The 244,972-nt window shown below is 37.5% G+C and overlaps 8 protein-coding genes across 10 annotated transcripts; 5 read left to right on the forward strand and 3 right to left on the reverse strand.

Moving 5' to 3' along the window:
• The first annotated feature begins 3,209 nt into the window (after positions 1–3,209).
• On the forward strand, positions 3,210–11,679 carry creg2 (cellular repressor of E1A-stimulated genes 2). The gene is made up of 4 exons (XM_041271773.1): positions 3,210–3,750; positions 7,519–7,688; positions 9,310–9,423; positions 10,806–11,679. Exons 1-4 carry the CDS (start codon positions 3,340–3,342, stop codon positions 10,951–10,953), a joined length of 843 nt encoding a protein of 280 aa, XP_041127707.1. The 5' UTR covers positions 3,210–3,339; the 3' UTR covers positions 10,954–11,679.
• Positions 11,680–16,012: 4,333 nt separating this feature from the next.
• On the forward strand, positions 16,013–47,852 carry LOC121328135 (E3 ubiquitin-protein ligase RNF149-like). 2 transcript variants are annotated; one of them, XM_041272647.1, is made up of 7 exons: positions 16,013–17,110; positions 26,631–26,881; positions 33,731–33,799; positions 36,408–36,490; positions 41,469–41,565; positions 43,476–43,671; positions 45,010–47,852. In XM_041272647.1, exons 1-7 carry the CDS (start codon positions 16,597–16,599, stop codon positions 45,051–45,053), a joined length of 1,254 nt encoding a protein of 417 aa, XP_041128581.1. In that variant the 5' UTR covers positions 16,013–16,596; the 3' UTR covers positions 45,054–47,852. The 2 variants fall into 2 exon arrangements, with proteins under 2 accessions (XP_041128581.1, XP_041128580.1); XM_041272646.1 differs by lacking the exon at positions 45,010–47,852 and adding an exon at positions 44,043–44,273 and having other exon boundaries at positions 16,014–17,110.
• Positions 47,853–51,355: 3,503 nt separating this feature from the next.
• On the reverse strand, positions 51,356–67,178 carry LOC121328134 (CCR4-NOT transcription complex subunit 11-like). 2 transcript variants are annotated; one of them, XM_041272644.1, is made up of 7 exons: positions 66,526–67,177; positions 64,131–64,295; positions 63,249–63,401; positions 59,565–59,767; positions 57,293–57,495; positions 54,139–54,235; positions 51,356–52,829 (listed from the first exon to the last, which is right to left on the reverse strand). In XM_041272644.1, exons 1-7 carry the CDS (start codon positions 66,842–66,844, stop codon positions 52,632–52,634), a joined length of 1,338 nt encoding a protein of 445 aa, XP_041128578.1. In that variant the 5' UTR covers positions 66,845–67,177; the 3' UTR covers positions 51,356–52,631. The 2 variants fall into 2 exon arrangements, with proteins under 2 accessions (XP_041128578.1, XP_041128579.1); XM_041272645.1 differs by lacking the exon at positions 64,131–64,295 and having other exon boundaries at positions 66,526–67,178.
• A 5,971-nt stretch (positions 67,179–73,149) lies between these two features.
• LOC121327645 (TBC1 domain family member 8-like) lies at positions 73,150–133,664 on the forward strand. Its single transcript, XM_041271777.1, has 20 exons — positions 73,150–73,473; positions 96,110–96,220; positions 98,211–98,329; positions 104,684–104,912; positions 109,422–109,662; positions 111,885–112,092; positions 115,287–115,481; positions 117,920–118,078; positions 119,337–119,487; positions 120,427–120,641; positions 121,713–121,830; positions 122,649–122,934; positions 124,006–124,135; positions 124,786–124,884; positions 125,279–125,347; positions 126,250–126,490; positions 126,904–126,969; positions 128,478–128,567; positions 129,296–129,396; positions 130,073–133,664. Exons 1-20 carry the CDS (start codon positions 73,347–73,349, stop codon positions 130,511–130,513), a joined length of 3,396 nt encoding a protein of 1,131 aa, XP_041127711.1. The 5' UTR covers positions 73,150–73,346; the 3' UTR covers positions 130,514–133,664.
• Positions 133,665–134,022: 358 nt separating this feature from the next.
• LOC121327646 (60S ribosomal protein L31) lies at positions 134,023–139,274 on the reverse strand. The gene is made up of 5 exons (XM_041271779.1): positions 139,193–139,274; positions 138,292–138,398; positions 137,650–137,775; positions 134,245–134,357; positions 134,023–134,097 (listed from the first exon to the last, which is right to left on the reverse strand). The coding sequence occupies exons 2-5, from the start codon at positions 138,396–138,398 to the stop codon at positions 134,066–134,068; spliced, it is 378 nt and encodes a 125-aa protein (XP_041127713.1). The 5' UTR covers positions 139,193–139,274; the 3' UTR covers positions 134,023–134,065.
• Positions 139,275–154,279: 15,005 nt separating this feature from the next.
• On the reverse strand, positions 154,280–160,821 carry LOC121328043 (phosducin-like protein 3). Its single transcript, XM_041272499.1, has 6 exons — positions 160,714–160,821; positions 159,600–159,717; positions 156,944–157,034; positions 156,276–156,419; positions 155,320–155,528; positions 154,280–154,702 (listed from the first exon to the last, which is right to left on the reverse strand). The coding sequence occupies exons 1-6, from the start codon at positions 160,717–160,719 to the stop codon at positions 154,557–154,559; spliced, it is 714 nt and encodes a 237-aa protein (XP_041128433.1). The 5' UTR covers positions 160,720–160,821; the 3' UTR covers positions 154,280–154,556.
• A 12,208-nt stretch (positions 160,822–173,029) lies between these two features.
• On the forward strand, positions 173,030–176,852 carry nms (neuromedin S). The gene is made up of 6 exons (XM_041271752.1): positions 173,030–173,164; positions 173,978–174,027; positions 175,022–175,048; positions 175,149–175,202; positions 175,984–176,058; positions 176,692–176,852. The coding sequence occupies exons 1-6, from the start codon at positions 173,104–173,106 to the stop codon at positions 176,719–176,721; spliced, it is 297 nt and encodes a 98-aa protein (XP_041127686.1). The 5' UTR covers positions 173,030–173,103; the 3' UTR covers positions 176,722–176,852.
• Positions 176,853–180,922: 4,070 nt separating this feature from the next.
• On the forward strand, positions 180,923–200,485 carry LOC121327588 (carbohydrate sulfotransferase 10-like). Its single transcript, XM_041271692.1, has 6 exons — positions 180,923–181,110; positions 184,854–184,989; positions 187,388–187,494; positions 194,986–195,220; positions 198,862–198,967; positions 199,689–200,485. Exons 2-6 carry the CDS (start codon positions 184,890–184,892, stop codon positions 200,224–200,226), a joined length of 1,086 nt encoding a protein of 361 aa, XP_041127626.1. The 5' UTR covers positions 180,923–181,110; positions 184,854–184,889; the 3' UTR covers positions 200,227–200,485.
• Positions 200,486–244,972: the final 44,487 nt, after the last annotated feature.

The raw sequence follows: 244,972 nt of genomic DNA on the forward strand, positions 1-244,972 counted from the left end.
ATATTGGGTCATGTATGGAGTGTAAGCTAACATGACATTGCTTTTTGTTTTTTTTTCAAAAATATGATTTTTGCTGACAACATATGTATTTTCAGGATTCATAACATCCCTATATATTATTGAATTAATTTTCTTAACGTTGCATAAAATAAGAAATATTTCACTAACCTGTGGACAGTTTGGGACTTCACCTAAACAAAATAAATTTCTGATTGTGTTTTGTGTTAGTTTTCTGCAAATGCAAATGTGATGAGCTAAATGTGGTTTGAGAATGTGAATTAAAATCCATGTGAATTTGGCAACCTTGCCAAAAATACATAATTGCGTATAAATCATAAAGTCTCTCTACCATCTTCAGCTACGCTTTGCAGTCTCCTACCCAAAGCACTCAGAAGAAGATTCTGATTCTGAAAGACAGGGCTAATTCTTCATATTAACATATTGTACATATGTAAAACAGATCCCATTCTTTCTACTAAATCCACTTGGAATGTAGAAAACGTGGCTGTTGAAAGGAAAGATTTATGAATATCTGTATTTCAAGTGTAACTGATATTTACACATTAAAATGTTTTGAAATCAATCACAACATGTAATCTTGTGCTTGTAGCAGAGTTTGTAGTTTTTATTTTTTTTTGTAATAAAAATGACAGGATTATTTTCTTCCAGTTGATCCAGATTATGTTAGAAGATAAATCTGCTAATTGTGCTGTGAAAGTGGATCTTCCAGTTGGACAAGAAGCAACGGCCACTCTTAGGGACGGGCAGAAATGTATGATTCACACCTGTGACCTGGGTGCTAGTGAAGCGAGAAGAGAGGAAATACCAACCAGTGATTTAATCTATGCAGCAAATAGAACTTGAACTAGATGTTAATTACTTTTCACAATGATACAATTATATATATATAGTGTATATGACTATATATATATATATATATATATATATATATATATATATATATATATAGTATATAGTAGACTAAGCGGCTTACGCGGTAGGCTGGCCACTACAATGCTACTGTGGACTTACCCAAAAGATGGTGTGTTTCTCTGTGAAAGTACTGAATTCTGTTGTTTTAATCTATGTTTACATTGGGTTCTTTGTCCAAGTTACAAAATAAACATGATTACTTAAACTGCCTTAAATACCTGCTGGGTTTATTTCCAATTTTGTTATTTTCTTTTTGATAAAAATTGAGTGAGAGGCATTGAAAATCAGTCATAGTGCAATGACGTGTCTGCTGTACCCTTCCAGCACTGTGGCTTTTTAATACGGTATGTCCTTTGCTTAGTTTATATTTATGTTTTTATTAAAATAAGTTTGAAGTTCTAGCTTTTATTCTACTTCTTGTATTCGATGGCTCTTTTGACTTGATTGTATTCATTTTTAAGGTTTTATATAGTGTAGCTCAGAGCAGACATTGTTTCCTGGAGATCACATGTTAAGTACCCAGCTCTTCAAGTTCAGATGTTTAATTTTTTTTTTTAATTTAGTAATCACCAATTGATTTGACCTCGGTTTTCTCCCAATTTGAAATGTCCAATTGTATTTTTTTAGGCTCAGCTCACAGCTACCACCCCTGCTTTAGCGGAGAAGACAAACACATGCTGTCCACGAAGTGTGTGCCCCAAATTGTGAAGCTCTCTTACTATGCATGTTTTGTGAGAAAAACCAACACTAACAATAAAAAACACAAAGAAGCTCACTCCTAATGATAATATTCTCCCTTATAAAAATGCATGTGAAGGCATCGTAAAGCATAGGCAGGCATAGTGGAAGGTATAGTACAAAAACAATTGTAATAAAGCACAGCAAATGCTTTCTACAGTCAATGCAGCGCAAAAGCATTGGCAAACAAGACAGAGAAACCTCTTGACTGCAGTGGTGTCCAATGAGAGTGTTAGAAAATCAATAGGACAGCTTTCAGCAGACTGACAGCTCTTTCCATACTGTCCTGATCTCAGGGATTACTTGTCTTGTGATCTGAGTCACAGTCTCACAAACTGTGAGTCTGGCTTAAGAGCTTTTGGGAGCCTGGATGAGTGGAGAGTTATACAGAAGAAGACGTTAAAAAAAACCCATTTCTTTCATCCGTAGATTGTATTCATCGAAATGTTTGTCTGCTTTACTGTATAAAATCACACACCAGTTTTTTTTCTGCATTTATTATTTTGTTCCAAGCGTGAGGTATATATTAAGGAATCAGCAATTAAAACCTATCTATGTATGTTGATTTACAAATAATATTAAAATCTAATAGTGGGAGGGGCTAGGCATGCATGCATCTTTTTTCTAATATTTTTGGATATGGATATGTGACATTTATAAAGCGATGTGACAACACTTTGAGCAAGATGTTATATGACATACCAAATAATTAAAAGTGGGTGTGACCACACTGACACGTGGTTACTGGAACAGCGCACAACTCAGGTTAATTATAAAATGGCTTCCGTGAACACAACACTAATTTGGCCAAAAAATGATTGTGCTGTTGTTAGACTTAGCAGGTTTTTAAATTCATTTTATAACTGTAGTATAACAATTTAAGGTATTCTGTATTGTGAATGTACTGCACATCTAACACAATGCACCTACCGATGCATAATTTCACAGTAACGCAATTTGATGTGTGGTATTGGCCTAATTTAAGAGTGGCCAAAGGCAATCAGGCATTTGACACAATAACTTGAAAAACTTAGATTTGGCACCAAAACTTTCTTTAGATTGGTTATGAGATCCGTGATATAAAATAATAATTGTATTATTAATATATATAACATATAATTATATATATATATATATATATATATATATATATATATATATATATATATATATATATATATATATATATATAATCTTTGTTTAGGTCCAGTATAAACCGTTACCAGTATCTGTTAGAGGTGACTCCAATCCTTCCTTAGGAGGGGTAACGTTCTAAATACTAAACTTGACCATTTAAAATTAAAATAAATAAATAAATAGTCAACATGATTAAGTTAAAGACAATGTACAAATAAATGTGATTTGAATAGAGAATATGCCTGCCAGCCAGAAACGAAACCATTTGCGGCCGTACGCAAAATAATGCAGGTTTGTTTTCACGAGATAGTATCCAGCTCAGGGACACGAGTTATGAAACAAATTAACAATTGACAATCAGCAGCAGAAGCGCAAATAAAGCTTACTCACCAGTTCCCCTGGACCCTGCAGGGGGTGCTAGTCCAGCAGTTGCAGCGCTGTCGTATCCATGCGGAACCTGGTTTGTTTTAGATTCGAAAGCACGTATTTTTGCAACAAAATATAACTATTCGGTCTCAAAAACGGTTTGTCATGAAACTTAACTTTATTTTTGTGATCATCCTTAGTGGATTGCGTCACGGGGACAGTTATGTTATAGTAAATTCTATGTCGTGGGCGGTCACGGCAGAAGTAGAGGAGGAATTGGACAGGTCTTCCAACGAAGACACAATCCCGGCTCTTTTGGAGGACACTGGTAGCTTTTGGAAGCAGTCGTACCCGGCGTCTGTTATAAACAGCGATGTCGAGAGAAGAGCAGCGCCGAACACTGTGGACACCAAACAGATCTCAACACCGTCGAGGATGTTCTCATACAAGAGAGAATCCGTGAGCGCGGCAGACAGTCCTCCGCCGCATCCCCACGATGGGATAGCAAGGACTGCCCGGTACCTGGCGCATTACAGCAGCTGGGGCTTTCTAGCCACCATCTCTACACACGAGAAGGTACAGAATAGTACTGGCTAATTCACCACCTCTACCTTCGTGAACAACAATAATAATAATAATAATAATAATAATAATAATAAATAATAATAATAATAATAATAATAAACATTTTTTGTTGCATAATACAGTAATAATACTAGACCACCACTGTATTGCACAATACTAGCTGTGTTGGATAACAAATAGGTATTCTAGTGCAATTGCTATTGGTGGTTTACACAGTTAAGATTGCAGTATAATACATCTTACAATTAATTATGCTGAAACGCCCCAAAAGGAAGATCAACTGTAAATGATTACTTGCATTTATTGGCATTTACCATGTATTTTTTTATATCACTGCACTGTATGTGTGCATGAGTTAGCTAAAATAATTTTATTGCAAACTCTTGAGACAAGTAGGTTCTCCGACTTAATATATTATTATATATATATATATATAAATAACGCACTAGAGGGGTTTTTTACCCCTCCGTCTTTTTCAGAAGAAAAAAGGCCCCAGGGGTATTCGGGTCCCCGTTCGTCATTTTACAATGACAGTAAGACTGTACTGTATTCTGAATGACTGTTCATTTTCCTTATTTATTTGTTGTTTGTTGTACCCGTGTTGTTAGTAGACGCCTTTGACCAAGGTGACTTACAGGTGTTACAGGGCAATACAGGGTTACAAAACAAGATTAATATGTAAATACAGTATAGCTTATAATAAGTGAAAATAATACTACTAAAATACAACTGTATACACTAGAATGCAACAATATAGGATTACAACACATTATATCTAAAATGACATATTAGTAGTGCAATAGTGCAGTGATTGAATGACCAGTTACGTGGTGCGTAGGTCAGTCAAGTCCAGTGCTTAGGGGTAGATCAAGAGATCAATAGGTTACTGATGTAACCCCAGTTCCCTGAAAGAGAAGATGCCCGCCAAAGCAATACTTTTGGGCTATTCACTGGGCATTTTATATCAAAGCTGCTGATAGGCCCCTCTGTGGAGCGACGTCCTCGGTCCCACCACACCGAGGTAATAAATAGTAACTGCGCAGAGACTTCAGTCTCTTTTGCACAAAGTTAGAGGTCATCTTTTTGGGGTTACATCCTATCGTTCCCTTTCATTTTGAAGATGACCACCAAATCAATACTTTTGGGAAGGTATACCAAAGGGGTCGTGAGGGAGAATGAGCGGACAGCACATGAGGGACATCGCGCTACCGCCATCTAGTGTTGGTGGTGTGAGCGTGCAACCTCAAGAGTTGTACTGCCCGAAGGGATTAGAACTGTCTCTGCCCAGATCAGCAGCCAAAAGGCTATGCGGTGTAACCCAGGGGACCAAAGTCCTCCCTGGTGGTTCACGTACGCGACTACTGACACATTGTCCGTGCGAACAAGGACATGTTTGTTTTTGAGCACAGGGAGAAAATGTTGCAGCGTGAGGTGAAGTGCTTTCAGCTCTAGCACGGTTATGTGCAGGGATGTCCAGCGACCCAACCAGGATCCGCGGACTCCTCTGCCTGCCCAGACTGCGCCCCAACCGGAGTTGGATGCGTCCGTCATCACCACTTGACGGTTGTAAATCACTCCCATCCTTACGCCTTCGCTCAGGTGAGGGGCTTGCCTCCACCAGCGTAGTGCTTCCCAACATAGGCAAGACACTGTTAGCTGACGGTGTCTGTCGCACTTGGGGTGTAGCTGAAAGGCATTGAGCCACGCTTGAAGCGGACGCATGTGAAGCCTGCTTAAGTGTTTGAGTATTTGGGCCATCTGGCCCTTTAACTCAGCAATGTCCCTTGCCTACCCCGCCGTGGGCGTCAAGGCCTAGACACTGGGCGCCAAAGCACCAAGCACCAAGTATCGAGAGCAAAGCACCAAGGTACTGGGCTGTGTGTCTGTGTATGGGCTGATTGCAGTCACATAACCAGGAACAGCGCGTAGCTTGCAACGGTGTGGAGCGCAGCCTGCAGACAGTTGCAGTGCAGTCACACAACCAGTGCAGTGTGACGCTTGCAGTGGAGTGGAGCACCTAAGATGGCGTCTGGACCATGTGCAGCACACGGCCAGTGCAGCACGTAGCTTGCAGTGGGGTGGCACAGCATATAGACTCTTTTTTTATTTATTTGTTTTTGTTACCTACCCACCGCTTTATGGGTTAGTGGATAAATGTGCCTATCTACTCGACAATAGGGCCAGATATAGGGCTTAATGAAGGGTGTATGCGGTTGTTATTTATTTATAAAACTGCAAAGCAGTAGAAACAAAGACACTCGACAGTAAACTGGATATCGTTGTGGAAGACAGCAAAGGAAAGAAGGTACAACTTAAGTGTGCAATTACTGTCGAGTTACTAATATAGATATTTTGACAAAAAAAATAAAAATGAACGCTTTTTGGAAAGTAACCGAAAACACTAATTTCATTCAGTATATCAAAAACGAAAGCCCCGAAAAAACGATTAGCATAAAACTTGAAAATAGCTAAAAATAAGCACTGAAGAATACAATTAATAAAACCCTAAAAACAGAAGCCCCAATGCTTTGAGCTCCCTAGCTCATAGGGAGCTCAAAGCACCCCACAAACACATATGAGTGAATCTCAACAGGACTGACGGACCACCCTGTAGTGTATGAACTATCCTTAAGAGTGCAGAAAATATAAACCGTCTTCACAGCACTGTATTGGAGCATAACCGTAGAACTGTATAATAACAATACAACCTATGTAATAACCGCAGAGAGATGGACACACTGATGACATTTCTCATATTTTTTATGGCAGCTCTACAATCTGGAGAATATATATTTTCCTCTCCATAATGAATTATAAAGTGCAACGCCAATCACATTTAATATAAAAGTGTTTTTTAAAAATGTAGTTCTGATGCTGCAAAACATAATGCAATTCTGAAGTCTGCAAAACATAATACTGCCTAATTTTGGTTTGAAACTGGAAAATTAATGGTTACCATGTGCAGGCATAATGAAAAACACCGTACAGTGACTAAACCTGTATTTGTCACCTTTTTTAAAAAGAATGTGCAAACTCCATGGCTGAACATGTGTTTAAGAAAAATAAAACCATGCTCCCCCACTCCAATTGGCTCACTCCGCTCCCCTGCTCTGCTCCCCCACTCCAATTGGCTCACTCCGCTCCCCTGCTCTGCTCCCCCACTCCAATTGGCTCACTCCGCTCCCCGCTCTGCTCCCCCACTCCAATTGGCTCACTCCGCTCCCCTGCTCTGCTCCCCCACTCTAATTGGCTCACTCCGCTCCCCTGCTCTGCTCCCCCACTCCAATTGGCTCACTCCGCTCCCCTGCTCTGCTCCCCCATTCCAATTGGCTCACTCTGCTCCCCGCTGTGCTCCCCACTCTGCTCCCCGTTCTGCTCACACACGAAACAGGCATTTGCTTATACTGTACCTAATGATTGGAGTGGTCTACTATACAGTATATACAATTATTATAACAAACAGAAATATACTGTAGAATCATGTTACTAAATAATTTAGTGTTTCTATTGATGATATGCTTTTACAGTGTGAATGTAGACATGTTTGTTTTGTATGAAAGATGTAACTGTATGTGGCTCCTATCCCCCAGGAAACTCATGTAAACAAGATGGTGTATCTCAAGGGTTATATCCTGGAGAGCAAACGTTTTAAATAAATACATAAATACTTTTACTTGGAAATTAAGGAACATCTATTTGATATAATGAGGGTGTTTCGTATAATATGATATTTAACCCTTGCTTTTAACCTCCCATCAGATTAAAGGTGTGCCGTTTGGGAATATTTTCTCAATCAGTGATGGTCTTCCTGACAACAGCACAGGGATTCCTTTATTTTACGTCACTCCAATGGACAACAGTGTGGCAGACCTGATGAACAACTCCTTGGCTTCTCTGACATTCTCTGAAGCAGAAGGGGACTACTGCAGGTGCTGGGAATTTGATAGTTTACTGGTTTTCACCAGATCTACTGTCTTGGGCAGGGTGTGCACATCTCTCTTTCCTCACTGTTGTATGATTTTCTTTAACCCAGGTGAAACCTGAGTTTACTATCACCTGGTTGAAGTAAAAGCTCAGTGTCTCTTACCGGCTAATAAACCCCAAGAATTAAGTAAATGTAGAGATGTATGTTGGGTAAGCAGCCATTTGTCGTAAAGGTGTGATAGGCTTTACAAAATGTAATTCTCTCACCTGCATACGAGCAATGGTATTGGGTTTGAAATTCTTGTTGTGTTCTGTTTATCCTTGAAACTTATTTTTAAAGTCTCACATTGATGATGCAAAAAGCCCTTTTGGGGAACTAACAAGAAGCATCTAGTAACACTCTTTAAGAGAGAAACTATTGCAATAACTAAACTTTTTAAAAATAAGTAATAAGGATGCATTGGAGGTTTGAAACAACAATAATTGGAAACCAAATAACACAAATGATACATGTGTGAATGAATTGTTGAATGCAGTGCACCCTATTTAGTCTACCTTTTAAAATAATAGTAACCAAGGCCTCTGAAATATTGTATATCTGAAATATTGTGTTTTATAGGTACTGCAAACATAAACTATGGACTAAATGTACCCTAGATATGTGTAGAGAATCGTGGACCCTATTTTCCACTGTGTAATCAGTATTTACTGGTGTGGCCAAAAGGTTTGCATCACCCTATAGAATGAACTAATTTTGCTTCATAAAGTCAAATGTAACTTCTTACGTTAACATATTGAATTACATACCGCTTTGCAGTTTTCCATATACTTTGAAAAATGTGACATTTCGAAATGTAACATGAAATACTGTACTACTGTTGTAGTTTCCAGTAGACTTTTGTGATCATTTTGTAGTTTCTTGATTGCATAATGCTAAATAAAAAATCTAAATTATGTTTATATAGTTTAAAAAAAATGATGTCTCAATCCTAAAATACTAGGTGATGCAAAACTTTTGTCCATAACTGTAGGTATGTACATTGCATATAGCAAACTCAGTTTCCCATATATCTAAAGAATTGCTAAGAACCTTCTTTAGCGCAAGTTATTGAATGTAACTTGTGATATAATTAGACACTTTGTGTATTCATTATCTCTCTGTATGTCATTTTAAGACTGTTTTGTCGATGACACGTGCTTATCCAATTGAGATGAAACTTGCTAATAACCCTTTTTTATCTCAAGTTGTTGAGCGGGGTTATATCGAAACTGGGGTTATATGGAAAATGTCAGCCAGCCTATTTGAACATATTGTACATTTAGAGAACCCATTATCCAACTGTGAAGAACCTAGGTCATGATTTTTAGCTTCCACAAAAACAAAAGTGTAACTTAGTCAGACAGTAAGATTTTTTTTTTTTTTTTTTACAGAATACAGAACAAATGCTAATTCTTACACAATTCTATTCCTATGAATTGTTAGACAGAAATGAGGCTATTGTAACCATAGTATTTGTTTAACACCACTTAAAGCTGTGAACACTATGAAACACTCATGAGATAAAACACTTGTTGCTGTTGAAGAATGCTGTTTGTTTTTAGAATGTTCTTTTGTATTTTCCACAGAGAGAACGTGATTGATCATGAGGACCCCAGGTGTGCCAGGTTAACCCTGACTGGCCAGATGGTGGCAGTAGAGCGTGGTGAACTGGAGTTTGCTGAAGAAGCAATGTTCTCCAGGTTAGTGCATATACTTCAGGCTATCACTATGTTTTTCTTTATTGAGGAGCAGATTATCTTCCACAGCTTACTGTAGATCAGTTAAATGTATCCCACAGACTATTAACATATTTTCTAGTGATACAGTTCTGTGACGGCAGCGTCACGGCCGAGGCTTTTACTGGCGGGGAAAGAGACCCAGAGACAGAAAGCTGCAGTTTAAGCGCTGGTGCACACGTTTATTAACAAAACAGGCTGGGCATTCATGTTGACTAGAAAACAAACAAACACACACTGACACACACACACACACACACGCACACGCACACACACACACACACACACACGCACGCACACACACACACACATACACACACAGATTTCTATTTCTGGGGAATGGCCACACCTGTGATTGCTGGCAGGGATAGATTTAACCCCATCCCTGCCAACCTTACATTCCCAAACACACACTATTTGTAGCAGCAGGGCTTCTGTCCTGCCACAGTACCCACTGCATTCTTCTAACAATACTTTCTGCATTCTAACTGTATTACTCTTCTAAATTTAAAATGAATCAGGGTAATTTCCCTTTTAAATAAATACTATTTTGGGACTTAATTTTCCCTCCAGTTGACATATAACTGCAGCCATTAGCAGAGAGTGCAGTGTAGTTTTATTTTTTTCTGTGGCTGATACAAATTAAATGAAACTACATTATTCTCTCTGCCACTGGGAAAGTTAATTATCTGTCATGCTTTATGTGTCTTGTTTGTTGAAAGCTGCACATTCACATAGGGAAAGAAAATATATTATATATATATATATATATATATATATATATATATATATATATATATATATATATATATATGTATGTATATATATATATATATATATATATATATATATATATATATATATATATATATATATATAAAACTTCTACCTTATGTTTTATACAGTAATAATAATAACATTTTTTTAAACAGATATTGAAATATTACGTTTTTTGAGAAATGTCAATTTTCAGCCAATGAGGCTGCTTTTGAAAAGCTCCTAAAAGCTGAGATACGTTTTTAGAAACAACCACAAGGGTTTTGCAACTGTATTTTCTGCCCCCTCTGCAACTGTGAGATTGTAAGCGATACACATTTTGGTTGCACAGTTACTGTAAGAGATGGTAGAATTTAGATCTTTGTGACACACATCTGCATGAGTTTTAACCCTTGGTTGGTTGTGCTATAGGCACACTCAATGTAATCTTATTAAACTTCATAATGGCCTTTGTTACTACATGTTGCTTTATGGACTGTGAATGTAGAGAAGCGCTATTGATGAAGCCCTTTATATACCGATTCCAGAAAACATTTGCCAAGTCATCTTTTTTTTTTGTTCTGTTGCAGGCATCCTGTTATGAGGAAGTGGCCAGTCAGTCACAATTGGTTCTTTATGAAGCTCAATATTAAACAGGTGTGGCTTCAGAACTGGTTTGGAGGAGTCTACGCGATCCCATTGGAGGATTACTTCAAAGCCAGCCCGACTAAATCCTAATTTAGATATTTTAATCTTTGGTTTTACCACTAGTTATATGAAACTTTTTTTTTCTCTTTTGCATACACAAACACAGAAATACTTGGCATTGTATTCATTGGGAACGGCTGCATATATTTTGAAGAAATCAATTTTATTTTTTAAACACAAATCTTGTCTGTTTGGTAATGCACAGGACTGTATTTGAGTGAAATAAATATGCTTTAATAGTTGAAGCTATCAGTGTAGATACTTAGTAAGTCCTACTTTGTTTAAAACCAGGACAAATATTTGAAGTTTCTAAGAACCTGTGACTGTAATCGTTTACTGATTCTCTCACTAGGTACACATTCAGTAATATTGCTTGGATGGGTTTTATGCCTTGACAGAAGAATTAATATGCTATGCCACTAAGTCACATATTCCTTCTAATTTAAGACGCAGACCAAATTTACCACCCTCAGTTTGAGGAAAAAATAAAACATTAAATAAATATGCAGTTACGCTGTTGTATTGTTCAAAACTGACAGGAAACAATGTTGTTGTGGATTAACCACAGAGCCTGTTTATTGTGCTGCACAATCTCGGTCGTACACACACCACCACTCACTAACAGCATCACACCTCCTGGCAACAGCAAGCACGACAGAACACTCCACGGCATCAGGCACCATGTAACCCAGCAACCGCGACAACAAAATACGGGGGTCTGATTAGCATTGCCAATCTGTCCAAGCTGGTACTGTTTGTTAGAAATGATGAAATTGTAAACGTTTCTCTTGGAATTCTTCAGGACACTTGGCTTGTCTTTTCTCAGCAGTCAGTCATGTTGCTGGTTGTATATTTGGGCAGACGCCTTTGTTGTCTTTTCTCTGCAGTCAATCACGTTGCTGTTTCTGTACCCGGGTAGTCATGTCTTTTGTTGGTGATTTTAATACATGCATCACTATACTGCACTCGAATTTAAGATGCAGGCTATTTTTGAGAAGCCTTAAAATTGAAGGAATACGGTATACTTACAAGACTTTGGTAACTCAAAGGGATACCTTATATTTCCTAATATGAAATCCTTATATGTGATTCTGTATGATTCAGTATGGTTGTTTCTGCTCAGCTAATCTGCTTCTCTACCTTTCTTCCATATCATACAGAACCCACATAAGAGGAAATTAAACGAGTAAGAAATGAAATACAGCCATCACTCGCATATCCGACCCGAGCGTTAAATGTGCTTATACTTTTAAGTGTTAAATGTACTTATGCTTTTTATGCCATTTGAACAAACAGTAAAAACAAAAACAAAACTCTGTGTGGGTCAATGTCTATATGAATTATATGAATGCCACTGCTGTGATGAATTTTAATACAGTTGTATTGAACGAATGGTGTTTTAAGGGGGGGGGGGGGGAGTCAGTGAATGCTGTCCAATCTGAATAGCACTTTTCTAGAGTGCTGTTATGCTGAGATAGTTGTCTGTTTGCCATTAATTGTGTTGCTATTGTGCTTTGGAAACATTAAATCCAATGATTTTATCTCTGCCTTGAGGAGGCATTTTAAAAGCATAGCTTGGATTTGTTGCTAGCATGCTGACTAGCGCTGATATAATTGCCCAGTAGTTCAATTGAAAAAGCTGCATGCATTTGATGTAGAGGAAAATAGTACAATTTGACTTTGATAGGTTAGCTGTGTTCTATTGTTCATTATATCTTTTAAAATAAAATAAAACAAAATTCCAATATAACATGCTGTATAATAATTTTAAAAAAAACTGCTGTGATATCATAAAACATTACAATAAACACTGCATGGTACTTTAATGATGCTCTCTAAAGTTCCAATTTGTCTTTTCATCTTAGTTTTTAAGCAGCAGCCTAGCTGCAACAAAAATAAAAAAAAAAAACGTATTTTATTTCCTTCTATTTGTATCTTAGTATTTTTTTTACCAGTGGCTTCCTTTACCAAGTGAGAGGCTTTTAGACCAATGTACCTGATAAACTGTTACCCTGCTGTATCTTAAATCTGTACAAAAACAATTCCCAAGTACAAAAACAGCCAAGTTAGACTAGAGGATTAGACACATAAAGATATTACAAAAGGGGTCACGTTTTATATAAAAAGGGGCTAGCCCTGTAAAGTGTAAAGATGTTGCAATATGAATTTAAAAAATGTGTCAGAAACTACTATCTGTTCAAATAATAACTTTTGGACTTATTTGTTTATCATAACGAATGGTAACATAATCTCACAAAACATAGTCTGTGGTGTTCACGTTCTCTGAGGTTGCCATCAGGTGTGGTGCAGGCATAATATGATTGTCTGGGCATATGCAAGCAAATGTGTCTCGTCAGTGTGCAAAGACCTGATGGTAACTGACTAGGAAGTCAGGTGTGTCTGCTGTGCAAATGGATCTTTTTGCTAGCAGTCAGCGCATTGGGTCTCTTGAACCTGATCCTCTGACATAGATTACATGGAGTTGTTGGAGCAGTTAACGTTAGTCTGATATATGAGATTTAACCCTGTAATGCAAACAGGGAGTCAAGTTCAGGAATTTGAAAGGCGATACATAAGATATATTTAAGCATACAGCCTAGCCAAGGTACTAGTGCTGGGAGGCTAAATATTTTGAATAGCAATTCCTTTCTAGTCACCAGCCCAACATGCCTGGTCTGCACTGAGCATGCATGCACATGTCTATTCCTCAACTTGATCTTTTATCACAAATAACACGTGAAACAAAAGCTTGATTCACTGGCCTCATGCCTTTCCCCTGGGTTAAAGCTGGGTTTTGTGGTCTCAGGGATTACAGCACATGTACTGTATAGATTTCAGCTGTCAAAGTGCGAAAACATTTTCTCTGAGTTCTTAGATCCTTTGCAAATACCTGCCCACCTCCAAATAAAACCAATACTGACTGTACCCTTTGTGCGTGTAAAGGAATTGCAGACTGCATGTCAGGTTTAGCTCAGGACAATATGATTGTTGAGATTATTTAAAGTGCTATCAGATAAACAGTGGGTAGACTAGTTATAATGCAGTACAGGAGTCTCCACATTTTAACATGAATAGGTGTTAGGGATTCCTTAAAGAATATCTTGAATAAAAACTTGATCAAAATATTGTTGTTTGGGGTTTAAATATCTGAAATAATTAGTATATTTATGCAACCTATATAGGAAATGTACACCTCATAGTAATCCAGTCATATAAATAATCAGGCACACTAACCTTCTATTAATAGGGACAACATATATTGATGGAAAGTTTAAACACTGAGGATCAAGTTTATGACCAGTTGCAATTGTGCAGAGGGTGGCCAAAGACCATTCCCTTATGTGCATCAAAGGAATTTCAGTCAATTACATGTATACTGTCAGGTACCACATTGGTCTAATTAGGGTCCATGCATTATTAAAGCAATAGGACCTGAAGAAGACCACACTCAGTTAAATATCACACCAAAGGGGTTACAAAAAGTGCCCTTAAAAGAGGTGATAGCCAAGACTTATTTAGTTAAATGGAAGTAGGTTATGCCTACCTGTGGTTATAAGACATCTAGGAAAAATGGGATTGTGTCGAAAACAGTACATTTGTTAAATTGATTTTGCTATTTTATTCGATTTTGATAATATCACATAGTTATAACTTTATTTATTTATTTTTTAAAAAACATTTTATATTTATATAATATATTTTGGTCAGGTGACATTAGACAGAAAACCATGAATTGTTATGATCTACAATAAACACACCAGTATGAAACTTTTAAATTATGATTGTAGTATTACATACAGTCATTTTAACTGTTTCAGAGTTATTACAGAGTCACTGAATTGAAAAAAGTTTATTTTATCTTCTTTTTTTTCCTTCACTCCTCTCACGGACAAACAATTATTCTTAAGAAATAAGAAATCACAATAGTAGAAGTGAAATGCACATTCATGAGTGTAAATCAGAACACAGCCAAACAGCCAATCAAATCGACTGGTCAGGTGAAAAGCACGCGCTGCAAGCCTATTGGTTATGAAGTGTTTACGCCGCTGAACTCTCTTGGCAGTGCCAAAGGTACCACGAAATGTTCCTGCCAGGACAACTGATTAAGTTAGCACCTCCGGTCACTTCTTTTTTTAAAGTAACAAAAACGCTTATTCCCTGCCAAACATGAACTAATTTAGATGTGTAATGGCTGCAGTATAGGCTACTCACCTTGGGTTTAGGGTTTCGGTGTTGGGAGAGGATTATTCGGTTAGGGTTATTTTTCACTGCTGGCTACGGCCCTGATTATTTATACAGCGAAAAACCCTTAGTATATTTTAATAATGTTTTTGCATCTTTGAAGTACAGTTGACAGTTATTTAGCACCATCTACTGGGTTGTAGGAAGCTGAGATATGTGCAGCACACGTGCTTTGTTATTATGAGTGTCAAAAAGCGTAAACTGAATATACAATTCCAGTACAATTCTAGACTCAACAGTACAGGTGCCTACCGTGGTCCTCAGTCATATCAACAGTGTAATAGCTTGTGTTTTTTTTTTTTTTTTTTTTCTTTTTTAATCCAAACCCTGTATTTTTCTGTTCAAAAAATATTTCGGGAATATTACAATTATTATGTCTGAATACTACGTATAATTTATCGGTTGCTTAATGTGATATTATAAATTAAGCTAAAATAGCTGTTAAACCATTTTTAGAATTATATTTATGAAACTACAGTCCACAGTAATATAGTTAATTTATTGTTAAAAAGACATGTCTGCCAATTGTAAATGGTGTACACGGTGGCACAATTTTGCCAGTCAGAACTGATACCATGAAGACCTATTGTCATCAAGTCCTAAATAAATCCGGCCTAATCATACTTACATAAAACGTTACATTTAGGTCAGTGTTAAAGATTATTGGCTATCATTTACAAAATGATATTATCCATATAAAACAACAACTAATATTTGCATCACGTTCGTTGCCAAGTTCCAGACTGTTTACCATTGCTCAAATTATTAGTCATCTCTGCGCACATCCCCTTGACGGGTTTATCCCCGCCTTTGACACAAGCCCAGCATGATGACGTTACACTGGGGGCTGCGAGAGAGGAGTCAGTGAAATGTGATCGAACAATGACAGCAGAGAGTTAAAGGGAAAGCGAGTGTCATCATCGTCATAATAATAATAATAATAATAATAATAATAATAATAATAATAATAATAATAATAACACAAAAACACTGCACCTCGCGGCATCATCGCAGCGAAACAAGATTCGCGTTATCGAGACTATCTCACAACAGGGGATAGAGTTGAAAACAAGCTAAGGTCGGAAGCCAAATGCGAAAAATTGTTGATATTTTACCTGAGCCAGTCAGACCTTTTTGTTTTGGGATCGTCTGCAAATAACGACGTCAGAAATACAATGAATCGTAGCTCTTTTTGAAATATTTCGTATTTATTATTATTATTATTTTCTGGTAAAGGTTGCGATATTATTACATGTTTACGAACTGTACAATTGCTAGGTCGTCATAACCACGGACATACGCAGCAAGGTACGGGAGAAAAAAAGAAAAAGAAAAACACCACAAAGGATTTTAAAGAAGACATCGATGGGAGGTTGTTTCTAATTTTCCAGCATTTTCTTTTTAAAAAAGCTTAAGTAAAGAGGCAAGGCCATGCGTGCTGGACTGTCTTGTTTGTTTGCTCCAATTTGCCCCTCTGTGAGGACATCAGCAACAGCATCATCTTTTCGGTCATGGCCGCACTGGAGGAATTGTGTCACTTTTCTATATCTTTTGCAGTTTCAGTTCCAACAGTTGCCCTGCCGGTCCATGGAATGGCACACAGCGTTCGTCACTACGACATACATGGATCCAGCCACCAACCTGACAGTCACAGAAAACACGGAGAGTGGCAGGTATGGGGACAGTTCCCCCAAGGATAGCGTCGATGGTCATGTGGGGATCCCCAGAACTGTAAAGGACACAGAGGGCTGTGACCCTAACGCCGAATACTATTTACCAACCCGAGCTGGCTCACTCTCTACAGAACCGTGGATTGCACTAGTCGCCAGAGGCAATTGTACGTTCAAGGACAAAGTGTTGAATGCAGCTAGAAAAAATGCAGCCGCAGTGGTCATCTACAATGAAGCTAAGTACGGCAACACCACCATCCCTATGTCCCATATTGGTAAGTTCATCTACACCCAACCTGTCGTCTCGCTTCAAATACAAGCTTAAAGTAATAAGAAGATTGTTTTAAAAGAAAAATACAGTTTTGTAAGGTTACTTTTAATCAAGAGTTTCGTGTATTGAGCAACGCAGGAGGCTGAGCGTACTGTAGAAAATCAGTGGTGTTAAATGTGCTGTTTTATTTTGCTACAGAATTAGTTTGGTCATGTTTTCAACATGTGTTGCAAACTGCAGCAGAACTCAATGGCAGTGCATGAGAACACAGCGGGACTCGGGCACAGGAATAACACGAATCCATGTCCAGCTTTGAAAAACTACATCTGCACAGGCATGGAATCAAGCCGGGATACAGAATTCTGTGGGGACACAGAAATCTGCCTAACACCGGTATTTATATGCCTTGGTGCCATTCGGTTAGTTAAGGATTCAAACGGGAGACTCAAAAAGGTCACGGGACATCTGTCATTGCTCAGTGCAACATCTGCTTAAAAGTTTGCTTGCCCTAAAGCCTGAAGCAGCTCCAGAGTAAAGCAGTGGTTAAAACTAAATTTACATTTTTGGTGCACAGTTGATAAACCTAAGAGTATTCAAACCAGATGGTTGAATTGAAAGGTCATACCTCAGGCTGAGCTGGCCCCATGCCCTTCCCCTCATCTGTTTGATCTAATAAACAATTTAGCCAAGAGATTTCCAGAAACAAGTTCCTGATATTCCATTAAAATTAGAGTTTGAGCTCTTTACAGTCTGATGGGTTAAGTAATTACTCCCTGGGAAGGGGAACAAAAAAAGTAGATTATGGTATCTAAAAACTTAAAACTGGTAAATAATTATAATACAATGATTTTATTTCCCTACATTGATCAACTAAACATTTTGGTTATTTGGTATACAAATTATTATTTAGTCGAGAACAGTGTGAAACATAGAAAGTAGCAGGAACAGTCAGTAATGTCCCTAGGAGACCAGCCCCAGGAGAACTGTAGGGCTCAACAACACAGGAGTCCAGAGCAGAGACAATGAAAGCACAGAGGATAATTGCACTGCTAATGTGTAAACAAATGCAACCAAAAAAAGGAATTACCAAGTGAACAGAAAATAAAAATAAAAACTCCTTATTGTTTAGCACAATCACACTGTCTCACGTTAGGAACAAAGACCTTGCAATTTAACAGACCCCTCAACTCTCCTCAGCAGAGCGCATGAAAGCCAACATTGATTGTACACCCAAGGCCACCCTACAGAAATGTAGCATGTGACATACAACTTTGAAAAAGTCTTTTATGGTTTTTTAAATGGAATGCATACCATGCACATTCACTAAATGCATTTTTGCAGTGTGCACATATTTTATAGTACACAGTATTATATTTAGGGTTTCTGGTTTTCTGTGTTTTACGCTGACTTTTCTACTCTCCTTTAAAAATGTAATTGATCCCTGTTGAGCCATTTGTATAGCTCAAATATAAAGAATGGATTAATAGTAGAATTGGTTTAATTTACTTGATTATGCTTTGAAACAACAAAATTGTCTTTTAAACTCGACCAAGCCTTCATTTTTCATTTACAAGCAGAATGTACAAATGAGATTGCAACATTTTAATAAGCAAATAATCTTTATTAACACTGTAATGAAAAATAAAGTATTTTATGCTGGACACAAGCTGTAGTCCTCTTTCCATCCATGTAATGAGCGAGTTTATACTTTACATTGTAAAATTGCTACAAAAATAGCAGCTAAATAGGAGGAAAAAACTATTTTTCAACTAATACAGATTCTATCGAGTAAAAGAAGTTTCCCTGTGACTTTTAATATCGTCATAGCCTAATTTGCATGTGTCGCAAAGTTTTTGGCTAAAGGTGGATCTACACTGGAGACGAGCCATGCGACCGAATTTTGTACCTACATCAAAAGCAATATTTTAGCAGAAACTGTCACGTGACCCTGTCCTTATCCCTCCTGCTATTCCCCCACCCAAGACGGAGGCCGCCCATTCACAACACCACTCACGCAGCACATACACTACAGAACGAGCAAGCGAATCCAACACACACCAAAGAGATAGCAAAGTCGCCACACACCCAGGAGAAAGAGGTCCCGCTGACAGGAGGAAGAGGCAGAACACACACAATCACGCTCGCAGTAATACAACACAGTACACCCCTGGCGCCCACAAAACAGTACACAAACAACTGTTTACATAATTTCCCCTTCTCATCCACCCACTCCCACAGTCCCTACTGGCCATACTGCATTAAGGCTGTTGCAAGTGGGGCTTATCTTGGAACTGGAGTTGGGGCAGAGGTTGGAACTGACCCTGGGGCTGTGCTTGGAAATAGGGCTGAAGCTCATCCTGGGAGTGGTTTTGTGAATGGGTTGGGAACTGACTTTGATTCTGATTGGTCCAATTCACTTGAATCACTCACGACTGGCAGGAAAAATAGAACACGTTTCTATTCCTGTGGAGTTGCTCGCGTCCTTGCAGTCGGTGTAGACACATCCCTAGATTCCAGTCACATCTGAATTATTTGCTCGCTTCCAGTGTAGCTCCACCTTCATTTGCATGAAATATATTTGCTCGCTAGTGTACCAAGTAAACAGGCTATCGTAAAGTAGCTGTGTGATTTGTAAAAATACCTGGGTTTCTTGCTGTATTGAAAATCCCTGTATAGAAAATCCCCTTCAGGAACACTTCTGTTTGGAAGACTCCTCTTGCTGTTGCTCTGACAGCTATCACCCCTGTTAATTAAACAGAGACAGTGGTGGCAAAGACTAGCCCTGCTGCAATTGCAATTATATTGCAGAATAAATTGCTGAAATGAAGAAAAAAATCTTGTAAAAATGCAGCATCTTGACTTTAAAGAAGCGTCAATATACTCAAATAACTCACGGATGAGAATATTAAGTTTCCACCACTTCATTTACTAATGGTCTAAACTTGTTACAAAAAATAAATGAAAAATGTAAATTCCTTTACATCTTCAGAAATAAAAAGTATTAAAAACAATGTCCTTCTATTTATGTTCTTAAGCCTGTTAGAAAAACATTTTCTTAAATAAAATCGCAGTACAAAAAACTTCTTAGTAAAAGTGTGTTTAAAAAATAACTTAAAATAAATAAATACCAACGAATGGGTAGAAAAGTTGAAATAACTCAAGTTGTTAAGTCGATGCAGAGAGGTACATCTCCTGGCCCAGATAGGTTTCCCATAGACTTTTATAAGAAATGTAGCCCCTGTTTATATCCCTTGTTGTGCTATTGTGCTATGTTCTCTGAATCTTTTTCATCTCTGTTCTTACCTCCAACGTTGTCCCAAGCCTCTATATCACTTCTATTGAAACAGAATAAAGTCCCTCTCGACTGTGGATCGCACTGCCCGATATAGCTTCTTAACACAGACTTTTGAATTATTGCTAAGACTCTAGCACACTGTCTTCAATCAATTATCCCCTCCATAATCTCCTCTGACCAAACAAGGTTTGTGCAGGGCAGACACTCTTATTTTAATTTTTGCCATCTGTTCAGTATTGTATGTACTCCTTCTCCCTTGCCTGAGGTTACTGTTTCACTCAATGTGGAAAAGGCATTTGACCGTGTTGAGTGGGATTATATAGGCTTGGCTTTGGTCCCAATTTTATTTCATGGATCAAGCTGTTATATACTTCCCCTTCAGCCTCTGTTAGCACAAATAACATGCCGTCTAAATATTTCCCTCTCCACTGGGGTACACGACAAGGTTGCCGTCTCCTTCCCTCCTTTTTGCAATTACCATTGAACCTCTTTCGATATCCCTGTGTGGAAATCAGGATGTAAAGGGAATAATTTGGGGGGAGGGGGGCGGGAGTAAAGAGGAGAAAGTGTCTCTCAATGCAGTTGAGGTGCGTCAGGTCCAATTTATTTTCACACATGCTGTTTATTTTACATGTACTGTTTAAAATAAATTTTATTCAAAGTAAAACAGGTTTAAAAGGCACTGCATATCAACAGGACACTCAGTACTGCATCTCCAGCCCTGCCCCACCCTTTGTTCGCTGTAATTATCAAGTACTAGAGCGTATTAAACAAGACTTTTGTCATTGGTCCATTCTACCTCTTTCCCTAGCAGGTCGCATTAACTCTGTCAAGATGAACACACTCCCTAAGTTACTCTACCTTTTTCAATGTATCCCTGTTTTTATTACCAAAAAGTTTTTCTCAATATTCTGTCTCTCTCTTTTTCTCTCTCCCTTTCTTATTACTGTCACTACTGTTTGTTTTGATTCTTGTTAAAAACTATAAAAACAATCAAGTTTACAAAAAAAAAAAAAGTTTGATGCATTTTTTAAGTATATTTAAGCAATTATTTTTTTTCCAGCCATTAAAATATGTTTGTACTCACTATGCTGGTTTGTTACAGCCTGAGGGTAAACATGTGCAAGCTCTGGGGTTACAAATTAATATATTTACCTCATGTAATTGACAATTTTCAAATATGGTTTAGAAAGTTTAATTTCCAAATTAAATTGAAAGTTCAGTTGGCAGTTGAAATTGAAAGTTCATTTGGCAAACAGCTAATTTATGAATTCATTAAAGAATTGACAAATTAAAAAAGTAATTTATGAATGTATTAAATGACACGTTAACTATTTAATATCTGCCTTTTTTGATTCTCCGTATGTATGTCTGGAGGTTTGATTGTATAACCCCACAGGACAGGGAAATAAAGCTGTGCTTTGTTTTGATTCATTGTACAGTAATGTTAAATAAAGTGCTGTTTAAACAAAATAATTCAGTTAAACATATTTGTCCTTAAAGGTGTTTTTTTGCTGACAGTTGCTGTGCAAATTAGATTTTGCATTCAGCATAATAAACTCATGTAAGTAAAGGCAATCTCTGTCCTATCAGGTTGAGTTCATTTGCATTAGAAAAGTCTCATAGACATGAGTGTTAACAAATCCTCACTTCTTGGCTGCTACCTTTCTTAGTGGGGGGTGGTCAAGGGACACTTGCCATCTGCAAGCAGAGAAGAACACAATTAGGTCTTCATGGCAAACAGCCAGGGGAAACGAAGCAGTTTGAACTCCCAGACCTGTGTCTATTGTTATATGTAAATATTAGAGGGTACATTGCCGTGTGAAAGAAACAAGTGACCCCTCATCCCCTTTTAAAAACCTTCTTGTCCTGGTGCCATTCTAAATATGAATGGTCCTGATACAATTCTCAACATTTGGAGGTTATACATTACATTTTCTGTTCTAGCTCATGAAGCAATACTTTTTTTCAGGAAACATTTAATTTTAAATGTGATTTGATTGTTATGTAGAAAAGTGGTCAAGGGTAGGTGTGGTGTGCATGTAAAAAAAAAAAAGACCTTTGCAACTCGTGCCCCACAATGGTAAGAATGTGTCTGAAGCCTTATTACCATTTTTTTTATTACTTTAACTATTTTTCATTTCCTTATATATTTTTTTAAATATTTGTTCCCATGTTTTCCACCATGGCTACTAAGAGGTTATGTAGTGGAAACATTAGTCACTTAAGACAAGCAACAGATGTTCTCAAATGGCCCATGTAACAGAAACTTACAATGTAGGGCAAGATCTGGGTCTACTCATAGTGGATTTTGTATAGCAGGTCACAATAAGCCTACAAATAAATGTGCAACTTTGACCCCAGTGAGTGCCTGGTTTGGTTTGGAGGTAGCGTTCCCCCCACCCCTTCCAAGCATTGTTTTATGACCCCTCACTTGAGTGCCATTATTCCAGTAAGATCGATCTATGATGAATCCCATTGTGTGATGCTGTCATAGATCCTCTTTGACTTCCTCTCCCCCCACCCCATTACAAACAACATTCAATCACAGTGTGCCTTAAAATAACCAACCGCCAGTACCTTCTGAGCACCCCAGTAATATTAGCAAGTTGCTTTCAAACCAGCTATTATAAGAAGCTCTGTTTTTTCTTAAAATAATAAACTAGGGCAAATATTCAAAGAATTTTCCATTCGGTTGTTTTTATGCATGCCATATCTGAGCTTAGCTTTCTGAAACAGATCTTAGATACAACTGCCTGTCATTTCTCTGTTAGAACTGTTTCATGTTATAGCTTGTGAAGTACTTGAGGAAGAGCACAGCTGGAAAAACAACAGATCCTGTTTTTTGTTACCAAGTGGAATGCTGTAATTTTGCCAGCATGAATACTGTATGTGCTGCACTGAAATATAGTGTATTTTAAGAAAAATGAAAACCAAAATATTTCCAGAAATTTTATGATGGAAAAAACAACATTTTTGAAGGTTAGGACAACAAATGTTAAATTCAATCCTGGACACTTTTTCATGTAAAGCCAACAATTTTTTTTATATAGGTTTGGAAGTTAGTAGCCACTTTGCAATAACCCTGTGGGTGAAAAACCAAAACAAACTATGTAGAAATAGACATTTACCACAAAGCAATGAAACCTGTAGGGGTTGGAACCTTGGATAGTAAAATTGTATGGCGCTTCCTACCAACAGTTAGTGGCAGAATGCTGCATTTTTGTAGGGACTTCTCAACCCTTCTCAATGTTGGCATCCTTATATTAGGTTAGGAATGTTTATTTTTTTCCCCCACAGCAGCAGTGTAAAGTGTGTGCGTGACCTTATAACCACTCTGTACGTGGGAACCACTGCACTTAGTGTCACAGGCTCTCTGGTATAAAAATCCTAGAATCTTATTAAAGTAAAAGACATATTATCCAAACTGTTATTCGAACAGCCCCTTGGTAACCTGTCTTGATGTGGAATGTGCTCTTCTGCCAAACTGTTATAGAAATGACTATATTCGGACCTCAGTCTCTGGTGTTTACAGAATTGTACTGCACTGGATTTGATGTTATATATTTACAGTTAAAAAGGGGGGGGTTATATTGTTTTATTAAAAAGTAATTGGAACAATTTCACAGTTGTAATTTGATAATCTAAACACCCTAGTCCCAGTTAGTTTGGATAATAGAGGTTTTACTATTACATAAAAATACATGACTTGTGTCTGTGTAATTGGAGATGAAACAAAGCCAACAGTGTTTGTGAGGACAGAGAGGAGTTGAAAAGAGATCTGGGTATGCAACATCCTTCGAAAAGGACAGAGGCAAACGTGAATACGGGTGAAAGGGTGGAACTGTTGTGAACTTTCTGCTATGTGGTTTCTTCAGCTGTCATGTTGTTGGAAAAACATAGAAACTAGGTGTGTCCAACCATGGATTTATTTGCAGTCTCCACAAACCCTGTTGTTATCAAGAGCTGCTTACCTTCTAGGTTGGTGCTGGAACATTGCAGCTTGACAAGATATTATCAGCCTTTTAATCCTGTTTTACACTAGCACCCTTCACAGCCCAGTGAGATCAATTGAACACATGAGTGTTGAGTCCCTCATCGCTAATCTATATGAATTAGAAAGCGTACCGTGACATTATTGTGATTTTCAATAAACACTCATTTATAGTACATGGTCCATGAGGAAGATTTATTTTACCCCAAACAAACTATTGGTGTAACAATACAATACAGTATAGCAAAATATAGGTCATGATGCAATATGTTATAATGCATGTGATGGTCATAATGGGCTACTTTGTATTATTTTTAATTCAATAAAATGATGAGGGGTGGCAGTTATTCAATCAGACTAGTACAAGTAATCCTGCTTTTTGCTCATTTAAGTGAATCATTTGTTTTTAAGTCTAGTTTACAATGAGGTAAACATTCAGAAGTCTAATAAAATTATTTAGTTATTTGGAATGTTTACCTCTGAATTTACTGCACTTAAAAACAAATCATTGCTATTAAATACCATTAATCTCAAGAAAAATATTTGTTCTTCGGAAACAGAGCTTTCTAATTGATTGGAAAAATTGTGACTATAATTATCACTATTATTACCAGCTTGAATCACTATAGAAAACTTAACTAAATCTTTATGCATTGTTTATGGAACCCCCTCCCTAACAAGTACTTCCTGCGTTCCCTTGCAGCACATCTTCACTGGGGAGTCAACGGTTTACTGCAAGTCTTGGAGGTGTTTGATACAAATCTTTAACCTTGAAAGGCAATAAAGTGCCTCGTGCTGTTTGAAGTTGGAATTTGTATTGGAAAGTATTATGCACTTTAAAAGGTCTGCTTATCAGAATAGTGATTAGCAGTAATGTTTTGAAATAATGTACAGTGAGTACAACATGCTTGTACAGCTCTGGAGCTTTCTACTTTATTATAGTATTTCCTGAGTGAGATATAGTGGAGGCACATACATACGACAAAGTACTGGCATCCTACACTTAATAGAAGGTAATTCAAGAAATTAGAAAGTATTTAGTGAACGTTAGCTACTAATTAATATGACAAAGACAGAACTGCAGCATATCGGAAGGTAATCATCACACGTGGATCATTTGCTAAATCAGACTAAACAAGACCCAGATTGCAGTGTACCAAATCAGATTTGTGAAGGTCATGTTTAAGTGGATTAAGTTAGTATGCTCACTTGTTCGAAGCATTTACTGCTAAAGTCTTTTGCAGCGACTTTTTCCTCTGAAAATGACTAGTACAGTATCCACCACTTCCGTCGTACAGGGTTATTTCGGGCAGCTGTTATATATCGGACAAATAACGTTTGCAGTTCCCATTGATTTCAATAACAAAGGCATTGTTTATACCATGTTAAGCATGTCGTATATTGTGGGCAAACTCAGCTGTTTGGATCTCGTTATGTGCCACTGACATAGATTTAAATAACAAATGCACTGCTTATACTGTAGTAATCGCTCTTACTAATTCACAAATCATTTGTTTTCACCTCGTTACCTTGCCATTCACATATATTTCAATACAAAAGGCAGCACTTTACTGTAGTAAAAGCTTGACAGATCGATCAATCAGCTGTTTGCACCTCGTTACTGAGCGATTACCCCTGTACTGTACCTTGACCAATTTTTTTACCCCGGTTTTTCTCCCCAGTTTTGTATGCCCAATTATTAGCTGTATCCTCGGCTCACTGCTCGCCAACTCGGGGAAACGGAGGCTGGAGCATGCATCCTCCAAAACGTGCTCCTGCCAATCCATCATTTTTCACACTGTGGATCCACAATGAGGCCATCAGACCTATAGTGCCAGAGCACAACACAGATCTGGAGGCTCCACTGCAGAACCACAGACGCCCTATGGGCCACACTGGTCGCTGATGCGTGACGAGCCGCGGGTTCCCCTGCCGACCTAGGCCTTCCACACCCAGGCAGCGCTCAGCCAATTGTGCGCCACCCCCTGGAACTCCTGGTCACGGTCAGCTGTGACATAGTCTGGACTCGAACCTGCGATCCCCAGGCTATAGGGCACATCCTGCACTCCATGTAGAGTATCTTTACTGTGTGTGCCACTCAGGAGCCCCTTTGTAGAAAAGTTTTAAGATCACTTTTATAAGTTATATTTAAGTCCTGTATCAGAGATGCACTGTGTGTTCTTTGTGTACATGTCTGGTTTGTTATTAACCATTTCCTTTCTTTTTTGTTGTCAGGGACTGGAAACACAGTAGTCGTTATGGTTGGCTACCCGAAGGGGATCGAGATTTTAGAGCTGATCCGCAGAGGAATCCCAGTCAAAATGTCCATAGCTGTGGGCACCCGCCACGTGCAGGAGTTTTTGAGTGGTCAGTCTGTTGTGTTCGTGACCATCGCCTTCATTGCAATGATGATCATCTCCTTGGCTTGGCTTATCTTCTACTACATACAGAGATATCTGTATGCTGGAACACAGTTTGGAAACCAGGTAAATAGTGTCCAGGCTTGGGTGGGTTTTCATATACTGACATGTCCAAACCCTCTAGGCATGTAATTAGTGCACATAGTTTACTGTGATAAATGTGGGATATTTTGTGCATCTAATGGTGCACCTAAGTTTGAATTTCAGTCTAACTACTGTTTAATTTGTATGTAATTTGCCCGTAAGCAATAGAGAAGCAAGGGAGAATGCAAGTGGTAAGGCACAACCTGCCACAGTCCAAACACACCTACATTGAAACCGAATAGAGCGGTAAAGGAGATCAAAGTTGTACGTTTTCTCCTTTTTATAAGAACATAAGAACATAAGAAAGTTTACAAACGAGAGGAGGCCATTCGGCCCATCTTGCTCGTTTGGTTGTTAGTAGCTTATTGATCCCAAAATCTCATCAAGCAGCTTCTTGAAGGATCCCAGGGTGTCAGCTTCAACAACATTACTGGGGAGTTGATTCCAGACCCTCACAATTCTCTGTGTAAAAAAGTGCCTCCTATTTTCTGTTCTGAATGCCCCTTTGTCTAAATTCCATTTGTAACCCCTGGTCCTTGTTTCTTTTTTCAGGCTGAAAAAGTCCCTTGGGTCGACACTGTCACTACCTTTTAGAATTCTGAATGCTTGAATTAGGTCGCCACGTAGTCTTCTTTGTTCAAGACTGAACAGATTCAATTCTTTTAGCCTGTCTGCATATGACATGCCTTTTAAGCCCGGAATAATTCTGGTCGCTCTTCTTTGCACTCTTTCTAGAGCAGCAATATCTTTTTTATAGCGAGGTGACCAGAACTGCACACAGTATTCAAGATGAGGTCTTACTAGTGCATTGTACAGTTTTAACATTACTTCCCTTGATTTAAATTCAACACTTTTCACAATGTATCCGAGCATCTTGTTAGCCTTTTTTATAGCTTCCCCACATTGTCTAGATGAAGACATTTCTGAGTCAACACAAACTCCTAGGTCTTTTTCATAGATTCCTTCTCCAATTTCAGTATCTCCCATATGATATTTATAATGTACATTTTTATTTCCTGCGTGCAGTACCTTACACTTTTCTCTATTAAATGTCATTTGCCATGTGTCTGCCCAGTTCTGAATCTTGTCTAGATCATTTTGAATGACCTTTGCTGCTGCAACAGTGTTTGCCACTCCTCCTACTGTTGTGTCGTCAGCAAATTTAACAAGTTTGCTTACTATACCAGAATCTATATCATTAATGTAGATTAGGAATAGCAGAGGACCTAATACTGATCCTTGTGGTACACCGCTGGTTACCACACTCCATTCTGAGGTTTTTCCTCTAATCAGTACTTTCTGTTTTCTACATGTTAACCACTCCCTAATCCATGTACATGCGTTTCCTTGAATCCCAACTGCGTTCAGTTTGAGAATTAATCTTTTGTGCGGGACTTTGTCAAAAGCTTTCTGGAAATCTAAATAAACCATGTCATATGCTTTGCAATTATCCATTATCGATGTTGCATCCTCAAAAAAATCAAGCAAGTTAGTTAGACACGATCTCCCTTTCCTAAAACCATGTTGACTGTCTCCCAGGACCCTGTTACCATATAGGTAATTTTCCATTTTGGATCTTATTATAGTTTCCATAAGTTTGCATATAATAGAAGTCAGGCTTACTGGTCTGTAGTTACCTGGTTCAGTTTTGTTTCCCTTTTTGTGGATCGGTATTACGTTTGCAATTTTCCAGTCTGTCGGTACCACCTCTGTGTCAAGAGACTGCTGCATGATCTTTGTTAGCGGTTTGTAAATTACTTCTTTCATTTTTTGAGTACTACTGGGAGGATCTCATCCGGCCCAGGGGATTTGTTTATTTTAAGAGCTCCTAGTCCCTTTAACACTTCTGCCTCAGTTATGCTAAAGTTATTTAAAACTGGATAGGAACTGGATGACATGTGGGGCATGTTGTCAGTATCTTCCTTTGTAAAAACTTGTGAAAAGTAATCATTTAATATATTTGCTATTTTTTTTTCTTCATCTACGATTTTGCCATTTGTATCTCTTAAACATTTAATCTCCTCTTTGAATGTTCGCTTGCTGTTGTAATATTGGAAAAACATTTTGGAATTGGTTTTAGCTCCCTTAGCAATGTTCATTTCTATTTCTCTCTTGGCCTTTCTAACTTCCTTTTTGACTTGCGTTTGCAGTTCTGCGTACTTTCTTTTTGGTCCTTTTTTAATGCTCTGTAAAGTGCCTTTTTTCGCTGAATATTTTTTTTAATTGATCTATTAAACCATTTTGGCAATTTAGTTTTACATTTAGATTTGTCTACTTTAGGGATATAATTGTTTTGCACCTCTAGTACTACATTTTTGAAGAACAACCATCCTCCTCCTTCTGTGTGTTTTCTCTATTTTACTCCAATCTACTTCTGTTAGTCTCTGTTTCGTACCTTTATAGTTTGCTTTTCTAAAATTGTAAACCTTAGCTTTAGTCATTACTTTTGGAGTTTTAAAAAACACTTCAAATGAGACCATGTTGTGGTCTGAGTTTGCCAGTGGTTCTCTGACCTCTGTTTTAGTTATTCTGTCTTCGTTATTTGAAAAGACTAAATCAAGGCATGCCTCCCCTCTAGTCGGTGCCTTGACAAATTGTGTTAGGAAGCAGTCATTTGTCATTTCCACCATTTCTATTTCATCCTTCGCGCTACCCACCGGGTTTTCCCATTTTATTTGGGGGAAGTTGAAATCCCCCATTAGTATGGCTTCTCCTTTGCTACACACATTTCTAATGTCATTGTATAACAGATTATTGTGCTCACTGTCTGAATCTGGCGGTCTATAGCATGCTCCTATTATTATGCCCTTTGAATTTTTGTCCGTTATTCTGACCCATATTGATTCGGTTTTATTTTCTTTGTCCAGGTTTAACACCTGGGCTTCAAGACTGTTTCTTATGTATAGCGCTACCCCTCCTCCTCTTCTGTCCTGCCTGTCTTTCCTATACAGTGTATACCCACAAATATTATATTCGTCCTCATCACTCTCAGACAACCACGTTTCTGTAACACCTATCACATCATAGTTACCTGTTAGTGCAGTAGCTTCAAGTTCTAGAATTTTGTTTCTGATACTTCTAGCATTTAGATAAATACATTTAATGGTTGTCTTACCTGAGTTGTTGTTCTTGTTTTGATGCGGTCTCCCTTCTGTTTTTTTGTTGATTTCTCCCCCCTTCCTTTCTAGTTTAAATGCTTCCGAACCTGCTCGAGGATCTTTTCTCCAAGTAGACTGGTTCCCTTGTTATTTAAATGCAGTCCATCCCGTCTATACAGATAGTCCTCGTTGTAGAATGTGGTCCAATGATCAAGATAGGTGAAGCCTTCCCGTGTGCACCACGTCTTCAGCCATGCGTTTTGATTAATTATTTCCAGCTGTCCATATGGTCCTTTGCAAGGTGCCGGTAGTATACCAGAAAATACCACAGTTTTGGTTTTCTCTTTTAATTTCCTTCCTAGCTCTCTGAATTTGTTTTGCAGGGATTTTGGTCTCTCTCTTCCAATGCTGTTTGTACCGATGTGGACGACTACTACCGGGTCGTCTCCTGTTTGTTCTAGGAGCCTATCCACGTTCTCAGTGATGTGCTTGACCGAGGCTCCCGGAAGGCAGCACACTGTTGTAGTAAGGGGGTCCAAACTGCGAATTGAACTTGCTGTGTTTCTCAATATGGAGTCCCCAACAATCATGACCTCCCTTCTTTTTGCTGTCTGGTCACCACTGTCAATAGGGTCCTGGATGTTGTTCCTTTCATTCTCTTGTTGTTGGTTCTGCTCATCAAAATTCTGAAGTGACTCAAATCTGTTGGTTGTTTTGATTTCTGGTGGTTGTGTTTGACGAAGTTTCTTTTTTTCCCTGCTTCTGCCTACCTGAACCCAGCTGTTCTGACCTTCTATCTCCCTGGTTGCTTTCAGTCTGTTAGGGGTGATGCAGACTTCCATGAATTGTGGGTGTGCCAGTTCCTCAAGATCCTGTTGCTGTCTCACTTCTTCCAGCTCCATTTCTAGCATACTTACTAGTTTATGCAAGTCCTGGATCGCGCGGCACTTTACGCACACTTGGTTTAGCTCTGCTCGGTTTTCTCGGATTTCCCACAGATTACTGGCTTGAAGACCATTTTTTTTTGAAGTTTGGTTTCTTCTGCAGCCATCAACCTGCTTTCAAACTGCTTCTAAACTGCTCTGTACTTTTCCACGCCTGTACTTCTCCCACTCGCTGTCGCTTCCACTCGCTGTCGCTGGGAAGACTGCCTCGTTTAACTGCGTTGTTCTGCTGTGCTGTTGGCTTCTCCCTTCGCCCGTGTCTCAGAACGGCGCTGAATTTGAATCAGCTGCTCCGAGTTTCAGCTTGTTTGTTATCAGAAAAACACGCGGCTGTTTGACTTTGAGCTGCTGCTGTGTTTCCCCAGTGTCCTCTGTTTTCTGATTAAAGCAATTAAAGATGCAATTTGTCCTTTCTGCTTCTTAACTGCTCTGTACTTTTCCACGCCTGTACTTCTCCCACTCGCTGTCGCTTCCACTCGCTGTCGCTGAATCTCACACCTGTTTTACAAACATAGACCTTAAACGGTTTACGAGATAGCTCAAGTCACAAGTTAAAAAAAAAAAAAAAAAAGAGCTTTCAAGTAATGTATGTGCAATTCATATCGACCAATGCACAGGACAACAAGATTTGTGTGAGGGACAAAAAGTTTTGCCGTTATACTTTGCCCGTTGTTTTGCTGTTATACTGTTGCTAGAAAAACACTCCTGGTATATTTCTAGAGCCACGCAAGTTTCTGAAAACTGAATTGCAGAATCCTAGTACCTACACAAACATTTTAAAAAGTGTTTACTTCCCACCCTATCACTTTTGATTGACTAGCTGTGGGGAAAAAGCGGATCTTCTATTGGTTACAAAAAAAACCCCCATAAAGGTAACAATATTATAGCAGCTGTCCTGTATAGTAAACAATAAAATAGTTTTTTTAAGCATTTTTATTGTTAGGCTTCCAAGCTGGCTTGGGAAGCTGCTTGTTATTGAAAAGATTTTTTTTTTTTTTTAATTATTGTCGTTTTTCCTCCCAAAACTTTAAACTGCTCCTGTCGCACACAGTGTAACCAATCAACATGATACTTGACAGGTATCATCCCGGGTAGATTACAGTTCAGTTGCAAAACAAATTGTGCTCCTGTGTAAACCGAGATGGTGGACTGATGCATTTTTTGGAAAAAACTTTCAAAATCTTCTTCTTGTGAACCGGTGAACTGATTGATCTGAAACTTTGCATATGTCATCAGTAACCAAATCCGCTTCAAGTTTGCAAATCAAAATGGCTGCCACCAAATTTGACAAAATGCACCCAAACATCAAACTGCTTCTGTTTGCAAATCGTTTAACCAGCTAACTCCTAACTGGGTAGGCGTCATCCTGGGAACAATGGAATTCAAATATGGCAAAATGGTGTTCTGTTTTAAAACAAGATGGCTGCCAGACCTACATTTTCTTCTTAAATTTCAAATCGCTTCATTTGAAAAATTGTTTATTTGATAAACTCCAGAGTTGGCAAGCATCATCCCTGTGTCAATACAATTGACTTTTTTAAAAAAAATCGTGTTTGTGTGTAAACCAATATGGCCACCAGACGCATTTCTTTAAAAACCTTTCAGAATCTTCGTTCAAATGTAAAACTAGCTTATAGCTCCTTACAAAGTGCAGATAGGTTAATGGTTACTATGGAACACATATAGGAACCCATATGTGCTCTATCCAAAAACCACCTTGCCTGTGATTTTTGACCTGTCTAAGGTCAAATGTAAAACTAGTTTATAACTCCTTACAGTGCAGATAGATTTATGGTTACTATACAACACATTTAGGAACCCATATGCTGTATTCAAAAATTACCTTGATCGTAACCTTTGACCTCTCTTTAAGGTTTTTAAATGTAAAATGAGCTTATAACTCCTTACAGTGTGTAGACAGGGTCATTGTTACTATGGTGTTTAAAGTTATAAAGCATCATGAGATAATGAACTAATGCAGCATTTTGAATTGAAACTGCTCCATAAAACTGTTGCTGACACTTGTGCTGCAGTGCACCAGCTTGCCAAACTTTCCAACTGGTACTGACCTTGGAAGCCGTAAAACTGCCTGACAGTTCTAGTTATTTTTATTTTAGTAAATGTAACACGTTTGCACAGAACTTCGGTTGTTTACATAGCTACATACTTGGATTCCTTCTTGTCCTTCTGTATCTAACACAGCCTGAGGCACAGACAAAATTAAGCCGTTCGGAATCTTGTTACAGGTACCAGAGAATACTGTGGCTATTGACAAGTGGTTGCTTAACATGCTGTCGTAGTCAGAAATCAGAGAAAGTAATTCCACATAATTACCTCTGTATGAAGATTTGGTGCTTTCATAATAATCAGTTCAGGTATTTCTGGTGTATACCTCAATTTTTTCTGAGAAAGTTCTTGAAAATTGATTCGTAACCAAATCGACTACAAGAAGAAGAAATAAATATTGAGTTTTATTAATTAAAAGAAAACGTCCTGAGTGAACTTTATGTGAAGACAGAGTGGGGAGCAAGCTTAGGCAGCTTTCCAGCTATTCAATATTGTAAGCAAACGTGTCTCTAAAACAGTGTGTGATTAAAGGATTCTGATGGAATGTTAAATACTGGTTTCAGTACATCTTGAATGTATGTTCATGCACTTGTGATTCCATTTTTGTTTAATATAAAACATATTGAAATAAAATGAAATCTAGGGATTTCTTGAATGTCGACTAATCACATTTCAATAAATCAAAAACACTGACAATTGATTTTTTTAATACTTTGTTTTAGAACAATAGAAAGGAGACCAAAAAAGCCATAAGTCAGCTGCAGCTGCACACTGTGAAACGAGGAGACAAGGTAAGGAATCCCACAGCCCTGTGTGTGTGTGTGTGTGTGTGTGTGTATGTGTGTGTGTGTATGTACTTCTGTTGCTGTGTTTGCAGGCACCCTGTTCCCATTAGGAATGGGTGGGGGAATTGCAATAGTGCAGGATCCTTAGCATGGTAAATAGTTGGGTTTGTGCTAGGCCCTAAGTGACTACCTTCTCCAGCCCCACTTCAGATTAGAAATGTGACCTTTATTAGACTGAGAACCATAATCCTATACCTTGTTCAGTGACAGTGAAAGAATACCTGTATACTGGTAGTATTGGTAAACCTCCCTTGGACCTGTGTGAAAGAGGTCTTCTGTGGCTGGAGAACCTTTTGTCTTGCACGTTTATCCTTTTATATAGTATGTATGTGTGTAGAAAAATTACAAGAATAAATAAATAAAAATTGCACCTAAGACAACAAGTTGCATTAATAACAAAAATGTTCATGTTCTACATGGTGTGGCAACTTTATTAGCAACTGGTGAGAAATAAAGTAGGAACATGTTTGGGCAATAGTATGATTTATGGGTGAACCAAGTTATCTGTCATGTGATCAACTGTACACTTAAGACCTAAAGTAGTTGGATAGAAAATGACAATTGCAGGTTAACCAAAGGGCAGTCAATTGGCAAAGTAACCCAAACATTGACTATAGGTAGTGAGTAAGCTATATCGACCAGAACAGTGCATAAAGAGTTGTGCATGATGGCTTTTATGGTACTGTTGTGGACATTTTGTTAGGAAAACACAATGTTTAGTTTTTATCCATAACTCCAAACACTCAGTGGAGCCAACATTAAAAATACTAAAGCTATATAATAAATTCAATGACAAACATTTTGAAGAAGTCTTTCTCAGTGTCTTCCACATTGAAGACACCAAGAAAGACTTCTTGTCAAAGTTGAATTTATTACTTTGCTTTTAGCATTTATACATTTTTAGGACAAAAACCCACAGCATGTACAGGAATCTATAAACAACGATTGATAGTTTTACTTCCTTTCTACATGCATTATGTGGTTAATAAAGGAAGTTTGAATCAATTGATAAAAAAAGAAATAAACTGCAAAATGAGTGATCTGAAGCTGCACACCAGTTTTCTTTGTATTTAGCATTGTGTTAAAACACGTTTGTGTTGGATATGTGGTTTAATTTATTCCAGCTTCAGCCTTGTGCAGATGAGGAAAGCCTTTGTTAAGATGTGGACGGTGGACGTGCATTTAGTCTTTCTCCTGGCACTTCCTTAACAGTATTTTTCGTGCTTTCAGGCTTAACTGAAAGTGGCTTTCAGAAATGACATTGTTCTGAACTCAGACTCAATATTATTAAAACTACAAAAAACAGGTCCATGTGTTCACTGCAGTCACATGGATTTCAGTAATAATCTTCTTAAGAGATTGGTATACAAAGGCAGTGGACTGTGCCAAAAACAGTACAGCTCTATTATTCCCTCTTAGAAATTTAGACATGCTTATAAGATTCACATAATCAAGCTATTGTGCTTGTGACATATGTAATGCATCATTAGGGCTTCCACAATGTTGTTGTGGATTACATATACATACCGGTGTGAGAGGTTAGTGGGTGGGGCACAGATGGAGACCGGTAGTAACATCACACAGGCAACAGAGGTTTGCAGGTACAGCCTTTAAACCCAGATACCCACAAGGGTAACTGGGCAGGGTTTTATGAGTGAACAGAGTCCCAGCGGCAGCAGAGAAATTTCATAAATAATAATCGCAGGGTTGCAAATAAAACAAAAGAAACCACCCCACAACACCAGCGATGGTAAAGGGGGCTTGAAAAATAAACATGGTAAACAAAACAATCCTGCACACATTAAATCATATACTCGCGGACCCCCCAAAACCCGGTCGTCCCGTATCACACAGCGGGGGTCCCTTCCGAGGTAAACAGAAGCAAACACAAATAATCCTGGAGTGTAGTTACCGTGCTACAATCTCGTCCGTTCGTCAGTACACGGAGGCAAGAACAACCAGAAGTTATCCCGATTTAAAGGTCTGCAACACAGGATAAGAAGTTTCCAAAATAATAAAACAAACAGCACACAACAGCACGTCTCCTTTTGGTGTTATTCCAGGACAGGGAGCCTGGAGCAGGGGAAGAGCCGCTGCTTAAATAAGGCTGAGCCCTGCCCCTGCAATCAGCCAGCTGATTGCCTGGCCATGCTGAGTCATGGCCGCTGCCTGGCCAGCACTGTTACTGCTGGTGGCTCTCCAGCACTGTGTGTCACTGGTGTAAAGGACAGAATTTGGCCTCTAAAATTCTAGACAGTGTTCTGTCTGGAATCAAATAATTACCATGTGCTAGGCCAATGGCAGAGCCCAATTTGAACATGTTTTTTGTTTTTGTTTTTTTCTACAAAGGTGCATTTTTTATGTGTGTGTGTATAAACAATACATTAAAGTGGCACAGCGGTATGGGTTTTACATTTTAAATATAGGAAAGTTATAAAAATTAAAATGAAATAATTTAATATATGTAAGTCAATACACTTACTGTAGTAAACCAAACACTTATTGTGAATTTGTCCTAATCTATTATAACCTTGGTTTTCTTTTATTCTGTTAGGAAATAAACCTGGATGCAGAGAATTGTGCAGTCTGCATTGAAAACTACAAACCCAAAGATGTTGTCAGAATTCTTCCTTGCAAGTATGTACTTAGAAACTAAAATTTAAAGAGTGTGTGTGTGTGTGTGTGTGTGTGTGTGTGTGTGTGTGTGTGTGTGTGTGTGTGTGTGTGTGTGTGTGTGTGTGTAGAGGACGGCACGGGTAGAAAATATGAAACCGGGTACCTGCCGGGAAAAATACCTGGGTCTTTTTCAGATCTGTACACCTGTGTAACCTTTTTAAGTACTAAACAGAAAAATAATAATAATAATAATAATAATAATAATAATAAATTTCAGTACATCTCAGTTTGAATAGTTATTAATGTTAAATGCACTGTATGCTGTGTGATTCTTTGCAACATCTATTGGCCATATTCCGCTGTTGTGTTGATGGCATCCAGCAAAGAAGCGTGTGTGGAATTTCTTTACCAAATCAGGAGAAAACAGAATTTGCAAACGCTGCCAAGGAAATATTTCTTTCAAAGGGGAAGCACTAGCACACTTACTTTATGTGCTCCACAAATATTTTTTTATCTAACCCAAAACAAAATAGGTCAACGTTTCTTAACTGAATAATGTTTTTCTCATACAGATTTTGTTTTGTACTTTGCACCTTATGCATTTTAGAATGTGTATGCTTTTTCTTAGTTAATCTACTTTATTAAATTAATAAATGTTTATGGTTTTAAGTCTGTTTTCTGGGGCACACATCTCACAATACTTTATTTATTTGTTTATTTATTTATTTTTAAATAAAGGCTACGTATTTGATCTTTTTGGTAAGAAACTATATCTGTGCAATGTAGACAAAGCATTCCGTTTTGGAAACCACATTATTATTATTATTATTATTATTATTATTGTTATTATTATTATTATTGTTATTATTATTAATGGATCACTGACATAAACCAACAGGATGTTAAGTTATTTCTTTCCGATTTAGTTCCTGAGAAGAATAGCCACCCCAGTTATTATTATTTGAGGTGTACTTGCCGCTTGCTTTGTGTTTATTGTTTTTTGTAAAACCTTGATATCCTGTCAGTAAAGAAAAAGTTTCATACAAAGCTTGTTTTAAGAACTGCATTGTCATATTTTCTACATTGTATTTAAATTGTCAAATTAATAATCGATACTCAGGGAGTAAAAATAGACCTGGGTTGGTGGGTACCCGAGTTTTCAGGTACCCGTGCCAACCTTTAATATAGATAGATAGATGGATAGATAGATAGATAGATAGATAGATAGATAGATAGATAGATAGATAGATAGATAGATAGATAGACTTTCTTTTTCAAAAATAGTTTATTGACTTTTTTTGATATAAAAACTTTGACAAAGAACAATAAGTCACATTATGTGTTGTTTAAATATTTACAAGACAAGATTTAAAACTTAAGTCATAATAAATAAATAAATAAATAAATACTCCTCCAATTAAAATTCTCTGTATTTAAAACATAGCATAACTTTATGACCCTGCCTTTATCATTACATTTGTAAAAGTCTTTTGCCAGAGCATAGAGTCTGCCAAATTATTTATTGGTAAAACTTTGCCCCTATAGACAGCTGTGGCAAGACCCAACGCCACCTCTGCAAATGCCCTCTTACTGCCTCTACCAACCCCTCCCAATTCCTCTTGGTTGCTCTCCCACCCCCCGAAACGCACCCTGGATATTTAAACTCTTCCTGGCTCCAAAGCAATCCACCAGGAAGCTCATGCTTTGTCCATTTCCCAAATACAAAAGCCCCACTCTTCAGCCAATTCATTTTAGCAGACGAAAATGCTTTTGACTCACAGAGGTTATCAATCGCTTGGCTGGTTACAAAAACATAAACGTCATCTGCATAGGCAGACACCTTTATGGGCTGAGCCAGACTCCCAGAGCCTGCAAATAAAAGGTTTGCTGGACAGGGAATAGAGCATTCCCGAGAGAGGACAGCCTTGCCTGATACCCCTGTGGACTGGGAAATGTGCACTCAGCCCCCTGTTGATCTTCAGCAAACAAGAACTGTAACACTACAGGAACTGCATATGGGATATAAAACCTGGACCAATTCCGAACAACCTTAAACTGCTTATTAACCTTTGCGATTAAAAACACCAGCGCTCCTGCTCAGCGAGATCGGAACCCGAAGCTTTCTGCAGCGAAAAACGCACTGACAACAAAAACATTTTAATATTTGGGAAATGATCCTCAACATTAACCCCTCTCCTACATCTGATGTCTGTGAACAGGCAATCAGACTCGTCTCCTTAATGTCAAACTCTGAGCTCTCCTCCAGAGCTTTGCTGGCAATTCTGACACGCCATAGTATTTTCTCCACGCTTTGTTCAGGCTGAGAGCTGTCAGATTCAGTTACACCATCATCCGTGCAATTTGCTTTTTGTCTCTGCCTCTTCTTCCATGGAGCTTTAAACTAAAAAGCCTGCCTGCTTTCTTCTCCTCTATACGCTCTGCTCCCAGACTTTCGATCTGTTTTTCTTTCTCGGCCTGAGTCTCCATTTCTTCCTCAACAGAACCTCCTCCTTTCTCAGTCTGCCTGCTAATTTCCTGCACCACACTGATGTTTACTCCTTCACCATTAACAGATGCAACCAGAGTGGAAAGCTTCCCGGTATTACTTTCAGCAAGCCTGCTGCCCTGTTTTTCAAGTACTGCTGACTCCCTCACACCCACCTCAGCAATGCTGTCCTTATTCAGACTCTCGCTAGGCTGAGTTGTATTCGGGACCTTACTGTTTTCATTAGCTGGAGTTTCAAAAACCACGGAACTACTCCCGGCTCCACATGCCTCAGGCTGCCCAGTCTCTTTTCTCTCCCCTTGCCTTTGCTCACTCTGTTCACCCTTCTTCCCATTACCCCCGTTATTGCCCTTCTCAGGACAGTTTGTTACAATGAAAACAGCTCATCATATCAGTGAAGGCAAAAATGACATATTCTGTCGTGTTCTCCTTAAATTTAAGTGCAACATTCAGTTCCACATTCATATTAAAAATCATGTTGACCTGTTTTTGGAACGATACTATATGCTTCAGCTGCGGGGATTTGCAGCCAATTGGTATTGTCTTGGGACTGGGTACACTCTCAAATGAATGATTTTTCAGAAACGGAGGGGCAAAAACCTGCATTCTGTCAATGTCCTGGATTTCCAGTCAGCTGTAAAGTGTCTATGACAGTGCAATTAAGGAGAGCCAAGGAACTTTCCAGTTCTGTATCAGTCTTTTGATGCATTTACATGCCAGTTTGGCAGAAAGAATCACCCATGATAACATAGGCTAGCAAGAGAATTAAAAGTATTTTTTATTTGTGATTAAGTGTTGAAGTGCTAATAAATGTTGTTTTGTTGCAGATCAGCAATAGTCCCCCAAAGTAGGTGTAAGATCAGGAACTGTATATATTTAAAATTAATGCATATACCTGAATATGTAATTGGCTACAAAAATGGGAAATAGAAAACACGTATTTCTGGATTCTCCCTTTGTTTGTTTTTAGACTGCTGACAGCCCCCAACATTAATTTGTATGCCAGGCGAGATCTTTACCACGTCCTGAAATTTATGGATCATTTATGGATCTGGGAAACAAATATTGCAGAAGTGTAGATTCATCTAGGAAAGAATGCTCTTCCATTGTTGACCTTTCCCAGCCTAAAACCAAAATATATATAAGAACGTTATTAGTGCAGATAGTATTGTTAAAGATGCTAATGCTGTTTGACTTACAAAGTAATGAAACTGAAATGCCTTCAATTGGCTTTGATATGTGGTGACTTTGAGGCATTTACGTTTCAAGCTGCTTGTTATATCAGGTTGACACAAATAAGATGCTGTCTACTTTTTTTCATATTTAAACCATTATCTGTCATTAGGAGCCATGTGGTTGATCTCTCCTCAGTTGGGGGCCTATGCTTTATTTGAAGTACTCTACCTTTGACTAGACAGGTTTAATAATGGCCTAAGGTGTGTAGTTTGCGATTCACTCAAAATGGCCACAGTTTTAAATAATAGGCAGCACATCTGCTAAGCTTCAAGGCCTCTGTGTACTGTTTCCTTTAAAAACCACCCTGTTATGTGAAACATATGTTATATAACATATAGCATATAACAATAGGAGAACAGTGTGGTTTTAAATTCTGACCACTGCACAGAAGCAGATGTATTTAGTATTGTGTGGTACCAACCTTCTAGAACCCAAGAAGTTCCTTTGAAGTAAGCATTACAAAGAGCAGAGCATCCTGCCCAAATCTGCACCAAATGAAGTGACTACATCAACCCAATATGAGTGGGGGTCATTTGAGTTTGTAATAAATACCAAGACGTTTCTTGTTGGAGACCTTGTTAAACTTTTTATATTCAAAGAGTACATTTAACATTCCAGAAGATTACTGTGACGTTTTGCCTCAAAACGTTTTCTATTGGTGAAGATTGCTAAAAAAAAAAAAAAAGTGCAGAAAAACAGTAATTGCCATTTTTTGTATTTTAAAGAGAACAGATTCTCTCAAGTGGCATATCACTTTTGCTAGGTTAAGTAAAATAAGATGTTTACAGGGTTTTTTTATACTTTTTACGTCAGATGTCTTGAAATGCATTTTTGTAAAATAGGTAGCTATTGCCAGCTAAACCTTATTTTATTTTTATTTGGTTATTGAAACCACAAGAAGTCACTTCAAAGGAGTTACTGATACTGACATTTATTTGATTGCCTTGTGAAATTTCTGGAAATATCTATATACATTATGTAGCTTTGTGAGTTGTTTGCTGAAGTCAAGGTCTATGTGTCCTGGGAAATCATTCTTTCTCTGTGGTATTTGATTGTGTTTATTCCAATTAATGAAATCCAGGGTTAGTCTCAGTAGTGCTTAGACAGAGGAATGTCTTGTGGTGGTTAATAGGGAAATGTTGTAGACCGAATCTCTCATAACAGGCTGTGAAATGTGCTGCATGTTAATGGAAAATAAGCCCAGGGCATGTTACTAAACACTGATTTTTACTTTTTTTAAAAATTTTTTTATTACAGACATGTTTTCCACAGGACTTGCATTGACCCCTGGCTACTAGATCACAGAACATGCCCGATGTGTAAACTTGATGTTATAAAAGCCCTTGGATATCTGGTGAGTCTTTTATTACCCCCAGTGGGGAGAATTGAGCGTGTCAGAATCAGCAGATTTTTGAGATGTATTTACATACACGGGTGTGCAACTGTTATCGCCTGACGCCCAGGATAACAAGTTTTGGCGTTATACTTTACCATGCGTTATATTAAATTTGAAATGTCAGTGCACAGACTAATCTTTTAAACTTAAGGTATTTTTTTTTTTATGTTTTTTGTAAATTAGCAAGTAAGTGATACTGCTTTCTTAATGCATTAACCTGATATTTGAATGCAACAATTTAGTAAAGTTGCAAAAACAAAAAAACACGATAGTCGCTTAGGTATTAGCGGATTAGTAAATCGTGTTGTGTAATTTATAAAATTATTTCTGAGTCTACTTGTTGGGTTGTTTAAAACAGGGGTTCTCAAACTTTCTTTGCTGGGCCCCCCTTTGGAAATGTTTCAGGCTGTGATGACCTCTGCCCTGTCCCAGTGGTGCAATATCATATGAAATTACTGTACATCAGTGCCTCCCAGCCTTTGCTGACCCATGTAAACTAAACAAGTAACGCACCGCGGGCAGCATTATACTCCGCTTCGATCAGTTTGAAGAGAGCACAATATAGGAGACAGCATTGCTCTCCCTCAGCCTAAGAAACTTGTGTAAAATAAAATATAGGACCTACAGCTCAGACAGTGGCGATTCTAGAGTATAGCACACAGGGGGGCACCAATGGGGCCCCAATTTAATTATGGAGAGGCACTTTAGGGGTTCTGCAGTGTTTTCACATATAATAAAATGCCCCACAAAAACAACGTGTTGATTAAAAATAAGAATTGTGCAATGGCATAATCTGAAACAAAACTCCCTTTAAATGAAGTGGAAAACACACACACACACACACACACACACACACACACACACACACACACACACACACACACACACACACACACACTTGTGTACCTTCCTGCAATTTATCTGTTGAAATATTGTAAGGTGTTTGTGGTTTTAAGTTCCTGACAGGGTTTGTAGTAAACAAATTACTTTTATAACAAATATGATTTTTATACAGATGGCTCACTTTCACTCACCTTCCCACCAAACACATTTGTTTATAAACCTGTCACTCAAACTTGCAATGTGTGGCGGGCGGGGAGAGGCGACACTGTTAAGGGCTGTGTGCTTATGGTATAGCTCTAGTCGAGTAAAACAAACTATATACTATATATAGTATACTTTTTTGTGCGACGGGGAGGGGGCAAGTAGATTTTTAAGAAGGAGAAGTAGATTTTTCTAGCATTTTGTTCCTTGGGCAAAAATATTTTTTACAAAAATTGCACACCACTGATGTATGTATGTATGTATGTTTGTTGCATTAGTTAGTTTGGACATTCTTACTTAGTTTGGACATTCTTTATCACAAATTACATGACATTGCTTAGTGACTCCAGCAACACACCTGGCAGGATTGCATAGAGCATGTAGAGGTTTTATCTTGGTTTAATACAAAGCAGATAAGTAGTTTTGATTCTTGTGCAAATATTGTAACACATTAATCAGTTTCTGCTGAATTCCCTTGGTACTACCAGGTCAGCATTGCTTAACCTCTGCTATAAAATGAGCTGCAAATCCAAAAAACATGGTTTCATGCAAATATGGAAATATGGCATTTTGTATATAACCAAGTTTGACTTAATTGTCTTCATGCATTTACACAAAGCAGTTCCTTCAGATGTGTTAGATAGTTGCCTTCTTGGCTAGGTCTCTCTTCCTCTATTGTTATTCTCAATAGGACCTCCTGGTTACATTAAGGTTAAATAAAGATTCTAATGAAATACTGCTGCTTGTTTTTATCATCATACAATCCCCTTGAATTACTCTGGGTGGTTTCTGACCTCATTTCTTCTTTTTTATTGCTGCTCCAGGTGGACCCTGAAGAGGCCATTGAAGTGACAGCCCCAGAGTCTCTGCCAGATAGTGTGACTATCAGGAGCCTGAGTGTTTCTCTACAGGATGATGTGGACAATGAAGTCAGCAGCAGCAGCAGTGCCCCTTCTCGCCAGGCCCCGCAGGATGACAGCGGGCCTGTGGAAGAAGCTGGAGAATCAGTAGCTCTACTTGGTGAGTAACAGACTTGAGCGTGCTGGTCCAGCTGTGACATAGTCCTGCTTTAGCTTCGTTTTTTGTCTCTGTTTGTTACTTCGCTGGGTATTGAATTTCTTTCTTTCCAGCTGTTTAAATCCTTCCTTTTTTATGGCTAAGTTGCTACATTGTATACTTTAAAAAGTGTAATGGCTGACATCTTAGTACCCTTTGTTCATTTAAGTTCCATTTTTACTGTCTGGAAACTTGTTAAATGCATTGAATTGCAATTAAATAAATAGTTACTTCTCTCAATTAATTGTTCAGTCCAAATTATCTGGAAAATAAAAGGGGCTACACATCAATATAGTATTTGTATGAAAAGTATGGTGATTGTTGCTTATTTCCAGATGACAATCAGAAGTGTGAGGATAGCAGAGAAAAGACCCCTGATCCTGATGACATCACAGTCATCTCTTGAACAACGACAGGACACAAAGACTTTGCTTCAAACCCATTTCTTTGCTACTCAAACCAGGGACCTTCCTCACAATCCTGATCTGAGACTTGCTTAGATGTTGAGAGCTCTAAATAATATATAAGAATATATTTTATGTAATGCCACATATTAAGAAGAAGTTATAGATCTACAAGCTGATGGCAATAAGTATATGGCAACACCTAGGAATTTTTAGGATTGACAATTTAACTACAGCTGTGGCCAAAAGTTTGGCAACACCTAGAATTTTAGGATTGACAATTTAAATAAAAAAAAAAAAAAAAAAAAAAAAATGTTGGAATGTTTCATGTTAGATTTCAAAATGTCACATTTTTCAATGTTGTATTTTTTGTAAGTCTTGAAAAACTACAAAGCGGTTTGTAATTCAATAACTTAACATAACATTATTCAGCAGGTTTCATTCGACTTTATGAAGCCAAATTTGTTAATTCTGTAGGCTGCTGCAAAATGTTTGGTTATACCCATAGAATAGTTCAAGTAAAACTTGCTTAATTTGTTAAACCAACAGCATCACGCTGAGTTATCGTCGTGCTTATCCCGTGATTTGACATTTCAAAAGCTGATGGGTCAAAGTTTTATACAATTTCAGTGTGAGGGGTAAAATAAAGTGTCAAATCTGAGTGATCTGGTCAAAGCAAAGACATTGTCCTGCTGCAGTAATATAACGCCATTTTTTAAAGCATCCGTGTTGCTTAAAATTCTCTAGTATATGACCTTACAACTTTGTAATTGGAACAGAAGTCATGCAACCACTATGAATATGTGTTCCCCTTTTTCTTAAAATGCCTGTGCTTTGTTATAGAGGACGTACTTGTTGCATGACTGGAGAGTCACTCACTGTTTCTTTTTTATTGCAGTCAGTGATGAACGGACCATCGGGCAACATGCTGACAGTTGTTGAGCATCTTCCTGGGCAACAGCTAGTTTGTACCAAATTATGTGGAGGTTTTGTGATGTGGACTTGTCTTTACACAAAGAACAGATGTTGGTAAGCAGTGTCGCCAGAGTTAATGTGCAGCAAAGCCAGATGCCTGGCTAGAGCCTTTACTTGGCAGCCCTGTGCAGGGTATAATTATTACTTTTTTATTAAATATAAAACATGAGGGTGCAAACAATAGATCATAAATTACTAGATGTCTTCTCTGACCTAGAGGTATATGCCCCAATATAAAAGATGGTGTGAATGCCAGAAAAAAAAAAATCGTGATCCAACAGTACAGTACTTTGGGAGAGAACGGTATGAACTATTTGTATTGGCGTCCTTATCCAGCAAATATTGTACATGTTGTATGTGAACAAGTAAAAACACCACAAAAAAACAGTGAATTGATAATGTGGGTCAATATACTAGCAAACTAATGTGTCACCCTGCCGTGCCAGATTTTGTTAATAATTGAAGAGGCTGATGGAACAAAGTACTATACTACCCCTCAAGTTTGTGATTTCAAGATATGGGCAGAGTTCACGTCTGACAGTTGTCAATCTGTTTTAACAGAGTGGGTTGTAAATAGGGTCCAGCATGCAACCTTTTGTTTGGTCCAGGTTAGGGTTAATGCTGTTCTTTCATTTTATACAGTATTAAGTCATTAGAATTACTATGTCAACAATATATGATCAGATGTACTCTTAGCTTGGGACGTTTTTAATAGGTTGTTCTTCCTTTTAACATATATTTTTTTACAGATTTGAGTTTTTCTAAAGTTCCTCCACAGAGCAATGAAAGTAACAAACAATGGGTAACAAAATTTGAGGACCACCACAGTGTATAAATTGTCAGCTAAAGCACACATTACTGTAATATGGCTAACATTTGTTTTTAAAGGTAACAGTGATATCCTTCATTTTGCTTCATAGACTTTGATTACCCTATATTTAAGCCCAATTCAAACCTGCTTGTGTCTGTAACAATGATCTGTGCCTTGCGCACATAGCATTCCAGCTGTTTTAATTTAGTACTGCTCTTCAATCTTTAACCTTTTATATATGGCTGTCAGTTTGAACTGAACACTCAATACATTTAGTATGGGCTGGCATATCAGGCAATGCATTTTGCATACTGCTTTCTTGCAAGAATTTGTTTCTATGGTTTAGATTCTAGAGATGATAAACATCCAACCTACAGATCATCCATAAATGATAACCCAATACACCAACTTTTACTCAGATGAACAAAACAATGAGGACTCAGTTACTCCAGTACAGATTAAACGAATACAAGGTTTGCGTGGTCATTGAGTTCCATATTTGTGCATATTTTATACTGTACCTAAGAGAATAATAAAAATGCATAGAACCTTTTTTTTTAATGAAGGCGCCGCAGAATTGTGAAAAGGTGCAATATTTTAGTGAAGATACACTTTGAATCTGTATTAAACAAATTCCATGTTTTACCTATGGTATTGGAGCCTGTTGACCCTACTTGTAACAAGCTGGTGTTCCTCGTACCTAAACCCTAATTGAAGACTGCTTTCTAGCAGATCCCAGTAACTATTTGTCCCATGCAGGTTTGCTTTGTGTTTGTTGTCTCTGAGGGTAGTGGGTATAATCTACAGTTACAGTACTCAATAGTTGGTGGACTTCCATTTAAAACAAATCTGGATATCAGGTGGTGCTGTGGCACAAAGGTGGGAACTGACAGTGTTACCTGGAAGATGTCTCAAACTTTAGAAAAGCTGTACTTTTATATATAGAAACATAAAGGTCTTACGACATTGACCCGACTGTAAATTGTGTACGAGCGCCACTACTCAGACCCATAGAAAAAGAATTTTGTACAATGTGAAATGTTTGGTTAAACTGTTCTTAATCTGTTTACATTTTAATGATGAAATGAAATTTTGGTTTTGATAAAATGTATTGTTGGATTTCTTTTTTTTTTGTACTGAAGTGCTAAAAATAATAACTGCAAATTAACTGAAAGGGGTCATTAAAGATCTGGCAAATTAAAATGACTTGTGTTTTTTGATAGAAGTATATTACCTATGTATCTTGTACTATACTGCACAGAGGATATAGTGGCACTGTGTAGACGATTTCAAGCCAGAGAATAAAATCTATGCAACATGTCTTCCTGTCTTGCCAACCCTAGCACGTCTTTAAAAAAGCAAACCTAATATTTTCTATAATTGATCATTTTGTCTTAACAGTAGACCAATCTTGTGGACTATGTATTGTTCTGTATAGAGGGAACGAAGGGAGTCATGAAACACAACCCTGCAGGGACTTACGAAGCTAGTAGCACTGAAGTTTAGTGGTGAACCATTACATTTAAAAATCATTTCAAGTCGCCATTTTAAAAAATACATTGCCTTAAACTTGCTGTCAGCTGTCTTCTACACACAGTCATCCTATTCTTTTCAACAAGACAATTTAAGCTATTAAAATGCCTCTGCTGGTCTGCCATGGGCCAGTTTGCCATACAAAGTTTACTAACAGAAGAGTGTCAGCTGCAGTAAAGCCTGGTGGAACCCTAAGCCTTGAAGTCAAATGAGAACTGAGGCGTGTCGCTGGACTGAAGCAGCTACTGTTCATGCATTTTGCTTCTTGATTGGATGCTACAAACCCTGACAGCTGTGTGCACTGCAACAGAAGGGGAAAAAGCAGTAACCAGCAACTGAAACCAGTCCAGCATGCAGCCCAAGGAGCAAGCACATCAGCATAAAGTGTAACATCAGCCAAAATTCCTGACTCACGCAAGCTATTATCTTCAGTTTGTATAATCTGTGTATCCAATTCACAAAAAAAAAAAAAAAAAAAAACATAAAATGGTATTCATACTTTGTGCCAGTCACTGAATACAGCAATCATAGACAGTGTGAGTAAAACGGGTAAACGCAAAGGCATGGTGCAGAGCTGGAGGGATCTTTATCCCCAAAGTGCAGCTGCGACCCAGTACTAGGTCAAGCTTGCAGCTTAAAAATGTCATGATCTTCTTTAATGTTCTTTTTTGTTTTTAGTTAAAAGCATCTTGAACTTTCATTGGAGTGTTTTAAAACACATTCTGATCATTTAAATACCTGACTAGAAAGTTGAAAGTTATAGCCGCGTTATTCTGGGAAGGCTTACTGGTTTGTTTACTGGGACTAAATTACATTTCCCAGAACTTTGCTGGTGTGTTTACACTGAGCCAACACTACCTCAAATCACCATTTTGACACCATTCTTAAATGATGCAAGGTGGCTCTGAGCCGGGGTCACTTCACTTGATGTCATGACCAGGTGTTGCAATGCTTGGCATTAGCACTGGAGGAACAGTGTAATACGATTAGCAGCTCGCCACCAATATCAGCAATAGCAGCACACATAGCATGATATTCCTCTGTCCAGGAGATCAACAAACAGTAGAGGTTATTAGAACTAAGATTCGGCTTCTCAGAGATACTGGATTCAGTGGACAGGAGCTGTAGTGTAAACTGGGATGAGTTGGGTGGGGGGTTGATGGGAGTGGAGTTGGGACCCATCATCACTGTAGAGCCTTCCTGAGGTGTAGGCTACACTGTAAACCCTGATTGTCACGTTTACTCCAGAATATTGAGTAGATGCATTGTCTTAATATAATTAAGTTTAGCTACTCATTTAGTTTTTGTTATGACAACTTTCTCTGGGGCTGACTAAACTCATAAAATGTATATTTATGTAACTTAATCCATTTGAATTAGATTTACTTTTTAATAGTCAAGTTAGTTTGAACATTTTTATTTCATTTAAACAATAAGTGAGCCAGTGCAGCACTTTTGCTTATGTGCTTATGGTAGCATTTACAAGTACTGGAACCAGGCAGAGGCAGAGATGCATAGACAGAGGGAGAAGGGAAGGAGGTCACATCCGCAGACTGGCGCAACCGCACATACACAAAACAACACAATAAACAACAATTCCAGAAATAAATTGTACAAGTCCAGCAAGGGCTGTTGGGAATCTAGTCCCGATTTTACTTTAATCATTTACGTTTGAACAACTAAAGTAAATTTCAATGTTCAACTAACTTAAAATGGATGCGTTATGAATAAAATGTGAATTTTTAATTTACTTAGAATGACTTTGGGGTTTACAATGTAGTCGTCAAAACACCAAAAACAGGAGGTCTTTACCTGATGACCCCCTGTTCCAGACTGTTGCGATTCTGAGATGCACGGGAGGCTGCACTGGTTGATCCCTGGAGCCAGCATCGCCGCCGTTGTGTGTACCGATGCGGCAGGTAGTCCGCAAATAGGAGAAGTAAAACGACACATGTAATCTCATTTATTGGTATCTGAACTAGTCCCATGTATCTGTCTATTAAAAGACAAAATCCATTACTTTAGTTTGTTTTTTCAGCAGAAACAAACCCTACAATTTTAAGGCTATCTTTGGATAACATCTATAAACAGTCTCAGACAAAAGTACTGGCACCCTATACTTACTATAATTCAAGAAAACACATTACATACAAGCATTTGGTCAGCATTTCCACCATTAATTACTATGACAAAGACCAAAATACACAATTTATAGTTGTTTAACAAACAATCTGTCAAAAAATACAAAAAAACAAGTCATTTCAAATATTAGTACGACAAAAGTATTGGCACCTTTACATGAAATCTGTAAAAACTGAATAAAACTAATTTTAAAATATATCCATTGATTGAAAGCGATTAAGCCTACACAGTAATTAAGCAGATATTTTAGCAAAAAAGCAGATGATGGTCAAGACAGGTTGGATTCACGTTTGAGAAAAGCACTCATAGATGACAAGGAAATGGACACCCAAAAAATACGGAAAACAAAAATGCACAATCAGAGAAATGATCAAGAAGCACCACAGAACAACTGAAACGCTGGAAAGTGGAGCTCCAAGAAAAATACAGGTTCAGCAGGTCAGAGAATAATCCGAGCAGCTGAACAAAATCCAACATGAACAGCCAAGGACTTCCAAGAAAGATTTAGAAGCAACAGGCATAATAGTGTATGAAATAATTGTACAAAGGACACAGAACACTGAAGAGTTGTATACATGTAGTGTTCACTGCAAACCACTTTTAAAGAAAATTCATTTAAAAAAAAAAAAAACATCTCAAATATGAAAAGCAATCTGAAGCATTCTTCTACAAAATTCTCTAGTCTGATGAGATTCAAATATAACTTTTGCCAAAAAATGGACCATAGTATGTTTGGAGAAAAAAAAAAAGGAAAAGCCTTCAGTTGTTTGGGAAATGAACACAACAGGGTGAGCTGGTTGGACGAGAAATATTGGGCTCAGTGGATGCTGTCTGATTGTGTACTGTATTGCACATATCCTGGGATTTCAAGGAAAAATCATCATAGAATAAATTAGGCATAGTAATTAACTGTTTACTTTGATAGCACTTCAGGGACTGGAGACATTCATGTGATTGAAGACTGAATGAATGCAGCCGTTTATCAAAACATTCTACATAGTGCAATGATACCATCTGCTCATAGGCTGACAGCCAGGCAGTTTATATTCCAACGCAACAATGACCCAAAGAATACGGCTAAGTCAACTCAGGAGTTTTTAAATAAAATAAAGATAAAATCTTCTGGAATGGCCTTCAGAATCGCCAGATCTCAATCCAATAGAAATGCTTTGGACTGACTAAAAAAAAAAAAAAAAAAAAAAAAAAAGTGTAATCAAGCATAGTGTATCCAGTCTGCCTGAGCTGAAGGAGATAAGCAAGACAGAAACGGCCCATATTTCACCAAATGCAACACACTGGCTATGAATTATAAACATCCTAAAGCCATAATAAAAGTAGAAGTGGCAATACCTTTGTCATGAATGAATACTTTAAAAGAAATGTTTGTTTTTTGATAAAGATTTCTTAAATTACTAGAAATTGTGTATTTTGCTTTTTGTATATTAAAAAATTTGCTAACGTTTAATAAATGCTTGTCCATATGTTGCCTTGAATTATAGTACAAGTATAGAGTGCCAATACTTTTGTCTGCGACTGTACATTACAATGTTAAAAAGCAATAAATCAGTTGATTATTACTAAAAATGAATTAGTCTATAATATACATTGTTATAAAATATTTAGCCATTACAAAACATTCTAGTTGCTACTTTATAAACAGAGCAACACACTCAGCCAGTATAAAATCAATACCAATTATAAAATCCTTAGACCAGAATGAGACCAAACCTGATTGCTGCTTTTGTCACTTAACTTTCTTGTGCTGTAGGTGCTTATAAAACAATGAAGCAGTTTCTCATTTATTCTGTACAACACAGGAATACAGAAATAAGCCAGCATGTGAGTCTTTACACACAAACATCTTTCTTAATGCCCAAGATGCCAACTCATTACAACAGCAATCGCATATGGCTACAATGTCTTTTTATTGCCAGCTATCAAAGTAATTATTTATTACTGTATAGTACCTAATTATTCTATGCTGCTTCCTTGTAATTTCATTATCTGTGGAAAAAATGACAGCTAATCTAAAACAGATAATCCACTGAGCCCCAATCTTTCTCATCCATCCAGCTCCTCACGTTGTTTTCCAGATCCCCTTGTTCATTTTCCTCTGAACAAGGTTTATGACTTTGAGAGTCCTCTTCATGGAGACTATTTACCAAGTACTATTTTCCTAGCATAAAATAAATGGAGGCTTGTGTTGTACTTTCAGCTTTATCATGTTCATATACTCTCAAGTCAGCATTTGTGAGTTAGACATTTTCATATGCCTACATTATAAACAACTGAGAAAAAATATTATTATTATAAACTCAATCAATTGAAACACCAAATCTTTTATCCCGTGCGAGTTGAAAAACCGTAGGCTAATACATGGTTAACTTCTATAGGGCTATGACTGCAGAGTTTACCCACAGTAGTTTCCAGGAAAAAATGTCAGCCTTTCATAACAGAATAAAACAAAATGATGACCTTTAGATTTAAAATTGTTTGTGCAGAAATGGATAAGTAAAAAAAAAATAACAAAAAGGCAAATAAAAATTCTAAACAAGAAATTAGCTCAGTGAAACCAGAGAAATTCAGGAACTTCCAAAAAATCAAAATGAAAACATCAAAATGTGTCAAACAAACAAAAAAAACCCCACTAAATATCAGGCAGACTATAGTTTACCATGGTTTATCCATGTCACCAGGAGGCTCGTGAAAATACAGCCTTGTCAGTATATACACTGCTCCAAATCTTACTTTGCCTTTAAAAAACATTTCTCTCATTATCCAAAATACACCTAAAATAAGAACGGACTATCCTGTATCACATTTAAAAACATAACCTACAATACAGTAAATGAACATTTACCTGCAGTAATAAACTATGTTTTAAAGTATATTAAATTAAGTGAAACAGGAGGTAATGTTTCATCAGCATTTATATCTTAAAAGATCACCTTCGGAAACGCCACCCTGTAAAATGTGTACATAATGCATACGAAACTATAACAACAAGGTTGCAATTCATTTCAAAAGTTGAGTGCTTCATTAGTCCAAAATTAATCTCCTTATTTGCTGGGCTTGACCTCAGATGGGTTCTCTCCTGTGTCCAATGTTTTCAGCAATCGGAAAAGGCCAGCTGCCTCTCTTATCCGGCTGAACTCAATACAAAATGCCTGAACTTCAATAAACAAGTCCTGGACGTTGATGATTTTATTCCGGATCAAAGACTGGAGGAAAACACAGACAAGGCGCACCAAACGATTCTGAAAGAGAGACAAAAAAATTGAAATTAAAATAACAAAAAAAGTGTGATTTTAATGAGGAAGCATTATATTTGAAGAGCTTTACATATCCTCATAATTGTGATAAAACTTTCTTACCACATTCTGTAGTACAATTTACTGAAAGCATGATGCCTGTTGGGCAGTCCATCAGTACACAAGTTGCTAAACACAAGTTTAGTTCACTACTACTAAAATATTAGGTTATGCACCGATACTGAAAATTAAACTCTGCTATTCATTTTTTCAGCTACCCAAGAGGAATTTAGTCTCGGTTCTAGCATTGTAGGAGAGTCTACACAACCATTTTATTTAGGAATCATCATTATTATTTCAAGTAAAAGTTAACCAGAAATAAGACTGCCTAAAATCTGTTCCACTCAGCATTTTGATTACATGCTAAACACTTGACAGTAGTGGTAGGCTGCACCAGTCACACATGGGTCTCTTTCCTCAATTCTTTTCGCTTATCCAACTTCCTCAACAAAAGGTTTAAGTGAAAGAAAGGGTCTCTTTTGGAGTGCTGAACCACAACATTGTTGCTAGGCTCTCATACACAATGTGATTGCTTTATTGATCTGTCACCAGAGAGAAGTACATTTATTTTCGTGGACTATAATGGCCAGAATCGATTACTTATACTAGGAACAAACACTTTAAGGCACAACGCTGGAAGAAAAAACCCTGCTTTAAATTAAACTTCAGTTGTAGTTTCTACCATGTAAAAGTACTGAAAAACAAAACCTGGTTTCACACAATGACGATAACCACACAGACCCGCAAGTAAGGCCTGTGCCGTGGGTCTATAAAATGTTGTAGATACATAGATGATTTATTAATACTGTATTAATACAGTGAAATTAACTCTTTCAGCACCAAGTAAAAATTCACAGAAAGACCATATTCCTCAATTGTCTTTTAAAAGTTAGACTGTATATACTGGCATTAGAGATTAGTCTACTGCTCTGCTATACCGAGTGGCGTTTCCTGTACTATAAAGTGGTCAGTAGTATTGACTGTAAGTCGTACTATAAGTTGAACGAGTTAACGGAGATGCTGCAGCCCCCCCTAGAGCTGTGGACTGTAAATACAAATTCCTGGTTCAGTAACGAGGCTGCTTACTGATCCCGAGGATGATCCCAAAACTTTAATGCACAGGGAAAAACAAGACTTGCAAATATGGTGAAACTATAGAAATCCATGATTCGTTTTGCAGTGTTATTCATTACCAAAGACCAACTGAGTGTTTCTATTTTGAAATTTTTAGAATACCAAGAAGAAAACAGCTTACCTGCATGTACTTGTCTTTGATCTGCTCACAGGTGGAGATGCAATTTGAAATGTATAAATGGATGAATTCTGGAGGGAGATCTACTGCTGTTGTAAGCCTATTGTAAAAAATAATAATAATCGGTTACAAATACAAGGACGACAGAAATGCTGGGTTGTAATGCACAGTAGTTGCATGTCTCTGTAGGGGGACACCAGGGGGTCTTTTTACTATTTTATACCTGTTCATCTGGTGAAACAGCCAACTAAGAACATCATCTCATTCTTGATACAGTGGCTTGTGATAGTGACAGCGGAATTAATGCCATAAGGCACTGTACACAACAAGATGGCAGGAAACCATGCATGAAACACACACCCAGCTGTTCACTACCATTGTCCTGTACGAAAGTTCAGTGAACATCCAGGGATAAAAAAAAAACCATCCTAACTTACAAGGTTTTACCTACTAGATGCAACAAATACGCAATAACACAAGACTCAAGAGGAGGTAATAATACCAGAAAAACTCTTCTAATATGATGTGGAGGGCATCATTGTGATTACAGGTGAATAAAGATATGCATTTCTTTTGGGCTTGTTTTGTTCTTACATGCATGACTTATGAACTGTCTATGGAACAATCTGATTTTATTGTATACGAATCCCTTGAAGGCGTTTGAAGCCGTGGCACAATTACATCATGATGTCAAAGATTCATAGCTCAGCTTGTATTTACTGCTGATTTGTCAAAATGACCTGCAATGTTTAGAAATGATTTTAAATCCTGTAGTGATGAGCAATGTGGAGCTTTCAGGGTCCTCTTCGGAGCTGAAGAGACCGCAGACTTCACTAGGAAGCAGAGCTATTTTTAATACAGTAAGTGGCAATTTGTGTCTCGTTTTTAATTTAGTATTCCACAGCCTGTCACTGTTAAACAGAGAACATTAAAACAGACAGGAGACTTTACTTGTTTGTGACATTATACATTTGTGAAGTAGTGTATACAAAAAGCTAGTGGAGTGTTATTAAGGTACTATTAATGTGAACAGTAATAATAGCATTTACTTTCAGGCTGAGTCGTGCAGTTTAAAGACAGAAGTAGACACTGGTCTTTATTAAAAAAAAAAAAAACATTTAGAACATACTGCAAATTTGAATGTCTTTGTGGCTGTGTGAGGGAAGTTACCATGAACATTATCGTGTGGCTGCATTGACGTTTTTCCATGTATAGCACTGCTGAGGCACTTCTTATTAAAGACAATCTACTTACATAATTGAAACCATTAGTGGCAGTACTTAATTATTTTTGCAATGCTTTTGAAGTTTGACAGCTTTGTGATTGTAGCAAGAGTTCACAGGTTCTTGCTCGGACTAGGTACCATGAACACTTTCTGTAGAGGTTTAATACCACCATGACACTTGAAGCTTCAATTCTGTTCCAGCCATTTCAGCCACTTAATTATAAGACTTTGTAACTTAAGGTGGCATGCGCTTACACGGATGGCTTTAATTAAAGAGCGATAAGGTTTTAACCCTTCAACAAAAGGCAAGGCTATTAAAGATGCTGCAAATCAAGTCATTCAATGATAAACCATGTTATCCAAACATATTATGGTCTTGCCATTTAAAGTTACCTAGGAATAAGCCAGGTGACACACCATGACACAAACTATATTCAGCCAGTTACTGGAAGTTTAAATACTGTTTCTAATGCAACAGTACATTTAGATTGCAGATGAAGAGACCCTCTCCCTAACTTTGTACATTTTAATTAATTCATAACAGTGAAATTGGATTAAAAATAAATCTTAAATGTGAGAGTCACAGGTGAATAAACTATGAAGTTATGAGCCATGTTTCAGGGGTGTATTAGTTAGGGTCCACCAAAAATACAGCAGCAAGGCGGCAAAACTTAGGAAGCTATAACAATCAAGTATAAAACTATGGATATTACAATTTATGGCAACTACAGAGTACTTGATTGTACCACTATATGAAATTACTGATAAAAATAAGTTTAGAGGATTTTCTAGGGAAGGGGTAGGAACACAGGATCAATGAATGACCAAGATTACCAACCCTGGCACTACACAATACTGAACAGAAACATTATGAGCTTTCTGTGCAGTTATACAATAAATAAACAAACAAACATTTTGAAGTGACTACATCTTAAAATACAACCTGCAGAGCAGAAAGAGTTAAAACAGGTGGCGACACAAGAAGATTAAACTGCAGTAACATCACGTAGGAACAAGGTTGTGAGAAATGGAAAGAAGTAGACAGCATAACACTCCAAACAGAATGGGGCAAGAAAATAAGCACAGAACACTCCCAGCCCTCCTTTCAGGCAGTGGAGATAAAACCAGGCAGAAAAGGTCCTTGCATGTTTTTGTTTTTTTTAGTTCTTTCTCTTAAAAAAGTACCACAACTGTCAATCCAAAGAGACAGTATGAAATAAGCAAAGCTTTAGGTCATCAGTAAGTAGATTGGAAGTTAATATTTATTTTAGGTAGCTTGGATGCAAATGTGACAAAGTCATGGCATGTAGAGGCCTTCTGCCACACTCCAATTGGGAACTGAGAAACTGTCTTGTGCCCTACTAGAAATACATATCTAATGGTCAATTGCAATGAGCTCTCTACTATCTTCGTACACTAACACTGAATTTACAAATACTAAAAGAGATTCAACAACAAACATTTCAATTAGAAGTCTGTTTCAATGTCTTCAAAATGCCAAAAGGTTGTTCATTTAATGTATTAAATGTTTCTTTTAGTAGTTGTAAATGTAAAAAAAGCCTCACATAAAGGACAAGTTATTAATTAGGAATAGACATCTGCACATACAGTACTGCGTCTCTCATTGACTGTTGGCGGGCATCCCCATCAAACTGAGAATCGGAATTTGTACTTTTACTGCTAGCAAGGACTTGCATTTCTGTAGGATCTTAGTCCTTGAAAGATCATTTCAAAGTTTCCATACCACACCCAAATACTACCTCTTAAAAATACCTGGATTATTAATCATTATTACACACCAGTTGGGAGGGTGAGTAATTCAGCTATTGAATTATATGATTGTGCAATCTATTTGTACAACCTAATTACAACAAGTGAAGGCAGAGACAATACTGATCACATTCCCATGGAGACTGAAAACAAAACACATACCTATTTACCACCTCCATGGAATGGAGAGACATGTCCATATTTACAAGCACAGAGAAATACTCAGTGATCTGACTTGACTGCATCAGTTTCAGCAGCATCTCGATTGCAACCAACGGGTTGTTTTCTACCAGGTCAGGCAGTTTGGCCGGGGACAGGCCAATGTGATAAACCAGTTTAGGATCCTTTTCTAGCTCCCCAAGCAGCTGTAAAAGAACAACATGCAAGTTAGATTATTTCGGAGATAAACTATTAGAAAATGTTGCAGCAGAGAGATACAAGAAGCAATGGTACAGATGTCTGAATTCTAGAGCTGCAACAATTATTTGTCCATTGTCATATTTTGCATTATTCAATATTTTCATAACCCACCCTTTGTAGACAGAAATGGTTTTGTTAATTAAACTTAGCAGTTCTCTCTTAATAAATGTAAATATACGTGCCACATTGGAATCCCTGTAAAAGGGTGCTTGGGCTATCCCGACATATATCGGAAACTACAAACACAAGTTGCCGTGAAGGTGGCGAGCAAGACACACAGTCGTCAGCAGCGGGTTCCACTTCCTCTGTAACAATTAAAACCTTGACTTCGGTTACACACAGACATTGTGGTTTTGGTTTGTTCTCTACACAGCACCAGATCCCAGTTAAGGCACATGGTGACCAGAGGTGTGTGTGTGGGGGGGGGGTCTCCTCTCCCACAGTGAGGGTGTACCGGGATTAAAATGGTGGATTCCAGTTCATTTTTGCATGGTTTCAATAAAAACAAAGTGTTAGACTCTCAATAAATAAGAAAAAATAAGTTGGTTAAGTAAGCAGTAACCCACAGCAGGGTAAGCAGGAAGACATAGGCCTATGTTCATGCCTGGGTGTGTTGCGAGCCACGATGCCATCGGCTGTGTGACTTCAACCACTCACAAGAGCAAATAGACATGTCTTGCTGCACACCCTGGAGGGGGTTATTACGCTTATAAAAAGAAAACAAAACACAATAATATTTGAAATATTAAATTAAGCATTATGTAATGCATATTCAGCCAGTGGGGAAAAAAGGTCCCATACACAGTCTTTAGAAGCTACAGATTTGCTGGAAAATATCAAGGTTGTATTTTTTTATTTTATTTTTTTATGTGCAGTTTAAAAAAACTAAAAATGTACTGCTTATTTATATGTTTTATACACTTTGGTAAGCGAAGTTGACATTTAAAATCACTGTTTCACCTAGCACAATAATCGCGCTCTGCACCTTTATTTTGTATTCCTCCAAACTCGCTTCCAACGTCTGTTCGCAGCACTGGTTTAACTCCTCCAGAACCTCCCAGACAGTCAGTGAGGCAGTCATGCAGAATGTCACATCAGTCAACCTGAACAGAACTGCTCACTGCATTATAATACACACCGATGTCTGCAATAACTAATGTATGCAACTTTTTACACCACATTCTTGTGGCCAAAGAGACTGAGATTTTAATGAAATGAAATCCACAAAATTGATTGATCTTCAGAGGTCATTTGCCCCGAGCCTTGTATAAGACAATTCTTCCTGCATGGCCATGTGATCTTGTTTAGCCAATCACAGCGGTATAATTTATGTAAGCCAGTTTATAATTATACTTACTTGCATATATCATAAATTGACGCATTAGATTCTGCAAGTAGGGTTTAAATCGCATTTTTCTGGAGGGACTAGGTAGTGGTCTGCTTGTAGTGTCTGACAAAGTACTCCATTAATGCAATGAAGGAGCTCTACTTTTCAGCAAGGCAAGATCAGCAAGAAGAACATTTTACTTTTGGAGCATCAAGGCACATGCAATATAAGACTGGCTGAAAAAACAACTGGTATCAAAAACTGACTGCAAGCATCCAAGTAGCTAAGTAATAATAACACATCCGAAAATAAATCTTAATATTTATTAATAAAAGTATCTGGCGCAAATATTGTTCTACAGTAGATGGTAGATCGCACAGCTCGCCATCTTATTTTGAAAACCCTGAAATTAAATTGGTACAATATTTGCACAGTATGATAACCATTAAAAAAAAAAAACATTAATATCACGATACACATCATGCAGCACTTAGTGGTCCCTCCAGGACAGCTCACAAAGCAATGTGTGGAACCTAATATTAATTTCCCCTTCATGAGTTATCCCAGTACTTTTCAAGAGTGCCAAACATGTGAATAAAAAGGAAAATCAGCTGTCTGTATACCTTATATTGTTTTTGGATTCTACTGATTTTTGTTTGAATGCCCAATTCCCTATGTTTAACATACCTGTGTCTGCTGCTGTGCAGACAGCGGACTTTTGAAAGCCTTGGACATGACGCGCTTGATCTCCACGCCAGTGCTGTTCTTCACACACATAGAGCGGTCCCACTGGATGGTGTGGTCAGGCTCTGAAGGGTTAAGCCAGGCCAGCTCATCGTCACACACGTGCAGTGGCGGGGCAGGCCGGATGAACTCTGGACGAAAGTGACCTCCACAAAGGAAACATACACAGAAAATATTAAGAAAATAAACAGTGTTTCTCGGTTTCCAGGCTTTATTTTTCCATTCACAAACAGTCAAATCTCTTCCTATTCCCTTCCTGCTCTATTACTTTAATCAACTTCTAGAACTGTGGCAGGAACTAGGATTGATTATGAATAATACAGAAGCAATGTGTAAATAAACCTTGTGGAACTGAATCACTCAGAATATTTCACTTAGTTTCCTGATGCAAGCCTGAAACAGCCAAGAGAATCACTTCTGACGAAAGGTGTCAAACCCCAGAGAATATTTTATTTTGTCCTATAATTTCTACAGATATTAGCAAAAGTATTGGAATAATACTCAAAACCAAGTTATGGACCACTGAAATGGGAACATGAAGGAAATACGGATATAGCTGCTTTAGTAATCAAGTGTGCGGGAATGATGTCAAAGTTTGCACACGTGCAGTACACTATCAGAATACATTTTCTGAAAAGTGTGTTTATAGGACATTGTTTACCCCAAGCTGCTACAGTCTCTTTTTTGGAAACTGAACTGTGAGGATTACACTAGTGTATATTTTACACAGTCCGTTTTGCCCCTACATTTCTCAGCAGGTTAATATGACATAAGAAAAATAACAAAAAGTATATGCAAGCAAGTGCTTTCTGCACTGGTGGGCAGTCTAGATATTGCCTGGTTATGCTTAAGGGTGTCAGGCCAATTGGTTTTAAGCTTGATGTGCACCTTGAAACATCACTGAAGAAAAGCAGTTGTAAGCATGACACAAACATGCAGCTAGACACTCGTTACTTTTAAAAAAAAAAAAAAAATTTTAGTCAGCAGCAAGATGTATTCTAAACATCTGGCCCAGTATACAGAGCTTAAACTTCTTATTTAAAAATATGTTTACTTTAAAAACAAAAAAACAAAAAAACAAAAAAACGCATTTTTGTGAAATGGTTCTTTGTTAACAGTCTAGGGCAGTTTCATGAATATCAAACTAATATTGGGAGAAAGATATCTGAATGTATCCTACACATTTGGAAAGTTCCTTTGGGACCGATGTGTTTGAGAAATACTGAGGAGTCTTCCTTTCAACAGATGGTGTGCAGTTCCTTCATCGTTCGTGTCATTTGCATAATGGTTTTAATTTTACACCAAAATATATTTCCTTGTTTTCTGTTTACCACATAGTTCTAGACCTTAGCATTCTGTGAGATTCTGTGAATGCTGAGCTTTGCTTCATGAGAAGGTTTTAACTGTGTAGGGGCATTGCTTTTTCCACCACTGAAAACAGCTTGCCACTATTGCATCAGACTCAAACACATCAATTACTTGTGGCTAAGCTATAATAATTCCAATAAAATAATTTACAAAGGGATATGTCAGTTGGCCAGAAACAATGCTCTCACATAGAAAGAACCATCAAACAACAATTAATACCAACATTCATGATTTAGGATGATTAAAGCTAAATATTCTGTAGACCTATTTCTAAATAAAGTGAACGTGACTAATATCTTTTCTCCCCCCAACTTCTCAAAACGAACGAAGGATTTCCCGTGAACAAGTTGTTTTGATGACAATTAGCTTTCATTCACTATGCAACAGGCAGCGTATTAACCGTGAGCAACAAATTCCTGCCACTGTATTGACTGGGGTCCAATAAGCCTAGCAGGAAAGGCTTCAATTACACACACTAACCATCTGTTTGTTTTTTTTTGGAAGAACTTCCTAGGAAGTGCTGACATTGCAGATTTTAACAAACAACTAAAACAGAATAAAAGTCCATACGTGTAAGCGTACGGTGTCATTAAACAAAGACAAGAAACTACTGTTGCCTCTTTATGACCAACTCACTATTAACAACACTACTGTCTGTCAGTCCATTCAGAAGGATTCAATTTAAATAAGCGTTTTGGAAATAAGCAAAGATTTCCAATGTTAGTATTATAAAAATAGTAAAATAATAATAATTTAAACTACACAGAAGCGCATTTTAACATGACATTATTTAAATTTAATGTTATTGGAAACCAGAGTATTACAATTTTTAGTTAGAGAGAAGTTCTGACACATTTAAGCATTTCTTCCTGTTCCTTCACGCTGTAGTTTATGGAGGTCCTTTTTTACACCACTACAAGTGTAGTAATGCTGACACCTGGTGGCAACAAATGTGAACTGAATCGTGCCCATTCATTTAGATTGTCAATACCACTTAGTTTATAAAAGTACTTATCAGTGTTATTCAGCCTTTGCTTTCTGACCTTCACCTTTCCGTGCTTTTTCAGCTTTGTGTAGCTCTGATCTCTTCTAAAGTTGGTGGTGCAGTTTTTAGACGGCAGCCGCCATATCAGAGGTTGTCTCGTCATTACTTTCCAATTTGGTGAAAATACATCCGTAGTCAATGCAAAAAGCTAGTGTGCCATCTAATGACACAAACCAGCACAGACTGTACTAGGGTATGCTGTTTGGGTGCATTTCCAAAGTAAAAAGATATTTATTTTGAACAAGCTAACTCAGTTGCTAATGTGATCACTTTAAAATTTGTATCACATTTTTATTAGTGAACGATGGCATCTTAAACAGTTTTCCTTACTATATGCAAAAGGAAATTCAGAACAGACTGACATCAGCAAACCGACTTTCTAATTCTGATTACAATCTAAACAATTTGCAACCTATTTCTCATATTGCCACTTTCAGGATTAATGGGGGGGGGGGGGGTTGCAGACTGGATAAATGTTCCTGCTCATACATATAATATATAATACATATTTCTGTTATCCTACACCACAATTACAGTATACAATGGTTAATGCTATTCGTGTTCCTACTGTATGAACAAAGTGAAGAAAAAGGCAATTTTCATATGAACACCGTTTTATTCAATGTCCTGTACAAAACAAGTCTCATTACTGCTCAGCTTTCTCACCTGGCCTCACACAAACACCTCATCCACTGCTACCTTGCTGTAGATGATGCAGTTATAGCAGTGTTTTGTTAACTGATTATACTGTATTTTGATAATGTTTTGAAGGAAACTGTCAACGACACAGAATACAAGTTTTAATGTTTCAATGACAGAAACAAGCGACTGCTGTGGGACAGCCTACTTATTCTCCTTATTTACAGTATTCCAGCTTTTTCAAGCAAATGAAGAAATCTATATACTAATACACTAGTTATACTAACTCCATAGGTTTAATAATCATTAGTAACAACATTGTAAACTATCCTGTGCAATGTCACGTGAACTGCAGATATAAATCCAATAATATATGTCTTCATTATTAAAATACATTCTTAATGGTATTGCTATACACGTTATCTATCCCATGCCAAAAAAAGGCCCTAAACTGAAAGAGGTGTTCAGGTAAGACTGAGGTGTGCTCACAGAGCATCAAGGGTATATTCTCATGACTCTGCCATGGTCTATTTCATAAGTACTAAATTCACAAGGTAAATGTGCTAAATACTTACTTTCTATTGGTGGTCGTGGCCCACTAACTAAGGCTTCTGTAATCTGATTGGCTACAGAGCTGTCGAATCCCGAGTTGGACGAATCTGGGTCGGGATCATTGAGAATACTGGGAAAGCTGGCCTTGCTTTGGGTTGGCAGCTCTGACTGACGTTCTGAAGAAAGAAATAAAAAAAAAAAAAACACATATTTATAACTTATATTTAGGGGCTGTGATGTTTAAGTTCAAAGAACACCACTTTTTATTTATTTATTTTTCACTTTTGTTTAAAAAACAAAAACATTAATTACTCATGCTTTACACTCTCGTACCCAACAACAAAAAAGTCTTCACATTTTTTATATACTTCCATTACATGCACTTATTAATAATGAAATATCTTGAGAGTGAAAAACATCATCTCTTAAAATTCCATTTTGTGGTACCTCTTACAAACATTATCAGTATTAAACACTGGTGTTTGCTTTGATTGTGTTGAAAATCGTGTTTGTTTTTATGCTAATATTCCAAATTCAATACTAGAGATAAACACCTGCATCCTGGTACCGGTGTTGAAGGTCCAATTATACCTAGACTGTTGCACCGAGTTTAAACTTTATCTACAGCACTGGACAGGTATTGGAAATATCCGACAATCCAAATTTCCCATACCCCACGTAAAAAACAAGCAAAGAGAAAAACAACCTTCAAGACAAGAAGGGAGCAATGTTGCTAGTGCTAATGTTGCTGGCTAGAGAAGTAAGATGTTTAAAAATAGCAGCTTACAAAGACTGATAAAATAGTTTGATGTGTGCGCAATGGATGGAGAAATATTGAATGGACATAATAGCAATGTTGCCAAGGAGAGTTATTTTGTAAAGCCTTTGCTTTGAGAGACAGTCACCTGCCAAAGCCAGCTGAAGCCCACTTATATCCACAGACTGAGGCACGTTACCGACATCCATGCATGAGATCTGTCGAGGGGTTTTCTTGAAGAGATCCCTAGGGGGAGCCAGCATGAGTTGGGAGAGGAAAAACTTTTCTGGCAATGTTATGGGAGGCAGAAAACCTATAAAAGAAATTCAAAATCAGAGCTAGAAAGTAGCCTTTGTAGTTTAACATGATCTACAGCCACACTATGTAATAACAAAAAAAGAAAAAAATCTCTTCCAGACCTTAGAATTTGATTCTTTTGCATTTTATCTTTGAGTCATTAAAAAATACAGTTATATTTTAATATTTTTAAACATGACTGAGAGAAGACTTATTATACTGTATCTAAATATATACTTTTTGTATAGTATAGAATAATAAAAGTGTAAATGTTTCTGACCCCAGATTGAATGTATGATGAGATTGTCTTTTAGAGGGATGTTTTTATAGATGTGAAATTACTGCTGTCTGTTTATGATCATCTTGCCAGGAAACCTGTAAAATCGGCCTCGGACTCAATGGGTCAGTTGCAGAGTACCAGACTGACTCCACTTTGTGTGTCTAACTAGTGGATTAAGCAGGTTTAGTCCACTTGATTGGACTAAAATTAGTACACCTTCTAAACCGGATTGCAGTGTACCAGAAGTGAATCATCACAGGTAAATCTGCTAAAATCAGACTAAACTAATTTCACTTAATAAGCTTTAACGATAAACAACTAATTGTCCATCATCATGCAATTCAACTTTACTGTGTCTATGTAGCAATGTTGGCAGCTTAAATGTCAGTACAGAATGATCCACCAGTTTGAAATGTGCATGAAAAAGACTTTTTACGTAAATATGTTTGATGTCATAAGAATGAATATTTATTTTTGTACAGGGATCCCTTTATATATGTATCTGACAATACATCCAACATATCAGATTAGCAAAGAAGGATTTATACAGCTATAAATTAAAAAAAAAAGAACATAATTTAGATATTTTATTCTACATCATGTAGTCAAAGAAACTACAAAATGATAACACAGAAATCTATCAGAAGCCTATAACAGTCAGTAGTATAGTGTTTCATGTTAGATTTCAAAATGTCACATTTTTCAATTTATCAGTTTTTTGCTGTATATGGAAACCTACAAAGTGGTATGTAATGTAATACACTAAAGTAACATTATTTAAAAGGTCCATTCGTCTTTATGAACCAAACTGTGTTAATTCTACAGGGTGATGCAAAACTTTTGGCTGTAGCTGTTGGTTAGTCTCCATTATTGGTCTAACTTGTTCAATTACAGGGATCATCTGTTTGGTACGCTGTAAACAGGATTAAGTTATTATAGATTTGCAGTATTTTCTGGTCTGCATTTTTGATGTGGACTAAATCACTGGTACACTGCAACTGACTCAATGGTTTTTTTCATGGTTAAAGAATTAATAAATAAATAAAATAAATATTAATGAATGCAAACATGGTCATTTTTCCTAATGGATACATTTCACAGTGTTTGTTTGAATAGTCTAATATTTTCCCTTACATACTTGTGTTATACAACGTCATTAAGTTTCACCACAACTGGATAGGTGGTTCTCTATATACATTTTTACATATTGTGGGTTGTATGTATATACGTTCAGACCTGCTAACAGGCATCTCCTTATGTTTTCAGATTCTCCCAAAAGCTGTATTAACCAGTGGGGTGTGTGTGTGTGTGTGTGTGTGTCCAGATATGTAAAAATGTACAGTACCCTATTCACTGCCCCCAAGTAATATTGTTATGGTCAACTTTTCAATTTTAACAGGTATAGGGTGTTGCCAGGTTCCCAGTCAATGGCTAAAATGCACAATCTGAAACAGGTACCATTTATCTCCTAAATCTCTCTGTAGGAGACAAGAATATCCCTTTCACAAGATGTGTTTAGTGCAGTTCCTACAGGAGGGAGATATTAGTTAAACAGCAGTAGAATGAACCAATTCTCAATTCCTTGATAAAAGATGCACTGATCAATTTACACTTGGAATTTCTGATTGCCAAACACAGAAACGTTATGATTCTTTGTATTAATGTATTGAAGGAATTGGCTCTAGAATGGTAAACTTTTGTCTCAGGCAGTAATACCCCTGACAATTTTGTAAATAAACCTCCCTGAAATGGAAAAGTTTATAAAACAGACCCCTCCTCTATCTTCATTATACTGCATTTACTTTCAGTTACATAGACGCAGCATGTGTTGTGGATTACGAACTAGAAAGGTCTGTTTCTGCCTTACAAATAAATGATAGGGTTGCCCCAATAAATATTTAATTGTTGGATATTTCCGAAGACCCTACAGTAACACTGGCTATGCAAATGATGCGCTAAGATTTACCGGAGAGAGGTTTCTCCTGCTCTTCTCCGACTGGCGCCGGGTTCAGGAGATGGGCAAAGACAGCGGCAAAGGGGTTTGCAGCGAGCGGTTCGGTGCGGTACATCTCCCACAGTAGGTATAGCGCGGTGAGGCGCTGCGGGGAGCTAGGTAGTAAATCGGGCTGCTGCAGGAGCATCACTAGCGCTGAGCCCACTCGGAAGTGTTCAGCTTTGCCAAAGTAATGGTGGAAGGCCGTGGAGAGGCCCTCGAAAGTGTTCGTGCAGGCCTCCTCAGAGATGATCCCCAGCAGATTGGAGAGCTCCTTCGGGGCCAGCGACATGTTTCTCCGGTGGACGAGGGTTTATCAAGGAAAACAATCCAGAGATAATCCTGAAATACCCTCCAAACACGGGCTCTTGCTAACACCACATCACTCCTCTGTTCTGGTATCTGAAACCAAACAACTCGCGGCTTCTCCGAGCTCTTGTCGTAAAAATAATTAGCCAGTTAATTAGTTGTGATCATCACAAAACTGACGTGTATTCTGCGCAAACAAGATGCTTCCATGGATAATATAATTCCGATTCTATGATTTTGACAGCGTGTCCAAAAGGACTGGAAATTAACTACAACTTCAATCTGCCGGAACCAGCACTTTACAGACTGATGTTTACGACAGGACGGGAGAACGGTGCATCGTGGGAAATGTAGTTTTTGGAACTTTTGATTCACCTTTACCTTTTCTAATAATTTTTCAAGTACTAATGTCCTAATTAAAACATAACAATTTGTTTAAACCACATTCTATATAGATATCTATATAATATATATATATATATATATATATATATATATAATATATATCTATAATATATATATATATATATATATATATATATATATATATATAGATATATAGATAGATAGATAGATAGATAGATAGATATCTAGATTAAAGATAAAGAAATGGTCTTAATCTGCTGTATTTGTTAATAATACAATTCGAAATTGGCAGTTAGGTTGGCTGCAGCCTTTTAAACTCGTTGAGTCAATGCATCGGCCTCTAGAGGGCACTACATCTCCTGGTTATCAATATCACAGCACACTTTTAGACTGTGTGGTCCAGTGGTTAATGAAAAGGGCTTGTAACCAGGAGAGGCCCCATTTCAAATCCCGGCTCAGGCACTGACTCGCTGTGTGACCCTGAGCAAGTCACTTAACCTCCCTGTGCTCCGTCTTTCGGGTGAGACATTGTTGTAAGGGACTCTGCAGTTGATCCACAGTTCACACACCCTAGTCTGTGTAGGTCGCCTTGGATAAAGGTGTATGCTAAATAAACAAATAAGAAGAAGAATATAATGCAATCAGGTATTCCAGTTAAAAATACAGACTCTGAATAGAATCTACACAGTAACTGACTTTTCAAGTATCTTCAAATTCCACTTTTATATTTTTTAACACGCCCTTTCTTATGTTTTCTCTCATTTTGTGTGGTTCTGACTGAAATTACTGAAATACTGTGCTATTCTTTCCTTCAATCTGTGTTCAGGATGCATCAGTTGAAACTCTGCTCTTCAGTTCTAGTTGCCACCTCTGAGGTACAAAAACCGGGACTTCCGAACGGAAGGGGGCTGTTCAAAGTGTAAACTCTTTAGAAATCCTATATTCATCCAATAGGAAACAGTGATAATATTGCTACTATTGTATTGACAACCAATTAATATATTTAAGATATTTAGCAAGCAAGAGGACAATACAATCCCCACTCCTAGTCTTGCTGTAAATCATTTGTTATTTCCAAACTTTGGAATACTACTATATATTCACAACCAATTTCTACAGTAAACTGTAGTGTTTTCTAGAATACTGCGTTAAATATAGCAACCATAGTAAATGCTGCTGAATACTATTATAACCACATCATACAATTACAGAATATAACAATGTTATGCAAATTTCTCAAATAACTACTGTAAATTGTTGTTTTACTACAGAATATAAGCTAACTACATTTAAAGCTTGTTTGATGCAAAGTTTTCATCCAATTAACATAGATCAATAAAGCAATTAAGTTCACAGTATACATATCAGACTGTTTTCATTTGGTGGCTGGGTGCAGCAGTCTAAGAGTCGCCTTCCTTTAATGTTATGCCTCTGGCATGAGGAAGTTTATAGCACACAAAAAAATAAAGGAAGGAAAACCTTTTGAACTGGTACACCCTGGCACTACCTGTCATGAATATTGGAAACAAATGGATCACGAATGAAATACAAATATAAATTCAAAAATACATTTGCATGCAAGACATTCTATTATGCTGGATTTAATGCAAGGCAGAATTGATTTCAAGTAATCTTAGCAGGCATAAAACATTATGGCTACACATTTTTGAAGTGTAATATAATTAATATTTATGGAGAGGCTGATATTAGCTGCATCAGGATATAGTGTTAGAGTAATTAAAATAGGGCCCTTTGTTCACTAAGGTTATTAAATACTAGCAGTAAACAGCATGGAAAGAAAGATCAGCTTGAATGAAGTTGTGTAAACTCATATTTATCCTTGCATGTTGGTGGGTGGTTGGGGACAAAAACCAATATAACAACAACAGGGCAACCAGTTTTTTACATGCACCAGAATTTGCATCACAATAAAAATGTAAGTAAGGATTTGAGGTTTCATTTAACACTGAGATGTTAAATATGCCAGTGTTTCAGCGTGAGAAAGCACAAAACCATTCCATGTAAGAGATCTTCATTTTCCCAGTTTCACTACTTTAATGCTGCTTCACTCAGTTCCGTGAGGAACAGCACTATAGCAGCCAGAACTGCCCAAACTGCATAAGATGACGTGCCTTATATAATAAGACACACTCTACACACAGCACATTAACGCATAGTAGAAACACTAGTTCGTCTTAAGCTGTTAAACAGAAGCAGCTGAGTGGCTGATTGAAACCCTGATATCGATATCAGTGTACTGGGCTGGACACAAACCGATGTCATGAACACTATACAGGTCCTTAAGAGCTTTGAACCCCATTTCACCAACAATGAAGTCAACAGTGTTCTATTTTGGATGTTCAGTATTTATTGTACAGGAACTAATGTTAACTACAGTTTCAAGTTGCTTTAACAGGTTCATTTTTAAACAGGTATTTACATAAATATTCAGATGGAACATTTCTCAGGGTGCATTACAAATACACACATGGCGCATATATATAGTGGCAGAGCATGTGGTCTGCATGTAAATAAAGTCTGGGTGTTGTTTGTGTTTTGGTGGTGGTTGGCAGGGACGGGGTTAATTCCTGTTCCTGCCAAAAACCTGTGAGAATGTGGCTGATCCCAAACGAGATAATTGGTGTCAAGTGGGAACAGCCACATACTATAAAAGAGAGCTTCCAGTTCCATTGGAGCGAGATCACCAGGGAGCTGGTTTATGAAGAGAAGGGCTGCTTAAACAGAGAAAAGTATTATGTGAAGTGTTTGTCACTGGTAAATGGCTTAGCTGTCCAGTCTGATAGTGAGGGACTGTTTTAAGAGCAGTTAGGCTCTATCTTTGAGCTAGGGTTTTGTTTTGTAAAAATAAGTGCATGAAAATGCTTCCTTGTGCAATTCTTGTGTCTGGGAGAGGTTATGTTACAATATATATGGGCCACCACAATGCCAGGCTTTCATGCTAGCCAAAGTACTGTTTCTATTTTCATAAATGCGTGTAGAAAGTTATTTACTTCGGCAATTATTACCGCAATGTTATCTAATGTTTCAGATGATGTAAAAATAGTGTGGTCGTGTTTGATTGACAATTCCTTCTGGCTGTTCCCCTCTGTTCTTTGGCACTATCTGTAGTGTCTGCCTCAGCACTTGTTTCTGTGAGGGACTGGATTCACTTTCATTTTTCAGATTTCAACCATATTATCAGAAAAAAAATAGTTGATAAACCTATGAGAATCTGGTATGTGTGTGTATTTCAATGTGTGAAAAATACACTTGCCAAAATGTTTGTCTAACAGAATAAAATATGTGCTTTGTTAAACTCATTTTTTGTCATTAAGTGCTTAAACAGTAAATAGCTGGGTTCTGAAAAATACAATGTTTTACGTCCCCACGTGTTGCTACAACTGTTTAAATAACGTACCTGTAATTTTTCTTTTCATTGTTAACAACCAGACAATTTTTTACACTTATAACTTTAAAGTCTGTTTCAAAGCTCTTTTCAGAATGGCTGCTCTAGTGCACTAGGGTTTGAGATCTGTCCCCTAACTCAGTGGTTCCCAGCCCTGGTCCTTGGAGACCCCCTGACTGCTGGGAAGTGAGCTCCCAATTACTTAACTAGACCATTAATTAAATTGATAATTTGCTTAATTAGACCTTTGTAATTGTGTTCAGCTCTTAAACAATTGCAGATTTCAAGTTAACTATAACATTTTATAATCAGGGTGGCATGGTGGTGCGGTGGTTAACGCTGTTGCCTTATAACACCAGGGTCCTGGGTTCAATTCTGGCCTCAGGGGTCTGTCTGCGTGGAGTTTGCCTGCTCTTCCTGCGTTCGTGTGGGTTTCCTCCCACAGTCCAAAGACATGCTGGCTCAATGGATTGGCCTCTGACATCCCATCCAGGGGGTAGTTACAGATGATGGATGGATTTCATAAGTAACTTGAACTCTGCAACTGTTTAAGGTCTGAAAACAATTATGGTCAGTTAAGTATTTGAGTATTAATGAAACCCAGCAAACACAGTGGGAACCACAGCTCTAAATCAAATCACTGCAGAAAAAAAAAAAAACATAACTAGTGCTCTGGCTTTTCTTTCCAATACCACACCAATTGTTATTGCTGTGCTGCCTGTTTGACAATATGGGCAATAATCCTTACACTATCAGTACACTAGAGCAGACATTTTAAGAGCTTTGAAACAGACTTTAAAGGTATAAGTGTAAAAAGTTGTCAGGATTTTAACAATTAGAAGAAAAATTACAGGTACATTATTTAAACACTTGTAGCAACACATGGGGAGGTGCGACATTATATTTTTCGAAACCCCACTACTTATTCTAAGTTATAATCTTATAGAACATTATAAGTGTCTTTGGGGAAACCCATGTAGAAATCCCACTGCAACTCGCACTGGTCGGATCTCACGACCTCATACATTGTGTTGAATGGTAGACTAGTATATTTAAGCAATAAGTCCAGGGTTCAGTCAAGCTAGACAAAGGTTTTTAATAGTAGGTATTATACTGTGTTCAATATTTAATTAAATATGAAGCATATAATTATTGAAATCGCAGTAATTCCATTTTAAACAAAGCAAACACAATCATCGATTGCTATAACAAAGCATTCCCCCAAGAAACAGATTCATGAGCATAATCATTTGCAAAAGCGCACTGGTGTGAGTCACTATATAATTTAGAAACATTGTATGCAGGAGGACTATTTCTGTCACAAGAGATTTCAGCTTGCGCTGTTAGTTCAAACATTGAAATGACCAGCCCATCAAATCAAGGAACATAGAAATGAAAGGTCAGGAAATTTCACCCACAACATTCTAATTATTTTCTATTGTGTATCAAACTCTTTGTTTCACAGTAAAACACCTCTATTGTCTGAATAGCCTTGTTAACCTGTCTTGTGTGTTGTGTTCTTCTGCCATGTTTGCAAAGCACACGTGTAACTCAGTCCTCAATTTAAAGTATGCACAGAACAGTATATATATATATATATATATATATATATATATATATATATATATATATATATATATATATATAAGGTTTTTTGATTGGTTAAGTCATGTTAAAAATGTCACTGGCATAATTCAATTATGAGAATTTGAACAATTTGATCATCCTAACACCCCCCCTCTCCCCGTCCCAATTAGTTTGGATAATATAATTTTTACTGTAAATTCATGTGGTTGGATTTTGAATGTGTGAGTTGATCCACAATGACCCGATGTAGAGCACTGTGTGTGCAGACTAATTCAATAGGAGTTTGAGTTTAATGGGGATTATATAGTTCTGTTGTAAGTACATAAAACAACACCCCACCCCCATTTATTATACTGCTAACATTTTACAGGAACACATATTCATCTGATTTATATGTCAGTCTTATAAAGTAAGAACATTAATATCTGATGTTTAACACTAAGGTAAACTTTTATTACTGAATGGTAAAAGCTGAACACAGTATAGGGCACTGGCTAATAACCCTACTGTTTCTATTTACAAGGTAATATAGGTAATATCACTTTCATTATCTTCATCGCCTCTGTCAGCCGAGATAGTGACAGTCTGCGAGTTAAGATGAATCAAAACCTATGGAACAACTTGAAGTGAAGCTGGAGTAGCCACATATTTTCGTGAGAAGCGCTGCTACCAGTATGACAAAAACGTAAAAAAAAAAAAAAAAAAAACAGTAAGCATTCACAACTTATCAATGCATACGTTTTATATCTGCTGTCATATTTTGAAGTTGACTTCTCCATAACATTCATTGTAAAAAGTTGCAAGATGAATTAATTTGTAAAACGCCAATCAATGCGACAATGAAATTAGACTTCCTCTGTGAGAGCCGGAACTCTGGAGGCTGACTGAAAATGCGGAAATCAGATCGTGTCTGTGTTTACATTCTCTCTATTGAGTGCATTTATTGCGGAGCGTCGGTAAGTCACAAGCGGACTCACGCACGGCACACCGTGCTCAAAGTGTACAGCGGAGTACACGGCTGGAGCTCCCACGAAACAAAGAGCAAGGCTGTGGAAATCAGTGGAACAGCGTGTTCGTGCAGTTTAAATTTGTAATGTGAAAAGCTGTGTATCTCCCCGAGTGGAAAATGTGGTTGAAACCGGAGGAAGTTCTGCTGAAAAACGCTTTGAAGCTTTGGGTGACCGAGAAATCCAGCTCGTATTTTGTTTTGCAGCGCAGAAGGGGACATGGAGATTGTGGGGGAAAAATAACAGGTAAGAAAGGGGGTGGTCTTTTACAGGACGTAAATGGGGGAGAATGACACGCAGTTTTATATGACAACCCGCTAACTTCAAAATGCAAGGAAAATGCGCGTTATGTTCAGAATTTGCTGGATGACTTTCTACTGGTACACTTATAAAACCGATTGCTGAATCAGGTTGTTGTAATTATTTTCAAATTGTTATTACCGGTATTTATTTATTTTTTGTGCTGAAAATAAACTTAATGAAAAGAAACGGTATATTGTGCGAAGTGGCATTTTTAAACGGCTGGTCATATTCAACTGGTGTGTTAGTTTGAACAATGGTCACCTCATTATTTATCTCTAATATAAATGAAGTCTACATGATGTGTAATCCAAAATATGGTTATCAAATTGAAGAAATCGGCATGTGCGCCTGTGTAGGTTGTGTGTATTTACTGGCTGTTACAGTAGTAATGCAATAGTAATAACATGTACACAGTATCATGGTCATAAAAATGTAATTATAGAACTACAGTAAAGTACCTTACCAGCATAGAATAAACGACAGATCAGGCAGTCATTTACCAGCCTTTCTTAATAACATGTTGTGACATACAGTGCCGGTATTTTCCTTGTTTAATTTCAATCGCATAACTTTGACCAGTACTGTATGTGGATGGGAACCGGATTATTTAAAGATGGGTCATTTTTGCTTTCAGTCTTTAGATTAATAATTGTAACATGTGTTGATGCTGTATTTTTCCAAATTCAATTACAAAAAACAAAACAAAAATAAATATTGAAATATATCGTCATCCACGTGTGTGTGTGTGTCCATGTGTGGTTTCCATGATTCAAATCAATCTGTAAGCGCATTTTGTAAAGACACGTACTACCATTACATGATTATGGCACAGTTTACGGTTTCAATAGCTTTCCTAAAATAACTATGGCAGCGTTAAATGTGTGGTCTTGGTGGAAAAAATACTAGAAGTATGTGCGGAAGAGAATATCAAAGCAAAGACAAGCAAACAAAAGAAAACCCACTTGCAGCAGCAGACAACATATGGCATAAGATTGCTTCAAAGCTGCAGTATATGTTCTGTGTTCAATAAGTGGCAAGACTTAAAGAACCCAAAGCCAGCACTTACACATGCTGTACTGTACAGTAGTTCCTTGCTTTAGATTCAGGCCCATGTGTAACCTCAGACAGGTATCATGTGACTTCACTTCCTTATCCCCGAGGGTTTCTGCATCTTATCTTGTGAGATTGCCATGGCTGCATTACTGGTTTATTTCGGTTTATTACTGTTAGACCATTGTGGGGATTTAGCAACCTATCTTGTTGTTTTTTTTTAGCTTTGGAGTTTTGTTTTTCAAAAATACATTTGTAATTGGTGAATATTTACATGCTACAATTCTTAACAAATGTCTAGGTGGCACACCAGTCCTATTCACTGGACTCCCATGCCTTTCCTGTCTGGAGACCTGGGTTTTATACTACTCAGAATAACATGACTGGTTTCAACCTAGCCACTGTGGCATTAGTCCATGTTACAAAACATCTAAACAGTTTTGCACGATTGCGCTCTTGAGAGAGATTTCTAACCCAAGCAAAGCTGGTTACTTGCACAACAGCCAATTCAAAATCTTATTTTTGGTGTAAAAAAATAACACCTTTTTGTTTAATCCTAGCAACTTGAAATTAATTGTATATATATATATATATATATATACACACATATACATCAACATACACAATATATATATATATATATATATATATATATATATATATATATATATATATATATATATATATATATATATATTATATATATATATATATAGATATATCAGACAATAGAGGTGTTTTACCTTAAACCAAAGACATTAATACAAAATAATAAATAATTAGTAGGTTGGGGGTGAAATTTCCTGACCTTCTATTTCTATATTCCCTATTAACCTATCACAGGTCGCGCTAGTTTTTCTTTTCATGCATTCCTGAAACGCACATGCCCGAAATTTTGCATCCCATCCATCAAATATACATTTTAACACAAAGGCTAATAAGCTCCAGAGATGTGTGTTTTGGTCATTTTTTATGAATGTTTAAACTCTATGGCATTTAATAGTTAAATAAAAATCTCTGTCTGTATATAAATATACATATAAATGCAGACACCCTTTTTTCTTTGTTGTGTATACTAACACTAGACCGTTCGCATGACAACGAGACAGGATTCTAAGCACTGTTTGTTGCCTTCATCTGGGTGTGTTTTAATATTTTTCTGCATTCGAAAAACAGCATCGCTGTGTCTTTTAAGCAAAGATTCTTGAAAAACTGTGCATCTGTGCATATGTTTTTTATTTTTTTGCCCAGCAGCTCTTTCACACACAGTACATCACACAGGTATTCATTTTTATGTTTAAAAAAATCTGTAAAGGCATCGCTGGTAAACTAGTAATGAAATTAACAAAAGCATAATGTTAAGTGACTGCAAAAATAAAATGCGAGTTAAAAGTAGGGTCAGGGATGAGCAGTTCATGTAATTTGTCAGCTGTGTTTGAAATAAAATTAAAGGGACCAGAATTAGGCTCAGGCAAGATGTGAAGGTAAAAGCAAAAACTGTTTTGCAATTAACAGCTTTTTCTGAGTTTAATTATGAAACAGAATCAGCTAAATTTGTCACCTGATTAAAAATAAAACCCCAAAACTTCAAACCCTACTTGTGTGTTTGCATTTACTTTTTCCAAAATACTTGTTTTATTTCTTAGCAATATGGACCTCTGTTAATATGGGGCATAACACATTATTTTAATATAAAATACAGTGCATGATGGGATACTATCATATTAATTTCCACTGTTCATTACGCTGCTAGGCACTGTAACCGAACTATTCTAATTGCTTTAGTGTGTGTGTACGCATTATGCCCGACTAAGCATGAAATGGTACTTCACTGTGGTGGATGCCAAAGTTTGAGCTGGATTAATTAAAACCTTTTTGAGTATGATTCTCTGGATTGGTTATGTAGTGTGGACAGGGGCTAAAAGTAAATGTCATTAATATTGCTGCAAAGCCAAATATGAGGCTTATTGCTGCCACCTACAGGACTGGAGTGTTCTTTAATCAATGCTGTTGTACTGCAGAACAGTTTTAAAGAGAGTGTGACAGGGTAGTGTTGCGGGCCCAGGTGGGATCGGCAGGCAAACTGCGGTTTAAGCGCAGCTGCGCATTTTTAATAAACACAAAATAAAAAGGTTTAACAAAACCAGTCACAAACACAGTGACAGAAACCAAATAACCAGCTCACGGGCCAAAACAAAAGGTTTAAACAAAATACAAAAAAAAAACAAAAAAACATAGGTAGGGCATTTGCCGTCATTACCTTAAGAAAAAAAATCAGCAAACAGACCTTCCATGTGGTATCCCCTCTCCCAGACAATTTCCTCCCATGGAGCTGTGTAGCTCCCTTATTTACCACGTGGCCAAGGTTGATTGACAATTAATCATTCAATCGACGCTTGGCTACATTTTCACATGTATCTGGCAGGGATAGTAATTAACCCCATCCCTGCCAACCTCCACCACAAACACACCCAAAACAACCAGGGCTGGAATCTCAACTTCCAGCCCTGCCATATCTAACACACATTTTTTCATATAATATTTACATATGTATATTTATTTACCCATGCAGGGCTTTTGCCCTGCCACAGCAAGTATTTCACGGTCATTGCTGCAGTGTAGTAGATTACCACGAATATGCATGTCTGCATCCCTTTCCATTCTATGCATCCAATGAACGCAAGACAAAATATACATTTTTTTTTCCATCCAATGGGTTTATTTTGTGCCTAGGACGCAAAATTTTGCGTTAACGTGACCTCTGTGTATATATCGCTTTTAAAATATATATATTTTTGCCTTCTTGATATTATATCCTTTTAGCATTCATACCAATGTCCAAAAGACGCATTTAAGTACAGGAAAGACAAAGAGCAACATTGTAATGTCATTTTTGCCAAAGTCAATGTGTTCTTGTTTTTGCTAAGAAGCACAATGTATACCCCCTCTAAAGAGTTCTCAAATCACTCTTCTCTTTATGTATAGCTGGTACAACACTATTAGAAATACCATATTTGTTCCATATGGTATTTGTTGTTGTTGTTGTTGTTGTTGTTGTTTCTCATACATCCACTAGGGTTTGAGCGTTGCAGGGAGACAGGTTCTTCAACCTACTACTGAGTATCTCCCCTTTCACGTGACCTCCTGTGTATGGTTGTGTGTTTTACTGAAATCCATTTTAGGCTTTTGTGGATTCTTTTGCTATGCCTTTTTGTTCTTTGTTGTAGACAGAAAAAAACATTCAGTGTTTATTTGTTATTGCTAATAAAAGATCAAAACTATAGTGGTGTGCTTAGCAAGTTATCAGCGAGTAACTTCTTCTTATTAAAAAATAAACAATCTTATGAATTATTTGTTTAAGAATTCATATTCTATTTAACTTTGTGGACCATGCCAAGTTTTTAAAAATGTTAGTGGGCCTTTTAAGTTACCCTATTGTATTGAGAGAGAGAGAGAGAGAGAGAGAGAGAGAGAGAGAGAGAGAGACTACAAAAGATACTAGAGAGATTAGATTGCACATGGTAACTTATCAAATAATGAAAAAATAAATAAATATAAAGAACTAAACAATGAACAACTGGCATTGTTTAGTTCTTTATATTTTGGCATAAAGAAAGAAAACAAATGGCAGCACATTACCCATGCTCAGTATAAAACACAGATTCTGTCTTTTCTATAAAAACTGGTAACAGCCGACACAAAAACAACAACATGTCTAAACAAGATATTAACACATCTCCAGCAGACTGTGTCGTCAAGTTTAATCATGTGTAAGTTTATCCCGAGATCTTTAGTGTCCTGAGATGTGTTTGTTCATTTTAAACACACACCTGGGGTAATTGTTTATCCAGGATCTCAATTATAAATCTATATATAAAATCAAATGTGATGATTCCATATCAAGAATCTTTGGGAAATTCAGCAATTTAAAAGCAATATGAAATACAAAGAACACTGGTTTATTGAAGATTCCACTCTCATTCCCTGCTCCAAGATAAAAAAAACAAAACAATAAGATTGTTGCAAATGCAAGCCAGGTCATGTAACGCCATTGTAAAAAACAAAACACTTAATTTTTCTGTTCTGCAGATTGATTGATTGTACCCTGGATCCAGTCATCTGCTTACACAAACCTACATGATGCACTTTGTTTAAATTTCCAAAAATATCTGCAGGGAGGAAAAACACTAATGAGAACCACTTCAAACAACAAAGAGTAGCACAGTGATGTAGAAATCACGGCTCCTGTAAATGTGAGTCTGAACAGGGCTGGTGTAATGCAAGAAATAGCTCATGGAGATACCTTTTGAATGCTTTTATCTGCTGCAATTTAGTTTCATTAAAGCAGAGATTGTTCGCTTTATTTAAGCACAGTGCAAGCTATACTGTTAGTAATGATCTTCCTATGCAGTTGTTGTGTGTGGTTGCTTTAGCCTGTTTTCTATAATTTGCAAGGAACAGGAATCCAATATTTCTTTCTTGATTAGGTACACAGTTGTGCTTATAGCAAATTGGTAATCTGAGTCGTAACATTTGTTTGAGCATATTGCTGTATATTATCTACAAAATATATGGAAATGTAACATCACATTCTGAAGAAGCCAATGCTTCAATGTGCTTTCTGTTCACACTTATCTGCGAGCAAAGGGACCGAATTCATTTGGATGCCAGCTAAAGTTTGTTTTTTTGGTGGTTTTCCAATTTGTTTTAGCACTGAGTCTGTTTGTGTTCACAATACAGTTTGCAAGTGCATTCGGTTCGTTTATACGGTGTGTGAGCTGGATGTTTACAATATCCTGTAAGGCATATTGAAAGATGACATCTATTGATATATTGCTCTGGTTTTTAATATAGCATGTTTTAGACTTTTGCATATTATCAGAGCTATACTGGTGTTTTCTGAAAAGAGACTAATATTGCAGATAGCAGACTGTTTGGTTCAAATTGCATGTACTGCTAACAATTGATAGAGACATTGCGTCTACAGGCTTCTTGCCCAGCATTGACTGCAAGCTAACAAGATAACAATGCTGTTATCAGCCAGGCTCTAAGACTTTTGGAATACAAAGCATAAAGGGGATAAAAGGCTGCCAGGGACTGGCGTTGGGCCCAAAGGTTCTCAGAGAGATCCAAAGAGATAATGCCACTGGAATCAAAGGGTCTCAAGAAGATAACAAAAACCAGATGTATGGACCTTTTGGGCACCAGGGGTCTGAAGAATGCGCTGAGTTCAGAGGTCGTCACACTAGACTACACACACACACAGACACACACACACACAATAAATTAAATATATGGTAACAGAATAATGTGTTGTACCTTTGCTATTGGTTAAGTGTCAGAGAAAGAGGAGGCGGACCATCTATACAGAAGGGTATTTAATGTCATGCAAAAATTGTAAGGACGAGTATTCTGTTTGTCCTGTACCTGGGACCAGACTCCCTGCATATTTCAATAAACCTGGCAACTGATTGAGGAAAAGGACTCTGTGCATTTTCTTGAATCTACTTACTCACCATCCATTTTTTTAAGTTACTTTAGTATTGAATGCCTACAATAGGAGAATAATGCAGTTTACTGTTTCTGACCGGGACAAAAAATGAACGCTGAGTTTTTTCCTGGGATGTCTGGCAACCCAAGTGTAGTTCCCGAAGACATTTTGTGTTTTTTTTGCTCTACTTTTTTCCTCAGAATATAAACTAAAATACTTCCTTGTCATGTTACCAGTTTTTTTCCTATTTGCAGCAGTTGCTCACGTGACGTTTAACAAGTGAATCAGATTCTGTGTTTGTCAAACGGACCGAGACCACCTCTTTAGGTAGAATCTGTGCATTTCATTCACAAGCGGACCTTGTTGTTCACACTTCACACCAAATGAACCGAACCCTTCCAGGTTCGGACCAAACCCTCTAAACTGACCCAGTGTGAACACATCCTAAAATTGTTGTACTGTTATACAACTGCAACTTAGATGAAGATTTTCAACTTAAATGTGACAATGCAACAACAATAATAAGTCTAATCAATATTTTTTTTTTTACCCATTCTGAAACTGTAATTTTATACGAAACTGTAGTCTGGTTAATTTGTAAAGAAAAAGGTAGTGGATCTTATAATTAAGGTTCAAGTTAGTTGGTTTCGTAGCTTAGTGGTGGTTGTGGTAGCTGCATGCTGACCTTTGTCTAGCCATATTTTAACATAATCTTCAGGTCTGAACAATACAAATGGCAGGGCGACAAATCTGTTGAACAAGGGCTAGTTTTGTGGTGTTTCGCTGTCCTATTCTCATCTGGGAGGTTTTGGAAATGTGCAGTAGTTTGTTGAGGTTCCTGTTTCACATGTCATAATGAAGAGGGGATGCAAATAACTTGACCACAGCTATCTGTCTCTCCATGCTGGGGTGAGCATGATAAACTGTGCAGAAAGGTCTGGTTTAGACTTGAAGAGCCATTTGCACTGCTACTGTACTATATTTGTTCACCAGTCTGCTGAAGAAGAAAGTTTCGTTTCCCACTGCTATGCAAAACTCTTATCTGGGGCTTTCTGCCTGTGCATGTAGAACTTCCCATGTGAGAGGCCAGAAAATTCAATGAGGACACAATTACCTTACCATTGGCCTCCACCTGTGAACCATTAAAGTTGTTGTCACATTTTCTGGATAAAAACCCCACTGTTGAAGGATCATTGGTAAGGCTGTGAATCTGAAGGAAAATGAAGACCAAAGAGCATTCTACAGAAGTTAGAGATAAAGTAATGCAAATGCATAGATTAGGGAAAGGGTACAAAATAATATCCAAGTGTTTGGATATCCCAGTGAGCACAGTTGGATCAATAATCAGGAAGTGGAAGCTGCATCACACCACCCAGGCACTGCCAAGAAAAAGCTGTCCCTCAAAACTCAGTGCTCAAACAAGAAGGAGACTTGTGAGAGAAGCCACAGAGAGGCCAACAATCACTTTGAAGGAGCTACAGAGTTCAGTGGCTGGGAGTGGAGTAATGGTGCACCAGTCAATCATACCAAGAGCTCTGCATAACACTGGCCTGTATGGGAGGGTGGCAAGAAAGAAGCCGTTACTCAAATAGTACCACCCCAAGCACGTCTGGAGTTTGCCAGAAAGCATGAGAGTGACCCAGCTGCCGTGTGGGAAAAGGTTTTTTGGTCAGCTGTGACCAAGATAGAGCTTTTTGGCCAAAACTCAAAGCGCTATGTGTGGCGCAAACCTAACACTGCATGCCTCAAGACACACCATCCCTACAGTGAAGTATGGTGGTGGCAGCATCATGCTGTGGGGATGCTTCTCATCAGCAGGGACTGGGCATCGTTTTACAATTGAAGGAAGAATAGATGGAACAAAATACAGGAAAATACTGCAAGAGAATCTGCTTCAGTCCACTAAAAAACTGAAGCTTGGGAGGAAATTCACCTTTCAGCAGGACAATGATCCCAAGCACAAGGCCAAAGCAACATTGGAGTGGCTCAAGAACAAAAAGGTGAATGTCCTACAGTGCCCCAGTCAAAGTCCTGATCTCAATCTCATTGAGAATCTGTGGCACTGTTTGAAAATTGTGGTCCACAAGCGTCGTCCGACCAACCTGAACAACCTGGAGCAAATCTGCCAAGAAGAATGGGACAAAATCACTCTGACACTGTGTGCAAAGCTGGTACATACTTACCCCAAAAGACTTAAAGCTGTTATTGCAGTACCAAATATTAATGTGTGGGGGTTGAATACTTATGCGAGCAAGATATTTCAGTTTTTTATTTTTCTTTAAAATATTTCCCAACATAAGACCAATGTCACCTTACAATAATTGATTTTGAGTTTCAGTGTTTTAAAATAAAATATCGAGCAGAACAAAATTTCAATATACCATTTGTAATTCAGTAATATGAGAGAATTGGTCAGGGGTCTGAATACTTTTGCAAGACACTGTATCTAATACTATATATATATATATATATATATATATATATATATATATATATATATATATATATATATATATATATATATATATATATATATATATATATATATGTGTGTGTGTGTATATGTAATATAATATATTGTACCGACTAGCATGTAATAATCTACATAGAATTTGCTGACAATGGTGATGAAACTTGTGCCTTCCACATGTTTTTGATGAGACCCTATGTTATAGTTGCTATATCAGTGTGTTTTCTACCCACTGAGAATAGCACTTTTCACCCCATTTTTCCAAAAGATACATGTGTAAAATAACAATACTTTCAAAATGTTCACAGGCCTGACAAAAATAATATGTGAGAAATACACTGTCAACATGATTAGAGGCAGCCAGCAAACACATTAAGATAGATTTTATCTCCCGCATTGCTGCTGTGATGTAGTGGAGTTTGGAGCCCTTGCCCTAGAAAGCCACTCACTTGAATTTATACACCTAATGTATAATTCAGAAACTGCCTTCGAATACAGATATGACAGAAAGAAAGGAAACTCGATCTGTTAGGAGGCTGTGAAGCTTTAAAGTTCTATGAAGTGCAATGCTGAACAAAGCTGATTCTGTTAAATAGGGATTTAGGGTTGGATATCAATGACAGATAATTACTTTAAACTTGCTCTGGAATTCATGTAATTGAAGAGAAAGGTCTTGGTTATATGAACACAGTCACGGACCTGCAGTGTAATATTCATCTGAGTTTTACCTTTTATTAATAGTATTTTTTTTAACCATATTTCTTCTGAAATTGGCTGAAAACTGCCTGGTAGCGTGTTCGTGTTGTTTTTTTAAACTATGTACAGTAAATCTGTGCATGAATTTGTTTTTGACAGTTTTGCATTCCGAATATGCGATTCATTAAAGCATGTAACATATTTCCTAATTTTAGTCCAAATGCTATATTACATTTGACCATCCCTAACTTTAAAGATCTTCAGTAGTACTAAGTAGAAACTCATTGATTTTTAGCATTGTCAATTTTTTTTTTTACAAGTTTTTTTTATAACATTTAGGATTGATAAAGAGTATGTTAAAGACCATAAATTCAGTATACTGAATCATGAATTGTAATAGCCCTCTCTTAATCAACCTTTATCTTAATCAGTGACGCTATCCAGATTTCATTCAGCGCAGTCCATGCTGCTTGCATTCAGACTCCTCCATACTGCTTCTGTTTCTGTAAAGTATAATCAATTCATTGTTGATTGTCCTAGCTTTCATTCTGATCAGATTTCATTTTGTCAGGCAACACAAATCTCCGGCCATTTTGCTTGGTGACAGTGCTCATTGGTTGATCAACGAGAGAAGGTTTTAGTAGTGTGTCGTGAAAACAATGGTAGAGTAATAGTTCCTTTAGTGCAGAGAATATTCTGTCTGTTTCCGCCATAAATTACACTGTTGGTAGATATTAGAACTACATATCACAACATGTTTTGCCTTGCAATGATTTATCACTTTACCAGAATGTGCACGTCAGTTTGTAAAATGGCAAGTGATGTGTGGGATTAACATTAAAACAAAAACGATCAACAAAGTGCTGCTTCAGATTTGGCAAGCGACTCTGAATCGGTGGATACAGATGCAGGTAGCGTAATTTCTTTCTTCCTACCTGTATTCGTGAAGGGACATGTTCCAGTGAAGTTGGGGGAGTGACAAGTGTGTGGTTTCAACTGAGAGACTGCTGTGATTGGATACAAACTCAGAGGCTACAGCTGCAGTGATTGGGCATGGAGTTTTGAAGGATGGAGGGAGAGGAGGCGAGAGAGTAGACAGAGTAACAAGACAGGGACAGTTAAGATGTTTTAACATTTTAAATAAAAATTTTTAAAAAATCCTATTTTCACGTTATTAGGGAATGCTAATTTATTTTAACACAGTTTACTTCTTGGATGGTCTCCTGGTACAGTTATGTTTAAAAATCTTTAGTCTCTCTTTACAGAGTAGAGGAAAAGTGAAATACGTCAGGGCAAATCCTTCCATCTGTGATCATCGTTTCTGCTGAACTGCCCTTATATAAACTGGCCTTATTGTCAACAGTAAACTAGTCTGCGAAATGTGATTTATTAGTATTATTATTCTTCTTATTATTATTATTATTATTTGTTTATTTCTTAGCAGATACTCTTATCCAAGGCGACTTACAGTTGTTACAAAGTATCACAGTACAAAGTATTACATTACAAAAGATCTCCTTGCAAATTATCACATTATAGAATATCACATTACGGAATACAATTGCTCCACTCTGTAATGTGATAATATACAATAAGATCAAATTTAAATAACAGCAAAGTAAACAGTACAGTAACTAATTACATTTAAGAGCGACTTCGACTCAGAGCAGTTAACTTATAGTAAAAATATTTGCTATAAGAGTAACGTCCAGTAAGAGCACGTGGTAAGTACGATAAATGCCTGAGAATGATTTCAAATAAGAGCAATTACAAAAAACGTGAATATGGATACCTAAGAGTAAAATAAAATCAAATATAAGATACAGGAAGTGATTATAATTAAGAGCAGTAGTAGAATACATCAAGGTATGTAGCAGTTCAGTGCAATTACAAGCTGATGCAAATACTGGTACAGTTGGGTGCCATATAGTCCAATATAGTGGAGAGTTGTGAGATTTACAGATGCTGTCTGAACAGGTGTGTCTTGAGGAGGCACTGGAAGGTGGTCAGGGCTGAGCAGTCTTGATATCGGTGGATAGGTCGTTCCACCACTGAGGGGCGAGGGTGGAGAAGGACAGAAGGTGAAGAAGGGGAAGAAATCCAGCAGAGTGATTAGGGTTGGAGAGATAGATGTTGAAATCGCCTCATAGAAGAACAACAGTGGAGGGAGAGGGGAGAGGAGGAAGTCAAGCTCATAAAGGAAGTGAGTGAGGGGTCCAGGAGGGCAGTAGAGAACAATGAGGAGGAGGTGACAAGGGGAGGTGATTTCAACAGCGTGAAACTCAAAGGTGCTAACGGAGAGAGAGGAGGGGGTACAGAAAAGATCATTTCATTATTCTTGTATAGAAAATGTTAAAAGGTACTGCATATTATCTTAAGTACAGAAAAAACGATTTGGTTTCATAATGTGCGTCCTAAAATATTTTCTTGAGGAAGAATATTGTATAATATTGAAAACTGCAATAGTATACATGCAGTGCCTATAGCAAGTCTACACCCCCTTTCAAAATTTTCACCTTTTGTTGCTTTATAGCCTGGAATTAAAATGCATTAACAGTTTTTTTGTTTTTTATTCCATTTGTTTGCACATCCTACCCCACAACTTCCAAGTGAAAAGAATATTCTAGAAAGTTGTAGAAAATTAATTAAAAATAAAAACTGAAATAGCTTGGTTGGATAAGTTTCCACCCCCCTTGTAGTAGCAATCCTAAATTAGCTCGGGTGTAAGCAAACGCCTTCAAAATCACACACCAAGTTAAGTGGCCTCCACCTGTGTTAAATTGTAGTGATTCACATGATTTCAGGATAAATTCAGCAGTTTGTGTAGGTTCCCTCTGCTGGGTAGTGCATTTCAAAGTAAAGACTCAACCATGAGCACCAAGGCGCTTTCAAAAGAAGGGACAAAGTTGTTGAAAGGCACAGATCAAGGGATGGGTATAAAAAAACATCAAAGGCCTTGAATATCCCTTGGAGTACGGTCAAAACAACTATTAAGAAGTGGAAGCTGTATGGCACCACTGAGACCCTGCCTAGATCAGGCCATTCCTCCAAACTGGATGATCGAGCAAGAAGGAGACTGATCAGAGAGGCTACCAAGAGGCCAATGGCAACTTTGCAAGAGCTACAGGCTTTTATGTCCAAGACTGGTCAAAGTGTGCATGTGACAACAATATCCCAAGCACTCCACAAATCTGGCCTGTACGGTAGGGTGGCAAGAAGGAAGCCATCACTCAAGAAACCCCACATTGAATCCTGTAAGTATGCAAAAAAACAATCGGGACATTCTGTAGCCATGTGTCAAAAAGTTTTGTGGTCTGACGAAACTAAAATGGAACTTTTTGGCCTTAATGTAAAGCGTTATGTTTGGCGCAAACCCAACACAGCACATCACCCAAAGAACACCGTCCCTACTGTGACGCATTGTGGTGGCAGCATCATGTTATGGGGATGTTTCTCATCGGCAGGGACTGAGGCACTTGTCAGAATAGAAGGGAAAATGAATGGAGCACAGAGAAGACCTTGAGGAAAAACCTGCTGCCCTCTGCAAGAAAGCTGAAACTGGGACGGAAGTTCACCTTTCAGCATGACAACAACCCAAAGCACACAGCCAAAGCTACACTGGAGTGGCTAAGGAACAAAAAGGTAAATGTCCTTGAGTGGCCCAGTCACAGCCCCGACCTAAATCCAATTGAAAATTTGTGGCATGACTTGAAGATTGCTGTCCATCAATGCTCCCTAAGGAATTTGACAGCGCTTGAACAGTTTTGTAAAGAAGAATGGTCAAATATTGCCAAATCTAGGTGTGCAAAGTTGGTAGAGACCTATCCCAACAGACTCACAGCTGTAATTGCTGCCAAAGGTGCTTCCACCAAGTATTAACTCAGGGGGGTGGAGACTTATCCAATTATGAGCTTTCAGTTTTGTATTTAATATATATATATATATATATATATATATATATATATATATATATATATATATATATATATATATATATATATATATATATATATATATTTCTCAATAAAAACATTTTTTCCCTTAACAGTGTGGAGTATGGTGTGTAGATAAGTAGGGAAAAAAAATCCTCATTTAAATGCATGAAACTCTGAAGTACTGTTGCAACAAAATGTGAAAAAGTTCAAGGGGGTGCAGCCTTTCTATAAGCACTGTATATCAGATCTGTTTTTCAGACTATTATAAAAGAAAATAAATAATAGTGTCACCATAACAATCCAACTTATTAGATTCAGAGGTAAAAATGAACTTGTATTTCTGTAATTGGATGTTCTCCCTTTATTAAATGGCGTCTACTCTCTCGCCTTCCTCTCCTTCCCTGCCTCAAAACTCCACGCCCACTCATAGCAGCCATAGCCTCTCAGTTTGTACCCAATCACCGCAGTCTTTCAGTTGAAGCCACACCCTCGTCACGCCCCCAGCTTCATTGGGGCGTATCTCTTCAGGAATACAGGTAGGAAAAGAAATGCTGCATTTAGGTACCTTGTGTCACTCAGACATACGTCACACTTTCCAAACACAACTTGCAAGGTAAATGTTTGGTATAGTGATCAACGTATTGTTTTGTGACGATTTTCTGTTATGAAGAAAGCAATAAAACCTCCCCTTTTTCGCTTAGCTTTTAAAAAGTTTATTTAAGTTTAATTTGAGTTTTCACTTGTGTGTATACCTCAGTGAGGCAAACTAAAGTTTTCGTATTTTAACTTAAATACATTAGTAATGTACTTTAGCTTAGGTATTATACCAGTTTATATGATAGACTAACCTATTATTTACCTGTTGTCAGAGTAATAATAATTACAAAAAAAAATAAAGCAGCAAAAAAACAGATTTTTTTTCTCCAGTTTATCATTAAAAGGGCTTGGGAATTCAGTACAGAGTTGAGAGAGGTCGCTGTATTTTTTAAATGAGAAACACTCTGCTTTTATATGAAAAAAATGAAAAATGAATGTTTTATAGGAAAGTGCAGTTTGGTCACCAGTGCCTTTTTGTTTGAGAATCTGTAATTAGTTCGATCAAGTTAAAAATATTCTTCATCAATTATTTCTCACCTCCTTTACTTGGCTTACCTTGAAAAACGATATCAGAAGAGCATCAAATACTAGTCCTGCCATTTTATTATAACAAGAATACTGGTTGATGGTGACCAATTCCAGAACTTGGGATCTAAAGTAAGGCCACAGTTACAGTGTCTGATAGCAGCTACCAGAGAAATCAAAGACAACAAGTTATGTGATCGTGACACTCTGACTAGATAAGCCTCAGCAAGGTTTTACAGAACTGGGGAATCCCCAAGCATTGCATCAACCACCTGTGGTTCTCAGGATTACCCCTAAAAATAAGTGATGCAATAGAGGAGTTTCCTGGTGCTATAAAATGTTCTCACAAAATCCTTAGAGTAATATCCCCAGCAACAGGGAAGGACCCTGTTTGTCACCCAGTAGCGACGAGACGTGATGTGGGCATTCCTCAGCTAATTTTGGAGTTCTGGTCTCTGTTTAGTTCCGGCTGGATCTTGTAGGTCAACATTGAAACCTAATTCTTTACGGTCCTTAACGTGGTATTGTTTTCTTTGCAGAGGCAAAGTCACGATGTACCTACAGCAGGTGAGTGTGTGGGGTGATTAGAACATTTTAGCAATGTTTGGTATATCAGCATCATACTTGAGATTAAATTCAACTAACTGACAGTTTAAACAAGCTGTGGTCTAAACATACTAACACAGTTTGCTACTTTATAATGATATTTAAAGAACTTTATAGCTAACAAAATAATTCCAGCAAATCAAATCTAATATGTATTAGCATCACCTCGTCTGTCTCGGTTTACGTTTTATGAAAGAAAAAATCTGTTCAAGTGTTTTATTTGTAATGGTGTGTTTTTTTCAGTGCATTTGTAAACAATAACATTGGTGAACATATCTTACTTTTCTTTAGCACATTTTTAAAAATATATTTCTCCAGGAAAAGAAAACGTAAAACTTAACTGCTGTTTCTTTTCTGTTAAATAACTCAGAAGATAGATGCATTGGTTTGCATCTGAGTGTCGATCTCCATGACTGACATGTTTTTAATGGTGCCTTAAATCCTTCATGCGACTTTACGAAGTTCACCAAAGTACAGCAGCATTAAAGTACAGTATCTGCAGGGAGCATTCGATAATTATTCAGCAGCTTCAAATTAAAAAATCAAACTCTCTTTTACCATAATGTTAAATAATCAAACTCGCCTTTACCAATAACTTCCATTCGTTACATAGGTCTAAAATATTCAGTTTTTAAAGAACCACATTATAGCAAACAGGCACACTATTTTCATTTTAAATTTTTTTTTTTTTTACATTTAGTCGTTGCCAATTATTTTTCTTCCAATTTGAAAATGGCCAATTATTATTATTTAGGCTCGGCTCACCGCTACCACTGCTGCGCTGACTCGGGAGCGGTGAAGACGAACACACACTGTCCTCCGAAGCGTGTGCCGTCAGCCGCCCGCTTCTTTACACACTGCGGATTCACCATGCAGCCACCCAGGAGCTACAGCGTGGGAGGACAACACAGCTAACGGGCAAGCCCACAGGCGCCCGGCCAGACTACAGGGGTCACTGGTGCGCGGTGAGCCGAGGACACCCTGGCTGACCTAGACCCCTCCTCCCCCGGCGACGCTCAGCCAATTGAGCACTGCCTCCTGGGAACTCCCATCCATGGTCGGCTGTGGAATAGCCCAGACTCGAACAGGCGACGTCCAAGCTATAGGGCGCATCCTGCACTCATGCAGAGCGCCTTTACTGGATGCGCCGCTTGGGAGCCCTACTATTTTCATTTTTAAACGGACATGTGGTACTACACTAAGTTCTCAGTTTTGCAAAATGATATTTATTGAAGCTAGTGTAGTACCAGATGGCATGTTTTAAAGTTAGTGTTTCTTTCAATAGTGTCCTTTTGAGACTTGCAGTATATTGTGTAGTGCACAACACAAGTTTCATCAGTTAGTGACATGATATGTAAAGCAAAAAAATAAATCTGTTTGGAATATCGTGGGACCAGTGTGTAATAATTTTTTTAATGTAATGCAGAAAGTGCTGTTTAAACTTTAGAATTCGATTTCAGATTTTTAGTTGTGACACTTGAGGCAAAATTCTGTTTCCATGCAAAATCATTGCTCTGTGCTTGCCAACAGAACTGCAATTTCTGGATATGATGTGTGGGGGTGGGGTTGATGCAGTAGTAGTACTGACAGCTGAGATCATTTATAACACTACAGTACTTCCAGCTGCTCACGGTTAGTTTTGTTACCTCAGATTCACCTCAGGTGCAGCCAACATTAATTCACTACAAATGGAATGAGGGATAATTTGTACACATCTTTCTCCTTGTACCGCTGGGAGGTCTAACAGAATGCGTGGATGACATCAAAACCTTGAGCCGATCATGCCTTCCATTTGTCAGCTCTGCCATTAAGGCTTTTATCACTGGGGATCCATCATTAGTGATTTGATGGTCCAGTTTTGATATGGCACATAAATAATAGAAATACCGATACTGATTTTTGTAATTATTATTTTTTGTGATCAATTAGTAACATTTTTATGAAAAAAGAACAAAACTATATACAGCTGTGACGATAGGCTTATCATAAATAAGGTCATTGAAGCAAACACTCACATAGACTCACATAGTTCCAAAACAGTAATCTGCTTGCTATAATGCAATGTTCTGCATCTTTTCTGATTTTCTAATTAAACCGATTTAAACTGACCTGACTAGAGTATTTTACTTTTACACACTAAAATAGCATGTGTGTGTGTGCGCGGCCGTAGTTACTCTACCCAACTGCTGTGACCTGTAAAAGACCAAACTCTATTGACATGGCTATCTCAGATCAGCTTATGAGTGGTGACACTTAACATGACATACAAGACAGTATTTTAATGTTTGTGGATATCAGGGGAGATAGACAGTCAAAAAAATTGCATGGTGGAATTAAGTCGCCATTGAAAACATGCCAGTCATAAGTGATTGGTACTCAATGTGTCTAGCTTCTGTGAGTTTGAGTTTTAAAGAAAATAGATGACAAAACTGTCTTAAAAAAGTTCATTCTTTCAATGGGTAAATACACCATGGAAAAGTGTAAGATATGTTTGCCATTTTTATTGTATATAAGTGTTATGAAAAAATATTATTAAAAATCAAATACACATTTAACATAATGTGTGCCTCTTTCATATAAGAAAATGTGAGCTCTACGAAGTGATGGTAATGCTGTACACTTGAGTCCTGCGGGTGACCTGTAAAAGCGGATCGGGTTCGGGTCAGAATGTGAATTTCTTTACGGTGTGCTGTTCGGGTGTGGGTCAAAAAATGTAATTTTCAGGTCAGGCTTGGGCCTTAATTTGAATCGGCAAAACCGTTTTCTGTCCTTTCAGCGTACTCGTCTATAACTCTTTCACAAATAACGCATTAGAAGGTAAATGTCCCAGTATTTCCTGCACTAAAGCAGGAGGCGATTAGGGAGGAGTCAGCTGACCAGGCAGTGTTCTCGGTTTGTATTGCCGCATGTTTGATCCTTTTGTCACGTCTGCTTGGTGGTATTAAAAATGTCTGTGGACGAGGTGAAACAAAAGATAATTACAGATTACACAAACGCTCAGTTATTTTTTATTCGTCACCAGTTTAACAACTGCATCAGTACCATTTTTATTGTTTTTACATTTATTTTTAAAGGCTATCTGCCGATCATTCTGAAAAATATAATTTTACGCGATATTCTGAATCTCTTTTTTTTTTTTTTCCTTGGACCTACCGCATTTGATCTCATCAAAAAAAAAAAAAACAGGTTACAGTACTGTAAGTTGTGAGAAGGAAAAAAAAAAAAAAGCAAAGCAGATACATACCAGTATTTATTTTATTTTGTGTAGAACTTATTTGTAATATATACTGTTCAAAAAAAGAAACGCAGAGGTGTTTTGAATGTACTTCTAATAGCATTAGTATGGCAGTTTGCTTAGTAAAATTGACGGTTCCAAAGAACCTTAACCTGTACAGAAGTCATTAAGACAATCAATAAAGTCACTTTCAAAGGTCAAACAAAGTTCAAGGTCAACAGAAATCGGTAATGGGTATACCCACAATTGGCATTGATGATGGCCTGACATCCCCTGCCCATGGATTGGATCAAATCCTGGATAACATGCCGGAGAATGGGAACCCACTCTTGCTGAAGAGCCTGGAAAAGTCCTTGTAACATCTGGGTGACGTCGTCGCACACGCCGATCAAGATCATCCCACAAATGCTCAGTGGGGTTCAGATCTGGTTATTGAGATGGCCATAGAAGAAAAATATGTTTAATATAAAATGAAAATTGCTATTATTTATAATTAAAAATAAAATAAAATAATAAAAAAAAAAAAACATTTAAAATCAATGTTTTTAGGGAATTTTAAATGGCTTTCAAACCAGCACTGTTTTTCTATTTTTCAAATTGGGAGCACATGCATGTACCTACTGGGCATTTCAAATGAGAGTTTAATTTGTCATATTACATCCTAATACTTTAAATTCCATAAAAAATGACAAAAAGCACAGATTGTAGATTTATTTTGGTAGCAAAAAATCAACATCAGCATAATTCAGCATTGAATTCCAATATGTATTGCAGTACATATTGCAATATTGTCTTCAGTCCCAATATCCACCCCTATGCTGTATAGCCTATTGTGTTATCTCAATCTCTGGAGAATGGTAGAGCTGCCTGTGTGTGAATGTGAGAGAGCCAGATGACACAGACAGTAGGTAAAGGACAAATACTTGAAGGTTCTGGTCGAATTGCAGGTCTTATTAAAGTGGGTCGGGTCGCGGGTAAGAAGACAATGTTGCAGTGGGATCGGGTCAGGTCTTGTAGTAGCGGGTCCTGGTTGGAAGCGGGTCATGAAAACCATGCAGGACTCATGGTTGTAAAAAAAAAAAAAAAAAAAAAAAAAAACTGTAGAGCTTTGGAAAAAGATTGTCATTCTCATGGCTTTAAAAAGAAAAAAAAAATCAACTGGTATTTATGAGAACTCGCAATTTGCTTTTATGCAAAATGTTTAATTGCAGTGGACTACAATACATGTTTGCACTCCAAAATAATCCTTTGTTGTGGGTTTACTACAAGCTACCATAGTTTACTCCTTGCTCAGTTTGTATTCCACAGGTATTTCTAGCCATGTGGACACACACTTATTTAATCAGCTTGCCATTACTTTACTGGCTCAGAAAGACAAATCGCCTATGTCTTGCATTTATTTCTGCAATTTGCTTTTAGTGGATTTGCCTCCCTAGTGCCTCTTGTGACCCCTTGGATTTTGTAAGGGGGTGCTTGTTTAACCCCCATGGTGACCCCTGGGCGGCGCTAACGATAGCAAAGCTGCACCCTCCGGGCATACGGACGGTGCACCCTCTGGTCGTGCAGCTGGAATTTACCATGCGCCCCTTAGCAGTAGGTGGTCAGCAACCATGTGGCAAAGCAAAATTGATTAAAGGAAAAAAAAAAACCTTGAGGATCTGAACTTTTCATGTCAAACTTTTTATGTCGGGTTGATTTGGAATACAAGCTCAGTTTGGGATTCTTGCATGTTGGATTAAGATTTGGTGCACTTTGAAACGATTTGAGTCAGATTGATTTTGAACAAAGGCAGAATACTGCATACGTGAGACGAACAGGTACATGTAATTCTACTTGTATTCACAATCTCATCTCATGAATTTACTCTTAACAGTTTGTCCTTCATTTTGATTATCCTTTTGCTAGAACGAACTCCTCGATATAACGAACAAAAGGCTTGGGCCCCAACAGGTTTGTTGTAGCGAGGGTGTACTTTATTTGAGTACAGTCTACTGTGTGGTTATGACAACTGCCATTACATTTCTCTACAATATTATAGCAGAAAGTCAGTCACGTAGTGCGTATTGCTAATGTGTGCCTGGTGAGGACTAGGCGATCTTTCACAGCAAAAATGCCCAGTTGTGCCGCACTGTTAGTTCCTCAGCCTGCGAGTGTAGTTTTTCCTGTCAATGACGAGTAAAGAACTACTTAAGAATCAGCAACGGAGATTCCTGCATGCGTGACCTCCCATATCTTTAGATTGATGTTGTAGATTAGTTCACTGCGAATCACAATAATAGACAGATTATACACAAGTGAAATGTCAAACATCAACATTCCACAATTCTGCAGACTGCTGCTTCATTAGGAAAGGCTCAGTTCCTCTTTTGAAATTCCTTTTTGTTTAGCAACAGCAGGTATATTTTGGTATGTCAAGGTAGGAATTTAGTGATGAAACATGCATTTTGGTGCATACATAAATGAAATAAGGCTTGCAGATACAGTAGTCCGTCGCGTATTTGACTGCGGTGGAGAAGGGGTGGATATGTAAAAAGTCGGATGAATGAATTGTTTTAAATATCATCATATACAGCAGTAACGGTCACTATATTCACACAATTATTATTTTGAGATTCAGCTTTTATTAGGGAGCTCCCCTAAATCCCTTGTTTATAAAGGTACAGGGTATTTATGCTTGTGACAGTAGATTAGATGTCTGCCGTGTTGGTGCGTGCATTCGCTGCTGAGTGACAGGCAGGAGATTTAGATGGAGGTAGAAGTTGATACGCCCCGCAGGTGAACAGGATTTATTTACATATTGACACACTGAACAGTATGGAAACCTTGGTAGGATCTACAATCTCTGAAGTAATCTTGTTCTGTTCAGTAATAAATTAACTCTGGCTCCTCGCTCGGCTGTTGGCTGTTTAGACTTGCTTACTCGCTCTTCGGTATCCAACCGTGGTTCTGGTTCTGGTTCCGGTTCACACACACACACACACACACACACAGACACACTCGCACAGATCAGTGGATTTCAACTTCTTTAGCCCAGTTGGCTTTGCTTTTGCAGCAGCCCTGAGGGGAGTAAATGGAACCTTTTTATACCTGATGCCCCACTGGAACACACCTACCTGCTGATTAGATTCCACACCTGGCAATCTCACACAGCAGGCAGGCTCTCCCCGGAGCGTCAGGTACTTCATTCATTACAATAAATACACACTATTTACAATATACATATACACAAAAAAACTTATGCTAACTTATGACTACAACTGTATATAATATACATAAATAGTCAATTCTTGTTAATACAAGAGTCTAAGCCAATTGCATACTATCAGTTTTTATTGAAGTTACAGTAATTTCAATTACAAAACAATGAAATGTATGATAAATTTGAAAGTACCGTGTATTTAATTGAAACAGTTGTAGTGAACTTTTAAAACATATACATTGCAAATGAACTTCACTTAACCTGCATGTCCCATTCCAATCACCGGCATTTTTAAACCACAAAAACAAGGCGTCCAACATCAGATACTGTGCATGGTGGTGCATTATCCACCTCTTTCGAAACATCTACTTTTGTCTGCAAGGATAATGCATGTTTTTGCGCTGCTTCGTGGAAATGGCATTGATTCGTGAGCACTGTGGCAATACAGAACAGAGGAGCTAATTTTAATGCAATGTAATACATTTCCCAATGTCTCAGCTGTTCGATCTAGGGAGTTTAGTTTTATTCAAATTGTTCTTCCCTGGGAGGGAAGATTATTTAGAAGCCAGTCTTGAAATTGCTTCAAATAAATCAGTGACATAATAATAATAATTTATGGTGTATAAGTAGGAGTAACGAACAAAAATGTGAGTGTAACTGTGATCTGTGAACCGTTTCAGGTCTGACTTTTTTGTGGTGCCAGAGCTGCTGTAGTCAGAAGTCCTGTATAGCTGGTAAACATGTCATGAAATGCCCCTTTTCTGCTCTTGTGCAGGCCTCTTGGTTGGTGCTCTAGATGCTGTGTTGGACTCCAATGCCCGAGTTGCCCCTTTCCGAATCCTGCTGCAGGTACCAGGGTCTCAGGTGTACTGGGCCATCGCCAGTGGTAAGTTCCATTTTCCTTAGGTAGTAGTTGTACAATAATAACTGTTAATGATTAGGTTAATGTTGGGATTGGGCCTAGACCTAATAACATCCAATAATACAACTATTGTTTAATGATGCCTGGTTATAAATGCACAGCTGTGTGAAGTAGTTTTTTAAAAGCAGTGAGTAGTTGTTTCTTGATGAAAGAAATGTACAGTCCATTTCTTCAGATATAAGTTTGGTTTATTCAATATATACAGGTTTAATTCCGGAAACAAAAAGAACGCTCAAAGCAAAACAGTACAGATCACACTTTCATATGCAAACTGCACGGTGAAAAACTTAAGTTCAAAACATAACAGAACAAAATAATACAATGCAATACTGTAGGTTTGGTCCTCCAGGATTTTCTTGATCGACAAGTCTCCAATACTAGTCTTAATGAAAGAGAAAAGTGAGCTGAGTGCACCTTGATTAAGTAGCCACTGACCTCAGCCCCACCCTCCTTTCTTCTCTTTGTGGGTTCAGTCACCCCGGGCAACTCCCTGTGGAGAGCCTCATGTTGTAAAGAAAACTGGTTCTTGCTAACACTGCCTAAGATGATGTTATCTTGGTGTGGCCCTTTTTGATCTTTGTGCTTAACCTATGTTATCTCTTGAGCGCATCGGTTCCTCCAGCAATGTGCGATCGTGTTTATTCCAGACTACTGTGCAAGAGCAGAACCCTGCTGGGGGCTCCACACTCGTAATAGCAGCTTATTGAGATCTTCACAGCTGATATGTCCATGTTTTATATAGTGACAAGACAGTACAAATGTGCAGTTTATTTATTTACATATGAAACTTAAAACTAATTCTTCACTACCAAAGGTTATGTCATTTGGGACTATATAATACTACAGATGTATACACAATCAAAGTTTTTTGTTTTTTATTTTATTTAAATACTGTTTTAATTATTTGTATTCCCCCGAATGACAATTAACTTTGAAATAACCATTGTATAAGATGTATAAACCACTTTGGGCCGCACCACTGGGTGGTTAAAGTTGAAATTGGTTGAATAGGGTCCGTAAGACAAATGGTTTAGTTATTGCCTCCATTGTATAATGAGCTGCAACATTTTTGTTCTCGTTTCAGCAGTTGTGAATGAACTATTGGTGTTTATTTTAGTGGTCAAACAGTAGAAGATCTAAGTTCTGCTACTTTAACTCTATTAATCCAGTTGCTGTTTCCCCCATGTGTGATTTGTTGACACTTCTTAACTTTAATACATACCATAAAAATACACTGAAAAGAGTATTATGCTCTGCCACTATTTACATTATTGAAATAAATCCCCTTTATTAGAATAGGTTTAAGGTTCTTCAAATCACAAAATGAGTAATTTATTATATTATGAAAAGTACAGTTGTAATGTTTAAATCAACTTAGCACTTTATTGCTTTATAATTCTGCAATGAATCTGTAACATAAAAGTTGCAGAGCAACTGAAGAAGAAAAAATGTCATTACAAAGTTATTTAAAGTAGCATCAGTACTCTAGAATATGAAACAACCTGAAAGTCAAGAGTAGGACATCACTGTGGTAATGTAAGTCATGGAGAAATCTCTTTCAGTAGGCTTGCAGACTTTTCACCTGGGTTCAAATCTGAATCTGGACAATCTGAAATGTGGCACAAATAATAACCTGGGTCTGAATGGGGAGAGGGTGATTGAGTCAGGAATGAGGTGCAGCGCTGGGGCTGAATGGGGAGAGGGTGATTGAGTCAGGAATGAGGTGCAGCGCTGGGTCTGAATGGGGAGAGGGTGATTGAGTCAGGAATGAGATGCAGCGCTGGGTCTGAATGGGGAGAGGGTGATTGAGTCAGGAATGAGGTGAAGTGCAACTTCACTGTCTTGAATGCCATCAGTCCTGTATAATCCCATGGAAGCCCCAACATTTTCTCCAAAATGTTTTCTCTATCATGACAGCTGCTGTGTTTTAATGCTTTTTTATTATCGGATGAAGGTGCCGTGGTAGAGGAGATAAACCAACACTGGGATTGGCTCGCGCAGAACCTGCTCCACACCCTGCCAGTCTTCGACAACAAAGAGGACATCACCAGCTTTGTCAGTGGTAAAATCAAGGTAGGGTCTCAGAGATAATCCTCCTGTAATGTTAACTGTGTCTCTGTCTCAGTCCAGGGAAATCCCATTTAATATGCATTTAAAAAAGTGGTAGTGTTGAGAGCATTCCATAAGGAAATAGAATTTTCAGTTAAACACAGTTAAGCACAGCTGAATGTCTTTGTCAAACTAAAACATGCACAAGGATAATCATCTCCTATTTAAACTCCTGTTTAAATATACAGAAGTGTGGTGGTAATATCCATGTTTGGGAATGCAGAGGCCCACTCAGAGCTCTAATCTCGAAATATCTTGGCATTTCTGAATGGGTTTCTGAAATGATGACTGTCGTTGAAAGTCATACTAAGCTTAGCAGTCGCTATTAAAGAAATCCATTCATTGGGTGGAATATTTGTTTTTTGTTCTAACCCAATCATTCTGTTTTTTGTTGGGATACAACTTCTCATTACAATATTTTTCATGTATTTTTAAAGATGTTACACGTATCTGCTTGGGAATACCAAGCAATTTAGTGAGCAAAGAGCTCCGAGTGGGGTAAAATAGGGGATAGGGTATAGAAGGTTAGACCAGATACATTTTCTTGATCAGTGTTTGCATACCTGGTCCTCAAGTACCCCATTGGTCTAGGTTTAGGAACATAAACTGAATATAAAATAGAGCAATCTCTGCAAACTTCTGCTTTGTGTGCTTGTTTAAACTATATATTTATAATTCCTGGTTTTAAAACAGAGAGTCTAAATCAAAATGTGTAATAATTATCTTTTTCTTCAAAGCAGAATATTAGTCATTGTCAATCCCATTAATACATCACCGAAGGATTGCAAGGATAACGACTAAGGATAAAAAATTAAAAGACTCAATGCAAGAAGACAAGCCACACTAAAAATTGTCCAAAAGAATGCATCATAGAACAACATATTATTAGTGTATACAAAAAATGAGCTATAAAGGACCCTGGGGGTACCCTTTATGACCTGCAGCTGTAAGTTGTAGCAAGATCATGCTTGTTTGAGAATATAATAGGGAAAGTGTAGGGTTTCAAGGTGGGTCTCTACAGATATGTGTTTATGAAATATAAACAAACAAACTTGCTTGTTTGCATTGAATACAGTCTGCTTTCCAAAAAAACAAAAACTAGAGTACTGTCACAGGTGGCCTTGGCATAGACCTTGTGTGCTATAAATCACAGGAACCCTTTGCATGGCAGGTCTCAGTTGCTAGGGTGAGCAGATTCAGTTACAGTGAGTCTGAGTTACAGTGAGAGAAAATGTTGGGGACCAAGCGATATGAAAAATTGTGAATTCTGGTCCACCCCTGTATTTTGGATGGAGGGTGTGCCTCCTAAAATTACCCTCTGTGAGCAACATGAGATGCATTAAGAAAACAATTATAGAGCCAGGGCTATTGTCCATGGTTCAGAAATAATTCTGAGCAGAGCAGTTGAAAACAATCCTTTTTTAATGTGTGGGTGTGATAACTGCAGAGGTGGATCACCAGTGACCAGTCCAAACCCTGCCCCATCTGTAGTTACTTAGTCAGAGACTGTTGAAATCTCTTTGAATGTAATAGTCCTGAAGGGATGTCATTTTCAAACTTGAATGTAGACCCACGGGATGTAAAGAGAATTTAATGTGTGGGTTGTGACAGTGGTCATCCAGTGACATGGGCTCATTTGGGTAAGCTAGAATGTGAGGAGGGTGTTCCTGCCAAACGTGTACAAGTGTCTTGCAGGTATCAAGTAAAGACCCTGGTTGTCCATACTTGTGATGTAAAACGCTGGATGCACAGGCCTGTCGTGGTGTTTGCAGAACCAGTCTGAGCTGAGCCTGATGCAGAGTTTGAATCTTGCTGGGAACCTACTGTTATTAGACAGGGATTGGATGATTTAAACTGGCCTGTATTGATTGAAGTAATATGATATATGCTTTGTCAGTAATTATAATACTGTATATGTTCCTTTTAAAGATCTGTATACTCAGTAGAAAACAATGGCTAGCTGTTGTGTGCAGTCTATGAAAGCACCTGCTGGAAGGAGCCAGACTTGGCAGGCTCTTATCATAAGGCCTTGTTAGCATATTCCAGTTTTATGAGAAAAAAGTAGCCAATTTCTTTTGTTACTTTGCTTTCATTACTTTCGGATAACAGAAGGTAGGAGTATTAGAAAATAATTGCAGTAGTGCCTCATATTAATCAATACCAACAACTGGCAAAAGGCTAGGATGTCTTAAAAGCTGCTTCAACTGGATTTTGTATGAACAGAGAAAAAGGTCAAACTCTGTTCAGTCACTATAACATGTTAACAATAGATGAAAATAATTGGACCTTCAATTAAAAGCTTAAATGACTTCATAACAGATCAACGGAGTAAAATAATATTGAGATTTCTAGGAGCAACTGTTATGCTAAAGTAACTGAATTAGAAATACATGTTATAAAATAGTTTAAAGTTAAACTGTTATACAAATAACATTATTATTGTTGAAAGAACATATTACAGTTAAAAACAAAAAGTTCAGTACTAACTGACACTGTTAGAATATTGTAATAATTTTACTGTGTTTTAAAGAATATACAACAGGCATATATAATTTTGCAGCAAATTGGTGAACAGGTTACAATGATTTGAACTAAGAAAACTGAACAAGTGTTAATGTTACAAATAAAGCTTGTCTATGTGCCTTTGCTATTAGTGCACATACAGCTTGTAACCTTGAAAAAAGCAGGCATCTGGGGGAACTAAACACTGAAGCTAGGTATTACAAAATAGCAAAAACAAAAGGGTAACCCTTTTTAGACCAGAACGATATTTGAAACTAAAAAGACCTATTTGATTTTATTTGATTGTGTTGTTACTAAGCATAGAGGTTTTAAATAAAAAATATATATTCTGATCTAACAATAGTGACAAAACTCTCTGAAGAGAAATAATGTTTTAAGTATTTTGATGTAATAAGAAACATAATATTTAAACTAACAAGTGTTTTTGCTTGTTTAAGGCTCTACTGTAATACAAATAGAGTGTAAAAGCAGGAGCGAGCATTTAATTTAATCAGTTTAAGAATGAGTTCAGTTTCTTTCTCCAACTAAACAAAAAAATCTTTTAGACATTGCACTGTCCATGAAATTATTGTATATGAAGTTAAACTGGCCTATTGACGGTACACTGAAAAGGTAACCTAATATGCGGCTAAGAGGGACATATATTTTTGACCCAGGTTAATATAATCAAATAGAGTTGGTGTTACATATTAAAAACAGCATCTCCTTTTACACATATAAACTTGTATTATAGCATGGATTCTGTGAACTCTGGTCCACCTGACTATGAACTATGAAATCATGTTCCAATATATTTTGCCAAGAATTTATATCCAATTAGTTTTAAAAAAGGAGTTGATACGATCCTTCTAGAATGTATCATTAAATCAAAGATAAGAAATGTCAAGGCCGAGTAATGATTAGATTTACTTGGGACTTCTGATGTATTTAATGGAGGGAAATTCCTATATAAGTCCAAAACAAGACCCCATTTGATACCATTGATCTTGATCTTGCAAGTTGACGTTGTCCATGCCTGAGGGTCTCTAAAAAGCTGATTGCAGTTTGGGTCATATTTAGAATTCTCTGCCTTTTGAAGACCGTTTCTGTCCTTGCATTATATTCTGCACTTCCATATATATTTTGGAAGGTAAGAACTATTTTGAATCTATATCTATTTTATATTGATGCTTTGCTATAAGGTAGAGAGTGATATATTGGATGCTCTAGAATTTAGCGGTGGGCATTGTTAGCTTTTTGCATGACTAGCCTAAGGGCTAAGCATATGATAACTATATTTGTATTACTGTATTGAAGTTTTAATGCTGTTATACCTGTAAAGGCACTAGAGACGCCCAGATTGCCTGTCAGCTGGGATTCAAAGTAGTCTGTTAAAATACTGAGTGCATTAGTAAGCATTTAATAAATCGAAAGGGTACTAATAATACTCTGCTTCATTAAAACTGCAAATTAATTGAGTCTGTGTGATTTTCTTGATTGTTTAAAAGTCATCTGGATACATTGCAAGCCCAGTGCACGAGCGATCCACTTACAAGAAACATCTTTATGTCCTCCTGAACGTCTCCCCTGAATTTAAGAGTGTGCTCAGAGTGTGTGTTTGTGTGTGTGTGTGTGTGTGTGTGTGTGTGTGTGTGTGTGTATCTATATCTATCTATCTATCTATCTATATCTATATATATATATATATATATATATATATATATATATATATATATATATATATATATATATATATATATATCTGTGCAAATCTGACAGTACATTGAAGGCAAAGTACTCTTAAGTGTAAATTGAGAATCGTTAGAGCAACAATTAAACAATTACCAGGACAAAGGCTCGACAAGAATCAGCTTTCCGAGTGAAAGCTTTCAGTGCTTAAGTTAAGCACTGTTTGGATGGAACCCTGATGTCAATGAGTTGACAAAGTATACTACAAAAGTAACTTGAACCTTAGTTTGTCTGACAGAATTGTCTTTTGGGGATACAGCTGAAAGAAGTAACTTTTATTTTTCCTTGAGTCATTCTGAAACTTTTTTCTTTCGGTATAAATGTAAAAATTTGAAATGCATACAAAGATGAAATGTGTAAAGGTGAAAATATATAACTGGGTGGCTCCAAAGGAAAAAGCACTGCCTGCTTGGAATGCAGGGAAAGTTGTTGACTGGAGACCCCCATGAAGAGCTGCATTGGCTTTAATGCTCATGCAATGCTAAGCTGTGGGAACACAAAGCTTTGTGGCTTAGAACTTGGTTTTAGACCACTGCATGGCACACCAGGGGAGACTTGGGGTTTGATAAAACAGCCTCAAACTAGTCTCCTGGTCTCCTGGAACCAGAACAAGACTCACAGACTTGGCCTTGGCCTCCAGGGCTCAGTAGCTTGGAAACATCTGTTGCTGAGGATCAGTGGGTAGGTGAAAAGAGGCTATGTCTGTCAGTATATGGGTTATAGAGGCGAGACCACAACATTAGATAAAGATGGTTAACATTTTGACTATGGTTAGGTAATCCACAATTACAGCTAATCCTGGCCTGTAAATCCAGCTGTTAATCTGTTAAAAGCAAAATACTCCAATATTCATAGCATGATTTATTTTTTGGGGGACACAGTTACTGTAAGATGCTTATAAAAGTAAAAACGTGCCTGGATTTGGCATAATTAAACAAGTAATTGACTAGCTTGCGCTTTGCCAGTTCAATGAAACATTGAGACACTCGTCTCCCCTTGTGGAATTTAGTATATAATACCAAGTTATCAGACAGATGTCTTGTGAGCCCTGCAGGTTTTATGTTGGACTTCCATTTCGTGTGAGTCATCCCTCACTTATTCCATTGAAAGATTGTTTTGCCTCATTATATTCACTGATCTTCACTTCCAGTAACATATGCCAATGACTTATCAATGTCACCCCTCTCTGCGCTGTTTCTAATCTGAGGTTTATTTTAAGATTCTGTAAATGTCAGAGACAGGTTTTTGAATAATCACCAGTAAGAATCAAAGGACATCTAGGAGCAGGCCTATGATTTAGGGCGCATGATAGGGGGTGTGGGTTATCGACTGACAGACAGGGAGACACACATCTGTTTACACACCTCGCTCCTATACTAGTAGGATCTATAATCCCGAAACTAATCCCTGTTTCTACACAAATTAAACAAACCCCAACCCCAGTTGTACACACAGTCGTCAGTGGTTTTGGCTTCTTTCCTCTGGAGCTCCAATCTCGGCAGCGTAATCTGTAGCGGGACCCTCTTTTTAGTAGAGGTAGCACTTAGCCGTCTTCACACCATCTTTAATTTCTTAACTGTGTTTTGAACAGTGTTTTGGATGTTTTGTATCTGTTTCACCCTGCACTAGGCTACCATTTCTATATATACCTGCACGTCTGTTTAACCTAAGAGAATGCTCACCATTACACATTAGCTTATGTCTGTCAGTATACCACTTTCTGTTATAGAGTCTGCCTCAAAATTAATCTGCAGATGGTGCACAGTATATATTATCATTTATTATAGGGCTTGGCCAATAATCTCTTTGGTTTTATTTAAGTGTATCCTGCCACTACACTATAGATTAACTCTGTGCTGCAGGTATTAGGATCGTCTTCAGCCCTACAGTACTTAGCAGTATAAATGGATTTCACTAGTGTGAGTGGTCATATCACCTGTGGCACAGGGAGTTAAATGCAGTATAGTGGCAGGATACATTTCAATAAAATTCAAGTGAAAATAAAGTCTGGAACAGTATGGCTGGAGCTCCCTATTGAAAGGTGAACTTGTTTTTTCACTCTCTCAGGGACTGATCGCAGAGGAGTCGAGGAGCAAGCTGGCTGAGCAGGAAGAGGATCCCGAGAAGTTCCGAGATGCCTTGGTGAAATTCGAGACACGCTTCAGTCTCCCCAGCTCGGAGAAGCTGGTCACCTACTACTCCTGCTGCTGCTGGAAGGGGCGGGTCCCCAGGCAGGGCTGGCTGTATCTCAGCATCAATCACCTCTCCTTCTACTCATTTCTACTCGGCAAGGAAGGTAAGGCTAGCATACTAATATCATGGCTTTTCATGGAATTGATGAGATCCATGCACTGCCTTGTAACTTTATTAGGACCCGTACCTAGTACTGGGTTGGGCCACTGTTTGCCCTGATCCCAGTCACTTATATATATATATATTTTTTTTTAATGTTAAAGGATGATATTTACAAGTACTTGTATTTCACTTGTGAGGAGGTGGTTCTTCTAAAACTACTTTTGATATTTATGTGTAGACAATTAACTGTCAAATTGTGTTCATGCCATTCACTTTTAAATTTAAATGACAGAAAGGGTGAAAGGAATTTACTAGCAATTTATATTTATGCATTACTTTGGTGTAGCTAGACAATCATAATCAATCATTTTGGCTATACTATATAAAGTTTGTATCAATATGATCTCTAACATAGACACTCTTCTCATCCATGTGAGGCACCCTGCTGTAGTGTTAAGAGATGGAGCTGGTCTGAGTGTTAGAAGTGCAGTTATTCCACTTAGACCTCCAGTGTTCTCAGACAACACTGTTACATCCTTTCCAGATCCCCCTTTTTGTTATGTTGAGCAATCTCACAATGACTGTTTATCTTCCCTTCACCTGACACAGAGTGAAGTTATGAGTTCCTGTTAATCTTTGTGTTTTGAAATGCAACTGCAAGGGTCAGGAGCCCTCTTTACTGGGTCCATCTACATAATTTCTCCTTAACTGGGTCACACAAATAATCAAAAGAAAACAAAGTAGTAGAAATGTTTGGAATCAGCTGTGTTTTATCATTAGTCATTGATCAGCTCTTTACAGGTGACATCACAGATAAACATTTGCTTTTTCTTTTTCCATTGCAATCAGGCTTTTTCCTTTTTTTTTTTTTTTTTTTTGCTTGCGCCAGGCTCTAGCTTATACTGTGTGTTTCCTTTGTTGTAACATTGGAAAACTTTTTCTGCATCCGCTTCTCAATCTTACAGGAAAAAGCTGAGAGAATTAGATTGGGGAGGCGGACAGGGTGGCTTGGTTTACAGACCAAGGAGCCAGTAGGGTCCTGGTTGCAAGCCAGTGTTATTCATCATCCACAGCAAATGTTTGCAGCAGATATTTATAGCTCAGCGGTTTCCGTTGGTACCCTGTTTTGAAGGCATAGCCAATCAATCCTTTACACTGAATTGCTGCAAGCTTGTCCTCGTTTTCACATGTTGTCAAGCTTCAATACCCAGTACAGCAGACGATTTCTGCTAGATAATTGATTATGGCAGCATTAAGTGTTTTAAGCTGATAATGGCTGATGTGGCAACCTGCTATAAGGAGGTTTTTCATGGATTATGTCCATTTGTCTTTTTACTGCACACTTCCCTGGTCAAGTGACAGATTTTCTGCCCTGGCTGCAACATGCTTCAGGCCCTTATTGCCTTTTTTTTAATTTTGTCTTGGATTATATTAAAATGTAATTCCATTAAACATGCATAATGATACCTGTAGTGTGTATTTGGTTTAATTAATGCTGATAAAAGACACAAGTGATTTTTTCCCCACACATTGAGTGGCTCCATCATTCTGTTTTGTGTAGCACTAGTTCGTTCGAAAACACAAGTCGTGTCAAGGCAACAGGTTGTGGGGGACGGGATATTTTTTATTATTTTTTAAGCTGGTGTGAATCATTATAAAACCCTTGTGCAGAGGGTATATCACTGTTGTTCGTTAAGTATGCTCTGGCTTCCACCAGCAGTGGGAGATTATAAATCACATATTCAGGCTGTTACAGCTCAGGAAGCACAACAGGAATTAAAAAGACAACACTTTTTATTTCTCCCAATGATTGATGGCGTAAGGTGGATAATAAACACCAAAGCAATGTGGTAGAGAATAGAAGATAGTTGAGGGAAAGAAATGAGTTTGTTTCAAAACACTGCACAGTGCTCTGTTAAATGTATAACTCTTATATTACAGCTGCACACTTGGTCAAGCTGAAAACCACAAATAACTTCACCGTGTTTGGGAGTAGAATGGAAATTTGTAATAATGGTTATGAATAGCAGGAACACTAATATATATATATACACACACACACACACACACACACACACACACAGTACTCTGCTGTACAAAACATTGTTTTAAAGGGCAAACAGATACATTAGCACATGATTAACTTGCTCTACATTCGTTCTGGTTATCTAAATACCACACCATCTGGAAATACGCTTTCGTATTTCTTTAAGAAGTAACTGATAAACGGCTGTTGTACTGCTGTGCGATCTAACAATGTCTCATTACAGGAGGGATGGACGCACTATATTTGTTCAGCAAATCAAATACTCCACAGGCTGATGGTGCCAGTGGGTCTCTTGAGTATTTAGTCTCTTAGTTCTTAAATGTTGGAAAACTGCCAAGGATGGTCCTATTGTGAATATTTAAAGGGTAGCTTTAAATATTTACAGTAGATCAGCCATCACTTAGATCTGTTGAATTGAACCCTAGATACTGGAACCTGCTTGGCTGGTTTTGTTAAACAGGTGCATGATGGACTCCACATGCCTTAGCTGTAGGCCAGAGTATTCTACCTGTTCATTGCACCTGCAATGTCTGCTTTATATCCTTGTCTATGCATACATTATGTATGTTACTGATACCTTGTTTCACTTGCATGCTATTTATTTGAGAATAAACCTGTGTGAGTATATAAAAAATAAACTTTAATTCTGCCTGGGTAATCATTGTTAAATAACAAACTGTGACATAGTGGGTGCTTGTGTGAAGATTGCAACCCACTACTCACAAATAACACAAAGGAAACGCTTCAGGTTCTGGAACTGTCAGTCTTTTATTGTTCACCTTCAATTTAATGCCAGAAATACTAACTAAACACAATGAATTCTTCTTGGATACAATATGTATCTCTAAAATACCTTCACACAGCCTCTCCACAGTGATGTCCCTCCAAAATGAATGACTTGGCTAGGTTTATAGCCCAGTCAATTGATTAATGGCTCACAGCTTTCCTATTGTTTGGAAATGGATGGCTTGCTTGGCTCTGGATCATTCCCTATTGTATCAGAGCCAAGATGGCTGCCCCCCCCCCCCCCCCCCCCCCCCCCCAACACTCCAGGGTCCTAAAGACCGCAATTTCTATCCAGGTATGTACACTCCTTCACACAAACCCACAGCCTTTTTCGGTTTCCCCTGTCAAATCATGGTTATATGAGGCATCTGTTTTATTGTATTCTTAAATGTCCTTCATCAATTTCACCCCTTAACCCTTGTTCAGCTGCATCCAGCTTGAAAATTATAATGGTGTGAAATTACAAGGTGCTCCACTTGCTGCTCAGACCAGCAATTACAATACACTGCCTACTGTTTGTATGATGTGGGGATCACTAGTTCAACAGTTTATTTCAAATAAGTGTTCTTAACTTTGAAACATCTTTGAAGAAAGGGTGTAAGACTGTGGTCTCCCATGTGTGCTCGACAGGCGCCTTCAAAGAAGTTATCAAACTTTCTGAGCTGTCCCACCATTTCGGAAACTCAGGAAGACACGAGACCTTAGAGATGGAAGTTACGGAAACTACTGTATTAGTATTTTCATAGAAGGGCCAAAAATTTGCACACCCTTTTTCAGATTCACCTTTATGCTTAATTCACAGTATAAATCCATGATGCTTGATGTTGCCATCTAGAGAGAGCTGAAAGAAGTACATTTGACATTGCAAAACACCTGCAAATTGTGTAGCTTTGTAGAGATAAAAAGGAAGTTACACAGGTGTGTGAGCTTGGCACTAGGGAGGTCAAGTTTAACTGTGCACACTAAAGTAAACTGGTATTTTTTCTTACATTTAAATTAATTATCACAAAAAAACAGACAACATTTCCATGGATAGCATAAACTGTAGCAGACCACCTTAAAACCTTTTGGACTGCACATTCCTATCTAAATGTAGCATTAACAATGTTAGGCATTCTCTTTTAAGTGAGTTAATCTTTTCTTAATCAACAGCAACAGATTAAAGAAATACTGATATTCAACTACAAGCTTAGCTTCAAGTGATTACTAATCTATCAGCAGTGCAGATGTGCTGTGCATTCCATGTGAGGAACCTTCACAAGTAAAACAGGGACATAAAATAGGGTTTTCAGGGCTGTAAGCACCTGCTATTACATTTCTTAAACTCCTACATGTTTTACAGAATAATAGTAATCATTCCAAGAGGAATGGAGGGCATATGTATGCCAGCAGTCATTTCTGCTGAAATAAACCCAATTTACAGTATGTGTGAAAAATACAAGACTGTAAAGGGTATAGACACCCTGACAGGTTGAGTGAGATTCCAGCTACAAAAAACATAGTTTTTAGGTGTATGTTGAATGTCTTCGTGTAGGTAATGTAATGCATATTCCTATGTTAGTGGCAAAGTGTAAAATGAGGTACTCAGAATTGCACAATAATGAGTTTTGATGAGTTGTCCCTGCACTTAGCAAGTTGCAGACAATTGAGTTGGACGCGCGGTCTTACTTGTTGCAGTGAAACTCGTAATCCCCTGGGCTGATGTCACAAAGCTAGAAAGGAGCTCCACCAGTTTCATCACGGACACCATCCGCGTAACAACACGAAGCAAAGAGCGCGACTTCTCCATGTTCCTCAGCATCGACGAGGCCTTCCGGATCATGGAACAGCTGGCAGACATCACAATCCGAAGGCTGCTGGACAACGAGGTGTTTGAGCTAGACCAGTCTCTGCAGGAGCCAGCACACATAACAAAGAGGTAAAGCCACTGAAAGAGGAGAGTGGGGAATCGGAGAGTCATTAATGTCTCATGGCCTTCCTCATATAAGAACCAAAGAGCTAATTTTGTTGCAAGTGATATGATTTTGGTCTCGAGCTAACATACCTCACAATTTGGCACAATAGACAGTTTTTGCATGAGAGAGGCTCAGGACTGATGCAGTGATGTACAGGTCAGTATTGAAGTGCCTGTCTATATCTGGCGCCATTGTCTCTAATCCTTCATAAGCAGTAAGTTCACAATTATATAAAACCGTGTTTGGTTTGATCATATTCTCCAGAAGTCAATGTGAAACATTTACAAAGCATTTACTCCAGTCTGTAATTGACTCCTTTTATTTTAATAAAACTAGAACCAGTAGATATATCATCCATGAACACACAGCAGTGCTGAAATAGTTTAGAAATACGAAACTAAAATGTAGTTCAGTGATAAACTTTTAATCAACCTTGAAGTCTTTTTCATTTAAATACATTGAAGACTCTTCTAATCTAAATATTTATCATTGAATTTAAGTTTTTTTTTTAAATTTCTAAAAACTTGAACCCAGTAATATAATTCAAGGTCTCTTAAGTAATCTTAAACAACACAATTACAGATAAGTGAACTGTTATCTTTGTTAAAAAAAAAAAAAAAATCTGTGTCACAACAACCACTACAATGCTCAGAACATCACCTGCACAAAGATAGTGATTACTCAACTCAGACTGCATTGCTGCCTAGCAAAGTCCCTGTTAAAATCCCCTTGAAACAGAGTTGGTCATTCAGCCAAAAATCCAGGGAACACCAGCTTTAAAATGTTAGGTAATTTTGTTTGTGGTTGACCAGTCATTGATACTACTAGGTTTTTTTTTAATGGTAAAGCCCATCTGTGTTTTATGAAAAGATTTTTTGTTATATCACAAATATGTTATTTCCTTAAAAGCTACCAATTTTATATAATAGTTAATCTAAATTACATTGTCAAATCTGTTATCACTATTACCTTGATTAACACAGAAAAACAAATCTAGTTCAGGAATAAAGGCCATATATTGGTGATATAGTTTTGTTACTGAATCAAGAATTCCCTGTATTAAATGATGGTGAGTGTAGCCAAATGATCAGAAAGCGAGTGCTTTTCATACTTATGCAAAATAAAGAAGTTCGCAAATATAATTTTGTTCCCCATATTTTGTAGCAGTTTTAAACCACAGTACGGTATGTTTGAGAAGTAGCTTATGAAACTGAAATGTTGTATTAATGTCTTTATCCATTTTCACTGTGAATTCCTTAAAAGTGGCTTACATAAACAAAAAATGTTGCTTCTGTAGATCTTGTCTGATAAACACAGCAAGCACTTCAAAATGCTTGCCGTACAAAGGAGAAAAACGCGGTTTCATTATTTTTATGTTGACATTTTTTGACCCAGGTTATCCAGTGCAGTTCCTCACCCAAGCTGTTAAGCCTTCTACAGCTCACCCTTTTTCACACAGCACTGAACGTCTTCATAATCACTTTGTGTGACAATCATCTGCCAATTTTGACCCAAACTACATCAACAAATCTGAAGTTGTTGATGTTAACACAAAATCCTATGTGTAATAGCTCCCCAGTATTTTTCTACTATGGTGTCTGATTACATATCTTTCTGTACTCTTCGTTCTGCTGATGCAGGTCTTTTGACTGTTCCAAAAGTTTGTTTCAAAACTGTAGGTGGCTTCAGCTACAAAGCCCATTTTTGTGGATTCTGAATTCCTTGACTTGAATGGTGTCAATTGTATCTGTCCAAAAACATTTCATATATATATATATATATATATATATATATATATATATATATATATATATATATATATTATTATATCACGTATATAACGTTTTTGATTGCAGCATAAACTTGGCTGTAACTCCGAAAATAATGAAAACAGTTGTTTCCAGATCTAAATTCTCATAAAACTCTAAAAAAATCTATCTGTAATAATTTAAAGAAAGTCAGCATGATTACAAAATTGTATTATTTACTTGTTCTGACAGTGTACAGATTTCTAAATACATTTTTAAACCAATGCAGAATAAGATAGTGTGAGTCGATTTGGTGGGAGTAGGAATTCAGCAGCGTTTTGCTTGAACTACAGTCTGTTTAATGAAACATCTGATAGGCCATCAAACCATGAATCGAAATATTCGAACCGTGAGGTGACAGTTAATATTGCCTGCAGGGTCCTGGAGGAGAGGGCCCAAAAGGAGTATTTCCGTGCCCTGTTCCGGCTGCCACGGCAGGAGAGACTGCAGGAGGTGGTGAACTGCTCCCTCTGGACGCCCTTCAGCCGCTGTCACACTGCAGGAACAGTGTATACCTCCGACAGCTATGTCTGCTTCATCAGCAAAGAAGAGGGGTGCTGCACCCTGGTCATTCCGCTCAGGGAGGTATGTGCACGCTGCCGTTACAGCTTACATTGCAACTGGGATATGCAGCTACAAGACTTGTATCGCTTCTGTGCTGTAGAGGGCTTGGTGTGCAGTGTAAAATAATGGTGTTGCTAGAAATCTTGGGCAGCATGGTTCAGTCTTTTAATAGCTGTATTTGTATCTGTTATTTGAGACATATGGTACCCATATTAAGCAGTTTGTTCAATTACAAAGTGTCCAACACGTTTATGACCCATGGTGCTGGTCCTAGAAATTTGTTTCCCATCATCGGGTGCTTATCACCTGCCAATATTCATTACTCTGTCAGAACTGACTTTAAAATCACCCTGTATTTTATTGCATTACTGGATAATAGCATTTGATCATTACATTTTGTTATCAACTGAACCAAACTGTGAGGATCATTTCATATGAAAATGCACACATGTGACTTGGGCTTTTCTGTTCTGGTGAACTGCATAACATTTGGGCTTTGCAATAACAATGACAACTGTAGTCAGAGTCTTCTATGAAATGGAAGTTGTTTTGTGATGCATGCGACTTGCTTCATTTCTCATTATTTTGTTACTATATCTCCCTTGGACAGTAAATGACACCTGCTGCTTAGTAACGTTCACCCATTTCATAAACACTTTCTCGGTAATACCGGTCTCAAAGCAATGCCCCTGAGGCTACAATGCTGTCTGCTGATGTGGTTTGCATGTTTTCTGTGAGTTGTGTCTATCCACCCTTGTTTACAGTGATCCTAACAGAAGTGTCTGGTAAGGCAGTGGCTTAGAAGGGAAACTTGCAAGGGGCTGCTGTTAATCAGTATAAAGGGATTAATAGATGCCGAAGTGATGGGAAAAGAAAGCAAATTTAGATTGAGGTTTGCTACACTGGATACACCAGCAGGTGCCGTTTGTGTTGCTATTATACGCTGTATTGTATCTTTATTTTCATAATACTTTTTTTTAATAGGGCTGTTTCCCTTTTGGTAGTCCCAGTGCAGTCAGAATTATAAATAGTCATATCCTATTGCTGTATCATACTATACAAAAACATGGTAAGTTGAAAACTTGATACAAAAAAAACTAGCCTTGTAAACATTTTTCTACTGGAGCTGTTCAGCTCTCTTTACAATTGTATATACACCCATGTAAGCACCTGCGCTTATCTAAAATAAAAACTGCAAGTAGTGTGTTGACCATGCAAATCTGATTGATTAAACATCAAACAAAACGTATACAAATAAATTCAAGGTTGTCAGTTTGTTTGTTTAGCTTCCAATGTTTTCCAGAAGAATGCCAGTGTTGGGAAATTTCCTACATTACAGATATCAAAGTGGATTGTGCTTTACTAAGATTTCAAGCTGCCCTAAAAGTCACCTGTCTGGTGAATTGCATCCGTTAGTTATTTCTTTGCTTTACTGCCCAACAATGAAACTGTTACTGTGTAACTGTGCTGTCTTTGTCATGTGTACATGCAATCCTATAACTATAAAACAGTCCAAAGAGCAGAGTACTCAGGCAGAGCCCTTCTGTGTGGTCAAGATGAAGAAATATCTCTAACTACACAGAAATTCATTTAAAAGCAAGAAATAGTTTATTGAGGTGGTCTGGGGCCTATCTCATTGACAATGGAAAATACAATATGTGCCTCTGTGGAGAAGTATGTGTTTATGTGTGATAATTCAGGAGGATTAGGACCCTGAAGAATGGAGGACCACTGTCAGCTATCTTTGGAGGTTTTGTTTTTAATAGGAAACCATGTTACTTGTAGGCTGTTTGAAAAACAACAGGTTAAGTTTACACAGCCCTTCGTAATTAGAGGTAATTGACTGAACCCAGCTCCCTATATAGAGACTGGGTTTGTCATTAGTGAGGAGAGAGAGAGACCAGGAGGAACGTTTGCTGAATGTAACACTCATAAGAAAATCTCTGTAAAAGTGTGTTTGATTGTGCAAAGTGCAGCAACGTTTAGCTGTCTCCACTCCACCATTTATGTTACAGAGGGAGATTTGTTCCTGTTAAGTGTTTAGTTAGGCTCCCTGTTTGGAACTAGAGTTAATTTTTTTTTGCTTGTTTGTGTATAATTAAAGGGCCAGTGGCCCTTTCATCATCTTCAGTAAACCATTCTACCACCTATCGCATTAAGACCTGTTTTGTGAGCGTGACCTACACCATCCTGACCACTAGGGGGCTGTTTCACAGCCTCATAAATTAAGTAGTCTGTTTTAATTATCTAAACAACATCTGCTGCTGAGTGCCTTACCAGCAGCTTCCTTCTCTTTGGAATGTTGTGCCCTGCTGCATTTCTGGGACGGTTGCAGGTGTTTGAATACATTTGCACACAGCTAACTGTGTTTGCATTTTGCATATATAATGATAATAGACAGTTGGCCAAGTACCTAATTTTAATTTAAAAAAACAAAACAAAAAAAAAAAAAACATTTGGCCAATATTGAAAGATGGATTTACACTAGCTTGGAGACAATTTAGGTGGCATACCTAAACAGATGAAAAATTGAGCATTTTACAAAACTATTCTGTCATTTCAGCATCTAATAGAGGGCCCCATGCATACAGTCTGTGTGTCCCTGTAGAATTTGACATATCTAGAGAGTCGCTTACCCAGTTGGGATGAAACTTAGTTTGGAGTTGTCTGGTTGTCAGTCTATCTGTATTTGCGTGTCCCATATTTATACAGATGCACACAGTGGATGCAAGTCATGGGGCTGTATTGCGCTGCCATTCAAAACCCCGCCCCTTTTTAATGCTCTGTCATTGCAGCTCGTGGTTTTCGTGGTGATTTTATACGCCTATGTATTAACATTACTACATACAATAAAAATACAGTGAAATCAGGCAGTATTAAGATCTCACGATGTTTATATCATTTAAATAGACCCCTGTGACATACATCCACTGTATGTATTGTGTTATATTTATTCATAGTGATAGCTCGAATTTTATATTTACAGCTGTGGCCGAAGATGAATGTCACTAGTTTTACATAAAATTGCAATACCAGTTAATATAAGGCAAAAGTGTGTGTGTGTGTATGTGTGTGTGTATATATATATAATATATATATATATATATATATATATATAATATATATATATATATATATATATATATATATTTGGGGTTTTGCATACTTGCAATGACTTGATTTTTTTTCAAGCTCATTTCTGTTTCTCTTAACAGGTGATCTCAATAGAGAAGATGGAGAACACCAGCCTTTTGCCCAACCCGGTTATCGTCAGCATACGGAGCAAGAAGGCATTTCAGTTCATTGAGATCAAAAACAGAGACAGCCTGGTGGAGAATATGAGAAAGCGCCTGGAGAGTGTGCAACATAAACAACAGACATGCCACAAAAAGACAAGGAGCAAGGAGCTGGTAAGGGTTTCTATAGAAACACAAACACAATTGTGATCACTTTGTTCAGCCAGCATGATCATGGGCCCTGTTATTTTGTTCTGTCTGCAAAGTTTCAACAAGTTAACATGTAAATGTTATAAAACTAGCACAAAGTAACTTGGGTTTAGGCAGCCGCAAAAAAAATATTGGAGGCTGCGTTTCCATTGCAGCAAGAACAACAAAAATCGGGCCAGTTGTTTCAAACAACACACAACAGTTTTCAAAATTAATTTGGTGTATATATAGGGTGCTTATAAAGGGATTTAACAATAATTGTGAAACTGTGTCACTGGGAACTGAGATTTAGCAGGAGGAATTGCCACATGGTTTTCTCCATGGGGGCTGCTATACATTTGAAATTTACAACAGTTGTATTACCTGCACTAAATACAGGTAGTGTTCAACACAGATAACACACAGACCTTGGAAAAGCAAATTGTGGATTTCAAGAGCAATGTTGCTGCAATGAGCTTAAAGTTACAATGCCCTTGCAGTTTTGGTTTTCCTATCTGTGGTTTACAACATACTGGCAAAAGTGGATGTTGTAATTGAAGCAAACGGAAATCACGTTGAACAGAATATGGATAAAAACCTCTGAATAACGGTAAATGGACCGCCCTATAAACCGCATTGAAAACTGATGAGTCTTTATACTAATAGAAATGTCATTAGGTTGTTTTTTTTTTTTTTTAATATAACGGATTTCCAAGAGAAAACATCACATGCTTTTGTGCTGATAAGGGAGGTTGTAACATTCGATAAAACTAAAAAAGAAACTTGTAAAGTTAAATGAGAAGTGTTATAACGGCACACTTCTCCTTGGGTGTGTTCTTTTCTAATGGTCTAAACAGAAGTACTGTACCGTACTGTGCTTTGGGGGTAGAGTATAGCAGGCCAGCACACTTGCTTCTTACAGCTTTCATCTGAAGAGGTCTCGCTTATCAATGTTCCTGACTGTGTCATTGTCATGGTCATCAAACATTCTTTGATTTATATATTCTTTGATAAGGTCTATGTGGCAAAGTGTAAGCCTTGCACAATGAAATATGTAGTTTATTGTATGTTTTTGTGTTAATTGTTACAATCAGCTGTTCCAGCAGGCAGGTGGGCGTGTCTCAACGAAGCATCAGTATAAAAGCATGGCGATCGCTGTGATCGGGGCTGCTGCAAGGCCTGCCGGTTTCACGGCACCTTTTGAGTTATAGTTTGGGGTATTGTGTTTTATTTTGCACTTTTTGTACAGTTTGCTGTATTTGTCCTCTGTGCGTTACCATCGCTGGTAACGTCACATGACCGCCTTTATTTTACTTTCGTTTTCTGTTTTTGTTAATAAATCCTGCGCGCCTGTGCCGGCGTTTCAACACCACCTCAGTCTCTCTGTATGCTTGAACAGCGGCTACCCACACGCGTGACAAACATTACCTATGTACTTCAAATGGTTACAAATAGTAGCTTAGAACGCTAGGCCTTGGAAGTAAAAAGGTTGAGTTCTGGCTTGGAGAGCATGTTTTCAACAAAAGACAGACATCCCAGATGGGCACTGCAGGAGTGATTTACTGAAAACTGTGTGCATCATACAGACTGTACCCAATAAAGACCCAATGATATAAACATTTTGCATGTAATAACCTGCTGTTTTCATACTGCTGAATTTAGACTTGATTTAATACTTTTAAAAAGGCAGACCTAATGCTGAGCTGACAGATGTGGGTATTGGCTATGTTCCGTTTTAGTTCTAATTCCCTTTACTGAAGAGCAGAGTATTTTATACAGCAAGGTGTGCCTTTATTTGATTGACAAAGGACAACATGCACAAAATGTGTGGGCAAGAAAGCTTATTCTTCTGATACCTTGAGCGACTTCATTCAAGAACAGGTGTGTGAATGGGTGAAACTGAAAGGCAAGCTGTAGATTTACTCGGAAGACAGTTTTTCCAGCTGACACTAATTTCACTACCTGTGTTACAGGTAATAAGAGCCCTAATACTTGCGTTCTGATCCTCATACTTGCGTTGTGTTCTGCATATAGAAAACTACAGCACTTGGGATCCTATTACATGTAACACAGGAAGTGAATGGAGAGTGAATGAAAACTTGTTGTGGTAAGACAAAAGGGAGTCAAAACGTTAAGGGACTTGTGTTAAGTGTTGTTAAAGTGAGGTAAGAGAGTGTTTTGGAATCCTTGGATATTACACATTGAAAATGGAAACTGGATCCTGGGTAGATAATTACCCCCATAGAGTTGAAAGTGTCTCCCTGCTTGAACAGCGTATTTCATTTCTGTGTTACCTGTGAAGGTTGGGTCAGGTCCGGTAATTGAACCTGTTTCTGTAGCAACATAAAAGGGACGCATGTATAAAATATAATACCTTTCTCGTACTTCAAAAATGTTAATATCTCTGTTTTAAACACTTTCAGATCTCTCCTCTGCCGTATTACTCATTATACTACGATGACATGTGTACAGATAGCGAGGCCATCGAGCCAGCTGGAAAACAGAACAGACATTCGCTGAATGAAGAAGCTTTAATGTCTACTTTTCATCACACTGAACCGGAAACTTCGGACTCCAGAGTTGTAAGTGTAAAAATTAAAATACAGGAACATGGGTGACCAAATTCAGGATTTCCTTAGCTCTAGTATATATTGCAAATCCTGTGGATTACCTTTTAGGGCATTTCTTTCTCACTGCAAGATTTGACACACAGTAGAAAACAGCCTTTCAAAGAAGGCGCTTCTAGTACATGCCATATATATCTTACAAACACTAAAGCTATAAGCGGCATCTTTTTAATTGACCGTCAATTGCTTGCGGAAAAGTAGCATTGTGTTGGGTTCACAGTCTGCATGGTGACTCTGCCAGAACAGTAATACGTAAGGATGAGAAAAAAAAAAAAGTTAATTTTAAACTGTAAATCACTTTTATTACTGTTTTTTATTGCTTTTTTAAAAAAAAAATATTTTTTTTTGTTAAAACGGATTTGAAAAAAAAAAAAAATCTTACGACATCTAGTTAGTTCGGGTGAATGTCCTGAAACATCATCTTCCGTTTGTGAATTTACATAAGCATTTTGTTTTTTATATATACTTAACATTTGTTGTTTTCAGATTTGCTACCACTGTTTTGTTAAACACACCCAGTGCTTTTCCAACTTGCAGGTCACCTGCAGCTTTGCCCAAGGCTAATCAAACTGATTTGTCATTTTGGAGGTGGAATATGAATTAGTCAGTTGAAAATGAGCTGTGAGTCACAGAAATCACCTGTCCTTCACCCTCACACACACACACCCACACATATGTATATAATATAATATATATAAACAGTAGCTCGGCCTGCTAACTAAGCAATGTGTTGAAAGTGGAATTCCTTAAGTTCTAGTTGTGGGTATACAACAATATGTGTGGCTTGTAGCCTTGGGTCCCTTGAGATTTAGAGTCAGGCATTCTTGAGGCTAACAAGTGAATATGCAATATCCCACAGATATAGCAGGTACTGAGCTGACATGCCATGTTTCCAAGCTGTCTGAAAATTTGCTCTTGTTACAGGACATAAATATCCACCAAATGAAGTTTTATTCTTTCAAAATGAGTGACACTAAAAAAAAAAAAAAAAAAAAAAAAATGTATTATGAAAAATGTATTATGAAAATTGTTTTTTATATCGCTGTAATTGATCCTTTTTAAGTCATGAATTTCTTTAAGCACTCAGTACCACAGTACCAAGGAAATTAAGCAAGTATTTTAACAGCTCTTTGTTCAGGTATCTGTATATAACATGTGCAAGTTTACTGTAGTGAATGCTCTTTTTTTTTTTTTTTTTTTTTGTACAATGTAGACAATGGAGCAGGTTAAAGAGAGTCTGTGGCAGGATCATTTTTCGGAGTATGGCCGAAGGAGCTGCATGTTCCGAACGGAGAAGATCAGAAAACTGGTTGCCATGGGGATCCCAGAGTCTCTGAGAGGGGAGCTGTGGCTGACTTTTTCAGGTTAGACTCCAGTGCGAAGATACAGACCGCAGGGCTTAAAATTAAAAGTAATTAAGAAATATTTGGCTGAAATAAGTTCTGCCCATTGTGATGCCCGGTACATTTATGTTTGTTTCATGCAAAAGTATTATTAAAGTTATTTTTAACACAAGGAAACCGTATTCACATTTTTTTTGAAATCGTTTTTATCTATTTACTGTACTTACTAATTATGGCTCCTTATGGAGTTTACTCTTATAACCAAATATTTTTTAAGTTGAACTCATTTGAATTTCCTTTTATTCATTTCTGATTTTTATTGTATTTTATAACTGCTCTTATTTTGTAATGTGATATCTTGTATTTTGATATTTTGTAATGTGATACTTTGTAACAATTGTAAGTCGATCTTGAATAAGGTCGTCTACTAAGAAATAAATAATAATGAATATAAGTGATTTAATATTGAAGAGAGTTCAGCAATAGCATCAGGGTGCAGCAGTTAAAACAAGATCTTAAATTGAACTTCCTCAGGTGAGATGATGAAAGGAAGGGTCCCATATTGAGAGTTGCTCTACAGCCCTGCTGGTAGATTCTGGTGAAAATTGATTTATTGAGCAGCTTCTAATAAAATGACAATTTTAAAGTTTAAAAATCCTATTGCATGAAACAAGTGTTTATCTATTGGACTTTTCCAGTTTCTTGGTTTCCTTTAGTATCAGTACGAGCTTATGGAGAGTATGGATATACTATCTGACTAAACTTCACTTGCTGGACCTTCGCACTCCTGTGTCAATTTTATAAATAATTCCGACATTTTGAACAGTATGCAATAGATAAGAATCAAATTAATATGTTGTTTTTCAAATGTATTCTTTTTAATTATTATTATTGGTGGTGCTTTGCATCCTTTAGTTTTATTTAACCTTGAATGACCTGCTTTTGCTGCTTCTTCCACAGATGCTATCACTGACCTTGCCTCCCATCCTGACTATTATGCTAATCTTGTGGAGGAATCCATGGGCAAGTGTTGCATGGCAACTGAGGAGATTGAGCGTGACCTGCACCGATCTCTGCCAGAGCACCCGGCGTTCCAGAATGAGACCGGGATAGCAGCCTTACGCAGAGTCTTGACAGCATACGCTTACAGGAACCCTAAAATCGGATACTGTCAGGTACAGTTTCAAATGTGTTGATGCTGGCTGGGGTCAGAAGTCAATAACTGGGTTGGGGGGTTGGAACAGAAGCGAATACAGAATACAGGTGCATTTTGTCTTACCTTGTTTGTTCATTTTTTTTTACTACCCACCACAGTGGATCCTTGTCACTGTGTGATGTTTAGCTGTATGCTTTGGGTCATTGTCGTGTTGGAAGATAAACTGTGTGCCAATCAGCCTACGAGCATTGCACTTTGTAGAATGTTTTGATACATGGCTGCATTCATTCAGTCTCCAATCACATGCATGTCTCCAGTTCCTGAACCGCTAAAACAGCCCCATATCATGATCGAACCACCTCCATGTTAAACTGCAGGCACAAGGTTTTCTTTACTAAAGACTTTCCTCTTTTTTTTTTTTTTTTTTTTTTTTCTCCAAACATACTGTGGTCCATTGGGGAAGAGTTTGATTTTACATTCATCGGACCTGAGATAGTGTTGATTTATGCCTCAGATTTCTGTTCACATTTCTTTGCTTATTTAAATGTTCTTTAGAAGTGATTTGCAGTGAGGTCTAAGTGAATACAGCTCTTCTGTGTTCAAGTGTCTTTGTACAGTTCTTTCGTGCACTATTATGCTTGGTGTTTCTAAATCTTTCTGCAACTCCTTGGCTGTTAATCTGGGACTTTTAGCTGCTCGGACGATTCTATCTGTTGTACCTGTAGTTTTCTTTTGATGTCCACTTATTTTAAACGTTTCAGCTGAATTTGTTCTGTGGTACTTCTTGATTATTACTCTTATTGTGGATTTTGGTATTCCATATTTCTTTTGATATTGTTCTGTAGCCATTTCCTTTGTTTTAGTTTGTGTTACGAATGCAGTTCTCAAACGTGAATCTAACTTCTTTGTCTTGACCATCATCTGCTGTGTCACCAAAACGTTCTTCTTCAACAGGGATGTTGGAAATATTTGCCTCTTTTTCTGACTATTGACTTTATAATGCAGCTTAGTTACTGTGTGATGGTTTATAACTATGTGTATTAAGCTACAGGAAATGTCATAAGAATATTTTTCAACCCGTTTTTTCTAGTCCATGAATATCTTGGCCTCTGTGCTGCTGCTGTATGCCAAAGAAGAGGAAGCCTTCTGGCTGCTGGTCGCAGTGTGTGAGAAGATGCTGCCAGATTACTTCACTCGGCGAGTCATTGGTAAGGGTCTAGGTTGTGTGCTGATTGTAATATGTCAATCTCCCACCAGTTCTACAAAAAAGTCCCTCATCATTCTCGATCACTAAATAAGCCTTCCTCTTTGTAGTGCATAGAGCAAATTATGTAGGTAGAAGCCAATTGAATCTATATTGGAGTAGTGTATTTGTGCAAGTAGACCACAGCCTATAGCACTACAACCTCTGGAATGGATTGATCCCAACACTGTAGACCAGGGCAGACTCGGTCCTGGGGACCCCCTGTGGCTGCTGGTTTAACTAGACCCTTAACTGAACGGATAATTTGCTTAATTAGACCTTTTTACTTGTTTTCAGCTCTTGAACGGTTGCATGTTTCAAGTTAGCTGTAAGTAACTTGAACTGCAGCTTTAAGCAAGTTATCAGTTCAGTTAAGGGTCTAGTTAAGTAATTCAGAGCTCGGCTGGAATGAAAACCAGCAGCCAGGACCAAGTTTGAGAAGCCTTGCTCTAGACCTTCCAATGTCTTGGAGGCTCCTTGCTCGGAGTGAGGCTGAGCTGTCATAGTTGGCTAGAAGTGGCCCAACTTGATATAGAGTTGTAAATGTTTGGACTTTTTAGCAAAACTATGGTAGGTTTGCATTTACATGTTTGCCACAGATGTGGATGCAATTGCAGTTGTTTTGGCATCCTTACAGGAGAAATTTCAAAATGATCGTAGATTTTCCAGCGTATGGGGGATGATATGCAAGTATGGACTCTTGTGAAGACAAAGCAAGCAATGCGCTACCCTGCAGTGTCCCTGTGCCTGCCTTCCGCTCACCCATCTCCCCTGTACTTCCAGGAGCCCAGGTAGACCAGTCTGTGTTTGAGGAGCTGATTAAGGAACGCCTCCCTGAGCTGTCAGAGCACCTGACAGACCTGTCCGCCCTCTCCTCCATCTCGCTCTCCTGGTTCCTCACCCTTTTCCTCAGCATCATGCCCTTCGAGAGTGCCATCCGTGTGGTAGACTGCTTTTTCTTTGAAGGCATCAAAGCCATTTTCCAGCTGGGCTTGGCCGTGATAGATGCTAATGCAGTGGATCTTTGCAACAGCAAGGACGACGGGCAAGCTGTGATGATACTAACCAGGTATTATTACTGGCTCTATCAGATAGCATTGGAAAAGTAATATAATGATGGTGAACCAACCAATACAACAACTCCTTGTTATTCTCAAAATAATAATTAGGTTGGTTGGTTCAGTTTGGCATATTTGCATGAACTTGATCTGTGCCACATGTTTAATAGTGGATATATACAAAACAGGATTGTCTTTTTCTTTAACATACTGTGGAACCAGAAATCAGGTTTTGAAATGAAAATACATGTTTGCACATTTAAAGCTGCACAGTTGAGACGTATGCAGTGAATAGATGTGCATGTCAGAGACAGTGTATGGAATTATTTTGTTAGCTACAATTACTTTAACTAATAGTGATGAAAACACCATGCACTGTTGTGTTGGGTTGCCCCGCCCCTGTGCTTATTTTTGTGTTTTGTGTTTTATGTTGTGTGCATGTATTGGTGCACGAAGTGTGGGTTATGTAGCACAGGTGATTTCAAATGTATATTTGTATAGGGGCTCAGGGATTGCGCAGTTAGTTTAGGTGCAGACTGTGCTGGGATTTAAGTGATTGATTAGCAATCGAGTCTCGGCTCAGCTGTAAAAGAGTAGTGCTTCACGCACAGATACTTGCTTTGGTTCATCCCGTTTGTTTGTCTGTTTATTTTGGCCAATGTGCTGTTTTGTTTTGTATTAGTGTTTTTTTTCCTGGCCTGATGTAACCACCAGCCAGCCTGTTCACATCTGTCTATATAACAGGCATTGCTGCACGTGGCAGTGAAAGCGGTGTGGCAAAATAACTGCTAGTATTCCCGCCCGACGCTGTCTTCTGTAGACATAACTATGTACTTATTTTTCCTGTAAATACAAACACCTTTGGTCTGCAAGTACAGTACCAGCTTTGGGGTTTGCTGGCTCCAACACTTTCCTGCATCATCAAAGTTCAGCAGTTAATTGGAAGATCTTTTGCCTACCATGATCTTTCGGTTTTGACACCTGCGCTGTAGTGGTGGCAGCTATGTACACAACAAAGGTGTTTTTTTGGGTCAGTAGGAACTGAAAGCATGTTTTCACAACCTGTTTTTATTCTCAAACAGATTTCTAGACCATGTCAAAAACCAGGAAAGTCCCTTGCTCCCCATTACCAATCAGCACTCCTGTTTTGAAGATGACAAGGAATCGTTCCAGGATACAGAAATAGCTGACCTCATCAGGGACTCTTATGAGGTGAGTTGGAAAGTTCTGCTGGTACCAGTTTTTGGTCACATTTTAAGGTTGATATTAGAGTCATTTCAATAGTAGTATTATAAACTTTCATATATCATATATATATGAGTGTATATATATATTACCAATATATATATAACATATTATATATATATATATATATATATATATATATATATATATATATATATATATATATATATATATATATATATATATATATATATATATATCCATTCACCAACCCCTGGGTAAATGCTTATGTCAAATGCAACAACTAGAATGCTCAAATCTATCAGTCGGGACTGCAGATGTATTCCTTGTTTTTTCTTTGTGCCTAATATCAATTAGAAAATGGAAACAAATATTTCCTTTAACCTTATTGGTCAATAGCAGGTAAATAATGCATTAGAAAATGGATCACAGATTTTCTTTAGCCTGATTGGTCGGTATGAGATCCCTACTTTCTGGTAAAGGACCTAGAATGTTATCATTCTATGTTTAATCACATCATGTTGTAGACTAAGTCTGCTTCCTTGCTGTCCTATACGTTCACTCTGTCTATTTCGAGTCTGTGCATATTGTAACTATTGTAAAGTGTTTATTTAAGTAACCTCTTTACATGAACTGATTTCTTTTTCTTGAGGCAGAAATTTGGAGACATGACAGTGGAGCAGATTGAACGTTTGCGATGCAGACACAGAATCCAGGTGCTGCAAACTCATGAAGACACTGCCAAGGAAAACACAGTATGTGAGAGGGAGCTCATATATGCACTGTTAAAAGAAGCACATGTCATTGAAAACATGTTTCACTTTTTAAAAAGATGTCAGGTACCAAACTCAGTTTGCATGCCATTTCACCTTAGCAGTGTCTTTGGGATACAAGCCGTTCCCTGACTGCAAAACATACTAGATATTACACGCACACAGTTGGTGAACTTTTGGGTTACCCTGACCTCGTGCTCAACATAAAGGCCATTCTGAAGTTTTTTTTCTTGTTACTGTGAATGGATGCCTTAGTGAGTACTGGTATTAAGAGATTTTGCTAAGATGTTCTGTATCAAAATATGACATATAGCAATGCCTTCATGCGTATGAATATGTGCTGATTTTCATTTTGTATTCATTTATTTCTTTACAGCTGAGAGTTGTGGCGCCAGACATTCTGCTGACACTAGAAGAATTAGGAGAAGTTTATGACTTGTTCAAGGTGAGGTGGAAACTCGCTGTTCCAAAGCTGTTAACAGTGTAGAATCTTGGTTTATAGCTTTGAAGCAGGTGAGAAGATAAATCAATATAAAGGCAATGATTAAAGGCAGATGTATTGATGTTTTAATCATCCGTTTTTAATGTTGTAATTGTACTGCAGTAACTGTTGTCTGCAGGTTATTTACTTGTTTTGAAATCTTCTTTGGTACATGGCTTCTATGTGCCTTCCTAAGATGTCTCCAAAGTTATCACTACACCTGCATTCTTTCAGAGATCAGACCTTAAAACAATAGTCCCTTAGATTTTATACCCATTTGCCTAACCTTTATTAGCTTTATGACAGTTTTCATTTTCTTTGAAAAGGCACTAAATGTACAACACCATAGAGCACCTGCTCGTGCGTGTTGGTTCACACCTTTTACAGTACGCTATGCTCTATACCTATAAAGTCAGAGCTTCACATAATGCTGTTGTGTAAAGTCAACATTATTCCAGCGGCTTTTATTCATAAAGGGGGGGGGGGGGGGGGGGGGGGGGGGGGGGGGGGGGGGGGGGGGGGGGGGGGACCTTACAGTACCTTTTTTAAATAGTTTGGTTATGCGTGTTTTTTTTTTTTATTTATTTAAAAAATATATATAAAATGAACATCAGTTAAGTTATACAGTATTTGCTTTAAAAGATTGAATGTACTACCATGCTACTTTGGTATTTCTGCAAATTATATTAAAAACAGTGAGTTACAGAAAGAGCCTTTATGCAGTAAAACACAAAACATGTACAATTTACTGGCAATATAGACTAACCATGAATGAACCGACTGTGAATGGAATTGTGGCGTAATGAGGGAGAACTGTACTGTACAGTGCGGCTTTTTAAACAACTGCTTGGTTCGCTTGTTTTCAGAGAGAGCACTTTATAAACTGCTACTGGGGTGAGAATGTGCCGGTGCTGCAGTACCACGAGCCCAGTCTGCAGTATGTGGACCAGTACAGGATAGACCGGCCACAGTTCAAGAACCTGTACAACCTGCTGTCACCGTGGATGTGTGGGGTCCACACGGACACTGTGGCACACAGGGCTTTCCGCCTGCTTGATGAGAACATGGACTCACTCATCAACTTCAAAGAGTTTGCAGTTTGCCTGGGTACAGACCCCTTTTTCGATAACATCGTGTGAGAGAATCCATGTCAAATCCATGTCAGTTCAACCCATGACCCCCCCCCCTCACTTGATCCACCTTATAATCTTTCCAAACATGGCTTGTATGTTGGTATGTGGGAGGTATCTAATTCCAACAGATTTTTAGGTTCCTGAGTAACAGACCCTTAAAAATGTGTTTAACAAAACCACACAATTTGGCACAGCTGTCAGCCACTGCTTGAGAACAGCCGTGCATGAATGTGGTTATGGTTATTTTAAGCAAGTGGACAACTTCAGATGTCGGAGACAGCCTCAGATGGTGCCTTACAATTATTACAACATTTTACAGCAGGTTTTTTTTTTTTGTTTTAAATAATAACATAAATAAATCTCTTTACCATGCTTTATTTTTTACAGATACAATGTACTGTGAAGAGCTGAACGAAAAAATCAGACTGCTGTACAGGCTGCATATCCCCCCTGGTAAGACATCTGTTCATATCTTCAAAGTAAAGGGTCTTCATACTCCCAATCTCAAGACGCTTACACAACAGCAGCTATTGGTCAACTTTATCGGCTGTATATGGTCCAATGAGTAACTTTTCAAGATAAAGGGCGCCATCTAGTGGAAAAAGCAAAATCCTTCATTTTACATTACCATTGGCAATGTTACATACAGTCTGTTACCCAGATACGTGTCAGTCGCGTTTTACTGAAGAATAAAATCGGTCCCCATTATATACATGTAACAAATTAATGCACTTACCTATCACATGCGATTTCCAACTCCGTCACCAGTTTTCTGATTTACAAAGTCCATCTCTTCAATGTTACAATTGATCTGAATAACTGTCACAGCCCTCGTTTAAAAAAATAATAAAAAAGTAATCTCTCTAATGCCAAATCAGCCTGTTTTTATTGTGCAGTTACACAGCGCTTCCTTCAGTTTTCAGCCAAAACAAAGCGAACGAGACAAGCTGGGTAATTTAAAACAGTTAATCATTAAACAGTTCTAGATACTGTGATGCATTTTTTTTTTAATCTGTGATTTTTACATTAGTGCCTTATCGAGCACTGTATTCTGCAATTCTGAATACTGACTTTGGACACTGTTTTAATTCTGGAAACTCTGTGTTTTTTTTTATCTTTTGCTAAATTGCATTGCCTTTTACGTTTTACGCAGTTCTGTGCATGGACAACATTTTGATTTAATTTTGCTGTTAGGATCGTTAATGGGAAATTTACAGTTAACATGTCCTCTCTTTAGTTTCGGCAAGGGATATTTTCAGAATCATGTTCTGAATTAAAATACTTATTCTGTTGAAAATATAGTACTGTACAAACAAAACCAACACAGTACATCTAAGTGGAATCCTACTTATTTTAAAACACAGTCCTTTCAGCAATGTAATTTTGATATTGTATTTTTTTTGTGTTCCCTGAAAATACTGGACAAGGGCTGGAACGGGTCAGAATGAAATAATCAGATATGCGTCACACTCATTTAACCATCACTGAAGTCAGCATTTTATAGTATGGGTGGCGAACCATGTCAGTGTTTTAAAAAAAATCCCAATTCAGCTCTGTATCCGGATGCTGCTCCATGTTAGCAGTGTTACAAGTGCAGCACGCACGCGTACGTCATCGGTGTCTGGTTCAAGCAGAGCGTCCTGGGTGACACAGCAGAGAATTCTTCCTCTGACATCCAAGTTTGTCAAACTGACGATCCATCAAGTCCAGTTTAAAACTGACACCGTGTTCATAAACCAAGTGCACTCAGGCCAGGCACTTTATTGATAATACATACTGTCCTTGATATTTTGTGACGTATTAATTATTATTACACTGATGTCACCCTTATGCATGAAATATACCATCAACTTTTGGACCATTATCATCGTATATCATGTATAGCAAGTTTCCAAGAAAGGCACAATTTATGTTAAACAAAAATATATATGTATATATTTTATTTTTTCATTTTTTTTAAGCTCTTAACGAAAATGATGGAGAGGAACAGTCACCCCTAAAGACACCCTTGTTGTCTACTACGAGGCCTTTGTGTGTAGCATCCTCCAATGGCAAGTATTGGTACTTCACCCCATGTGTAGAGTTACAACTAACCCCTGCAACAATTATCTGATATTTCCAACACTGCATGTCTGTGCAAAGGTCTAGGAAAGATAACTCAGTGCAGCAAATTAGTAAATCTGTGTTTTAAGAACAACACTGTGACACTTAGACAGCGCTGAGGTGGAGTTGCTGTCTTAAAAGGAGGCATTGTCTTCCAGGTTCAGTCTATGGGGAAATACGGTCTAAATCTGTGAATCCAGAAGTTCCCCTTGTATCAAACATGTTAGGATTGTACACCTTTTCCATTGGAAGAATCTTCATGTCAGCAAGGCTAAGGTTTTGAGAGCTGACGTACTTTGCAACAGGTTGATCCAGCTTTTTGGTAATTGTGGCAGACTTATGGTTTCTTGAATGAGTAAGCAGGTCATGATTAGAGAACTGTCTGTCAGTGTTCTTAGAAAATGAATCTTTATGTCACTGTGCAACTTTCAAACTTTATCAGTCTGCAAGCTATTTCTACCATGCTAACTGAAGGCGGCAAAATGTTGCAGCTAATTATTAAAATGATGAGTTTTCAGTTTATCAATGATTTTTCATCATCTTGAAGTATTTCTAGTGATTGATGAGTATCCTGTTGGATCCTGATTCTCCTTGGATATGTAACTGCTGTTTTTTTTTTTTCAATTCTCTCCCTCTCTTTTATCTGCATAGCATAATTAACCTTTTTTATTTGAAGGTGAGGCCAATGATTACCAAGAGCAGTTGAGACAAATGCTGAAGGATCTAGCCAAAGACAAAGAGAAGAACAGTGAGAAAGAATTGCCCACGATGAACCAGGTAAATCACACAAATAGTTTAGAATTGTCTTCACACTTGTACAGTGTCTTTTTACCAACTTCAGACCTAAATCTTGTAAGCCTTGTCAGAAGAGATCAGTCATACTTTACTCAGACAAAGAAAATCGTAATGGAACAGAAGCTGGAGGAAGAGATTTTCTGATACCAGTCAAACCCTTCTAATATCATTTAAAGTCTGCATACATAAGAACATAAGATGCTGAAATGTTGTGGTCTTTATTATTTCACAGAAAGTGCCAAATACACATTTAATCAAATAGCCCTGTCTGGCTTTGGAACTCAAATATAGTACAAGGTACAATACAACAGTGTTCATTAATGAAAGTATTTCAATATAGTCTTATTGTGCTACATGTACAACACGTTGTAATCAAACTAAATGCTTCTTTCCCCAAACTTGTGGAAGTCAGTGGTAAGACCCATAATTGTAAGGGTATTTGATAGCTTTGACTCCTAATTATATTCAGTTCATGAAATTTCAGTGTTGACAAGTGGAGGGTGGCATTAACAGCAGTGATATTATTGGGTGTTACCTATAAAATTCAGTCATAATGTATCTTAGTAATTCTAAAAGCAAATTAATAAAAACAAATTGCTAGAAATGCTGCATCCTCTTCTATTGAACACTGCTACTTTACTGTCATTTTGTCTTGCAGAGAGAATTCATCCAGTTCTGTAAAACGCTGTACAGCATGTTTCACGAGGACCCAAATGAAAATGAACTGTGCCAAGCTATCGCCACGGTGACCACGCTGCTGCTTCAGATTGGGGAAGTGGGGCAGAGAATCCGCAGCCTAGGAAGCACGTCCGAGGAGTCCTCTGGCAACGACGATGGCGGAGATGCAGCTGTTTGCTCCAGAGTGCCAGAGGAGGACTCTGTGTTCATGGACACCAGAGACACCACTAGGAAAAACTCCCAAGCATCGACAATCTCTGAAGGAGAATGGACTGTGACATTCGAGCAGATCTTGGCTTCTCTTCTCACAGAGCAGTCGTTGGTTAACTTCTTTGAGAAACCAGTGGACTTGAAGACCAAAATCAAAAGTGCAAAACTAAACCAGTATGATCAGAGAATAACCCCATTGTTGATTCAGTAGTCTAGAGGTGGGCTACTTGAGCATGTGTGTGATTTTTTTTTTCTTCAATGTCTGCACAGTTATGAAGGCCACAGGGACACTCTGTGTTCTCAGCAATATTACCTGTATGTGCCATTCATTTAAATTTTTCCTTTTATTTTAAAAATGTATATAAGACCCTGGAATTATGCAATTTTCATATTGCCTGACAATGGGAGTGTTGTAAAAGCTGTGTTTTTTTTTTTTTTTTTTTTTGCAGTGGTTTTACAGAATTCTAATGTGATTTTTATTTCCGTCCTCCAAGCACTTTCCAATAAACTTGTTTCAATGCTGGTAATTGAAACGTGATAAAAATGATATTAATGTTCACTAATATGAAGTCTGTCAACCTTAATAGTTGTAAAATGTCAAGTGTACATTAACTGTGATTTTTGACATTGTTCTGTGGAGTTTGATGTGCTGTTTCAATTAAAAAAAAAAAAAAAAAAAAAAAAAAATCACTTTTTACTAATGGTACTGAATTATTTATTTTTATCTGGGTTATGCAAACAATTAAACATGTCTGTTGGAATATTTCCCCTGCCTTTTTAAAGCCTTTGAAAACTTAGCAGGGCTGGCGCAATTATTATTTAATAGTAAATGGAGAAATCTACAAAAAAGCAAGAGAATCAAGTCTTTCTCATAAGTCTGTTTGGGAGCGTCAAATAAAAAAAACAAAAAGCTTGTCATTACAGATGCCAGTATGATGCATTAAATGATGTAATCATAGCTCAAGACTTGACAAGCTTCTCATATTGCAGATTGTTTAGGTATTAAATCAACCTTGAAATCAGGTTAGAACTGTGCGCTTAATTATGTTGTTATAAAGTGGCATGTCACTTTCACTTCTAAAGTATGGCATAAACAACAAGTGTTGAATCTGTAGAAATGATTTAAGTTAGGCACGAGAAACAGTGGATTCTTTTCATATCAACTCAACACCGAGTTCTTTATACCACTGCAGAGATTTCTTCTTAACTGATTCTTATTTGACAATGAGATTCAATTGATTTTTGATTGGATTTGTTTTTTGCTCTTTTGTTACGTTCAAACAGTTTGTTTCTCACGAGTTCCTCAGAGTTTGAAATTCCAATTACACAGACTCAATTGCCTGTGGTAAGTGAAGACAGTGGCTGCATTCGTGATGCTTGTTCGTCCGGCTAGGTTGCATTCACGGTCTGCGGTTGACGTCATGGACTTTGCAGACTGAGCGTGAACAGCTTTAGGACTCTGGCTGCAAAGCAGACAGAGCTAACATGAGGGCATTGTTAGATCCCTACTGCAGAAGTGGATTTTGTGGTACTTTATTAGTGATTGACGGAAAATATTTGATTGAAAACATCTTATACATTATTATTATTATTATTAGCATACATCCTTATCCAGGGTGACTTAGTTGTTACAAAGTATCAGTTACCAGTAATTGCACTCAAAGGACCAACAGGTTCTTAAGGCACACTATGGGCATTTTATAAACTCATGCAAAACATTCCAATACACCCTCCTTAAACCATGCATTAAAAAAAACAACCCGTATTTTTTCAGATATCATACATTTCCATGAAAATTAGCAGAAATGACAAACGTTGGGTTTTGGAAGTGCTTATTTCAGTAACTTCAAGGTCCTGATATGTGCATCAAGTAGACTAAATCACCAGAGCTGCCAATATTTCCCTTGAGGGAAATCAGAGGTCTCCTGAACAGATTGGGAGACTCAATTAAGGATTGCATATCAGTCAGTTATGCCCACAGTATTTTGCATCTGACGAAAATGAGATGCATTATTCCCGATTCATTTCTGAGACGCACAATGGAAGCAATACAACATGACATTACAAGACCATATCTACATCTGTATTACTTTTTCAGAAACTTTTAAAGAAAACATTGTCTGATTTATCATATAATTTGCATACATTGGCATTAAGTTAACTGCTAGAGCGCTGTATGAAACCAAGGGGTACCAGAGGCGCTCGGAGCAGCAAAGGACAGCGCAAATTGATTCAGACGTCACTCTACTCACATACTTAATTGGGACATACTAAATAGTTTGATTGAATAAAGTTCAGCATACTGCTGCAGCATCTGCTTGAAACTGGGGTAAGTCATTCGTGGATAAACAACTGATTTTTCTGTCATTCACACCCAGTTTCTGAATGACGTCATACCCTTGCTTGCACTCCGCTGCTGCTCCAGTGCAGAACCTCAGAATCTGCGTGATTTTTTCCAAATGAGTTTGCGCAGACTGGTTAAAAAGTTTTAGAACATGAAAGTGGCATTCCAAAAATACAATTACAAAAAACAAAAGGGATGTGAACCAGGAATTTTAAATAATTGATCGTTCTGCTAACCTATAACAGATGGAGACCTAAATATCATTGTCAACAATCAGTTTTTCAAAAAATGTAAGCTGTAAGTTTGTTTGAACAATGGACAAACTAAAGAAATGCCAAAGCTGACTTTACATATAAATGAGGTTCAAACCAGTAACAGAAGAATGATGGTTTTAAATGAGCAAGAATTTGAAAATAACATTTAAAAAAAAGACTTGCCGATATAAACCTCACAAAGCTGTATATGTATTCAATGGGAGAAACAAGATAACCACCAGACACCTTTCGCATTTCATCTCGGCAGTAAAAAGAAACAGGGAACTTTGAACGATGTATTTATCTTGAATGTATTATTTCTTCTCCACTGTTGTAAAGAGAGGTGATATGGACGGCAGTTATTTTTAAAAATTTTTTTAATGTTAAGTCATTTCTGTGCTTTAAAAAAACGAGTATCTAAAATAATATGGATCAGAAAATATCATCACACAATGTCTCTCGGTTTTGAGCAAACCAATTCCAGACGTATTGTTGTGTAATAATGTCTTGTTGCCCATACATGGTTTTACTCATCATGCTAGTAAACAGGGCTATTCTTGAACAGGTAAAAGTGGTCTATTCAGGAATACAATATATTTAGGTATAATGCCTTGAGACAGTAGTTTCTTGTTGCTGATTTTTTTTTTTTTTTTTTTTATTATGTCATACTATTCACCTAACATACTTGCAAGTCATTTTATTATTTAGCATGTACATATTTAATACATACCATTTGTTTAACTGTCTACGTTAATGGAAAAACATATCTCGCACTTAAATGTAGTCTGCTTGGCTGAATTTCCAATGCTGCACATCTTGTCGAGTTAAGTCTTTACCTCAAAACACAACCGTTTAAAAGCCCTAATATAATGGACTTCACCTTTCAGTTAGCCAGAGTAAAATCAAAAGCTCTCCAGGAGGCACACTGTAACAGCCTTGTAATCTAAATGTTTATAAACATGAAGTAAAACCAACAGGGTTAACTGTATTATTGATAGGGGTGAACAATGTGATAGTCATGTCCAGTAAAAATTAACATTTTTGTCTGCATCTCATACAGCAGATGTAAAGCAGTGGAGGCAAGTTTACCTCACTGGGGTTCTTTATGATCACACGGGACAGTTTGTTTTATTCACTTTATTTTTTTCTTTCGATTCAACAGAATTTAGTTCTCATCAACGTTGACTGTCTGCAGACCTGCAAGAGAAAACAGAATTCACATTAAACACATTTTAAAACAAATGGGCAAGTTTAACAAAATAAAGCAAAATGGTTAATGTTTGGTGTAGGTGCCATCAAATGGAGACAGCTGCTTCTGCTTTATACTAAGGCTACGAAGCTCACCTTTGTATGTGGTAACAGGAACGTATGTAACCAGGGTGTACAGCTTGTTGGGAGAGTCCTCATCCTCATTGCGCTTCCTGGACAGACGCACACGAACACGGTATGGAACGTTCCTAAAAAGATGAGAAAACCCAAACATGAATTCCATGTGCGCAACAGTCATAGGAAAAATACACCTTATTAATCCTGTTCTGTACTGAACTGCAGTATGTGGGAGACAACAATACCTAACCCCCAGTCTGGAAGCTGCTTTAAATAAAATGCCTCTGCGAGTATTTTTATTGAGGTAGCTTCATTTACGTACTGAAATGTGTTTCGCTTGTCCGATTACTTTGTTGCTGCATTATATCAGCTTACTGCTTGAAGTGTAAGGGCCCTATCCATAGAGTCAAACATATATACTGTATATCACATGAGCTGCAGTTCTACTCATGCGATTTGCCATGCAACCAATCACGTGACAATGGGGGGTACCAGGAAAATAAGTTAAAGTTTAATGTCTATTTATACATTTTTGTATTCTTTGTACAGCGAGTTAAATGCAATTCGGTTTTACAGTTTTACCAAAAACCAACTGGATGTCAAAAACAGCTGAAAGAGTTGATAAACTAAATGAACCAATCACAACTGACTTGCATCCCTAACAGTAATACTGGCTGTGAGGGAGCTTCTAACCCATGTACAGAATTATACAAACACTAATCTGCTTTTAGATATCATGTGGGACAAAGCTAGCCACCAACAAGTCCAATTCTTGACTTCACAACCATGTAAAGATGATGGTTAGCAAAGGCTAGCAAATGTTCGAATATTCGTTTTCAAAAAGCCATTATATTGCGCAGAATGCAGGCAGAGACAGCATAGCAGCAGGGTCAGAGGCATGGCCCGTGTGTATTTTACAGCAAGACGTTACACTGTGTAACACGTTAAAGTAGAAAAATATCCCAGGTCTAAAGAGTACGTTGTGTAGACCTTACTTTACCACAATGAATTAACTACAAAACAAAGCATGCCAAACAGCAGTTCAAGTTAAACATTGTTCTGTTTATTCACAAAATAAATAGTGCATAAAGCTGACGCCGCATTTTTTATTATTATTTTTTCACCTTTTTCCATTCCTTGCCATTTCTGCACACTAAACAGGGGCAATAGACACGTTTTCATAAAGTAATAACATGAGGTTTACCTGTGCCTTTTTGTAGCTGAACAAGCAACCAAACTGAAATTTTACTTCAAACACTTCAAAGAAACTTGGAAATGCAGTTGTAAAATGAAGGGGTTAAAAACTTGGTTCTCGTTTATTACATTTCACATAAAGTTGCAACAAAAAAAAAACCCCACAATATATAGAATCTGTATAAAAATCACTACACAACACTTCCACCAAATTGGTTACTGTTTAAGCGAGGCATTTCAGAACGACGTGCTTGCCTTTCTGTCCCGTGCTTTTTTTGACAGACAGTTTTCCACAAAGAGCTATGCGTGCACACACAATCTGGTTTATTTACTTTTTGCTGTGTAAAACTTTTAAAATCGAGGCTTGAGCTGCTGTGTTGATCCTGTGTTTTTTATAAACTTTTTATATATTAAATCTCACATCACAGGAGCTCTTTTCATTTGCCATTTTCTTGCAACTTCTGGTGAGGCAGTAATTAAGCGCAAGGTATTTTTGTCATGTCTAGCGAATACAAACATCTGATTTTTGTATCCGAATACATGTCAAGAAATATTTGTCGTCACAACACTACATGACACTTAACTATTTACTTAAACAGAATACAAACATAAAACAGCAATGTCAATCAGTACAGCTACTTGAGAGCCAGTTTCCTGATTCAGTTTCCTGAAAATGACACTTGTGTTGACAGGACTTGGAAGAGATAATCCAATTCAATTCTGATAAATTCAACTGTACACACAGACTACATTTTACAGCATTTGTGCATATGCCATAGTGATGATGCAAACAGACAAGACATAGTTCAGTCTGCAGTAAAACTGAGGTATTGTAGACCTAACAAGTTGCACATTCTTATGCTGTATTCAGTGTATTATCCTGCAGATCTCTTGTTCTAATTCCCCAGCGTAAGCAAACTGTCCACTCCTTGCAACAGCTCATCCTTTTCTTAGTAAGATACTGTATTTTACATGCAGTACTGTAAATTCTCAATGCACTTTAACTATATAGAACTGATTTGCTGCTCCAAAAGGTACTGGCAATTTCTGTGTATAGTTGTAATAGTTTTCTTTTGATCAAATAATATTACTTTATTTAAAATGAGTACAACTGTATCTGTAACTAAAATGGATCCGTGTAAACTGACTGACTCTGATCTGACATCCATTTCTAAGTATTTTATTGATATTTGTTTCGGACAAACACATAGCACAGAATAGAAAAGCATCCCTTGGTCTACATATTACACAATCCAAAATCATTAAGCAGTTCTGATTATGTGCCACTCCCCTGCTTGTTATCTCCACCTTTACACAAGACGTCGTTCTGTAACTTGCCAAGCAAAACTGGTAAAATAGTTGGCATACTTTCTTTTCTCTTCTTGATCTTGTTTTTGTTGATCTTTTACAATCAAAAAATTTAGTTGTTGGGCTGTAATATTTCCAAAAAATAGTTCTGTCAGCATTTTTATCTATTGACATTGAAACAGTAATGTAACAAAACAGAACTTGTTTTCTCAACTCCCACTGTTCAGGGAACAAGTTGTCTGTGTGTCCAAAACATTTACTCATTCATGCCAGCGTGTTTTTTTGGTTTGTTTTTTTTCTGCTGGAAATATGGATATAGTTGCTTTAATAATCATGTGCACGTGTATGAGGACAAAACTGACATATGTGCAGTACACTATCGTAAGTTTTCTGAAAAGTGTGTTCACAACATAAATCAGTTCTAGGTGGTATTTTCCAAAAACCCACATTTTCAGAAGACTGAGTTAGCTTGACTTAATTCGAAAACACACTAAATTACATAACCCTGTCACCTCTGAATACCAAATTAAAGCTACTGGTATAAAAAAAAAAAAAAGAGATCTAGAATTTTATCTAGCAGACACAGCAGTTACATGTCTAGCTTGTTTACATTGCAGTACAAGTATAGTAGACACGCCAATTCAAACTATTAGTCTTAACTGACTTATAACCCAAACTACACCACCATAATGAAGTGCACACTGATGGCAGCTGTTGAAACTACACTTCAGTAGTCTGATCCCAAATTTGAACCGGTCCAGTTCTGATATTCTTAATATGAGATATGGGTTTATGTACACATGCAAGTCTGACATATAAACAGTTAACCTCCAAATACCACCTGGTTATGATCACACAATAAATGTATTTCCTGTCCAGCAGGTACTTGGCACCCAGGCAGATTAAATTAATTTTACATACCTTACACCTTTTGTCCACATTGCTTTGTTCAAACGGGTATCAATGCGAACATCAGGAGTTCCCATCTCCTTCATGGCAAACTTGCGTATCTCCTTGAGGGCACGGGGAGCCCTCCTCTTGAAACCCCTAAAGATTAGGTGGAAAAGCACTATTACTTACACAAAGTTGTTTTAGTCTACAATACACACTTTGCAGCTACACAACTGCAGTGCATCTAAAACTTTAGAAAAACATACGACTTACAGAAACAGAGGTAAACTGCGGGCAGGACCATATTGTTCAGCCATTTAGAAGTGTGCAAGAGATTACAAAAAGCACTAACATGTTGTAAATCGGGGGTCTCCACCCCTGATCCTGGAGTCCCTGTCCAGCAGGTTTTCTAGGTGTCTTTACATCATCAGTGGCTAAAGATCTGGAACACCTGTTAATCTTGACTAATTAAGCCAACAGTTGGTTGAGTTAAGTAACAGAGATTGGTTGAAATGAAAACCAGCTGCTACAGTAGCTCTCCAGGAGCAGGGCTGGAGAAACCTGTCCTAAATGCTTTGCACAAACCTAACATCAAGGTTCACACAAACTATTAACACCAATAAACAGCTCAAACAAAACACTGCATACTGTCACCCCAACCCATGTACTTACACTCCATGGATGCGCTTGTGGACGTTGATGGTGTATTCCCTCGTCACCACCTCATTGATGGCTGAACGGCCCTTCTTTTTCTCTCCACCTTTCTTTGTAGGAGCCATCTGCAAATGATTTAACATGGTCAGTAAGTCAATTGGACCTGTCCCTATCCAGTTCCTACTGGCGTTACCTGTATTCCTCTGCATCAAACAAGAACAGCTATAAAAACAATTCCTATTACAGATGCTATTGACTTACAACTGTTTACTTCATTCTAATAGAACGGAGTTTTTAATACAGAACAGGTATTATACAGCAGTGGTATTTTCATATTAATTTGTCAAACACAACTTCGTGTAGCTCACTGCAAGGCCGAGAAGTATGTTCCACAAGAAACACTATCGCGGTAAACTGTACGTACGAGTTTCAGTAACAGCAGTTTTCATTTAAAATTGTTATATTTCCACAATTAATTCAAACATAAGACGAAGGCACCTTATTATAACTTTACGTTTAAAACTGTAGTACAATTATACCTGCAAATATATACATTTTTTACGGAACAGGATTGCACAGGAACTAGTGAGCCATAGGCATTACACTGCTCTTTTGTACGAATTAAAAGATACAATTTGTAAATTCTTATTCAGCGAGAACACTTTAAGGAGGCTGTACAAAATTCAATGCATTATTTTCCCCACATGAACACAGTAGCTGATCTATTCCGGCTCTACACAAGTCAGGCTACGTTGCTATATTTTGGTAAATACATATCCCTATCTTCTTAAAATATCGATTCATATAGATCCCCAAAAATAAATGCTTGAGGTTTTTGGAAATTAAAGGTTAGCTGGAACACGTTTATGGCTAGGATGAAGTTAGATTTTCAGGACAGATTACCCTTAGAGATACTCACTATCGCAGGGAAAATGTCGGAAAGGAAGAACTAGGGGTTTGTGGGAAGCAACTAAAGTTGCCGTGCCGAGATCATATCCGGGGTACACACAAACACTGTCACGTGTTTTTTTTTTTTTTTTTTTTTTTTCTGCTTTCTTGCGCCGGCTGACAAGAACGAAGGTGCTGTACAATCTAAAGACTCTGTACAGGCATGACGATCAGAACAAACATTTAACAGTAAATGATCACACGACAATATCTATTACCACATACACGCAATGGATATTTTTTTTACTGTTACTGTTTTTCAAAATAGCAGCCAGCCTCTGGATAAAATAATATCATACTGAAGAGATGATAGATTTAAAAAAAAAAAATAGTATTTAAAATTAAATGCATAAAATGAGTTACTGATCATGATCATCACTAGTTATGAACATTTGTCTGGGGCAACTTTCTTTAAACAAATCTGTCCTGGTGAATATTTTTCTAAACCTAATTGAACATATTCTGCAGTTATACAACTTTGGAGCCTGACCTTGTCAGATTTCAAAAGAAAAGCAAAGGTATAAACTGGAGCTGTGCTATCAACAGTAAACAGCTTTAAAATTTCACAAACACAAATATAAACTACAAAACCAAAAGCACTGTCACCCTACCCTTACCATACCATAATTCAAGGTAACAGAATTGGGGATAAACATTTAGTAAACTTGAATCACTTTTTAATGGAACAAAAAGCTAAATATGCCATTTTTATTAATTTAACAAATAATCTATCAACAAAACAAACATGAGATTTAAAGTATGTGCTCATGACAAAAGTACTGGCACCCCTGCTTTAATATTTTATGTGCCTGCTTCCCTTTTCTTGTTATCATTCTTAACCTGTTTGTTGAATCTTGTGATTCTGTTTTGCAATACAACACATATCATTATTTCACTTTGAATTTGCTTGCTGTCTTTGTAAAGATTGAGATTGAGACCTGAGATTTCACCATAATCTGAGCTGATTGAAGTCCAAGTTGACAGGTCCAAGATGATTCATGTCCAATATGACTTCAGAGCGACCGTGCTTGTACTGATCTGGTATTGGACTGAGTAGACTGGTACTCTTGTTACAGTGACCGGTAGGAAGAAGCAGTTTTGTCTTGCTGAAAATGACAGACAATCAATTCAAATTGCATTTTAAAAATGTTTCAGTAATTTTAATTCCTGAATCTACCAGACAAAACATGACTCATAGTAATACCTAATGCAATACTAAAATAATCTTTGAAACTGCAAGATTTTCTGCTTATGGTTCCTTTCTGAACATTTTCTAAAATAAGAAGTACAAAAGAAAAATGATATGAATGATTTATGCAAAGCCAGCGACGTAAAACATGAGACATAAAACTATCTCTGCAGGGAATATTACAAATCATTCAGTTTATTACAAAAAGTCCACTTACACAAAAAAATAAACTTTCATATTATGTGTAATGATTGGTGTATCATATACAAAATAATAGCCACATAAATCCATATAATTTGTTTTATACAGAAATAGGTAATATATTATAACAACTGTACAGTACACAACTTTATCACTTTTGTTACTTGCATAAACTTTAGCTTTCTACAAATATATCAATAAAACATTTACATGAAAAGCAAAAAAAGTGCATTTAATTAAAGAGGAAATTAATCTCAAATTGTGATGTTATTTTTAAAACCCATCTTCAAATAACATTCCCTGACTCTGTTTTTCCATGGTTTTTATACATTTGCAACGCTCTTAATATGACCCATGGTGTATAGTCCTATTTACTGTTTTAAATAAGTATTTATTTTTAATAGTATTTTAATAGTATTTGGTATAGGCTTTAAACAATAACAACATGTAATTAATTAGGATTTCTCGGGGCGGAGCTATGGCCCCTGATAGTGTGTACTGACAAACATATACATATATGTTAGTAAACATATACACATGGAGAGAGGGGTTCCGCCTCTTCAAGGCCCAACATTTACTTGATCGATAGACACGATAAACAGGAGGGGGGCCACCGTCTTTGAGGTGACCCGAGATACGAGAGGGGCACAGTCTCTGAGGTTACCCAACATACGAAGCGGCTCGCGAACCGGAAAGAAAAACATGAATTAGTGTTATTAACACAAAAGAGGTTCCGGCTCTTCCTGACCCAACATATACAGTAGGGGAGTTCCGTCGCTGAGGAGACCCGACAAACAGGAGGGGGGCCACTGTCTTTGAGGTGAACCGACATACCAAGAGGGGCACCGTCTCTGAGGTTACCCGACATACGAAGAGGCTTGCGAACCGGAAAGAAAACATAAAGTTAGTATTTGTTAAAACATATAATGCGTGGTGTTCCACCTCTTCAAAGCCCAACATAATAGAAGGGGGGTTCCGTCGCTGAGGAGACCCGACAAACAGGAGGAGAGGGGCCACTGTCTTTGAGGAGACCCGACAAACACGAGGGATGCCACCGCTTGGGGACCCTCACATAGAGGCATCAGACCTGAAAGAAGAATCCCAAAAGAAACATACATGCAGATGGAAGGGTTTGGCCGGGGGTCCCCTCTGACTCATGGAGAACCCTCCTCTATGAGGTAAATGAAGCGGAGCTTAACAAAGGGTTGGAGAAAATGGAATCACTAACCCCCCCCAAAAGATGGACCCCCGGCTCCCCGCTGACGCAACGTGAAGAAGAAAAAGAGAATCGCCAATGCATAAGAAAGAAGAAAAGAGAAAACACTTAGACAAAAGAAAACAAACACTTAACGTGACAAAGGGGTTAGTAGACCGTACCCTAATGACTATGTGAAGACCCTCTGCACAGTAGAAAGAAAAAAACCCTTTCTTTTAATTTTATTTCTTAGGGGGAAATCTTTGGTGGCTCAGGCAGAAAGGTCGTCCCCACTCCGGACATACTAGCAATGGACTGATGTACGGAGGATATTTCAGATGATGAAGAACGAATATAAGTTTCAACTGCTGATGAAGTCCAGTGCCCCATATTTTTAATTAAATGCTGGTTAATGTTGGCTTTTGCAGCTGAAGTAGCTGCCCCTATTGTAAATGAATGAGGAGTGTAGAATTGCGAAGGAAGACCTGCTCTGGACACCACGGTGGAAAGGTGTGTTGAAAACCAATGCCTTGATACAATGGACCAGCTTGAATTGATAAACAAAGGGTCGGAGGATGAAATGGCCTTGCGTTCTACAATGTACTTCAACATGGAAGTGAAGGGACTCAGAGGAGAGTTGATCTTAGAAAGCTGAATACATTGTCCTTGCCGCAGTTGATCTGTTTTTGAAATGCGAAGAAATAAGATAAAATGAGAATCTGGGATGAGCTTGAGGTCACTGCAGTGGATACCGAGGGTAGGAAAGCTGGCAATAGAAGGTACTGTATATTCGGAACATCTCAAAAACCTGAAAAATGCAGATAGACATATGACATCCATAGTTAAATCATCAAATGGAGAAAAACAGCCATGGCGCATAATTGAAATCAAGTTACTGAGAATGTCTATAGAAATAGGCAGGCGAGCAGAAGAAGGCGCTGGAGAGCACTTAGAAATTCCTCGTAAAAGGAGACGAACCGCTAGAATTGATAATAGAGTTGGGGAATTGATGGACATCAAGCGAAATTGATGCTGAATTCCTGACAAATATAGTCTGATTGTAGCTGGTGCCAGATGTAGAGAGTCCTTTGCATGCACTATGAATGCCATGATCCAGTCCTGGTTGAATGGAGTAGGATTAATCCTGCTTTGTAAACAAAAAGTTACATAACATGCCCAACCTGTAGAGTACGAGGATCTGGTAGATGGGACAAGTGCTGATGCCATGTAATCTTGAGCTGAATTAAGAAGTTTATTAATAGCTGGATTTAGTTGAAAATCAGCTGATTGAACTGTGGCATTGCTGCTGGATACTGCAGAGCTGTGGGCAGCAAACTGTGGAATTTGGAAATCTGTAAACGAGATAGAGCATCAGCTGCATTATTAAAAATGCCTGGTAGGTGGTGCGCTTGCATTAGGTATTTATTAGAGATTGAAATCCATACTAGCTGCCGCAGCAATTGCATGATAAGAAGGGAAGAGGAACGTCCTTTATTTATAATATGCACTGTAGTTGAATTATCACAGTAAAATAGTATTGATTTCTTAGACCAGAGATGACCCCATAGCTAGGCAGCTGCTACTATTGGGTATATCTCTAGCAGAGCTGTGGATTTTAGATGAGGAGATATGTTTTTGATTTCTTCAGGCCATATAGTGCAAAACCATTGATTGTTAAATAGACCTCCGAATCCCAGAGATGAGACATCAGTAAATAAAGCCATATCGTGTGGAGCTGAAATGAAATCATCATAAAACATAGAGAGACCGTTCCAGTGCTGAATAAGCGCAGACCACATTTTAACGTCTTTCCCAGCTTCTGAGGAGATATTTATATAAGAGTCCAGATTTTTTGCTGTTGATGCCAGGGCTAGCAGTCGAGATATAAACGTCCTCCCCTGTGGAATGATACGTATTGCAAAGTTAAAGTAACCCAGCAATGAAAGCAGTTCCCGTTTTTTTATTGTTTTACTGATCTGAAAATCCTCAATGAGCAAACGAATATGGTTAAGTTTAGACTCAGGCAGACTGGCTTCAAACTTTTCTGTATCTAGAATGATTCCAAGGAATTCCAAAGAATGAAGGGGACCGATTGATTTCTCTTCTGAAAGCGGAATGCCAACTTCAGAAAATAAGCTTTTAAGATTGGAAATCGCTTCTGCTGGTGCATCTGAAGGAGGGGAAATTACTAAAAATTGTCCACCAAGTGGAACAAGAATGGGACATGATAGACATTAAGAAGAATCCAGCATAATGCTTCTGACAGGGCATCAAATATCTTCAGGCTGCTGCGGCAGCCGAAAGTCAATTGGGTGGCAAAATAAAACTTCCCTTCCCAGCATATACCAAACAGGTGACGGAGAGATGGATGGATTGGCATTGCTTTAAATGCGTCTGATATATCTGCTTTTGCTAACCAGGAACCACGACCTGCTAATTTAATTGAATGTATTGTGTCTGCAATAGTGATGTAATGCAGGGAAATAGATCTTGGGGAATTAATGAGTTAATGCTGCTGGTGCTTGACCCCCGTGGTGCTGATAAATCAATAATGAGATGCTTTTTTCCTGACATTTTCCTCGTGGCAATGCCGATAGAGTCGCTGAATAAAGATTTTTGCTTTTGAACGAGGAAGAAGGAATTTGAGTCAGACTGGTTGAAAAACCATTTTTTAATCCATCAATCAGGTAATTTAAATTAATTCTGTAATTCTGATCAGGATGTTTATTAAAGACTGTAATCACTTAAAGGGCAGATTGTATTAGCGTGAGCGTCTCCACAATTGCTGCACATGTGGATGTTTGCCTATAATGTCGGGATGATTCTGAAACTGCCTAATTTTGATAATGCCGGAACAGAAGCCAGTTTAAAGGCATTGCCTAAACAGAAGCTGTGAGCATCGGGGAAAGTCACTTGCGTTTTAAAGGGCAGATTGTATTAGCGTGAGCGTCTCCTACAATTGCTGCACATGTGGATAAAATTGCATTGCCTATTCGAACAGAAGCCAGCATTGAAATTGTTGCAGATCTGTCTTCCTCCTGAAAATCTAATACTGCGCCTGTATTTGTCTTTCCTTGTGGATTGATCGAGGGGAGCTGAAGAATGTATAAGATTAGGTACTGAAGATCTGTATGAATTAGCGGTGAAACCGGGTGCTTTAGAAGTTGATGCAATTGTAGCTTTAGGGCAGAGGGATGTTGAGTGAGCTGTTGAAGCTCAGATCCCACATGCATTAGCTCTTAGACCACCAAAAATTCTGTTAAATAGATCTGGGTCAGGTTGTGCCCAATTGATGATGCGATTATCTGCTGCCAATATCACTGCTGCTTTTGCAGAGAATGCTTTATGATACTCAAAAAACATAGTCCCTCTGTATCTGACAGACAGCTCCACGATGTAGTATTCGTAGGAGTCCAATTCAGCTCTGTGGTTAGGATATACCAAGCATAACACATCTCTGAATACGGAGAACGCAAGGACAAATTCCCCTAATGTAAGATTTTTAAGCAGTCTGGGGACTGCCAAATCTCCGCAATCCACTACTCTATGGTCCAAGAATTCCGAAGTCGTCATTAATAGTGAAACAAGATTAATGTCCTTACCTTCGAGAATGTTACGTGTGATTTGTGGTGATATAGTGTGATGTCTAGCTGCAGTTGGACAGGAGGATCCGTATGTACAGGCAGTAGCGAGGTTGTATATTGGAGGATCTGCTTCGCTGGCTGAAATTAGGGCTGGACCGGAAGAAGCTGTAGGTGGCGCTGCAGTATTTGATGCTGGAATTAATGACAGTGCTGTAGATTGTTTTCCCGGTTCCATATTAGACACCCTTTTATCTAGATCCAACAGTTGAGAACTGACCGAAGATACAGTATCGGCAAAAGGCTGCATAAATGATTTTATCTCGTTAAATATTTGCGAATGTTGAATTTCAATGGCTGGCTGCTGGTTAGCGGTGCTAGTTGTGGGGGTGACTTGATCCGGAATAGACTGCCTGCTGTCTGGTTTAGGATGCTGAATGTCTGGGCGCAGCTGATTATGTTTTTTCTGAGGAAAGACTGGTTCTGCTGGGACTGAATTGCAATAGAGAATAAAAAGACACTCTCTATCACTCCCTGCTGGAATCGCATTACCGTTTTTAAGGAGGGTTTTTATCAATTTATTCATGGGCCAGTCCTTCCAAAACAATCAATCCGGAGGGGCGTCCTGAGGCCGAAGTTGCTTGGATCGGCGCAGATTCGATGTTTGAGTGGCAGGAACGGTAGGCAACATTTGAACTGGAACCTGGACAACAGCCTGACAGGGAGCCTGATCAGATGTAACTGAAATACCAGAAGGGGAAAAAGAACAGAGACTGGATGGACCCTGGATTGAAGCTGGAGGAGAATGATCTGGTAATGACAGAAAATCCTGGGAATCCTCTGAATCCGATGACAACTGCTGTAAGTACTCCATTATCGAGGTATACGAAAGTTGATGGGTCTTGAAATCGCTTAGGTCTATGCCAAAACGAAAAAACACAAGACAGCTAGGTAGAGGTGACTAATGTTTAAATAAGGTAGATTTAACTGATGACAGGAGATGATAGGTTGTTGGTGCCTAGCTCTGCCCCCTGAACCCCACTATAGGTTAACATATATAATTAAAAAGGACAAATAAAACCTGTATAATGTCCAGTGGGGGTAGGTTGAGATTGCCCAAACTCCTGTGGTGACCCCATCATTTCGATTTAACACTACAGTGTTGTTCAGTTCAGTAGCTGTTGACTAAAGAACATTATGGCAAAGTTGCAGTGGAGTCATTAAATATATTAGGATAGATACACTAAGCATATACTTAGGGCTTCTGTTTTTCGTTTTTTATTCACTTAGTTTTTTCTATGCTTATTTTTTAGCTATTTTCGTGTTTTATGTAAATTGTTTTTTTTTTTTATTTCTATTTATATGAAATTATTGTTTTCGGTTACTTTCCAAAATTTGTCTGTTTTTTTTTGTCACAATATTAACTCAACAATACTTACACACTTCAATTGGACCTTCTTTCCTTTGCTGTTTTCCGCAACGAAATCCTTGTGGTCATGGGAACATTCTTCTGGGTTTTCTGTGTGTTCAGGCATTTTTTTACATTTCGCCATAGTTTTGTTTTAAATTCCACGAGTGTGTAAATACTAATCGAGCTGTAATATAGAGCAAACCTCTGCTTCTTATAACCACATTTTAAATCTTGCAAATGTGTTACACTCCTCCAATAGAAATGTAGGAATGTGCTGCCACTCAGTAGATGATGGGTTTTTTTTGAGGTTAGTGTATTTTAAGAACCATTGTGTTTTGTATTTATATGATGTATAATTACAGAAACTGACATGCATTTTGGTGAATAGCAGTTTAAATGGAATGAAACCTCTCATCGTCTGGACCAGGGCTTTTCAAACTCGGACCCCCTGTGGCTTTTCATTCCAACCAAGCTCTTAATTATTTAAGTAGAACCTTAACTGAACTGATAATTTGTTTAATTTGACATTTTTACTTGTTTTCAGCTCTGAAACAGGCGCAGTTCAAGTTACTTATCAAATGTTACAGCTAACTTGAAATATGCAACTGTTCAAGAGCTGAAAACAAGTAAAAATGCGAAATTAAGCACATTATCAGTTCAATTATGGTTCTAGTTAAGTAACTAAGAGCTCGGTTGGAATGAAAACCAGCAAGCAGAGGGGGTCCCCAGGACACAGTTTGAGAAGCCCTGGTCTAGACAAACAGCTGCAAGCTTTTGTAGATCTGGATGAGTTACCTGCAAGCAGTTTAGATTCCTCAGCTGATTTTGGCTGTGAAGCTCAAGCTCAGCTCAAGTTCTATTTATTCACTTAGTTTTTTCTATGCTTATTTTTTAGCTATTTTCGTGTTTTAAAGGGAAAGCTAAGGGGGAATTTAACTTAAGGTGATTTATACAACCTGCCACTGGATCTATAAAATATATATAAAAAGTGAGATATGTATTGTTTGACTTCAAGCTTCATTCAAATGTCAGTATCTATAACCAATGTGTGTGTGGTTACAAAGGGGCATTCATATATAAAATATAGGCACTTTATATATACAGATATATGAGGGTCTGGAATCAACTCGCCAGTAATGTTGTTGAAGCTGACACCCTGGGATTCTTCAAGAAGCTGCTTGATTTTTTTTAATGTATTCAATAAGCTTACCGGCCCGAGCAGCCATAGTCCTTGGTCAACAACTGAACGTATGCCTGCCACAGGGTTAACAGGTCTGAGCAAGGCAGTAAATGTCCAAAACTTTTTTACTCAGGGCAATAATAACCAGTGCCTGTCTTTGTGGTGTTTTGTGTCATAACCAAAGTATGATTTTCTGTTGAAAAAACAAAGGTCCTAAATGATTTAATTTTCATTTAACATAATTATTTTTCATCAAACTACTACTTATTTGGAGTACAATATCCTTCAGCACTAGTGTGAATTGTTTTATACGCACAAGATTTCCCAGAATGTAGGTTGTTATACACAAGTACATCACAATATTGTTCAGTGCCATGTTGCATTACTGTAAGCGCATTCATGACTATGTTGTTAATGGAAAATGTACATACAGAAATAAATATATTGTTTGACGCCAATGTTTTTTGTTAATGGAAATATGTATGCAGAAATAAATATATTCTTTGCCATTAATGATTATTCTATTAATTTACAATTTATACCCAGGAATAAATAAATTATTCGATGGTATGCCCGCATTTAACCAATAAGCTTTGGTAAATCATAGATTGACTGGTTACAAAGGGGCATTCAGAACAGAAAATAGGAGGCACTTTTTTTACACAGAGAATCGTGAGGGTCTGGAATCAACTCGCCAGTAATGTTGTTGAAGCGGACACCCTGGGATCCTTCAAGAAGCTGCTTGATGAGATTCTGGGATCAATAAGCTACTAACAACCAAACGAGCAAGATGGGCCGAATGGCCTCCGCTCGTTTTGTAAACTTTCTTATGTTCTTATGGTAAATGTCTGAAAAGTAATTTTTACCAATTTCAACCATTTACTATCTTATTTGGCAAATGTTGACATTTACCTGTAAAATGTATGATTATTTTTTCGAATCTGAACAATCACTAAAACACATAGCACTTTTCATCAATGCCTCCAGCCATTTCATGAAATCTGTCTTGTTATTTGTTGAGAAAAAAAAAGCAGCATTTGAATTAAGTAGACGATTTTATCAATACAGAGTGGATGAATGCCTATACCACGTCATGGTTATGCTGCATTATTTAGATCAATAAATGTAAAGCTTTGGTTACAATCATACAAAAATAAAAAAAAAAAAAAAAAATAAAAACAAAGTAAATAAACAAAGAACCAACAATTTACCACAACACAATTCACCAATATGATTTAATGTGAGTGTTGTTTTAGTTTCAGTTATACAAGCAATAGGTTCCGTCTATGAACATAGAACAGTAATTGTGTTACCTGCTGCGGTCGACACGTTCAGAAGAGGAACTCTAGTCTGTGCTGCTGTCTGCCAAAAGCGATCGGAGTTTTGTTTTTGTTTCTGATACTGTATCGGGATCGGAGAGAAAATTCTTACTGACATAAGCTCAGCATGATAAGCATTCCTCGGAGAAGCTGCCAGGCGCCTCACGTGCCCACACTCGCCTCTCTCCCGGGTTGGTTCGCCCTGCACCTCTGAAACTCTAGAAAACAAGATTCAAAACGAGAGGGTTTTTGGGGAAACTAGGTCAGCCGCTCCGTTTACTACTCGAAACTGTTTTCAACAGGATGGAATTCTGGCCAACACAGAAGAAAGCTAGTTTGCTCCATTTGAAGGAAGTAAACTGTTAACTTGTTTTCCCATTCCCGGTGGTGATTGTACTCGTGCCAAGGTGGTGCCCTAATCACACAATTACTGCGACTACCACAAACTGCAGGGCAGTATGGCACATATCCATCACTTTAGAGCATTACTAAATATATTAGAAGTAATATTAAATACATTCTAAAGTCAAGAGATTGTTGCCTACACTATGTAATATCAAGGCTGTATTTTGATGCTTTTATATTTATTTTTTTGCAAGCTGGGGATCCAGCTATATCGTCTTTATTTGAAATAGATATGCAAAGAACCACATTCCCAGCAGCAGGTTCCATATTAAGTCAAAGGTTCTAAATAAAACAATTAGAACCCAGAACCATCATTAGAGGATCGATTTTACCATATATATATATATATATATATATATATATATATATATATATATATATATATATATATATATATAACTGTAGGTCATATTGCCTTATTGTAACAATATAGACAGAAAAGTAAATTACTTTAAGACTACAAATTTAGAGACACTCTGAAAATGTCTTAAAGTAATTTAATCTGGATCTAAACAATATCAGTGTAATGATTAGATGAAAACTGCAAAATGTTTTTGATCAAGGTAACTCATTCATGAATCAGACTAAGCCTTAACACATCAAAGGAAGACTTTTGGTAAACCAGATAACAATCCAGACGTGAGCCGAGGAAATAACAAGCAGCCACGTCTGCGTGAAGGGTTCACTTCGGCAATGCACGTTTCTGTTTATTCAATTTAGCCATATTTGTGTTGATTGAGACACAGCATGAGCCAGATTGCAGCGGAGATGTAGAAACATTTGCTCTAAACAACATTTTGGCCGACGGTTCAATCCAAAGAATGTTGAATTGAAGTGGCCATAACAAGCTGCTTCCGGGGCACTGATACACACCTTGTGCACTTGCGTCTGTCACCCAGGCCAACGCTGCTTTATCGAAAGCAGTGTGAGATTGAGTACCTGACCGGTGTGACTTCAGGTGCGAAGCCAATACCTGCTACACAAAGAGTTGTGGCAAGATAAATAGGTTTCACCTGATTCAAAGTGAACATACAGATGTACACAAAGATTATGAGCAATTGATAGGAAAACATGGTTATCAGCCCTTGTACTTGCGCCAGAGAGTATTTAGTTAAATGAATACAAACTAAACGATTCAATTCTTAAAAAAAAAGAAAAAGTAAATGTTCTAAAGAGTCATTTTAGTACGTTGAGGTAACCTTCACAGTTGTCAAATCCGCTTACAATAAGCAGAACTGGGCTTGTTTTTTTTGAGAGTCCCGGGTTGTAATTTGCATAAACACCCACTGTAACATGGGTTGTGCTTGTTTTGGGTTTGTTGTGAATGGCCGTGCCGCTTTATTTTCTGGTGTTGTTAGTCCTGAGTGGGTATCTTTCTTATTACAAGCTGCATTCTTGCCTAAATAAATGATTTATTTTTATATAGCTACACACGGTCTTACAGTATTCCTCTGTGGCTTTAATAAAACTTTCGTCCAAGAATAATTCCAACATGTACAGTTGCCTAGCAACTATGAGCCTGGTTAAGGTGGGAGTATCTTACATGTAAACATGAAGAGATACTTTTAGTTGCTGACAGGATTCTAAAAAAAAAAACAAACAAAAAAACTGGGGTCAGCCTGGTTTTAAAATCAGTCTTAAACTGTCACGCAGAGAGCCTGTTATTAGACATATAAAACCACCTGTATAGAAGGACCGTTTGTATTTTCACAGGAATTTTAAATTAAGACAAGCTGTCAAATTTGTGCAGAAAATTTGAAAGAAATAAGCTTTTGAGCGTCTGAAAAATTTCTGGGATCTTTTATTTCAGCTCATGAAACATGGGACCAGCACTTTACATGTTGCGTTTATATTTTTGTAGAGTGTTTATTACATTTCTTACATAAAACCCCAAACGATGCCGTTTGACTGGATATTCATATTAAAATTCCATGAGAGGGCTTTGGGGAAGTAGCTGAATAAATATTCCTGTGATCAGTAATAATGTAAAACATAACTCATTTGACAACAAGGCTCATATTTGTATACATGTAGATAAGTTAAATATTAAATTAACTAAATTTTATCCTGAGATCCAGAATTATGCTTTTTATATTTACAACCCCAAACCACAAATGTTCTGTATATATTTATATCTCAATGTATGCATTCAATATTTGATGTGTTAAAATGATTCCTTTTAAATACAAGAATACCCTTTTCTCACATGTCATGCAGAACATGATGACTGTAAATCTTAGTCGTCTCCAGCTTGCAGTCATAACCCACTGACTCACATTCGTCTGCTGTACCACATAAAAGCAGCTACCTGTAGCACAAAGCAATTACTCTTGCTCTTTGCTGCATAACTGTACATATAATCTTTGTTAAATCAACAAATAAAAGACCACATTTGCAAAACATTTTTTTTTTTTTTACCATAAGATAAAACTGAATTGCAACTATATCAGCCCCCCTGGTTATACTGTTGGTTACTCTTGAAGTTCTGGATGTGGGCCAGTGGTTCCCCATCTACGCGAGCCCCGGGTTGTTTCCCTGTGGTTGTCAGGGTTCTTGAATCCTCTGCGGGGCAGCTGTTCGTGGGCATTCTGCCTGAAAGTGTCCCTGCTGTCCACAGTTCTAGCAGGGTCTACCTCGGGATCTGGGGCTCTGGAGGCGAGTGTCTGTACAAGAGCAACTACTTCGACCGTTACCTCTTCCCACTCTTGGGCCATGTTTGAGGCAGCCGTAATCGCAGGTGTTGCCTCAGCTCTCTGATCTCCAGCACCTCAATGAACTGTAGTCTTACTTGCTCCGCCTGCTCAGTGGGGGAGAATTCCGCATAGGCTCACTGGCTTTCCCTTTTCAGTTCTGATGTTAGGCTGGCATGGCTCTCCCCCGGCTGACGCAGACTATGCTGTAGCCAGTTTCAGTCCCTCTGGGTCAGCCAATGGCGTGAGTCTTGCTCAGTGCTGCATCGCTCCCCCAGTTGTCAAGGGGGGGAGGTTCAGTAGGACTAGCTATGCATTCCCACTCAGTGGCCCAGTCAGATGGCTTACCTTCTCTGCCTCCACCCCAGCCGCGCAGACTGCCCAGTGACTCAAGCTGTATCTGGAATGCTTTCCAGCTGCCGACCCTATCGAACCCAGGTATCTTCACCGCGCCTGCCTGTGCTCTCCTCCCGTTCGCACCGCCCCTGCTCATCCCGCTGGCTTTCCGCTCTTGCTGCTTCTTTGCCGGCTCCCTTCTTGCCGGTGCCCGCTAACTCTCCAAATAGTTGTTTGATGAACTTGTAGACCATTAACTGTTTTCTCAGATGCAGAACCATGATCTGTGTTTACATTGAACATGTTATCTTAGCAACATCCAAAAGAATTGGGCAGCATAGTGGAAATGCCCCTATGTACTGATCCTAGCTGGCCTTTCCAAGGCCTAGCTTGAGTTTTTCAAGGAGTGAATTGAATGATGTGCCTTGTTAACAAAACAGGATGTAGAACACTTCCATTACATTGTCATTAGCAAGATGGTATGTAATTTGTAAAGCTATACCAGGATCAAAAGGTAAATATTTCAAAGATTTATATCAGAGGCTATGGGATAAGGCATATGGGTCAGTTTGACTAATAGACTGTTTCTGGCAAGCACGTTACATTCGATAATCCTAAAATCCTTTGTTTGAGGAAGGAATTTTTGTTTTGATTTGAACTTTATAGTGAAGGCAAATGCCCATCCTACATTGTTTTCTTTGAACCTTTTACTTTGGCCCTCGTGCCGTTTGTTTGTTCCGGTGTGTTCATTGTTATTTTGTCCGCCTGTGGGATTAATAAATGTGCATTTTGGTGCTTAAACTGCAGCTTCTGTCCGAGTCTCTAATTTGTGCCGGTAACATCCTGGGCCATGATGATACCCTGTCTCAGACCACATTAACTCAACTGCTTACCCTGTCTAATGTGTTTTAATATCTGGACACATGAGGATTTGAACACTGAACTTGTGTCACATACTGTAAAATACTTTGAGATTAAGATCCAAGTAGAACAAAAGGAATGACATGGTGACATCAGAAAAGCAATTGATGACTTATTACTATTCATATACATCCCTGCCAAGATTGCAGTTACAAAACTAGAGCAACCCGTATTATGAAAAGTACAGTACCACATTCAAACAGATGTTTCAAATGTCTGCATGTACCCCCAGATTCTAATGGTCCCAAAGTTTAACACAGCTAGGAAATTGGTTCTCAATGGTCCAAAAGTCTCAAATTCAAATTACTGTTGCAAGTACATCTGAGTGTACTAAACACTTTCTAACATTGCAGGCTTCCCTTACTATCGTTTTGAACAAGTATTATCCCCCCCCAAAAAAGAAAATAGGCCTACACTTGTACAGCGTGTAAAAAATATGACATAAAATGACTTGAAGCGCTTAAGAATATGCATAGCAAGTGTAACTTATCTAATTATTCTTATCCCTGCTGGCAAGATGAGGTTAAGAGTTCTCTAACCACTAATGCAGACAGGCCTGGCTCTCTTGCATAGTGGTTAAGATGATAATAAAAAACTGATAATAAAAAAAAAAAAAACAACTGCATACAATGAAGGTTTTTTTTGTGGTTTATCTTAAAAACAATGCATTTCTGTTCTTTATTTTATGAGAACACTTTCATAATTTAGTTGTTGCAAAGAAAAAATATATATTTTTTTTTTTATAAAACAGGAGCATACAGTAATGTTTATAGTTTAGCTGTAGGTATGTCAGGTTTACTTGTTTGTTTTACATGATCTACAAAAGGTATTAGATTTTCACACAGGATGCATGAATGCTAGATCAAAAGGTGCATCATGCTTTTAAAAATGTAATACAAATCACTGTCTAATAGTCATCTTCTGAATCGCTATCCTTTTTTGTCGGAGCCGTGCACCTGATTGAGGTCATCAACTTGTCCTCGATTTGTTTTTTGGGGTTTTCCTCCAAATCTGTTTTGATTGCACCCGATTCTGAAAGCTTCCATTCTAGTTCTGTAAAAAAGAAACAACAAAACCAAAGTCAGCGTTACCAGTGAAATTAAACAGAGCCGATACTTTAGAACTGGGGGAATATTTTCAACCTGTTTTAGCAATTCAAAATATCTGGTTGTCTACATGTGTTAATGCTGATTGTGCTGTTTGTTCAGTAACTTGTTCATAGTGAGTTCATGACGTTTATCCAAAGCCTTCTGGCTTTGTTTGTGAAGAGAGCACTGTGCTTGTGGTTATATGCTTAAAGTAATCTGTCTGCATCCAGTTGTTTGATTTCTACGTGTCATTCAAACCAGAGACTAGTGGCTACCGTGGTTATGATTGGACGTCAAGGACAGCGAGGAAGCTGACAGTGTACATTGACAGACAACATTCAGAGCACAAGATCAGATTTCCTTTCATCAAGCAGAAAAAGGTCAAATTCATAAATCAATACTGTATTGATGTATTTTCAGGTGGACTGATTTGGAACACAGATTTAACAGTTTGAATGACAGCATTCAAGGTTAATTCATTCTAATTAGCCATTTTGCATGAATTAACCTTCTGAATTATCACTCTTTTTACAGACCCAATGTCTTATAGTAAGTATATAGTACATTTTCATTACCACTTACCGTCTATTTTTAAATTCATGCCCCCAAAAACTAGTGGACCAATAAACTGTGCTCTCATGTCGCCCTCATGGTATACAAATATAGTTGGCAGGTTCCTGTCAGGGTAGTTGGGTATACAGGTTGTCGAGATTGACTTGAGAAATTTTGTCTGTGGGAACTTCCGTGCTAGTGAACTGAGATGCTGATTTATCAAAGTACAGAGGGGGATGCTAAAAAAAATAAAGAAGAGACAAACAAATAAGAACCTAGTGATTACTAAAGACATACCGCTGACTTCACACACCTAGATAAACACTAATCTTGTATTTATCTTTGAAATCAGCTAAACCAAATTATGATTAAATCAGGTTTAAAACCATCACTGCAGATCATATGCCAGGATTTTGTTATGAAATTAGATATAGGTCTGACATTAAATCATCATTATATATATATATATTACAATAGGCTTTGATTCTGTAGGAAAGGACTGGCTGCAGCTCAGTTTTTGGTGTTTGTACGATATTTAGTACAGGGGTTAATCTAGAAGCAATTTCCTTTATTGCACAGAAAGTTATGGACTAGCTGTTTAATGCAAGTAACTCCAAAAAGCAAGAACAAAAAACTAAATAAACAAGTTTCAATGTCTGAAATGAAGAGAAAAGCATACACCACTTCTACAGGGGAATACCCAAGTCTGGGACTGGTTAACTGCTCTGTTGTGGAGTGTTTTTCCCTAGATGACATTGCAGCCCATTTCAGACGAGTAATTATCTAGACCTCTTCAGAGGTCTGCAGTGCTGAAAGAAAGAATTAGTCCAGAAGTGAATAACAAACTACAGCTTGGGTATTTGTGTTTGAAAATTTGATAAAGATTATATTTATGTATTGTAAATGTATATTCCTATCTTTTATAACATAACATGAAGAACTTGTAAACTATATTCCAAATGCCAGATGCCAAACTATGAACTTACCCCTGTTTGTAGAGATGCAGGATGACCCAGGTGTCTTTACCAGCTTTGTTTACTTGCTGTATATATTCCTGTCCAGATATCTCAGTAACTTCCCCAAATACATTTTTCAACTGTGTGGCTTTCAATTCAGCTAATCTTTGTTGCCTGCAAATGATAGTACTCAAAATTGTTAAAACACAAGAAACTGAATTCCCGGACATAAATCCGCTTATCCTTTAGAACAATGGGATTGCAAGATGTCCTTAATGAACAACACAGATCATTGTGGAAGTGTCTGCTGAACAGCACAAGATGAAAAACAGAATCTGTTAGATTTAGATTAACTACCTCTGCTGGTTTAATAAAATCATGAGAAATCGTTGCACTCTGAAGTGCACACAATTATTTGGTATGGGTGTAATACAGTTGCAGGACGGTTACAGCATTCAATGGCATTGCAATTTGTTTTATATATTTAACTATTTGCATAACTAATATGTACGGAAATGTACCTTGTGAAATTAACAGCAGCCGTCTTATTTATCAGATAAAAGACCTAGAAAGTTCACTGACAAACTAAACTTTTGCAGAGTCTCTTACAGGGGATGAAGATTTCACCCCATATTCCACTTCAGTGTATCCATTATTAACACTGCCCAGTGTATGAGACACCCTGTAACCACACTGACCTGTACATCTCAATCGCCCGCTCATCCTCCTCACTGAACTCATCCTCATTCTCCTCCAGCTCATCCAGACCCATGTCCTCGTACGTTTTCACTGGGGAATCAAAAGGCTTCTTCAGTAAATCGAAGTTACAAGCTGTGTTTTCATTAGTAACATGTAAAACCTCCTGGGCCTATACTTATCATTCATGCGTGAATAAATGACAAGATTTGTTTGTACACAAAGTTTAGAATTGCTGCATGCATAACTAAATCCTGATTTATAAAGAAATGTTTTTTTTGCATACTCAGAAAGCTTTATGACGGATTTGGAACTCTTAATTTCTGCCGTGAAAGGGCACGTGACGCTAGTTAGTTTCAGAAACAAAAATTGTCAGACAATCACCATCTGCAGGACACTCTGCCCCGGTGTGCACGTTTATTGAAAACCTCCAAGCGGTACCAATGAGAACCAAGACACACAGAGACAATGACATGCAGAGCTCTCACCACCAATCACCACACAGCGCGAATTACATGTATTATATTTAGCATTTCTGTTTTTCTTTTTTTTTATTAATTACATATTTTGGTGCTTATTTTTAGCTATTTTCGAGTTTTATGTAAATCTTTTTTCGGGGCTTTCGCTTTTTATATTCTGCATGAATGTATTGTTTTCGGTTACTTTCCAGATTGTTTGGGCGTTTTTTTCTGTCACAATCAGCGTTGCCAGACATACGACAATTATCGTATTTGTACGACTATTTCAACCCTTGTACGATCAACAACTGCAGAAAAAGCCAAGGTACGATAATTCTGGCAAGTCCAAAAAGTATTCGAACTTCAATTTCCAGTTTAAATTTCCTAAGACTTTTCTGAGTCAACTGAGCAGATTATGACCTTCATTACTTGCAGTAGAACAAAGAGTTAAACAAAAGGTACTTGTGATTAATGGGTGGTGTTGAGTATTGGAGCGCCGTGCTTGTGATACAGTTTATATGATATCACATATTAAGGGTTGGGGGAAAAAAAAAAAAGTTGTATATCCTTAATTTTAGAATGTACGAAAATTTCTGAAAATACAATAATTTTGAGGTTCCAATAAGATAGTTCTACTTTTCAGATCGGGCAATGCTGGTCACAACAGTTGTAACTGGACAGTACTTGCACACTTAAGTTGTGCCTCCTTCCCTTTGCTGTCTTCCACAACAAAATCCTTCTGGTCACGGGCACATCCTTCTGGGGGTTTTGTGTGTCTAGGCAATTTTTTTACATTTCGCCACAATTTGCAATTCTGTTTTAAATACTCTGTATCTTAACTGTAGTACATTTTAAAATCCTGCGAGAAATCCTCCATCTGGGTTTAAAGTACAAGTCAGGAAGGGCGTTGCCTAGCCTTGTCAACGTGAATTGAGTAACTGTTTCCAGTGTTTTCCCAGCGTTTACACAGATTTAATTTTTTTTTTTTTTTTTGTATTGGTTTAAACCGAAATTCAGAAGCACTAATTCTATTAGTCATTTATATTGTATGTACTATTGTGTATATGTATAAATGTGTATTATGAAGGAATATATTAAAAATAACATTAAAATATAAACCTCTATTCTAGGGGTATGCTGACAGTTGATCTGGAAGGGGGTACATGACCGTCAAAGGTTTGGGAACCCCTGCTCTATGTTACAAAATATAACATAAAAGTGAGATGTACTGTACCCACACTTGCTGATTCCATAATCTAATAATAATTTTAAAATTAATAAAATGTCTGACTTCGAAATCACGGCAGTATCAGTAGGGGACCAAAAACAGCAGAACTCAAACAAAGGCTTAACATTGTCCGGATAGTTTGCAGTTAAAATCCAAATCAAAAGTTAACTTTAAAATGCCTGTTTTTTTCAGCCCGAGACGCATCATACCGCTGACCACTGTGCACAGTAAAGATGCAATGCTTGTTTGTTTCCACTGTGCACAGTAAAGACGCAATTAAAGTATTCGAGTAGTAATTTTATTTAGAATACTCAATTCCTTGAATATTTGGACTCACCCCTAATTAATGTCTTCTATATTTACCTGTGCACAACTGAAACAAGGGAGTCACACAAACATTACATGCTGGTGGTAAACAACATTTATATCATACTACTGCCTTAACATCAATAACAACATCAAAGTGTGTATGCACGCACGAATGACAAATACAGGCCCTGGTCTCAAACATTTCTGTTGCTCAGAAATATCAGTGCTTAAAATATTTAGGCCTGTAATGTACTTAGAGAAACCTAGTCAGTTTAATTGAATAATTTATGATTACGACTTTCAAATCTTTTTTTTCACATTATAGAGCTTGTTATGGTATGAATCTCCAAAGGTGGTTTGGCTGCAATTTTTTTAAAAACACAAAACAAACAAAAAACGTATATCCCACATTGAAGAACCTTAATCAATGAAGGTCCCAAGTTTCATCCAAACTGGGTGACTACATCTCTAGATATATCTAAAAATGTAAGGTCAACATAGGTTTTCTAGCCTCCACCATATTTCTGTCGCAAGGGACAATAAACAGACCCCACAGTGGAAAACTAGTAAGAAGTGAGGAATGCTCCACTTATGTTTTTCTGTAGTTACAGTATGTGTATGGAGCACTGTTGGATTGCCAGAGTACCGGACAGGACAGCTCACCCACTGACTGCTGCTGCTGCTGTACAATCTGTTCCTCTTCCGGGTTTGGTTTCTCCTTGGGCGGAAGGATGCCCTTTCTCCGAAGGATGTCATTCCACTCGGTGTCTGCGTTTGGGTCCTAGATCAGATAATATGAAATAAAAATCTATGTATGTATGTATATATACACACACTGAACTATACACTGCAACTTAGGGTCAGACACTCAGGAAACAGTTAGCGTTAAGTTCTCACACATTATATATATGACAGAACATCAGGTAATGTACTATATCAGCAAAAGACTCAAACACTGTCTATAAATGACACAGCTATTTCTGTACCATCAGCAGTAGGGGGTTTCACTATTATCAACCTTTATTTCCATTACCTGTGTTGTATAAAAATCCATTAATGAAGTTACGCTTATACTTGTTTCTACAAACCTGTTAACAAACACTTTTCTTCTTGTGAAGTACTGCACCGAAACGCAATGAAGCACATCGGCTCAAATGCATTATTGTTTATTCTATTTAAAGATTGTTTGTGGTACTGTGTGGTAATTACTGGCGCCCCTATGTTTCATCGTGTGGAATTGCTCGCACAGCAGAACGCGTTGTTTCACCAAATACGATTGTCCTGTTCCGTTCGGTCTCGCGAAATTACGCTTTAGGTTAACAATTTGTAGCTTTGGGATATCTATATGGGAGGCTAAAAAAAGTATTTATTTTGATAAATGTAGTGTGCCAATGATTTTTACCGAGTACTGAATGTTCAGTGGGCGCCCGCTATTGAGCAAACTGAGCGCTACATCTTTTTTGAAAATGAACTCGCCCAAGTCAAGATTTAATTTAGGCTTGGAAGTTGTGACAAAATCTAACCCATCTCAGTCTTGAAAGCCAAAGATGGAACTGTCACCACGTTCAAAGTATTACTGTCTGAAACCCAATTTATTTTAGTTGAATATCGAATATCCCCAAAACTTTCAACACCACGTATAGTTTATTTCTAATAAATTGGTAGTTTTTCAGTAACACAGACAACTCGGGATAACTAGTTAAATGTACACGATGACGCATATCTCGTATATTAATTTCGACATTAACGTAATATTTAATATAATTTATACACCCACCTGCATCGTATGTCTTTCTGACCACAATCACCCTGCGTTACTGCTTTTCTTGAGAAGGAAGTGAAAAGGACCTCCCAAATACACGTCCGACAACAAACGTGATGATGACTGCTTCATAAACGTTAGCAACAACTCACAGTTACTTTCTGTTTTTAAATATTGTGACCAAAAAAACCCCCAAAAAACATACAAACAACAAATCAACCTTCTAATTCAACACCGAAAGAAGAACTTATGCAAAGATATAAAACTATCGTCGTGGCAGAACGTGTGTGTTGCTGAAATGGCAGTTGTTGTTATGTGGGGGAGTCGTATACATGTAACACCAATTTCCTGTGAATCCACATGGTAGTACAATATGTCCATAAAAGGAGTGAGAGTGAAATAGACCCAATCTGGGAGTAGCAGATGCACACATAGCAACGCAGAGGCAGCACACGAACCAACAGCTGAAAATGAACAGAGAGTAATTTCACCAGAGTAGACGAAAAAATACTGCAGAACTGAATGAAAACAGAGCACTAAAATATGTTTTAAAAACTAAGATACATACATATATATAAAGTACAAGCACTTAAGCAATTTCAAATATTTGTACATGACAAAAGTATTGGCAGCCCTTCTTTTGTGACCTTGCTTTTATTATAGTTTTCAGACGCTTATAATACTTAACCAGTATATCTTGTTGGTGGAAATTGGGTCCATTCTGGCTTGCAGATTTCCTTCAGGTCAGACAGAATACAGTGCCCCCAAAACAATGATGTGAAATCACAAGTTCAGTATATGGCATGTCATAATTGTAGTTGTATTATTAAAAGAAAAAGAAAAAAAATGTTGACTGAGGGAGACCATTCAGTCCATCAGTTCTTCTCTGGTTTCCAGTTGCTGATTGATCTCAGCTCTTAGGTAAAGCCAGCTCTTAAAGGATCCCAATGATCCAGCATCAGTAACCCTCACCCTAACCTTACCACTTTTAAGGACTGTGACTGTGTAAAGACGATCGTACTGAAGTGTCTTTCGGGGCCCATGATTGGGTATACACAACAAAAACGCACTTCAATTTACTGACTTACTGGGCCACCATACTGTAGAACAGGTTGGAAACGCATCTCATTGGATAGGGGAGGAATTGAATTTCACACCCTTGTTTTTTGTGTGTGTGTGACATCACTGAAAGGGGCATTTCAATTTTAAAGGGCAGTGAAAGTTTCAGCAGCACACAGAAAGAAAACACCAGACGAACTTGTTTATAGATAAGAAAGACACAGAAAAACACTGTCAATCTGATGTATTGACTTAATTATATTACAACAGTTATTCTGTCTCTAGGGGTGCTGTATTTTATGCTGGTAAGGGCCTGTACAATCAGCTGCACACTTTGCTGCAGATTTTCACACTCGACTTAACTGAAGCCATTAGAGGAGAAATGTTGAAGTATTCCTCCAAAAAGTTTTAAACACCTTGAAGATTTTGGATACCCATGGTGTAATAAGGTTGTTTTTTTTTCCAATGTACATTACAATATGTAAAATGCAATGCTTATATAAAGAGGTTTTAAGCACTGGCAAAGTCAAGGTATGCAACAACGTTCACTATTAAAACAGTACATTAATGTTCTATGAAACCACAACATGCAAAACTAGGCATTTCTATGTACAGAATTATTTAAATGTAGTGTCGCAGATTTCAACTCTGCTGTTGACATTTACACTCAATAGTGATCCCTGTCCATTCATGAACAGCAGCTGCCAGTCTAAGACTAATAGAGTATTTGTCTGTTGTTTTATGCTAATTCACCCTCCCCCGTGTAGACTGCCTCAGTAACTCTACAGTGAGTTGTAAATGCCTGCTCATTGTATTCTAATGTCATGATGTAAATGTTTTACTTCAGTCATAATGAATGCCATTAATTTGTCACTCACCACTGCAATCATTCCAGCACCCAAAAGTCTGAGCACACAAGACCGATAAAGTGTGTCCATAAATTTAAAGAACATACTCTAGACCTAAAACACATTAAATCATTAGTGGAAAACTAGAGGGGACTGTGTTTTTCAAAACAAATATTTCAATAGCATACATTCCCTGCCACAGATGTAAATTATAAATTACAGCTAACAGTATGACTGAAAAATAGATGACCATGAATGTATATTAACAATATACATAAAAAAAGTATATAAGAAATGACAATTAATAGTTTAATGAAAATTGGATACATGGTATTTAAGACCTCTATGTAAGCAATTGGGGTGTTAGAATCACAGTAAAATATATTACATGACTTGTTTACAGTGAAATAACTTCATATGTTATCAAGATACATGTAAAAATGTATGTGACAAACAGACGAATGTACAGCTAGAGAGACACCACCATATATCACCCAATCTGATACACTCAATAACCTTTTTCATCACAATTTATTTTAATTTTTTTAGCTATATGTGACATACAGTATATACGACCACTTCAACTAGCGTTTTCTAGTGATTTAACAAAATTCCATGAACATTTCCCCATGGAATAACATTATATAATCTAAATAAACAGAATATTCAAGAGTAAGCAGAAACCTTCTTTAACAGAGGATCTCAATGCTGCACACACAATATGTTACAGCATACCTAGCAAAATATGATTGGATTGGTATTTGTGATCCCGGCATCAGAACTGACTGCCATCTTGTAGGCGGCCTGTGTGGTTTACAATACCCTGTTTCCTCAGCCTTTCATCTTTGTTGACACCACCTGCTTCGTGCTCAAGTATTTAAATGGGTGGATTTAGCATAGTTAAAAGGTCATCCAGAACTATAAAACATGTAGTCAAATATGTAGTAAAACTAAAACTAAAATTCATGGAGAGTGTGGAAATGTTTCTTTTAGTCCACAGAGCTTTAATGGTCATCATATCATATGATTTTGCAAGTTCAGGAAGCATGGTGGCAGTAAGAATGTTTTAATACAAATCTCAGTTATTAAAGCAATACAAGTCTGATCCATTCAGAATGTTAGCATTACCACAAAAATGCAAGTAAAGGATACAATTAAAAAACAATTTAAATGACATTTAAGTACTTTAAATCAGCTAACAGGTTTTTTTTGTTAAATCAGATAAATAGAGTTTCTGTAGTGAGTGTTTTTTGACATATGGAAATATTACAAATCCATTATCCATATAAATGACACAAATGACGACTTTGGGAAGACAGTGGTAGTTAATGGGCTCCATTAACATATAGTCCTGCTGGAAATGAACAGGCTGGGCCTTTGCCAAATCCACCACTAAATAACCCGTACCGCAGCATCACTTTAGAGGTCTATTGACTTTGATAGCCTCAATGATCACTGGCAGATTGCAAAGAATCAGAATAAACATAATCAGGTTTAATAATACTCAAGAGTTTCTCTCTGGGTTGGTTTAATTTACACGGTTATATTTCCTTGTGCTGCATGAGGGTCACCAGCCAAGATCAGCAGCTTGGTGCGAACAACATTCAAATCAGGCTCTCATAACACCCAGCAATTAAGAAGGAATATACATCTCAAATTAGTGGTACTTATTTGTTTGTTTTACATGTTTTAAACATTTTCAGCAGTGGCATAGCACATACGCAGTAGGGAACTGTTAATGTAAGAAGTTTGATTCGAGTTGCTTCGGATGGTTGTCCTAATGTCGATAAGTCAATTCAGAGAATGTTTTGTTGCTGGGTTTTTGTAATAGCTTCCTGCTGTATGGGTCTGTGACAGAGAGAGATAATGTATCTGAACTGTAAATCTCCCTCCCGACCAGAAAGGGTGCTCTGTAAGGTTGGTGATAAGCTTTCCTGTAGACGGGCTAACTCAACGGCAGGTGGAAACCGGAAGTCGGCCATCTTGAGGGAAGCATGTAGCTGCAAGTACACTGAGTGACTCCATTGAGATCAACTGTGAGGTGAACACGGATTGGAGCTAGAGAAAGAACGAATCTTGGTTATATATCTCTGTCCCAACCTGTGAGGGTGCTGTATAAATGGAACAGAGTGCCCCGGACTGAATGGTGTGACAATTCATTCCAGGGAAAGGTAGAAGTCGACCATCTAGAAAGGGGGCAGAACTACGGTACACCAAGTCATTGCCCCAGAAGGGAAACGATGTGGCAACCACGGATTGGAGGAAAAACAATTGCACTCACTAACCAAGGGGGTGTGACTGATGGTACAAAAGGGGGCGTGGCTAAGCGATCTGTTCCTTTATGGTTGAGAGAGAACCGCTGAAGGAAAATAAAAAGTAACCATGAGTGTTTAGTGTTTGTTTGTTTTTTTGCATGTGTAATTATACTTGTTTGTTTTTATTAGATAGCTAACATGTACCGGGAGCTGTCGCTTAAGGCCAGCACCCACCCGGAAAACAGTTCACCACTGTGCAAAAATAAATTATATTTCACCACTTGCACGTTACCACTCACTCTGGACTTGTGATTGTGTTTTTGTCTTTGTGTGTGTTTATACTGTGTTTATTATTTTGGGACTGTAACCCGTTGTTTAAAACTGTGCAATACACATTGCTGTGTGTTGCCTGGGATTATTATTTATATGATATCTTTGTTATCTGTCATCTGTTACGCACTGCATCACTTCTACACCTGCACACTGCAAACCACTTTGCCATGGATATAAAACACAGATCGTTTTGGGAAGGAAAGATATCGTTGTGAACCTTGTTTATTTCACCCACACCACTCGCACCATGACAGGGTCCCAGCTTAGTGATACGTCATAAATGTCTACCCACACAAAATGTATAATCCAAAAGTCCACTCCACCAAGCAGTGGTACTTAGGCGAGCCCAATCCAGTCTTGTGAACCTGAAACAGCCAATCGTATTTGTGTTATAACGAGACTGTGAAAAATACAAGTACGTAGATAGAGTCGGTGTTCTATCCCAAGCTTTGTGTTGAGACTCTTTCTAAAATAATAGCAAAAAGCAGCTTCAAGCTTCAAGCACTAGAGGTTACTACGAGACGAGATGTTATGACATTTCTGTATACAGGAGCACTAAAAATACAGCAGCTGAGAGGTCTTCAAAAGAGCCTATGTTACCAAACCGGTCTCATAACTGTAATTTTTATATGACTTTTTCTCTTCCTTTGTGCGTCAGAAGGCTTAATTAAGACCATACATCTGATTTGTTAGACAGCCTTTATCTATAAAATTAATAATATACTTTTTGGTGCCAGGCTACTCCTTAAAACAAATGACAGGCAGTACCAGGCTTACGAAATACACACAGGGGCGGGGCACCCTGCCCCCCTTGTGCGCAGCACACATGGCCTCAAAGGCCACCTCCACCCTTAAAATCCCAAAAGTCCTGGTAACAGTCCTGAGCCAGGAGCAGAGGTTTTAAGGGACCCATGTGCAGCAATGCTGTAAACTTCCCAGATGACTGCGGAAATGCTGTCAGCAGAGCCATTAATGGCTTCCAGTCTGGCTCCTTGAGCTGGGGCAGTCCATGCAGCGGAAAGGCTACCCATGGCAATGCTGGCAGCAGGGCGAGTTCCTCCTCCCGCTGTACCACTGGTAGTGGAAATGCTGCCGGTGGCAATGCTTTCCGGGAAAAGCTGACAGCTCCCAGTCTGACTCCTTTCAGCTGGGGCAATTTTGGCGCGGAAATGCTGCCATTGGCAGCAGCAATGTAGGCGATGTTCAATTATATTATTTAATTTTTGGTTCTAGTTTTCAAAGTTTGTAGGTTTACTTTAGACTTAATAAAGGTCTAAAGAATCATGTGATTTCATAAACATGTATTTTCATTTTAAAACATGACGTCTGGTACAACACAAGACAAAAGGAAATTCTCAGTTTGTATGTCTTGGAAATATTTTTCTGCTTCACTGAAATTAATGCAAAGAAGCCTATTTTTTCATGAATCCTAAAACTTCAAAGTAACTATGCTGTATTCCATTCCAGCACCTCTGTAATAATGTATGTGTTGTACCTCTGCTGTTAGTATTGGGTTGAGGCTGTAAAAAAGATAAACCTTCATATATATCTTTTAAAGAAATACAGTAAATAACTAATACCCTGATCTACCAAACTCCATATAATATCTCATGTTTTATTCATGTTTATAGTTATTGATGTAAGCAGCAGTAACAGTAATGTACAGACAGCTTTATACTGCAAATTATTCCCGTGATCACCAGTATACAAAGTACCACATAAGAGGCAATTATCTTCCCATTGAAATTGAAATAAAATGCATCAAAGCAACCGTGGTTATTCACTGGATTTAACATTTGTTCATGTAATTACCTGCACAGTTATTTATTTGTGTTCTTATTTATACAACTGTCATTTTAATACAGTTTACCAGTACTGTTATGACAATCATCAAAACAGCGAACACAAATACCAAAACAGTTTACTCATTTTAAAAACTATCCGCTCATTTTACTCATTAACACACATAATGCAAAACCCTAAACAAACTGTTCAGCTCTCTTAGTACAAACGCACTGCTAACACACAGGTTTCTAATTTGAGTGCTTTGTCCCCAAAATGAAGGTATTCTCTGCAGTTGTCAACAATCAACACTCATTTACGTAAACAAATAATGCACACCTGGAAACTCAATCGGCACATCTCAGTGAACATTTTTCACCTGGGATTGATGAATAAAATGCCTATATAAAAGGTGAAGTTGGTGTTGCCGCAAGTTGCAGACATTGTGGAATTGACATGATGGTTGCACGTCAGTGCCGACAAGGGAGAGAGTCACAGCAAGTTAGACATCAGCGTGCAATTGTTTCAAATGAAATGCGTGTGACAATTATCGATCATGTCACCAACCGGGGTGTGACAATGAGGGATGCTGGGACACTGGTCCAGCTAAATGTTCCACGCTCAACTGTTGCACCGATTATATATACATGTTGCACTGAAAATAGGTAAGTAAAACTAATGCTACTTGTACAAAGGTAGCCAATTTCTACTTTACTGCATTACTGTGATATATCTTTGTATTGTATTTTGTCTGAAATGTTTAGAATAGAAAGAAAAGCTCCAAGTGTGGGCCGTGGTGGCTGTTTGACAGACAACCAAGAGACAGCCATAATTCACATTGTCCGGGCCAAAAACTGGGGTTGAGTTTTTACTGTACATGGGCTATTGGGGACAGTGCAATTTGAATGCACAGGTGATTTTTGCTATTTCTGTTTTGTACACAGACAATTATGGAACTGGATGCCAGCATTCTGTCTGTAAAATACATCTGCATTGATGAGGCTGGTTTCAACCCTTCAAGAAAAAGGGTGTCGGCGAGGCAGGAACATCATTGGACAGCGTGCCACTGTGGACACCCTGGGACAGCGCGGAGGAAACCTCAACATGTGCACTGCTACAGGCCAAGGTGGGGTTCTTGCATGCTGTCCAGTGATTGGTCCATATTATACTGAGCAATTCCTTTTATTTCTTGACCTGCTTTGTGCTCCGCTTGTTCAGTCCCATGTGCATAACCAAAGTAACAATGGAGGAGGACAGCCCACAAATGTTGCCATTGCGTGGGACAATGTCAGCTTTAACTGTACACTGTGCAGCAGTAGTTTGTGCAACATGATGATTCTTCCTTCCATTTTCTTCCACCCTACTCCCCCTTCATCAACCAATTGGAGTTTTTCTCCTGTTGGAGATGGAAAGTATGTAATCACCGCCCCTATGACAGGATTACACTTCTCCAGGGCATGGACAATGCCTGTGATGACATCTGGGCAGAAGCCTGTCAAGGCTGGATACATCACAGCTGGCGTTTTTTCCCTAGGTGTATTGTCAGAGAGAACATCATGCAAATTAAATAATAATGTGGCCAGAGAGATAAGACTCAGTGGTGATGACACTGAATGAGAAGACTGCACATTCTTTACCAAACTGTAAATACATTTTTTCACATTGATGCATTTTGCTGTTATTTATTTCTTGTATTGTATATCTAAATATAAAAAAGGAACAAACAAATATGAACACAAAATAATAATAGGATTGATAGTTTTTCAAACAGTGTTATGTTCAGTCATACCTGATGTATTGACTTCAATATGTTTAAAAAACAGTAGTACTTTATTTTGGTTCAATGGTTAGTTGTAATATCACCTTGTGTATAATGGATTGATATGAGTATTACTTTGTGCAAGGTGTGTGAATGGATTTGACATATACACTTAGTTTTGCCAATGTGATGCGTTTAAAAAATCACATAATTCAATGACCTTTCAACTTTGCTAGCATGCCGATTCTCACTTACTATAAACCAAGGCAGTATTCAATGACTAAAAACAGTGCAGCCAACAAAATAAACTCTAAACTGAGCTATGAACTCTGCAATGGATTTCTGCAAGCTCTCGTCCCTGGAGGTGTCCTTTTTGAGCTTAGTTGGAGCCTGGTTAACAGTATCTGCTATAACATGGTGAGGAGAAACAGTTACTGAAGATTTGTCTTCAGTATTTAAATATATCTTGAATTACAGTTAGTCTTAAATAGAGTGCATTGCACACATTGTATTTAGAGTTTACAGCATTATATTTTGTAGCACCATGTGTATTGAAACTTTTGGGGTCTGTTCAATTGGTCCAAACAAATCTTAACACCAACAGCATTCCTATCAATACAAAATCTACTCCTAAAAGCTAAATCTAAAAGCTTCCTGTTGCCAGCCTTCCTTTTCTTGCGCTCCTTGTGGTCAGTTGCATCATCAGGGTAGCTCTCTCTGTGGCAACTATCATGCCAATCATTTGGGAGTAACATCTGATACAAGAATGAGTATGAAATGGGACGTTGGCTCTAGCGTCACTGGAATAAGAACTACGATGGTTGTGTACTCCAGTGCCACTGCATCACTATTAGCAGCCAGCAGAGCTTTCTGTTGTACACAAGTGACATAGGCCTTAGTCTTGTTAAATGTCAGATTGAATCCTGCTCTTGAAAACTTTTTTTTTTTTTTTTAATGAAAAGGCATTGCTCACATTAGTGATAGCCATTCTTTAAAAACTGCACAAATATATAGCTGAGACTCATAAATATTTTAATAGATGCATTTTGCTTCATGGCGTCTCTGTCACATTATTATGCGTAATCTAGTGCCCATGGAATGCTGAGTGCTAGCAAACACCAGCCAGTGTGAAGCACTGGTGTTGGAGGTTATATTGGCTGTATATTTATGTGGTTGGGGACACTGGCCTTGTACATAAGAGCTTGTTCAGAGTATCTATTAACACTTTGAATGGTGAAACCCAGGCTTGTTGTATGTGTACCTCTTTTTACGAATGGTTCATTTTTATAGCATGGTAACACAGTGAATCTAATTTTGAACACCTGCTGTTTTACATTTTGCCGTACTGGGATCACAAAACCAAAAAAAAAAACACCAGAACTAGGAGACTGACTGTGTCAAAAGGATAATTGCAGCAATAACACATAGCCTGTTTCAGTTCAATTTAATGAGCAACTTACACACAGGATCAACCATGTCAGCATTTGTAAATTGGAATATGCTGTGAGATAGGCATAAGAAATAACCGCCTACTAACTGTCTTGACAAGTGACTCATACAGTCAAAATAGACTAATAAGGTCGACTGTCATAACCCTACAGTAAAAGCAAGGTTTGTTGAATGGGGCTTTAATGCTATTTAGAATAAATCCTTATAGAGTTAAAGGAAAATAGTTATTTCTTACAAAATCTGTATCATTTAATAGTGTAAACCACGACTATAATGACATTCTCACAAGCCTTACTGTTTTGCTGTTGATATTTCTAGCGACCTTAGGGGTTATCACCATTAGAACTACAGAACATATCTATTACAGGGGTGACTGCTACTCAGGTAAGGCAGGTAAAACCAGGTATGGAAAAAAAAAAGAAAATATTGGAGCATCAGAACCCTAAACCACATTCAATGATCGCAAACATTATAAAAGGACAAAGGAAAGGGTGAGCAAATACATGAAATTACATTTGCATCTACTTGCTCTTAAAGAAAATATATGTTATAATAAAGGATCCCTTAAAAAAAAAAAGAGAATGAACGCAAATAGAGTAAAGAGTTTGGAGAATTGATCCCTTGTGGAAGTTTTTTATTTAATAGAAAGTGTTCAGTCGAGTTTTCTTTTGGTGAAGACACCTTTTAAATGTTTTATGAAATGTATCTGATTGTCCATGTGGTTATAGGGTACATTTAAAGCAAGCTTACAAGATGTGCTAACAGGCTTTTATTGAGTGTTGAAGTGCAGGAACCACAAGCGTGGACTTCATTTTCACATCTATTTTACTTGACAAGGTACTGAGAAATTGTATTAACAATGTGATTGATTAACAAGGAGAAATGTTAGCTTAAAAAGTCATTTTTCAGAACTCTATGGCAACTCCTGAACTCCTAGTTAAAGCAACTTAACATAGGATCATCAAACAATAAAAAAACAATACGGGACTGTGGAAGGATGGTCGAGTGGTGACGTCACTGACCAGGAAGCTAAAGCACACACATGGGTGCTACGTGGGCTGAGTTGCAAATGCGCTCTTTCTTTTATTAATCAAAATGAAATATTTAAACAAACAGAAACTAAAAGGTGGCCAGAATAAACAGACAATAATTAAACAAGTGTTGTGCTGGTGCTGGTGTAAAGCCAGCACGAGTAGCAATTGTTTTCAGTTTATAAATCTTACTGTCTCTCCGTCCACTTTCTCTAAAACTCTCCAACTCCCATCAACCCAACAGGAGCGACTGCTTGGTAATTACTTGATTACAATAGCAAAACTGTGTTTTAAATAAACACAAAACAGTACATTTCAATAATAATAATACAACATTATATTAAATAAACACAGGGGCGGGGTGTACCCTGTCGCAGGGACCAAGAATAGATCCTTGGGGGGAGACCACAAGAATTACAGATAATTTAAACCAGTTTATAACAGTTCCATTCAGGCCAACCCAGCTTTTAAGACGATCAAGATGGCAGCACTCAGGTCTAAAAGAACCAAATGGATACAGAGTTAAGGCAGCTATCCACCAGATGCGATGTGGTAGGGGAAACTGTGCAGCGATGCGACAAAATGAATAGAACCTATACTTCTGATAAGTACCTTTCACACCACAGGCGATTTGCTGCACGTCAACTAGAGTATTGCACAATCAGAGAACAGCTTCAATACACGCGGTCCGGCAGGGTGAAGCAGTATCCAAAATGACGGACGAAACAATAATACTTGCTGTTGAAAAAATACCCAGAGCTTTATGACAAAGGTTACCACAATTAGAAAGAAACAGATTTGAAAGACAATATGTGAGAGTCCATTTCTGCTGCTAGTCTTGTATTCTCCAAACCTCGCTACTCTCATGCTACCCCTCTGCTTCACATCCTCCACTGGCTACCTATCTCTGCTCACAATCAATTCAAGTGTTCTTACATACCTGTCTCCACCACACTCCCCTATCCCTTCCCTCCACCCTCCATCCTCCAGTACCCACTCCTTCTCTTCCCAACCCTCTGTGGTGGAACCAGTTACCGGGGAACTTCAGGACTGCTCGGTCTCTCATTGCTTTCTGCCACCTCCTCACCAGACCCTCCTGTTAAGACTGCTCTTGTAGATCTCTTGATCTACCCCTCCAAGCACTGGACTTGCCTGACCTATGTCACTGGATCCTCTGCTAATTGTACTGCTATGTCTTTGTAGATATAACTTGTTGTAATCCTAAATTGTTACAACCTATTTCATATTGTATTCTATTAGTATTGTTGCACTTACTGTAAAATGTACTGTATTTAAATATGAATCTTGCATTGTAACCCTGTACTGCCCTGTAATACCTTGTAAGTCCAAAACAGACTCAAGGATATACATGATGCTATACAGTAAGATTCGGATTTAGGACCTTAATTTATTAAACAAGTAATAATAGTACATTATTTATTTTCTGTCTTGAGATTTGTTATTTTAATTGAATAGGTCCAACTAAAGGTAAAAAAAAAAAAAAAAAAAAAAAAAAAAAAAAAAAAAAAAAAAAAAAGTTAAATAAAACAGTGCCTTCTGTGTCACTTAATATGGAAGAAACCTTAATTTTATTATAAAGGACTTCTCTTGATCTTATTCGATGTCTAAATAACACGAACGTGCCCAATTACTGTGAAAGAGCTGGCCCATCAATAAGACACATCACGACATTTTATGGGCGACAGGGGATTCCAACAGGATGTGATTGGCTACACAGGAAGTCCTTTATAATAGCCAAAGATGATTAAAAGTGTCCCGTGGGCTGTCTGCTATGGATTATATTACCTTGTCCATTTCACAAAGTGTGTAAGAAGATACCGAGCTGGAGAGCACTAAGCACAACTACGAACAACAACAAAACACCGAGTATGCATCAGGTGTACGTTCTCTTTGTCATTTACTGCCTTTATACAATAACAACAAGCTCAGGTAAGGAATTTGAGATATCTTGCCGTTTGCGTATAACGCGATTCCTTTATAGAAAATATAAGTCAATTGATGTCGTTAGCTCAGTGAAGAGAGTAGTAATATTCTGCGTTGGCTGTTCTCTCCGCATATAAAACTTGATAAATAAACTTGTATACTAAAAACAAATGTTTGAGAATTAAAAAATAAATAAAGCGCACCACATTTTAACAGATCTCTTATTGTTTAGTTTAATTGTTTGATAAAAGCACGTTTACTGTTCTGCATATGTATGCCATAATACAGTGCGTAGAACAGTTACAGCATTACAATAAAACGAATAGAAAATCACCATTCTGTCAATACTGTAAGCATAGTTACCAGTGTTTAACGTTTAGACATTTTAATCTGTTTTTTTCTTTTTTTTTTGTGTGTGTCTGGCACTGGTTTTCTGTCGTGTGCCACACTTGTTTAATTCGTTGTCTCAACTATAGCTTGTATCTTTTCCTCTCCAATACTTTGTCATCCTCGGCAGGCTGTCTGCACAACAGTCTTGCTGGTCAGAAAATACAACAGTTGAAACGGAGTGAGTGTGTAGCTTACTTGTCAGAGAAAGTAGATGACGCGGGGATGATAAGATACACGCATTTGCCTGATATCTCGGTTAAATATTGCTTTTAGAAATAGTTTTACTAAGTTTCACCTTCGTGCATATTTGAGATTAAAACGAGTCAGACCTTGAAAATCACCGATCCTATTGCGTGCTGAAGCTAAGGACGCGTGCTGCGCACGACTTGCTCTAAAGTCATTCATGTGCTTCCTTTTTTTATATTTTAGGTTACCCGCTGCCTTACACAGAATATTCACATGACCTTCCTTCAAGAGAGGTATTACTGTAGTTACATATGGCTCATTGAAAAATGTAATTGCTGAAACTGAAACGGAAACCGCCAAGTTTAAAGAATGTTTAGCGCTAGATACCGCGCATAGGATACAGGTATGGCCAGATGTTTTGCATCACCGTATAGAATGAACACATTTTGCTTCGTAGAGTTTAATGAAGCCTGCTGAATAATGTTACGTAACATACTGAATTACACAGCGCTTCGTGGCTTTCCATATACTTAACCAAAAAACGAAAAAGGAAAAATGCAACATTTCAGAATCTAACATGAAATACTGTACTACTGTTATGGCTTCCGGCAGATATTAATTTGTAGTTTATTTCATTATATGATGTTAAATATCTAAATTATGTTCATATACAGTAGTTTTTTTAAATTTTTTTATTTTATTTTGTCATGTATATCTCAATCCTAAAATTCTAGGTGATGTAAAGCTTTTGACCATAGCTGTACATTCATTGAATATTATTTTCAAACTTGGAACATTATCAGTTCAAATAACTTGTTGATTGTGTATAAATAACACCGTGTATCAATTTTTTATTTATTTATTTTTTGTTCCTGGGTAGTAAGTGTTATTTCCTAATTGCTTATGCCTCAAAAGTATAGAAAATGGCTATTATTCCCCACAAACTTTGCTTTTGTGACCAGGACAGTGATATTTCAAAATATCACCTTTTCCAATGGGAAAATGGGCAGATGTGTGTCTTTTCGTTCACATAAAGTCATAAAAAAAAAAAAAAAAAACATATGAATCCAAATTAACATCTATTGATACTGAAGTAATACAAAAATCACTACAAAAGATTTAGAAGTGAGCAGTTTTTCGAGATTTACGGTTATACTGTAAAAAAAAAAAAAATCTTTCTTTTACATTTCCAGTTTGATAACCCACCAACAATATATATAAACATTACCTTTGAAATATACTAACATGTTATTATCATTTGAAATATTCTAACATGTTTGACAACAGGAACATATTCAGGACGTGTATAAAAGGGTATGTCACATATTTAAATTGTTTTATGTATCAACATTGTTCAATGTGTGCATTATTAGTGCATTCAACTGAAACAGTTTTCTTTCTTTTTTTTGTATAGTTCTTGTTTCATTATGCTATGAATAAAGATACACGTGTACCACAGGGTTCTGGGGTAAGTAAGTCACAAATAAAACAACTAGCAAATGCTAATAAAAGATTTATGTCAGACGTTTATGTACACATGTATATAGTTATATAAAGTTAACCTACAATTTCCCTATAAAACAGAAAGTATGGGGTTAACTGTAAATTCATGGATACCTTAGAGGGCTCGTTTTAGACAGATGGTCCTTCTATATTGATGGTCATTTACAAAAAAAACAAATTGCTTAGTTGCAACTGTCATATACAAAAACCACTTCAGATAAACACAGGTGGTAAATGCAATAGTACTACAGGACTCTTTATTATTATTATTTTTTTAATCTATATTGTGTCTGTAATAGTAATGTCTAATTCAGTTATTTAATTGATGTTTCGTTAATGTAAGTTCGCTGTGGTATAGCACAGTAAAAGCATAGCAAAATGAATGCATATGAAATGCATAGTGAAATCATGATGCATCACAGATAATTCTGGTGAAGCATTGTAGTTGTGGTTGACCGTGGGTAAGTGCATTGTATCCATAGGGAGAGACTGCAGATTTACAATGGTAAAGTTAAGGGTAGTCAATGCTTTGTATGCTAATAAACATGTAACTACAGTACAAGCTTTAGTACTATGGTAGTGACTGCTTTACCAAATGAATACCTTTCATACAGCGATCTTTTACACTGATAGGACTAATTTATGTATTTCAATATGTGCCTCATCAATTATCTGTTTGTCTCAAGTACTGACCGTACATATTTAATCTTTTGCTGACTTGTGTTTACTTAATTTCTTTGTTTTAGTCTTTATCCATACATCCCTTAATGCATATGGCACGAAAGCTAACAGGAAGGAGGAAGAAAAGGGTCTATGATGCAGTATGTATTTATTCATTTTTTTCTGTGTATTAACGTAATTGTACAGTGGCCCAAAAAAGTTTGCATTACTTACCAATCCTGACCATTATATAGGTTTATTTCCTTTCGTTTTTATTACAATTCACTATAATAGCATGCAACTTTATTTTTAAACACTGCTGTCATAATATTCATTCATTTATTATTTTTCCTGTTTTGGAAACTTTTTTTAATGTCCATTATCATACCCAAAAAAGTGTTACTACCAAGAAACCAGTGTCATTCTTGAAGCTTCTTGATTGTGTTTCAGATACCACACCTTGTAAATCAAGTGATGCGAGCTGTTTCACTCAGTGTTTTTCCTTCTTTATTCAAGTCAAGGTTGTTATAATAGTAGAAAACACTAGTGGAGGCTTGGAGTAAATTGTTGATACTCATAGTGCATCAGAGTCTAAGAGTTTTGCTGTGTATATTCACACTATAGGGCTCAATAACCAAAAACAACAGTTGCAGAAAGGATGAGCTAAATCATTGTCCCGAGTAGTTTCTTGTTAGTTTTATAGAACTATTTAATTCTTCACTGAAAACTTGCCTTGCTGAAAAAAGTCAGTTTCAATTCAGTGCTAAGTATTGATTGTTTGATCATATTTACAGTCTTCTGAAAAAAATTGGAAAAGTCCTTGAGTTTGAAGACCAACCTGGCATCAATATACCATCCCTAAGATCCTGCCTACGGCATTTCAAGTAAAATTAAGTTGTGTATATAAATATTAAATGGTTGACTAAATAGCTAGTGATATGCTTTACTAATATATTTTATTTTGACAAAACACTAAATTGTATTTTATATTTATATGTTTTTTGACTTGTAAAGTGTTGTGGATATTAAATTAAAAAAGAACAATAAATCACTGTTTGGTTTGGTTATTATATAAATACTGCTTATTTTGCTTGATGATAACTTGGGAAGCCATTCCTTAGATGTAACTTTTCTAAACCTAGTATGGCACCAGATATCATTTTCTGACATGTTTGGTTCAAAACCACACGTGACACCTACATTGCGAATGGAAGTACAAGACAGGTATGATTTATGGAATTATTGAATTAGCCATAACCACTTTCTAAAAAAATATGTATGTGAGTGTAAGATTCTGGTGGGGTCATATTACCAGTGTACTACAGAGTTGTGGAAGTTACTTTCAAAAAGTAATCTGTTACAGGTACAAGTTACTTGAACAAAATTGTGACTAGTTACAGCAACTTGTTACTTTGTCTGAAAAATGAATCATTAAAGTTACAAGTTAATGGAAATGTAATCAGATTACAGTAATGCTTTACATGTAATGTGCTACTCGCCAACACTGGCTGTATAGAAATACATTCATTGTGGCAGGAAAATCAGGCTTAAAAAAAAGACCAATCGCAAAACTGTAAGGACATGTTCACATTGGGTTTGTTAAAGGAATACATTTGCTTGCTGTTCACACTTACCTAGAATCAAATAAACTGAGTTTGTTTGAGTGTAAAATGTTTTTTTTTTTTTTTTTTTTTTTTTTTTTTTAATTGCCATGTTTTTCAGGGCTTATTTGTGTTCGCATTCCAATTTGCAAAAGATTTGTGGACAGGATGTTTTCATGGCCATCCAATGTATTTTTTTCCCCTTCTGCCTATCAAAAAACATTTTACTAATGTTATGTGTTTTGTCAGGCTCTGCCTGGATTGTCTTAAGAGCGCCTTCATTTCTTTCACTGTCCATATTGTTCCCCTTGATATTTTTTTGATCAGGCAATACTTAATATTGTTGTCAATACCAGACACAAGACGCCCAACACTTCATACCGACCAGCTACACAAAAACCATCCAGGAAACTTCACCTGTGTCTCATAGCTACATACAAAGGTTCTGTGTGCAAATAAAGTCCTCCTGTTGTTAACATTGAAGTTAAGCACGTGACCCAAACAAGCGGAGACCACCAGCTTAATACTAACAATGTGAAATGATCCAGACGCAAGGTGTGTTTCATTGGCTGTGCCTCAGCTGGTGGCATTTAAACAGTAAGTAGTGGGGTTCCAAAAAATGCAGCTTTACACATCCCTATGTGCTGCTACAGCGGTTTAAATAGCGTGCCTGTCAGTATCACTCTTCCTGCAGCAATTTAGAGGACAGATCTCAAACCCCAGTGCACTAGAGCGGCCATTTTGAAAAGAGCTTTGAAACACAGTTTAAAGTGTTAAGTGTAAAAAGTTGTCAGGATGTTAAGGATGGAAAGAGAAATTGAAGGTACGTTATTTAAACAGTTGTAGCATGGGGATGTATAATGCTTTATTTTTTTTGAAACCCCAGTAGATTAATGTTTGAACTAACTTACAGTATACTGATAGGAAAGATATCAGTGACTGATTTAATAAGTTCTGGATTCTATTAATTTAGTTAACAAATGCCATTCAATTCTGCTTTTAATATTTGGTCAATCAGACAATGATTCTAATTCCATGTTTTACAATACATTTAATGATGATAGTGTTTTTTGCAGCTTTAAGTTTCCATAAAGCCACTATATTTTATAGAAATGCAATTAGGCAAAGTGTCTACTGAGGCCAGTCTGTGAATACATCAGGTATACATGTCTATCCTAATGGACACTAAGCGGGAAAGTATTTGTGTTATCCTTCAGTTTTGCATGAACCAAGAGTTCTGTACTGCACCTGTACTGCTTCCCCCTGATCCAACTCTCCCATTCCTACTTGACACAGACGCCAGCAATGAAAGGATGGAAGTTGTGTTGTCACAGCAGGGTGCAGACGAGAGTGGATAGTGGTTTATTTCAGCTGGTCCCTGAACAAGGGAGAGTGGCGATACTGCGTCACCTGATGGCAGTAGCTTGCAGTGTGGATTGCTCTTCCTCATCTGCACGGATCATGCTGTATTGCAGTGGCTGCTGTCATTTCGGGAACCAGAGGGGCAGGTGGCACGATGGATTGAGCAGCTACAGCCCTTCAATTACAGAATCCAGCACAGAGCTGGGACTCACCATATCAACGCGGACGACTGTCAAACCGCCCCTGTACTGAGCAGCACCGGGATGCTGAACTGCAGCCCGTGCCGCGCTGGCTGGAGGAACACCAGAGGCTGCTGCGGGTGCCACTTACAAAGGCACTGTGGGCACAGTGGAGCAGTCTGGCCATCAGAGACGGGGTAGTACAGGGATGGTGGAAGGTGCCATCAGACCGGGAGGTGAGGCGGCAGGTCCTGGTGCCGCACTCCCTACAGAAGGCAGTATTACACGCTCATCATGGCACGCTGGGTTCAGAACACTTTGGTGCTGCCAAAACACTAAAGTGGCTCCGACAGGCGTTCTACTGGGGCCGCTGCCGTTGGGATGTGGAGGATTTCTGCAGACGCTGTGATGAGTGTGTTGCAAGAAAGGGACCTCTGGGCCAGTTGCACACACCACTGCAACAGTTTCCAAACCGGGGAGCACATGGGATGGATCAAAGCCGATATCCTAGGCCCCTTTCCACAGTTTAATCAGTCAGAGAAGTGGCCAGAGCTGTATTTGGAGTACCACAGGTGCTGCACTTGGACCAGGGGCGCAACAGAACGACGAGCTGGTGGAGCGGTTTAACTGACCCAGTTGGCTAGTGTCACCGCAAGCCACCAGAAAGACTGGGATGTACAGATGCCCCTGGTCCTGTTAGCCTGCCGTACTGCTGTGCAGGAGTCAACCAGCTGCACCGCTGCTTTGTTGATGTTTGGCTAGTATGTGTGGATTTATAGCCCCTCGCTGTAAGCGGGGACACTGCCCCAACCTGGGCAGTGCTTGGGTGGGACCTGGAACGACTTGGGGAGGTGAAACCTATCAGGTAAAATTGGCACCCAGGGATCGGAAGCTGGTGATCCACTGTGATTGGCTTGCCACATACCATGGGGGGTGGGAGCAGCAACAACCTGGGGGCTGGGTGGAGGTATTGCATTTCGGAACTGTTAATTTGCAGGACTTAATTGCTTGCACCATAGGGCAGGGTGCTGGGACTTGGCACTGGATCAGGCAGTCTACACAGGGGTTACCAGGTGCAAATTCTTTCGCATCTTGTCCGCGTATTGTGTTTTGTTTTATTTAATTTGAAATATGAGAAATATAAAGGTTACGTTCATGAAAACAGCTGTGGGAAAGATACATTCATTTGCACCTCCTCTGCTTTGTGTGTTTAGTTTTACACGACACGTTTATTAATTTATGAGTTTTTCTATTACGTATTTGTTTTAGATTTGTGTGTGATTTGAAATGTATTTGAGTGATTTGCAGTTCGTTTGATTTTCCTTAGGGAGACGCCAAATCTTTTGAAACTTCAACTCAGCGATGCAGAGCACCGATGAATTTAAAAACGCAGCGGCACAGAAACGGGATATCTTTGGCAAATCATGCCCCTTCAACAGAACTAAACTTCATGTTACTCCATCATTCACCTTACCTCATTTACAATTACACCACCGTTTATTTGTTCATGAGCAACTTGCAACTTACACCTTACCCCTAAAATGAACTCCTACCCCTACACCTGTCACTACCAAACTACTGTGACTATTGTTATAACACCGTTTCTTTTGCGCCCTCTAGCGGCCGCTACACCCGACGCTCACTGTCTGAACTGAAAAGGTAATACGCAGTAACGTTTTAACCTATATTTCATGAATACATGTAATAATGTATATTTTCCTCATTTTATTTTTACTAAATTGGCCTGTTAAAGCTTAACGAAAAAAATCTTTGGCCGAACTTTCTATTTTTAAGTTTGTGAGTTAAGTGTTCCGTAACCATTGTTTTACGTCTTTTTTTTATCATTGGAATAAATAAATAAAGAAACATAGAGTTTAGTTTTTGGTTGGGTCTTACAGTTCTCGCTAGAGGGCGACTGTGATCGCGTTCCAATTGCAAGTCAGAGAAAGGAGCGAAGAAACAAAACGACGAATTGCAAAGCCGGCATTAGAAACATGAAAATGCTTATAAAACCGAACATTTACAACATCGGAGAAGAGACCCCGCCGCAGATTATCCGGTGAAACAGCAGGTGTGTTTAAAATCCATTGTGTGTGTAAGACTTTATCGGCTCTGGTGTGTAGCAGTAGGGTATTATGTGCGGATGCTGTAGCCAATACCATGATCTCAGAAACAGTCGACAAAACCGGCGTTGTGATGGAGTTTGATCGCCAGGATCCGACCGAGGCCTTACCTTTAGCATTTACAAAGCGAAGGGGCGGGGGGTAGAGTTCTGGAGGTTTTGTTGCTCTTGTTTTAATGCGATGTTATTTTCAGCAGTGCCATTGCTTTATAATAAAATTGTTCATGCATTACACCACACAAGTATCTTTTTAATGATAACACAGATGTGTTGTTATGGTGTTTATATGGACTAGGAGATACATCCGCTTAAGTCAGCCAAGCTAATTTAGTTCTTTACTTTACAATCTGTTGTGTTTTTGCAGTCATTCCAGGTGGTTTCTGTTGGGTCAGTATACAATAACACAGTGTGGGTTGAGATTTTTGTTACTACTGTTTAATTGGATATTAATGTAAAAAATATAAACACGCATTTTAAAACCAACAAACAAAAAGTCATCTAGATGTGTTCTTTATTTCAGACATTAGCCTATTCACTGATTCCTTTTCATATCTTTTTGAAAGTGTGACTAATAAATGTAGATCTTTCAAGAAGGTAATTTTGCCCCCATATGCGTTTCAAGCAGTGTTTGTCTAAATATTCCAATTCAGATCACCTAGTCCCTTTTTGCCATGTCTGGCCATGTTTTGTTACATATCCAACCAAACTGGTCTTGCTGTCAGGTACCATATATGTGGATTTTTAATAATAATAATAATAATAATAATAATAATAATAATAATACTTTAAAAAATCCCATTATTTTGTAGACAAAACCCCATTGTTTGGGGTAGAAAATGTCAAGGTATCTTTTACAGTGGATTGATGTTTCACCTAACACCTAATATATATATATATATATATATATATATCTGAATTATTAAGGATATATCAATTCACAATGGATATAAGAGCGCGTAATTTTCCTGATTGGAATGAAATTAAATGACATTTCCAAGTAATTTTAAAATGAACAGCTTTCCTCCTGACATTTCCTCATTAACGTGACAATAGGAACTTTCTTTCATTATACAGAGTATATTATTGCCTGTATCGGTTATTATTAATATATTATTGCCTATATTGTCTCATGATTTGAATGGGATGAGGAAGGCTGTTCAGTGTTGGTACCAGAGAAGCTCAGGACACATGGAATCTCTGAACCCTTTTGACAGTATCAAGGTAACTGTTTCAGCGGTAGAAATAATACTCCTGCTGCCTAGCAGTTTAAGTCATTCTTGGTTTCTCTTTGACGTAACTTACATCTGAGCGCTCGTTTTCATAAAGTACAGCGAAGGCCAAAGCTTCCTAAGACTCATAGCAAAGCCAGGAATGTCTCAGACTGCTGTGCTGGAGTCTGTTTTCCACCCATGTCTTTGTAATTTTTTGTTGCTGTGTTTTTGTGGACAAAAACATGGAAAAAATAGCAAGCCGCTTAAGACGTTTATTGGAAGGCCTCTATCTGCATCTTACTATTTCTGGAAAGTTTTTTTATTTATTTATTTTTTTCAAGAGAACACACAACATTCATATAAAGTATCCCTTTAATGTGCAAGGATAATTTCAAATGTTACTGGATTGAAATATCTAACAATTGTATTCTATGATTCTGTAGATCAAGTTCAATCGTATGGATAGTACAACAAAAATGAACCCTTTCCTGACTTTTTTTGTTGTTGTTGGAGCTGCCACTGTCTCAAAGCCTTGCATCTCAGAAACCATTTGAGGTGGTGACTTCATGTGTGCAAACTTCTATAAACTGCTGGTGACCATGACATTGTCCTCTGACCTAATGTTGCTGCCCTATTGCTTTACAGTTGGTACAAGTTTCACATTAAAGTTTCATTACAGCTGGTGTGAAAAACAGTTTCAGTGCCTCTTCGTTTTTACTCTTTGGATATGGCAGTGGTATACATTTCACATTTCTGTTTTACTTCATGTTTACAAACCATTTGATCAGATATGACATACGCCTTCTATTATGCTATGGGGATGCTGTTTTTTTTTGTTCACATTATCTCTTCATTGAATATGTAATTTGTTAGAAATATGAATTAATTTAGGATTGCAGTGGGAGATCTTTTCAACAACTAGAAGCAAATAAATATGTCCCAGTGTACACCACATTCGTTACCTGCTAGCTGAGCACTATTGTACTTAATATATTCTTTATTATTCTTATCTGACAGGGCTCCTAAAATAATCATTTGTAAACTGTATTATACAATAAGATTTTATTCCAGTCAGGCTGACAGTGTCATTGTTCAGAAACACCAGCCAGCGCTGGCCTGTCTGCCACTGGCAGCAGACTTGAATCTGTTGTTTCTCCTCCTCGTGTTTGATCTTTCATGATAATGGCTCTGGTTGATTGTACTGCATTGCAGTAGGTCACGACTTTCTGCTACTAAGGAAGAAAGTGTTCATGCATTACCAACACAAACATCTTTTCAATGACAACATAGATATCAAAGAGATATTTCCTGTTAGGAAGGAATATAGAGTTTCCAGTTAACGGTTATCAGCAAAAAAAAAATGAACCAGATAATCACGATTATCTTAAATCGTGTTTTAGTTTCCATATATTCACTATTTTCCAAAGTTACTAGTTATTTCTCTCACACCCTTTTTCTTTTTTTCATCCTTATTGTTGGTCTCTCCTCTAGTGGGATGAAATTAATGTTTCTGATGGCTAGTTTATTTCTGTGCCACCATGCCAGCAACTCTGTATGGACAAGTTAGTTATCTACAGGAAGAAAGGAACAGTTCCACTGATCAGTGTTAGATTTGGATAGCTGTCAGAAACAAAGCTATTGCCTGTAATACAATTATTAATAATCATTTTTCAGAACAGTGAGTAATCAAGACTAAACAAAGTATTGATAACATCACTGTGGCAGGGCGGTAGGAGAGAGCCCAGCACATAGAAAAGGTTGTTTGGGAACGGGTTCTTGTTAGTATTATTTTGTGTTGATTTAAAAATACAATGTTTTGTTATTATAATTTATGTGTAAATGTGACGATGAAAAAGCCGTGTTTGTTATTGCTTGGCAGCGTGCAATAAAACCCTGTGCAGAAGGTGGCCATCTCCCGAGTTAATTAAGTAATTAATTTGTTGCTAATTGGGAGATGGTCACCTGTATAAAAAGCCTACTGCTCTCCCTGTTCAGGGTGGATGTTCAAAGAGGAGGAACGTTGTGTGTGAAAACGGAGGAGTAAAAGAACTCAAAAACGAAGGTCAAAGATAAAGAAATGTTGTTTTCAGTTCCTGTTTCTGGACTGACGTCACCACTCGGCTATCCCTGTCACAATCACAAATAGATTATTATCACGATCCTATAAGAAAAAAAAAAATATTTAGAGCTAACTTCCTGAAATCTGTTTAGGAAACATTAATAGTTGCTAGAACATATGATAACCAATAATGTTGAAAGCTAAAAACAGATTTTGTATTGTTACATGACAACAGCCCTATATGTAAAATGTGTATTGAATGAAAAACAATATGATATAGTACTCTACATTATGGAAATAGGTAATTGTGAAATTCTTTATCATGAAACTGATGCCGGCAGCTCTAATTTTTGTAGTTGAAGCCGCTGTGGTGGGACATATATCATTTATCAGTGGCTCACGCAAACTCCTCTCTGTTCCAGGACACAGCACGGTGTTGATGGCTGAAGTCTGACACCATGCGGCATCACTGGCTGCTTCTTGGGGCATGTGGTTGGGTACTCTTGATCCTGATGTTTGCCAGCAAGTTCATCAACTTCTCCTTCAGAATCCCAGATGGTAGGCAATGTGCCAACAAAATAACATGTCCTATTTCTGGAACCTGTCTTTCTTAAAGAATTTAAAAACGCAGTGGGGAATGGATCCAAATGGAAATACTGCCAGTGCTGATTAAAACAATGTATATGAGTCTCGTTAGTGTATTTCTGCCTTTCTTAAGTGCCAGGAAGGCTATTATATTAATAAATACAAAACACCAGTATCTGCGGTTGTTTAGAGCAATTATTATCCACCTGTGTGGTATTAAGAATTATTATTTTTGGACTGTGTTGCTTATTGCGGTTCATTGTTTGATTTTCTTAAAGTTATGTTTCACTTAAACCAGTTGTAGTTGATTGATACAAAAACACAGTTAGAATACTTATTCACAACAAATCTACTGTAACCCTTCACATTACACCAGGTCTTTGTATTGGCTATCATGGCCCTGCTTATCTGAATTTGCTGCTTCATTGAGTGAAGGTTGGCCTTCTAGTAGGTTTTGATTAAAGAGCTGTGGTGCCAGGGCATTTATTCGCCTAGTGTAATTCGAAGGCTTTTGTTTAGTTAACAGTCGCACTGTAGAGCTGCTTTACGGTTGCAATGCTTCATGGGAAGCATGCCCATTCAACTGGTACAGTATGATGAAGCACGTTTTAAAATGGAATACAGATAGCACAGTCTTAACAATGGCTCCTCACTACAGCATTAGAGTGATGCATCTTGATTCCTGCAGTCTTGAAAAAAGTCTGTGATATGTTTAGAAGTCTGAGAGAATTAGAAATTGAAAATGAACGAAGGTATCGCTCAGGTAACCACACAGGAGGCGGGTTTCTCCCAGATGGGAAAATGAGAGAACAAAAAAGTTTTCAGGCAAGTTAGAATTGTTTAGAATTGAAAAAAATTTATATATACTCAGCACATTGCTGTTAGATTTACATTTTTTTGTGTTCATATAAAGAGCAGTATTTTCTGATGGATTGTAGCCAAAACTAAATCTGAATAAAGTTGAGGAATAAAGAACACATAGCTCTAAGCAACCCAGTGTCCTAAAAAATACCATGTTTGCTGTAAAGTACATCTACTTAATGAAGCCTGCAAAATATTTAGCAATTTCATCCTGTAATGACACCATAATTACTGAAGCTTTTTTTGTTTGCTTATTCTCTACCTCAACACATATATACAGGTGGTTTGGCAGGTTCACAGGCATATTAGATTTCATGCAAAGATTTCAAGCCTGACTGACAGCCTCAAAACTGCATTTTGGTTTTTGTTTGCTTTAAATCTATGAAAGCATGGGAGGTTAAAATGGAGAGGACTTCTCTTTGTGTATGACCTTTTCATTAGAAAATCCAGTTGTACAATAAAGGAAGCAGTTAAAATGGTATTGAAGCTAATCAGTGTTTTGAAAATGAATTTTCATACTTTGGACTAGACCTTTTTAATAAGAACTTTCCAAGCGTAATCTTTTTTTAACGATGTGCGTTTAAGGTGTCTGCAGTGTGGACAAGTCACTATGTTCTTTTCACGGCTGCTTCCTGCTGTCATTAGGTGACAAGAATACATATAATTCCTGCCTGGCCCAAAACCGTGTAAGACGAGCAGGAGGGTGAAAAATTAACTCTGAGCATGAGACACCAGGCAGTTATGCAGGCTTCCAGTCCCTGCAGGCTTTCTTATTTATACGTTGTCATGGGTTTGCAGTATATACGTCAGCCTCCAAGTGTTTTAACACTCCAGGTAAACAATATCTGGAAGGTTTATGTTTTTCAATAAAAAAAGATTCCCTTGGTAGAGACCCCTCGTTTTTAGGAGTGTCTCCCAAGACACTGTGACTTTGTTGTACGTTTCCTGCATGCATTCCACTTGCACGTTTACACATTCAAAAACCACTCTGAAAATCCAAAAGCCCAAATGAAGGACAGGACTTGTTAAAGGTTCCCACAGTGACTTGTAAATTGTAAGTATGAAAATGTAAATATTGAGCTGGGTCACCAATATTTGGTCAGCTGTAGCCTACAATTGATGTGAGAAAGTAAGTAAAGCTTTTGACAAAATGTCATCTCTGTCTGTGAAGGAAGTTTGTTGTAGCAAAGAAAAACAGATCAGAAGCCAGAAAGGTTTACAATCCTTAAGGGAGTTTCAGCTGCAGTCCTCTTTTCTGAAGACTTCTTGCCATTCTGTCACTCCGTGCACTGTATAGATATGCTTGTGTTTCTATAGTAATTGGTTAATTTCTGGCTGGGCCAAATGAATAGAAAATCATACATCTAGTATGTTTTTCTCTGTTCAATGAATCACTATCCTGAGGTATTCACATTTGTTTTGTGCAAGTCTCCTATAGTCCCAGGCTTATATACAGTAACAGCATTCTTAAATACGTACAGAACTGACTTGTCTCTTTCTTGCTTTTCAGATTATGGTGGCAGGCCTGAGCCATTGGGTTGGACAGTGATAGCAACAGGTGACGCAGAGTCACCATCACAAGTGCCTAAAAGAAAAAGACCAGACACAAAACTCCAGGTAACAGTCTCCACTTGCTACAGAACTAGGATCTTACAGGCTGAGGTAGATTTAAATAACCCTGTGAGGGGAGCTAGTATTAGTTTGCCAATTTGCTGACACCTACTACAGTTAATATCTCATAAACCATTTCAGCTAAGATATTTGTTATTGGAAACTCCTTGAGCAAAATCTAGCCACAGCACACTTTGTGTTGTGGTCCTTATTTCTGGTACACAGCTGTGTGATTGGATGTTCTTAGTTCTGTTACCAGTGTTGTCCAGTATAAATTAAGCCTTTTACTGCCACTTTGCTTTAGTCTTTGGCCATATCAATGATACAGACTATATGCTTTGACATAGGGTCTTTATAGTTTGTACACAGTTATTTTCTTATGATTCGCTCATGTTCCATTGCAGGTGGTAACCAGTAGAAATTAACCTTTTTGCCAGATTAATGTATAGACAAACTAGGCATGTGCCTAGGGGCCGAACTCAAGGGGTGGCCCAAAACGGTTTGCGTTTTTTCTTTTTTTTTTTAAATACAGATTTGCACCTAAACTGTAACAAACTTCACTCTTCGGCATGTATCTCCAAAATCAAATTGTTCTGACAGGTGTTACACAGATTTCACGACCCCATAGGATTCTGTATCCCCACGTTTCCTTGCCTGTGCAGATGCAGTTTTTCAAAGATCGCTGGATGTGCACGTGCAATATTTCTGTGCCCGAGCTCCGCTGTGCTCTCAAGCACTGTCATTGAGTTCTGCTGCAGCTTGCAACAGATATTTTAAACAAGACAAAACTAATTATGTGGCAAAATAAAACAGCACATTTAACACCACTGATTTTCTACAGTACGCTCAGCCTCCTGCGTTGCTCAATACACGAAACCCTTGATTTACAGTAACCTTATAAAAGTTTTTTTTTTTTTTTTTAAAAACACATTTTCATTTTATTACATGTAAATATTGTTCAGAAACAACAAGTGTTCACGTCCAGCAATCTTTGAAAAAAATGCAGCTGTGTCGGCACAGAATCATCAAGGGTACAGAAATCTAGCAGATGTAACACCTGAACTTACTTGTATGACAAAACATTGGCGGTTTTTCTGCTCTGGAGAAAAGGGCGTTTTCTTTTTCTTTAATGAATCTGATCAACAAAAAAACAAGGAAACATTATTGCCGATTTTGCGTGCAGTAAACTGTAACGCACTTGACTGCACAACTGGTATGTTTGTTTTTTACTTTTTGTTTTCGTGGACTGTTGTGGAGCTACTGTTATGAACAAAAGTTTGAACCCCTTCTATATATTACCTTTTCAGCTTCATGTGGTGTTCCTTGCTTGTTTGAACTGTTGCCTTTTTATTATAATAGTTATAAAGGTTACAATGTATATAGAGGGGTGTGTGTGTGTGTGTGTGTGTGATCATGCACTTATGTATATGTGTGTGTGGCTGTTTGCTCAGTGTACGGGGCCCGCACGTTTTATGCTTGCGTAGGACCCAGTGATGGGTTAATCCGGCCCTATATATACGTGTGGGTATGTGTAGTATGCTTTACATATTTAGCCATAGCTCAGTTATTTATAACTTTGAAAAACCTGAACAAAATTTGAGTATCAACGTTTGTTGATATTTATTTAAGGAGGGGGGCGAAATTTGCCATGACATAAAGGCTATAAAATAGTTATGACATCACAAACTGGTTTTCGGGCTCAGAAATTCTTTGGAAGAGGTAATGTAAGAAAGTGTGTAGTTTGATGATTTAATTCTATTTTTACTTGTGCCACAGGCACAAACAAATCGTGGTACATTGTAGAGAAGTTTTTGTCGGCAGGTATTAAATTAAATCAAGTGTGTTAATTGCACAAGAAGATAAGCTGCCTTTCCCTTGCCTTTACAATTGAGTATCAATCTATGGTAATTAACTTGTTTATAGAACCTTTGTGTATTTTGGGGGGCTGAAGCTGGGACTCCTCCCCTGAGTCATCCCGCTAAAATATCTGTCAGTCACCCTTGAATTACCTGTCAGTCACCCTATTTAACGCGTAGCCAGCTTCTTAATTCTCACCTTGCTTTTCAGTTTGTGGTTACCATGCACTCTTGCAGACCCAATTTTAAAACAGACCTTTGTTTTCAGTCAGTATAAAATAACTACTCACTCAAGGCGGCTTTCATCTGACTCTGATGAAGAAATTCTCTCCCCTTCTGGCTGTCTTCCTTCAGTAATAATAATAATAGTAATATATTTTATTTTTATGTAGCGCCTTTCATAGTGGACCACCATCACAAATCTCTTTACAGAGGGAGGCTGTGAACTGTGCATTATATGCAGAGTCACTTACAATAGGACATTGATTTAACATCTCATCCGCAGGATGGAGCACAAGGAGGTTAAGTGACTTGCTCAGGGTCACACAGTGAGCCAGTCAGTGGCAGAGGTGGGATTTGAACCGGTGACTTTCTAGTTACAAGCCCTGGACTTTAACCACTGGACCACACTGCCTCCTTTACAAATTATCCATTGAAAAAACTTTTAATGAGTCCTGCTTCTCCATATGATGCTGCTTCAATCCCTGCTTATCCAGCTGTACACGCTGCCGTTTCTCTTTGCCGTGCTAAACGCATTAAACCTGAGGACGATTCTCCAGCGCAATTTTTTTTTTCTTTTTTTTTTTTTTTTACAAGGATTGGCCCATCGACAAACTCGTGAAAGCCTTTTCAAAAAGGATTTCCCATTGAAGCAGGGTGCGATCGGGCTGCTTTATTTGTTTCATATTGTAATTCCATATCAGACGAGTCTGTCTGTCCTCTAGAAAGACTCTGCAGAGATCAGTTCACTTCGCTGCCCCAGCTACTTTGCAAGCTTCACTCGCCTGCGGTTCAACATCTACAACCCCTCAGCTTTCACTTTCATCTGATCTTACCTCCAGTTTGCCTTATCAGGTTTAACAAAGTTAACCAACCCTCTATCCACCTCCATTGCTATAGGCAGACATTACATCCTCATCAGTAGAGCAGCAGCTGCAGCGCTCGCCTCTCTTGCTGCTGCAGCCACGCCCACACCTGTTCTCAAGCAGCCAATCTTGATTTTAGCGACCGCCTCTACTTCAGGATCCTGTGCTGTTTCACTAGTTAATTGCACTCACTCTCTCCTCAACTGAGATGCAATATTATTGAAGTAAAGATGTTAATATGGTCTTGATTCTTATTGCAATCTCAGAATTTGTGGATCACAGGGTGGTTGACCGTGGAGATCTGTCTGTTACTCTAAAATCTCGGGATCCTTGGCTGTGTAAGCAAAAGAGAATCGGAGAATTGTACTTGTTTTTTTTTCTGTTTTTAGCAATCTCCCCAACGACAACAACTGGACTCATATTATTTAACATTGTTGATCTCCCGGTCAGCCAAAGCATCTTCTCGGTTAGCATTTGACAATACACGGATTACTGGTCTCGGCCCGATAATGATCTTTAATAGATTCTTCAGTAGTCTCTATGCTAACGCTTGCAGTTTGTGCTTCATCTGGCCTTTTTACCTCTGATGAGGAGGCTGCTTTTGGACACCGCCTCAAATTATCTTCCCCTGCTCTGAACAACATTTTTATTTTATTTATTTATTTATTTATTTTTCAGGAATCATGCGTCTGCAGTTTCTTCTGTTTGTTCTTCAGCTCCGCCTGCTTTTTCAACAAGCAAAGATTCTCATGGAAGACCATCACATATTCCAGCGGCAGTCAGCTGTGCAATAATTTCAATTTTTCATTCTGCATTTCCAAAGGATGCTGATTTTTACTACTGTGCAGTTTCTGTGGCGATGGTCATTCACATGCCAGATGCCCTCTCTCATCTAAATGACAGCCCCTCCAGCTGAAGCACTCCTAGAACTGAGGTCTCTCTCATTGGCTACTTAGACGTCTGGCCTCCAGAAATCAAAAATCTTCCTCTTCAGCTTAATTCCACAGCCTTACTTGAAGTATTCACTATTCTCATTGTAGCCTATCTTTGGGGCCCATTTTCGCCCTTGTGATAATCAATCTCGACTAGACGACTCAGCAAGCCAGGGAGACCTTGGTTCGTCATCCTATCCTTCCTTAGTTTCCCCTTGGGGGAAGTCCTCGCTTCCCTGCCTTGGACACACACACACACACACACACACACACACACACACACACACGTGCACACACACTCCCCTCATAAGTTGCTAATGTGACCACCACACATTTTTAGTGAGGACCATGGCCTTAACCCGGTATTATTCTCATCGCCCCTTATTTTCTTAGTCCAAGAAAGAATAGGAATGATGGAAACTGTATTCTCAACCCACAAGCTTTGACAACCAGTCAGATTACTCCTATAAAATATCCGAACAGGATGAAAATGTGACTCATGCGAGCAACAGCCAATTTATGCTGTAGGTTTTTACATGCTCCTTAAGCACTGGGCACATGTACAGTAATCATGGGGGCATTGATTAGCAAACACAACAGTCTTATGCCTGGCTTAGCTGTTTCATTAGTTCCAGAGGTAGAACTTACTCCTGTGTTGTGCTAGAAAGGCAAGTTGTCCACTGGTTATTAGCTCTGCAGTCTACGGATGCAGTTCTATGGTAATAATTACTGTAGGACTGCAGGCAAACCGCAGCTCCAATTAGTGCCCCCTTTGTTAATACCATCTAGTACCAAAAAGGTTGGCTTAACCCCTATGGGATATCATCAGTATAAACACTCCCAAGTGTGGCATATGGTAAGTACATATATACAGAGAGGCATTTCTATTCCTAGATACTGATTACCTCAAAAAACGGAATGCTTTTATAAAGTTTTGGAACATTTGAAAATGGTTCTGTAGATTTCTTAAAATAAAGAGTTGTGTTTTTGCCTTGTTCATCAGTGCAACAGTGATAATAGATGTTATACTGTTGTGATGGAAATAGAATGACTTTTGGTGGTAAATCTCCCTCCCGAACCTGTGAGGGCAGTAAGTAACAGGAACAGAGTACCCTGGACTGTTTGGCCTGACACTTCATTACCAGGGTTAAAAGGAAGTCGGTCATCTAGAAAGGGGGCGGAGCTTCGGTGCACTAATTCATGGACCCGGAAGGGAAATGATGTGGCAGCTGCGGATTGGAGGAGATAGCTTGCTGTCTGTGTTAAGATTTACAATTAGGTTCCTTGAATATAGACTTTATAACAGAAAAGGAGAGACTGCCTGCTATTCTTGTCTTATTTTTTTCAGATTTTTGTTTGAACTTGTTCTGTAATAGTGAGCTTGAATTTTTTGGTTTGTATTTTTTGTTTAGTTCAGTTTTTTCCCTCTGTTTTTATTATTATTATTTGGCAAAGTCGGTTATTTTCAGTTATTAAAAATAAACCCCACTCAAACACATCTATTTTCAGTTTCTTTATTAAATTGCATGTACGTTTCACTAATACATATACAATGGTTAACTTGGTAAACGTTTATATGGGGATTGGTTTGAATTTAGGCACATTAAGAAATGTTGGTACAGTATTGGGAAGTGCTAGGGTTGCTTTTTGTAAAGTTTCTGGTGGATTGGTTTAAATGCACATTAAGTGTTTTTTACATTAAGCGTTTTAGGATGGTGATAGTTTTTGGACTACTCACATGACCCACAAACACAGGAGAGAAGGTTTGTGTCATGTGAGAAGCTGTAAAGGGGGCTTGATTAGGGCAGGGTTTGTTAATTTAGCACTCTGGTGCTAAACTTTCAAAACAGATTGGCACCAATTTTCAAAACGATTTGCACCCCTTTTTGTATAATCAGGGTTTTGTTGTTTTGAAAAGATGATTCTGTTTTGTGTCCCTCCTGTTGTTCTTTGAAACTTTGCATCGCCCAAATTAAAAGAATCATGAATCATTTTATATGAATGGAGATCTTGTATTACGTGGAAGATAAGGCCTGGTGTTTTTAGGACAATTTTGTGGCCATTTGACATTTATAATTTATACAGTATATCAATGTCAATAATGTACTGATGAATATTTTACTAAAGGCATAAATGTTTATTGAAAAAAAAGGTTATCTCGTAGTCTACAAATCTGAAGAGGCAATATATGTACTACAGTATTTAACTATGTACAAAATATCAAAACTTTTGATTAATGTAATGCAAGGCTTTACACATACTTAGTTATTTTTCACTGTGGATACCCGGTTGCAGATTTTACAGTCATGCTGACATGATCAGATATACACACACACACACACACAAACACACACGCACGCACACACACCCCCTCTTTTCAATTGCACTGTAGCTGTATGAACCTCTTACCTGGTGCTGTACTGTAAGATATGGTCAGCTGTATTAACTTGTAACTATGCGCAGTTAAATACATTTAGCCAAAGTAATTTATGATTTCACATAAAACACAATTACAACAGCAAAAACTTGGAATGAAATTTAATTTAGAAATTGTATGATGCATCAGCTTAAGTGTCTTTTCTCAGAAAGAATGTGTGTAGTAAAAGTTGTAATGGCTCCATTCTAGTCCCTAGTGGAACAGTGCTTGGATGTACCTGGGGCAATGTAAAAACCGAATTCTAAATACACTAGGTCAGACCAGAGTGCAGACCAGCTCACCAAACGTCTGCAACTAGCAGGGAGAAACGGCTGGACTACTAACACACATGTCTAGTATTGTAAAAACAGAACTATAGCACATATATATCCCCATATTGAGATACTTTCCATAGATTGGAAATAATGACCTTTAACACTTAGCAATTCTCTACATGTATTTTGAAATAGGCACAGACCACAGAAGATGTGTCCACTGTGCTAGTTGGACTGTTGATAGCATCTAATACTGTATATGATTATTCATGTGGGTGGTCTTTCTGGTAAATTCCGGTTTATAAATAGCGGGTAGAATGACTTTGCTGTTAAAAGTGCACTATGTTTAAAACTGTTTATTAATGTTCTAAAATGTAATTGTATATGTGATTCACTGATTCCATTCATCCATAACACCATGCTGCACAATTACTTTGTTTCAATTCAAACAGCTATACAATTAAAATGTTAACATCAATAGTTTGCTACTAGTGTACACTTTACACACAGCTTGGCTTGTTGAAAAACCTGCTGCTACTGCTTTGAAATTCAAAGGTGCAATTAATTGACTTCCAGTTTCTGAGTTCTAATTCTGAGCCTTCTATTCAACCAGTCAACTGTTCAGTTCTGTTCCTATTTATAAAGCCTCACAGGTAATGATTATCCCCACTGACACTGATATAGTGAAGGTACCTTTATTAATTCACATTTAATAGAGGCTATACCTGGAACCATGTTTCCCTGTACTCACTAATACCAGCCTGGCTGAGCCATTGAAGGTTATATCTTGGGAATTGCATTTGGTGCAAGAGATGATACCAACTATTTTTTAAAATTTTTATGTTGCCTACCTGTAAAGAACAGCTGTGTTCTGTCCTGGGATTCTCTGAAGCAGGGATGCATTATGATGTGGACTATTCTGTTCTATTGCAGCTTGCTGGCAATGTTGTCGCTGTGGGTGAACAGGACTGGCAGGCAGTCCACACCGAACGCCTTGAACTCATCTCCAGCATGTGTGGCAATGCCTCTGTGAAGAACCTCACCCATACTGCAGTCAACAAGTTTGTTCTGGACCGTATCTTTGTGTGCGATAAACACAAGATCCTCTTCTGCCAGACACCCAAAGTAGGCAATACGCAGTGGAAGAAAGTCCTAATTGTTCTCAATGGTAAATATGTGATGCTGAAGGATACGTGTGTGATTATATGCTTATATCACAAGAGTTCTTATTGCAAGATTGGTATTCTGGAGATAAAGTACAACTGGGCATTTATAGGGATTGGACATAAAAACTAGAAAGATATGCCATCATGTGACTGATTAATTTTCCTCCAAAGCAGTGGAGAGATGATTAGTCAAGCGTGAATAAACTTGGTAAGGATATTATTTAGTATGAGTCAGAACCCTAGGGATGCAGACAGTAGGTGCACTTATCCATCTGTCTGTGCCTAGGTATATCATACTTATATTTTTACATGCACATCCTGTACTGTGGATGTAGGTGATGGTGACCTATTTTCTTGATTCTGTGTATTTGTGCTTGTTACTAACATACTTGTTTATTAAGGAAATCAGTTTCTTGTTTAGAGAGCTGATTGCAGGCAGGTGGCTCCTTAATCCTTAGCCAGCACCGTAGCAAGAAGCATGCTGTATAGGCATTCATGCACTTCTTTTTTTATTTTAAGTTATCTGCTACCACACACAGCCTGTTCAGACGACCTTCCTTCAAGTAGGGCGGACAGACAAGAGCTCTGAGAGTTCTGCCTCTATGGAGAGTTCTGCGATGTGCTACTCATGAACTGATACTAATCAGTGAAGCACAACCTTTTACATTTCTTAGAAGTATAAATACTAAACATAAATAATTATCACAGTGCTCATACTTTGACAGTTTTTGTTTGATTTCCCTGTAAAAACCTCCATTAGAAAATACCGTCTGAAGCATTTTGAAACTGATAAAAATGTAATAAAAATGTAAGTAGTATCTTCTATATTGATCTCAAAACACGCCTCGCAAAATGTGTTGTGATTACAGCGCAAAGTGTACATTTGCCGTGGATCCATGGCACCGCGTTTCTGTTTGCTACACTTATTCTTTGTCGACCTATGATTAATGATTGTAAAAGAAATGACAAGTAGACAGTCTGAGCTTTTTTCTAGCGTAGGCCCTAGTAAATTGAACATGCAGAAAGGTAAAAAAAACAAAAAACACATTTCTTTGATTTTCTCTGAGATTTAAAAATGTAAACCAATCAGAGCTGATGTAACATTTACCCTATTTGCAGTTGAAGGTGCTCGCATATCTTTTAACATTAGGTTCTTACGTGAGTACCAGCAGAAATGATTTACGAATAGATGAAGGAAAACAAGACAAGAACATAAGAAATTCTAGAACGAGAAAAGGCCTTTCGGCCCACATCTTCTCGTTTGCTTTGATGCAAGCATGGTCCTTTAGCACTCAGGAGAGGAAAAACAAAAACAACATGAACCAGGTTCGTAGGGGAAATGAAACCTCTGGGAATCCATAGCTAAACGGACTGGCCTTCCTCCAGGTGGCTAGCGAAAGGTCTTATGGTCACAGAGAGGGTTATACAGTATTGTCAATGACAGCATCCAGTCTATTCTTGAAGGATCTGATAGTCTGCTTCAACAACTCTTTCCGGCAGCCTGTTCCAGTGGTTCGGCACCCTTTCTGTGAAAAAGCGCCTTCTCCCCTCGGTTCTGAATATGCCCTTCTTCAGCTTCCATCTATGGCCCCTGGTTCTGTTCTCTGTGATCTGTGAAAATAATTCTCAGCAGTTACTTTGTTAAACCCCTTGACAATTTTAAATTGAAGTCGGCTCTGGCCGCCTTCTTTCTAGGCTATACAGATTCAGCTCTTTTAGTCTGTTTTCGTATGATATACTCTTCAATCCTGGAATTAATCATGCTGCTCTCCTCTGTACTCTCTCCAATGCCTCAATGTCTTTCTTATGCTATGGGGACCAGAACTGGACACAATATTCTAAGTGTCGTTGTACCAGTGCATTGTATGATTTTAATATAGCTTCTCTTGATTTGAATTCAGCTGTCTTGGCTATACAACCTAACATTCTATTTGCCTTTTTTCATAGCTCTCAGCTTAATAGATTCATCCAGTACTACCCCCAAGTCATTTTCGTACATAGCCCCCTCTGTTTCATTAGTATTCATGCTGTACTTGCCTCTGATGTATTTTGCTCCCTATGTGCAAGACTTTTTATTTATTCACCTTAAATATCACCTGCCATGTCAGCCCAAGCTTGAATCTTGTCTGAATCTCTTTGTATCATTAAAGTTGCTGATTGGGAGTTGGCTGCCCCTCCCAGTTTTGTGTTTTCTGCAGACTTGCATAGTTTACTGATTGTCTTGGTCCAAGTCATTTATATAGATGAAGAATAGCAATGGTCCCAGTACTGATCCCGGTGGTACCCCATTTGTTACGTGACTCCAGTTTGATGCCTGAACTCTAATTAAAACTCTATGCTTCCTATCTTATAACCAGTTATGAATCCTTGTTGCTACTGTACCATTTATTCCTACTGATTTAATCTTTAGATAGTCTTTCGTACAGTACTTTGTCATGTGTTTTGAAAATGTAAGTAGATTGTCATACGCACTATAATTGAACACTCTAGTAGTTGCCTCCTTAGAATCTCCCATTCAAAGTCGTTTTAATGTATATTGCGACCCCTCCCCCTCTTTTATTGTGTCTGTCTTTCTTAACTAACCTGTATCTTTCCATGTTAAACTCGTCTCCATTGTTTGGAGTTAATCAGGGTTCCGTTATCAATGTATAATGTCACACTTCTGAGGGTTTCCAATGCCCCAGTTATTCTGAATTTTTTATTTTTTTGCTGAATGTTATTATTAGGTTGTTTTTTTTGTGGGAAATTGTTAGTCTATATGGTTTAACATTTTAGACAAATACATCTGTGATATTAGAAGTCGGTTCAGGCCACTGTTAATATGTGCATCTGTTAATATTATATTTAAGCTCAAGCCTGTGTAGTTCATGTGAAATTCAACTCTTCACCTGGTTCTTGGTGTTGTGTAGGATCATCATGCTTTCTCAAGCTAATATTGTGATTTGTATAATTTTATAATTAGTTTTTTGTCTTTAAGGTAACGTATGGGCAAAAACTAAATGCATTTGTTGTAATTTGTACTTTTAAGTCAAAGAAAACCTAGAAGACAAGTATATTATGAAAGCATCCTTCCTAGAATTCTATATAAAATAAGGAATTTTGTTTAAACAAAGCAGTTATAATATGTTCTTATTAAACAGGTTAAAAATTATGTTTTTAAATATTAAATACTAATAAAACTGAAATTGGCTTAGACTATATCACAGAATATATTGTGACATGAACTAAAAAGGCAGATCAAGCCACATTGCTCATTTTTAATTCCATTCACCAGACCAATACTTTCATAATATTGACAGCTTTACTTTGTTCCTTTTGTTAAATACCAGGGTTCTAAATGATCACTAGCACTAGATCAGTCAAGACCTATTTGGATGAACCTATTCAAGATATATTGCTATGTGAAGATTTTTGTCACAGTATATGGACCAAATCACATCAATTCTTCCATACACAGTGAACCCATTCATCTTGGTTAGGTCATCATCTGAGCTCCTGGTTCATTGTAACATAAATGAAGTTGACTTCGACGCACACTTATTATTAGCTTTCAATTAAGTATCGTTCTTGCCTATCTAAGCAAGTGTTTTGAAGACAATATAGATTGGCCCGTGTTCTAATTCCTATCTTTGCTTTTCTCTAGGGGCTTTTTCCAGTGTTGATGAAATACCTGATAATGTTGTCCACGACCATGAGAAAAATGGCCTGCCACGCCTTTCCACTTTGACTGAACCAGAAATAGCAAAAAGGTCTGTAATCCCATGTCAGCACCCATCACTCATGTATGTGTTGCACTGTCTTTAGGACCATGTTTCCCCTGTATCACTGTACTATAATCGAGAGAGGTACCCTGGTCAACAGCAGGCATATTTTTCTCTTCATTATTAACTTCTTAATTGATTATTTTGTGTTGTTTGTATTAGATGCACACTTTAAACAAAGATGCCTCCCATTCCTTTTAAACTATTCCATTAAAAAAGTACATTCCACTAGGTGATACACAGCCCCTCTGTGCACCTGAACAAAGCTTCCACTGTAACTAACACCTATTAGTCTAATTGCATTAAATGCTTGATATGAATACCTTTCATCTTGAGAAGGACTTTGATAATTGAAGAGGTGTATCTTAATACTGACAGGGGTTAAATAACCAATAAAGAACTCCAGGTTGTGAAAATCAAACACCCATGTCTTATTTCTAACTGTAAAAATATGAAAAAAGCTTTAAATTACAGAAGCATTTAGATCTGCTTCAGTTGAATAGACTTCAGTATGTTGTTGTGTTTGTGTATTTTTACCTTGATGCAAACTTTGACATTTATATTGGTAAATCTGCCACCACCAAGCTTTTATGCTTCAGTGCACACAAGACATGGATGGCAGAGTACAATGTTAGCACGCTTCAGGGTATGTGAGAGTAATTTAGCTATGTTATTTTACAATGTAAATATGTTTCTGTTTCTTTTTCAGGTTAGATACTTACTTCAAGTTCTTAATTGTGAGAGATCCTTTCGAAAGACTCATATCTGCTTTCAAGGACAAATTTTTATACAATCCTCGTTTTGAGCCCTGGTATAAACATGACATTGCACCCGCGATCATTCGCAAATACAAAAAGAACCGCTTGGAAACCAAGGGGCTGCAGTTCGAGGACTTTGTGCGCTACCTGGGAGACCCAAACCACATGCGACTCGACAGACAGTTCGGAGACCACATAATTCACTGGGTCACCTATGTAGAACTTTGTGCTCCTTGTGAAATTAAATACAGTGTCATTGGACACCATGAGAGCCTTGAACGGGATGCTCCGTTTATTCTGAAGGCAGCAGGCATAGACCATTTAGTGTCCTATCCCACAATCCCGCCAGGCATTACCTTGTACAATAAGACCAAGGTGGAGCAGTACTTCTCTGGAATTAGTAAAAGAGACATCAGACGTCTCTATGCACGCTTTCAAGGAGACTTTGAGCTCTTTGGCTACAAAGAGCCAGATTTTTTACTAAACTAAACTACCTTAGAACTGTAAATGTTTATATTTGTTTGTTTTTAAGAAATTTAATGTATGTGCTACATTCAATATGAAAAAGAAATGTATCTCAGACTTATGTTCAATAACTAGTAATACACAACTTAGAGAGTTCATGTAAGGAACCGGGCGTGCCCAAGTTGCTTGCTTCTACTATAGCTTTGTAATATTTAACAGTTTAATTCTTTTCTCCAGACATGTTGCAAGTGGTACAATGGATTAAAGACCTTGCTCAAAGGTATTATATAATGTTTTCTTGAATTTAATTTTAAAAATATTTAATCAGTATGTCTTTAATATGTTTAAAACACACAATGTTTGAAGACTACATTCCAGATTATATAATATCGACTGGAGATGAGGCATATAGTTAAAAACTATTGTCCCTGAGGGGGATACAGGGGGATTATATTGCCCAAAGCCACAGGCTGAGGACTGTATTGTCCCCTGGAGGACACTAGATCAACATGAAATATCATATCCATATATGTTTTATTAAACACGACGGCTTTATCAGCATTCGGTTTCTAGACAGCAACACAGAACTCTTGTAGAAGGCAGTTCATGTCTTGAGGCTCGCATTTCTCCATGACTTCTATAAGTCTGTTTTGCTGAGAGATGGCAGTAGATGTTTTCGTTACAACTTCTATGTTTTCATCGTCTTTTTTGTTTAGGATTTATGAAGCTCATCTTCAGAAAGCTGAGGAAAACACACATCCGCCATATTTTTACTTTGTGATGTGAAAGGTGAGCTTCAGTCTTGGTAAAGCGGTTGGAAGAATTCAAGTATACGTACTGTTATGAATATAGACCATTGTTAAGACTTCAGGGGCTATAGTGTAAACTATAAGCTGTCTAGTTTAGTTTAGTTTATTCACTTTGTCCCCGCAGGGCCAGCACAGATACATCTCAATAGAGCATGCACTAATACAAAGAGAGACCTAAGTAGACCACACTCAATAAAATAACAATACATCAATACAATAATTCCAAACAATGACTATACCATGGGTTAATAAATCAGTATATATTTAATAGTCTGACTATCTGAAATCTAAACAAATACAAAAACACACCACCTACCGCAGGAATTGCACAAGAAATATCTGCTATAATAGTGCAAAAGCTGTAGGGCCATCACGGAAAGTCAAGGGAGCTTTTTCAACCTTTTCGAGTTTGCAAAGTGTTTACATTGTTTTAGGAAGTCGGGTGCACAGCAAATTTTTCCCCAGAATGGCATTTAGAGTCATCATATTTGGGAATGTCGTTGTGATACAAATGTGTGCAGTCTTGGATATGAAAGCTCCTGCAAACCAAGCACCTACAACTAACCCTCTCGAAGCCAGCTGTCTTGCACATGTGAGGGGAAGCCTGTGTGTGGTAAAGGTGGCAGATTTTTTTGCAAATGTTTTGTCCCCTCTGTATCAAAAATCAGAGGTCATAACCCATTCTAGTTGTAAAGCTTCATCACGGTATTTAAAGAATGGTGATGTTTTGATTAGTTAAATACTGTATACTAGTATATATATATATATATATATATATATATATATATATATATATATATATATATATATATATATATATATATATATATAGTATAGACTTGACTGTTAAATAATCCAACTACAGTCAGAACTTCAAACGTATTACATGCACATCAAAATTATTGCAATCATTAAAACAGACTTTAAACAAATATATTTAAATAACTAAAATGACTACTTTGTGAATAGGGCACATAATCAATGTTTGGTATTTTTCATATCTAGAGAGACAGAATCAATGGTCTATATCAAGCTGTAACAGGATAGCAGCGAGACAGAGTCTCAGACGCCAGCAAGCTGAAGTTTGAGTGCCAAAGCGCACATTTAATAAACAAAGTAACACCAAATACAAACAAAAATGGCACAATGGCCAAAATACAGGTATAAACAAACAAAAACGTAGGCTGGGCATTTGCCTTCACTACTTTACAAAAATGTGCAGAAACACAGTAACAAACACAGTGCACACACGTCAAACTCCCAAATGGAACCCTGGGCTCTCCTTTTATGTGATGTGGCTGCTCCCAATTAGCCTTAATCATTCAATTAAGGAGCAGCCACATTCTCAATTTTTTTGGCACAGGCAGTTCTGATGTACATGATAGCCTGGCTTTAGGTTTGCATGCAGTAATTATAATACAATAGAAGAAAAGCTGATATCGGGGCTCACTGCACTGCAGTAGAAACTAGAGAATACAAAATGGGATCGGCACTTTATCTCTAGTGAAAGGAAATTACATTGCAGACTGTGAAATGTCAAATCTATACAACTAGAACTTGAAATGTACAGCTTGTAGATTTGTTTACAGCACAAGATAACCTGCTTGAAATCATTTATAACAACAACAGTCACCAATAAGATTTTAAATATTCATTACCACATTTATTCCCAACCCACACAAAAAAAGTTGTTTTAACTAGCACCTGAGCTTTATGGGTAAAGCAAATATCAAGGCTTGATCTTTAAGTTGTATTGATATGCATGATTGGTATGTTAGAATTTTCATAAAGTCATTTGTAATGCTGTTGGATTCCATAATCCCCAGGAAAACCATTCTCCATTTGAAATGCAACATTGAGCTGTAGCCCTCAGGCTGTTGATATTTCACTTCTGGGGGTTTTCTGCTGGTTTTTGTGAAGTTGCTTAGCAACCAGTAGTGCAATGTATTTAGCTCTCGGGCTGCACAGACTAACTTGTGGGCTGTAGCCCAACAGTTACAGAGCTTTGCTCTGCTGCCCATGCCACAACAGCAGGCAGCTTCAGCACTGCTTTGTGAAGGCTTGTCAGTGGTAGAGAGCTGTAACCAGGTACTCTCAGGTTCTTGCATTGCATCACTTTGTTGCTGCCTTGGTCAGGCACAGTTTGCTTATGCCCTACCAGTACCAACCATGCACTGTACCATACCGTACCGTACTATGCCTGTGCACCGTACCGTGCACTGTCCCGAGATGCAGGCATTTTCAGTGGCAAAAGCTTGTTTGTTTTTTATGGAGTCTAGGACTAAGGTCCAAATGCCTATCAACCTTCCATGTCAATCAGTCTGTGGAATTGGAGGCTTTTCATCCTCCACCATTCCAGTCAGATGAGGAGCGTCGGCTGCATACTCTTTGTCTGGTTGGGCACTAGTGTGTCACGTTGACAGGACAAAAAGTTGGTGGCAATCTGAGCAACTGTTTATATGTTTTGGATCTAAGAACCAAGGTCAGGCTCTATCAAAACAGAGGCTGTCTAATTGGATCATGGATCATGGAAGCCAACTTGCCCCCTCCAGAGAAGGTCACAGGTCATTCCACCAGGGGTCTTGCTACCTCTTGGGCATTGTTTCAGGGTGCATCGGTCTTTGACATTTGCAATACACTGGTATGGGCCACTCTTCACTCCTTCACAAGGCTTTACACGCTTAATGTCTTGGATCCTCAGAAGCGTCTCAGCTGGATTCAGAAGCACATGCATGAGGTAATTATGCATTCTGTGGACGTTACTGTGCCTTTATAAGTATGGCAAGCTATTGGTCTCACCAAATTGGCTGTTCTGCAAGTCATGTCCTTGTGATGGCTTGGGTGTACTTCCCCATTATTATCATAACCCTGGTTCCCTGAAATAGAAATGTATCCATTACAATTCTTTGGTCGCTGCATACATCATATGCAGTAGACTGAAGAAAATTTTTGACACTGAATGCCGTCCTGCACACAGTTTTTGTCTCCTGTGGGGGCGGAGACTGGCGTGCTGATGTCATGGGTGTAAGACACAGCTTTGGTAGAGTGTTCAGTTGAATCAGGAGTAATAGGTTAACCCATTGTGTAATGGATACATTTCTATTTCAGGGAATCAGGGTTATGATAATAACTTAAGGATATACTGTATGCCACACTTACAGTTTTTAGATGTACCTAAGAACCAGTCTCATCCGTCAAAATATGATGTATTTAAATGTACACACAGATACATTACTGAAATGCATATGATCTTTGGACCTTAATTTAAGATAACTTATTAATTAATCAGTGGGGCAGCAGAGAAATTTTATTTAAAGCCTTTCAATTAACTCATTCAGTGATTACTCTTTTCAGCTAACAATAGCAATTTGTAAATTACAGAAATAGGCCTAACAGCTCGGGCACTACTGCCTAAAGTGTTACATTTTATTTTCGGAAATTATTACTAGTGATGGAGTTTTTCCTTCAGCCGAATTGCACTAACTTCCATAAAGGCTGTTTATTTTGGTGCTAGTGAAGGCACAAGTGTTGAATTTGTATAATAAAGTAGTTCTGGAAGCATTTTTTGTTCAAGTTTCAAATGGTAATGTACTCTCTAATGGTAATGGTAAAATCTCTCTAGAGCAATTTAAACACCTACAATATAAGACTTTGCATGTTGAATCAGTGCTATCCTGTCTGCTGCCCCTAAACGCTGCTATGCATTGGGATGTTCTGTCCTCTTTTACAGGGGCATTTGTCTCGGTAATTAAATTGAGAAGGAAAACATTAGTCAAGTTATTAATCTGCTCTTCAGTAGGAAAGCTTTGCTTAACTGTCCACGCATAGTTGCTTGTCGTCACCAGCTGCTGATTAGCACAGGCAATATTTTCTGTTTTCTTCTTGTAGTTCTTTTATACTCAGATTTCATCTATGTAGGTATTTCAATGATGCAGTTTTTCAGAAATGTGTCTACATCTTGTCTGCATACAAGATGCATGAACAAGGTAAATATAGTGATACCTTTTAATAGGATATGATCTAGTCTTCAGAGACTTTTTGTGTCTGGAAAGCTGGTGTGTTTTACACATAATTCAGCTCATTCTATTAAGAAGCTATCACCAGACGATTCGTACGCTGTTACAGTTTAAAGTTGCTGCAGCAGCTTCCTGGTACCTAACATCTCTTCATGTGCTGTACTGCAAAATTACTCCAAGGTACCAGGATGCAGCAATTTATCAGTTTTATTTAAAATATGTGCATATCATGAACACATAAAAGATTCTTAGCACAATAAAAAAGGAACCAGCAATAATGAAAACAATAATAATAATACAAAACAGTTTAGTTATCCATTAATTACATTCACAATTTCTTAAACAAGATTTGACTGTAAGCTTCCATAATCATGCATGTAAATCATTAATAATAAGGAAATGTTGTATCTTTGTATTGTGCCCACACTCTCCTCAGTGAGTGTAATATACATTATTAATACTTCAATTGAAGTAGGCTTGTGCTTGGTAAGCAACAGCTCTTGGAACTCATTCATGGTGAATAATATATTATTTATATAGCACTTTATTAGAATTGCTGTTTTTAATGAACACAGAACTGTGCTCACCCTGATAGGTTTCGATCATGTTTTATTCAATAGAGGTTCACATTTCATAATTTACAGTTATGAAATGTGAACCTCCATGTATGCTCACTGCGCTTGGTGGCCCTGCAGCCTTATGTTTTTGTAATTTAAGAAGTAGATGTTGTAAATGAGTTGTGTGTTGTAGTATCTACAACTACCCTACATGAAATAATTACAGCTAATATAGTATATCAGAATATCCTATTTAGACAATAACATACAGTGTAATGCACAATGCAACATGAACTGCACAACCAACACTATTAGGAGCATAGAATAAACCTCTTATTTTTGACTTTGTTCTTCCCTTAAGCCATTGAATGAAAAGGTGAGGTTAAATACATTTACTAAATATAGTGTTCAGACTTTCTTTGCTGTTCCAAATGCAATGTGAATAAAGTTAACAACTTATGGCCATTTATCACACAGCTTTACCAAAATAAATCTACCCACCTATCTATTTAGATGCCAGTATTTCCATTAAAAGTGAAACATTTTCCACATAAATATTTAATTTATGCCACTTGTAGGCACAATTTCCATCTCATAGACCATTGCCCTTTAATATTCATGAAGAAACAAGGAAATTAAACTTGATTCTACAGTCAGGCACTGTGCTGGCAGGTGTTATGACCACCTCCCCTCATAGCTCCTGGCCTCACATCCACCTGCCTGGGCCTCACTCAAGCAGAGACTGGTTATTGTGCCTGATCATGTAGTTTTGTGATCTGGACTTATTAGGTCTATTATTATAGGTCTAGGTTGAAAGAAACCAAACTCGCTGATGACGTAAGCGAAATTCAAGTTTTAGATCAGATCAAATATTTAGTTTCCATATCCATTGCGTAAGTCATACTTGTACTTCATTTTATAAGAAGATAAATATTTTTAATGAAAATTGCTAAAGCACCCCAGCTCTTCCTAGAAATAATGAAACAAAAGGTATTGTCTCCTTGTTATTTGGTAAGTGAATTATTTTATCACTTTTTATTGCATTCCATTATGGTCCTTTGGGGAAAGGAACAGATTGCTTTAATTTATAAGAGCTCTAATAAGTCCAGTTTCACTCCCCTCAAGGGCTATGCTTTTGTATACATTATACATCTCCTTTCCTGTACTAGCTAGGCAGTTTGGATCTAGACAAATTAAAACAATATACATTTTAGTCCAGTGCTGCATTTAAAGGTAATCTATAATCTTCCTGCTTCTAGTGGCTTTTCTATGCAGCGGTAGGACAAACAATAGAAACGCCTGCCATAACATTGTCAATATGGCAGCCAACTGATTTCATCTGACATTTTTGGAGAGACCATTCCTCAATGATTATTACTCAACCATTGTTTTCATGAAAGTAGAGGGTGGACTGGCAGTCTGCTTGCACAGACTACTCCAAATGGGCAATATTGAGACCTCAGTAAGGAAGCATAGCCAACCAACTATTCGCCCTCTATCAAAGTCAGTAAGGTCTACTGTTTTGCACATAGTCACTGAAACTGACGTGCATCTTTTATACTGTATATTAAATGTGTTACTCTTAATAGTGACCAGATTTTCAAAACCGGGACACAATTATATTATCGATAAGACTCATTAAACCATTTAAATGTAGCTATGGTTATTTAAATGGCCATCCTCTCACTCTTAGTGTTATCTTTTTTTATTGTTGTTTTAGGCAGTTTTATGGCTTCCAAGCTGCAGTACTAGTACCAAACACTTAAGTAATTACTGGAAGAAGCGGGTTTATTTCTTGATATTTGCCACTTTTTAAATCAGAACCATTTCTCCAGAAGAAGATTTTGAGCGTTTTTTCCAAAAAAAGCCGCCATCTTGGTTGACGCAGGAGCGCAACTTTTTTTGCATCTGAACTGTAATCTACACAGGATGATACCTGCCAAGTATCACGGTGATTGGTTACACTGCGTTGTGAACAGGAGCAGATTGAAGAAGACTTTTCTAGAATTAGGTTCTGCATTATCATATTTTAATTTATAACACCCTGTAGGCAATACTATCATAGCATCAAAGGTAATGAATACTTTTGAATTAGCATTTTTGGAGTTTTGCCAAAAAATAAAATGCTGAAATAAATCATTTTATACCTCTATTCTTGTAACCTTTTCCTCATGCACAAAAGCAAAACTTTTGCTACAAAAGATTTTTTTTTTTTAATTCTTTGTTTTTGAGAAAAGTATAGAAATTGTAAATGTCCATTGAGGTATGGAAACTTTTGACTACAGCTGTATGTATAAATTGGAAGTTGACATGTTGAGGAGGAAATACATTCTAAGTAAATGTGCACTTATGTATATATCATTCAGAGGACCAAGTCACCTGTATATAATTATTAATAGAATCAGAAATTCATTTTCTAAATGAAGTACAATGATACTTTTGTAAATAAATAGGACACATAGCTCACTCTTGTGGCTTATTTTCAAATTACAGTGTATTCAGGAACTTTTTATAATTTAATATCTTGTACTGCCTGGTGGTGGCAGCAACAAACTATATATTGCAGAATACAGAATTAAAACCTTTACCCACAAGTCTACATGTTTCTATAGATATGCTGTGTGTATGTGTGTGTGTGTGTGTGTGTGTATATATATATATATATATATATATATATATTTATTTATTTATTTTTTCAGATGCAGATGTAAAATAAAGCAAAGCCAATAAAAGTGTCCTGATGACATTTTTTATATATATTTTATATATAGAGAGTCAAGTCACTTAAACAATTTTATTTTTTTTAATTCTGAAGGGGTCGTGTACTTAGCGCCTCAACTCCATGACAACCAACTAGATTAATAGTTTTTATATTAAATTTAATTTTTAACCACATTTAGATTTCATTTACAAATTTAGATTTTAACCACATGTTAATATCTCAAGGTAATAATTTACTATGAAGTATTTACCACAATATAACCATTATAATATGGTGGGCCCCCTTATCATGCTTACATTGTGTTAAATTTAGGCTAGAGTCTTATCTGCTTTTGGTTTTCCAGTCAAAAAGAACAACAATCCAGAGCATCCAGATTATGGTCCATCATTATTTCCATACAAAGCAGCAAAGAGCAAAGAAGTTGATGAGAACTAGATCAGGAGGCTTGAGAGGGCCCTGGCAAGGAATGCCACTGTGGTAAATCCTGGTCAGGAATGCAGTAAGAAGCAGGCACCAGCTAGCCCAATTATCCTTGTATTTTAATCATTAACATTTTGCTCATTCTATAACCCTATTATATATTGCAAGACTTTCGATATGCCTTTTCTGTTGCAAAAAAAGTTTTGCAATGAAGACTCGTTGCTGGTTCATTTTTCATAGATTGTCGATGCTTACCAATGTACATGTTTTGAGAGTGAACAATAAATATAATATGTGTTAATAAGGATGATACTTATTGCTTTTATTAATTTTAAAACCATGTTTGTTTTTGTATTGTGCTGCAAGCCTACTTTAATCACGCTTGTGATCCGTAGTGCTATAAACTATGTATTTATTTTTCTGCTTTTTTTTCCCCCTCACAATTTACAGTACCAGAAGAAATGTTTTAGAATGTTGTGTTATGTTAAATTCTCCTGAACTGTAAGTGGATACATTATATAAAAAATAAATTGAAAAACAATTGTAATTGTACTGATACAGTTTATAAATCGGTGACGAATAGAAAATAACTGAGCGTTTGTGTGATTCGTAATTTTATTGGATGCAGAGCTCAAGAAAAAAAGACAGGGAGAGGATGTGATATACTATACAGGGCATCGTGGTGATTGAAGTTCTGCGCTGGTGATGACCTCATAATCGAAAGGAATAGGAAAAGAACATACACAATAAAAATAACTAAACCATCAAAGACAGTATTTACTCGCAAGATGCTTTTAAAACAAGACAGATCTGGCTGGAAAGCTGCCAATTATTTTGTAGTCCTTTTAAGGGACCACTGCACAAACAGACCACTCTTGGTATAATTTGCATGGCAGTTTTATCCAATTCAAGTGTGAGCTTACAGCATGTATGTTGAGGTTCTTCAAGCTGCTGATTCAGTTTAACAGACAGTTCCTGCTTTTGAACCCTCATCTTCGCTCCCTTTTTGTGAATTTATGCAGGAACGCCAATAATCGCATATTCATCTAAGGATGAACTTCAAAGCATTCCCTAAAAGTCACTAACAGCACGTCTCTTGTTTAGTACATTTCACCCTAGACTCCAGACTTGTTTGCGACTACTGCGACAGGCACAACACTTTAGTAAATTTACCCCATAGTGTTAGCTTTATCTTGGACGCTTTGTTTAATCTAAACAGAGGGAGAGGAGTATGCTGAGCTGGTGCGACTTCACAATTCTGTGTATGATCAGCCTGTTGCATGGTTTACATCTCTGAAGGACAAGAAGAAGAGTCAGATTCTCAGCCACTTCAGATCAATGCCTGGAAAGAAGTCAGACCCTCAAGTAAGTGATCTTATAATATATGGAAATGCATATGTGTCCCGCACACACCTAAATGCAGCCTGTCAAATATAGTTAGTCCTGTGTTTCAGTTTGCATTAAAACTGTCCTCTAAGAGCAAGGGTGAGTATCAAAAACTCATCAGGAATCTAGTGATGTGGGATGAATACGTATACTACTATGAAGATCTCACTGTGCCTGTTTTCGGTTCTAGATAGACTAAGTCAGAGCAATTGGATGCCGAAGGGGCACTGTATAGTTAAGTATATGGACATTGTTAAATAAAACCGAAAGAGATTAGTATGAAAGTAAAGAGGTCAACAGGTTTTGGTTTATGGATAAGGAAATCCAAATCAGCCAGGGACACTAGGCACCTATTTAGAACACCAGAGCAGATCAGGCAGATGGAGACTTAAGCCCATGCAGCTATGGGCAGAAACCAGTGATGGAACCCCAGACACACTCCTAGATACCAGAACAGCTGCTCTTTGTGAAATCACATCACATCACAGCAGGTCTCTGCAAATTAAGTGCAGTTCCACATCAAGCCACTTCTGCCATGGGCCAATTAAATTTCATAGGTTTTGTAGACACCTTAGAGGCATAGAGGATGTTCAGCTCTTTATTTAAAAAAAAAAAAAAAAAAAAAAGTATGCAAGTTGTTAGTAGTGTTATGCAATACAATAATACATGCCATCCATGATCGTCATCACTTTCCTAATTGTTGTATCAGTATGTCGTTGCCATGGGAAGTGTCTGTACAGTGTCAGTGCTAAGTTGCCACACTTCACCACCTTGTTCTCTCTATTGGGAAGCATATGCTATCTGTTGTACTTTAGAAAATTATTTTACTTTCTAAACATTTTGACTATAAAATTATGTTATATAAGTTGGTCTGTTTTAACCATTTTGGGGCGCTGCATTAAATTAAATGAATGTTTACATTGATTTTGTATACAGTATGGAAATTTCAAATATGTAGAAATTGAATTTACATATTTAAAAATATGCCAAAGTACTGGACTGTGATATACAATAAGTAGTAATCACTGCCCATGGACTTTACTTTGATTATTTTTCAAATCGACCATCTAGTGAGCAGGGGGGAGGGTGTGTGTGTCAGAAAAGATACATGTTTAAGGGGCTTGTTCCTCTTAACTAAATTCACTATTTCTTGTTTCTCTTCGTGTGTTAATTTTTGTCACCCGCAAAAGTGACAATGATGCACACTGAAGTTCAAATAGCTGGAATGTCAGATCCAAAAATAGATACAGGAATAATTCAGTAGCTTTATTTCTTGGCATTCATAGTTCAGCTTGTGCCTAATGATCAACTTAACAGACCAGAGTCCATTGTGCGATTTATTTATAATTCAGAAATGGTTTTGTAGAGTGATCCTTCGTACGCGCGCGCGTGTGTGTGTGAGCTGTTCATGAGTGTTATGTACCTGTAAAAAAGTTCAAAGTTTAACACTGAAGAACAATACAAAATAGAGAATGTCCACCTTTCTTTCAGAAGCTGCTTTTTTGGTGTCATCTCAGAAGATCTGTGTCCTTAAAAATCATTACTGTGAAACATCTCATACAACAGAACAATTTTCATATGAAACTGCTAATTCTAGATTTGAATGGCTTGTTACAGCACTGTTACTTATGCTAACTTGTATTCTTAAAAGATGAAATGTTATAAAATAAAGGGGCATTGCTTCTTCCATGAGAAATCTGTTACAATACAATTCTCAACTTGTTGTTCTTACTAGTGTTTTGAGGATTTAAAAGTGTAGTGTACCATTTACACAATTAAGCCTGTATTGAAAATATCTGCTTTATAGGTGTTATTTTTATATTGCCAGTATAACAGCCTTCTGTTGCTAGTAATTGGAAAGGTAAACAAATTGGACTATTGGCAAGGCCTTCTTTTTAGAAAAAAAGTGAAATTACACTGTACAAGTCCCTAGTAAACCCAACACCCTTTGTAAGTTATTGTTATACTGAAACTAAGAAGTAATTTCTGTAAATGTGTTGGAGACAAAAATATAACTATTAGATTTTAATGATTTGAACCTGTAACTACAAAAAACCCCAAAACAAAACAAAAAACTTTCACCCTTTTATTTTGTAAAACAAGATGATCTAAGAGAGAAATGTAGCATGAAACCTCCTTTTTGGGGGCGGTCGTGATTCTTTTGTTGTATGAGGTTCTGTTTGATGATTCATTTGTTGTATGGTGTTCTGTTTGATGACTCTTTTGTTGCATCGTGTTCTGTTTGATGATTCTTTTGTTGTATGAGGTTCTGTTTGATTCTTCTGTTGTATGGTGTTCTGTTTGATTCTTCTGTTGTATGGTGTTCTGTTTGATACTTTTGTTGTATGAGGTTCTATTTGATGATTCTTTTGTTGTATGGTGTTCTGTTTGATTCTTTTGTTGTATGAGGTTCTATTTGATGATTCTTTTGTTGTATGGTGTTCTGTTTGATGACTCTTTTGTTGTATGGTGTTCTGTTTGATGATTATTTTTCTGTATGGTGTTCTGTCTGATTCTTCTGTTGTATGGTGTTCTGTTTGATGATTATTTTGCTGTATGGTGTTCTGTTTGATTCTTCTGTTGAATGGTGTTCTGTTTGATTCTTTTGCTGTATGGTGTTCTGTTTGATTCTTCTGTTGTATGGTGTTCTGTTTGATGACTCTTTTGTTGCATCGTGTTCTGTTTGATGATTCTTTTGTTGTATGGTGTTCTGTTTGATTCTTTTGCTGTATGGTGTTCTGTTTGATTCTTCTGTTGAATGGTGTTCTGTTTGATTCTTCTGTTGAATGGTGTTCTGTTTGATTCTTTTGCTGTATGGTGTTCTGTTTGATTCTTCTGTTGTATGGTGTTCTGTTTGATGACTCTTTTGTTGCATCGTGTTCTGTTTGATGATTCTTTTGTTGTATGGTGTTCTGTTTGATTCTTCTGTTGTATGGTGTTCTGTTTGATGACTCTTTTGTTGTATGGTGTTCTGTTTGATGATTATTTTTCTGTATGGTGTTCTGTTTGATTCTTTTGTTGTATGGTGCTCTGTTTGACTATTTTGTTGTATGGTGTTCTGTTTGATGACTCTTTTGTTGCATCGTGTTCTGTTTGATGATTCTTTTGTTGTATGAGGTTCTGTTTGATTCTTTTGTTGTATGGTGCTCTGTTTGATTCATTTGTTGTATGGGGTTCTGTTTGATGATCATTTTGCTGTATGGTGTTCTGTTTGATTCTTCTGTTGTATGGTGTTCTGTTTGATTCTTCTGTTGTATGGTGTTCTGTTTGATTCTTCTGTTGTATGTGTTCTGTTTGATTCTTTTGCTGTATGGTGTTCTGTTTGATACTTTTGTTGTATGGTGTTCTGTTTGATTCTTGCTGTATCATGTTCTGTTTGATGATTCTTTTGTTGTATGGTGTTCTGTTTGATGACTCTTTTGTTGTATGGTGTTCTGTTTGATGATTATTTTTCTGTATGGTGTTCTGTTTGATTCTTGCTGTTTGATGATTCTTTTGTTGTATGGTGTTCTGTTTGATGACTCTTTTGTTGCATCGTGTTCTGTTTGATGATTCTTTTGTTGTATGAGGTTCTGTTTGATTCATTTGTTGTATGGTGTTCTGTTTGATTCTTCTGTTGTATGGTGTTCTGTTTGATTCTTCTGTTGTATGGTGTTCTGTTTGATTCTTCTGCTGTATGGTGTTCTGTTTGATTCTTGCTGTATCATGTTCTGTTTGATGATTCTTTTGTTGTATGGTGTTCTGTTTGATTACTTCTGTTGTATGGTGTTCTGTTTGATTCTTCTGTTGTATGGTGTTCTGTTTGATTCTTCTGTTGAATGGTGTTCTGTTTGATCATTCTTTTGTTGTTTGGTGTAACTTACTTCACACTAGTAGTATTGCTTCAAGGATCTATATGAAGAAACAATGTACAACTGAGGCCTTTAAAGCTTTCCAGTAAGACATTCTCTACTTGATTCAGTCTCTGAGCATCTATCTACTTGTTGTGTTATGGTCGTCTTTCATGATATTTCTTGTTTAGGGTTATAACAAAATGCTGCATTTACCACTTAATGTATATTTGTATTATAAAGAGAACAAAGTATATTTATATGGATAAATACTGCCGAAGAGATGTTTCAAACGTTTTTGTTGAAAGCCATATCCATTTACCAGGAAAGAAATAGACTAAACCCTTTTAGCTAGCTCAAATTTAACAAGTCAAGTAAAATGCTGCAGACCAAAACAAAAGATAAGGTTAGCTCTCAAATGAGGCATGCAGTGCTATAGTAATTCACCTTGAAATCAACCGGCACAGTAAGTGGATACAATAAAAACGTAGAGATGTACAGACCTTGTTAGGAAATGTATTATGAATCGCTGAGGAAAGGTAACAAAATGTTCCTACATGTTTTTGGTAGTATACTATTTTTCATGTAGGCAAGTCTTGAAGCTGTATACTATATTTGTCCAATATATTTCACATGTACAGAAAAACAATCAGACCAAGAGGGACCATTAAAAGATGTGAGATCTACAAAAGGGGCAAAGTATTTTTTTACAATAAAAGGGTCAAGCTTGTAAAGATGTAATGTACAAATAAGATGCTACTGGGGCAAACTTGCACCCCTATTTTTTTTATGGCAGTATGAACTAGTAGCAACATGAATGAAAAAAAAAGTGGGGGCCAAGTCTTTACAGAGCTGGTGCAGCAGTATTTTGGGCCTCAAATGACATACAGGTAAACGTGTAAGATCTTGTTAAAGCCACTAGATGGCAATCAAACATTGTAAGTAGCAAAAGTCACTGTGTTTGTGTTGTGCGTTGGCACATCATGCAATCTCACTCAAGATTAAGATTTCACCACTGTAATAAACAAATAACAAGACACACTGATACACAACCAGTATACCTAAATATACAAAAAGGATTTTGGACAAAGTAACATTTAAGTAGAGCTGCAGAAGTTGCAGCAGTACTGTTGTGTCTGAGGTGGATATATATATATATATATATATATATATATATATATATATATATATATATATATTATAATTTATTGATACAAAACAAACTTTATAATTTATGGACTGGATATAACAGCTTGGCAGCACTCAATGTGAAAGATCAGTTTCTGTACCTAGATTTTACATTTGTACTAACATATGTTTTTTAATGCACGACAAAAATGATGAAAAGATGTTTTGGATCATATATTACCTGAGGCTAAACGGGAGTAGTTTATAATCATGAGGCTGTGCATGTTCCTTTAAATGTGGTGTGTTTTAATGTAGGGTTTTCATTGCTGGTAAATCGTATCCCAAAAGAACAATATCCAAACTATTTTGATTACAAATAGGAGGTAACACTGTGTTTGAGTACACCTTCTTCGAACCAGAGGGTAACCAATGTTCTTTATAACTACCAGAACAATAGCAGAAAGACTCTGTTTACCGAACTGTGTGGCTATTATTGACAAACCCAGGAGAACAGGAACTACTGCAACTAGCTCCAGGTGTGAAAGACCAAGAAAGATTTCTGCAGCCCGAAAAATTATTGGATCACTGCAAACGATTTGACAAAAGAATTGAGAGAAGATGGTCAAGAAATTCACAATAACAAGATGAATGCCCATGGGCGAAAATTACTGCAATTACTGCAATCTTAAGTTTAATTGTAGTCCCTAAATACAGCCTCATTTGTATGCATTCATTATCCGTCTTCAGGAATGCACATGTTATTGAGAGTAAGAGAATATGGGGAGCTATTTTTTCATGATACTGATAGCTCAGATTTAGTATTAATAGCTGTTATGGGGATGTATGTTAATGCATTTGGTTCTGTGCAAACGAAGTGTTAAAGTTCAAGTTCTCAGCTCCATTATAAAATGTGTACTGGGGCATTGACGAAGTGTATTTAATAGGAGGACAAAGCTGATGAGGTCAAGAAGGATCTGCGGAGTGGGACGATAAGGCTTTAGCACCGTGTGGGACATACTCCTCAAAACAGAATTTTTTAATTATTGTTTTTCAAAGTGCCCACAATGGGATGTCATCTCTGTACCCTGCAACCATGAAGAGGAATGTAAGATCATTTTTTAGGAACCACAAAATTCTGATACATCCCTAGGTAGCAGCTGCCCCTATGATGAAAATGTGCACTGTAGCATGGGGTGGGATTTTTTTGTCCCCTTAGTTGACAAACCCAAAGCAAAAACAATCAATAAATAAACCAAGAAACAAAAGGAATTAAAACAATTTCAATATGGAAAAAGGTTGCTAAGACATTTTCAGTAGTGAAAGGAATACAAAAAGTACACAGACAGAGGACGTCAAATATATCCACGTGATTGATGAGTTAGAATGAGCCTGTGTGTGACCTTTGACAACTAAATGTGGTGTGACGCACCATTTGAAAAACTACTATTGAAAACACCCTTGCTGGCATACAGTATATCTTTACAATAAAGAAGGGAGTGTGATTTTGCAGTACAGAATACCATACTTTTGAATACTTTTTGAGTACTGTACTTTTGAGTAACCCACAAAGAACAGTTCTATTTTCTGTTCATCCCACATGTGATAAAACATGTACCTATGATGATAGATTTAATAAAGTAATGTATTTTTGTTGTGGGGAGCTCTGAATTCAGTGCTTGTCAGAGCTGCTATTGTGATGTTACAGCTGGTCAAATAAATATGCATGTGTAATACAGTACAAAATTACAAAACAATTACCTTAAAGTGAGCAAGTGGGCCTACGTAGGATTTGATACACATGGAAAAAATAAGAATGAGGCAAAAGTACATTTCTGCAAATATAGCTATGGTAGTTCCATTATACCTTATATTTGGATGTCACTTGAAGGCAGTATTCCTTTTACTTATTTATTGAGCCCTTACAGTAATATAATATATCTGACAAGAGCTGCATCCCAAGGACAATAAAGTTGTAAATGTTTTAACTCGAACAAAATAACATATTGTTTGTTGAAATGTTTTGTGAATGTATATTAATGTGACACAATTATTCTTAACACTCATAACATTAACTACTTTGTTTTCTATTTAAAAAAAAAAAAAAACATGTAACCCTAATGAAGTTAAATGAACTTTTAGACAAAATACAGAAAATCCTTTATGAGAATCCACATTAAGAATCAGTATTTACATTTTTTCACTTCAAATTCCCTAACTGCTTGAGATCTGAATCACAGTAGGCTTGTTCTTTTCTTTCACTGATGGGATACATGCTCTGGATAACTGTAAACCCATTCAATCTCTGAGCTTTACTAGGAAGTGGCAGCAGGCTGGCTAGGCACGGCTGGATTCTGTCATTTGATTTCAATGCTTTGCTGGGCAATCCCCTTTTCACCCTGTCCTTACCCCTTGAGTGCCCTACTCCACAGCAGAGACAAGGCCCCTGGTGTGGAAACAGATATTAAAAAAATGGAAGGCTAGCCTCTTGAACTGTGAGAATTAAAATATCCGCATTTAGAAAGCTGTTGTAAAAAGGCATCTTGGTGTGTATCTGTGTGTGTGTGTGTGTCTGTGTGTGAGAGCTGCAAATGAGGCCTGCAAGCTGCACGGTGCCTCCCTCCCTCCGTCCCTCCCTCCACCACCCCTCTATATGTGCACACCAAAGTCAGAGAGGACGTAAACCGTGCTAACAACTCAAGTTTCATCTCAGCCACTCTGACAAACCGGATGTAAGACTACATGTAACTGTATGTAGGTCACAGTATGGCTTCATCACTGTCATGGTAAGTTCAGTGCTTGCCGTTTAAAGCATTTTGAATGTTCTGTTATGGCTTGTGAGGTCACAACACTCTAATAACTGTAAGAATGTGTGAGGCTTTTCAGTTTCCAAGTGAATGTGTTTTAGCCAGTCAGGATGAGAGTAATAGTGACACTGTTATTTACTTCAGCTTTCTAGTAGTTAAGAAGAGAGACCGGAGAGCAGAGTGACAGGTAGGGTTACTGGATATGATTAGAGAGTAGTGTCTCTTCTAAGCTTTATATAAAGGGAACAACTCAGGCCCTTGAATAAATTAGCTGAACTAAAATGACCTTTGGTGACTACAGCAATGAGGTTATTGTCAGATTCAATTGACGTAATGTCGTGTAACCTGCCCCTTTTAAGCCCTGGCTTAAAAGATCAGCACCAGATTTGTACTTGTATGGTTTTGTATTGTATTGTACTTATTTATTGAAAATAATTAATACAGGAAGGAACATTGAGATGAAACGTATCATTCTCAAGTGCAACCTGTTAGTAGGTAGTGGCAGAAGTATAAAAAAAACCTCATAACATTATACTATGAACAATGAACACAACTAAATAACTTAAAAACATTTACAAACATTTCTGAATGCAGAGACACAAATCATTTAGGTGTCTAAGGACAGGTGCCAAGTTATTCCAGGTGTAGACCGCAGCAAAAGTGGACGTAGTATTAAAGCACTATGGGAGGGTATTATGATCTGACTTAATTAGTAAGAGATAGTGAACTACAATCTGTATCTATACTCACGTCTGGATCTCAGAGATGACCACTTTAAAGTCTGAAACATATCACAATGGTGAGAACTGAATTAGAAAAAATCGATATACTCTATAGTACAGTTTATGAGTCTTGATCAGTAATGTGTCTATAATCAAGCAGAGAAAGACTAATTTGTTTCACTATATATGCTGTTTTGTCTTTAAGTCAAAGCAGTAGGGGCGATTATCTTAATTTTGTTTATAAACTGTAAATTACAGTACTCATATATTTCAAAAACAGAAATAAACACATTTGGTATTTATGTAAAACTGTTTATTTTTAATTTTGTAACTTGACTAGGCCTGTATTTTCCACTGCTGACAAACTACAGACAAACTGCCCCCTCCATACTATGAAGCAGGCAATTTGCCCACGGTAGAAAATGTTTTGAGATCTTATTATAGCCCAGTGATTTAACTTTCTAATTAGATACTCATTCTATCTTCTCTCCTTAAACATTATTAGGCTTCCAAGCCAGCTGGTGACCTTTGACCTCTCCTTGAGGTAAAATGCAAAATTAGCTATAACTCCTTACAGAGTGCACATAGGGTAATGGTTACTATGGAACACATATAGGAAACCACATATGCGCTATCAAAAAAGATGTGTTTGCCTGTGACCTCTGACCTGTCCTTAAAGGTGAAATGAAAAACTGGCTTCTAACTCCTTAGACAGTGCATGTAGGGTCATAGTTACTATGGAACACAGATAGGAACAAGAATGCCTTGGAAGCCATCAAGTAGCTTGCAATTTTTAGTTTATATTTGATCTTTTAGCTGGATATGTGCATAGTACATTATGCCATGCTGAAGCCAAGGACGTTAAAAAGCTAGTAAATTCAAAAGTTTCTGTAACCTGCATTTTCTCATTTGTTAACCTGTTTGCATTGCTGTCATTTTTTTAAAACCAGAACAACTGTACTGTATGTCTAAAGATATGATGCACTGTGATGTTTGCTTCTCCTTATGAAAACACATCTGAATCACTTGTAGTATAAATGTGTTCCCTGTCAGGGAATATTTCAAATTCTTAACAGAGCCTTTTGTTTTCATTCAACACCATTCTATTCCCATTCTAAAACCCTCCAACTAGAAAAGCTGCTGCCAATCTGCATTTGAAGATTGTTTAAAAAGTCCAATTTGAGGCCTGTGTGAAAGCAGTCAGATCTGGAATTACATCAACGGTATACAGCCAAGACATTTCCTGTTCAAATGCAGCATATCCTTGATACAGAGTTCTGCTTTATTTGGTAGGCCTGAATCTGTGGTTTTGAATATGGGGCTGAAAGGTAGGGAATGCTGCGGTGGTGAATGTGATACCAGCTTTGGAATTCATAAATGCAGAAACACGTTTTTTTTTTTTTAATAAAATGAGTAACACTCAGTTGATCTGCATTGCTAGAAAATGAATAAAAACAGGACAGATTTTTTTCATGTTTTGGTAGAAAGAGTAGTCCCCTAACTAAAGCAGAATAATTATCAAGCCACAACGTTAGCAGCACAAGAGGTTTGAACACAATAACTACTGTAGGAATATGATTCATATTCAGTTAAGAACTCCCTTCACTGAGAAGTTTGTATAGCAGCTGTGATACATTATTGAATGTACTCTTGACTCCATAATGAGAGTTAAGGAATTAAGGCTATGTACAGTCTAGTCGACAGCAATGCATATTTTGCTAGCTCACTGCAGAACTCTTTTGGAAGGAATATTAATAGACTGCTCTGAAATGCTGAATTTCTGAGCTGTTTTTCAAAATGCCCACAAGGGGATGTCATCTCTGCCCCCTGCAACTCTGGATAGAAATGTAAAATCTCTATACAGCATCTCATTCACAGAGAGGACAAAACAGCTGCTCACCCAGGGTGATTATTTATTTATTTTTTCTGGTTTTCTCAGACGCAGATCCAGTGGTTGAAAAGGGAAAGGTTCTTGATGAAAATAGTTTAGACTGAAGCAGAAAAAAGATAAAGAATGACAGAGAACACGCATTATAGGATATGAAACAGTTAAGAAAAAAATAATAACATTACTGTTATTATGCTTTGGGTCATAATTTATGGTTGAGAGTTAAGGATAGAATGCAGCATTTTCCTAGGGAAATACCGCACTCTTTGACAGATGGCACCCCACATGTGGCTATGTAGTTAAGTGGACACTTTGTCCTGCTGTTGTGTGAGAATAATCCACTGCAGAGAAATGACACGTGGCAAGAGTCCAAACAGGATGGTAGTAGGGAGCACTGAGAGCAGCAGGCTGTGTGCAATATCCCTGCACTGGGTACATCTTCATTTAGTTTAATCATTTTGTTTGTTGAATTGTTTAATAAGCGTGTGCCTAATAAGAACTAAACTGCAATCTGGTAGGTTTGTCACTGTCATTATTAACTATCATCCTTGTCCTTGATTCTAAGGGAATCTGTTGTAAAAGATTATACGTAGTGTATGGGAAAAGAAAACGACAAACTGGCTTGGAACTTATCCAGACAGATTTAGCATTTGCTGATGCTGTAAAATACCAAATAGCACAAGGTCACTTTCTGTACATGTGATTTCCCCCTCTCTTGATAATTAAGCTGAGGGTGACATGTACCTTAAAAAATGTCCTAAAGAAATGTAAAACATACACAGTGCATTTATTTGAGAGTATTAATAAAAAAAAAATACATTATCTAATTAATCCACATTCTGTTGAAGATTGATGATCTCCAGGTGTCTTTTTTTCTTCTTCCAACAATTTGCTCAGATTTACAGTATAGTTTATTTATTGTCGTCTTCTTGTACAAAGTAAATGTTTATTCACAGACAACCCACAGTTTATTATTGGAAATTAATTTTAAAATGTATTTTACGTGTAAATCTTCTGGTTTGAAAGTCCAAATATATACTACATGAAACAAAGCAAAGGAAAATAACCTGCACATTAAATCTAAGAAAATTATACATGACAGTGAGTATGAAACAGAAGTTTTTAGAGTGGTGCAGTAGTCCTTTTTTTTTTTTTTAGCTTATCTTACCTGGGGTTTTGGTAGGATTGGTAGACACCTAGCCCACAGTGGAAGTAAGTATATTTTCATCTGCCTCTGATGAAATCAGACTTTCATTTCCATTAGCATTTAATCAGATCAGTTTCAACTGGGACTCTGTAGGCTGCACACAAAGGCTGTGAGTATATTGCACCGATCCTGCAGACAGGACTGTGTTATCTGTATGTTCGGGAGGAGATGCGGTTGGAGTGTACTGTAGATGGACTTGTCTGGACCTGAGCTGGGTATAGGCTCAAGAGTTTTATTCCACAGTGAATGTACCTCCAGCTTGTTGTATCTTTTCAATAGGGAAAGCATCACAACATGTTTTAGTCAGTTAGGAGCCAGTTTGAGAAAGTGCCTTAGTTTTTGAGTTGATTGCACCCCAATTACAGAAAAAGGTCTGTCAACTGTTTCTGAAACTATGATGGGTGACGATCATTTTCAGCTTGGGTGCTGCTCTGTAGCAAAACTTTTATTTGTAGTTTTTCTTAAAGTATTTTCTCGTGTTTTGTTTACCTTTTGAATTCTTATTTTCATCGAAAGCAGCTGGCTCATGTTGTCATTGTAAATAACTGAACTTTAGTTTTCACTGTAAGTTTAATGGGCGGTATGGTGGCGTAGTGGTTAGGGCTGCTGGGTCCTGGGTTCAAATCTGGCCTAGGGGGTCTGTCTGACTGTGTGGAGTTTGCCTGTTCTCCCCGGGTACTCCTGTTTTCTCCCACACCGCAAAGACATACTGGTTAGGTTGATTGGTCACTCTAAATTGCCCTCAGTGTGAATATGTGTGATGGACTGGTGCCCATCCTGCTCACCGCGACTCTGTAAAGGATTAAGCAGTTATCGATAATGGATGGATGGATATAAGCTTAATTCCATCCAGGCTGCCTGAATCTGACAGAAGCCAAAATATGGGAGCTTTTCAGAATAAGTTTTTACATTTTTTATACTGTGTACTTCCTTCCAAGGTTAATTCTCTTAACAAGTCTTCAATTACCCCCCCCCCCCCCCGACGTAGGATTTTTACCTGTCCTGTCCCTATAAATATATGTTGTATTCCTAGTCATGTAAATGTATTTAAATTTAAAAAAAAAACACATTGAAACACAAATTATTACCTCTCTCTGTGTATATTTTGTTTAGAAATGAAAATGAAAGTTATTTTTTATTTGTATAAAAGGTTAAATAGAAAGAAATTGGTATGTGATATACTACTTTACGATCACTTAGTGCAATATGTAATTTGACTGCTATTGGGGACAGTCTTTTCAAGGTTAGAATATGTTCTTGGTGCTGCAACATTCAGCTTACAAGGCTGATTTTGGATGTGAAAAGCACATTCGTCCCGTTACTGTTGTGTTTGATGCTATAATAAAATGCAAGCAGGAGGCAGGCTTTGAAAGTATGTCATTGCTTCTATAGGTCACTTGGAACTTGATTTATCAGACGACTAACATTTGGAGTGTACTTTTTTTTTTTTAAACTAAGTTTGCCTATTAGTGAGGTTAAGTAATGGCTACTGGGCTCTGAAAGTAACGACGCAGTTATTTGTTCCATGCAATGATTTATACCATTGTGTCCTTTTAACCCTTATTAAAATGCTTCCAGTTAATAAAATATGTTTGTGATTAAAAGTCTTGCTGTGATAGCTTTTTCCCTGAAGTAAACAGTTTTGTGATGTCCTTGGACTTCCAGCCTCCGACAGCTTGGTTAGAGTCATGCTAACTGATGGTATGAGCTGCTCTAATTGGTTTTTGTTTAGTTTTTTTATAGCAGGAAGTTTCTACAGATGGGGTATTTCAGCCCCTAAGGGCAATGTTTTCTGTCTTTGCCTCATGTTAAGCAAGCTGTCGTGCTTCCATTTTAGCATTTCCAGAATATGCCAGATTTGTTTAGGGCTTTGGATAAACCTTGTGTAAAACAACTAATTCTGTGTGCAGTCAGACCCTTTTAAAAGCACTTCAAAGTGATTGAGCAAAGGGAGTTCAGCAGTAACCTTGCAAAATAATCATTTGAGGAAGTAGAATCAAATTACAGTTTCAACAATCTATTTACTGTTTTCTGTTGTTTTCTATCATTCTGGGTAGATCTTGTTGCATTAACTCAAATATAATGTTTTTTTTTAAGTTTTCTTTGCTTTGTCCTGTGTTACAGTTACCAGACATACACACTGTATAGAAATAAGAGAGAGTTTGTGTTAACCAGATTGCGCTGAAAATAGAAATAAATAGCATCTATTGAACTCAAAGGACACCCATATTTCAACCAAAAATATATACATATATATATATATATATATATATATATATATATATATATATATATATATATATATATATGGATATAGAGCATATCTGAACATGTAATTTGAAGCTCCCAAATAACAAAAGTGTGATAAAGATAACTGATGGTTGGTGGCATTGGTGCACACAATTTTAATAGTTTTTGTTATTAAAAATTAATCATTAGGACTAGTCAGAGTAGGGATCTGTTAACTAATATTACAATATTAACCTAATGGAAAATTCAAGAAATTGGGAAATATATCTGAGAGGAACATCTGAACACTGTTTTCTGGAGTGAACACAAGTGAATACGTGGTAAGTACTGTGTGTGAGTGAGAATGATCCGAACGGAGGCACTGGACAGGAATGGCAGGAAACAGGTCAACAGGTCAGAGGCTGTGAAAATAAATGTAAGGACTGTGGGAATGAATTAGCATCTACAGCTACAGCTAACAAATTTGTTACAATTTGAAATGTCACATTTTTTAATTGTTGTCAGTTTTGTAGTGGAAAACTACAAAGAGGTATGTAATTCAATTTGTTAACATTATTCAGCAGGTTTTATTTGACTTTATTAAGCAAAATGTGTTAATTCATTAGAGTGTTGCAAAAAAAAAAAAATGCTGCTTAATGATTCTGTAAATCACACAAAGCCTCATTCGCCAAACAGTTTTCGGATGTATTCATAATCAACAGCATTGTTGTTTAATATATGACTAGCTGAAGTGACTTTTAGCACAATGTCTAAACAACTTGTTGTGCTTCAAACCATGGCTGTGGTTAAACTCCTTCTGGACACACTGTATGGACAGCGAGAGATAGGTAATGCAGATGCCTTGAATTAATGAACTATTTTCTCTGGCTCCAGAAGTCTCTGGTGTTCTGATTACATTTTTTTTTTTTTTGGATGGATAAAGCAGCTCATTATCATTTCAGTTTGAGGTGGTGTGAAAACCCTGAGATTACTATCCCTAGAAGGAATCACCCAAGGTCGATTGCAGCATACCAAAGTTAGTCCACTTGATGCGTCAAACTAGTGGATTAAGCAGGTTTAGTCCACTTGTTTGGACTAAAATGAGTACACTTGTTAATACCGATTGCAGCGTACCAGACAATAATCACCACAAGTGGATCATCCGCTAAATCGGGCTAAACAAGATCCTGATTGCAGGGTACCAAATTGGACGTGAGATGATCCTGTTCAGGTGGACTAACTTGGTACTATGAAGTATAAAACTAAATTAATACACTTGCTCATCCTATGTTTATACAGCACATTTAAAAAAAAAAGACAGCTCCATTATTGTCTTTTGGAGATTGGAGTTTGTTGGTTGAACGGCTTTCAAATAAACGCAGTTTGCTGTTAGGGGTGTGTTTCAGTAAAATATGTAGCAGCCATTTTGAAAGTAAAATTTATCGCAGCAACTTTTGCTTCGTGAACTTGAAACGAGTTTGGTTGCTGATGACACAGTTTCAGTTTTACAAAGGTGTGCCTAACTCTTATTTACTACAGAATCTAGATGCTTATGATTATTATGTGTAAAAATAAATTAGCGCTAACAGGGTGATTCACTGATCTACAGCTTTCCTACTACGTATTAAACACAGCACCTTGTGTAAATAAGCTGATGGCATGCAGAGATGTTGATGAATAAATGACACACACACCTTTTTCAATGTAGCTTTTGGTTCTTAGCTTGTGGGAGCTAAATGAATAATTAATCTGCATACTCTACAAGTGAAAGAATTAGACAATTGAAATGTTTTAAATGCATTGCTTTACACAGCCAATTAACAGTTAGCAGGTCAAGCTGTTAAACTCAGCATTGAGTGGATGGATAAGAAACCATACAGGTTGTCAGCAGTTTCTGCAGTTAATTCCTCATCCCTCAGTAATCAGCGAGTCGAGTCCTGTAAAATACCAGCTTAATGAACTCTGAGTAGTTTTTTTTTTAAATGTCATTATTCTTTTTATTGTTAACATCTTGACCATTTTTTACACTTATACCTTTTAAGGCCTGTTTCAAAGGTCTTTTCAAAATGTCCGCTCCAGTGCACTGATTGTGTAAAGATTATTGCCCACACTGTCAAACAGGGAACACAGCACTAATGATCCATGACATGGTAAGGAACAAAAAAGCCAGAGAGCTTGTTGTTATGTAGAACCTTTGTGTATTTAGGGGGGGCTGGAGATGGGGCGCCTCCCTTGTGTCATCCTGCTAAATACTTGTCAGTCACCCTATAATCACCTGTCAGTCACCTATAATCACCTGTCAGTTACCCTATTTAAACTGTAGCCAGTTCCCTAATTCTTGTCTTGCTTTTCGGTTTGCGGATACCACGTAGACTTGCAGACCCAATCTTACCCGAGGCAGATTTCGTTTTCATTTGACTCTGATGAAGATTTTATCTCTCCTTCTGGCTGTTTTCCTTAAAACAGTAATCCACCGATAGAGCTCTCAAAGAAATCCGCCCATCCTGCTTCTTCTCCATCTGACAAAGCAGTCCTGCTGCTTCAACCTCCGCTCATACAGCTGTGCTTGCAGTCATTCCTCTTCGCTGCTCTAGACGCACCAAACCTCAGGATGATTCTCCAGGGCAGCTTTTTTTTAGAAGGATTGGCCCATCGACAGACTTGTGAAAGCGCTTTTCAAAAAAGGATTGCCCATTGAAGCAGGGAGCGATCAGGTTGCTTTATTTGTTTCATATTGAAATTCCATATTGGCCGAGCCTGTTTTTCCCCTTCAAAAGTCACAGCAGACATCCAAACTTGTCAGTTCATGTTCCGTCCTTCCTGTGCAAGCTTCACCTGCCTCTGTTCCAGAAACTACAACCCCTCAGTTTTCAATTTCATCTGATTCTTCCTCCAATTTGTGATATCAAGTAACTCATTCATCCTCTTTCCACCTCAGCTTCTACAGTATCTGATCGCCTGGATGCGCTAGATAGCAGGATCACTTGTTTGGAACCGGCAACCTTTACTTTACTTTACTTACCTTTACTTCCTCATCAGTGCCAACAGCAGCAGCGCTCATCTCTTCCACTCCTTCAGCCACAGCCACACATACTCTCGAGCTGCCAGTCTTCACTCTGGCCACCGCCTCTAGATTAGGAATCTCCTCTGCTTCAGTAGTTCCTCTTTAATGGATTATTCAGTAATATCCTTGCTAGCACTTGTAGAGTTTGTGCTTCCAATGCCCATTCTACCTCTTCATGTCCAAAAGCAGCCTCCTCTTCAGCCTTCTCATCAGCCTCAAATTATTCTTCCCCTGCTGTTTTTTAGGAATCGTGTGTCTGAAGTTTCTTCTATTCATTCTTCAGCTCCACCTACTTTTTCAACAAGCAAAGATTCTCATGGAAGACCCATCAAATATTCCGGTGGCAGACAGTTGTGCAATAATTTCAATTCCTCATTCTGCATTTCCAAAAGATGCCATTTTTTACATATGTGCAGTTTCTGTAGTGATGATCATTCATCTGCCCTCTTTCATCTAAATGACATTCATCATTACTAATCGCCTCTACCCCCATGAACATCCTGGCTCTATCAGACTATATCACACTAATGGTTTTTTTGTTAATCATCTCATTTTTGGCCTTACTAATGTTTTTTCTACTGGTTTAAAATCCATCCGTTCTTCCTCTATTGCTTGTAAAAACCTCCAGCCTGCTATAAAGGAACCAGAAGTTCTCTTATGAATTCAAGGGGATTCATGGAGGGCCCATTTTCAGCCTCTCCCTTCCCTCAGTTGCACCTCATCATTGACCTCTCTTCCCCTCATGGCTCTTCTATCAGCAGCATTAATTCTCTCCTTCCCTCAGATCAGTTTTCTCTTCATTGCATCACCATATCTGATGCTATCCATTCCATCAAAATATCAGGACGAAGTTCCTGGTTAGCTATAGCAGATATTTCCGATGCCTTCAAAGATGCCTATACTCCCTTCTCTCCTTCATGTTTTTGGTATCTGTTACAACTAAACTAACTTTTGGATGCTGCAGCAGTTCATAGATCTTTGAGTCCCTCTCCGAAGCCCCCTTAATATTACAGCTGAAGCCTGGAAAGACATTAGGATTGGTCCTCTCTCCTGCAGCACTGGAACACCTTTTCTTTGTTTTACAATGACTTAATTTCTGCCCTCATGACCTCTCACTCCATACGGATGCTTCTTCTGTCGGTTTTTTGTGGAAATTTTCCTCCTCAGCTTAAATCCACAGCCTTACTTGAGGTATTCCTTATTGTCGTTGCAACCTATCTTAATCTTTTGTGATAACTAATCTACTGTTCATACTATTAATAATGGCCATTCCTCTTCCCCTCTAATTATTCAACTTCTTCACTGGCTTGTCTGGATTTCAATTATCAATAATTTTATTTTGAAAGCTTAACGTCTTCCAGGTATCACTAATAACGCTGGTGATGCTCTTTCTCGTTTACAGATTGCACAATTCAGACATCTAGCTCCTTCAGCTCCACCTTTCCCTCTATTCATTCCTCCATTCAGATAACTAAATTCTTACATTTGCAGTTTTCTGCCTTCAGCTCAAGATTATATAGGGCGATGCCCTCAATCCTTCTACCTGCCTCCTCTTATTCCACTTTCACAACCTTCTGCAAGCAACACCACATCTCCTTTTCTCCCTTCAACCAGGATTTCATTCTTGTTCATGCAAAAGACAAGCTGCTTCTCTCCCTGGGAACTATCAAATCTTATCTAGCTGGAATTCAATATCATTATCACCTATCATGCATTTCCTGTCCTCCTCTCTCATCTATCACTGCTGTTTGTCTTCTTCTACTCAGTTTTCCTCACTCTGGTCTTCCTCCCCAATTGTATCCCTCACCCACTCATTCCATATAGTTGCAGCAACATCAGCAGCCAAAGCTAAAGTCAACCAGTCCTTAATGAAAAAAATGGGGCGCTGGTCTTTCTCTGCAGTAGAATCTAACATTTGCTCTACTCTCCTTGATATTATTTCATGTCTGGAGTGGGGTGGGGGGGGGAACCATCAGAGGTTTCCTCCTACAAAAAGTTTTTTTTTTCCTCTCCGTCGACTGGTTAGATTAGTTTAAAAAAAAGTGCAATTAATTTCTAACTAACACTTCTAACTAAGTCTCTCTTCTTTGCATTGCTGGGGGTCCTCTTTTGGGTTTATCTCCCAACCTCAGAGGCCGACAACATTGTCTCGCCATCTGAGAGGAAGGTTCCAGCTGGTCAGAAGGGACCCCCAGCCAAAACTTTTCTTACTACAATTTGCACCCATGCCAGTCTTCCCCTTTGGAGATCAAAGCTTCCTCCCAACGTGTGGAGACCCTTGGCCCTCTTTATGTGTTTATTTTTTTATTCTCTTTTCCAACGCTTTTGTTCTCCATGCATAGATCGCAAGGCTCTACATGAGGCCTGAGAGCATCAGCCAAGTCTGACCTCTCTCAATTACAAATCTCAGTAAGCCAGGGATACCTTAGTTCATCCTCTATCCTTCCTTAGTTTCCCCTTGGGGGAAGTTCCTCACTTCCTGGCCTTGGATGTCGATCGGTTTGGCCTCACCTCAGCGAGGGCGGTTCTCAGAGTAGTCAAGGGGAAACCCCTATTCTGTTGCTAAAGTCACAAGCACTTAGTCTCTTTATTCTACTAGTCCCTTTACGCAGGCCTGGCTCCTGCTTCATGAAGTCTTCTTGTAGTAATTTAGAGGACAGATCTCACACCCCAGTGTAAAAAGTTGTCAGGATGTTAACAATGAAAAGAAAAAATAACAGGTACGTTATTTAAGCAGTTGTAGGAACATGTGGGGATGTACTGTATAAAGCTATATTTTTCAGAAGTTCAAGAAGTTAAAACAATGAGCAGTAAGTTGTTGAAACAATAAACATAGCTTTATAAAGGACTGTCTCTCGGTTGTTTTGAATGTGTTTACCAAACATACATTCTAAAGTAAATGTTTTGCTTAGTTTTTTTTTTTAAACATACAATCACGCAGATTGAAAATAAAATTATAACTAGATTGTATTTTTTTTTTTACTTTAAGATCTGATTATGGCTACTGCTTAGTTTTGAATGATTTAATAAATGACAATCGATGTGGTTGATGTAGGTCCATCGGGATTCAAACTAATTTACTGTATTTTGCAGCTTGATTTTGTAAGCGACTAAACTTAAAACAGATTTTTTTTTTTTTATTAGGTTAGAAAAGTACTGTCTGGAAAATTAATTCCGTGACTACAAGGCAGCCTTTTTCACTGCCATCAATCCTGATTCCAACTGTGCTGAGCTAGAGAGTCAGGAAGTGTTTTGGTAAAAATTGCAAAGTAAAAAAAGTCAGGCTTGGCCTGCCTGAAGCAGCCATGCGCAAAGATTCACTTTCTGAATTCTTAAGGTAAAGTGTATTCTAAATTTCCGACTTTCTATTTCTTTCCAATACTATTTATACTTACAGTACTACACCTAATTGTCTTATTCTTTATTTTGTTAAACAAATAATTATTGCATCACAATAATTAGATCACAACTTTCAACATTTAATGCAAAAGTAGTTATCACACCATAGTAATATTTTTGTGTGTTAAAAAATGTAACTAGTAGCGCTAGTACTCTGGACTAGCAATGTCACTATTTGTATTGTATTCAGTTGTTTGAATTGAAACGGAAAGTAATTCTGAAGCTTGGAGTTTCAGATTGACTGAAGTGCAATTGTTGTAGTCTGTTAACAGAAAGGACATTTTAGAACATTAATCAATAGTTGTAAATCATTTCAAGCAGTCTCGACTAGTCGACTCTGCCAAATTAGTAGTCGTTCTAACCCTAGTGCAGACTGCTGCAACACCCACTAAAACAACACCAAAATGTACATGAGGCAAAACTCCAGTAGGTATATGTGCTTCTCTTAAATTCTGCAGACCATTTTTTCCCCATTGATTTGAAATGATTTTTTTCCTCATAGCTGTTTTATTAATTCTTGAGAGTGGTCTTTCTCTATAACCTTTCAAGTACACTAATTCATTTTTTTTTCTTATCTTAGTGGTGAATCTAAATACATCCACTTAGATAACACAAATGTGGCTAAAGTTATGAAAATCAAACACCTAAAAGTGCAGTGCATTTCTGCTTGTGAAAATATATAACATACCAGAGAGGTCATGTTTAAAGGATAGTGTTTTTCTTTTTTGTTTTTTTTAGATCTGTCAATGTTTGAATCAGTTGAATAAACCCCTCAATCATAAGATACAAGTGCAAAGTAAATTCAAAATGCTGACATCACAATATGTATGTCATCCACTTAATCATATTATGTTCTGCATTACAGTGCCAATTGACTAAATAAAGGTTTGTTATGGTTGGATTTTGTAAGTGATTAAAGTGAGTAAAGCAGCACATAATAGAGTTATTGGACGGTGAACATATATATATATATAGTTTATATCGACGCATGTGTAAAGACATACCAGCTTTTAACATTTGTCAGTTCATTTCTGCTCAGGTTGATATTCCCTCATACACAGACGTACATAGTCATATAACACTATATTAACTTATGAACAAACACAGCTATATGACAGTGATGGAGAAGCTCTTTGGGTTTACTGAAACCTCCACTATACATATATCCATGAACCTGAGAGCTGCCATCTGCAGCTTTCCAGGGCATTCTGTGCGCAGAAACACAATAATCGGTGTGAAACCATTTTCAGCAAGATCGCGCTTTTGTTACCCTCCCCAGCTAATGATGCTACCCCCGGGGGGTGGGTGTGGGTGGGAGGTTACCACCACACTCCACATAATTTCAAATTACAAGGCAGATATTATTCCTTCAGTACAGGGAACAAAATGCATTAACAACGGGAAAAAAGCATGCAGTGATCGGAGGCTGCAGTAAATTCCAAACCCTCAACAGCTAAACTACACACACAAAGGTTTTATGAGGATTGATCACGCGGCAGCACATTATGAATGGTGCATTATGGGAGCACTCTGTTTTTTAAGCTTTTACTTCTGTAATATTTCTAAATAATAGCCCCGGAAATAAATACAGAGTAGAATTGCTTTTTAAAATTACACGGTATCCTTGTTCGATCAAACACTAATCCACATGTCATCTATTGTCATTGTTGGGTTATATGAACTGTTTGCAGTGTAGTGTTTAATTAGCATAGTTGAGGGGGGCTGGCCCAGAATCCACACTCTTTTTGTTCATCGGTGAATAAGGCAAATGGAAATCAAAGAGGCTTGTTAGTCCTAATCTAACCATTTAAATCAACAGTATTCAGGAGGAGCTGGATTAAAATGCATTGGCAGCATGTCTGCATTTTCAAAGAAGCAGCTTCAGGCCATCTCTTGTGCTTTTGGTTCACAATGTGTGCAGCTCACACACACACACACACACACACACACAAGCACACGCAGACAGACAGGGAGTGATTAACGACTGCGGTGCTAAGAGATGGCGGATTGACAATAATAGACAAGTTCTGTATGTCAGCAACATGCATATCCCCTGCCATGGCCAATCTCTAGATATATGTAAAAAAAAGTATGACTTATAGTACAGTATCCTGGGAAAGTGTTGGACCACCCAGTATGGTGCATCTTGCGCACAGTTCTACGTCAAGTGGGGCAAACTTGTAAATTACAGACGGTAGCAGGTTTAAAGGCTGAGTCACCACTGGTACAGCCCAGTTTAACAGCATGTCTGACACTGTGGGAAATGTAATAGGGGCACCAGAGTTAACTTGACATCAGGGAGCTTTAACACAGCTCACACGATGTGCATTATTTCTGATTAGAAACCAGAGAACTTTCATCCGCCAGTCAGGAAGCTCCACTGGAGGGCACAACCTCGTAATAGTTCACCAAGGAACATTACGTCTAGTTTTAAAAAAGTGAAATGGAAGGAAAGCAAAAACATTCTGAAACATGCATAAAGCCAGCGTTTAACCGTTTCTAATCACAGACTTAGTTACGGTTATGACCTTGAACCAGGGTTCCGTTGCTTGAGTAATCTTTTCAGAAGTCTGTATTTAAGGCAGGTGATTCCCAGCAGGTTACCATGGGGACCAAACTGAGCTACATACTCCCCTAGGTTTTGCTAGTTACGAGATGGGAACTGTTTGCCAGCTGCATGGTAAGAAATAAGTAAATATTCCCACTGAGCTAGCAACTTGTTTACAAAAGTTCTCCAGGGACCCATTCAACCCACCTAAAATCCACTTACTACAATACAGGAACCTTCTCAGTTCCATCACCCATGAGCTGCACTGCCCCACAGTGTATCTTCAGATTGTACATGTAATTCCTTGGTGTCTGTTCCTTGGCACCTAATATTGTCTTCCATAATTTAGCATTGAAAATGTATTTTCAGAAAACAGACCCGTTGCTTTTTGATTGTTCACAAGGTAGTTTTAGCTGTGAAGACACAACACTCTTGCTACATCTTTAACCCTGTAGGTACCTGTAGGGGTGACATGCTCCTGCTTCTACTTGATGCACCAAATCAATTACATTTTGGCACAATGGTTTTTCAAAGTCTAAGGAGTTTATTTTCAAAGCATTTACACCAGTATTGAAAGGATAAGAGTCCATGTTAAAATGACCAAATCAGGAAACAAACAACTTGCTTAGGAGACTTGTTTGAATTCTAGTACAGGTACATCTGTCTCAGTGTTCGAACAAACTCTGCTTGAAATGAGTCGTATTCCTGTATAAGTGATAGCAAAACTATATCATGGAAAGGAAAGCATGACACAACTAAATAACGCACACTCTACTGTACAGAACTGTGTTCCCTTTGTTTAGAAGATCTTTGATGGGGTAGAGCTTATTCAAAATTAAAGAATATTGGTTTGAATATTCAAATATGAAAAACCATATTTGTCCCAGCACTAGTGAATAATGTTTGTCCCAGCAGTAGTGAATAATGTTGCATAGTTATGGTTTTCTAAAAACAAAAAAACTAATGGGGAACTGAATAAAAGGTAAAGAAAAACATGTTCATAAAAAGTCATGTGACGTTTTTAGAATTAGTAAAACAGCAATGTACACTGAAGCACAGCCTCGTGTACAGACAGAGACACTAAATGTTCTATTTTCAAATCAAATGATCATCTGTTGTATCATCTGCAACAAATTGCTTACACACTGTAATCTGTACAAGGCGACCAACCTGAAACATCATTATGAAACAAGTCAACAAATTTTCATTTGAATATCTGGATCAGACTTAAGGCAAATGCTTCTTTTGGCGTTCACTAAACAAGCTGATTTAACAACTCAAGAGAGTTTTATATGGCAAGCATGGACTATCGTGTGTGCCAAACGTCCTTATTCAGATAAATTAATCTTTTTGTAAAATTGGAGTGTTGGCGCTGGACTATAAATGCATGTTTAAATGCTATATTGCAGATCTAAAGTTAATATTATATTTACATATCTTATGTATCGTCATGAGCAGGTACTGTAATCCCTTCAAGGGAAGAGCTTGTCAAAACTAATCCTTACAAAAATGTGTCTTTTTATGTAGTGTTTTTGGTGAAAAGGGTCAGTGTTACTTCATAATAACTGAATATATATTATTTAAAATGCATAATGCATACAGTGTAAACAGAAATAATGGAAAAACATCAGTGTGTTACATTTAAAGTGTAATACACTGTAGCTCTATAGCACTTTAAGAATTACACACGAACTAGGAGATCGTGCAACGTTCTATCCCTTGTCGTTGTGTTGTATGGAACTGCTATAGCCTAACAACTACTGTACTGCACAACAATGCTAGTATTTAAAATGTCTTGCTCACAAACATTCATGTTTTACAGTGTGTGTCTTACCCTGATTTATGATATCAGACAACAAACTAAATATTTTGACTTTTTTTTTTTTTAAGGAATATTTAGTTCTTAAAATGGTGTTTTACAAAGTGGGGATGTCCCCACAACGTCGTTTTTTTCAGGAGTTACTATCTCTGTGGGGACATTTTCTCAGATTTTGTCCTCACATTGATAGGAATACCTGCTGTGCAAATAGAGGTTTGTAAACAGGGAAGAACACTAGAAATGTGGGGTATGTCTAGTGCTGCTGTTTGTAAGAATATAATAATAATTTTCCACAGTAGTAGAAATGGTATTCTATATAAACAAAGATATACATTTGTGTTTGGAATAAAAAGAGGTTAAAATGTGAATAACATTTTTTTGAATAAAAAGGAGTTAAAATGTGGCTTCAAGTGTATGGGGAAAACACTACATCTCCCACAAGTACTAGCACAGACAGGAGAATTGACAGCTGGGATAGCTAGAGGTAAATTTAAATGGAGCTGCCATAGTCTGGGGGGGGGGTGGTCTTACACAATAGACACCCCCCCAACTCAACATGACACGACCATCATGAAAGTAAAAATAGACACAATGAAGCGTTCTTATCTTTGTATAAGTTAGTGATCAGCAGATGAGTCAGTCCTGTGGTTTTCATTAACTCTACTGTGCAGAATAAATTAATTTTCTTCTGTGCGTAAATATCAGGACTTTCTTCCTATGCATCGGGACGCGGGACATTTACTAGGGACTGCTGGCATGTATGGGCACAAGTGGTAGCAGTCACTCAGACATAAATGCATAAAATATATACTCTGATTTAACAATTGACTGGTGAAGAAGGTTGCTGTCCACACTAACCAGAAATAAAACGTACTCTCTGGGGAGAGGCAACCCTGAGACTTACATAAGAACATTGTTTGTAGCCTGAAAAAGAAAAATAACAAAGTCAAAGGAAACATGCAGACAATGCTTAAATAGCATGTTTTATTTTTGAACTGTTATTGAAACAACTCTGCAAGGTGTTGCTTTCTGGAACCAACAATTCATCAGGGCTGGAGGTTTTGCAACTCCTGTTAGGAGCTGCAACCTGAAACAAAGAAAACACTAAATTACAAATACCTAAAGGGCAGGCTGCATAATTGCAGGTATGAGGGCAAGTACTCACTTGACCTTTTTCTGCTGTCCAAAAGGGGGCAGTACTTGGACATAAGCTGGTGTATGGATAATCGACCACGGATGGGTGCCACTCAAGCTGCACTCAAGCTTCATTGCTCAGCTCTCCACAAGAGGAGCCTACTTACCTGCCCTCTGCTGGAGGGAATTCACTGGAACCTCAGAAAGAAAGGAAACCAGTTAAACATAAGCAAGGATACAATCCGTGAACTTAAATTAACAAAAGACCGTTACTTACCTTTGTGGTTATCCACGGGTCTAACTCCCAGTAGCAAATCTGGGAAGTATAGTCTCAGCTACACAGTCAAAGCTGCAGGTCTTTTATATCATGGCCGAGGGATTAACTGGCTATTTATTATGTTATTAACCCCTCGGCCATAGTCTGCACAGACATAATAATTCTGCATGGCTGTCAGCTAATTATTTAATCAGTAGCTGATCAGTCATGCCTTTGCACGAGGCAAAACAACAACAAATAATGGAGGACGGCACCTCGCTCGTCCTGCCAAACATAATCCATAATAAAATAATAATACAACAAATACAAAATACAAAACAGGGGCGGGGAGTACCCCATTACAAGGACTGAGAATATATCTCCTTTCTAAAGATTTTTCAGTTTAATCTTTGTCCGAATTTATGAAAAGAGGTTTGCAAACTTTTTCGTTTAGTGGACTTGTCACATACAACCGTAAAGACTACTTATCTTACATTAAATGTATTTGCTGTTTTTCCAGAATTTTCTAATGATCACCTGGGCAACTTTTTACAATGCCCCAGAGATCCCCAAACCCTAGTTCTGATGACCATTGTCCTTTGTAATTGATCCCAAATCACTGACTATTAAATCTAAATATATTTGACTTAGCTATATAATACATCTTTCTATATTTCTGCTCAGAAAAATGATTATATATTTGGATGTGTATACTATTCTAGAGAGCAGCCATGCAAATCCCTGTTAACCTTTCTTTAGCTAATCAGTATACATTTAAAAATAACTGGAACATTTTTGGGCAAATAATTTTATATTTAATAAGGAATGACTGACTGCCTTTCCTGTGCAAGTTAAAAATGAATCTATTTGTTGTTAAGAAGAGGACTGTGACACTTATTGATTGTCTGTCAAGTGTACTGTGTTGTACTGGCCTGAGCCATCTCCTGGGTGCTGGACACACAAGCATCAGAGGTCAACTGTGCCAAGTCAGCTGGGTCTGGTTCAATAATAAGTCTATCCAGAAATCACACCTTTAGAACGCTCACGATCTCTAAAGGGCAACCCATTAAAAAAAACAAAAAAAAAAAAACAAAAAAAACAAAACAAAACAAAAAAAATATATATATATATATATATTTAACATATCTTAAAGAGTAAGTAGCAGGGTTCCGAAAAATATAACATTATATGTACCCACTTGTTGCTACTAGGGTTTAAATAACATACTTGCCGTTTTTCTTTTCCTGACATCTTTTTACACTTAGAACTATAAAGTCTGTTTCAAAGCTCTTTTCAAAATGGCCGCTCTAGTGCATTGGGATTTGAGACCTGTCCTCTAAATCACTGCAGGAAGAGAAATTAAAAAAGAAACAAAAAAACCCAACATAACAACAAGTGCTCAGGCTTTTCTGTTCCATATCCCATCATGGATCATTATTACTGTGTTACCTGTTTGACAAGGTGGGCAATACCCCTTACATTATTAGTGCACTAGAGCGGACACTTTAAAGTTCTAAGTGTAAAAAGTCGTCAGGATGTTAACAATTAAAAGAAAAAGGCATGTCATTTAAACAGCAGAAGCAACACATAGGGACGTGTAATGCTATATTTTTTGGAACCGCACTACTTACTTTGAGTACCTTCAAATTACATTTTCATACAAAATTTTTCATTACACATTAAAGTTTGCTGTAACCCTAAGTGGTTTGTATAGCAATTACTCAAAGCCATAGACATATGTAACACCAGCTAGAGCAAGTTTCTTTGTAGTAGTTACTGTATGTTGACAGCAATAGAAGGAATCTTAATCCAGTAGGTGTTCACATGGCAATAAAAATAATGTTTCAGTACATTCAATACAAAAACATTCCAAATGATTGGAAAACATCACAAAAAGACATGCCATTTGATTCTACTTCTCATCTGCTAGATCAAATCTAGATGAGTTGCATACAAAAGAATACAATCTGCTTTATTGTTTTTTTTTAGGAATGAAAGAAAAATTTAAACGGGTAATGTTAAGTTGGAGAAAGATATCCCCAATCATTACTGAAGCAAACTGACAATTAGAGGGTGATATTTTGCTGGACTCGGATATTGACTATAGACCAAAAAAAAAAAAAAAAATAGTGAAAATAGCTGCACGGAAAAATGAAAAATAAAAAGGCACAGAGATGATAGATGGCATGTGTTGTACATTCTCAGCCACCACTGCGGTGATGGAAATGGATGATCTGGTCCAGGATAACTGGGACAGGTTATCACAAAGCTAAGCTTTAGCTTGGTGGGTTCATTTTTTTACAGATGCAATCTCAAGGTTTTCTTCATATTGACTCAAAAAAAAAAAAAGTAACCATTGTGAAGGTCAAAGAGCAGTGTGATAGTTAGGAAAGTTTATTACTAAAGCATCTGGTCATTTGAAGTTGTCTTTGTAGGGATAGATTCCATAACATGTCCCTGTTTGTAAGGTGCTATTCAATCAATAGATTCAGTGACAGGTCCCTGTTTGAAAGGTGCTATTACAAGTAACACCTAACCCACAATGTGAGGACTCAAAGGTGCATCTGTGCTGTTTGTTATTAGTTATGTAACATGACAGTAAAGGCCCAAATTTATTGGTCACTATCTGACTTCAACAAACAAAACACAAAAAAACCCAATTGGAATCAGCAGGAATCATGCATTCTGTTGATAGTCTAACAATTAGATTTTCACCACAAACACAACAAAACACAAACTCATTTATTTGGGTTTATTACATTAAATGCAGTGTTAAAAAAGCAGTTGTTGTTGAGAGGGCTTTACTGTAAAGTGCTTGGGATGCATTGCAGCCTGTATGAGGTAATCTGATTAGTACAGCCTAGATCTTATAATGATCGATTTGACCTGTGTACATAACCAGAATAACATCACAAATATCATCACTATTGATCAACTGAAATCTAATTTTAAATGCAGAGTGGTCGCTGATGATCTTTTGCGATGTTTGATCTTTCTATCAATGCTCTGTTATGGTCACCCCTTATTAACAAGCAATATTGCTTTGCAGTTTTCAGAAAAGACAGCTCATCTATACAAACACATAATGATCACAATTCCCAAACACATACAGAACAAGTAAACCTCTCAGATCACAATCTTAGCTCACACTTTTTCTTGGTGCTGCAAAATTTCTTTCACTAATAAAGTTGCTACGAAGACGCCCATGGGTTGGGCGTGAGGGAAATGCAGGGGTGCCATTGGAGCTGACACAAGAAGCTATACCAGCCCCAAAACACTCTCAAACTGACCATGAGTGTGATCCACTGTGGTATACAGGTGAGTAAGTCAGTCTAAAGTTAGTACAGTGCACTGGGACCTTTTGAATGCCTGATGAGAGGGTAGATACACTTCATTAGTAAAAGAAAACCTAAGGGGACAGAGTTTTATTCCACTCCTATTGTCATGAGAAAATAGATGGCAGTCGTGGTTTACGCTCATAGGGAAAAAAAAAAACAGTTGGGTGGAGCTCAGGAGGGATTTATTTTCTTACAGGCATCCACTGTAAAAATGTTCAGTTAAACCACAGTTTACTATGCTTGTCCCTTGCTTATTGCCAGTTTACTATGTGTTCTCATTCATTCCTGTATCTACCGTGCATTTCTGTCATTTACCTTGAATATGTCTGTCTTTTTATAATTTCACTATGCTTTTAATCTGATAAACTATACTTTATTATTATGGTATATCACAGAAAACCTGTATAAAGGGGGGGGGGGGCAGTGTAGAAATTAAACAGTTCCACAGATGACATTAAATCACATTATTGTTGCTAATAGATAACTGTTTTATTATCCCCTGAAGGGATGCATAGCCCTGACAAGTGGAGGTGCTTGTGCTGTTTATCACACTTTCATTTGTAGCTATATACAGAAAACTGTTTCTGCAGTTGTAAAAAAAAGATCTCTATTAGCACATGTTATAAGAGTATTAGAATCTGGCTGTATAGAGAGGCTGTCCACCCGTCTTCACATACAGTAAGTCACACTTCAATTTTAACACATACTGATGTCCTAGCTGGGCCGGTTTTTCTAAATTTTGGTAATCCCGATCAAATGCAGAAATCTGATTATATTGTGAAACTGGGTTTTTCAAAGCATAATTAAATGCAGTAATTGGATTTCTCAGAATTGAACGAAGAGATCCAGATTACTTTTATCCAAAAGGGATCATTTGTATCCCACTGCGAAATTGAATTTAACTGTTAAAAAAAAATCACAGAACAATTCTGATAGAAAACACACACTTTACGTTCAAATAGAGTATTATAATACATGTTTCACATATTTATTTAAGTTTTTTTTTTTTAATCCATACTGGCAAATTAATAACACATTTAGTGGTATAGCTTTTATCAAGAACAGCATTGTGTGTGTGTGTGTGTGCGCTGTGAATATACTGTAAAGATGTGGTGAAAATTGTATATCTTTAATGTCGATCCTGTTTTGGTTCTGCTAAAGGTGCATCATGGTGTCCCGTCTGGGGCTCCGGCAGGTCGTGACTCAAGTCCTCAGTGGCTGGTACTTTGCGATTGATACATATCTTTGCATGTGCAGTAACATTAAAAGTGAATTGTCTGAGTTATTTTTTTTTAAAATATAAAACATAAGAAATAAATAAACACGTGTATTAATACTTATTATCAACAGTGTAGGGCCAGAGAGTGGTACAACTTCAGAATGTGATACATGTACCAAAACATGACCCGTGTAAGGTCAGAAAGCGGTACGTTTGTATTTCAAGTCTTTTAATGCATGTGCTAGTTTATGTACTAGTTTTTTTTTTTTTTTTTTTCAGTATATACACTGATAGTGGTATAGCCTACAGTACAATGTGAAGCAGGAATAGAATACTTGTTACTGCTAAATGACAAATGATTAGCATGATTATTATTTATTACTATTTGTCAGATAAAAAGCATATATGTAATTAATGTGACATTATAAATACATGTTTATACTTTTATAAAATGATAGCCTACACTCAGAATGGAACAGCTACCGTTAGTAATCCATGATTTGTAGCAGATATTTCTTCTTTCTTTATTTTTTAATTCAGCACAGTAGCAATTTTATGGGATATATTTAAAAAAACATATATATATATATATATATATATATATATATATATATATATATATATATATATATATATATATATATATATATATACTACTATTTTGACTTAATGTTATGGTGTATCAACAATCTTAATATTTGTGGATGAGAACATTAAATGGGCCGTCTTAAATCATAAGTGTGAATGGGGTCAAAGTGCCGTTCGTTTTGTCCAGTGGGTATATTTCCTGACTCCCCTCTGATGAGATTATGTCATAAACGTGACTGAGGCGACTCATCAAAATTTGACACCAAATCAAATTACTCTCTTTTTTGACCTTTTCAGGATCCTTCACTTTATGAAGTTTAATAAACATGTTGAACTTCACTGCAATCCAAAATATCAAAACACTATGAAAACAGTTATACAAGAATTCCATTACACATATTCATAACATACATCATAATGCCAAAGACAGTATCAGTTATTGTAATTGTTCAAGAGTATAGTGCTAATATTAATGCATGAAATGCATAACAAAAAGGGAAAATATGCAGAATATTAAAATGTTTACACAACTACAACTATATTGCATCCCTATGTTAAAAAAAAAACAATAAAAAGAAGTAAGAAATAGGGTTAGAGGGTGCATGCCACGAATTTCCCCTGGATTATTAGATTTTTGCAACGTTCGGTTCAATACACTCAGAGTACATTGCATTTGTAAAATGCAGTTCTTGTTCAGTATAATAAGTAAAATAAATGTGTAACTATAAACTATTAGAACTACTTAAAAAAGCAAAAACAAACAGATTTCGTAATCGTGATTATTTGTAGTCTGGATAAATGTAATCCAGCAGTTTACTTTTTTCTCGTAATTTTCTTTGGAGGTCCACTTCTTTAAGCGTTTCAATTGAGTTTGTTTTGTGGTACTTCTTGATTATTGCTCTTATTGTAGGTTTTTCTATGAAATCCAACTCCTTTTTCTTGACCATCATCTGTTGTGTTGCCAAAACGTTCTTCTTCAACAGTACGTATTGACTTTATAATGTAGCTTAGTTACCTTGTAGTAGTTTTCAATCAGTTAATATACTTTTTAATTAATTCATTTACATTTTTACAGACAAGAAATTGCTTAAGTGCTTTTGTTTTTTTTTATAAAGATTGTTTTGTTAAACTACCAGAAATTGCATATTTTGGTCTTTGCCGTATTAATTAGTGGCTAATGTTCACTAAATGCTTGTTTTTAACATGTTTTCTTTAATTGTATTAAGTGTAGGACGCTAATACTTTTGTATGTTACTTATAAGTTATATATAACATGTTAAATAGTTTGATTTTCAAAATATCAGAGACGAATCAAATGATAACCCAGATGTTCGTACATGGTGTAATTTACTGAATCAAGCTTGATAAATGCTTTATAATTAAAACAAACACATTTTATTGACCTTTCCTCACTTTCCTAAAGATGGAAATGTTACAGCCTGCCTGCTATACTTATGTACAGTTTTTATGAACAGATATTTATAAGGCAGTGTGTCAAGTGAAAGTTTGTAACATGCTCAAGGTTGTTATTACAGTTTATAAAGCAAAATATAATTCATAGGGCACCCTCCTGGCCCTTTATATCATACAGAAGAACAGTTTTGGTGGCCTTGAACCTTATGCCTTTCATCACTAGTGATATTATAAATCAAGCCAATCAGCTTCTACTTAAATGCTTTTCTTTATCGTAATGGGAACTGGGAAGGACTCATTTTATAAAATCTCCCAACATCCAGTTCTATGGTAGACTTCTTATCATCACTTTAATATTTGTAGCTTCAGTTTCTATTAAGAACTGGGGGATGATTTATAGTGGAAGGAGTCAGAGAGAGAGAGAGAGAGAGAGAGAGGGGGGGAAGGTGGGGACCAGTCATGCTAAAATGAGCCACATTGCTCATGTTGTTTTCTTTAACATCAATCCCATTTTCTGCTGCCATTTACCCTGGGTCTCATCCAGAGAAAATGTGCTTCTAGAGATATGTGTTGTGTGCATGCTCCAGCATAAATCCAGGTCGGGTATCAGGCCTGATGTGCTTCATCCTTCATGAGATTGTACAAGAAGTCTTGCTGACGACAAAGAACAAATCATTTGAATTAATTTAGGCCATGGTTAGGCTCTGCATTAATGGACGGCTGAGAGAATGTTTAGTACTTAATGTGTACTAAAGCTTGAACTTCATTAATTTAAAGCTAACTGAAGTTTAACTAATACTTGTCAGTTGCACACTGAAAAATCCACAGTACAGGATGGTTTTGTCGTTGTAGTAAACAATAAATTTATGGCAGCGTTCTGAACATTTTATTTATGTAACATATCATTTTTGACACATTGACTACTGTTCATAAACATTATTGAGATGTTAGGATGTTGTTAATAGTTTAATGGTTTTAAGATGACTCAGGAACCTAATTATAAAAAATACTGAAGATGGTCTCTGTCTTTGTATATATTTGGATATGAAAACTGTGTTCTGTTTGACCCAAAGTATCAAACACAGTTTGCACATAGTTCTCTGGCTTGTGGGTGTTTTACTAGTTAAGAATGATGGTATGACAGGGTATTGTGATATGTTGAAATATCACCACGGATGTGGGTGTTATGACGCAAGACGCTATACAGCAGAATGCCTCTAACCCCACATGATTGTGATATTTCAGCATAGCACAACATCTTCCGCTGTTTTAACAAAGAATGTTCAGGTGAGCGCTGTGTGTGTATGTGTGTGTGAGGTAGTATATTTATTATTTTATGCAAATAATAACTATTAATGCCATGTGCATTTTTAATAGATTTTTATTTTACTGGAGAATATTGGGTTAACATTAAGAACAGTTGCTAAAAAAGCAATTGCTGTAAAGTGGACGGTGCTGATGTTTGCGTAGAGGGTCATTTCCAGTGTGGAATTGGGATGGTATTGGATATGGGACCATGTGTTTCTCTCTTCATGGCTTGCTTGCCAGTAGCTTCTGATGGATGCCTTTTTTTGGTGACCCATTATGGACATCATTTATCATGTTTCAGAGGTAGATCATATTGGATGGTTTGTATTTGTTTTTGTTTACCTGTTAGTGGATTAATATTAAATGTTTTATATTTTGTGATGAGGCTCCAGCTGTGGTGATGGCGTAGAATTTTTCAACGGGTGGAACATGTGATTGACCAATCAGAGACCAGCATCTCTATCTGCCGTTTTATAAAGAAATGTTTATATAAAATAATTAAACATCATAGAAATATTAAATGAGGATTGCTTTTTTAAAAAAAATTTCACACACTCATGTTTTATGGATGTCAGTCTGTTTTTTATTTGACCAACTATCTCCAAGTGATTGACATTGTTTACAGTGTTCACCAATTATGTGCAGCATTTTTGTGCTTTACTTGAGTTTATCAGAGAATAAAAGCACTTAAACATCACTCCTGGAATATGCTGATTTGGAAACTCCACTGACAGTCCAAAAGAAAGGGATTCATTTAGAGATTCCTTCGTGGACCAGGCTGGAAACTAGTGCCCAACCTCCCCTCAGTCCCGTTGCAACAGTTTTCAATATAGAAACCGAAAATGGAAAGCAGAACAGAGGGCTAAATTCTCAAAGAAAAGTGAAGCGCACCCAGTAAAGTTAACAAACCAGAAATAAAATACTCAGACTTTTAATGCAGGGACTTGAATAAAGCATAAAGTTGTT

Source organism: Polyodon spathula, chromosome 15 (genome assembly GCF_017654505.1).
Source record: "Polyodon spathula isolate WHYD16114869_AA chromosome 15, ASM1765450v1, whole genome shotgun sequence".
NCBI classification, from domain to species: Eukaryota; Metazoa; Chordata; class Actinopteri; order Acipenseriformes; family Polyodontidae; genus Polyodon; species Polyodon spathula.

Bases quoted from the DNA above. Each gene is read 5' to 3' on its own strand.
- creg2 (XM_041271773.1), top strand. From the start codon at position 3,340: ATGAAACTTAACTTTATTTTTGTGATCATCCTTAGTGGATTGCGTCAC. The intron at 7,689-9,309 runs GTGCTGGGAATT...TATTTTCCACAG, and splicing joins GCAGAAGGGGACTACTGCAG to AGAGAACGTGATTGATCATG. The intron at 9,424-10,805 runs GTTAGTGCATAT...GTTCTGTTGCAG, and splicing joins GAAGAAGCAATGTTCTCCAG to GCATCCTGTTATGAGGAAGT.
- LOC121328135 (XM_041272646.1), top strand. From the start codon at position 16,597: ATGCGTGCTGGACTGTCTTGTTTGTTTGCTCCAATTTGCCCCTCTGTG. The intron at 26,882-33,730 runs GTAAATAGTGTC...ACTTTGTTTTAG, and splicing joins GAACACAGTTTGGAAACCAG to AACAATAGAAAGGAGACCAA. The intron at 41,566-43,475 runs GTGAGTCTTTTA...TTGCTGCTCCAG, and splicing joins TAAAAGCCCTTGGATATCTG to GTGGACCCTGAAGAGGCCAT.
- LOC121328134 (XM_041272644.1), bottom strand. From the start codon at position 66,844: ATGTCGCTGGCCCCGAAGGAGCTCTCCAATCTGCTGGGGATCATCTCT. The intron at 64,296-66,525 runs GTAAATCTTAGC...TTTCTTTTATAG, and splicing joins GCAGGAGAAACCTCTCTCCG to GTTTTCTGCCTCCCATAACA. The intron at 63,402-64,130 runs GTGACTGTCTCT...TTCTTTCTTCAG, and splicing joins GCTTCAGCTGGCTTTGGCAG to AACGTCAGTCAGAGCTGCCA.
- LOC121327645 (XM_041271777.1), top strand. From the start codon at position 73,347: ATGTGGTTGAAACCGGAGGAAGTTCTGCTGAAAAACGCTTTGAAGCTT. The intron at 124,885-125,278 runs GTATGTGAGAGG...ATTTCTTTACAG, and splicing joins ACACTGCCAAGGAAAACACA to CTGAGAGTTGTGGCGCCAGA. The intron at 129,397-130,072 runs GTAAATCACACA...TTTGTCTTGCAG, and splicing joins AATTGCCCACGATGAACCAG to AGAGAATTCATCCAGTTCTG.
- LOC121327646 (XM_041271779.1), bottom strand. From the start codon at position 138,398: ATGGCTCCTACAAAGAAAGGTGGAGAGAAAAAGAAGGGCCGTTCAGCC. The intron at 134,358-137,649 runs GTATGTAAAATT...TCATCTTTTTAG, and splicing joins ATGTGGACAAAAGGTGTAAG to GAACGTTCCATACCGTGTTC. The intron at 134,098-134,244 runs GTGAGCTTCGTA...TTTCTCTTGCAG, and splicing joins TCCTGTTACCACATACAAAG to GTCTGCAGACAGTCAACGTT.
- LOC121328043 (XM_041272499.1), bottom strand. The intron at 157,035-159,599 runs GTGAGCTGTCCT...TTGATTCCCCAG, and splicing joins GCAGCAGCAGCAGTCAGTGG to TGAAAACGTACGAGGACATG. The intron at 156,420-156,943 runs GTCAGTGTGGTT...TATCATTTGCAG, and splicing joins CGGGCGATTGAGATGTACAG to GCAACAAAGATTAGCTGAAT.
- nms (XM_041271752.1), top strand. From the start codon at position 173,104: ATGCATCAGGTGTACGTTCTCTTTGTCATTTACTGCCTTTATACAATA. The intron at 173,165-173,977 runs GTAAGGAATTTG...TTTATATTTTAG, and splicing joins TACAATAACAACAAGCTCAG to GTTACCCGCTGCCTTACACA. The intron at 175,049-175,148 runs GTATGTCACATA...TTTTTTGTATAG, and splicing joins TTCAGGACGTGTATAAAAGG to TTCTTGTTTCATTATGCTAT.
- LOC121327588 (XM_041271692.1), top strand. From the start codon at position 184,890: ATGCGGCATCACTGGCTGCTTCTTGGGGCATGTGGTTGGGTACTCTTG. The intron at 184,990-187,387 runs GTAGGCAATGTG...CTTGCTTTTCAG, and splicing joins CTCCTTCAGAATCCCAGATG to ATTATGGTGGCAGGCCTGAG. The intron at 195,221-198,861 runs GTAAATATGTGA...GCTTTTCTCTAG, and splicing joins AGTCCTAATTGTTCTCAATG to GGGCTTTTTCCAGTGTTGAT.